This window comes from Marmota monax, unplaced genomic scaffold, assembly GCF_021218885.2.
Source record: "Marmota monax isolate L192 unplaced genomic scaffold, Marmota_monax_Labrador192_F-V1.1 WCK01_AAM20220418_F8-fsc00253, whole genome shotgun sequence".
NCBI lineage: Eukaryota > Metazoa > Chordata > Mammalia > Rodentia > Sciuridae > Marmota > Marmota monax.
This window is the reverse complement of record NW_026695237.1, coordinates 1,074,066-1,346,350: the sequence shown is the minus strand read 5'-3', so window position 1 is coordinate 1,346,350 and position 272,285 is coordinate 1,074,066. Positions and strand designations below refer to the sequence as shown.

The following is a 272,285-nucleotide window of genomic DNA, read 5'->3' as shown; positions in this document are numbered from 1 at the left end:
TTGTCTAATAAAAATGTATTTCCTTTCAGCACATTTTGAAGTCCCCCCCCCATAAGGCAAGAACAAGCTGTTGTCAATACTAGCAAACATTGCTGAGCACTAACTGGGCCAGCCACAATGCTGACTGAGAGTGCTCCTTGTACCATGTGAGTTACCCATTCTGATAATTCCCATTTTACAGATGAGAAAACTGAGGAATGGCCAGAGGAGAAAGGGAAACCCAAAGCATGCAGCAAGGTGAGCTGCGTTGGAAACTCTGCCTTCACATGAGGCTTTTCCCAAACACCCAGGCGTCCATGCTTTGTTGAGGACCTAACCAGAGGAGGTAAGGGAGGGAAGCCTAGGAACTAGTAGTCCTAGTTTCTGCCAGGCAACAAGAAACCACCCTATTTCCTTATCAGGCTTGCTTAGAAGGCAGATGAGACCAGCCCATTTCCTTCACTCTCTGCAATGCTGCACAATTGACTCCCTAATAACAATAGCAATAAGGTGCTGAACAAGCACAGGACATTAAGTAGGAACAGAGCTCAGTGTTTGCAACAAGAGAGACATAAGTTGAAGTTCCAGCTTTGCCACTTTTGGACAGTGTAGTTCTGAATGAGAGATACCAGGAATTCGTTTAGTCCCCATACCCTTTCTCTGAAAGCAGGATCATTGCTCCCTTTTTATAATTTTTCTTTTCTTCCTCCCTCCTCCCCTTTTTTTAGATGGAGGTCTCTCACAGTGTTGCCTCAACTCCTGGGCTCAAGCCATTTTTCTGCCTGTCTCTAGAGTGCTGGGATGACAGGAACTTGCCACCAGGCCTGGCACTGCTCCTTTTTATAAGTGAGGTAACTACTAGGTCAGGTGGTTCATCCAAGCTTGCAACAATAGAGGGTGAAATCTAAATAGAGCTCAGACCTCCCTGACTAAAACAGTCAGGCTCTTTCCACTGAACCCTAGGCCTCTTTTTCTCCTCTTCGACAATTGTAACTAGGAAGAGTGGGCCCTGGAGGCCAGCTCCTTGGGCTCCATCAAAGATCCTGCAGGAGTTCCTATCTCCCACCCTGCCTCCACCCATCTGTGCTGTGGTCTTCTGGGCTTAACAGGGACACTATGGCCTGTGGTTTATAAACAGCCATGTTTCCTGACTCTTTGTCACTCTCAATTAAGAACAAAGAAGAAAAAAAAATATTCATGTGCAACTATTTTATTTTATTTTTTGGCAGGGGTGGGTACTAGATATTAAACCCAGGGACCCTTTACCACTGAGTTATATCCCTAACCCCTTTTTTTTTTCTTTTGAAACAGGTTTTCTGCTAAGTTGTTGAGGCTGGCCTCGAACTTCAGAAGCTCCTGCCTCAGTCTTGAGTTGCTGGTATTATAGGTGCCAGCCACCACATCTGGCACAACTATTTTATATTTTCTATACTTTTTGAGAGTTTTTTTTCTTTCTCTTTTTTCTTTTCATTCTTCCACTCCCACTGCCCTGTGCAGAGATTGAACCCAGGACCTTTCACATGCTAAGCATGTACTATACCACTGATCAACACACCCCGCCCCAGGATTTTCTTTTTTGTTCCTAGTTAACTGAAGGCAAAAGTCAAGGGGGCAGAAAACAAGGTAAATGATAAACCATGGCCTGCCTCTCTATGTCTCTGTCTCTCTCTCACACACACACTAGGAAAGGCAAATTGCCAACTAAAAAAAAAAAAAAAATACTGGCTACATATTACAGAGAAAGAATTAATATCCTTAAAGTGAAAAGAAAGCCGGCAGCAGTGGTCCACGCCTATAATCCCAGCCACTCCTGGGAGGCTGTGGCAGAAGATTCACCAGTTCAAATCCAGCTTCAGCAATTTAGTAAGGCTCTAAATAAGTTAGCAAGAACCTGCCTCAGAAATAAATAAATAAATAGGGCTAGAGTTGTGGCTCAATGGTTAAGCTCCCCTGGGTGCAATCCCAATACCAAAAAATAAATAAATAATGATAAAAATTAGCCAGAGCCGGATGCAGTGGCACACACCTGTGATCCCAGTGACTCAGGGAGCTGAGACAGGAGGATCAGGAGTTCAAAGCCAGTTTCAGCAAAAGCGAGGCACTAAGCAACTCAATGAGACCCTGAGTCTAAACAAAATACAAAATAGCATTGGGGAGGTGGATCAGTGGTTGAGTACCCCTAAATTCAATCTCCAATACCCCCCCCCAAAAATAGGCTGGGAATGTGACTCAGTGATTGAGTGCCCCTGAGTTCAATCCCTAGTATCAATAAATAAATAAATAAAATTAGGGGTCTGGGGTTGTAGCTCAGTGTAGCACTTGCCTAGCAAGTGTGAGGCACTAGTTTTGATCCTTAGAATCACATAAAAATAAATAAATAAAATAAAAGTATTTTTTTAAAGTGAATAATGATAATAATAATTTTAAAATAAAGTAAAAAGAGTTCTTTTTTCCTTTTTTGTTTAACTTTTTTATCATGACAGCATTTTTTAAATGTTTTTTAGTTGCAGATAGGCAAATATTTATATGTTTATCTTTATGTGGTGTTTAGGATCGAACCCAGGGCCTCACACATGCTACGTACGTGGGCATTCTACCACTGAGCTACAACCCCAGCTCCATGACAGCATTTTTTTTTTTAACTGTGGATAGAACCCAGGGGTGCCTTACCACTGAGCTACAATCCCAGTCCTTTTTCTCTGTTATTTTTTTAATTAAATTTATTTATTTATTCTAATTTGTTATACATGACAGCAGAATGCATTTCAATTCATAGTACACATATAGAGCACAATTTTTCACATCTCTGGTTGCACACAAAGTAGAGTCATACCATTCGTGTCTTCATACATATACTTAGGGTAATAGTGTCCATCTAATTCCATCATCTTTCCTACCCCCTATCCCCTCCATTCCCCTCCCTCCTCTTTGTCCTATCTAAAGTTCCTCTATTCCTCCCATGCTCGTGCTCTGCCCCTCACACCCATTATGGATCAGCATCTACATATCAGAGAAAACATTCAGCCTTTGGTTTTTTGGGATTTGCTTAATTCACTTAGCATGATATTCTCCAACTCCACCCATTTACCTGCAAAAGCCATGATTTTCTCTTTTAATGCTGAGTAATATTCCATTGTGTATATATACCACATTTTCTTTATCCACTCATCTATTGAAGGTCATCTAGGTTGGTTCCACAATTTAGCTGTTGTGAATTGTGCTGCTATAAACACTGATGTGGCTGCATCACTGTAGTATGCTATTTTTAAGTCCTTCGGATATAAACTGAGGAGTGGGATAGCTGAGTCAAATGGTGGTTCCATTTCAGATTTTCCAAGGAATCTCCATACTGCTTTCCAGATTGGTTGCACCAATTTGAAGTACCACCAGTAATATATGAGTGTGCCTTTTCCCCCATATCCTTGCCAACACTTATTGTTGTTTGTATTCTTAATAGCTGCCATTCTGAATGGAGTGAGATGAAATCTTAGAGTAGTTTTATTTGCATTTCTCTAATTGCTAGAGATGTAGAACATGTTTTCATATATTTGTTGATTGGTTGTATATCATCTTCTAAGAAGGTCTGTTCATTTCCTTGGCCCATTTATTGATTAGGTTATTGGGGTTTTTTTGGTGTTAAGTTTTTTGAGTTCTTTATATATCCTACAGATAAGTGCTCTCTCTGATATGTGTGTGGTAAAAATTTGCTTCCATTCTGTAAGCTGTCTCTTCACCTCACTGATTGTTTCTTTTGCTGAGAAGAAGCTTTTCAGTTTGAATCCATTCCATTTATTGATTCTTGATTTTGTTTCTTTTACTTTAGAAGTCTTGTTAAGGAAGTCAGGCCTAATCCGACATGATGAAGATTTGGGCCTACTCTTTTTTCTATTAGGTGCAGGGTCTCTGATCTAATTCCTGGGTCCTTGTTCGACTTTGAGTTAAGTTTTGTGCATGGTGAGAGATAGAGGCTTAATTTCATTTTGCTGCATATGAATTTCCAGTTTGTTGAAGAGGTTATCTTTTCTCCAATATATGTTTTTGGCACCTTTGTCTAGTATGAGATAACTGTATTTATTTCGGTTTGTCTCTGTGTCCTCTGTTCTGTACCATTGATCTACAAGTCTGTTTTGGTGCCAATACCATGAGATTTTATGACTATTGCTCTGTAGTATAGTTTAAGGTCTGGTATAGTGATACCACCTGCTTCATTCTTCTTGCTAAGGATTGCTTTGGCTATTCTGGATCTCTTATTTTTCCAGATGAATTTCATAATTGCTTTTTTCTATTTCTAGAGGAGTGTCACTGGAATTTTTATTGGAATTGTATTAAATCTGTATAATGCTTTTGGTAGTATGGTCGTTTGGACAATACTAATTCTGCCTATCCAAAAACAAGGGAGATCTTTCCATCTTCTAAGGTCTTCTTTAATTTCTTTCTTTAGTGTTCTGTAGTTTTCTTTGGTAGAGGTCTTTCACCTCTTTCATTAATTTGATTCCCAAGTATTTTATTTTTCATTCAGGCTATTGTAAATGGGGTAGTTTTCCTTTCAGACGATTTGTCACTGATGTACAGAAATGCCTTTGATCTATCGGTGTTGATTTTATATCCTGCTACTTTGCTGAATTCATTTATTAGTTCTAGAAGTTTTCTAGTGGAATTTTTTTGGATCCTCTAGATATAGAATCATGTCATTGGCAAATGGTGATAGTTTGATTTCTTCTTTTCTATTCATATCCCTTTAATTTATTTTGTCTGTCTATTGCTGTGGCTAGAGTTTCTTAAAATAAAATAAAAATAAAATTAGTTAGGCCAGGTGTGGTGGCCATGATTATATTTCTTGTAACTCAGATGGCTGAGGTAGGAGGATTGCAGGTTGCAGGTCAACCTCACGAACATAGCAAGACTCTCTGGGAAGAAAAAAAAGAAAGAAAGAAAAGAAAAGTGCTGGGTGTGGTGGCACATGCCTGTAATGCCAGCTTGGGGGTGCTGAGATAGGAGAGTTGCGAGTTCAAAGCCAGCCTCACCAAAGTGAGGCGCTAAGCAACTCAGTGAGACCCTCTCTAAATAAAATATAAAATAGGGCTGGAATGTGGCTCAGTGGTCAAGTACCCCTGAGTTCAATCCCCCGTACCAAAAAAAAAGAAGAAGACAAAGAAGAAGAAAGAAAGAAATGGAGGCTGGGGCTATAGCTCAGTGGTAGAGAGCTTGCCTAGCATGTGTGAGGTCCTGGGTTCAATCCTCAGCACCACATAAAAATAAATAAATAAAATAAAGCTTGTGTCCAACTACAATTCAAAAATAAATATTTTTTTAAAAAAATAAACAAATAAAATAAAGGCAGTCTGTCCATCTACAACTACAATTTTTTTTTTAAATGAGGTGTGGGGATAGGAACTCAATCGGTTTTATTCTCCAATACAATAAATAAATAATGAAAAAAATATTTAAAAGAATGTTCCATTGCACAACACTGTGAATACATTAAATGCCACTGAATCATATTTTCTTAAAATTTTTATTTTTTGTGGTGCTAGAGATTGAACCCAGGGCCTTGTGCATGCAAGGCAAGGCAAGCATAATACCAACTGAGCTACCTCATATTTTTTTTTAATTGTTTTGTAGTTGTAGATGGACAGAATGCCTTTATTTTATTTGTTTATTTTTATATGGTACTAAGGATCGAACCTAGTGCCTCATACATGCTAGGCAAATGCTCTGCCACTAAGCTACAGTCCAAGCCCCTTAATCATGTGTTTTTACAAGGTGACTTTTATATGAATTTTATCCCAATTTAGAAAAAGAATACTTCAAGAAAAAATAAATGGGCAAGAGACACGAGTAATGGGGATAGGAAAGATAGTAGAATGAATCAGACATTATTACTCTATGTGCATTACACTGGTGGTATAATTCTATATCATGTACAACCAGAAGAATGAGAAGTTGTACTCCATTTTATTATGTCAAAATGCATCCTACTGTCATGTATAACTAATTGGAACAAATAAAAACAAAAGACACACACAAGTAGGCAACTCATAACAGAGGAAATACAAAAACAAAATACTCTTTCAAGCTTATAAATTGATCCCTGTTTGAATGCATTCCTCAGAGAGGCTGCCCCACGTATTCTAAATAATGAATTCTTTTTGTTAAAGTTGCCAATAGTACCTTATTATCTCTCTCCTTTCAGAACATCTCCAACTTCACTATTAGTTTTGAGGGTTTTTTTTTTTTTTTTTTTGGTATCAAGGATTGAACTCAGGGGCACTTGACCACTGAACCACATCCCCAGCCCTATTTTGTATTTAGAGACAGGGTTTCAGAGTTGCTTAGCACCTTACTTTTGTTGAGGCTGGCTTTGAACTTGCAATTCTCCTATCTCAGCCTCCAGAGCCATTGGGATTATAGGCGTGCACCATCATTTCCAGCTACTATTAGTTCTTATTTTGTATTTTTCACTAGGCAAAGTTTCAAACGTCAGGGCCTTTGTTTTTACAACAGTTCTGGGGATCAAACCCAGGGCCTCACACATGCTTTGTAAGCACTGTAGCATTAAGCTACATCCCCAGACTTTTAAATATTGTTTTTGAGACAAATCTTGCTAACTTGCTCAGGGACTCAAATATCTGTTGAATGAATATATGAAAAATATTTAAATTTTTAGGCAGGTACAGTAGTGCACACCTATAATCTCAGTTTCAGGAGGCTGAAGCAGGAATATTGCAAGTTTGAGGCTAGCCTGAGATATTTATTGAAACCCTGCTTCAAAACAAAAAGTAAAAAGGACTGGGGATATAGCTCAGTGGTTAAAAAAAAAAACAAAAACCTGAATTCAATCCCCAGTGCCAAAAAAAAAAAAAAAAAGTAATTCCTATTATTGTGGCTCGCTACCAAGGTGATCCATGATATCCTGGCTTGGATGCTACTAAACTAGTCTTCCTGAGGATGGTGGATGTAGCTCAGTGATAGATCACTTGCCTAGAATGAGTGAGACCCACCCATCCCCCCCCAAAAAAAAAAAAACTAGCACAGACCCTTTTGGAAAAAAATAAGAGAAAGAAAGAGATCTTATTTTTACCTTTTTTTTTTTTTTTTTTTTGGTACCAGGAATTGAACTCAGGGATACTCAACCCCTGAGCCACACCCCCAGCCCTTTTTAGACACAGGGTCTCATTGAGTTGTTTAGTGCCTTGCTTTTGCTGAGGCTGGCTTTGAACTTTCAATACTGCCTCAGCCTCTTGAGCTGCTAGAATTACAGGCGTGTGCCACCACGCCCGGCTTTTTACCATTTTTGTTGTTGTTTTTTAAGGGATAATTTGAGAAAATTAATAAAAGCAAAAGGAAAGGAAAAAAAAAAAATATATATATATATATGTATATCTCCATAGCCCAACCACAGAAACAGAAAAACTAAAATGTTCATTCAATTTCATCCAAACATTTTTCCTATTTTAATGCATAACTTTCAAATTTATAATTCTAATGAACATATACAACTTTATCTTGTTTCCTCTCCCTCCCCACGCTGGGGAGCAAACTCAGGGGCCCCCATGCAAGCAAGTGAAGTAGGAAATGCTTTACCACTAAGCCACATCCCCAGCCCAGTTTATCTTGCTTAAATCCTACTTAAATGAGCCAATGTGTCATGAACATATTGCAGCGTTAACACTGGAACTGCAGGTAGATGTGTTTGTGGGACATGTTCTTTTCACCTTAAATATTTTGTTATAGTTTGGCACAGGGGATTTACCACTGAGCTACATCCCTAGCCCTTTTTATTTTTTTATATTGAGACAAGGTTTCACTAAGTTGCTTAAGGCCTTGCTAAGTGGATGAGTCTGGCCTTGAACTTGTGATCGGCCCACCTCAGCTCCAGAGTCACTGGGATCACAGCCTCAGGCATGCACCATTATGCCAAGCTGTATGTCTTAATCTTAATCCTCAAATTTATTTTAGTGTTATCTGGAGGTTGAGGACCTTTGAAAAGTATTAAAATTAATGAGATGATGAAGGTTAGACCCCCATGATGGACTTATTAGGTTTTTGTTTTGGTTTGGTTTTGGTATAGGGGATTTAGCCCAGGGCACTTAACCACGAGTCACATCCCTATCCCTATTTATTTATTTATTTTAAAGAGAGAGAGAGAGAGAGAGAGAATTTTTTTAATATTTATATTTATTTTTTAGTTTTCGGTGGACACAACATCTTTATTTTATTTTTATGTGGTGCTGAGGATCGAACCCAGTGCCCCGCGCATGCCAGGCGAGCCCGTTACCGCTTGAACCACATCCCCAGCCCTATTTATTATTTTGAGACAGGTTCTCACTAAGTTTTTTAAGGCATCACTAAGTTGCCGAGGTTGGCCTCAAACTTGAGATCCTCCTGCCTCAGACTCACAAATTGCCGAGATCACCAGTGTGTTCTACCACACTGGGTTCAGGGCAGGCTTTCTGTGGGAAACCACAGTCAAATTCTGGGTGGTAAAGAACAAAGATTCCAGCATATTTCTTTTCTGGCAGCTAGAACTACATGGGCAAGAATATAGTCTATTCCAATGTCTGGTGATTCTTTTTATTTTTTTTAATTATTATTTTTTAGTTGTTGATAGACCTTTATTTCATTTATTTATATGCAGTGCTGAGAATCAAACCCAGTGCCTCACACATGTTAAACAAGTGCTCTACTACTGAGCTACAACCCCAGCCCTGTCTGGTGATTCTTAAACTTCTGGGGTAAGGGTGAAGAGAAAGAGGTGGTAGGTTACATGCAATTGTGAGGCACCAGTCCAATAGAAACTGCTATTTTATTCTATGTGAGATTCCAGGCCTTCAATAGGTTCTTGAGCTTTACATCAAGCACAAGAATTTCTGATTTTCTGGTTCATGGCTTATTCTCTGAAAGAAAAATAGAACTGGGAGCTGAGACTTGGGAGCAATCTGGGGTCTCTCTAGTCTTTGTGATTCTAGTTTTAGTCCTTTTCTCACTCTTGATTCTGCTGCTTTATTTGTAGAACAAGGGAGTTGACCTGCATCAGGCCTCCCAGAGTCCTGTGCCTCAGGGGGCAGGGGTTTATGGGCATATAGGGACTCCAGGACTGTAGAAGGCAGCATAGCAAAGGGGCTGTCAGAGTCCAGCCAATCATGGAAATGGTGGTTTCCATGTGTTGTCATGTCTTAGAATATAGAAATCTGGGAATCTCCCATTTTTAAATGTTTGGCAACTAGTTCAAATTTTTCAGTAAACATTGTGGAAGCCAAAGGAAACAAGCCAGTGAACTGGAGTTTATCATCCCTGGAATGGCTATTCTCAGAGGCATCCTCTGACTCCATTTGCCATTTTAAATGCCTGGAAATTGCTCCCCAGATTCCCCAGGTGGGTCCTTCTCTGTGGCTCAAATGTACTGTCTGACCTCGGGTGGCAGGATCAGATGCTTTGAGCCTGCAAGTCACACCCCTTCACAGGAATGTTCTGAGATGAGGCGTGAACCTCAGTATAAGTCCTCTGGATAGCCTCCAAGGACTCAGAACTTTTTTTTAGAAATTCCTAGAAGATCCCAAACATTGGCAGGCTCATTTGATCTACCAGACCCAGGATGGCCAAAAAATAAACTGCAATGAATCAGAAGTTGGATTCATAGGAAGGAATCCTAGACCAAGCCTTAGGTATCATCTAATTTAGTTCCTGCATTTTACAGATTCAGATTAAGAAGTCATCTGCCCTAAATCCAGGAGGACTCAGATTCCTTCAAAAAGATCAGTGGTACCTGGTGTGGTGGCACACAACTGTAATTCCAGCAGCTCAGGAGGCTGAGACAGGAGGATCACGAGTTGAAAGCCCTCCTCAGCAATGGCAAAGCGCTAAGTAATTCAGTGAGACACTGTCTCTAAATAAAATATAAAATAGGACTGGGGATGTGGATGTGGATCAGTGGTTCAGTGCCCCTGAGTTCAATACCCTCTACCCACCCCACCAAAAATAAAAATAAAAATACCTTAGTTAGTCTTACCTTGGTGTCCTCAGTCTTAAAGGCAGACAAAATGTTAGGTAAATTTAGAACTAATCAACCTTATATTATCAGTCTTTAGATGAACACTCCTTAAATGATTAATATGCCTTCATACAGAACTGAGCAGAAGTCTGAAGACAGATACAAAATGAAGGCAGAGATGTCAAGCTTTATCCTGCTTTCAGTTCCATTTGGGGCATCTGTAGGCCCAAATGAAAAGTCAGTGCTTTTAGCAAAAGCCGCTTCTATTACTCTGTTATGTCATTAGGGCAGTTGATTCACATGATCAGAAAGGCTGAAAAGTTCTACGACAGCCCATCTGAAAGCTCAAGACGCTGGGATGCCAGTATCATGGCTCATTTCAAGTCCAAAGGCCTCAACATCAGGGAAGAAGATGGCATAATAATCAATCTGAGGCCAAAGGCCAGAAAACACAGAGGTAGGAGGTGTCACTGATGTAAGACATGGAGTAGTTCTAATGTACGAGGGCAGGGGTGGAACAGTATGCCCAGCTGCAGGAGAGGGGACATCATCCTTTCTCTGCCTTTTTTGATCTATGCAGACCCCAAGCCAAGAGGATGGTACCCATACATAATGAGGGCAGATCTTTCCCACTCAGACTCACCTGCCAATCTGCTCTGGAAATATCCTCACAGACAAAAAATAATGCTTTACCATCACTCAGAGTATTCATGAATGCAATCGAGTTGACATCTAAAATTATGCTGGGCATGGTGGCACAGGCCTGTAATCCCAGCTAATTGGGAGGCTAAGACAAGAGGAATGCAAGCTTGAGGCCAGCCTCAGGAATTTAGTGAGAGCCTGTCTCAAGGTAAAAAATAAAAAGGGTTGGGATGTGGCTCGGTGATAGAGTGTCCCTGGGTTCTATCCCTAGTACAGCAAAAAAATAACTAAATAAATAAATAATCACAATTTTGTTAATGTGCCACCAAAAAAGTTTTAACTGATTCCTAGGTGTTTTAGTAGGTTTTTCTGCTGCTGTAACAAAATACCACAGACTAAGTAAATTATAAACAATAGAAGTTTGTTTGGCTCACAGTTCTGGAGACTAGGAAGTAGAAAATAAAGGGGACACATCTGTTAAAGACCTCTGTGCATATCCATAACACAGCAGAAGGGAAACTGAGCATAGGTGAGATAGAGAGGACAGGGATGAGCAAGAAACACACACTCAAGAGAGCTCACTTTTATTTTTATCTTTTTATTTTATTTTTTATTTTTAGTAGTAGATAGTTACAATACCTTTATTTTTAAATTTATTTTTATATAGTGCTGAGGATCGAGCCCAGTGCTTCACTCGTGCTAAGCAAGCACTCTACCACTGAGTCACAACAAAAGCCCCTTATTTTTATTTTTTTATTGCAGTACTGGGGATTGAACCCTGGGGTGCTCTACCAGTGAGCTACATCCCCAGCCCTTTTTATTTTCTTTTAAAATTTGAGGTAGGTTCTTGCTATATTGCCCAGGCTTGCCCAGAACTTAGGTTTCTCCTGCCTCAGCCTCCAGAGTTGAGTCACTGAAATTACAGGCTTGTACCACCACACCCAGCCAGACTTTTTTTTTTTTTTTTAATTTTTAATTTTTTAGTTGTAATTGGACACAATACCTTCATTTTTATTTGTTTTTATTTTAATGTGGTTCTGAGGATCGAACTCAGTGCCTCGCACGCACATGCTAGGTGAGCACTCCACCGCTGAGCCACAACCCCAGCCCCCCCCCCAGACTTTTTTTTTTCTTAGAAAAGAATGGAGAAAGGCTAGGCATGGTGGCGTACACCTGTCATCCCAGCAGCTCAGGAGGCTGAGGCATGAGGATTGAGAGTCAAAGCCAGCCTCAGCAAAAGTGAGGTAGGGCTAAGCAACTCAGTGAGATCCTGTCTCTAAATAAAATACAAAAAATAGAGCTGGAGTTTTGGTTGAGTGCACCTGAGTTCAATCCCTGGTATCAAATAAGAAAAAGAAAAGAAAAGTATGGAAAAAAAAGGAAATTCCTAATAAAGGAACAGCATAAGCAAATGTATAGAGAAAAGAATTATAGGGCAGATTTATTTATCTAAGAAAAGGACTCAAGTCAGGAGCTTCCAAGTGACAAAGCCAGGGTTTGAATCCAGGCTTATCTACCTCCCACATGCTTACTAGTAACCAATGACCTTTTTTTTGGTACTGGGGATTAAACCCAGGGTATGCCACCAAACCCAGCCTAACTAAATTTTTTTTTTTTGGTAATGTGGATTGAACTCCGGGGCACTCGACCACTGAGCCACATTCCCAGCCCTGTTTTTTTTTTCCTTTTCTTTCTTTTTTCTTTTTTTTAGAGACAGCATTTCACTGAGTTGCTTCACTATTGCTGAGACTGGCTTTGAACTTGCGATTCTCCTGTTTTAGCCTCCTAAACCACTGGGATTACAGGCGTGTGCCACTGCACCCGGCTCTAACTAAGGTATTTTTAAGAGGCGCATACAACTGTCAACTTTTACAATGGCTTGTTCCAGACCCCTGGAATGATGTCTTGAAGTCTCTATTCATTGTCCTCCACCTTCCAGGAATAGTGGAGCCTTGTAAGCAGATCCCCAGGATGAGACTGTCCCCTCTAAGCATTAAACTGAGGCATTCATTTCATGGGATCAGAGGTTTGATAAACATCCTGAGCAGCAATAGAGATTGCCCCCCTAAAGTGGTAAGGACTTCTCTAGAGCCACCTTATAGAACCAGAACTGAGAAAATGATGAACCAAACCACACTATGATCAAGACTTTAAGTATACCTCTTGTCTCCTGCCCCAATTCTCCTTCTATTTAAACTTAAACCCCATGCCATTACCCCAAAGATAGAGCTGAGGTGCTTTGCCTTTCTAATATGGCCATATTGATTAAAGTTCCTTTTCTGCTTTTCATTATTGCTTTTTTTTTTCGTGGAGGAGCAGAGAATGGCAAAACCTGATTTGTTGGGATCCCCGAAGTCAGTCTTCTGGCCTAAGATTCCTGAAATAATTTGTTTCCCATCTATCTATCCTCTATTATTAGTCCCCCCCCCCACCGTCACCCCAATACTGGAGATCAAACCCAGGACTTTGAGTATGTTAGACAAGTACCCTACCACTGAGCCATATCCTCAGCCCTCTATCTTCTATTGATTATGTCTCTGGAGAATCTTGACAAGTACAGAAGTCAACCCAAGCTTCCTAAGTAAAAAAGGACCTTATTTGAGAGACACAAGGGAACAAAGGAAGGAAAGCCTTTCTCTCCATGATTTGTCTTCAACATGCTTCTTTCTGGCCAGAGACTAACCCCTCTCCTTCTCTAGTCAGAACATGCCAGTTCTCTAATTTCCCAGTCTCCTCTGTGTACATCCAGCTACAGAGAAAGACTGAAGCTGCTGCCAAATTCCTGAAAGGCCAGACTTGAGTCTAATACCACACTGAATCCAGGCAGCTGGGGTCAACACATAGAATCACATGATGCAAACAGATTCCAGTAACTGGCCCTCCTTTCTTCTTTCCTCTGAGCACCCTTGCTGCCCTCTATAGATAGGCCTTTCCTTCCTTCCTTCCTTCCTTCCTTCCTTCCTTCCTTCCTTCCTTCCTTCCTTCCTTCCTTCCTCCCTCCCTCCCTCCCTCCCTCCCTCCCTTTCCTTTCCTTTCCTTTCTTTCCTTCCTTCCTTTCTTTTTTTCTTCTCTCTCTCTCTTTCTTCTTCCTCTCCTCCTTCTCCTCCTCCTCCTTCGGATCTTCCACTTCCTCTTCTTCTTCATTTTTTTTCTCTTCTGGGATTGAACTCAGGGGTGCTTAACCACTAAGCCACATCCCCAGCCCTTTTTAAATTTTTCATTTTGAGACCAGGGTCTTGCTAAGTTGCTTAGGACCTCACTAAATTGCTGAGGCTGGCTTTGAATTTGCAATGCTATTGCCACAGCCTCCTGAGTTGCTGGGATTATGCCACCATGCCCAGTTTGTCTTTTTCTTATCTCTTCCCAGATTTTGTCATGTTCCTCGTCTCAGCCATAATAGAAACTGGTTGGAATTCTTGAGCCCAGTATCAAATTCCTGGGAGAGAAATTTGGATGAGCCTAACTCAGGTCCCTGTTGACCCTGGTGCTATCCCCTGTGGGCAGCAGAAAAGAGGGAATCCTATCCTACCAAATGACTGCTCTGGTTTATCCATGGAAATAGAGGAATTGTCAGAAAATGTGGATTATCATAGGTTCAGTGGCACATGCTTGTAATCCCAGATATTTGGTAGGCTGAGACATAAGGATTGTAAATTCCAGGCCAGCCTAAACAATAGAGCAAAACCGTATCTTAAAATAAAAATTCATAGAAGGACTGAGCATGTAGCTTAATGGTAAACCTCTCCTGGGTTCAATCCCCAGTACGAAAAAAAGAGTCAAGTGAGTCAAAAAGAATAGGCCTGTAATCCCAGAGACTTGGGAGGCTGAGGCAGGAGGATCACAAGTTTGAGGCAAGTCTCAGCAATTTAGCAAGGTCCTAAGCAATTTAGTGAGACTATGTCTCAAAAATTTAAAAAGTCTGGGTTTGTGGCTCAGTGGTAAAGCTCCCCTGGTTTAAATCCCTGGTACCAGGGTAAGAAAAGGAGGAAGAGAAGAAAAGAAAATGTGGATTTATGAACTCTGGGCATACATCGCAAGATAAGCATTCTTCCTGATGTAATTACATTGTACCATGGTTGCTAACCTTTTTTTTTTTTTGGTACTGGGGATTGAACTCAGGGGTGCTGAGCCACATGCCAGTCCTTTTTCAATGTTTTATGACACTGCAGCCCACCTGGCTGTTAAACTTGAAAGCATCATCATAAATAAAAGGCCTTGCCAGGTGCAATGGTGTATACATATCATCCCAGGGGTTCAGGAAGATGAGGCAGGAGGATCCGAGAATTCAAAATCGGCCTCAGCAATGGTGAGGAGCTAAGCAATTTATTGAGACCCTGTCTCTAAATAAAATACAAAATAGGTCTGTAAGGGTTCAGTGGCCAAGTGCCCCTGAGTTCAATCCCCAGTACCAAATAAATAAATAAAGGCCCTTATGGTCTATCACTAAAGGCCTGGAAATACTGGGATGTCTTTATTTTTTTAAGAACATCAGGATTAGAAATCATTGTACAGACTAACTAATTTAATCTGGCTAACATATTGAACAACCACCTTGTTGAGATACTGTGCTAGGCCTAGAAGGTCCAAATATGATCCAGTATCCAATATAGTCTCTGCCCAGAACCTACTGGGCAGAAAGGAAGTTTACAGGTGTCCTGATGACTGACCTCAAAGTAGGGACGGCAAAGAAGGAGGTCATCAACATACTGTAGCACCATGGACTGAGTGAGATGTATGGATGCTAGGTCCTTAGCAAAGGTCTGTCTGAAGATGAGGGCTGTCTCAGAACTCTGGAGGGAGAACTGTCCACATCAGCTGAGTGGAATTATAAGACTCAGGGTCTGTCCATGTAAAGGCAAAAATGTCTTGAGAGTCCGAATGGAGGGGAATAGAGAAGAAGGCATCTTTCAGGTCAAGTACTGAGAAGTAAGAGGTCCTGGAAGGAATGGTGGAGAGAAGGATTGGTTACCACGGGAAGAATTGGGATGATTGCAGAGTTGATGGAACAGAGGTCTTAGACCAAGTGTTAGAAACCATTAGGCTTTTTTACTGCCAAGATGGGGATGTTATAAGGGGAATGAGAAGGTCTAAGGAATCCCTTTTGCAAGAGGTCTTGAATGATAGCCTATAAGCCTAAGAGTTTTTGTTGGGAGAGTGGGTGTTTTGATTGGGCCAGAAAATGAAGGGGGTTTTTGCGATAGTTATGAATGGGCTCCTGGTGTGAGGTAATAGAAGGACTTGAAACATCCCAGAGAGTAGGGTTCACCTCAGAAGGGAGTAATGGGAAGGCACTGGCAGATGGAATAGGGGATGGTCCTAAGTAAGGGTGAGGATCAGGGGAGAGCGGCAGGTGAGTCTGGATGGAAGCGTATATGAGGGAAGAAGGAAAGCATGGCCCCCAACTTTGTGAGGATGTCCCTTCCCATAAGGGGAACAGGGCACTGTGGAATGACCAAAAAGGAGTGAAAATTAGAGAGCCTAAAGTGCAAACAAGACTAGGTGTCTGTAAGGGTTGGTAAGGTTTATCCTCTACCTTGACAATAGAGGTAATAGAATGAGCAGCAGGCCCCCAGAACTCCATGAGGACTGAATATGTAGCCCCAGTGTCTAGGAGGAGGGAGACAGGCCTACCTGAAATACACAGAGATACCCTGGGTTCCTGCAGAGTGATGGTAGTGGACTTAGGCCTTGTTAGTCCTCTGCAGCCAGTCCTAAGAGTTGGAAAGGGGAACCAGAAGGGCCGGATGGCCAGGGGCCGCTATAGGCTCGGGGACAGTCAATGGCCAGTGTCCCTTCTGATGTCATTTAGAACAAGAAACCGGAGGCTTGCAAGGCTTAGGACTTGTACAAGCCCAGTGGCCCATCTGACCATATTTAAAACAGGGTTCAGGTGGTCCTGAGGGACCCTTCCATGGGCCAGTCAAACCAGGGACAGATGCTAAGGCTGGATGGATGGCTTGAGCGAGCATCTGATATTTCTGCTTCTGGGCCTCCTCATCTCTCTCGTTATACACCTTAAAGGCCAGTTCCAGAACCTCATCTTGGGGAGTTAGGGGCCCCCTCTTGAGGCACCTTAGTTTGGCCTTAATATCTAGGAAACTCTGGGAGAAAAAGTAGGTCATTAGTAGTTGTCTCCCATCTGGAGTTTCAGGGTCCAGATTAGTATATTGTAATAATGCCTTGGTCAGTTTGTCTAAAATGTTGAAGGGTTTTCATTCTTATCTTGGAAGATTTCCCGGAGCCTGTCATAATTGATAGTCTTATGGGCTGCCTTTCTAGATTCTGTCATGAGGCAAGTAATGAATTGGTTTTTACTAGTTACTAGAGGACTAGGCAAATTATAATCCCAATTGGATTCCCAATCAGGGACTGCTTCAGTGCCAGTTGGATGGACAGCAGAGGTCTGATGTATCTCATTGTTAACCGCTGTTTACTGGTGAGGAGTCCTTACTTCCCTGATGCTGAAGTATAACACCATAGAAGCAAGCTGAGTGGAAAGTAAAAGCTTTATTAAAGGACAGCAGAAAAGACTTCTCCCTGGAGGAAGAAGGGGACCCAAATGGTGGAATCCATGGAAGGGGGAGGTCTTCCCTCTTTTATAGCTAAGATCTTCTTTCAGCTTTCCCGCATTCCTGATGGTATTCCTGTCCTTTGTTCTGTTATCTTGCAGTATCAGTGGGGAAGGTCCAAAGGAAAGGGACAGATGGGCTGGAGGAGTAATCTGGGCTGGAAGGACCTTTGGATTAGCATCTCCACTTTTGCTGGGAGCTGCTTCATTAACATTTCCTTGGGATGGGCTCTGGGCCTTGGGGACATTTTCAATTCCCCTTTCCCTGGACTCCATTCTCAATATGGCCTTCATTCTCATTTTACTGGATATTAGACCGGATTTACCTAATTACACTAACTACTTATCTTTAAATCTGGCCTCATCAGCAGCATAATTTCTAGCTTGCTCTCAAACTCACCTGTGCTCCTTGGGCAGGAGGATGTTAGACAAGATCATATGGACATCGTGGAAAATCAGATATTGAAACTCTTTGATATATGTAATGGGACTTGAAGTATAAGACCCAAGCCACTTTTCTATCTGTGAAAGATATGACAAAGAGGAAGGCACATGAACCCAAATTACACCATCTACCCCAGCCACTTTGTGCAGAGGACACAGAAATATGGGTTGGGCAACAACAGCCCGTGAGCATGTGGCAGGAGGAGAGAAGTGTGGAGGGGCTGAGGGGACAGTTGCTGCAGAGGCTTCATTAGAAAGAGAATTGTGGTATGGTGGGGGCTCATCTGCTGGGTCGAAGGAGAAGGAGTCCTGTAGGATCTTCTGTCCCTTTGGAAGCAGGCATAGGGGAGGTGAGAGCTAAGAGGACTTGTGCAGGAGAGCAAGAGTTGCAGAGAGAGAGAGCTCTTTCCATTTTCCCAAGCGCTCACAGTAGTTGAAAGGATCCCTGATAATATTGGTATCTAGAGTGCCTTTAAGCAGCCATGTAGAGTCGTTATCCAAAGAATATTAGGGCCTGATATGAGATATGATTGCACAAGCGGATAAGTTTTTTGGGGGGTTTAGGTCTGGGATGAGAGAGAGAGACCCTAGATTAGCCAGGAGGCAGCCTAGGGGACTATGGGAGGGAATGGATAAGGAGCCACCCATGGTGAGACATAGGAGGTGAGTTTAGAGGTGGGGCGTCCCCAGTCTCTAGTATCACCTAGTGGAGAAGACAGTTATGCTCAGGGGGTCCTCACCACAGCTGGGTAAGCATTGGGGCAGGAGCCTGTAGATGTACTTGGGCACCCATCTGGGACTATGTAGGGGCAGAGAGCCCGTAGAGGGGGCAGAAACCCGTAGAAGGGGCAAAAGCCTATAGACTAACCCAAGGCCGAGAGGTAGTCTCACCAGGAACAACTCCCAATCATCCTTGGTGGTTTTTTTTCCTCAAAACCCAGGACCTAAATAAAAGACCACCTATAGACTCGGTTGACAGTAGGGATCAGCTGTAGCTGTGAAAGCTATCTGGGGGTGCCCCCAGAAGGTGTCCCCACAGGGTAACCCTGGGAGTGTCAGATGATTGACAGTCACTTCCCGGGACCTGTAGGTTGTTTAGGTTGACCAGAGACAGGGGTCTTACCTGAAATGTCTGGTGGTGGGTGCAGAGAGGGCGTTCAGAAGAATGGAGGACCTAGTCCCACGATGGAATCCAGATCTGGGCCCAGGGATGCTCAGTGACCCTCAAAGAGGGGAGCAAGCAAACAGGGGAACCCCACCCTGGGTTTCAGCACAAAAATGAAGGGAAAGCGAGGGATGAGAGAAAGGTAAGAGAAAAATGAAAGACAGAGACCAGGCAGAGATACATATGAGAGTTTATTTGTCAGAGCTGACAGATAAAGGCCATTTCTCTATAGGAGAGAGAGGCAAAACAGGCTTGAGTTCTGTGACTTTTATGGGACAGGTTCAGGAATCAGAGCCAGACAGTTCCTAATGTGGGCAGTTAAGGGTTGGGTTGGTATGAGGGAATGGTGATGAAAAACCAGCCTCTATCTCAGAGCAAAGCCTGTCCAAGGAAGGGACATGGCCTTTGTCCTTGGAAAAACCCACAGAGCACTCCTAAGCACATTCCCACCCTGCTAAGTTATTTATCCACAAATAACAGAGAGATCTGCTGCGCCAGGTGTCCCTGACTCAGTCAGGCTAGGTGGGGACCCATAGCAGCCCCCTAGCAGCCACCAATCAGCATGAGTCAAGGAAATACCTGGGATGCCAGATGACCCTCCCAGTAGTTTATGGTAGTTGATAACATATTGGGAAACCATGTAGTTCAGCACGTACACCCCTCTTGGCTTAAACCAATCAGTTCAAATGAATACCCCTTTTGGACTGACCAATCACCCCTACCCAACTTGTTCCCGCCAGTGAATGTGCTAATCATGTTTTAGAGTTGTTATTTGATTTTCCTGCGGTGTGTGATGATTTGCTATGATGTATGTGAAGTCCCTGCCCTCTCCAAAGAATGTATAAAACTGCTGCAAACCCTGGGCTCGGGGCCTCTCAGCGTCACCAGTTGCTGTGTGTGTGCGTGGAGGACCGAGATAGCTCGCAATAAACACCTCTTTGCTGCTTACATCAATCTTGGGTCTCTGGTGGTCTTTGGGGGCATAACTGTTCGAGCATAACAGTGAACCTTTCTCAGAAATGCCTTTGGGCAGGAAAGCAAAACTTTTTCCTTAAAATGGTGGCTATCACTTAAAATGACCATCCAGATGCTAAGCAAGGACCTTATAGGAAGCATTAAATTGCATGAATTCAGCTGAGAGTGGAGAACACAGGAATTAATAATGTACTTGATCTCAATGATATTGTGAAATATACAGTCAGTCCTCTGTATTTTTCTATTTTATATCCTTGAATTCAACCAATTTTGAGTTTGCAAAAATATTTGCCTCTATTTTGAACATGTTACCGACCTTTTTTTGGTCATTATTCCATAAACAATGCAATAACTATTAACATAGCATTTGCATTGTATTAGGTATAAGTAATCCAGATATGATTTAAAGTATATGGAATGAGCAGGACATAGTGGTGTACGCCTAAGACTTGGGAGGCTGAGGCAGGAGAACCATAAGTTCAAAGCCAGCCTCAGCATTTTAACAAGGCTCTAAGCAATTTAATGAGACCCTGTCTCAAAATGAAAAATAAAAAGCGCTGGGGATGTGGCTCAGTGGTTAAAAAAAAAAAATATATATATATGTTCCTGTGTGCATGTTACATGCAAATACCAGGACATTTTATATAAGGGACATGAACATCCATAGATTTTGGTATCCTGGGTTTGGGGTAGAGGTTACTCCAGGAAATAATCTTGTCAGGATACCTAGGGATGACCACATTTGGCTTGGTGAGGACCCCTAGAAATCCCCTAGCAACCACCAATCAGCAAGAGACTGTCCTGTTTCCAGTCCTACAATTTCTAAAATCCTTGGAATCTTCAAAGTGATAAGTGGTCTTTTTGTATGTTAATGAGTTGACTGTTGGCTGCTTGTTCTTAGTTTGCTTCTGAATGGGGGCTGGTCACTGGAAAGATCAAGGCAGGATTAGAGGGTTAGGACTTTCAGCCTTACCACTTGGAAAAGGAAAGAAGCTGAAGGTAAATTGATCACAATGGCTGGTGATTTAATCAAGCATGCAACTGTAATATCAGATTCATGGGACCCCAATTGCCACAGTCTGGCAGGGCACAATTCACGAGCCACTTGTCAAGCAGACACGAACTTTATTTTTAGAACACACACGCTGCACCCCAGGAGCTCTTCAGGAATTCCCTCAGAGCCCAACTGCTTCTGGTGAGCCTCTCAACTGGCACTCTTCCTGCCCTTGAGGCCAATTGGTTGGGTCGTGTGGGCGGAGCCAAAAGAATCCCCCAATGAGCAGCTCCGTGGTCTGAAATGGTGGGGAAACAGCCCAATGAGCGTCACCGCAGAGGAGCCAATCAGCTGGAAGTTTGCTGGGGCCACTTCGGCCTTGGTTCTCAACACCAATAGACCTCCAGGAGCCGAATCAATGCAATCACACAAGAGTCTTTATTGCAAGCTCCAGCCTGGACTCACAACCATTTCTGATGAAGCAGTCCTGAGGAGTGAGCCCCTGCCCTTAGTTCAGTGAGGATTTATAGGTTTTGGGGGATACTCTATGCATCACAACATCACACAGCAAATCATTTCAGCAGTTTTATACATTCTTTGGGGAAGGTAGGGACCCCACATACATCATAGCATCTCTTAGCAAATCATCACACACCCACCGTGGGAAAATCAAACAACAACTCTAAAACATGATTAACGTATCAAGTGGCGGGAAAGAATCTGGAAAGGATTATTGGTTAGTTCAAGGGATTGACGCACTTAAAAATGATTGGTTTAAACTGTGAGGGTGTCGCAAGGAGGGTGCATGCCAAGCTGCAGGGCTTCTAGTTTAGATATTGGTCACCACACCTAGGTGGGGGCCATCTGGAATTTCAGATATTTCCATATCTTGGCCTATCTTAGGCGACCACCATCTGCGGCTTTTCCTGACTTTAGGACTACAGTAGGTCAGGGGTTAAGTTTCAGAGCAAAATGAGGTCCCAAATAGAATGAGGTTGTTTAGGTCTTTCAAGTTCAAGGAAAGCCTCAGCAACTTGTGAGCAAATTAGCAACACCCTGTTTCAAAATAAAAATAAAAAGGTCTGTAGCCGGGTGTTGTGGCACCCACCTGTAATCCAAGTAGTTTTGGGAGGCTGAGGAACAGAAATAGCATAAGCAACTCAGTGAGACCCTGCCTCTAAACAAAGTACAAAATAGGGCTGGGGATGTGGCTCAGTGGTTGAGTGCCCTAAACTCAATTGCCAGAACCCTCAACCCCGCCACCCCCCCAAAAAAAAAGGTCTGTAGATGTAACTCAGTGGTAAAGTACACCTGGGTTCAATCTCTAGTATTAAAAAAAAAGAATTGAGTTGAATTAGAGGACACCCAGCTGGTGTATGTTCCACAAAAGATAATTGATATAATTGATCATTCATTGTGTAAGGGACATCCCCCCACCCATCTGGTGTCAGAATCCTGTTATGAGAGTATAGTGAGAAAAACTGAGTTTTGTTATTTCTATAATGATCATCTCTTTGCTTGGAATCATCATTTTTATAACAATAGTATTATAAAGGCCATTGACCATGGGGAAATTAATATCCAGTTGGGATTTCCTACAGACTCTCAGAGACCAGTCATTATTGAGTGGAATCTGGGTCAGAAACACTTGTGATGTTTGTTATTATGGTCCTGCTGAAAGTATGAGAGAAAAAAGCTTCATCTGTGAATGCTCCAGTCTATTTGGGTACAAGTCTCAATTCTTCCTTTTACTACTGGGCCACTGTGGGGCACTTACTTCCCTTCTCTGAGCTCAGTTATTGCCTCCCTAGAAAAGGCCACATAACCACAGACTGATTGCTGTTAATTTCTGGGGAGAGTGGAAGATTTCACTGAGCAGCAAAAGGAAATTTTTGTTTATTACCTCGTTAGGTATTGTTTGAGTTAAAACTACAGAGAGTTTGTCTTATGGGTTTTTGTTTGTTTTGATGCTAGTGTTTGAACCCAGGGCCTTGTCCATACTAAGCACATATTCTACCTAACACTGAGTACACCCCAGCTCCTCTGTTATGATTTTTTTAAAAACACAAACTAGAATGGACAAAGGCAAAATTAAGAAATTTGATCATCAGCTTTTAGCTTGTTGTCATTTAATATTATCTTGTACTGAAGCTAAGCAAATGTTACCTCTGTCTCAGCTAGATTTTTTTTCACAATCAGCAACAGAGATTCTGGGATTTTCCTTTTGGCACTCAGGTCTGGCTGTATCATTTACATGACCCAGTGTAAAATGAAAATTCAAGGCCCCTTTTATGAAAAGCAGAGGGGGAAAAAGTGCTGCCAAAAATAATAACATATAAACATTATTACTTTTTTTATATTTTTTAGTTGTTGATGGACCTTTATTTTATTTATTTGTATGTGGTGCTGAGAATTGACCCCAGTGCCTCACACATGCTAGGCTAGCACTCTACCACTGAGCCACAACTCCAGCCCCATTTTTACTTTCTTCTATAGTCTCTCTCTGAACTTCTTATGACATTTTAATTTGCTAATTAATGTCATTCTGATTAAAGAAAAATAAAATTATTAGCATAAATATTTCCATTCTTTTTTTTTTTTTTTAACTGATACTGGGGACTGTACTCAGGGGCACTTAACCATTGAACCACATCCCCAACCCTTTTTATTTTTTATTTTGAGATAGGATTTTGCTAAGTTGCTTAGGGCCTCCCTAAGTTACTGAGGCTGGCTTTGAACTTCTGATCCTCCTGCCTCAGCCTCTTGAGTCACTGGAATGATAGGCATGTGCTACCACACCTGGCTCTATTCATGTTTATTGACCTAGTGTTGAGTGCAAATATTAGAGAATCTAACTTATATGTGGTATCACCAAATTTGTGTTTGTTAATTTGTATTTTGTTTTTGCTAGAAATATGAAAATGCTGCACAAAACAAGTGCTTTTTAAATTCTATTTATTTATTTATTGGGGGTACCTGCAATTTAACTCAGGGCACTTGGCCATTGAACCACATCCCCAGCCCCAGTTTGTATTTTATTTATAGGCAGGGTCTCACTGAGGGCCTAGTGCCCCGCCATTGCTGAAGCTGACTTTGAACTCACAATCCTCCTGCCTCAGCTTCCAGAGCTCTTAGGATTATAGGCATGCACCACAGCGCCCAGCTAATTTTATGTCTTGATGCATGCACATTCACACATACTGCCACTGAGCTATATCTCCAACCCAGTTCACTCATGAGTAAGGAAGGACTGAAAAAAAAAAGAGCTATGGGTTATGCAATTTTTTCCTTCTATCATCATTTTCAGTTTAAATGGCTACTACAGGGAAGACACAAGAATAGAAAAGATTATGATAGGATTCCTTGGTCATTTGCGTGTTTTTTTTTTTCTTTTTTCTTTTTCTCTTATTTGGCGGGGGGATCAAACTTAGAACCTCACACATACTCAGTAAGCATCTGCCACTGAGTTATAGAGTAGGTTTTTTTTTTTTTTTTTAGACAGAGACTCATTAAGTTGCCCAACTGAGCCTTTCATCCTCCTGACTCAGCCTCTAGAGTAGCTGAAATTATAGATCTCTGCCACCATGCTTGGTGGGCATTTGTGTTTCTTAGAAGCCATTGCCTTCTTTCTATGTTTAAACCAAGTTCTGATTCAAATGGAAGACTTAATCTTTCTGGGGCTGCCAATGCCCCCTCCCTCTCAGTTTTAGAGTGACACATTATTCTAGTCTATTCATGCTACCATAAGAAAATGCTCAAGGGCTAGGGCTATAGCTCATTTGGTAGAGTACTTGCCTTGTATGCACAAGGCCCTGCGTTCAATCCCCAGCACAAAACAACAACAACAACAAAAGCAACAACAAACTTAAGACTTGGTAATTCATAAAAAACCAGAAATTTATTTCTTGCAATTCTGGAGGCTAGGAAGTTCAATATAAAGCTCCCGTAGATTTGGTTTGTGGTAAAGGCATTGTCAGATTTTTTTCAACCTTTTTTGGGGGTGTACTGGAGACTAAATTCAGGGGCACTCAACCACTGAGCCACATCCCCAGCCCTATATTATATTTTATTTAGAGGTAGGGTCTCGCTTGGTTCTAACTGTGGCTAGCTTTGAACTCTAGATCCTCCTGTTTCAGCCTTCTGAGCTGCTGGGTTTACAGGCTCAGCTGTTTTTATTTTTTGAGTACTGGAGATTGAGCCCAGGGGTGCTCAACTACTGAGTTACATTCCTAGCCCTTTTTATTTTATTTATTTTTTTCATTTTTAAGTATTTTTGGTACTGAGCATTGAACTCAGGAGCACTTGACCACTGAGCCACATCCCCAGCCCTATTTTGTATTTTATTTAGAGATAGGGTCTCCCTGAGACCCTGAGTTGCTTAGTGCCTCACCATTGCTGAGGCTGGCTTTGAACTCACAATCCTCCTTGGATTAAAGGAGTGAGCCACCACACCTGGATCCTCTTTTATTTTTTATTTTTAAAATTTTGTACAATATTATTTTATGCCTTTGTTTTATTTATTTATTTTTATGTGGTGTTGAGGATTCAACCCAGTGCCTCACACATAGTAGGCAAGCCCTCTACCACTGAGCTCCGACTACAGCCCCCACCTTTTTATTTTTATTTTGAAACAGGGTCTCCTAAATTGCCCAGAGTGGCTTGAATTTGCAAGCCTCCGATTACGGTAGTGCTTCACCGTGCCTGGTTTAATCTTTATAATTGTGAGGAGTACTTGTGAGATATTTTGTGGAATACCCCTCTTAGGTTTTGTCTGAGGTTTTTCTCATGATTGGAATGGAATTATGGATGGTTGATTTTGGTAGTGGAATTGATCACTGGATGCTTTAACAATGAGCTACATTCCCTGTTTATTTCTTTTAGATTTTTTTTTGTGTGTGGGGGGGTGAGGCGGGTACTGGGGATTGAACACAGGAGCACTTTATCATTGAACTACATTAATCTTTTATTTTGAGACAGTGAAAAACCAGCCTCTATCTCAGAGCAAAGCTTTCCAAGGAAGGGACATGGCCTTTGTCCTTGGAAAAACCCACAGAGCACTCCTAGGCACATTCCCACCCTGCTAAGTTATTTATCCACAAATAACAGAGAGATCTGCTGCGCCAGGTGTCCCTGACTCAGTCAGGCTAGGTGGGGATCCATAGCAGCCCCCTAGCAGCCACCAATCAGCATGAGACAGGGAAATACCTGGGATGACAGATAACCCTCCCAGTAGTTTATGGTAGTTGATAACTTGTTGGGAAACCATGTAGTTCAGCACATACACCCCTCTTGGCTTAAACCAATCAGTTCAAATGAATACCCCTTTTGTACTGACCAATCACGCCTACCTAACTTGTTCCCGCCAGTGAATGTGCTAATCATGTTTTAGAGTTGTTTGATTTTCCCGCGGCATGAGGTGATTTGTTATGCTGTATGTGAAGTCCCTGCCCTTTTCAAAGAATGTATATAAGCTCTGCTCAAGCTGTTCTCGGGGATCTTTGCTCTTTACTCCTCCGAAGTGAGCTCTGAGCCCCAGCATGCTGGACCCCCAAAAAACCCTTTGCTGTTGCATGAGACAGTCTCTTGGTGGACTTTTCCTCCGACGTTCACCCGACCTTTACAACAGAATCTCAATAAATTGCCCAGACCAGCCTTGAACTTTCAATCCTCTTGCTTACACCTCCAGAGTAGCTGGATCATAGGCAAGTGTCACCACAACTCACCTGATTATGGACTTTTTGAGAGGAAGACCACAGAGGTAAAGTTCTGTTTTAATTATTTCATATCAAGGGTTCGTACTGTCTACACGATTCTGTTAGTTAGTGTTGTATTACTGTGATAAAATACTTGAGAGAATCACCTTAAAAGAAGGAAAGGTTTGTTTTGCCTCCGGTTTCAGAGGTTCCGGTACATGATTAGTTAGACCTGTTGGCTTTAGGCCTATGACATTACAGTACATGATGTCAAGAGTATATGTTGGAGGAGGCCTTTTCTCCCTATGCAGGTAGGAAACAAATTGAGAGAGCCAGGAAAGCTCATGGGTCCCGGTATCTCCTTCAAGGACATAATCCAAATGATCTAACTTCCTTCCACTAGCTCCAACATCCAGTAATGCCATAGATTTGGAACCAAGATTTTAGCCTAAGAAATTTTTGAGAACACTCAAAGATGAAACTATAGCAATGATTAATCACTGTTGATGTTAGCTAGTGTTTGTCAGGTTTCTTCTCTGTAAAGTTACTCACACCCATTAATGCTATACTCTTTCTTTATTTTTTTATGGTACTGGGGATGGACCCAGGGATACTTTACCACTACATGCATGGTCCTTTTTATTTTGAGACAGAGTCTTACTAAATTAGTAAGGGCCTCAAAACTGCAATTCTCCTGTTTCAGCCTCCTGAGTCTCTGGGCTTTCAGGCATTCACCATTGCTCCTGTCTCACACTATATACTTTAGAAGTCACTACATAGAACTGGGTGTGGTGGGGCATGCCTAAAATCTCAGACTCAAGATGCTGAGGCAGGAGGATCGCAAGTTTGAGGTCATCAGAAACACTTAGTGAAACACTTAGAAACTTAATGTGACCCTGTCTCAAAATAAAAAATTTTCAAAAAGACTGGGGATGTAACTCAGTGGTAAAGCTCCACTGGGTTCAGTCCCCAGTGCCCTGTGTCCTCCCCACCCTGGCAAAGAGTCACCACAGAGAGCCTCATATTGGAAACTCATGTTCCTTGAAAGGCAGAATATCTGCATGAATCATTTGGAATTCTTCCACACAGGAAATTTGTCTTTTTTCTCTCATTTACTTGTTCAATTATTTATTTATTTTTTGGGGGGCAGTGGTAGGGATTGAACACAGGCCTTTACATATGCTAGTCAAGACCTCTACCACTGCCCTTTTTAGTTTGAGTGAGGATCTCCTTAAATTGTCTAGGCTAGCCTTGAATTTTCCATTCTCCTGCCTCAGCCTCTTGAGTAGCTGGGATTATAGGTGTGTGCAACCATGCCAGGCCATTTAATTTTTAATTTCAATTTTAATTTATTTATTTTTGGTGCTGGGGATCGAACCCAGGGCCTTGTGCATGCAAGGCAAGCACTCAACCAACTGAGCTATAGCCTCAATTTTTTATTTTAATCAGTGTGGACTCATGGATTTTTATTACCTATACTTTGGGTTATAATCTAATACTTATTTATAGTTTTTTAAAACTTTTTAAAAATACCTTTATTTTATTTATTTATTTTTATGTGGTGCTGAGGATTGAACTCAGTGCCTCACACATGCTGGCAAGCACTCTACCACTGAGCCATAACTGCAGCCCCCAGTACTTATTTATCTTGTTGCTGAAAATGTTCCAGCTTTAGCTCTTGAGAGTTTGAATACAGGATTTTATGTGTGTTTGTGTTTTTACAAGTATTAGTCAAAACTGTACATATAAATTGTTTTTTCACCTAAAATAAAATAATGTATATACCACTCCTAATAACAAAATAAAGACTTTATTTTGTCTACAAGCTATGTAATATTTCATATTTTCATATACATAATGGATTCTATAAATAATTGAACAAGTAAATGAGAGATAAGAGACAAATCTCCTGTGTGGAAGAATTCCAAATGATTCATACATATACTCTGTACTGAGGGTCTTTAGCTTGTTTGTGCTTTTTTTTTAAATACAAAGGATACTTCCATAACCATTCTTTCACTAATTCAGGGATTGTAGGATAGATTTCTCAGAATGTGAATGCAGAGTCAAAAGGTCCATATGTTTTAAGTTTTAGTTAATATTATCAGTCTTTTCCAAAAGGATTGTTATTTAAATTATTATTTACCCTTCTAATACCAAGGAATGAGAGTGCCCATTTTCCCATATTTTTCTTAATACTGATTATGACACCAATTATACTTTCTCTATGAAGATTCTTATTAACATCAGTTATCATTCTTCGTATGATGGGAATAAAATGCTACTTTGTTATTTCTTTAATTGGAATTTTCCTGGGTAGTAAACACTTGAAAGCAGTTTTCCATGTTGATTGACCATTTGGATTTCCTGTTTTTGGAATTGCCCATTCATTTCCCTTGCTCCCTTCTCTCTTGGATTATCTTTTTTCACAGCAGTTTATAGAAGCTTTTTTGTATGGTAAGTATAGTAAAACTTTGTTTTTTATATATATATTATAAATTTTTTTTGTAATCATCTATTTATTTATTTATTTATTTATTTATTGGGGGTACTAGGGATTGAATTTAGGGGCACTCGACCACTGAGCCTTAGTCTCAGCCCTGTTTCATATTTTATTTAGAGACAAGGTCTCACTGAGTTGCTTAGCACCTCAGTTTTGCTCAGATTGCCTTTGAACTTGGGATCCTCCAGCCTCAGCCACATAGGGCCGCTGAGATTACAGGCATGTCCCACCACGCCTGGCTGACAATATAATTTTGTTGTTAAATTTTACTCATCATTTCTTTCAAAGATTTGCCGTGTTTTGGAAGGTTTCTCTCACTCAAGTTTTCAGAAATGCTTTCCTAAACCAGGTGTGGTGGTGCATACATACAATCCCAGTGACTCAGGAAGCTAAAGAAGAAGGATTTCAAGTTTGAGGTCAGTCACAGCAATTTTTTTTTTTTAATATTTATTTTTTAGGTGTAGTTGGACACAATGTCTTTATTTTATTTACTTATTTTTATGTGGTGCTGAGGATCGAACCCAGGGCCTTGCAAGTGCTAGGCGAGCACTCCACTGCTAAGCTACAACCCCAGCCCCAAGTCCCAACAATTTAATGAGATCCTCATCAATTTAGTGAGACCCAGTCTCAAAAAGAAAAAGAGGGGTGGTGCAGCCTGTAATCCCAGAGACTCAGGAGGCTGAGACAGGAGGATCACTAGTTCAAAGCCAGCCTCAGCAAAAGTGAGGCACTAAGCAACTCAGACCCTGTTCTCTAATAAAATACAAAATAGGGCTAATAGGGCTGAGGATGTGGCTCAATGGTTGAGTTCTCCTGAGTTTAATCCCTGGTATCAAAAAAGTAAAAATAAAAAGTAAATTAAAAATTTAAAAAGGGCTGGCTTTTAACTAGGTGTAAGGGTTCACACCTGTAATACCAGCAATTTGGGAGGCTGAGACAGGAAGATTGCAAGTTTAAAACCAGTCTCAGCAATTGAGCAAAGCCCTAAGCAATTCAGCAAGATCCTGTCTCAAAATAAAAAATAAAAAGGGCAGGGGATGGGGATGGGCTTGTAGCTCAGTGGTAAAGTGCTTGCCTAGCACTTGTGAGGTACTGGGTTCAATTCTTAGTACCATGTAAAAATAAATAAAATAAAGGTATTATTTACAACTAAAAGCTATTTTTTTTAAATGGGGGTGGGGGTACTGGGGCTGGGTGGGGATGTGGCTTAGTGGTTAAGTGCCCCTGGGATACATCCCCTATACCAAAAAAAAAAAAAAAAAGAAAAAGGGTTGGATATGTATCTCAGTGGTAGAGTATTCCTTTCTCCAGTTTAATTCCCAGGAATGCACACATACACAAAAAGAAAATTTTCCTAAAATTTCTTCTAGTACTTTTATTTTTAATTGATAGAAATTTCATATATTTATGGTGAACAATATGACGCTTTGAAGGACTAGGGATGTACCTCAGCTGTACAACACTTGCCTACCATGTGCTAGGTCTCTAGCACTGAAGGAAAAAAAAAAGGAGAAAGCAAGCAAGCAAACAAAAACATGATGTTTTGAAATATCTGTGTATTGTGGAATGGCTAAATTGAGTTAATTAAATATGAATTACCTCACATACTTATTTATTTTATTTATTTATTTTTTATGCTGAGAACACTTAACATCTGCTGTTTCAGCCAGGCGCAGTAGTGCACTCCAGTAATCCCAGTGGCTCAGGAGGCTAAGGAAGGAGCATTGCAAATTGGAGGCCAGCTTCATTAATTGAGTGAGATTCTCAGCAACTTGGTGAGACTCTGTCTCAAAATGAAAGATAAAAAGGGTGGGGATGTAGCTCAATGATCAAGCACCCCTAGATTAAATCCTCAGTACAAAAAAATAATTGCTGTCAGGAATTTTCAATGTATATACCTTCTAATATTTAATTTTGGCATATATGAGGGGCTGGGGATGTGGCTCAAGTGGTAGCGCGCTCGCCTGGCATGCGTGTGGCCCGGGTTCAATCCTCAGCACCACATACAAAACAAAGATGTTGTGTCCGCCGATAACTAAAAAATAAATAATAAACTTCTCTCTCTCTCTCTCTCTCTCCCCCCTCTCGCTCTCTCTTTAAAAAAATTTTTTTTTTTGCATATATGTATGGATATATATTTTAAATTGACACATAGTATGTGTATATATTTATGGGGTACAGTGTAGTATTTCTTTTTTAAATTTTTATTTTTTGGTACTAGGGATTAAATCCAGAGGCATTTTACCACTGAGCTACATCCCCAGTCCTTTTTTATTTTGAGACAGGATCTGACTAAGTTGCTTAGGGCTTCATTAAGTTACTGAGGCTGGCCTTTAACGTGTGGTACTCCTGCTCAGCCTCCTGAGTAGCTGGGATCACAGGTGTGCACCATCCCACCCAGTACATTGTAGTATTTCAATGCATGTATAGAATGTGTAATGACCAGCTCAGAGTAATTGGCATGTCACATTAGACATTTATCATTTGTTTGTGTTGGCAACACTGAAAATCTTCTCTACTCGCTGTTTTGAAATATTCAATAATTAATTGTTAAAAAGAATAATTGTTGGGGCTGGGATTGTGGCTCAGCGGTAGAGCGCTGTCTGGCAAGGGCGGGGCCTGGGTTTGATCCTGAGCACCATATAAAAAAAATAAAGATATTGTGTTGTGTCCATCTACACCTAAAAAATAATTTTTTAAAAAAAGAATAATTATTGTCAACCTTCATTATCCTACTGTGCTAATGAACATTAGAAAATTTAAAAGAAAAATAGGAAAAGAAGAACTTAAATAAAAAGATTTAATTTTGTACAATTTTTTGGTACCATTTTTTGTAAAATGTAAGACTGTTACATTATTCCATTTATATTACCAATATTGTTCTTTGTGCTATTATAATTTTATATTTCATATATGCAAACTTCATAATATGATATTGGTGCTTTTGCTTTAAATATTTTTTTAAAGAAATCGAGAAAATATATGGGTTGGAGTTGTAACTCAGTGTAGAGCACTTGCCTAGCGTGTGTGAGGTACTGGGTTCGATTCTTAGCACTGCATATAAATAAATTTTAAAAATAAAGGTCCATTGACAACTAAAAAATAATTTTAAAAAAGAAAATATATAAGACCACTTTATATATTTAGCCTGGAGAATTTCCTTTAATATTTCTTATAGTTGGCAAGGAACTCCCTCAACTTTATCTGAAAATGTCATGTATTTATTTAGTGGAGCTGGTGACAGAACCCAAGGCCTTGCACATGCTAGGTAAACACTGTACCACAGAACTACATCTTCAGCCCTTACCCTTTTATTTTATTTTTTTATGGTGTTCGGTATAAAACCCAGGACCTCATAAATGCTAGGAAAGCACTCTACTAATTGAGCTACATCCCTAGTGCCTCTTATTCCGTTTTTTTTTTTTTTTTTGGTACCAGGGAATGAACTCAGGGGCACTCAAATCCCCAGACCTATTTTGTATTTTATGTAGAGACAGGGTCTCACTGACTTGCTTAGCACCTTGCTGAGGCAGACTTTGTACTAGTGATCTTCGTCTCAGCCTCCTGAGCCACTAGTATTATAGGCATGTACTATCACACCCAGCCTTATTTCTTATTTTTGAAGAGGGTTTTCCCTGAAGAACATTTTAGATTTGATTCTTTTTCTGTTTCAGCTCCCCCACTTCCCACCCCTGCTGCCTTTTTTTTTTTGGCAGTATTGGGAATTGAACCCCAGGGTGCTCTACCACTGAGCTACATCACTGTAAGGATGGCCTTAGGCCTTAGCGTGAGCAACTCCATTTTAAAACTCCAGTTTGAAACCTGCAGTCTCATCAGGCACACCTAGTGAGTATGGCCCTCAGACACAAACAAGTCACTTCTCCCCACCCTGACAAACTCAGAGTGAAGTCTCTGGTGGCGTGTTGCCCTTGCCCCAATAAGAGCAAAAAGCAAGAAAAATCACGGTGGGGACCATCAGACTGATACCGCCAGTTATCGGTGATGAGTCCTGCTTCCCCACATGTTGAAGTTTGAACATTAGAGAAGCATGCTGAGGAAAGCATATGAAGCCGGGTTTATTTAAAAAGGGGTAACATAGATTTCTCCCCCGAGGGAGAAGGGGGCCATAGCTTGTATCATGCTATGATACCAAGAGGCCAGGTGTTCTGCCCTTTTTGTATGTCCTAGGCTTCCTTTGTTCTCCTGCCTATTTCCCCTTATCTTTGTCCTTTCTGCATATGTGACTAGGCCCAGGAATGCTCTGTGGGAGGACCAAAAGGTAGGAGACAGGTGCGCTGAAGGGGGAAGGGCAGGATGGAATAGACAAGGACACATTAACAACCTTATAGCTCCCTCTAGGGAGGGGAAATTCCTGGGACAGGTAACCTTGGCAACAGGTTGGAGCAGGGACAGGTTCTGGATAAGATCCCTCAGGGGACAGTCTCTAACTCCCAGACTCACTGAAAATTGGCCTTCTAAATTCAACCAGACTTGATTTACCTATCTACACTGACTGTCTAATTCTGGCTTCAAAACCATATGCTTTAACCTCAGGACGAATGATGTCACTGAAAAATCTGGTAGCAGCTGATAGGGATTGAAAGGGTGGTCAGAAGCCCCCAAATTTAGTATAAATGGTGGAGCAAATGAACAGACCTTCAGCCAGCCAACATTGATGCACACAAGCCTGAGAGCCTGATGAGGACCTAGACTGACATCCCAACTCTCCTCATCTGCCCCGATCCTCTGCGTTGTTCTCACTGCTTTATAGCAGCATCTTGACTATGGTGAGAAAAGGACTTCTCCGTATGACTGCCTCCTCAGCCAGCCATCAGCTCCATCTCAGGAGTAGCCTACCTTGGTTCCTGATCTGATCAGCATGGTCTGAGTGAGTGTGCATCTGCTGGACTTAAAGTCTAAGGCTAAGACTTTTGATCTGACATGTGAGCTTAGCATGCAGAGGGAATGTCTATCATGAGCCTGTCATGATTAAGTGTGTTTGCTTTGCAGTGCTTAGAATTAACCTAGAATTGTTTCCTGTGAATTGATTATGTCTATTGCAGTGCCTAGCATTAAGGCTTGTCATTTTCTTAATTAAGAACCTATAGAGTGAAATTGTGTTGAGTGACTTTAGTGAATAAAGCATTGGAAAGGGCAGAAGTGCATGGACATTCTTTATTTCTCCCCCTCCATGCATAAGTCACAACTTTTGACCATCACAACAATCCCCAGTCCCTCAACATTTTTTTTTTTTGAAAGGAGTATGATTTATTTAAGTGAGAAGAAAGTAGACAGAGCTCTTATAGGGGCAAGAGGGAACTCTATAGGGATTGCCCCCCAAGCTCATTTCTTTCTTTTTTGTTTTAATACTTTTTCTAGTAGATGGACACAATGCCTTTATTTTATTTTTATGTGGTGCTAAGGATTGAACCCATTGCCTCACATGCCAGCCAAGCATTCTGCCAACTGAGCCACAACCCTAGCCTTTGTTTTATTTCTTATTTTGAGACAGGGTCTTTCTGAGTTGCCCAGGTTGATCTCTAACTTGATAGTCCTCTTTTTTCTTTTTTTTTTATGGTGCTGGGGATTGAACCCAAGGCCTTGTGCATGCGAGGCAAACACTCTACCAACTGAGCTATATCCCCAGCCCAATAGTCCTCTTGCTTCAGCCTCTCAAGTTGCTGAGAGTACAGGCATGTGTCACATTGTCTGTCTTCCAATTTGTTTTTTTCTTTTTTCTTTTCAAATTCAAGGAATTTTATTGGCTACACAACCAATTTGTTTTATACTTATTGGTTTATTTATGCCTTATCTCCTTTTTTTAGAAAAAAAAAATGTATATTTCTCTTTGTCTAGGAAAAAAATTCCTTAGATTTTCTAATTATTTTACAGAAAGTTATATACAACAGTTTTTTGTAACTCTCCCCCACCCCTTTTTCTTTTTCTTTTCTTTTCTTTTATTGGTACTGGGATTGAACCCAGGGGCACTTTATCACTGAGCTACATCCCTAGTAATTTTTTAAAAATATTTATTTTTTAGTTGTAGTTGGACACAATACCTTTATTTTATTTATTTTTAATGTGGTGCTGAGGATCGAACTCAGGACCTCTCGGTGAAAGCTCTACCACTGAGCCACAACCCCAGCTCCCTAATCTTTTTTTTTTTTTTAATTTTTTATTTTGAGTCAGGGTCTCACTAAGTTACTGAGGCTGCCCTCAAACTTTTGATGCTCCTGTCTGATGTGGTGGTGCATGCCTGTAATTCCAGAGGCTCGGGAGGCTGAGACAGGAGTTATCTTGGATTCATAGTCAGTCTCAACAACTTAGCAAGGCTTTAAGTAACTCAGTGAGACCTTGCCTCTAAATAACATATAAAAAGGGCTGGGGGTCTGGGGGCATAGTTCAGTTGGTAGAGTGCTTCCCTCCTCACAAGGCCCTGAGTTCAATCCCCAGCAACACACACACACACACACACACACACACACACATACACACACACACAAAATGGGCTGGGGATGTGGTTCAGTTGTTAATTACTCCTGGGTTCAATCCCCAGTACCAAAAACTACTGACTTTTCACAATTAAGAAATGACTAGGCCATTAGGTCACATTAATTTTCACATTTTCCTGTTTTCTGTATTTTTTTAAAATATATTTTTAGTTATTGATAGAACTTTATTTTTATTTATTCATATGTGGTGCTGAGAATCGAACCCAGTGCCTCATACATGCCAGGCAAAGGCGCTACCGCTGAGCCCCAGTCCCAGCCCTATTTTCTGTATTTTTAATGCTTCTGTTTTGATAAGCTTTATTTTTATTATTTTTTGGGGGAGGTAGGGTCTTATTAAATTGCCCAGGCTGACTTGAAATTTCTGATCCTCCTGCCTCAGCCTCCCAAGTAGCTGAGATTATAGGTGTGTCCCACCCATGTCCAGCTTCAGTTTAGGGTTTTAATTAGTTTTCTCTTTAGTTCATTTCTTCTGTTTCAAGAATACTTAATTAGAACAATTATTACAATTTTTTTGGACTTATTTACAACTTTCTCAAGGAGAAAGTGCAAAGGAAAGAAAGTGAATTATATCATTTAGATGGTACTATTTTGCTTTTTATCCAAAAAACTGTCAGTGTCAACCATATTCATGATCTCAAGTGTACATGATGTTGATATTCAGAAATAATTTTCTATTTTGGGACTTCCTTACCCTATATTCTTTCTTTAGTCTCTATCGGGGACTTTGCAGGTATGTACTTTCCCTGTCCTGGCTTTGCATATATATATTCTCTCTCTCTCTCTCTCTCTCACACACACACACACACACACACACACACACACCACACACATACACACGTACATACACATATTTTATTCTTTTTGCAGTGCTGGGGATCAAATCCAGGGCCTCACTGCATGCTATACAAGTGCTCTACCACTGAGCTATACCCTTATTGTCAGATCAGACAAGGCAGGCAGCGGCCAAAGAGGCAGATTTAAAAGGGCCACTGAACAGGCTTTATTGAGATATCACTCCCGGGCGGAACTCGATCAGACCCACAGAGGGGACAGGGGAAGGGTCAGAGGAGAAACCGCGTGGAAGCTCGACTGGACTGGACTTTTATGGGGCTTACAGCAGGAAGGGAAGGGCTTGGGACAGGAAAAGGTGTTTCTAGGGTCCCTTGCCCCCTTGGAGTTGGTCAGGGGAGTTGGCTGAACTCCAGGATTGGCCAGGGGGTCCCGCTGATTGACAGGCATTAGTCAGGAGATGTGGCTGATTGACAGGCATTTCCGCCGGCATCTGATTGATGTTCTTTTCCAGCGTGGGCTGCTTTATTCTAAGTTGCCACTAAGTCGCCACCACCGACCTAACACTTATCTCCCTTGTTTTTTTTCCCATCTGTATGCTGGAAATGCTGGAATGTTTCCCCTTCTCCTTTTTGGTACCAGGGATTGAACTCAGACGTGCTTAGCCACTGAGCCACATCTCCAGCCCCTTTTTATTTTCTATTTTGACACAGGGGCTTGCTAAATGTTTTAGGGGTGAGGTTGGCCTGGAACTTGTGATCCTTCTGCTTCAGCCTTCCAGTTTGCTGGAATTACAGGCATGCGCCACCATGCCCCAACAGGAATGTTTTCTTTTATCAGTTTCCATCCCCATCTTCCCAGGCTCATGTCTTTCTGAACCCTCTTCTGCCTGAAACCAGATGTTAGCACTTTTTCCTGTTAACAGGCACATTGTTATTTATTTTTTGATAATTGCCCCATTGGATCTTGTGTTACTTAAGTTAGTTATTTTCATACTTTCATTTCTCTCCTTTTTCAATGGGAAAAATGTATATAGTATCTTAAGTGACAGCTAACATCTTAAGAAAAAGTCCGCTTTCCCACCCAAGGGCCTTTCTGAAAGCTCACCAGTCCCTCATACCAACCCGACCCTTCACCGCCCAGCTCTGATTCCTGAGTCTCCCCCATAAAAGTCCCAAACCCCAAGCCTGTTTTGCCTCTCTCCATCTATGGAGAATGTACCTTTATTTGTCAGCTCTGACAAATAAGCTCTTGTGTTTAATCTCTGTCTGGTGTCTCCCAGTTCCTCGCTTTACTTTCAGCGAGGATGACCAATTTCACTTTGCCCTGTCTGATTGTCTTCAGAATCTGCTTGTATCCCAGTACATACTTTCCACTTTTCATAACAAGCTGGAGTTGATCGACTCCAGAAACTTTTTCGTCTGTTTTACGGCCACCATCTTAATGCCTTAGATGTGGCCCAGCCACAAACCAAGAGCAGCCTTCAAGATGGCCAGAGAGCTAGTAAGGCTTTTATGATTCCTTTTTAAAATCACCATTTGTTTAATAAATCTTTTAAGTACTTGCTATAGCTGCCCCTGTGCTGAGACTGGAGATACATACGGCTTCTTCTTCAAGGGTTCAAGGTTTAATGGAAGTCAGATAAATAAACAGAATAATTGCGCTCAGATGGGGTGAGAACCTGCAATTGGGGAAAGCCAGAGGCAAGGCCCCTCCCTATCCTTACCTACCAAGACGAGGAAGAGTTATCCTTTATGGGGGTTATGGAGGGTCACTGTGGGAGAAAAGGATGTTGAACATGAAAAACAAATGCTAGAGAAAGCCTGCCCGTTTTGAAGAAGTGCAGTTATTTCAGAATGGTTGGAGTGGTTGGAGATGAAGCTTGGGGCTGGGGTTGTAGCTCAGTGGTAGAGCACTTGCCTAGCATGTGTGAGGCATTAGTTTCGATCCTCAGAATCATGTATAAATAATAAAGGTATTAAAAAAATGATTCTGCAATTTGTATTTGGGGTAAAAATGGGAGTTCATAACCCACTTGAATCAAATGTATGAAAGATGATATGTCATGAGCTTTGTAATGTTTTGAACAACCAATAAAAAAAAAAAGAAAAAAAATGAAGCTTGTCTTTTTTTCACTGTTTTACTTATTTATTTTTTAGGAATACAATGCTCAGATTGTAGTTGTTTAGCCACATGACAAAAGAGGCCTTTTTTGTTGCAGCTAGTATTGAGTAGACTTGGCCTAGTTATAGCTCTTAAGAGCTTAGCTGAAGAGCCTGGTCTTGGCCTCCCAACATGGATACTTCTTAAGCATAGGGACAATATCTAATTCACTTTTTGCTCTGTTTCTAGCCCTGCCTCACTGCCAGGTGGCAGTCAGAGCTCAGTAAATAATTGTTGAATGAATAGGATGGCTGGCTAGGACCCTGAGGGAGATGAGTTATATCCTTTGGCACACTACTGACAACTTGGGGCTCCCCACGGTGGGTCCTGGGGTATCTTTGAGCAATTAAATGGTTAACTTAGCTGGCAGGCCTCCTATGACAGATTTGCTAAGGAGTACCTTCCTCCAGAGCAGTGATGCCTTGATATCTTCAGGTAATTAATTCCTTAAGCACTCTAAGTTAGGGAAGGGCTGCTGATTTGATTTTATCTGTCTTTTAAGACTGATCTTTGAACTTGCCTCATTCCAGCTGGACTTCCTTTCCTCTTCTTTCCTCCTCCATTACTAATGGTGCACGATCTAATTACCTCATTACCCCTTAATTTATTTATGAAAAGGCTGAGGGTAAAGAAAAAAAAAGGAAACTCCTGAGCCCTTTGAGGACCTTCTGTAAAAGCTTTCCTTTCCCTTTCCCCTCCCTTATGCCCAATAAACCTCCTCTTTTCCTTCTTTGTATTCCAAGTTGGAATACTTCTTATTTACAAATTTAAATAAATAAACGTCTCTCCCAGGGCTGGGTGGAGACCAGCTGTAAGGTTTAAACCTAGCCTATCCACTCCCAATGGATTAATCAATCTATCAACAAGAACTCAATGTGCAGAAATAAGCAGCTTTCAAAACAGCACACAGCTCCTGGGTGTGCTGGCTGCTTCTTTACAAGACACTTGGGAAAGAGGTGTCTTTTGATATTTTAAATTTTATTATTATACAAATAGTGTATAGTTGCATTCATCTTGTAAAAAATTCAAATACAGAGAACATGTAGAATAAAGTAAAGTTTCTTACCCCTTCCTTCCAACTCATTCTACTGCTAAAAGCTTGGGATTATCTCCCCAAAAGACAAATGCCTAATGTTTTCTCTGATATAAGGTGACTGGCTCATAGTGGGGTAGGGAGGGGGAGCATGTGAGGAATAGACTACTCTAGATAGGGCAGAAGGGTGGGAGGGGAAGAGAGGGGGCAGGGGATTAGAAATGATGGTGGAATGTGATGGACATTATTATCCAAAGTACACGTATGAAGACATGAATTGCTGTGAACATATTTTATATACAGAGATATGAAAAATTGTGCTCTATATGTGTAATAAGAATTGTAATGCATTCCGCTGTCATGTATTTAAAAAGTAAAATCAATTAAAAAAATCTTCTGAAGGACAGAGGGGTTCCTTGGCTATCTTGCAATAAAGCACTTGAATGAGTTCTCAAAAAAAAAAAAAAATCTTTCTGTTTGCCTCCCAAGTGGCTGGGAGTACAGGTGCATGCCCGATTTCGGAATGTCCCTTTATTTAGTCCTTTTAACAATGTACTTTCAGGATTGGCAGTGTAGCTTACTAGCAGAAAATTGCCCAGCACTCCAGACCCTAAAACTACAAACAAAAACCCGATGCACTTTTATACACTTATGCCTCTGCAAATACACTTCTAAAAAATAACGTAATTTTACTACATAGGTGCAGTTCTGTAGTTGTAACTCGTCCATTTAACATATCTCGGATATCGTTCCAGTCAGATCATAGGTTTACTTTCACAAGACAGAGGTACTATTTTCCCCTATACTAATGAGTGTTAACGTACTTTCTTTGTAGTATTACAAGCTTTTGCGAATACCGGTTCTCTGGGAATTATTCATTCAATTGTGCACTAACTGTGTTTCACTATGTGCCACACACTCTACTCAGGGTTCCGGGTAAACAAAACATGCTTCAAAAATAGTTCCGAGTGATGGCATTTTCTTTTTCCAAGATGGTGAGATGGGCTGAAGACCTTTAAGCCAACTCAGTACCCAGCGATTAAAAAAAAGGGGCCCTGGACCGGGAGGGGTGGGTGAGGAAAAGGGATGGGGACGGAAGGTGCGCTTTTTAACCCGGTCCAGGCTCTGGAGTCTTTAGCACCGACAGACTCACTATAACTCCCCCTCCGCGCAAAGCCATTCGCAGATTGGAAGTCAGGCGGGGCGGGGCAGGGCAGAGCTGCGCGCGACCCTCGGCGCGCACTGGGAGGCCGAGACTGGGGGTAGCCTCTCTGGCCCCGACTCCGGAGGGCTCTATGACACCGCACTGGCTCGCGGGACAGGAAGGGGTCGGCTGAAGGGAAAGAGACCGTTCTACACTGTACATCTTGTAGTCAGCAGGTCCCATAACTCTCGCGATAATTACGAAGTACTGCGCCTGCGCACTGCAGTGGCGCTTTGGCGGTGGAGGAGCGTTCACTGGTTGGTGTGTGAGGGGTGACTCTGTGGAGATTGCGTTGTACCCCCGAGACTCGCCACCATGAGCAGCACCTTAGCAAAGATCGCGGAGATCGAAGCCGAGGTAATGGTTGCAGCTGGGGCTTCGTTCTCATTCTGAGAATCTGTTCCCCGACATTACACTTTGCTGTTCTCCCTTCAGCCACGTTAGGAACGGGCCCCGGTTCCCGGACTCCAGTCTGCCGGGCCCACGTTTGGCACCTTTAGCTCTTGGTTCACCTTCTGCTATGACGTTGTTTTTCTCAATTTTAATTTCTTGTCTCTGAGCAAAACTGAGTCCTTTCCCATACTTCGGTCTTGCCCCAGTCACATATTTCAGGATCTTGCCTCATTATTATTTGCTGTGCAATTCACTCTCCCCAATGATTCCCTTTTTCAGTGCATTGCTTCTGGCAATAGGATCTGAAAGTAAATTGGTATCTATTTGGTAATAGTTGATTTTTCCTGGTTATTTTGTGTCTTTATTGATTGAGGTGCACAGAGCTTTTTAAAGCCAGGAAAGTGGTGATGCTGTTTCGCACGGGACATACCAGGGACAAGCAGTAAAACAAAGAATCAGCAATAGCTCTTATTTATTTATTTTAATATTTTTTTAGTTGTCAACGGACATTTATTTATATGCGATGCAGAGAATCGAACCCTGTGCCTCACACACGTTAGGCAAGCTCTGTCTACCACTGAGCCACAACTCCAGCCCCAGCAGATGGGTTTTAGTTTGTGGACTCTAATAGGAGGGACTTTGATCTTGTTTCCTCTTTGGACCTCATTTATTTATTCTGTAGAAAGGAAATTGAGCTGGATGATGGAGAGAATGAGAGTTTACTCTTTTTAAGTAGTTAAAATTGTTATACTGACATTAGTAGGACTTAGAAAACAAAATAAAATTTTGTCTCAGTGCTGGAGGAGCATTCTAGATATTTTACCCCATGGGAGCTGCTTCTAATTTATGGCTGTGATTTTTTTGCTTTATAGATGGCTCGAACTCAAAAGAACAAGGCAACAGCACATCACCTAGGACTGCTTAAGGCTCGCCTTGCTAAGCTTCGTAGAGAACTCATTACTCCAAAAGGTGGTGGAGGTGGTGGGCCAGGAGAAGGTTTGTGTTTTTCTTCAGTATATTTTTTTGGATATAACTTCTAATCAAAACAATACAAAGAATACATGTGGTTTGCATGTAATAAATATTTTTCTATCAAAAAATTTAATTTTTCAGGGCTGGGGTTTTGGCTCAGTAGTAGAGTACTTGCCTAGTGTCTGTGAGGCACTGGGTTCGATTCTCAGCACTGCATATAAATAAATAAAATATAAAGGTTCATCAACAACTAATAAAAATATTTTTTAAAAATTTAGTTTTTCTATCAAAATTCAAATTTTCTAATTAAAAAATTTTTAATTTTTTTTAGTTGTTGATAGACATTTGTTTTATTTATTTATATGTGGTGCTGAGAATTTGAACTCAGTGCCTCACACATGCTAGGCAAGTGCTCTGCCATTGAGCCACAACCCCAGCCCTCTGAATTTTTTTTTTTTTTTTTTTTTTGGTGCTGAGGATTAAACTCAGGGCCTGGTGTGTGATGGGCAAGAATTTTACCACTGAGCTACACCTCCAGTCCCTCATTCTGAATTCTTAAATTGTTTTTACTTTGTTTTACTCTGTTAGTTTCAGAGGCAAATAAATATTGTCTAAGTGAGATATGGCTTTATTATATCCTTCACTGATCCAAAATAGATTTATATTGATTTATAGAAACCCATGAATCTAGGGCCTAGGGTTGTGGCTCATTGGTAGAGCACTTGCCTAGCATGTGTGGGGCACTGGGTTTTTCTCAGTACCACATATAAATAAATAAATAAATAAACATCAACAACAACAAAAAATTTAAAAAAAAATTCCAAAAAAAGAAAACTGTGACTCTATACCATCAACAAAATTAATGTAAGTAAGGAAATTGATGCAAAGGGAAAATGAAGAATAAGAGGTTAAAGCAAGAGAGGTAGGATCTACACACCCACTAAAATTTTATTTTATTTTTTTTGATACCAGGGATTGAACTCAGGGGCACAAAACTGCTGAGCCACAACCCCAGCCCTATTTTGTATTTTATTTAGAGACAGGGTCTCACTGAGTTGCTTAGTGCCTTGCTTTTGCTGAGGCTGGCTTTGAATTTTTGATCCTCCTGCTTCAGCCTCCCAAGCCAGTGGGATTACATGCATGCTCCACCGTGCCCATCTTACACATATCCATTATAGAAGGGCCACAAATTGAACTTGTGTGCAACCATTGTAATAAAAGAAAACACAGGGGGGCTGGGATTGTGGCTCAGTGTTAGAGCACTTGCCTTGCATGCATGAGGCACTGGGATGGATCCTTTAAAGATATTGTGTCCATCCAAAAAAAAAAAAAAAAAAGAAAGAATGAAAACAGGGGCTGTGGTTGTAGTTCAGTGGTAGAGTGCTTGCCTAGCATGTGTGAGGCACTGGATTTGACCATCAGTGCCACATAAAAATAAGTAAAATAAAGGTATTGTGTCCATCTACAACTAAAAATATTAATAAAAAAAAGGAAGAAGGAAAAAAGAAAACCCAGTCAGTCACACCATTCCCAGGTGTGGAAGACAAAGAAATCCCCTATTTTTTATATCAGGTATTATGTAACATATAGACCATTAATATATACACACACACACATACACGTATATATGTATGTATATACTTATTTATATTAATATCTGGGATTGAACCCAGGGTTGCTTTTAACACTGAGCCATATACCCAGTCCTTTTATTTTTCTTTTTTGTAGTACTAGGGATCAAACTCTGGGTCTTATGCATGCTAGGCAAGCACTCTACTACCACTGAGCTATATCCCCAGTCCTTTTTATTTTTTATTTTGAGAAAGGGTCTCACAAAGTTGCTTAGGGCCTTGATAAGTTGCTGAGGCTGGCTTTGAACTTATTATCCTCCTACCTCAGGCTCCTGAGTTGCTGGGATTACAGTTATGTGCCATTGCACCCAGCTATATGGCAGTTTAAAGTACAGTTTTTATATCAAACACTGTTTGAATGTTATGACTTGCTGTGGAGGAATTTTCTGAGCTTGAGTAACACTTTAGAGGTAAACTATAAAAATTTTAAGAAATAGGGCCTAGAGGGATTGGCAGCAAAAATGAGAAAGGAGTATTTTGTGTGTTTGTGTGTGTGTGTGTGTGTGTATGTATGTATGTAGGTAGGTATGTATGTGTATGTGTGTCCCTATGTTGTATGTTTATACTAGACAAGTGCTCTACCACTGAACCACATCCCCAGCCCCTAGATGAGTCTAAATAACTCAGGGTTAGCTCTTTTTTGTTGTTGATTTTTGTTTTAGGTTTTGATGTGGCCAAGACTGGTGATGCTCGAATTGGGTTTGTGGGTTTTCCATCTGTGGGGAAGTCAACACTACTGAGTAACCTGGCTGGGGTATATTCTGAAGTGGCAGCCTATGAATTTACTACTCTGACTACTGTGCCTGGTGTCATCAGATACAAAGGTGCCAAAATACAGGTGAGTTGGGCTTGCAGACAAAGGAAGGAAAGAAATCCTTTTTCCTTTTTTTTTTTCCCCATACTCAGGATTGAATCCAGGATCAAGTTACCACTGAGCTAAGTCCCCAGCTCTTTTTAATTTTTATTAGTTGTTTAGTGCCTCACTAAATTGCTGAGGTTGGTTTTGAACTTACGATCCTCCTGCTTCAGCCACTCGAGTTGCTGGGATTACAGGCATTCACCACCACGCCTGGCTAAGAAATCTAATGTTTATTTGAGAAGCGCTTTATTGGAAGCTCATTGTATGCCTGGTCTGATCTTTGATCTACTAGGCTCTTACTGTGTAGCAGGGAAGATACACCAATAAGTATATAAATACAGTAATACAATGAATAGTGCCTTTGAAAATACAAGGAAAGAAGGGACTAGTTTTTCACCTGAGAATGGGGAAAAATGATCTGGTTAAACAAAAGCTTCATGTAGAAAGTGAAATTGGAGGTGTGGATTGAATTTAAAATAGAATTTCACTGTAGGTCTCAGTAATAATGCTTCTAATCTCGGTGACTTGGGAGGCTGAAGCAGGAAGATTGCAAGTTTGAGGTCAACCTCAGGAATTTAGTGAGACCCTAACTCAAAATAAAAAAAAAATATAAAGGGGTGGGGATGTAATCAAATGGCAAAGCATCCCTAGGTTCAATCCTCAGTACTGAAATGAAACAAAACAAAACAAAAAAAGGATTTCACTAAACAGAAGGAAAAGTGCCAGGCAACAGTATTGGTGAATGTCTTTCTGTGATGTGAGACTCAATTTAGAGCAGGAGTAGTGGAAGGTGAATCTGCAAAGGTAGGTTGGGAATGAATAAAAAGGGCTTGCTTGAGGTCTAGCTCAATAGTGAAGCACCCGCAGATTTAATTCCTAGTAGAGAAAGATAAAAGACAGGGACAAAAAGAGAAAAAAAGAGGGCAGAAGGAAATTGAATTTTAAAATTGTTTGTAGCTAAATTTTTTTTTTTAAATATTTTTTTTAGATGTTGATGGACTTTTATTTTATTCACTTATTTATGTGGGTGCTGAGAATCGAAACCAGTGCCTCACACATGCTGGGCACAACTGAGCCACAACTCCAGCCCAGAAAATTTTAATAAATAAGTAATGGGATCAGACCCTTTTGAGATGCAATTCTTGTTGTGAGGCCTAATGAGGTTGATTATGACTTGATTCTTTTTTGTTGTTGTTGTGTACCTCATGCATACTAGGTAAGACATTTTTCTTAGATGATGGTTTTACCACTCCTAAATGAGGGGTTCCCTTAGATATGAAAGAAGGTATATGTAAAATATAGTGAAGCATATTCTTATTGACTGCATAGTGAAGAATGTTTGCCTTCTGACTGGGCATGGTGGCATATGACTGTATCCCACTACTTGGGCGGGTTGAGGCAGGAAGATTACAGTTTAATACCAGCTTTAGCAACTTAATGAGACCCTCTCAAAATAAACAAAGGGGCTTCAGTTCTAGTTTGAAAAGAAAAGTTGCATTCTGAATTTCATGACATTTGAATCTGTTAAGGAATTCCCAAACTCCTGGTCTGTTGCACCCCAAATGTCTCCGTTTGCTTTCTTGCCTACCCACTTGGCTGTCCCATCTGCCCCTCTGTCTGCCCTCTTTCTTTTGCTTTTTGTCTCTTTTATCTTTCTCTATTAGGGATTAAATCTGGGGGTGCTTCACTACTGAGCTAGACCTCAAGCAAGCCCTTTTTATTTTTATATTTTTTTTGTACCAGGAATTGAGCCCAGGAATGCTTAATCACTGAGCCATATCCTTGGCCATATTTTGTATTTTATTTAGAGACAGGGTCTCTCTGAGTTGTTTAGCACATTGCTTTTTTGCTGAGGCTGGCTTTGAACTCATGATTCTCCTGCCTCAGCCTCTCAGGCCGCTGGGATAACAGAAGTGTGACACTGTGCCTGTGTTCTGTGTTGATTTTTTGTCTAGTACTTTTATTTTTTTGCAGTTCTGGGGATGAAACCCAGGGTCTGTCTTATGCATGCTAGGCGAGTGCGGTACTTCTGAACCACATCCCCAGCCCTGGTACTTATTTTTTGTACCATAGCAACTTCTAAAATTCCAACGTTTTGAAGATTTGAATCATTTGTAATTGAAAACAATGTAGTGTAGGATCTGAAGTTGAAATTGTGAGCTACTGTATCATTTGGTGTCTGATGCAAATTAAGAATTGCTGTGTTTCTCTTAGAAATTTAGGATATCTGTTGGTACCTATCAGCTCACTATGGCACTCCAGACTCGCCAGGTACATTGGTGTGGCATTTGTTTTTCTCCTTGTTGAACTATGCAGTGAATTGTGAGGTGCATTCCTGCTTTGTTATAGAATGTTTTTTGTTGTTGTTGTTACCAGGGATTGAACTCAGGGTCACTCAACCACTGAGCCACATCCCCAGCCCTATTTTGTATTTTATGTAGAGACAGGGTCTCACCAAGTTGCTTAGTGCCTCGCTTTTGCTGAGGCTGGCTTTGAACTCGCAATTTTCCTGCCTCGGCGTCCCAAGCCTCTGGGATTATAGGTATGTGCCATTGTGCCCGGCTGTTTTTTTCTTTTCTTTTTTTTTTTTATATTTATTTTTTAGGTGTAGATGGACACAACACAATGCCTTTATTTTTATGTGGTGCTGAGGATTGAACCCAGGTCCCACCCAAGTTAGGCGAGTGCTCTACAGCTGAGCCACAATCCCAGCCCTGTTTTTTTCTTTTTAAAGACTGTTTTAGGGCAGGTGAGTTGTCATTGGTGAGTTGGTGGGGGAGGTATAGAGAATTAGAACTATTTATTTATTTAATTATTATTATTACTTTTTTGCCGTGTTGGGGATTGGACCAAGGGCTTATCCAAGCACTCTACCTCTGAGCTATAACCCCTGCCCTAGAACTATTTATTTTTAATTTTTATTTTTTTCTGGTTCTGGGGATTGAACCCAAGGACATTCTACCACTGAGCTATACCCAACCCTTTAAGAAATTAAAATTTTTTTATTTAAAAAGTTTTAACCAGTACTAGGGATTAAATCCAGTGGCATTTTATCACTGAGCTATATCTCCTGCCCTTTTTAAAAAATTAAAAAAATTTTGAGACAGTCCAGGCATGGTAGTGCATGCCTGTAATCCCAGCAGGCTGAGGCAGGAGGACCCGAAGTTCAAAGCCATCTTCAGCAATTTAATGAGGCCCTAAGCAACTCAGTGAGAAGAGGCTGGGAATGTGGCTTAGTGAATAAGCACTCCTGGGTTTAATCCCTAATATTAAAATTTTTTTTTTTTTCTGGCTGGGTGTGGTGGTGAACGCCTGTAATTCAGTAACTCAGTGAAATTTAACACAAAATGTACAAATGTATTAGTTTACTAACTCTTACTTTTGTCATATTTTGGCAACCTCTTTAATATCTAGAAACTAGATATTATAAAGTTAGATCTCCTTTGTCAAGTATAACTATGTATATAGTACAGCAAAGTTAAATGAAATACATGTAACATACAAGGTAATGGATAAGCTGAAATTTTCTAGTATACTGTGACAAGAGTTTCCCTCCCATTTACCTCAACTCGGTGAGTGAGTATAGATAGTTACTGTTCAGAGGTGGTTTGAGTCCAAACAGTGTTTCTAGTTGTTGATAGACCTTTATCACATTTATTTATATATGGTGCTGAGAATTGAACACAGTGCCTCCCACATGCCAGGCAAGTGCGCTACCGCTGAGCCCCAGCCCCAGTCCCTCTTATCAGTTTTTTTAATTTATTTTTTTGTACTGGGGATTAAAGTCAGGGGCACTCAACCACTGAGCCACATCTCCAGCACTATTTTAGAGACAGGGTTTCACTGAGTTGCTTAGAGCCTTGCCATTGCTGAGGCTGGCTTTGAACTTTGAACTCGCCTCCTGAGCTGCTGGGATTACAGGCGTGCACCACCTTCCGCGGCCTCTCATCAGTTTTTTTTTTTTTTTTTAAATTTATTTTTTAGTTGTAGTTGGACACAATATCTCCACATTACTTCTTTTTCATGTGGTGCTGAGGATCGAACCCAGGGCCCTGCATGTGCCAGGCGAGCGCTCTACCACTGAGCCACAATCCCAGCCCCTCTTATCAGTTTTTAAAAGCTATTTACAAGAAGTTTCTTTTTATTCTACTTTTTTAAAATTTATTTTTATGTAGTGCTGAGTATCGAACCCAGTGCCTCACACTTGCTAGGCAAATGGTTTACCACTGAGCTACAACTCCAGCCCTTTTTTTTTTTTTTTCAGTTATTGTATATCTATCTACTTTATTGATGAGAAAGATAGGGTACAAAAAATGTAAGGCATTTTCCCAAGGAAAATAGCTAATAGGTCCCAGCCCTTTATTCTACTTTTTTTTAAATATATTTTTTTTTAGTTGTAGATGGACACAATATCTTTATTTTTATTTATTTATTTTTATGTGGTGCTGAGGATTGAACCCAGGGCCTTATGCATGCAAGGCAAGCGCTCTACCACTAAACTACAACTCCAGCCCCTACTGAGCTACAACCCCAGCCCTCTACTTTTCAAATCTATGAAGTTCATTTAAATATCTTAAAGGATGAGACTGTACACTGTGTACACAGCACTGGTAAATAAAATCACATATGTAACAATGGTTATAATCTGAGATATCTTCTAATATAACCATTTTGGGTTGCAGCTTCTCTTTCACTTCCTTCTCTCTACGTTCAGTTCAGTGGGTAAGTATAGAAATATGTAAAGCTTAAAGATGGTTGAAGAAATTTTTTTTTTTTTTTTTTTAATTTTTTAGTTTTCAGTGGACACAACATCTTCATTTTATTTTTATGTGGTGCTGAGGATCGAACCCAGGGCCCCATGCATGCCAGGCGAGCGTGCTACCACTTGAGCCACATTCCCAGCCCCTGGTTGAAGAAATTGATATCCAAAATTCATTTACAGAGTCCATGTTTTCCTATGAATTTCAATACAGTGCATAAAATGTGCTAATTTTACTATTTTGTCCTACACTGGCAACCTGTTTAATACTTAGAGATTAGATATTATGACATTGGGATTCATTTGTCTATTCTATATACCATGAACACAGCAAAACAAAATGCACAAAACATACAGAAAAATGATGTTTGAAAATGTTCCAAGAATCAGTGTACTAGCATATAATCTTTTGCAGTTGCTCCCTTCCACTGATTTTTTCAAATTTATAACCAACTGTTTCTTTCCTCTCCCTTCTTCCTGTGCTTTTTGTTGCAGCTTCTGGATCTCCCAGGTATCATTGAAGGTGCCAAGGATGGGAAAGGTAGAGGCCGTCAGGTTATTGCAGGTGAGTGTTCAGGGCTACCATCCTAAGATATCATTCCTTATGTGGTCCTGTTCTTCAGCCTGGAATTGTTGAGCTTAGATATTATACTAGGGTAAAAGGCATAGTTTTCACCTAATATCTTGACAGAGTAGAATGTCAAAACTTGAAGGGAGTGCTGGAATGTAATTCAGTGATAGAACACTTGCCTAGCATATGCAAAGCCCTGGGTTCAATCCCCAGTACTGCAAAGAAATACATAAATAATTTAAGTTGGGTGTGGTGGCACATGCCTATAATCACAGCAACTCAGGAGGCTGAGACAGGAGGATTACAATTTGAAAGCCACCCTTAGCAACTTAAAGACACTCTGTCTCAAAAAATGAAAAAAGGGATAGGGATATTGTTCAGTTCTTAAGTGCCTCTGAGTTCAATTCCCAGCATGCCCCTCTCCCCCCAAACAAAACAAACAAACAAAAAAATTGAAGGAGGGCTGGGGATATAGCTCATTTGATAGAGTGCTTGCCTTGCATGCACAAGGCCCTGGGTTCAATCCCCAGCACCACAAAAAACAAAAAAAACCAAAAACTTGAAGGGACTTCAGGACCTCTTATATCTTCTGGACCCCCCCCCCCCAACTGCTTTTTTTTTTTTTTTTTGTGGGGGGGGAGAAAAACTAAGGACAGAAGAAATACTATGATTCAGTGTTATGCTGTTGGTGGCAGATTCAGAAGTAGAATTCAGATTTCTTGTCTCAACCCATTTTGAACAGGGTCTTACTGAGTTATCCAGACTATCCTTGAAAGTGTGATCCTTCTACCTGAGCCTTTGTGTAGATTCTCTTAAATGCTTATCTGCTTTTATCAAGGACACTTACGACTTCCCTCATGTTAAATCTAATGGCCAATTTATTACCCACATCTTCCTTTAAAACATGACAGTTCATCACTCCCTCTTAAAACATTTGTGTCATTTGGTCAGTAGAAGACCAGTGTTCCTTTCTGGTCTCTTTTACTTGGTTTGCCCTATCTTTAAGATTTTTAAATGGATTGATTCTTTTCTTCTCTATGTTCACTCAGAATAGGAATCTTTTCTAGTTCCTATGCCTCAAATTCCTGAATATTTTTTCTAATGATTGTGAAATGTAGCACTTCACCCTCTTATGGACCTTAGACCCACTACATTGTATTTCTACTTAAAATATATTAAATTAATTATCTCCAACTTAATGTGTGAAATTGAATTCTGTATTTCTCCCCAACTTGCTCTTCCTCTAGTTTTTTCCATCCCACTTAAAGACACATTTAACTTTCTTTTATAACAAAAATTACTTTGGTTCCTCTTACATATTTCCTTTTAGTTTTACCTTCAAAATAAAATTGGAATGATTAAGCCACTTTCTTTTTCTATTCTTTTTTAAAAAAATATTTTTAGTTGTAGATGGACATAGTACTTTTATTTATTTTATATAATGCTAAGGATCGAACCTAGTAGCTCACATGTGTTAGGCAAGTGCTCTACCACTGAGTTATAACCCCAGTCCTCTTTTTTTTTTTTTTTTGGTTCTCGGGATTGAATTCAGGGGCACTCGACCACTAAGCCACATCCCAAACCATTTTTTGTATTTAGAGACAGGGTCTCACTGAGTTGCTTAGCATCTTGTTTTTACTGAGGCTGGCTTTGAACTTGTGATCCTCCTGCCTTAGCCTCCTGAACCTCTGGGATTACAGATGTGTGCCACTCACCCAACCCCTCTCCTCTATTTTTAATCTTTTATTTTTTAGTTTTAGGTAGATACAATATCTTTATTTTTATGTGGTGCTGAGAATCGAACCCAGTGCCTCAAGCATGCTAGGTGAGCGCGAAACCACTTGAGCCACATCCCCAGCCCCTATTTTTATTCTTAAGTGCAAAATATTGTGTTAATCATACTCAGCTCATGACAGGTTTTTTTTTTTAAATATATGTTTTAGTTGTTGATGGACACAATACCTTTACTTAATTAATTTATTTTTATGTGGGGCTGAGGATCAAACCCAGTGCCTCACACATGTGAGGCAAGCACTCTACCACTGAGCCACAACCCCAGCCCATAACAGATTTTTAAGTGCACTGTATAAAGCGCTCTTGTTTTGCTTGTTTTATATTTACAACCCATTTTCTCTCCCCCACAGAAAACCATTCTGATGTGTTTAATGTCATTTTGTCTAGATATATTATTGTATTTCAATTGCTCCCCCGCACCCCACCATACTAATTTATAATTTGTTGCTTCTGTCTTTCTAATACTCTGTGGTATGTATCTATCACATTTTACTTGTCCGTTTTTGTCATTATGGGCATCTAGTCTGTGACCACTACCACAGCTAATGCTGTATATCAGCTTCATATTTGTTTCCTTGAGGAAGAACTTTGTGAGAATTTCTTTGGAATAGAGACCCATAAGCAGATTTGCTGGGATACATCAAATGTAAGTTCATGTAATGGTGTTGGGTTGTACTCCGGTATGGCTGTTTTAGTCTGCACACTATCAGCTTATGAAGGTTCCTGTTTCTTCTTTTTCAACCCTTTATCAGTTCACAGAGTTTGAGGCCATCCTTTATAAATTTAGCTACTACAATAGGTGTGAAGTGGTAAGTAACATTATTTTTGCTTGTATGTTTCTCATCACTAATGAATTTTTTTTGAAGGTACTGGGGATCGAACTCCAGGGCACTTGACCACTGAACCACATCCCCAGCCCTATTTTTTGTATTTTATTTAGAGACAGGGTCTCACTAAATTGCCTAGGCTGGCTTTGAACTCACGATCTTCCTATCTCAGCCTCCCAAGCCGCTGGGATTACAGGTGTGCGCCACCACGCCCGGCATCACTAATGAATATATTGCATCGATTATATATTTATTAGATTGGAGTTTTCTGGAAATTTTCATATCCTTTGTCCATTTTCTTGTTAGGATTGTTGTCTCTTGTTTTTGAAGAATTAATTTCTTTTAAATTCTATATCTATGTTATGTAATGTGGTAGCTTTAGCCACTGACTAAAATACAAATTAATTAAAATTAAATAAAGCCAGGCCTGGTGGCACATGCCTATAATCCCAAGCCTTGGGAGGTTATTGTAGGGGGATCATGAATTCAAAGCCAGCCTCAGCAATTTAGTGAGGCCCTACGCAACTCAGTGAGACCCTGTCTCTAAATAAAATGTAAAAAAGGGCTTGGGATGTGGTTCAGTAGTTAAACGCCCCTGGGTTCAACCCCTAATACAGAAAAAAATATGTTTGCTAGGTATGGTAATATACACCTTTAATTGCAACTAGAAGGGGTCTGAGGCAGGAGGTTCATGAAGTTGGAGGCCAGCCTCTCAAACTTAGTGAGACCCCGTCAGAAAGTAGAAAATAAAAAGGGCTGGGGATGTAGCTCAGTACTCAGCACTCCTAGGTTCAGCCCCCAGTACTGTAAGAAAAAATTGAATTTCCTGTCCTCAAATAAGCTACGTTTTACGTTCTCAGTAGCCATATGTAAATGGTTACTACTGTATTGGATAGCATAGATATAGAATGCTTTTATCATCAGAAATTTTTTGGTTAATGTTAAGCTCTAGTTATTCCTTGTCAGCTTTGTATATAGCAAATATCTTGTATGTTAGTTATTTTGTTCAAAATGAGCTTTGTTCAGTAGAAATCCTTAATTTTATTTTTTTAGTTTTGTTTTGTGTGGTACTTGGATTGAACCTAGCACCTTGCTCATGCCAGGCAAGTGCTATTCCACTGTTTATACTCCCAGCCTCAGCGCGCCCTCCCCCCGCCCCTTTTTGTTTTGTTATCGGTATCATATATTGAATCCAGGGGCGCTTCACCACTGATCTTCATCCTTTTTTTTTTTTTAATTATTAAGTGGTGTTGAGGATCAAACCCAGTGCCTCATGCATTCTAGGTGAACATTCTACCACTGAGCCACAACCCCAGCTCTCCCCACCGCTTTTTACTTTTTGAGACAGGACCTTGCTAAGTTGCCAAGGCTGTCTTGAACTTGGGATCTTCCTGCCTCAGCCTCCTGGCTTAAAATTCTAATTTACGCCTGTTTTCTAAGGTAGTGCCCTTTTCTCATTCTCAGAATTTTTTGGATGATAATTTAGGCACTCTTAATTATTATTATTTTAATTTTGAATTTGAATTGTTTTATGGTATTTTTTTTAATCAGGAAAAAACATAAATGTTAAAACAAGTATAAAAACTCCCACGTGGGTGCCTATAGGCCTGGCACCTGTAATCCCAGTGGATCGGAGGCAGAGGCAGGAGGATCACAAATTAAAGCCAGTCTCAGTAATTTAGTGAGGCGCTAAGCAACTCAGTGAGACCCTGCCTCTAACAAAATACAAAATAGGGCTAGGAATGTGGCTCAGTGGTTGAGTGCCCCTGAATTCAATCCCCTGCACCCTCCTACCAAAAAAAAAAAAAAAAAAAAAAACCCAAAAAACCTCTCCCAGACTTGGATACTGTGGCAGATACCTGTAATTCCAGTGACTTGCCAGGCTGAGTCAGAAGAATCACAAGTTCTAATCTATCTTTAACATTTTAGTGATAACTTCAGCAACTTAGTATTAACCTGTCTCAAAGTAAAAAATAATGAGGACTAGAGATAGCTCAGTGTTAAAGTGCCCCTGGGTTCAATGCCTAATAACAACAACAACAAAAAAAAAACAAAGGAAAGAAAAACAAAAAGCCAACTATTAGAGTCCTTTATTAACTGTTTTTATGTAGCATCTGATTAAATGCCAACCAGATAGCAAGTCTTTGCTACCTTGAGGTGGGCAGAAATTTCATAGATAGGGACTAGGGTTGTGGCTCAGCGGTAGAGCGCTCGCCTCGCACGTGCGAGACCCTGGGTTCGATCCTCAGCACCACATAAAAATAAATAAGGGAGAGAATTGAACAACAGCAGATGAGGTAGAGAGGGAAGATGGGAGGGGAGGGGAGGGGAGGGGGGATAGTAGGGGATAGGAAAGGTAGCAGAATACAACAGTCACTAATATGCCATTATGTAAAAATGTGAGTGTGTAACCGATGTGATTCTGCAATTTGTATTTGGGGTAAAAATGGGAGTTCATAACCCAATTGAGTCAAATGTATGAAAGGTGATATATCATGAGCTTTGTAATGTTTTGAACAACCAATAAAAAAAATAAATAAGTTAAATAAAGATATTATGTCCAACTACAACTAAAAAATAAATATAAAAAAAATTCATAGATGGGTCACTGTAATTATAACCACAAGCCACAAATGAAACAGTTGATAAATGATATATTATCAGAATTAAAAACTTGTTCTTTGAAATGCAGAGTTAAAATGAAGAAGCAAGCCACAGACTCAGAGAAGATGTTAGCACCATGTCTGACGAAGCACTTGTCTCCAAAACATTAAAAACCTTGTTCAATAATAAGACAACCTAATTTTTTTTTTTTTTTTTTTTTTGATACTGGGGAATGAACTCAGGGGCACTTAACCACTAAGTCTCATTCCAGCCCTTTTATGCATTTTATTTAGAGACTGAGTCTCACTGAGTTGCTTAGCTCTTCACAAAGTTGCTGAGGCTGGCTTTGAACTCGAGATCCTCCTGCCTCACCCTCTGATGCTTCTGGGATTACATGCTTGTAGCACTGCAACTGGCAAGACAACCTAATTTTAAAAATGGGCAAAAGAATCAACTCTCAAGATATATAGCCAATGAGGACATGAAAAGATGAGTCCGCCTCATTAATAATCTGGGAAGTGCAATGGGATATCATTAAATGCTGATAAGAATGGCCAAAGTTTTAAAAACAGAAAAAGTGACACCAAGTGTTCGTGAGGGTGTGGAGCATTTTACATGCTGCTGATGGGAATGCAAAATTGTGTAAACATTTGGAACATGGCTTACCAGTTTCTGATAACCTATACCTATGATATGACTAGTATTTATCCCAGACAAATAAAAACACATGCCTACAGAAAGTCTTGTACATGAATGTTTAAAGTAGATTTATAGATAATAACTTCACAAATGAAAACAACCTAGATGTTTCTCAACAAGCAAATAATGGGTGAACACATTATACAGTATGTATTATATAGAATATAAAATGGAGTACTGCTCAGTTTGTAAGCAGAGATATATTATTGATGTATGCACAATATAGTTGAATATAAAAACCATGCTAGAATAAAAGATCCAGGCACAGGAGAATATAATTTTATGGGATTCCATTTATATTAAATTCTGAAAATACAAACTATCTATGTTAGAAAGATAATCAGTAGTTGGCCGGTAATTGAGGGTGACAATTGATTAAAAAGGGGTACAGATGAACTTTTGGAGGTGATATCTTGATTGTCATGATTATATAGGTATATACATTTATCATCAAACCTTATGTTTAACATGAGTACATTTTATCTTTTTCAAGTTGTACTTCAATAAAGTTGATTGAAAGTATGTTAACTAGGCGCTGGGGCTATGGCTCAGTGGTAGAGCACTTGCCTAGCATGTGTGAGGCCCTGGGTTCGATTCTCAGCACCACATACAAACATAAATAAATAAAGGTCCATCAGCAACTAATAAAAATATTAAAAAAAAAAAAAGTATGTTAACCAGATTTTTTTTTTTGCCCCTCTGGTGGTACTGGGGATTGAACCAAATGGTATTCTACCAGCTGAGATACATCCCCAGCCTCCCTGCTGCTCCCCCGCCCCAGACAGGGTCTTGTTAAGTTGTTGATACTGGTTTGAACTTGGGATTTTCCTGCCATAGCCTCCAAAGTCCGAAGTAGCTGGGATTATAGGAATGTGCCAGTATGTTCTGCTCAGATAATCTTGTTTTTTTAGAGTTTTATTTGTCTTTTAGAGTTTTATTTAATCTTCTTAGCTCTTCTGGAGTTTAGGTTATTGTTTGTGTCTTCATTTTTATTGTTGTTCTACTAAGTGTAGAACATTTGGGTAAATAAGTAATGACTTCAAGGTATACCTACAAAGTGACATCTGCTATATATCTTTGGTAACTTTAAGAACTTAGTGTATGTTTATGTACTTCCTAAAACAACAAAACAAAACAAAAAAAACTTTCATCCCCTCTTAAGTGTAGGCCCCCAAAACTCACCTCTGTTTTGAGTATTTGAGTTAATTAAGGCTTTATTGGACTTAGGGTATAATTTTTTTTTTTTTTTCTATTTTAAATCTTCAGTGGCCCGAACATGCAATTTGATCCTGATTGTTCTGGATGTCCTGAAGCCACTAGGACATAAGAAGATAATTGAAAATGAATTGGAAGGCTTTGGTATTCGCTTGAATAGTAAACCTCCCAACATTGGCTTTAAGAAGAAAGATAAAGGAGGCATTAATCTCACAGCTACCGTAAGTGAGGAAAGAGATATGGTATAGGCTACTGGAGGGACTGGAGCAGGAATTGGATTGAGGTGCACAGACATTGATATTTGGAAATTTTCTAACTTTTTCCTATACTAACTGAATAACATAATTCTCTTATAATAGTAACTGACAAGAAAGACTTCCAGGTTATGAGATGACTTATCTGTGCAACTTAATTTCCTCTTTTGGGTTTTATGTTTGTAGTTTATAGGAGTGTGGACCAATCTTATGCTTGCATGAAGTAGGTAGCTACCAATATCTGTGTTTTTATTTAACATGAATTTATAGAGCACGTACCAGAGGCCAGGCATCGTCTTCAGCTCTGGGCAGTGGTTGGGGAAGCAAAAGTGGGAACAAAGTAGACAAAGATCTTTTCTCTTGGGTAAAGTGGTAAACACAATTAGTAAGTAAAATAGAGTAGACAATGATAAATCTAGGAATGAAAGTAAAGAAGGGAAAGGTGATAATGTTGGTATTTGGGTTGGATTTTTAAGTTTATCGTCTTTATTGTGATGACATGACAGTGTGAACCAAAGTCTATCTTGGGGAAGAGGGTTTTATATAGCAGAAATAAGTTAGGTGTGCATTGAATGAGGTGGCTCATGCCTGTAGTCCCAGTGGCTTGGGGGGACTGAGGCAGGAGTATTGCGAGTTCAAAGCCAGCCTCTGTAAAAGCAAGGCACTAAACAACTCAGTGAGACCCTGTCTCTAAATAAAATAGAAAAAATAGGGCTGGGGATGTTGCTCAGTGGTCAAGTGCCTCTGAGTTTAATCCCTGGTTTGCCCCCCAAAAAGAAATAGCTAAGTGTAAGGCTCTAAGGGAGATCATGTCTTTGTTAAGACTGAAGACCAGCTGAGTGAGCAAGTATAGAAATATTTAGAGATATAAAGTCAGTCACAGGATAGGGCTATACATGCTATTACTTTGCAAGAAGTGAGTAACTGTCATTTGGTCTGATCTATGAATTACCCGTGATTTGACTTAGGTTTAATGAGATTAAAATGGCAGTTGTTTTGAGAATACACTGAATTGAGTTAAAACCAAAGCAGAGAAATCATGTAAGAAGTCATCACAGTGATTCAGTAGAAGAAATTATGACTTCTTAGACCAAATTTGTAATAGTAGAGGAGATAGAATGATGGATAGTGGAAAGATTTTGAAAAGTACACAGTAGTAGTTATAGGTGGGTTCAATTACAGATTGTGAGAGAGATGACTGAAGAGTTTTTTGTCCTGAGCTGGACAAATGAACTCATTACTAAAATGGTAGGACTTGAGATGGGGTTGTGGCTCAGTGGTAGAGTGCTTGCCTAGCATGTGTGAGGCATTGTGTTTGATTCTCAGCACTGTATATAAATAAATAAAATAAAGATCCATTGACAACTAAAAAATATTTTTAAAAAACCTAATTAGAACAAATAAAAAGTAAAATGGTAGGACTGTGTGAAGAATAGATTTGGAGGTCAGGATTTGGGTTTTATATGCCAATTAGATATCCAGCTACTTCTTGTCAGGGAAGACATATGAATGATCTAGGCAGGAGATCTAAATTTCATGGTTATTATGTAAAGCCAAGAGCCTAGGTGAGATGATTAAGAAAGTGAGTATAAATAGAAAAGAGGTTACAGTGATAGAGCACTTGCTTAGCAAGCTCGTGGCCTTGGGTTCAATCCCCAGTATTGGTGGGGTAGTTGTGGATTGAGGTCCTGCAAGAAATAAGATTTCTCAGACAATGAGGGAAAAGAAAAGCTGGAAAAGTTTACAATCTTGAAATACAAGTAAAGAATATATACTTCAAATAGGAGGAGTGATCTATTCTGCTACATGCTGATTCTCAGTCATGGAACTGAGGACTGAGACCTTTCTATTAAATTTAAAGTTCTAACATTCAGGTGATTGACATAGGTTTTAGCTGTCATGCCCCAGATTTTCCCCCCTATCCTAACATAATGTTTGAATTTGAGTATTCATGTTTCTTTCTGTATTAGTTTGCTAGGGCTATGGTAATAAATCCCCTATCTACAAATAATCACATTCTGAGATACTAAGGATAGAACTTCTACATATGACTGTTAGGGGATAAAGGTTAAGGTTGTGGAATAAACAGTTCGGCCCATTAGCACCTTCCTTGAGTCTGGAAAAATTTTTAGTTTTTAATTTTTACTTATCAAAGGTTAGTTACTCTTACGTGGTAATGACTTTGCTAATGACTCTGTACCTTAGGTTGAATAATTTAGGCACATGGGTAGGTGTTCTTATTCCTCTACCCCCAACAGTCATTGTTTGCTATGTTGATTCAGTGCCCTCAGAGTGAGCTGGATGCTGAAACTGTGAAGAGCATTCTGGCTGAATACAAAATTCATAATGCTGATGTGACTTTGCGTAGTGATGCCACAGCTGATGACCTCATTGATGTGGTGGAAGGAAACAGGTACTGAATGAATGTGCAGTTTGGGCTTGATTTTGAATTTGAAGAAGAAAATATTGGATCATAAATCTGGCAGATATAAATTCTAACTCCAGTTGTGCTATTGTCTCCCCTCAAACTCTAACCCATACTTGGTATTGAATCCAGGGGCGCTGTACTACTGAGTTATATTCCCAGACTTTTTTTTTTTTTCCTTAAATATTGAGACAGTGTTTTGATAAATTGTTGTGCCTTGAACTTGTGATCCACCTGCCTCAGCCTATATAAATGTGCCAGGTATATATGCTGCTATCCTTTAAAATTTTGATTTCTTTCTCTCTCTCTCTCCTTTTTTTTTTGTAATGGGGATTGAACCCAGGGGCACTTAACAACTAAGCCACTATCCCAGTCCTTTTTAAAATTTTTATTTTGAGACAGGGCCTCACTATGATGCTGAGGATGGCTTTGAACTTGTGATCCTCCTGCCTCAGCCTCCTGAGTTACTGAGATTATAGGCATGAGCCATTGCTCCCAGCTTTCTCTTTCCTTTTATTTGAACCCAGGGCCTTATGCATGTTAAGCAAGCACTCAACTACTGTATCCCCTAGTTGTGATACTACGTTAAGTCATAGTGGGTTTGATTTTATTTATTTATTTATTAATATGCTTTTCTTTTTTTTAAGAGAGAGAGAGAGAGAATTTTAATATTTATTTTTTAGTTTTTGGCGGACACAACATCTTTCTTTGTATGTGGTGCTGAGGATCGAACCTGGGCCGCATGCATGCCAGGCGAGCGCGCTACCGCTTGAGCCACATCCCCAGCCCTTGATTTTTTTTAGCTGTAAAATGAGGGATGGGTTTTAATTTGTAAATTCTTACTTGTTCTACAAATTGAATGATGATCAAATTCCCTATTTTAGGGCTCAGTAGGTAAGTGCCCCTTGTTTAATCCCCAATACCAAAAAAAAAAAACAAAACCCAAACAAATAAACAACAACCCATCCCCCCCCCCTTTTTTTTTGTAATGGGGATTGAACCCAGGGCACTTAACCACTGAGCCACATCCCCAACCCTATTTTGTATTTTATTTGGAGACAGGGTCTCACTGAGTTCTTTGAGCTTCACCAAGTTACTGAGGCTGGCTTTGAACTCGCAGTCCTCAGCCTCCCAAGCCCCTGGGATTATAGGCGTGTGCCACCACACCCAGCCCATTTTGTTTTTTTGTAGTGAACTAGGTTGTCCTCTAAATTGTCAAGTGGTGGTTGAAGATAGTAGGTAACTAATTCTGCTCTCCCAGAATTAATCCGTGTGAGAAATCATATAGGTTGTCCTATAGAAGGTGAGAAGGCCAGCCTTGTCTATCCAACCCAAGAATATGTAGCTGAAACTTTGTTCCTTGAAGTGTTATTATTAACACTTTAGTAATTTAAACTGTCAATGGATAGGGTTCTGAGGAGGTCCCTCCAAAGAGGAAACTGGGGCCTCACTCGTCCCTGGGTGGATTCTTAACTTTTTCTGCCTGAAAAGAATTCTAGAACCTGTTAGAAGCGAGCCATAAGCAAAGATTTATTTAAGGACAGTAAAGGTATGCACACCCAAAGTCAGTGTGTGGATACCCTTTGCTTTTCAGAGAAGAAAAGACGAGTGACATGCCAAGATCAAGCTCTCTGATTTTATATATATATTTTCCCTGAAAGACGTATGCAGATTCTCTAGGGGCTGGGGTCGTGGCTCACTGGTAGAGTGCTTGCCTAGCACTTGTGAGGCACTGGGTTCTATCCTCACCACAATATAAACATAAATAAAAATAAAGGTATTGTATCCATCTAAAACTAAAAAATAAAAAAAAAAATAAAAAGAAAGAAACATGTAGATTCTCAAGCAAGCTTCTTTGGAAATCAAGTCCCACGATAATCCTTCGTATTTGATAGTCAAACTATTTCTCTTTGGTCAAGAAGCCAAGCCATAAATCATTGTGTAAGTCTTTGAATCTGGTGACGTTTAAATTTACTGTTTTTTTATTATTTTCAAATTGATTTGTTACAAGCATATAAGCTGTAGATTTTATTCATCTAACTGAAGAGTCAGTGTGATTGGTCATGCTTGTAATTCTTTTTTTTCCTTTCCCTGAGAGCCTACCTATCTAAAGTTTACTCTTAAAAGTTATTCCTAGTATTTAAATATAATATTTTTCAGTTTCATTTCTTTTTGTTAGATGAATTTATTTGATTCTCATTTGAAAACAAAAACTATTTAGGCATTAGGCATTTTATGAGGTAACAGAAGCCTGAGAAATAATGGCTTGCCTATTAGTAATCTTAGCTGCCACATTAATTGTACACTGGAAATATAACATTGCTAGACACTGTGCTTAAAATTTTTTAAGATCTTTAAAAATTCTCATATATTATTAGAAATTATATTCTTGCTGTCACAGTGGCACATGCCTGTAATCCTGGTGATTTTGGGAGGCTGATGCATGAGGATCACAAGTTTGAGGCCAACCTCAGCAATTTAGTGAGACCCTAAGCAACTTAGTGAGACCCTGTCTCAAAAAAAAAAAAAAAAAAAAAAATTGCTGGGGATGTGGCTCTGTGGTTAAGTACCTCTGGGTTAAATCCCTACTACCAAGAATAAAAGAAATTATACTTACGTTCTTAAGCTAGGCTTGGTGGCACATACCTAATCCTAGCAATTTGGGAGGCTGTGGCAGGCAGATCACAAGTTTGAGTCTAGTCTCAGCAGTTTAATGAGCCCTTAAGCAACTTAGCAAGAACATGTTTCAAAATAAAATATAAAAAGTATATGAGGGGTGGCTAGGGTTGTGGCTCAGTGGTAGAACACTTGTCTAGCATGCTCGTGGCACTGGGTTTGATCCTCAGTACCACATAAATGTAGAATAAAGATATTGTGTCCACCTAAAACACAAAAATATTAAAAAAAAAGTATATGTAACTTAGTGATAGAGCATCCCAGGTTCAATCCCCAGTACCTCTTCAAAAAAAAACAAGGAAGGAAGAAATTATAATTAATTCTTAATATAGTTTTGTAGAAAACCAATCCCCCAGCAACTAGCTTCATGCCTGGGCTAGGGCTTGAGTTACTTCTCAACATATGGTTGAGTCTTTGGTTTTTTACTTATTTTAGTAGGAACTTTTTTTTTTTTTTTTTTTTGGTAGCTACTTATGATCTAGAGTCTCTGATTTGGGATGTCACAGTCAGGCTGGCAGTTGTGTCCACAGCTCCAGATTAATAACTTGTTTATCTTCTACTTCTACAGGGTTTATATTCCCTGTATTTATGTATTAAATAAGATCGATCAAATCTCCATTGAGGAATTGGATATCATCTATAAAGTGCCTCACTGTGTACCCATCTCTGCCCATCACCGCTGGAATTTTGATGACCTGTTAGAAAAGATCTGGGACTATTTAAAACTAGTGAGAATGTAAGTCTTTGTGGATGGGGTAATGTTGCTGTAGCAATGAAACCAGTCCTAAAATGATGTCCTCAGGTTTGGTAACAAAATGTTTTTTCTGGAGGTAGAAGTAAATTGGTTCCTGTTGTCTCCTGGGTCATGTTGAGGGTACGCTGTTCCTCAGGTTGGAGATTATCCTTAGAGATGATAGAAGGTTGGTTTGCATTCAATACATGATCCATTTAAGAAGGTGGCAATCTTTATGCCTTCTTTATTCTAGTTACACCAAACCCAAAGGCCAGTTACCAGATTACACATCTCCAGTGGTGCTGCCTTACTCCAGGACCACAGTGGAGGATTTCTGCATGAAGATTCACAAAAATCTTATCAAAGAATTTAAATAGTAAGTATCATGGTTGTGGTGCCTTTTCCTTGTGAGCACCTGAATTCACTAATAATATCTCTTAGGGATATAACTTAAAGCAGTCAGGTAGCAGGGAACCTGTACAGTGTTTGGTTAGAATTCTGTAGTGTTTCTTAACATCAGGCCTAGTTAGAGCTAGCAGAGCTCCAGAAGCCTCTTTGGAGGAGTTGATTATACAAAGGGCCCTGACTTGCCTTTATTAATTTATCTTCCTTTTGGTAAGCACAAATATTAATTTTTCCTATCAGAGTCATACTGGTCAGCACTGGTTACTGAGTCCCCCTTTAAACTTTAAGCATGGGTGAAAGCCCCCTGATCTCTTGCATATACTTTTTCCTGCTGATTATAGGCTGTTTTGATTTTGTGGTACTGGAGAATTACACCCAGGGGCTCTTAACCACTGAGCTACAATTTAAGCTCTTTCATGAGACAGGCTGTCACTAAGTTGCCCAGGCTTATCCAAAGCTTGTGATCCTCCTTCCTCTCCCTCCCCAGTTGCTGGGATTACAAATGTGTGTCATTGTGCCTGGTTGAGGCAGGAGGATCAAAAATTCAAAGCTAGCCTCAGCAATAGCGAGGCACTAAGCAACTCAATGACACCCTGTCTCTAAATAAAATATAAAATGGGGGCTGGGGATGTGGCTCAGTGCCCCTAAGTTCAGTCCCCAGTATCTGCCCCCAAACAACAACAACAGAATAGGAACTAAACATTGGTAAAATGTTATTAATTAGAACTACAGACCTTAATTTGAATTTTTCTTTTTTTTTTTTTTTTTTTTGTACAAATTGTCCTTTTTGTGTTCCAGGAAATTACATGGCATCTACTTGTTATTTCTCCTTAGTTTTCCAGTTCTAGTCTCCCAGTAATATTTCCTCAGACTTTTATTGTTTTTGACCTTGACACTTTTGGAAAATGTTTGCTTGTTATTTTGTCAAATGTCCCTCACTTTGGGTTTGTCTGACTTTTTCTCATGATTGAAGTGAGATTATACATTTTTGGTAGGAATACCACAAAAATGACTTTGTGTTCTTTTGAGTACATACCATGGGATTCATGATATTGACATATTTTACTGATGATATTATCTTGGTCACTTGGTTAAATTGGTATAGGCTGGTTTTCTCTACTGTGTAAAGAAGGTTTTTTTATTTTTGCATTTGATAAATATTTTGAGGTAGATACTTGACTTCAATTTTTGGGGGAGATGGGTATTGGGGATTGAACTCAGGGGCACTAGACCACTGAGCTACATTCCCAGCCCTATTTTGTATTTTATTTAGAGATAGGGTCTCACTGAGTTGCTTAGACCTCACTTTTGCTGAGGCTGGCTTTGAACTTGTGAACCTCCTGAGCTGCTGCTGGGTTGAGGTAGATAGATACTTTGAGACTATGCAAATTTATTTTTTCTTCATGTTTTTGCTTTTTGAATGTAGCATTTATCTGTAACATTTATTAGTGTGGTAATTATTTCCCTCTTTAATTTTACATTTATTTATTGGAATTCTGAGAGTTATAGCTATGCCTTCTCCTATATTTCTTTTTTGGTATTAGGGTTTGAACTCAGGGGTGCTGAGCTATACCCTCAGTCCTTTTTATTTATTTTTTATTTTTTTGGTACCAGGGATTGAACTCAGAGGCACTCAACTACTGAGCCACATCCCCAGCCCTATTTTGAATTTTATTTAGAGACCGTGTCTCACTGAGTTGCTTAGCACCTCAGCTTCCCAAGATGCTGGGATTACAGGTGTGCGCCATTGTACCTGGCCCCTTTTTATTTTTTGAGATGGGTCACTAAATTGCTTAGGGCCCAAGTTGCTGAGACTGGCCTTGAACTTGCAGTCCTCCTGCTTCAGTCTCCTGAGGTGCTGGAATCACAGGCATGCACTACCATGCCCGCCTATTTATCTGTTTTTAAAGTAGTATCTTAATATTTAGTGGATTCTTTTTGGAATATGGATTTTTAAAGGTTTTGTTGCAATGATAATAAAATACCAGTGTATCTTTTTATATTTTTACCTGTTGATTTGTAGTTTCTGTGAGATAGGTTGCAGTTTTGGGTTTATCAATTTCTATCACTAGCACAAGGTATTTTTTGGGGGTGTGTGGGTACTGGGGTGCTTAACCACTGAACCACAGTCCCAGTTCCTTTTTATATTTTGTTTAGAGACAGGTCTCGCCACGTTGCTTAGAGCCTTGCTAAGTTGCTGAGGCTGTCTATGAATTCTCCATCCTACTGCTTCAGCCTCCCTAGTCACTGGGATTACAGGCATGTGCCACTGTGCCCAGCAAGGTATTAATATTGGCAACCCATGAATACACAATACCTTTATATACTCTAGGAAATCACGAGGAAATAACAATTTCTTGATAAGAAATATCTTCCTAGGTAACTGAGGAGTGAGACTCTTATTTCTTTTAGTACCCACTGATATTTCATTAGATCCAATAAATGCTGTAACAGCCTATAACATTGTATCTATGGCAATCAATTTCTAGTCTGAATTTTTTTTTCTTTTTTTAGTATTTATTTTTTACTTATAGGTGGGCACAATGTCTTTATTTTACTTTATATGGTGCTAAGGATAGAACCCAGTGCCTCACACACGCTAGGCGAGCACTCTACCTCTGAGCCACAACCCCAGCCCCTCTACTCTGAATTTATCAGGATATTTTTCTACAGCAATCCATGCTTTGTATTTTTAAATCTTTAAATTTGGAGCTAGGCTCTTCACATTTTCATTTGTGATTTTCTCCCCACCCCCATGACTTGAGCATTCTAGGCAAGTATGCTGTCATTGAGCCACATCCCCAGCCCTTGTTTTTGACATTTAAACTGGCTGTGGAACAGAGGAACCATAAAACTTCCAAAATCTTTGCTGCCTTGTATGCAAAGGCTCCAGTGTATCACTCTGTTCAGGAAGATAAAACCTGTAGCTTTGAGTGTGGTCTGGGAGCCAGGTCTGTAGCTTTTAAGAGCTAGGAAGCTAACTCTGAGAAGGTTAGTAACCAGGCAAATAAGGCAGAAGCTAAGTTATTATTTATACTGACCATTGTTTTTTTTCCTTCCAAACAGCGCTCTGGTCTGGGGTCTCTCTGTGAAACACAATCCACAGAAAGTGGGTAAAGACCATACATTGGAGGACGAGGATGTCATTCAGATTGTGAAGAAATGAAACCTTTTCTTTTTCCATCTGTGGGGGCCAACCACAGCAACTTTCTCTATGACCAAGCACCCTACTTCACCCCTTCTGTCTTTGGCAGCCACTGGATCAGAATACAGGGGTGGGAGATGGAGGCACACAAATTATAACTTCAGTTACTTTGGTGTCACCTTCTATGTTGAACTGCATAAAAGATCTCATAGCCCTGTTGGCTTTGTGGAGTCTGTGTGGTGTTGTCAGATTTGTTTGGGGATATACTGAATAAGGAAGGATGTGTACAATGAGGTAGCTACAGAAATACTTCATTGCTTGGTCTTAAATGTGAAATGGATAAAAACTTGACATGTAACATTTGATGGTTAATGGTGGGAGATCCTTCCGACTAGATAAAGGCTTCAGTCCTTTTAGTTTTTGAGAGAGAGAGAGAATTTTTAAAATATTTATTTTTTAGTGTTCGGTGGACACAACATCTTTATTTTATTATTTATGTGGTGCTGAGGATCAAACCCAGCGGCCCCGCGCATGCCAGGCAAGTGCGCTACCGCTTGAGCCACATCCCCAACCCTTTAGTCCTTTTAAACAGTCTTTTCCAAGCTGGGCATGGTGGCACACACTATAATCCCAGTAACTCCAGAAGCTTAGGAAAAGCATGAGTTAAAAGCCAGCCTCAGCAATGGAGAGGCACTAAGCAACTCAGCGAGACCCTGTCTTTAAAATACAGAGGGGAGCTGGGGATGTGGCTCAGTGGTTGAGTGCCCCCAAATTCAATCCTGGTACCAAAAAAAAAAAAAAATTAACAGACGTTTCCAAATGATACTGGAGACAGGGATAAGTTAACTGATTATTCTCTGCTATGCTGGCCAATTTGGGGAGATGCAATTGAGTAAATTACTGTGACCAGGCATATTTGGGTTTGTCATGCAGCTCCACCTCTAATTAGTTGTGGAACCCTGGAAAAATTGCTCAGTCTTTGTAAACCTGTTTTCTCATGTAACATGGGGATATTAATGGTGATTGTTATTAAGGAAAATAGTATTTATGAAATTGCTTAGCATTGTATTTGGTATAGAAATACTCAAGTGAAGGTTGATACCTGTTATCATTGGGCCCTTTGTTTTACTGGGCTTCCTGTCTGTCGTAGTCAGAGCACAGCTGTATATCATCAATGTTGGGCTAATGTTAAGCTTAACTGTGTTGCCAGCTGGACCACTAAACGCCTCCTTACTCAAAGCTCAGCCTTTTCTGTTTGAACCCCATGTTAGTCCTGGCCTCAACCACATAACCTGGGTGAAGGTATGAAGTCAGGATGAACATTGCAAGTGGGCAAACTATGTGATCAGAGTTTTATGCATACACTTCATCATGGAGGTGGGATTAGGTGGGAACATAGGTCCAGAGGAGAAATTTAAACTTGGTGATTTAGTGTCTAGAAATCAAGATTTCAGCATGGACTATAGGGATGATAAGAGGAGATAGTTCCTGAGAAAATCAGGAACATGTTTGTAGGAAGACGATATTTTGATTTTGTCTTCAGAGGAGATATGCTAGATTTTAAGAGGTTGTACAGTCTGAGGATATGGGATTACCTGTATACTCAGCTTTTGTCCAGTGCTTATTTCCCCCTTTCTAGAGCTTGAGACTTAGCCCCTGTCTAGGACATAAATCCCTGATGGCCTCAGTTGCTAGTCACTTTTCAGAATATAGACCTTCATGTTTCTGGTGTAGTCATGATAGAGCTTGTGATCCAGAGCCTACCCCAATGCTGTAGGGAAACATTGGCTTTCTAAACTGGGATTTCCAGCAAGGTTTGTTCTGTAGCCACAGCATATTGGATTTTGGGGAATCCTTGTGCCAAAATTCACTTTATAAGCATTTAGCACACCCAAGATTCTGGGGAGGGGTTATCAAAATCCAGTTCAAGATGAGAGGATGTGCTTTGACTAGGCTTTGATATTATTTGGTACCTTTTCCTCCTTTTGATTTGTGACTCCACAGTCCTTGGGGGAAGAGCTTACAGTACTTTTCCCCTCTCTTCTTTGGGCTTATGCTTGGCAGCTCTAGAAGTATTTGCATTAGGGAACTTTCTGAGGAGAAACATACATTCCTGCAGCCAAAGGTTTTCTCATGAGCTTCAAGACTGGTGGTTTGGCTTTCATAGCAAGGTTTGAATTTCCTATTCTATTACATATTACATGTTTTTCCTTGACCTACCTTAGTATAATTAAATGAATTCATTGTTCTGTGCCCTTAGTTGAATTTAACAGAATGCCTAACTTAACCAGATGAAATGGAAGAAAACTTTATTTCATGGTTTAAGTTGGGTCACATGCTTATTTTTGCATCAGTTCTTTATAAAGGGAATAGAATTAACTTACAGGGGATAACTCTGGTTCTTAAATTTATCTGTATTTCTAATTGTGTTTGTGAAATATATCTATCTTTCACAACAAAGAAAGGGGCAGTGGATCTGGCTTCCCTCTTAATAAAGCGTGGTTTGCCAGACACATCTATTCTGAAAACCTAGCTGTAATCTCCATTTATTTCCACTTTTCTTTTTTGTGATACTGGGGATTAAAATCATAGCCTTGCTCATGCTAGTCAAGTGCTCTACCTACTGAGTTGCACCTTCAGCTTTTAAAACAAACAAAAAACCATTTTGAGTCAGTTGAGTTATAAAAGGCTGGACTGGAATTTGTGATCTCTTTGCCTCAGCCTCCTGAGTAGTTCAGATTATTTATAGGTGTACACGACCACCCTGGCTATTACTTTATTTTTGTTGTTGTTGGTACTGGGGATGGAACCAGGGCCTCACATGTGCTAGGTAAGCAGTCAACCACTTACATCCCCAACTTCTGAGAAAAGTTCTGTATGGAGAAATATTAGACTTCAATGGATTGTATGGGAGCGGAGATGAATAAACAGGATAGCCTAGTTAATGTTTGGGAGAAACCACCATATACATGATTTCCCCCGATAAACAAATTATCTTAGGTGAATTTAATTTTGAAAATTGCCAAATATTGACATCCTGTTATTAGCCTCAAGGCCATTATCATCACAGGTCAGCTCAGTCTCAGCTGACCCAGTGGGATCTAGGCTCAAGAAAAAACATTAAGCTTCTTTCCTCTAAATTGAGATAGAGTTCAATTCCATGAGTTTTAAAGAAAAATTAGGTCCTTCAAGGAATCTACTGAGTCTCTTGGTTCAACTGTTACAATCAAGGAATTCAGGGAAAAAATAAACACAAAGTCATTCACTTCATTCACACACATAGTATATGCAACTTTAATCAACCAAAAGAAAAAAAAATGTCCCAAATATACAAGTGAAAAAAAAAAAAATCCAAATGTTGACACAGGCTTAACTAATACCAGCTACTTTTATGTACAGCTGTATAAGTTCAAAAAAGCTATTCTATATGTATGTACAAAAGTTGTTTATACACAGGTCTGTACATAAGGGCCTATACATTTATTTCCTCAGAACCCTTAGGTGCCACCTCTTGGTGAAGACACCAACACTTCATTCACATATCTTACAAAAAAAGAAAGACTGTTTCCAGGATTGACGACACTGTGCATCCTGTATTCAGACTATGTAGACTCCACTCGATTGGTTAAGATCCTTCTGTCATAATGCATACCACACCAGGTGCGTGGGTTCCCTCAACAGCTTCACCGAGAGTGCTCCAAAGTAAAAGCCCATAAACCAACCGAGATGAGGAAGCAGAGTCCTGAGCAGGGCGCCACCAAAGGTCCAGGTATAGGTAAGCCTGCCTGTCCTGCTCACTGTCGGTATTCCAGTTCATCTACACTGATGACTTTGGCGGGCATGGAGGGCAGGGGCTGCTGTAGCACATCTGAGCCAAACCATTTGGCAAGACCCACAGGAGAGCTGCTCCTTTGGCTGGGGCGATGCTCCAGCTGAGAGTGCATTTGGGGCAGGCCTGACCGGCTGGGCACATTTTGAGGGGTTGTCTGAACACTGACTGCTGCTGCCTGGGAACCAGAGCCTGGAGGATGCAGAACTATGGAGATAAGAAGGGGGGAAAGTAGTTCTTTGTTAGGCTCTGTTTCATTCAAACTCTATCCATACAATTCCAAACAAAAGTATACCAGAGGATTCTAGTTTCTTTAGAAAACTACTTTTCAAGATGGCAACAATATTAGAAGTTGGTACCTTGGAAAGAAAGCTAAGCTATACTGAAGCCATCGATACTGAAAAACCACCCTGGATGACAAGACCACTTCCAAGGCAAGCAGCTGCATCACAGAAAGATTAGCTGGTGAGAGAGCATCTACCCTGGGCAGGTCCCATGCTGAATTGTTATTGGCCTTCTAAGAAAGAGGTCATGAACAAAGAAAACCTGGGCAGGAGCAATAATCCCAAAACCCATAGAAATTGGTTTACTTCATCTTCCTGAGTTATACTTTACTACAGTTATTGATGGACCTTTATTTTATTTGTTTATATGTGGTGCTCAGAATCAAACCCAGTGCCTCACACATGCAAGGCAAGCGCTCTACCACTGAGCCACAACCCTAGCCCCTCCTTACTGCAGTCTTGCTAGGTCAAGTTAAGGAATGGTGTCAGTGTTAATTCATCTCCTTCACTGGAAACTAGTTCTAAAAGCTTCAAGCCTGCCCATTCCAACCTCACCTGGCCCACTACTGAACCTACCTGAGCGCTGTAGCTGCTGTTGCATCATTGCCAGATGCAGAGGTGTCCCAGGACGAGGGTTTAGGAGCGGGTGACTAGCAGCTGGTAAAGGGTAAAAGGGCTGACCTAGGATTGGGCCAGATATTCCCTGTAAATGAGTCAGATCTATCCCTGGAGGAAGCACACCTGTTGGGCAGAAAGAGGAAACTTTAGAAAAGTAGTCTTAATGTACCTGGAAATTTTTAAGTTTGTATAGTTTTGCTGATTTGGAAGCTTTTTTCTTTTTTAAATATAAAGAATTAAAAACACTTAAGCTATCAGCATTCTTTGTCATTATCTTTAAAAGACAAGTTTTGGGGGCTGTGGTTGTGGCTCGGTGGTACAGTGCCTGCCTAGCACGTTTGGCATGTGTGAGGCACTGGGTTTGATCCTCAGCACATTAAAATAAACAAAGGTATTGTGTCCATCTCTTAAAAAAAAAAAAAATTTTAAGAAGGCTGGGTGTGGCAATGCACCCTAATCCCAGTGACTTGGGAGGCTGAGGCAGGAGGATCACAGGTTTGAAGCCAGACTCAACAACTTAGCAAGGCTCTAAGCAACTTAGTGAGACTGTCTCAAAATAATAGTAATAGGGCTGGGGTTATGGCTCAGTGGTAGAGTGCTTGCTTTGCAAGTATGAGGCACTGTGTTCAATCCTCAGCACCACATAAATAAATAAATAAAATAAAGGTATTAAAATAATAATAGTTGGACTGGGGTTGTGGCTCAGCAGTAGAGCAACTGCCTAGCATATGCGCGACCCTGGGTTCGATCCTCAGCACCACATTAAAAAAAAAAAAGGTACTGTGTCGAACTACAACTAAAAAATAAATATTTAAAAAAATAAATAAAATAATAATAGTTAAAAAAAAAAAAGAAGGGCTGGGGATGTGACTTAGTTGTTAAGTACACCTGGATTCAATTATTTGTACCTAAAAAAAAAAAAAAAAAAAGTTAAAAAAAAACTACTTTTTTAATATTTATTTTTTAGTTTAGGTGAACACAATATCTTATTTTTATGTGGTACTAAGGATTGAACCTAGTCCTCAAGCATGTTAGGCTAGCACTCTACCACTGAGCCACAACCCCAGCCCCAAGAAAATGCTTTTAAAGGACAAAAAGATGGATTGGATTGTTCCCATTGCCCACCATTTACATGCTAGACTCTAGTAACATCTTTAAAGGGATGAAAATCTTCCATAGTTCAATTAATACTAGCAAATGTCATGCCAGGTCTACAGATAACCAAGCCAGGTTAGAAACTCACCAGCTTGCAACAAAGTTGGAAGATGCTGTGGATGTACCCCCTGGGCCAGCATCCTCTGAACCAATCCTGGGTGAAGTTGATGAGCAGGCCGAACAATGGGGACATGGGGAACAAGGGGAACTTGGTGGACAGGGCGGAGAAAAGGTGTTCCTGGAACTGGGGATGCCAAGGTGGGTGTTTTTCTTCCAGTTGCTTTAGGTCGGTAATCTTGTTCTTTGGTGTATCGGTTTGTCTGGGACAGTGGGGTAGAACATGAAGACGGCTGTAATGTTGACAGTTTAGGATTTGTCATAGGAGAAGAGTCTCGATCAGCATTTGGAATGGAGTTGGACGACAGCAAGTTCTCTGTAAGGATCCAGAAGAGAATATTTTGGTATTGGCAAACCTTTACTCTGGCCAAATACTTTGGTTTCCCAAAGGTCCAGTAAATCTCAATTCTTAATTGATACCTTGACAAATTTAGAAGACTGCATGATAAGGGCTGGGACTGTAGCTCAGTGGCAGAGCACTTGCCTAGCATGCGTGAGGCACTGGGTTCAATCCTCAACACCACATAAAAATAAATAAAATAAAGGCATTCTGTCCATCTACAGCTACAGGAAAAAAAAAAAAAGACTACATGATAGGGACCATCATTTGCCTTATAAATAGGCCAAGATGATGAACTGTGAGTCAACGTTACAGGAGTAGTTAGGGATAGAACTAGGATTAGACCCCAAGTTTTTCAACTTCTTGCTGGAACAAAGCTTTGTTGTTGCTATCATGTTTTTGTTTTGTTGGTGCTGGTGTTCAAATCCAGGATCTTGGGTATTTTAGGCAAGCTCTCTACCACTAAGCTATGTCCCCCAACCTACAAAGAAGTTTTGATAAATTCCCTAAACCAAAGTCTCAAAAGTTATATAAATGTCTCTAAGCCCACGTCTTGCGTGGCATGGTGGTATATGCCTATAATTCATATACTTGGGAGGCAGAAGCAGGATTGCAAATTCAAGGCCAGCTTCAGCAACTTGGCAAGACCATTTTTTTTTCCTTAAAGATGGATACAATATATTTATTTATTTTATTTATTTTTAGGTGGTGCTGAGGATCGAACCCAGTACCTTGTGCATGCTAGATGAGCACTCTACCGCTGAGCCACTACCCCAGCCCCCCAAGACCATATCTTCAAATAAAAATGATTAGGGATATAGCTTAGTGGTACAGTACACCTTGGTTTAATTCCCAGTATTGGGGACAAGGAGGTATGGGGGAAGTAGGCTGGGGCAGGGAGCCCACATCTATATTCTCATATTCCTCCCAATCCAAGGACAACTACTGGCAAATGCTTGATATATCAGGCCTGGTGGTTCATGTAGTTTCATCATTGTCAAATGCTTGTGATTAACATGCTTTTTATACCCTGAGGAGACAATCAAGTACAATATCATGAAAATCCACAGCAGAAAATTAGAGCAACAATCACAGCCTGCTCAAAGAATCTAAATTAACCTAATAGGACCAACAGGATTTCCATTATATTCACCCCCCCACCAAGCCTTCTCAAACGAGCAAAAAGCTCTCACACCAATACTTAACACTTAACTCATTTGAATCTGTGTCATTATGTCTACCACCATGTCCTTCATGATCACTACTGTGCAACTCATAAGCCTCTTGCACATTTTTTTTAAGAGAGAGATATGTATATTTTTTAATATTTATTTTTCAGTTTTCACCGGACACAACATCTTTGTATGGTGCTGAGGATCGAACCCGGGACGCACGCATGCCAGGCGAGCGCACTACCGCTTCAGCCACATCCCCAGCCCTCTTGCACATTTTCTATACACTTTTGAAAGGCTCTTACATCTATATGCTTCACTCATTTCACAGATTGTATTAGACACTTCAGTATCCAAACTTTCAGAAGCAGAACAAGAATAATCTTGAAGACTAAAGTCATTCTTTTTGTTTGGTACTTGTTACAAGGGATTGGAACCCAAAGGCACTCAACCACTGAGCCACACCTGTAGTGCCCTTTCTTTTCTTTTTTTTTTTTTTTTGAGGGGGTGGGGAACCATGGATTGAATTCAGGGGCACTTACTTGACCACTCAGCCACATCCTCAGCCTTTTTTGTATTCTGAGACAGGGTCTCTCTAAGTTACTTAGGGCTCACTAAGTTACTGAGGTTGGCCTGGAACCTGTAATCCTTCTGCCTCAGCCTCCGGAGTTGCTGGGATTACAGGTGTGCACCACCACACCTAAGCCCAGGCCTTTGAGACAGGGTATTGCTAGATTGCTGGGGCAATTAGGGCCTTGCTAAGTTGCTAGGGCTGGCCCTGAACGTAAAATTCTCCTGCCTCAGTCTCCTGAGACACTGGGATTATGTGAATATGCCATGGCGCCCAGCTTAGTTATTTATTTTTAAGCTTATTGTTTGTTTATGTATTTATTTATTTATGGTGTAGCTGGGGATTGAACCAAAGGCCTTGTGCATGTGAGGCAAGCACTCTACCAACTGAGCTATATCCCCCAGCCCTAGTTATTCTTTTAAATCAGCATTTACACCCCTTATGTTGGTCAGAATATGAACAAGCAAGTGACTGTGAGCTGGTCCGACCCTTCTCATAGACACAGAACTATGGTCCAGGGGATGGGCCCAGGGCCTTGCAGAGAAACAGGTCAGGTTGTTCAGCACTAAGGCCCATGTTCTGAGACATTCTTTGTTGAATAGTATAGCTAACAACTCTGTAGTACTACCTTCAGCGGCCTTCTGAGTATCTTCTTTACTGTCAATAGGAACGGCTTTTCCCGATGCTAGCTCCTCCTTGCTTTTCTCTTTGCTCTCGTACATCTTCCGGATTACTGAGGTAGGGGTGAAGGAAGGAGAAAGCTGCAGAGAAAAGCAATTGGCATCAGCACGCTCTAAGTTCCCTTCTCTAATATTAAGGCAGGCTTAAGTGGTCAAGATAATCAACAAAAAAGAGACACGATATTGCCCACATGGTGGCAGAGACCAACTCTAATGTTCATCATAGCTACTGAAGGAAAAGACACCTAAAGGGGCAAATAGGTGGTGTCCCAAGATCTTTATACCACTTGCTCACAATTTTTTATGATGGGGACCTGCCTCTGTTTCACACATTTTCCCAGCCCAAGATTAGGCTGGGAAGAGGAAAAGCATGGGCAGAAGTATAACCTAGAGTAATAGCTTACTCTTGCATCTGGGAAAGGACATTTCAATGACAATGTCAGAATCTAAATAACTCCATGTTCTTAATGTTTCTCTTTTTCACCTGGCTACCATTACAATTATTCAAATAGTTTCCTCAGCCAGTAGGAATTATCACTTGGGGTCATTCATCACTTGGGGTCAATAAAACAGTGAACTTGTCACTATTTTACTATGTCTTTTTTTTTCTTAATTAAAAAAATTTTTTTGTTGTAGATGGGCAGCATGCCTTTATTTTATTTGCTTATTTTTTATGAGATGCTAAGGATCCAACCCAGTGCCTCACACATGCTAGGCAAGCGCTCTGCCACTGAGCTCCAGCCCTAGCCCTATATATTTCTTTTCTTCTTAAACAACCCCAAAATCCTTGATGTAAGGAGACAGCGCAAAACTTATGAATAGAAAAGCTTCTTCTAGATCTTGCTTTCAAGGTGTTTGGTGCAAAGACCCACGTGGAAAGTTGAGATTGTGGCTTCATGTTAGAGCACTTGCCTGGCACATGTGAGGCACTGGGTTTGATCGTCAGTACCACAAACACACACACACACACACACACAAACAAAACAAAACAAAAAAAGATATAAAAAATGTAAAAGACCCATGTGGAACCCTGAAGGGTCTCTATCAGCTTTGACTAGATGATAAAAAGTCTGTGGAGAATGAAACATTTTTTTAAAAAAAAGAATACCACCAGTCAGTTGTAAAACTTATATTGGTCCCTACAAACAAACTGTTCTGTCCCAGCCTTAGTTCCTATACCTGAGACCCGAACAGTTTGCAAACTCCCAGCATATAAAATGTACTCACCATGATGTGACTTGTTACCCCTATCCACCAGTCTGCCTCACTTCTCACCTTTTCCTTCTGCCTCCCTGTATGAGATGTCCGTCTGCATATACTATGTCATCTGTGTGTTTTGGCTCATGCTCATCTATCTGCGGGAATATACTTTCCCCAATATAGGGGCTTCACTGGAAATCTGAGTTAGACTGTGATCGACCAGGGAAAGATCTAATAAAAAGGCAAGTATGAGGGGCCAGGGTTGTAGCTCAGTGATAGAGTGCTCGCCTAGCACATGTGAGGCACTGGGTTCAATCCTCAGCACCACATAAAAATAAAATAAAGGTATTGTGTTTACACACACACCCACACCCACCCCTTAAAAAAAAAAAAAAGTATGAGGGGAACCCTTATTGGGTCCTTTCTCACCTTCTAGGAGCTTTTGTCTCAAATAAATCCTACTGTTCTACCACACACACAAGCAGGTATAAAAGACTATTAGATCAGTATTCTTCTGGAAAGGCATTCAAGGACACTTTGGGGTACACACAACATAGGCACAAACAGAGAAGTCTTAAAAAGTCATTCACAGTCAACAGTCACTGACCATGCTTGTGATGGAAGCAGCAGGGGCTGGGGAAGAGGAATTCCCTTGGTGCACAGGTGCTGGTGACTTGGTCACTCGCTGTTGCCTGTGAACAAATCAATTTTCAGTATAAGCTCCTAGCCACTCAAACTTAAAAAAAAAAAAAAAAAAAACATTATTTAGTTGTAGATGTATACAAACCTTTATTTTATTATTATTTTTTTTAATGTGGTGCTGAGGACCGAACCCAGTGCCTCACACTTATTAAGCAAGTGCTATACCACTGAGTCACAATCCCAGCCCTGAGCCACTCAAACTCCCCAAACCATTTAACACTCAAGACCAGCCCAGGAATTTAGCATCACTTTCCTTAACTCAAGTTAATCTCCTAAGCATTCAATTTGTATCTAAATTATGGAAAAACACATGCCAAATTCTAAGGAAAGACAAAAACTTAATGAAACATGGCCTAGGCCTTGCAAGAACTGTCTAGTGGAAAAGTCAATAACCTAGGGAAATGAGGCATAGTTGTAAAACAGAATGACAGAAAACTTGGAAGACTCTGCTTCTTGGGGAAAAACTGGCTTATTAAACCAGGCATCATGGCACACACCTGTAATCCAAGTGACCTGGGAGGCTGGGACAGGAGGATTGCAAGTTCGAAGCCAACCTCAGCAACTTAAGATCTTGAGACATTGTCTCAAAAAAAAAAAAAAAAAAAAGAAAAAAAAAAAAAAAAGGACTAGAGACATAGTTCAGTAGGTTCAATCCCCAGTATAAAAACCAACCAAACAAAAAACAAAAAAATCTACTTCATATTAAATGAGGTATGACCCAGGAGAATCTAAAGATAGAGAATAGTAGTTCAGGTTGCTAGAATAGGTATGGGGATTTGGGAAGTCCTTGGGATTAATCTTGGTGTAAAACAGGAACAGTGGGGCATGTTGCATGTAACTGGGTCCTGAGATATCTGGAACTCTTTAATTGATTTGAACCATTGTCTCAGAGCATAAGTTATATGTCAGGTGCTGTGCCAGTGTTGCTCCCTAACTTCTAGAACACACCCAGCCCATAGAGTGAAAGCCTCCCTAGCCACCATACTGGTAATAAACTATATACTGGCTTGGATAACCCTACCTTACCTGGTACTAACTGGAAAGAAGCCAGGGGTTTAGGATCCTCCTGCCACAATGTAGGCAGACACAGAGCAGTGGTATTCTAAGTGACTAAGGGGGACCTTTAAATCTGGGGTTTCTATACAATTTATCAGTTATTTATTCTGATAAACAGATTTGAGCACCAGACCTTGTTCTAAGTGCTAGAGATACAGCATGAACACAACAAAGAGTCTAATCTCATGGAGGTCACGTTCTTGTACTGCAAAGTAGAAAGAGCAGGGAAACAGACAAAAACAAAACAACCCCCTCCCTCAAATAAGTTTCAGTATCTATAAAATGCAGTTTTTACTCTCATCTAAATCACAGGGGTGATTCAAAGACCAAATAAAATTTTGTATGTTAAAAGTGCTTTGAAAGTCTCAAATCATGTTAGTGATTGCTAAGGAACCACATTATGCTAACGACAGAAAGCAGGTCAACCAATGTTCAGCAGACAGATCCTCGGCTCTGTGTTTAGGCTGAAAAGCACTATAGACTGGATGTATTTATGCCAGGGTATTTTCCTGGTTGTAATGTCTTCTGATAAAGACAGATAAAACTAGTTGAAGCAAGACACTGAGGCACTGATAAGGTAACTAAGAATCACATCAAAGCCAGGTATGGTGCATGTCTGTAATTCTAGTGGCTTGGGAGAGTGAGGCAGGAGGATCGTAAGTTAAAAGCCAGCCTCAGTAATTTAGTGAGGCCCTAAGCAACTTAATGAGACTATCTAAAAATAAAAAATAAAAAGGGCTGGGGATGTGCTGCTCACTGGTTAAGTATCCCTGGGTTCAATCCCTAGTACCAATAAATAAATAAAATCACATCAAAACAAATTTTAGGGCTGGGGATGTGGCTCAAGCGGCAGCGCGCTCGCCTGGCATGCGTGGGTTGCTGGGTTCGATCCTCAGGACCACATTAAAGAAAATAAAGATGTTGTGTCCTCCAAAAACCAAAAAATAAATATTAAAAAATTCTCTCTTTAAAAACAAAAACAAAACAAAAAAACAACAACAAATTTTATATATGTGTGTATATGTGTGTGTATGTATTTATTTTTTTTGGTACCAGGGATTGAACTCAGGGGCACTTAATCACTGAGCCACATCCCCAGCCCTTTTTTGTATTTTATTTAACGACAGGGTCTCACTGAGTGGCTGAGGTTGGCTTTGAACTCACAATCCTCCTTTCTTATCTTTTCTTTTTTTTTTTTTTTTAAAGAGAGAGAGAGAATTTTTTAATGTTTATTTTTTAGTTTTTGGCAGACACAACATCTTTGTTTGTATGTGGTGCTGAGGATCGAACTGGGGCCGCACGCATGCCAGGCAAGCACGCTACCACTTGAGCCACATCCCCAGCCCCCACAATCCTCCTTTCTTAGCCTCCCGAGTTACTGGGATTACAGGCATGTGCCACCACACCCAGCAACAAATACTTAAATATCATACGGGCAGGACTAAACTGTGATGTTCAAAGATACACATTTTTGTGATAAAATTCAATATATTAAGGTAGTGATTACCCCTCCCCACCCCCCACCACTCTGATCCCAGAGGTATTTTACCACTGAACTACAGCCCAACCCTTTTTATTGAGACAGGACCTTGCTAACAGGCTGGCCTTAAATTTGCAATCCTCTTTCAGGCTACTGAGTCACTGGGTTTACAGGTATGTGCCACTATACACAGCAAAGTAGTGATTACCTTTAGAGGATAAACAGTTGTCACTTCTGAGGGAGAAAAGATGTATAATTAGCATAGGGCACATGGAAGGTTTCTGGGGTAATTAATAAGGGGGTTTAATTTATCATAAGCTGCACATTTGTTTTATGCAATTTTCTGTATCTCTTGGATTTTGCAAAAAAGAATATTGCTACTCCATTCCCATTCCTCCCAAACTTATGGTTCATTTCATTTACCACTTGTTGCAACTACAAAAAGAATGGGCTAGGGAAATAGCTCAGTTGGTAGCGTGCTTGACTTGCATGCACAAGGCCTTGGGTTCAATCCTCAGCACCACACACACACACACACACAAAAAAAAAAAAAAAAAAAAAAAGATAGTGAAGTCAATAATTACTTATTAACAGCTCTGGTCAACAAACCCATCAACTCTAACCAATAAACTCTTGATGTAACAATCCGGTATTGATACAGTGTGATAACACAACATTGCATCTGTGGTGAAGTAGGGTAGAATTTTGCTTTTTATCATCTCAAAAGTATGACTTCAAATAAGGAGCTATAGAGCTGGGGATATAGTTCAGTTGGTAGAGTGCTTGCTTCGCATGCACAAGGCCCTGGGTTCAATCCCCAGCACCACAAAAACAAAACAAATAAGAAGCTATGCTATTCACACCTATAAAAATGAATCCTTTAACTGGCAGAAACATCCTTGAGATTTTAAATGTATTTACTCTTAACAAAATTGTAAGGTAAATCAGGCAGGCAGTTATCTCTTCTATATAACTAATTAGCAAAATGAAACCATAAAAACTAATTTATAAAAGCCATGCAGGATAAAAACCAGATATCCCTTCAGCAGAATGCAATCATATTCCCTATATCTGCAGCGGGATGGAATTCCTTCTATTTGTTTATAACATATCAGCATGTGCAACAGAACTGTACTGTGAATAACTAACTTACTAATATCAGGAAAACTATATTCACAAATTATTACCCAAATCCTCACAGGTTGGATTAGTAATTTACCTGTTTCTGAATCCATCTCTGGTTCTGTCCACCTGTGGTTTGCCAAAACCAGGCTGATAGAAATTTGCTGCTTGCACTGCAAGGTCATGTGGTAGGGCCAGCCCCTCCAAAGCTGCCTGTTGCAATTCGAGTTGGCTCATCTGCTGAACAGAAATGGCAGGGGAGGGTCAGCAAAATAAAAAAAAAAAAAAAGATAGTCAATGTACTTTCTACAGGGGTCTCTTTCCTCTTAAAAAGGTACTTTTAAGTAGCAGATGACAAAACGTGACTAAATTATGCTGCCAAACATAAGTATTAGTTTAATTACTCAGTAATTTTCTAGCCTTCACAGAACTTGAAATATATAGCATCACTATGAAACATACAATAAAGTTCCATTGCTGCCAAATCACTTCAGAAAATTGTAGCAATTCAATTCTCCACCCCATAATTAATAGGGTCGAAAAAGAAAGCAACAGATTGGGTTTGAGAAATAGCCCAGTCTGACCTGGGCTGTGACAGGGCTCATGGGCTTGCGCATGCCTTGGAATGGATCTCCAAGTAGCTGCTGTGGTCCTGGTGTGAAACCTGATGAGAAAGTTATAGAATCAATGAGTGTCAAGCAAATGTTCACACATCATGGCTGTATTATCCCTAATGCATGCTGCTCCTTGCTGAGTAGCATCATTTTTGAGAAGTACTGACTTTTCTAGGCTGACAGCCTCTTACTCTATCCTACCACAGTAGGCTATGTAAAACTCAAACCAGAGCTCTTCATTGCCCAAACTGCTGGTATATCCATCTTTCTCATTAATCAGTCACTGTTGTTCCTTTCAGAGCCAATATCTCAAAGGCAGAAAACTCAGCCAGCATAACCAGCAATTTGGCAATGCTCACTAGGCCAAATGGTACCAAAGTAGCATCCAGTGCTCTTAGGGTCACAATCTTTCCATAGAGTTCTATCTTCCTGACCGTAGATAAATGTTTACAAAACTTGTCTGTCAAGGTATGATTGGCCAGCAGCCAACACTGTTTCCAGAATTATAGGAACACTAGCATACTTTGCTAGAACTGCTTTCTGGAAGTGCTTCTTTATTCTGAATTAGCCACAAGACTTCACAGTTGAATTAAATCAATCAACTTCAATAATTTGGTAGAGAGCCACTATTCTGACTTCTTTATTAAGGACAAATCTAAAGTCAAAATTACTTTTTTGGATTGAGATACCTAATAATTTTGAGAAGAAAAAAACAATAACAAAAACAACAACAACAACAAAAAAAACCCAGAACTATAGTCATCTAGAAAGGCAGTTGGATAACAAACTGTCTTCTACTTTTTTAACCTCACACCTTCCTCCAAAAATTGTAATATATTTACGTGTGTGTGTATATTTGGTACTGAGGATTAAACTTGGGGCACTCAACCACTGAGCAACATCCCTACTCCTATTGTGTATTTTATTTAGAGACAGGGTCTCACTGAGTTGCCTAGCGCCTTTTTGCTGAGGCTGACTTTGAACTCTCAATCCTCCTGTCACAGCCTCCCAAGCTGCTGGGATTACAGGCATGCACCACCGTGTCTGGCTACGCAATTTTTGAAAACTCATTAAGAATGTCCACGAATGGGCTGTAGTTGTAGCTCAGTGGTAGAGAGCTTGCCTAGCATTTATGAGGCACTGAGTTCCATCCTCAGCACCACACAAAGATAAATAAATAAAATAAAGATATTGTATCTGTCTACAACAATTAAAAAAGAAAAAAGAAAAAGAATATCCCTGAAAAAGACTGTCACATTGGGCACAGTGGCACATGCCTGTCCTCCCGATGACTCAGGAGGGTAAGGAAGAAGGATCACAAGTTTGAGGTCAGCCTGGGCAATTTAGCGAGACCATATTTCAAAATAAAGAATTCTATAGCTAGAGATGTAGTTTGGTGGCAAAGCACCCCTGGGTTCAATCCCCCATACAGGGGTGGGGGCGGGGGAGACTACTTACCAATTGGTGATGGTATTCTTGGGCGAAGGTAGTCTGCTGAGGCTGCTCGAGTTTGGAACACTTGTGACATGGGAGGAGAGGGTGCTCTTTGGCCCAATAAAGATGCAGAAGGCTCTAAGCTCCCCATAAGGCCACTCAGAAGATTGGAAGAAGCAGGTCTCTGAACTGGTTGACCCAGAAGTTCCTAAGACAAGAGAAGCAAACACCAAAAACAAATCCCTGTTAACAAACCTAGTTCTTTCTTCTAGTGAAAAGCTGTGGATTACAGATTAATTTCTGGAAGCTAGATGATGAATCTCCTTCATGTTCCATGGAATGTCTTGGCATGTGTACATGCAATACATTCCTCTGAATGCTCAGCTAGCAACATTTAAGTTACAACTACAGGTTAGGTACTCTTCTCCACAGAAATTACAAACTTGCAAACCAGAAAACAAGAGCTTATTTTTTTCTTTTAAAGTCTCCCTCCTCTCCTTAACCCATTTTGAGTTCAGCAGCAACACAGAACTACCAAACTATATTACATTCTTGATTGCCAGACAACATCTCTAAGGCCCAAAGATGGGTGACCACTACTCAAAATGAGTACTATTGTTCAGACTCTGAGGCCTCAGTATAAGATTGTAACATACCTGCAGGATGTTCTTAGGAACAGGCTGGCCTGGAATTTCAGCAGGGGACATCAAATGGCTTTCAAGGTTTCGCTAAAAATGTCAAAGAAACACTGGTTTGAACTTTTTTTTTTTTTTTTGTGGTACTGAGGACCAAATTCAGTTTCATGTAAGCTAGGCAAGTGCTCAACTGAGCTACATTCCCATTCCTGTCTTTTTTTAAGTTGTAGATGGCTACAATTATCTTTTGCTTATTTATTAACTTTTTTATAAGGTGCTGAGGATCAAACCCAGTGCCGCACACATGCTAGGCGAGTACTCTACCACTGAGTTACAACCTCAGCCCTAATTTATTTATTTTTTGGCAACAGAGTCTTGCTAAGTTGCCCAGGCTAGTTCATACTTGTGATCCTCCTGCCTCAGTCCTCCGAGTAGCTGGAATTACAGGTGTGCTGGCTTAAGTGTCTTAACACAGTAGAGATTGGGGACCATAAGAAAATATTAGACACTCCCAAGGGAGGTGACACAACAGGAGAAAGACGTTTAACTCACAAAAAATTCAGACCAACTTATTCTCTCTCATCATACATGCCCCAAAGATCTAGGAATGCAAAGACTATTTACATGCACATACAGAATCCACTCTGAGATCCTTTTGATGCTAATTCTGGTCCATTTCACCATTTCCAATCAAAAGAGGGGAAAATAAAATGGAGGCATTGAAGATTGCCATCATTTACCTCTTAGTAAGGAGCATAAGAAATTTTGATAATTCATATTTAAATTTGAGGCAATCCTTGCTACCCATTAGCTTTAATAAGATTTATTGACCACAGATGGTATTTAAATTATAGTACATAACATGCAAATTTGGTTGAAACTATTATATTTCAAGATTTTATATTTCAGGAAGTTGCAACATTAATGTTTTTGTGGTGCTGGGGATCAAACCCAGAGCCTCATGCAGCTAGGTGAGCACTATACCACTGAGCCATGTCCCCAGCCTTGAATTTTATTACTTCTAAATAAGCTGTTCAAAATGGGTCACACGTACAGGGCAAGTCAAATCCTCCACTTCAGTACATCCCAGTGTCCATTCAACCTGAAGTACTTTCTCTGAATACTTTTCTTTCCACTAGCTGGATCTGTCAAAACCCACAGTATTATCCTGGGTACAACAAATAGCCTAAAGTTACCCAAGTGTTTTATTGTTGGTTTTGGAACTGGGACTAAAAGCACATGATTATAATAAGTAATATTCTCAACAGTTATTTAATTACATCTAGCTAAAACAAAGAGGCAACCTTATACTGCATGGCTTACTATATTTACAGAATAGAGCCTACAATTCTATTTAAAATAGAGTTTAGATTGAATCAACATATCTTACTTTGGGGGTGAACAATATGACTGAACCTTCAACCTGGTTGAAGGCAGATGAAAAATAGTACACATAACAAATAGAAGTTGTAAGAAGTTTCATTTTAGAAGCAGACAGGACCTTACAACATGTGTGAATCAAGCAATAAAGATAACAGCTGAGGGCTGGGGTTGTAGCTCAGTGGCAGAGTGCTTACTTAGCATGTGTGAGGCACTGGGTTTGATTCTCAGCTGCTAAATAAATAAATAAATAAAAATATCCAGGGGCTGAGGTTGTGGCTCAGCTTGCCTTGTACATGTGAGGCACAGGGTTCGATACTAAGCACCACATAAAAATAAACAAAGATATTGTATACATCTAAAACAATATATATATGTGTGTGTATATATATACACACATATATAGGCATGTGTATATACGTACGTGTGTGTGTATAATGAAAGATAACACCTGGCATGCTTATTTCATGACTTTCCTTGCTTTTTTTCTGAGGTTAGGCTGAATTTGTATTACCTTCTGCCTAGCCACTTGAATTATATCATCCATCCCTTTGACAAGTATTTTAGGTTGATTCCTCCAGTTGAAACCAGATACACTTTAGAGCACTGAAACTCCAACATTAAACCAAGTGCCCTCACAGCTCAGGGTCAGCTGTGTCAGTATTCTGGAATCATAGTATTAAAACAAACTGCTGACTTCCTCTGCCTCCATTCCCTTAGTCACACTAAAAGAAAAAAAGCTAATTGCAAGATCTGACCAACAGAACTGCAGTCAGCACCCAATCACTAAGACACAAATGTAGAGGATAGTTTTTAATCAGGTCCTTATATAAAAGCATTTGGATCCATGATTTATTTGTATGAAAACAACTGGAGCAGTTTGTGAAATTATTCCCCTGTAATTGGGTATAGTATGTATAATATATATATATATATATATATATATATATATATATATATATATAAAATATGGTATAGTCTGATATAAAGAAGTCTATTAAGGTCAAGAATAATGGCACCTGTTTGAGCAGGCTGAAGCCTCTATCACTGACTGTTGGTTAGATAAGGAAATCTAAAAATCAGTTGTCCTCCCTTGGTACAAGACTTAGTGAACAAACTAGGGTGCACTATGAAGGCAAGTCTGAAGAACTCTGTCTTCAAATTGCTGTTCATACCACTACTTGTAGTTCTCAGACAGGGTCAGGAGAGAAAGAGGCAAAATTCAATTTTGAAAAATTTGCTAACTTAGCAATTAGAATAAATCTATGTTTTTATTATTTGGTTCTACCTAGATTCTCCTTTGTATCACACCAAGAGATAGTGATATTAACACACAGACCATGACAGAGAACCACTCTCAAAACATTTTTGTGACAAAGACCAGTGTATGGTATTTACCAAAATGCATCCACCTTGTAACTAACCTAATGCCTAAAAGTTAAAAAGAAATCTGGAATCATATCCTTTGCCATATTAGTAAATTAACAGAATGTAAAACTGTCTTAAAAAAATCCATCTTAATACTTTAATAATTTGTATGATTGCCAACTCCTTATCCAGAAAGCAGGTAATCCTAGGTATCTGAGAATAATTACTGTAAAAAAATTATATTACAAAAATATGGCAAGTTATGTGAACTTAAGTAGCCAAATAACCAGAAAACCATCTCTGGAGTTTATGCAAAAAGATAGTTTTTATACAAATATATTTTAGCTGTGGCTTTAATACAGTTATGTAGGTATTGTATAAGAATTGATCTTTCACTCTTTTTACTATCACCCACAATACATACATACAAGCCACAATTCTGCTTTTGTAGTAACAAATAACATATTGATAATTAATACACAAAAGCATCAAGGACCAAACAACTACTAAAGAATTTCCAACTTACTCGGAATACCTTTTTAAAATTCCATTTATTGTTATGGGAAATAAAACAAAGATGGAAAAGGAGAAAAAGCTTGGTGAGATTTGCTCCAAATACTTACACTGACTTTGGGCTGAGAAGGCAAAGTCCCACTTGCCTTCATAGTGCTCACTAGTTTGTTGAACGCAGTCATATCTCCGTCTTTCTTGAGTTGTCGATTGCTGGTTACAGCATTCAGGGTTTCCTCTAAGTGTTCTGCCATGAAGGGAGTTGAATTCTTTACTTGTTGGTCCACCTTCAAACCCTTGAGCCCTGCTTCTACCTCTTCCACTGAAAGCACAACTCCTGAATGTGCTGAAAGTTAAGAAATAAGAAAGTCCAGGTTAAACCAAGAAGGGATATTTGGGAGAAATTCTCTTTAGCTATCATGATGGTTAAAGTGAAGATAATTTATTTCATAACTGAAGTGAAGCTGTCAGAAAAGGCTGACACTGAAAATAGACAAACTGAAAACACTTAAAACTCATAGTTGTTTAGTAGGAGGAAATAAAGTTATAACCGTGTATTCAGTAAAAGATGGCATATAAACTAAACCTAAAATGTTTAGATGCTATAAACTGGGGGACCATAACCATGAGGTACTAAGTTTTAAAACGTGACACAATACTGCTCTGTGTCCTGCAGAATAATATTAATCTTTTGGGGACTTGTTACCAGGGATAGGAATCCAGATAGCCTAACATCAGCAAAATCGCTACCTGCACTGTAGTTATTACAGTACCAAATTGTTATGCCAAGGGCTTTTAGCATAAGTATGAACATGGCAAATTGAGGCAGAGTTGTGAGGAACTGCCTTGGGAGGATTAAAAATATTTACTGAGGTGTTACAACTGGGTCCTATGTAAGAACAACTTGGATGAAAAGTTCTTATAGGGCCAAGAACCACTATCAGATTCTCAAAAATGATAAAATAAATCCTTTTGAACATCATTAAGAAAAAAAATCACCATATATTTGACTTGATGAAATACCAGTATGTTAAAACCAATTGCCTTAAGACAATCCAAACTTTTTCAGATATCTAAAGCAGATTCTCAAACACTTACAGCTTTCTTTAAGTTTTTCTTTATTTGCAGAAAGGCTGGAAAGAAGAGGTTTTAAATCCACTTTGGCTTTCTGTAGCATTTCTAAAATATCCACTTTATTTTCAGTATGGTCTTCCAATGGTATAGGAGCAAAATAATTCCCCGAGTTCTGTCCAGGAGAGAGGATGGCTTGCTCCAGACCTGATATTGCAAACAAACGTATACATAACTGGTTCTAGTAGGATGGAAACATCAAGAATAGTATTAAAGGGACACAAATTAAAGGCTTTTCATGCAGAGACCCTCTAACCCTAAAGAACCCCTAACTAATGAAGACAGAATGAACCATGTCAGAGAAAGCTAAAGTTTATATATAAAGCCAGAATTTGAAGCTATTTTACCAGCAAGTCTCTCCAGCTCTTCATGTGGTGTTGACCCAAGGCTGCTGGATCGACTTCCTGATCGGCTGGGGTTAGAGAACCACCTACTGAACCGACTGGCAGAGACTGACCCTTCTCCCAAAACATCTTCTATCATCTGAAGAAAAAGACAAAAGATGCTAATAGTTTCTAGACCAAAAAAAAAAGACAAGAAAGTTCAAATTTTAAGAAAGGATCACTTTCTTTGAATTTCCTTTGATGCTTCCTACCCCTTAAACTTAGGATTTTGAATCTTCAATTTTCTTCCCCTTTCTTGGTCATTTTTGAGTAACTCAAATTTGGGGATAACCAACTATGCACTTTCTAAGCATATATAATGAAGTCTCTAGGCCACACACAGTGTTATGATTTTCTATCCTTTACCTTATTAGAAAATCTAAGTCCTATCAAATGTTCTCAGAGGACTTAGTTGAAAAATAAAAATCAGTACCAGAATGAAGTATTCCACTGCCAGGATAATAAGTAACTTTAACTAAACACCAAGTCTCCATGGAGAATTGAAAATCCTTGGTTCAATCTTGGTGGTCTTTAAGTTTTAAGGAATACCATAAAATTCAATCCTAACAAATTCAGGAATGAAGGTGTAAAAGCAGAGCTTAAAGATGGTATTTTAACTGATATCTAATTTCTGTTTGAGCTTAATGGGAAATTTATAGGTATTTGTTTTCTTTCAAATCAATCTCTATAGACTTGGTTTAATAGGGACAATTAAGTGATGCACTATGATCAGAAATTTTTTTTCCACCATATTTCCTAAGTCATTTCTAGCACCATTTTTTTTTTTTTTTGGTAGTTGTAGATAAACAGAATGCTTCTATTTATTTTTATGTGGTGCTAAGGATCCAACCCAGGGCCTCACACATTCTAGGCAAGCGCTCTGCCACTGAACTACCTCAGCCCCTCTATCACCAATCTTTGAAAAGCTAGATTTAAGCTATTTTTAAAATTCAAATTTTTAATTCTACCCTATTATAAATTCAGTTAAATATCCAAATTGGTCTTTATTTATTATTGGGTACTGGGGATTGAACTCAGGAACACACCACCACTGAGCCACATCCCCAGCCCTATTTTGTATTTTATTTAGATACAGGGTCTCTTATTGAGTTGCTTAGCACTTCACCATTGCTGAGGCTGGCTTTGAACCGGAGATCCTTCTGCCTCAGCCTCCTGAACTGCTGGGATTATAGGAGTGCACCACCATGCGCAGCCCAAACTGGTTTTTATGCATGACAGAATTGATTGATTTTATTTTATTTGAAGCCTGAAACCCACTATTTTCCAACCAATATTCAGTAGGGGATGGTTAGATTTAAGTTTTTGTTCTTATCTAGAAGAATGTTTTCATAATCTATATCCAAACTAAATCATAAAATTCTTCTCTTGAAGGGATTTTAATTGAAAACCCTAATTTGATTGTTTCTGGAACTTCTATTTCAGAGAAATTATTCAAACAGTTTCAATCACATTCCACTTGTAGACTCTCATGCCTTACATATGACTTTTGAGTGCACTAATTTTGCATTAATTAAAGTGTAGGATAAACATTATGACATTTCACAGTGGAAAAATTAAGGACTGTAATCAAAATAACAGAACTGTAAAAGTAGTAATTAAAAGCTATGATTATGGTTTTTTGTGTTGAAGAAATTTTGAAATTTTACAAATAGCAAAAAATGGTAGCTTTGCATTTTCTTTATTTCCTCTGATTATGTCACACGGGAAAAAAGCCACAAGGTATACCAAAAGAACACGAAAAAGAAAAGGACAAGAAGTATCTGGACATTTTCTAAAGATTGAAGAAATAGAGAAAGTCATTTCTATATTTTGATCAGTCACTAACTTTGCTTCAGTGGATAAGCAAATTTTAAAGCATAGTTCAAGAGCACAAACTTTCTTTTAGAAAAATTTTGCAGAAACACTAAGAAACTAAAGCAATTTAAACCAAGAGTTTAATCTATTTAGTAATTTTCATAATAGAGCAAGCTGGGACACTCTAATGATAGAAACTCTCTCCTATATGTTGGCAAATGAAATGGAGTAATGGAAACAGCTCCAACTCTTAGGTCAGGGCATCCTCTGCTATGTCCTTATCAGCCACCAGTGGATCAAGGAGTCTGAGAACTCTGTATTCTGGTTGTTTCACTTGTTAGTAAATTCTCTGTATCATTTTTTTTTTTTTTGGGGGGTACTGGGATTGAACCCATGGGCACTTAACTACTGAGCCACATCCCTAGCTCTTTTTTGCATTTTATTGTAGAGACAGGCTCTTGCTAAGTTGCTTAGAGCCTTGCTAAGTTGCTGAGGCTGGCTTTGAACTTGTGATCCTCCTTCCTCAACCTCCCCAGCTGCTGGGATTATAGGCATGCGCCACCATGCCCAGCTTCAATAGCATTTTTACATGACTGTTGTGACTATTAGTTTGGTCCTTCAAACAAAGGTCATTTAGACAAGTCATATCCCTGAATTCATATTCTGATAAGCAAATACATCATGAAATATTTTTGTTCTTTGATAATCACTCAGTTTTACTGACTGATGTTTGGTTTCCTTTTCTGCTTTCCACTTTAAGGAAATTACATTTTTGTGTTTTACTCTAGTTTATTGATTTCTTCACATTTTGTTTTGAGCATCTTTTGATTACATCAATGAGATCTTTCTATGTCATCTTTTTCTTTACTCAACATATTTAAACCCTGTTAGGTGTCAGACAGTATTAGTTAAGAGTTGCATCTATTTTATTTTTTTGTACAAATGAACCCAGGGGTGTTTATCCACTTAGCCACATCCCCAGCCCTTTTTATTTATTTTGAGACAGTATTGTTAAATTGCTTAGGGCCTCAATAAATTATGAGGCTGGCCTCAGACTTGTGATCCTCCCATCTTAGCTTTACAAGTCACTTGGGATTACAGGTGTGCACTACCAGGAAGTATTGCATCTATTTAAACCTTTCAGTTACATATTTAACAAATTATTTGCATATGTGATCCACATTTTCAGTTTGTGTAGATTTCTGTGGCTGCCAACTTGTCAATTTCTAAGGTACTGCAATGCCAGTGAACATAGCATACAAATATATACACATGTAAATATATGTGTGTGTATATTCTGATTTCTCACCTGTTTCCTCTGCTAAAAAGTTCTATAAGGACAGGATCTTCGTGTTCTCATGTAACCTCAGTTCCTTGAACAGTATCCAGGTACTACAGTTGCTTGATAAATACTTCTGAACTAATGCATTATTTAAGATTTTTCTTGTGGCTTATTATACAGTCATGGTATAAAAACTGTATTCTCAGTTCTGTCATTGATTTCTGTTTCTATTTATTAACATCCAATATCTGAGGAGCTTACTGTGTGTTGCTTACTGTTTTAAGCACTTTATACATTTGCCAATTGACATTCAAATCCTTTACACTCTTTCATACTTTTCCCAATTAGTCATTTTCTCAGCATTGTATACTAGGGTTCAGCTGGTTATGTGGCACAATCAGAGCATCTATTTTTATTAATCCCAGTTTGGCTTTAAAGTAAATCTTTTATAAAATATATACCTGAAACCATTAAGTCCCAAGTATTCAATTCTGCAAATACTTCAAAAACACTGACACAGTTCATTAAAATAGGTTGGAAATCATAATGTACAAATTATATATATAACATAATACTATTGTATTACCATTACTTATGTTACATATTATATAATATGTACCATATTTAAGGTTTTACATGTGTTCCATATCTGGACGATGGGACAAAGTGGGTTAATGAGTATTGACTCCATGAAAAATTTGAAGACAGATACTCTGGCCTAGTACCAATTTGCTCACCATTAGCCAAGGTTTTGTCTGGGGATGAGAACAAAAAGTTAAGATGATGCCAAATCCCTATTCCTCCCTCTTATGTTTCAGAGAGAGTATAGTTGTGGTGAGTTAAGAGCAGAAATTCTTAAATAAAACTGTTTAAGTTAGGGTTCAGTTTCCAGCACTTATAGCTGGGTTACCTTGTGCAAATTATTTAAACTTTTACTTCCTCACCTGTAAAATGGAAACAACTAACTAATTTACAAGAGATCTATGAAGATTAAATGACTTACTATATGTAAAGCCTTAAGCAATCAGCACTGCATGCATGTTACCTGTTGTTATTAAAAGTTTAAGTTTAGCATTTTAAGTCAAAGAGTGAATTCTTCCTCTGCCTAGGCACACACATGAATTTTGCAGGTGCTCACATTTGGAGTCAAGTACAGGTCTCTAAAATTTGATCTGCTGTGAAAACATTTGATAATATGATTTCCATCTGTCTTCTAAGAGAATGCAAAAAAAAAAAAAAAAAGTCACTAAACAGTTGATGTAAAAAAAAAAACCAAAACCACGGTACCCTCAGAAGTTAAAGAATTAAAGAGGACCACTCCATTTTACATCAAATAAATTAAGCTCGGGGCTGGGGTTGTGGCTCAGTGGTATAGCGCTTGCCTCATATGTGTGAGGTACTGGGTTCAATTCTCAGCACCACATATAAATAAATGAATAACATAAAAAAGATCCAACAACTAAAAAAAATTTTTTAAAAACAAACAAATCTCACATCTGGATAAGATCTTTGTGTTTGGAGTGAACCAAAGGATTATTGGTTAGGAGACTTTATGATGTATCTGGGTAGAAAACTTACAATTAAAATTGCTGCTAGAACTTCAGGAACAAAACTGAGCAAACACTTGCCATGTTTGATTTGGATACACATTCCACATATTCCTGAACAATGCTACAGACAAATGTATTCTTGGCTCATACTGGTTTACATTAACATATGTTCAGAAAGTAAAAGTAAATGCTTAGAAACTCTTACAAGAATTTGATATTTGCTGAGACATGTACTTTAAAAAACATGCCAGGCAAGCACTCTACCACTGAGCTACAACCCCAGCCCTGTGACATACTTCATACTAATTCCAGAAATAAAACCTGGCCCTTTACCACAGAGAATTTAGTAAGTATTGTCCTAGAACTCACCTGAGGCCCTGTATCTAATCAGTGCTGTGCAGTGCCAGCTCACTTATTCTGGGTGGCCATCTTTTGAGTGTAGGGGAACAAGAAAACGACAAAGAAGACAGGTCAATTTTGTCTGCTCTGTTGTGCCCAATTTTTTTCTGTGCATGCAGTCATCAAATAAGGAGCAGCAACAGTTAAAGAGTAGAATTATTTTAAGTTAAATTCTGTGAATGACCAGTTCTACAGGAATAGTCAACTCATGTATTTAGTGTTATAAATAAGACATGAAGAAAAAACAGAATTTTAAAAATTTTTTACTGTATCATGGTTCTACACACTCTTTTTAAAAGAGTCACAAAAAGCCATGCATGGTGGCACACGCCTGTAATCCAAGTGGCTTTCAAGGCTAAGGCAGGAGGATCGTGAGTTTAAGCCAGCCTCAGCAATTTAGTGAGGCCCTAAGCAACTTAACAAGACCTTGCCTCTAAATAAAATATAAGGGTTGGGGATGTGGCTCGGTGGTTGAGCACCAGGGTTTAATCCCTGGTACCAAAAACAACAACAAAAATCCCACAGAAAAAACCATTTCTGTGCACACAGTCTATAGTTATAACCCTTCTCCAAAACTTCAGTGGGGTTATAGTAATTCATAAATGTTGAAGGGATAAGAACAAGGGTAAGTCGCAAGCAAAGATTAGGGATGGCTTATAGTTTCTACTTTAGTAGTCCAGAAACACTATACTCAAAAGAGTTTAATGGCAATGCATACAGTATCCCAGGTTCTTTTTACTAAAGATTTTTAGCATTATCATATCACAAATGGTACCATCTAAGCAGATAGACTCCCCCAAGGAATGCAGGTTGGTGTACACAAATCACCAGTAATTTAAAAAAAGGCACTTCACAATAAGTCTTAAAGACAAATAATTAGAAATAAAAGAATTTGGCTTTATGTGGTGGGACATGCCTGAAATCCTAGCCACTCAGGAGACTCAGGTGCAAGAATTAAGAGTTCAAAGCTAGCCTCAGAAACTTAGTGAGACCCTAAGTAACTCAGTGAGACCCTGTTTGTAAATAAAATATAAAAAAGGGCTGAGGATGTGGCTCAGTGGTAAAAGTGCCCCTGGGTTCAATCCCTGGGAAAGAAAAAGAAAAGAAAGAAGATAATTAGACATGGTGCCTGTATTCCCAGTTGCTTGGGAGGCTAAAACAGGAAGAAGATTACTTGAACCCTGTAGTTTAGGGCCAGCCTGGACAGCACAGTGAGACAGACCCTGGCTCAAAACAAAAACATCCCACCTTACCCCCAAAGTTAAAGGAAGCAATATTCTTAAACATTTGAAGTGTTTTTACTAAAATGCTAACAACCTAGAAAAAGTTAACTGGTACACAATCATCTTTTAATCATTTCCATTAAGCCTTTAAAAACAAAACAAAACAAAAAACCCTAATAAAAATTGAAATATTTGAGACTAAAAGCCAAAAACCTCAATAGCATCTAGCAAAACAACATTTTAACAGGAGAATCACCTGAGTTCAGGAGTTTGAGGCTTGCTTGGGCAGTGCAGCAAGACCTCATTTCAAAAACAAACAAATAAACAAACAAATCTTAAATACCATTTGTTGCTCCATTCATATTTACAAGTGCACTGCTACACTCACCGAAGCCAAGCATGGCACCTTATCAAGGTTAAAGAATTCATTAAAGTCAAATTCTCCTGGGGACTGCTCAGGCAAGACGGCATCCCTTGGCACTTCCTGATCAGCAGTAGGCTCCTGGGTGAGGATAACTTCCACCTCATCCTCCTCGGTTACTCCTCCATTGCACTCAACTATGCCTGAAAGCAAAACCAGGACAAAACAGTCTGATGAAGAGAACCACTCCAGTCTTACTTTGTGGTCTTGGCCATCATCACACATATAGAAGAGCCACAAGTAGCTTTTGTTTTTGTTTTGGTGCTAAAGATTGAACCCAGAAGTGCTTTACCACAGAGGCATGTCCATCCTCAGCTTTTTAAAATTTTTTTTTTTTTAAGTTTTGAGACAGGGTCTCACCAAGGCCTTGCTAAACTGCTGAAGCTGGCCTCAAATTTGTGATCCTCCTGCCTCAGCCTCCTGAGTCACTGGAATTACAGGTGTTTGCACCATGCCTGTTGAGCTGCAAGTAACTTTAAAAGCAGATTTCTTGCACAAGAACTGTACTTTCAACTCCTCTGGGAGTTGGAAGAGGAAAAATGCCAGAATTCCAACATGATAGGGGAAAGATTATGGTCCCCCTCTTAAGTACTTCAATTTTCTAACACTGTAGTGGATTCTTTTTCTATACTGCTTTTTTTTTCTTTAAAGATTCTTTACGAGTCTTTTACTGATTAATAAGTGGAACCAAATTATTTTGGCTCTGCCCATGCATCCATACCACCACTAAAGTCAGGGTTCAACAACCTAAGGTATTTATGTAAAACCTAAAGAAGAGCAATTTTTTTTTTGGTACTGTGTATTGAACCCGGGGTGCTTTACTACTGATCTACATCCCCAGCCCTTTTTATTGTTTTGAGACAGTGTCTTGCTAAGTTGCTTAGGGATTTGCCAAGTTGCTGAGGCTGCCCACAAAATTGCCATCCTCCTGCCTCAGCCTCAGTTTCTGAGATTATAGAAACTGTCACTGTGTCCAGCTAGGGTACATCTTTTGCCTACGATTGGTGACAGCTTGTCCTTCAAGGCAAAGTTTAAATGTTACCTCCTCTGGGAAGTCTGCTCTATCTTTTTTTGCACTCTGTGCAGTAAATTAATTATTGCCTTATCTGTAATCCTTGCATTCTCTCTCAGAGCACTTATCACACCGTGTGTGTGTGTGTGTGTGTGTATTTGATACCAGGGATTGAACTCAGGGGCCCTTACCCACTGAGCCACATTCCCAGCCCTTTTTTGTACTTTATTTAGAGACAGGGTCTCACCGAGTTGCTTAGGGTCTTACTAAGTTGCTGAGGCTGGCTTTTAATTCACGATCCTTCTGCCTCAGCCTCCCAAGCTGCTGGGATTACAGGTGTGTGCCACTGTGACTGGCTTACTACACTATGTTATAGCAACTCTGTGATGAAACTGAGATCTAAGACTAGGTAATCTGCTCGAATCAGCTTTGTCTTACTCTACAGTGCCAGATTATAGAGTAACCTCAGAACTGTTCAGTTATATTTTTAAGATGGCAATACATGGGTAAATAAAGCTACCAGGTACTAAACATCTAATTAATTTCACATCTTAATTTTTGCCAAAGTATAGGCAAAAAGCAAAGCAAAACAAAACAACCAACCAAACAAAAACAAACAAACAAAAATCTGTCATTTGGAAGGGCTCTAAAAAACAAAGCCAAACTCTGAACAAGTACAATGAGAGACACCAAGCATTAAACACTTTTAAGAACTGAACTCCCTACAACTCACCCCCTGCAAAGACACTTAAAAAAGTTGTCTATAGTTTCAAGATCCTGGTAGACAGGAATCTTTCTAAGAGCGAGGGAAAAAAATTAAACAAAAAGAACAAAACACAACCTGGACCTATCCCTTCTCAAAATTCCCCAAGAAATACTGTAGTCTTGTTATTTTAATCAGCTTGGATATTCTAGAACACAAATTAAATGCTAACTTCTGTTTTAATTCCAACAATGCTCCAAGAAGCTAGATAGCAAAGCAGGGAAATACAATAGCACAAAAGATAAGTGCCTTGCTCAGTACTAGCAAGCCTAGGATAGCTACCCAAACTCTTCCACATAAAACTGTGTGTATAAGGCTACATGTCTCCTCTATGGGGATGCCTGCTAAGAATCCTAATCCTTCAGGGGTCCTCAGGTAACGAGAGAGGCACCTTTATAAGCCATGGACAAAGCAATAGGCAGTTTCTCCAGTGGGTTTTTAAAGACTGACAGTTAAACTAAAACAAGTGCTGTGGTGGAGGAATTGTTTCCACTTTACAGACAAACTGAGCCTTAAGCTGGGTATGGTGGTACACATCGGTAATTCCAGCTACTTGGGAGGCTGAGGCAGGAGGATCTCAAGTTTGAGGCTAGCCTGGCAACACAGCAAGAACCTGTCTAAAAATAAGATAAAGGAGCTGAGGATACAACTCATTGGTAGAGTGTTTGCCTAGTATGCATAGACCCTGGATTGAATTCCTAGTAATGTAAGGGGAGAGAGGTGGGGAAAAAGAAACTGAGCCCTAGCAAAAATAAACTCAATAGCCTCATCAGTGTATGCTTCTCCTTGGCCCATTGTATCCACCAGAACCTGACTGCCAACTTCAGGACAAATAATAGACATTTTGCTGCAGTTTTATTTCCCACTGTAAGGGTAATGTGGGAGCCATAAAAAGTCTGTACTTTGCTCATCCATTTATTAAAAGCAAACAACAACAAAAAAAATCTTTAATATTAAAATGTACTGCATAAGTGTCCAGGAGAGGCAGAGCTCTGATGTGCAAATTTAATCTTTACAGCTAAAAGCAACCCTTATAGGTATGACAAAGCATTGTCTTCACCTTACAAAGAAACAAGTCTACCCATTAAGATTATGTTAAGGTAGGCATGGTGGCGCACACTTGTAATCCCAGGGGCTTGGGAGGCTGAGGTAGGAGGATCCTAAATTCAAAGCCAGCCTCAGCAACTTAGTGAGGCCATATGCAATCTAGTGAGACTGTTTCAAAATAAAAGGGGTGGGGATGTGGCTTGGTCGTTAAGTACTCCTGGCTTCAATCCCTGGTATTTAAAAAAGAAACAGAAAAGCATAGATTATGTTATGGAATATCTTTTTCTTTGCAGCAGCTTCAGTACAACCCCAGGCCAAGATCATCAGCACAAGGATGGTCATCTTACAGCCAGGTCACTGCCCTGAAAATAAGTGTGCCCCTATGTTGCACCAGACTCTTCACACACATCAACTCTGGCTCCTACAGTTTAGCAAGGAGCTTATCAAACAGCTGATAAAACAGTTTGGGAGAACGTAAATCACAAATGACTGATCTGGGATGGTCTATCAGCATGGTGAGGAAGTGGTCTCTGTCATTTAAGACCTCTGAGCCTCTATGTTCTATTCTGTGAAATGGGCGTAAAAGTACCTATACCACCTGGCACAGTGGCACACGTTTGTAATCCCAGCAACTTGGAAGGCAAAGCCATCCTCAGCAACTTAGTGAGGCCCTCATCAACTTAGCTCAGTGGTAAAGCATCCCTAGTTTCAATCCCCAGTACAAAAAAAAAGACCTATACCACAGAGTTGTTAGGATTTATTATACAGAAACAACACACCACTGTACCACTGTGTCTAGTACATAATTGAAAACCCTCTTTATTTTCACCATGTTTACCAACCTTGAGGAACCCTTCATGAATTGTGTTCATGAAAAAAACAATGCACACAGGATAACACAATACCTGTTTAGTACAGTAGGCAAAGGTTAAGATAGTATTGTGAAATTTTGCTTAGGAAGCAATTTTAAAAATCAAACTGCAACATAATAAACTTTACATTTTGTACCAACAGGTGCCCATTCCTAAGTATGCAATTAAGCCAATGATAATCACATCCTATTTAAAAGTGAACTTCCCTCCCGAAGTTTATACAGACCTTCCTTCACAGAGGCCGTCCGTCGCCTTGTTCTTTTTCTACCTTTGTGATCTTCTTCTAGTATCTTATCATCAAAGCCAGTCAGTTCAATTGTTTCAGACTGACTTGTGGGTCCAGCTGAGAACCATTCTGGTTCTTCTTCTGTGTATGAATCATTTCTTCTGCGTTCTCCAAAGACACGCTTACTATCCCCAAACTCCCTCTGGAAAACAACAAAAAGATTTTAAAAAAAGAAAAAAAAATTCTAGTCAAAACATTTGTACTTTAATCAAAGTCTTAACAAATTAACTAATAATGCTTACTTCAATAAATAAACTATGCTGTGGACTTGAAGCCCATCACCATGTCCCCCTGCCCACCCTGCTCTATTCCTCCTTGTTTATTAGTTAAAAGTGGGCTATATTCATCTAGGTTCTAATATTAAGTCCCCAAACATGTGAGGTGTCAAAAGGTCTAGAAAACAAACCCTGAAACGCTTGTCCTTATAGTCCCTCTCACGATCTCTGTCTCTCAAGTCGCGTAGGTCCTTATCACTAAGACGGTGATCCTTCTCAAAGGTCCGGGCAGAGATTATCCTCCCACTGCCAATTCTTCGTCCACCAAGCAGGCGAAGCCCATCACTCTCTTTCTCCAATGGACTTCCTGAGCGACGGGAGCTAACAGCAGCTGTCACATGACAGCCCCCACCAAAGCTTCGTCTCTGTGGGATGAGAACAACATCTAAGTCGTCTTCTTTCACACGCTCTCGAGGATCTGGAAAGATGAGGGAAAGAGAATGGTAACCAAAGCCATAAGGATTTTTTTCTTTAGGTGATGTAGAAGGGGTAGGGTTGAAAAAAAAGTAATGGGGGGCTTATCAACAGATTCATAGTAACTCATACAGTATTATTTAAGTAAGACTTCTGCCTTTTCTCTTTGGAGCAGTAAAAGTACTTCACACTATACGATTTTCTGTGATTAGTATCTGATAAGACCTTACTAATTTAAGTAAAAGCAAATGTTTTATCTACTAAAAAACTAATAGGTGTCAGTATTTGGAAAAAAAATAACTGCTTAAAAAGTCTTTCTTCAGTAGATGGTATTGAACAGTCATACACACAAAATAATAAAATGCATCACACATATAACTGTAAAGCCTAACATGAGGAAAATCTTTGTGGCACTGGATTAGGAAAAGCTTTTTCAGCCATGACAAAGAAACTATGATCCATTTTAAAATACAGATAAATGGGGCTTGATTAAAATGTAAAATTTCCATTGTTTGAAAGACACCAATTAGAGAATGCAAAGACAGAGCAAACAATGACAAAATATTTTTGGCATATTTCTTACGAAAAATCTGTATTTGGGGGTGGGGTTGTAGCTCAGTGGTAGAGTGCTTGCCTTGTATGTGTGAGGCTGTGGATTCGGTCCCCAGCACCACATAAAAATAAAGATATTATGTCCATTTACAACTAAAAAAAAAAAAAAAAAAAGAATCTGTATTTAGAGTATTTAAAAGCTCAGTAACAAAAGACAAATTAAAAAAAAAAAAAAAAGAGTGGGCATGGTGGTGTACACCCATAATCCCAGCACCTGGGGAGGCTAAGGAAAGAGGATCACAAGTTTGAGACCAGCCTCAGTAACTTCATGAGACCCTGTCTCAAAAAACAAAAACTAAAAACAACCACCACCACCAAAAAAAAACACCACATGAAAAGGGAAATGCAAATTAGACCATGTGATATCACTACACACCTATTAGAATGGCTAAAATTAAAAAGTGAACATTTCAAGTGCTGACAGGAACGTGGAACAAGCAGAACCCTCATATTCTGCTGGTGGAAATGTAAAATAGAACACTTTGTCAAAGAGTTTGGCAGTTTTTCAAAACATTAAATATACATTTACCATACAACTCAGGCATTTTACACCTAGGTATTTAGCCAAGAGATAAGAAAGCATATGTCCATGCAGAGACTTATACATTAATGTTCACAGCAGCTTTGGTTAACAGTCAAAAACTAAACAACCCAAATGTCTATCAACTGATAAATGGATAAAATGTGATGAATCCATATAATGGAATAAAAAAGAACAAACTACACATTGAACTACAGGGATAAATCTTAATTGAGTGAAAGAAGGTATACATGAGGAGTACACATTGTAACAATTCCATTTATATACAATTCTAAGAAATATATACTGGTCTACAGTGATAGAAAGCAATTTACAGCTTGCCTGGTTGAGGAGGGTGAGGAGAGGTTAAAAGGAGGGACTCAGATACCTGGTAATTTTGGGGGGTGATGGAAATGCTTAGTATTTTTACTTTATTGTGGTAATGGTTTCACAAGTTACACAACAGTCTGAACTTTTTCTAATGGCATTCTGTATGTGCAGGCTACTGTATGTAAATTTTAATAAACTAAGAAAAACAAACACGTTGTCATGTAAAAAATATTTTCCTAGAAAACCCAGAAAACTGAAGTTTAGTCCAATTGAGAAGAACTTCCTTTAGTCATCTCACCAGAATTAGTTCCAGGATGTTTTGGTATAGACTTTCCTGGAATATCTGTGCTAGTCTGTTTTTTCAAAAACAGGATACAATGTAGATAGTTTTGTATAACTAGATTATTACTCAATATACATGCATATAATTTATAATAAACACACCTATAACACATTGTGACAGAACAAACAATGTAATAATCCTATATATGGGTATACCAAAGTCTATTCAATCTACTTCCACTAATGGATATTCATGTTCCTTCTAAATTTTCACTTTTTTTTTTTTCTTTCTTGATAGCAGGGATTGAACCCAGGGGTGCTTAACTGCCAAGCCACATTCCCTAGCACCCCCACTTTTTAAAAATTGTAGATAAAAAAATAAATAAAGGTATTGTATCTATGTGGTGTTGAGGATTGAACCCAGTGCTTCACACATGCTAGGCAAGCACTCTACCACTGAGCTATAGCCCCAGCCCCCAGCCCTCTTAAAAAATATTTAGAAATAGGGTCTAAGTTGCTGGGGCTGGCTTTGAACTCCAGATCCTCCTGCTTCAGCCTCCCAAGCTGCTGGGATTATACGTATGTGCTACAATGTCTGGGAGTTTTCACCATTTTAATAAAGTCTCTAATTCTGTTAGAATGTGTGTGGACACACATACATTTTTTGTTTTGTTTTTGGGTGGTACTGGGGATTGATCCCTGGGCCTCATGCATGATAGACAAATGTTCTACCACTGAGATGTATCTTCAGCCTAAGTGTACTTACAGACTGTATAGAACAATCTTTTTTTTGGATACTGGACATTGAACCCAGGGTCACTTTACCACTGAGCCACATCCCCGGCTCTTTTTATATTTTGAGATAAGGTCTTGCCAAGTTGCTTAGGGCTGTACTAAATTGCTCAGGCTGGTCTTGAACTTGTGATCCTCCTATCTCATCCTTTCAAGTCCCAACGATTATAGGTGTGTGCTACTGTGCCCAGTTTGTGTAGGAGAAACTTACAACTCAATCTAGAGCCACCCATATCTTCTTTGCTCAGTTCCAAGTTTTTATGATGGGTCTTCTCATCTCAAAAGAATTTCTTACGAGTTCCTTAAATGATTTTTATATTGCCAAGTCCCCATTTCACCCTTAAATAATATCTTTTCTAGTTTAAAGAGAAAAGGTACATAAGATCAAACTTTATTCTAGTCTCAAACCATTTCCAAACTCTATTTTGCTCACAGTTCATTATAAATTAATAATTGCCAGAACCAATTTACACCTAAGTACTAATCTTGTATGAGATGAAGCATGATCAGATTTACAGAACAGCTTTGTTATTATGCACACCAATGAAAGACATCTCTACATATCCTAATAACATAGTCTACTTGCCATTGCCATATAGGAAGATTATAATATTACCTTATTAATTAGGAAAATTTCAACTAGTAAATCAGTTTCCTGAAAACAGCTCCCTGCCACCATACATAAAACTCACAGCTAACAATGAAACTAGCAGCTAAGAGCTTGCCTCCCCCAAACCTCTGTCTCTACTTATAAGAGACTGTACTCACTCACCTATGATCCTACGCACCAGGGAGGGTCGGTCATTATCCAACTCTTTCTTCAGGTTTTCCACTGGTGAGTTACGCCCTGAAGCTGGGTAAAGAGAGGCATGCCACTTCTCAGGGTCCCAGACACCATCACTGTAGGTCAAAAGGTACTGAGAGTTAGCATTTGCAGCCATGAACTATATACGTGGGTAGTCTAATCTCTAACCTCTTCAGGTAATAAGTTAAGGAAACCCCTTTCCAATACAAAATTTCATGGTTGCCTTCAGAATGGTTACCTCTTAAGATGAGAACAAAAACAAGCAATTAATTTAATAATACCAACATGAACTTGAAACCAATGGTGTGCTGGGTAATGTAGTACATGCCTGTAATCCCAGTCAATCAGAAACTGAGGAAGGAGTATCCCAAGTTTGAGGCCAGTCTCAGGAATTTAGCTGGGTGTGGTGGCACACTGTAATCCCAGTGGCTCGGGAGGCTGAGGTAGAAGGGAAGCAAGTTCAAATCCAGCCTCAGCAAATTAATGAACCCTAGCGACTTAGTGAGGGCTGGGGATGTGGTTCAGTGGTAAGTTGCCCCTGGGTTTGATCCTTGGTACTCAAGGGGGGAAAAATTTAGTGAGACCCTCAGTGACTTAGTGAGACCTTGTCTCAATAAAAAATAAAGAGGAAGACAGTATGATGGTAGATGCCTGTAATCTCAGCAGCTTGTGGGGCTGTGGCAGAAAGATGGCGAGTTCAAGGCCAGCCTCAGCAATTTAGCAAGGCCCTAAGCAACTCAGTGAGACCTTGTCTCTAAATAAAATACAAAAAAGGGCTAGGGATGTGGCTCAGTGGTTAAGCGTCCCTGAATTCAATCCCTGGCACCATAAATAAATAAATAAATAAATAGGAAAGGGATGTAGCTCAGTGGAAGTTCAATCCCTAGTACTAAACAAATAACCAACCAGTGGTCTGTATACAAATGAAACATGTAGGGCACAAATCTTAGGGGTACATATGGATTATGGTTACTTGTCCTATACAAAAATTTTCATAAACATTTTGATTACTCATCAGTACTAACAGCTGATAAAAAGAAAAAACAAAAACAAAAAACCTTAATCCTTTTAACAGAAGCACTTCCTGGAATGTTTAATATGTATTTTTTCCAAAACTTTATGCAGTCTCACTTTTTCCACAAGCAGGACATCTCTTTAGCACCTAGGATGTGTAGTTTAGGTTTTTGTGTTGATCCCCTCCCCCCTTTTTTGTAGTTAGACACAATACCTTTATTTTATTTATTTTTATGTGGTGCTGAGGATCAAACCCAGTGCCTCCCACATGGTAGATGAGCATTCTACCGCTGAGTCACAACACCAGCCCTTTGATTCCCTCTTTAATGAAGTGATAGGCAGTAGACTGCGCAGAGCAAAAGCTCTGGAGCCCAACAATCTGGGATCAAATTCTAGCTTTGCTACCACATCCTAGACATGTTTTTGGGCTGTCTTCACAAAAAGGATAACCATAAAGCAGAACAGGCTGCACTATATAGTGACATCATACTCCACATATGTCTTTCGTGGGCTGCCTTCCATGAAGCAGAAGTATGTGGTAGCACTTGACTCAGTATTTACTACGTAGTAGGTACATAACTTTTTATTTTTGTAGTACTGGGGGAGTAAATACACATCTTGCACATGGTAGGCAAGTGCTCTACCAGTGGCTCATTTGAAAAAGTGAGCCAACCTCTCAGTTTGAAACCTTTTACAATAAAGGAGATATTACCTATCTTCTGCTGTTTGTGAGGATTACTTGGAGTTTAAGAGCCCAACAAATCTTCATTCTCAAAGAGAAGAGAAACAACAGAATGAAGCTCTTTTCCTCTTCATCTCTTATTTTTGGTATTATCACTAGGTACAATGTCCCTACTTCAGAATAAAAGTTAGTATGTCTGCTTATAACTTTATTTTTTTTAAATGTTTTTTTAGTTGTTGATAGACCTTTATTTTATTTATTTTTCTGAGGTGCTGAGAACTGAATCCAATTCTCACAAATGCTGGGCAAGTGTGCTTCCGCTGCGCCACAGCCTCAGCCCCTGCTTATAACTGTGTCAAGAAGAAACAGTTGCAACAATTCCAACCTGAGGCATAAAAAGGTTTTACAATGAAAAACAAACAAACAAAAAAACAAGGAAACCAACACCACAGGCATATCTGAAGATAAATGCTAAAAATGCTAGCCAATCAAAATAGTCATTATTCCAATATCATCTTCATCAGGAGAATGCGGTGAAGCATCTAGGTTTAACAGCCTTGAGTCCACATACAAAATTTAAGTGACCCACTCAACTAAGAAATGAAACCTAATATGATACTTTGTATGTTAAAAACATGAACAAATATGAATCATCTACTTTCATTTTTTAATATATATTTTTAGTTCTTGATGGATCTTTACATTTTATTTATTTTTTAATTATTTTAGTTATAGATTATAGATGGACAAAATACCTTTATTTTTATGTAGTGCTGAGGATCAAATCCAGTGTGAGGCAAACACTCCACCACTGAGCCACAATCCAGCCCCTTACCTTGCTATTTAAGAAATGACTAAGGTGATCATAAGAAGTATGAGAGAGGGTTATTATAGGAGATTTTCAGACCATTTTCAGTTGTAGTGTCTTCAAACCAAAGCTGTCTATCTTTTCTAAAAGAGGCTAAGAAGCAATAAGGCTAATGTGAATGATTAAATGGTTATTGGTTTGGGGGGACACAGGTAAAGGGCTTAGAACACTCCTGGGGCAGGCCCTTAAAGAAGTACCCTAAAAGCACAGAGCAAGAACCATAAAGTATGGAGAAAAGATCCTGGTGAGGACTCTTGGGTTCAAGTCTCATCTCTCTTTCCTGTTTATTTTGTTGTTGTAGTACTGGCTGTTGAACCCAGGTCCTTGTGCATGCGAGGCAAGCTTTCTACCACTAAGCTATAACTCCAGCCCTATTTTTTCTGCTTTCTATGTGACTTTGATCAAATCATTTTCTAGTTTTAGTTTCATGATCAGTTTCCTGAAGTTCATGTTATTATCTCATGAAGTCCTTTCTTCATTTATAATTGTGCCCCAAAACCTTAAGATTATTCTTAATTTACCAAGTGTGATAAAACAAATGAACAAAAAATTTACAAGTAGAACTTAATGACTTATAATGATAGTGATACCTGTCATATTTTTCGGAAAGGCATGAAGGTCTCTGTTTGGAATGGGGGCGTTCTTTTATATCCAAGAGCTCCTCCTAAAAAGAGAAATCAAATGGGGATTTTGAATTACAGTTTTCAGGCCATACACTTTCAACTTCTTTCTCCTCTGATTAATTCTGAGTATCTACCTTAAACATTTCACACAATTCTTATTTGTACTTTTGACTTATTTCAGGAAGGACTGGAGGTTTGGACAAGAATGCTATGCAATGGAAGAGAGGTAATGGTTTAGCGGGATGGTAATCGTGATAAAAGCACAATTTATGCACGTATAGAAATGTCAGTGAAAACCATCAAGTTGCACAATTAAAGTTGATAATTATAACAAAAAAAGAATGAGAATATTCTTTTACAATCTCTTATCTAGTTCCAAGAGAGAATCTGGCCCTACAGATTTTTTTTTCTTTTTAATTTTGAGACAGGGTCTTGCTAAGATGCCAAAGGCTGGCCTCAAATTGTAATCCTTCTGCCTTAGCCTCCCGAGTAGCTAAGATTAGGCATGTAACACCTTGCCCAGCTCAGAAATTATTTCAGGGACACTTTTTCCATTCTCTCAAGGACTGTGTCTTCAGCAGAGGAGAGACATCAACCCATCACAAACAATAGATGACTTCAGATATAGGGACTTCTGCAGACCCTGGTTGAAAAGGCCTGTCAGATTTATATAACTACAGTTATCAATAATACTTTAATCTACCCCCCCCCATTCCAATTTTGTCATTTTTTTTTACTTTCTCTCCCTTCAAACACAGGAACCAGTCTAGAATCTGGTTGTTATCTCACTTGGGTCTCTACAACTTTTATCTACGATGACACTGACATTTCTAAATAATGTAGTCTCTCTCCCTTTTTTGCAGTATTGGAATTGAATCTAGGACCTAGAACTTGCTACGTAAGTGCTCTACTACATACCTACCTCTCACTTTTTAAGAGAACATTCATTTTGGCTTTGTCTGAGGTTTCCTTATGCTTAAGGTTAAAGTATTCCTGGAGCCAAACACTAACTTAAGAGAAACAGTATCACTGCTGGATGCCATGATATTCAGCTGCTAGCACTTGGCATCATATGTAAACATACATCTTTCCTTCTCCCCCAGTTATTATTTTTAAAAAAAATTTTTTAGACATTATGTCTTTACTTTATTCATTTATTCATATGTGGTGCAGAGAATCGAACCCAGTGCTTCACACATACTAGGCAAATGCTCTACCACTGAGCCACAATCCCAGCTCCCCAGTTATTCTTTATATTGATATGGAATCATGATTCTTAGTTTTTCCAATGATCTATAATTTGTTATTGTTCTTAATTATTTTAGTGCCCAAATTATCCCAGATTGTCAGCTGAAGCTTTTTCAGGCTGGCTCACATGTTCTTTCAATATGCTCCCATCTTTTGTAAAAACAAAACAAAACAAATAAAAAAACACTGCTTTACTGATTTAGCTTGTACCTATCCTGTCCTAATGCTGGATTTAGCCATTTCTCTGAGAAATTCTAGTCCCATAAGAAACCAAAATCTGGGAACAAGGTGTGTGTTTATTTGGTTATAGGCTCTTTCATCTGACCCAGGAAACACATGCATTTCTATATGGATGCAAACATACATACAAACCAATACACATACATGCACACTTATAGGAATATACACAAAATCGACTGCGTCTTATTGATATATATATAAACATTTTCATAATAAAATAAATAAAGCAATCCACAAACTTTCATTAGCAGTAAAATGCTGCAACTGCCTAGCAAGAAAGCATGGAGCATTGTGCCATGACCTCTACAACACTCCCATTCCAGACCTCACAAGAGGAGAATGCAGGCTGCTTCCATATTTTGAGGTATCAGAGGGATAGATTTGCTCTCTCAGCCTATAGGAATCACTGCATATAACAATGGCACAAATTCACTGTCTTCAGATTGCTGGAGTCTTTAAATGTTTTCAGGTGAGCAAAATATCCTACAACCAGAGGAAATTTTAGTTTTAAAACCAGGATATCAATTAAATACTTTCATTTATTTAGGATTTACTTATAAATTACCTTATTTATTGGGTAGAAATACCTAAAAAAGTTTAGATGCCTAAGATAAACAGAATTTCAAATATAAGACAATGTCTAGAGGCAGTCTAAATTCTCAAAAAAACTGTCAAAGGCCGGGCACAGAGGCACACACCTGTAATCCCAGTGGCTTGGGAGACTGAGGCAGGGGAGGATCTCAAGTTCAAAGTCAGCCCTAGCAATTCAGCGAGGCACTAAGCAATTTAATGAGACCCTGTCTCAAAATAAAAAATAAAAAAGCTGGGGATATAGTTCAGTGGCTAAGCACCCCTGGGTTCAATCCCCCAATACAAAAACCAAAACACAATAAATTAAAAAAACTGTCATGCCACCTATAAATCAATAAAGACAAGAGTTCAGACAAATGTGCAGGGCAGATAGAGTGTCAGAGCTTTGAAGATGGGATGGGGATATAGCTTAGTGAAAGAGCTTTGCCTAGCATGCTCAAGGTCCTAGTTCAATCCCCAGAAGCACAAAACAAAACAGACCTGTGGAGATAAATACAACATTGGGGCAGGGGGGGCAGGGAGGCAGGGCAAATAGACCAATAGTAGTAATACCAATAGCAGATGTCACAGTAAAAAATCCTAAAAAGCACTGTGCAAAAGGCTTCAAAGTTTTCCAGTTTACAGTGATACAGCCCTTGCCTAATATTCAATGAGGCCCTGAGTTTGGTCCTTAGCACCACCACCTCCCCACTGAAGGAGGAAAATATATTCAGGTAGAAACAGGAAATACCCTGCAACGTAGGAAATACACATAATACTACAGGGGAGGGAAAAAAAAAAAAAACAACACTGTCAAATAAATAATTTTCTGCTACTAGAAGTAACTCAAGGGGCCGGGGTTGTGGCTCAGTGGTAGAGTGCTTGCCTAGCATGCACAAGGCACTATGTTCGATTCCCGGGCACCACATTAAAAAAACAAACAACAACAACAAAGATGTAACTCAAAGATTATTACAAATTGCCTTACCCTTCTCAAATTCAAACATCAAACTAAGAACCTTAGCATATTGCTACCCAAGGATGATATACTTCACCGTTAAATGTACATATTCTCATTAAGTATAACTAAAAAAAGCCAATTTAAAAAAATAAATGTATTCTCAATATACAGAAGTTTCTAAACAATGGGGTTTGTTTGGAGGAAAAAAAACCTTTTAACTCCAACATATAACAAGGATCTAAGTTCTTCATTACTATTAGCTATTTGCTGAAACGCTGATGATTTAAGAATCAACCAGAAGGGCTGGGATTGTGGCTCAAGGGGTAGAGTGCTCGCCTAGCATGTGTGAGGCACTGGGTTTGATCCTCAGCACCACATAAAAATAAAAAACAATACTGTATCCACCTGAAACTAAAAAATAAATATTTAAAAAAAAAAAAAAAAAGAATCAACCGGAAAAGATTAACATTTTAACACATCCACAAAACATTTAGGAGGGCCAAATTTTGGTCCTGCTGGTCAAGATAAAGAAATATTTTAATGACAGATGCAGTGGTGCTGCCTGTGATCCCAGCAACTTGGGAGGTTAAGGAAGGAGAATAGCAAATTCAAGTCCAGCTCAGCAACTGAGCCAGGTCCTAAGTAACTTAGAGAGACCCTTCCTCAAAATAAAATAAAATAAAATAAAAAGAAAAGACTGGTGATGTGGCTCAGCAGCAAAGCACCCATGGTTAAAAACCTAGTATAAAAAAAAAAAATTACTACTTTGAGTTGAGTCCAATAGTGTAGCTTAGTGGTAGAGTACTCATGCGACATGCCTAAGGCCCTAGATTCAATTCCCAGCACCATAAAGGAAAAAAAAAAAAAAAAGAAGAAGAAGAAAAAAAGCTTTGAATTGAGCATTTTTCTCAAAATGTGGCCCAAGGTCCAAGAGAGGGCGCCTCCTTGCTGGGTTTAGAAAGCCAAATGTGTTACATTCCAAAAGATCCTAAAAATGTATAAAAGATAGTATCCCCCTTTAAAATGCCTGAGAGAATCCCTCCCTTAAGCAGTGAGGAAAGAAACCACGAGTTAAGTTATTGCAATTGCTCTTTTCTTCACTGTCTACAGAACTCTTCCTGTGTTCCAGGCTCAGTGCCCAGCCATCAGCAGATGATTCTTATCCTTGCCCTTATGGCTCTTCCAGTCTCTTAAGAGAAGTGTTCAACTGCCATCTCATTAAAAACCCTTCACATCAGTAATTTCTGGAAAAACAGACCTTTTGGGGATATTTTCGAAGAAAACTCTCAACTGTGGCTAAAGGAAAAATACTTGGAAAATGCCCACTCTTAACTAGGAGTGCTCCCTCCTCATGAATATTTCATGAGAGAATGTGAGTTTACCCTTTTGTAAGAATCCATGGGAACTTACTGATAATGGGCAATTTCACAAAAATTATCACCTGGGCAAAAAAAATGAGTCAATACCCAGCTGAGACCTCAGTTTTTGCACAAGTTACTAAAACTTGATCAGGCAAGAACAATCTGTTATTTGCCCAAGTGTCACATACCCAAGGAAGTATGAACACATTTTCTTAGTTGCAGCAGTCTTCCTTAAAGAGTAACTGTGAAACTTCCCCAATCTATTTGTGAATTACCAATGTGGGCACCCACTTTTGGTGGTCATCATTAAAGCAGAAAGCAAATTAATCTGAATATAAGTCCAAAACAACAATAGTTAAGAACCTAAGCAATTTCTTTCTGTAGGATCCTACGCAGAAGCAACTATGCATTCTGAAATTATAGAAGAATTTTACCAGGCTGGGGTTGTGGCTCAGAGGTAGAGTGCTTGCCTAGAACGAGTGAAGCCCTCCCTGGGTTCGATCCTTAGCACCACATATAAATAAAATGAAGATATTGTGTCCAATTACAACTAAAAAAATAAAAATAGAAAAAATAATTTTACCCAAGTCACATTTATAGAAGAGGACAAAAGGTGAACTCTACCTTTGTGAACTGATTTCAATACACAAGAAAATTAAAAAATTCAATATTTTATAATTAAGATAGGTGTTTAAGAAACAAACTATTTCATTGTTAATGGCCAAAGCACTCTAGAAGTAACCTAAGCTCTTCCTAAAGAGGGTGACTGTTCTGACAGTAGCAATTAGGTTGAGGTCCATCTTTGACCACCTTTCCTTGTTCTTACCCTCCACATGCCCACTAGTGTTGGTCCTGGCCCATTAGGCTTGCAGATGGTTGCTGAACTGACCAAACACTTCATTCTATAGAGTAACTTTCTCAAAAGATTAGAAAGTTTTAAGCTAGGCCCGATGTCACACATCTATAATCCTAGTGACTTGGGAGACTGGGGCAGGATGATCACAAGTTTGAAGCCAGCCTCAGCAACTTAGTGAGATCCTATCTCAAAAAATAAAAAGGACTGGTAGTGTAGCTCAGTGGTAGAGCACTTGCCTACTATCTGTGAGGTCTTTCGTTCAATTCCAAGTACTGAAGGAGGGGGAGATTAGAAAGCTTTAAAAATAGATCACAACAGCATTAATAGGGCAATAGTGAACAACCACACATGGGGTGTGGGGGATTCATTCCATCATCTCCCATTCATGAAGCTAGTTGCTAAAAGGGCACCATTTAGTTATTATAGGAGGTTGGGATTTATATCAGATCACACAATGTTGGCAAATAAGTCTTACACCTGGATTCACCCAAGCATCTATCAGTGACTGATTTGATATAATTTTCTTCTAATGGAAGAATTTATATGAAATTAAGAAAATGGGAATGGAAAAAACAGGAAAGCATTTTTTTCTTTTTGGTTCATGTATTTTTCACTGATCTGGCCAATGCAATAAAAATAAACCTTGGCTTTAAAAAGTGCTCATACAACGGATATAAGCAAAGTAAAACAATAAGTAAACAGGCAGAAAATACTAAAGGAAACCTAAATATGTAAATCTTTTAGGGCTTTCTGGTTCCATATTAAAATGGAATGGTTTACCAATGACACTTAGAAAATAAGCATCTTGATCTAAAGTTTGTAGCTAAAGGAGGTACATCTTTTAGTATCTACTCCCACTACGCATTCTGACATTATAGAAGAATTTTACCTGAGTCACATTTATAGAAGAGAACAAAAGGTGAACTCTACCTCTGTGAACTGATTTCAATTCACAAGAAAATTAAAAAAAAAAAAAATCAATATTTTATAATTAAGATAGGTGTTTAAAAAACAAACAATTTCATTGTTAATGGCCAAAGCATCTAGAAGTGACCTAGAGATGAATAGATCATAAGCAGTTAGCATCTACTGTGTCAGGCACTTTTCTAAGCACTTGGCATGCATTTTCTCCAGTATTCTCCATAAAGTCCTACAAGATAGGTCTTATTCTATTTTCATTTTACAGAGCAAAAGGATGAAATTTAGAGACATTAAATATATGGCTGAAGGCCACATGGTAGAGTGGAGATCCTAATCCAAGAGTGGGACTCAACCTCTCCTTATCCTCTCTCAATGCTCTTAAGGGAGTAAGGGAAGGTATACCACCCTTTCCCACAGCTCAGCCACTTAGTGCTGGCCTTGCCACTGTCCAGTGGACTACTGGGAACCGTAAGTCAAAAAGCCACATTCTCAGGCAGGTTGCTTCTAATCTAGCCTTCTCTTAAAGGTCCCACCATAAATTTTTATGTTAAAGGATCTAATTGTACAATGACTGGATTCTTATCTGGCTAGAAGTATCCACCATGATAAGCAAGTAGGAAAGGACATTCATGGGGGCAAGGTCCCTGAATCCCAACTTTTCAAGAATAATAGTTAGAGAAAGTTATCATATCTATGGTCTTAGTTGGATGTGATGATACACGTACGTAATCCCAACGACTCATGAGGCTAAGGCAGAAGGATCATAGTTTGAGGACAGCCTCAGCAATTTATTGAGAACCTGTCTTAAAATTTAAAAGGCTGAGGATGTAGCTCAGTGGTAGAACACCCTTTGGTTCAATCCCCAGAACCAACAAAAGAAAAAAAAAAAAAAAGCCATCTACAGTCTTGCCAGCCAGTCTGAGAACTTTTCACAAAGTTTTTGGTACTGGAGATTGAATCCAGCAGTGCTTTACCACTGAGCTACATCCCCAGACCTTTTAATTCTTAGACAGGGTCTCACTTAGTTGCTGAGGCTGGCCTCAAACTTGCAATACTCCTGCATCAGTCTCTTGAGTTGCTGGGATTACAGACATGTTCCACTGTGCCAGGCTAGCTAGGTTTTCTGGACAGCTGACACATTAAGATTATATAATGATCTTTTATACCATAATTCTGTCTTTCCTTAAATAAACAGGCATCCTTAATTTTTAGCTAAGTATGTCACTCAAAAGCCACCTGTTCGAGGCTAGTACTCAACTCAGTTTATGGAAGATATGCATGAAGTTACCAACAAAATCTTTGTATAGGAAAAACTGGCTACGTAATTACTGTTTCTACCTGAAATTAAGTTTTATTCTTTTCTCAGAGGCTAAATTTCAAGTCTTATACTGATTCTCTCCATGGAAGCTATGAGGATTGCTCAAATATATCCACTTCAGTTGCTCATCTATTTTCTTAATGGCTTTAAAGCACAGATATAGATGTGGCTGTAACCACAGCAATGAGCAACTGGCCAGCCAGCCACAAACTAGGCTGGCCTCCTTTGAAGACTGTGCATATACTAAGAATTAAAATGGTGCCCATTTATAACTAGTCAAGGTAATAAAGAACCCACATTAAGTTAAAACTCAAGAAAACTCATGCTTTTTAGCTAGTAAATTTAACATGCATGCTCAACACTGGTATAAGCTGAATTTTTTGAGCATCCTCTGCTTTTGTTCCCTGTCCAAGTGGCAGATGATAACATTTAATAAGGAGCTGGTAGCAAAATACAGGAGGAGCAAAGGAGGAACAATACAATGTACACTCTGATCTAAGATTAGCCTGTTCACTTTAAGAAAAACATGAATATGAATAATGGGACAGTCTAAAACATTTCTATTTTGTATTTCAAGTAGAAGATGGCATCACTAATAGATCAGATGGTAATACACTTCAAAAACTGGTAAATGAGTGCTTCTGATGAGGTAAGAAAAAGCTGAATGATTCCCCCCGATTTTTCCACTAATATAAGCACCACTGCCGTCTCTGTTTCCTAAATCAATGATTTGCAAACTCGAATCAGAATCCCCTGAAGGGCTTATTAAATGCTCACAGCTGAGATCTAAACCCTAGAGTTTCTGGCTTAATACAACAGAAAACGGACTTGAGATTTTTATTTGTAACAAGTTACTAGATGATACTAATGTTGGTTGGTGTCTGCATTTTGAGAAAAGTTTTTAACTAGCAATGATTGCACTTTGAGGGCCACATTTTGATAATCACTGTCTAAACCATTTTTCATCTACAACTTTCAGATGAGACTCGACTCTATAACCTCCCCAAATCCTTCAATATAATACAATCACTTTAAAAACACAAATGTAAATACTACCAACAGATAGCTTTTGGTCTTAGGAAACTAGCCTAGCAAAATAGACCTGAGTTTATAAATTAATGGCTAGGCTGAGGCATGAGGATTGCAAAGTTGAGGCTTAAGCAACTTAGTAATTTAGTGAGACATTCTCTGGCTCTCAAGAACAAATAAAAAAAGGACTGGGATGTAGCTCAGTGGAAAGTGCCCTTAAGGTTCAATTCCCAGTACCAAAAATTAATTAATGGCTCAAAATCATAAGGAAACAGATGCATATGATAAACTCACTTATAACCATTCCAGTTAACTGTCACTGAGGCTTATGGATAGGTGTGAAAGCACCCAGTGTGACTCTAACTTGAGTTCCTAAGATATTCTTGGAAGCACAACAGATACCATCTGAACCCTGAGGAGTGAATATCTCAGTTGCCTGACAACACCAACACATTTATCAAGTTTTCCAAGGAAGACTAAAGTCTTATTACTATGAGTGAGTTCCCTCCTGGGAGCTGCTTAAAAAGCCAAATCTTCTGGACCATGCAGAATTAACTTTATCAAGGTTAATAGACTTATAATATGATCCCTGAGCACATAACATGTGAGAAGCAAGCTGGATCAAAGGATGTCCTAACACAAAGAGAAACTGTTATGTTTACCCTAGAAAGCACCTGACCAAACATCTGCACTCTTCTACCTTCATTTGGGGATGGGGAGTTTGAATTCTCAACAACAGACAATATTATCCCAAAAAGCCGCTGAACATTAAACTAAGACGGGTGAAAGGTTAAGGAGCCCTATCATCTAGCCTATGTATTTTTCTGCTCTTGTAAGGAAACACTCTATATTTACCAGTTTCCACAGAGTATCACCTATAAAAATCATTGATGAGTTTCCCTTTACGGCTTCTAGACCTTCTATCCTGTGAACATGAAGTGGCAGGAACTTCACTAAATGCTTTATGTACTCCAATAATTTGATCTCAGTATGTATTATTCCAGTTATAGAAAATGCTTCATTAAACCAGTTCTGTAAGGCATACTTAAGAATTCTGAGGTTGGATTATAAAAAAATTGACTATGACAAGCTTCTGAATCTTTATATATATTATATATATATTGTATACACACACACACACACGGAATTGATCCTAGGGGCAACTTTACCACTGAGCTCTCTTTCCACTTATTTTTGTTCTTTTTATTTTGTAATTTTGAGATAGGGCCTCACTATCTCAATCTTGAGGCTGACCTCAAACTTGCAAATCCTCCTGCCTCAGCCTCCGGGGTCACTGGGATTACCAGCATGTGCCACTATGCCTGGCAAGCTTCTTAATCTTTACTGCTAACAAATTCAAGGATTACCCTAAAAGAGACCAATAAGATCTTCCTAAAAATGACTTAAGCATAAAGAAGGAAATACACAATGATGAAATACACATGCCACCCTCTGGTCAAAGTGTGAGAGTGATTCAAAAGTCTCTTTGCTGGGACTCTCCAAGTAGAATACCAGTTAAAACTTTAATTCAAACAGGGCTGGGAAGATAGCTCAGTTGTAGAATGCTTGCCTGCATGCTGGAAGTCCTGGGTTCAATCCCTACCGCTACATGCAAAAACCTTAATTTAAAAAGTTCTGATTAGGAATCACAAGCTTGTAAGCAGTCTGACTCAGTTTACCTCCATTTAAAGCTTTAAAAAAAATTTTTTTTGGGTAGTTGTAGATGGACAGAATGCCTTTATTTTATTTGTTTATTTTTATGTGGTGCTGAGGATTGAACTCAGTGCCTCACGCATGCTAGGCAAGCGCTCTACCACTGAGCTATAGCCCCTGCCCCTGATAAGCTTATCTTACTCAGAATTCACCTGTCAACATTTTAGGCAGTGACTTCAAGTTGTGGAACACTACTCAAGAACTCAAATTTGAGAACATCTACATTTGGTAAGACTAAATATGAATGCAGAACTGAAAAGCTTCCCATCAGTTCACATTCTTTCATGACAAAACAGATTGTGCTAAAACAGCAATTAATCACAGTTAGGTTTGGTGGTACAAGCTTGTGATCCTAGTGTGATTAGGGAGACTGAGGCAGGAGGACTGCAAAGTTCCAGGCCAGTTTCAGCAACTTAGAGACCCTATCTCAAAATAAAATATAAGGGCTGGGAATGTGGCTCAGTGGTAATCTGGGTTTAATCCCCAGTCCTGAAAAACAAAAAACCATAAACAAACAAACAAACAAAATACCAGCAATTAACCAATAACCCTTTTATACCCAAATACTCCACCTGTACCCCAGAAGGATTCAGTATGATTTTGTACTGGGGATTGAACCCAGAGGCACTTAACCACTGAGCCACATCCCCAAGCCTTTAAAAAAAAAAAAAAAAAATTTTTTTTTTTTTTTTTTTTTTTTTTTTTAATTTAGACACAGGGTCTCACTGAGTTTAGGGCCTTACTAAGTTGCTGAGGTTGTCTTTGAACTCGTGATCCTCCTGCCTCAGCCTCCCAATCCTCTGGGATTACAGGCATATGCCACCGTGCCTGGCATAAAGGTTCAGTTCTAAATGTTGAAAATGAAAACTTCACACTATCTGACACTTTATCAAATAGGTAATAGTAGCACCAGTACATAAATATGGCCTGACTTGATCAGTATCCTGGGAAATCAGGGATAATAAACCAGTACAGTACTGGGTATTCACTAAGACATGGGCCCATCTAGAACATAACCTCTCTCATCAGTACTCCCAATTGCTTTCTTTAAGCACATTTTATACACTCCAGCCCAGACCACTTCAAGTACCCAGAAATGTACTATACAGCTCAATGAATCTTGTCACCTCTTCAAAAACATACCATAGCAAACAAGATATTGATCTTTGCAGAATCTCTAATAAATACATGACCATAGAGTGATTCCTGAGGAGCCCCTCTCAAAAAGATATCCAGATGGGCAGTTCAAAATTACTACAAATACTAAGGTAATGAAAATATATTTGAAGCCTTATTTTTGTGAGTCCATATCTAATTTGTAACAGGAGGTTAAAAAAAAAAAAAATTCAGTTACCTTGGCCACATCATTCATATAGGTAGATAGTTTGCCTCTCAAGGAAACATCAATACAGAGAATACTGATTTTGTGAGGCATCCAAAGCTGGAATCCTCACCCTCAACAAGTAAATCGGTAACATCAATTACACAATTGTTATAGAACTTAGGTGCCAACATATATATTCATACAGGATCCAGGACAATATTCCCTTCACTTAAAAGCTATTTAGAAGGGGCTGGGATTGTGGCTTAGTGGTAGAGCGTTTGCCTAGCTACTGTGAAGCAATGGGTTCGACTCTCAGCACCACAAATAAAGGTACATTGACAACAACAACAAAAAAAAGGGAAAGCTACTTGAAAGCAAACTTTTGGTATTCAAATTTCCAGAAAAATGTTCAAAGCAATGTTTTACTAAATTTAGTTATTATTTAGCTCATGAAATGAGTCAGAACCAGACTACCACTTTAGGTAGTCAACAAAATACCTACACAATGTTACTGACCTCCCCACTCATAAAGAAACACTATTTCATTAGTAACAAAGCCTACTTTTGTATAGCGATGAGGGGATTTGGAGGCCGGCAGCTTCTTCAGGTCAAGGAAAGTATCTCCATTTTCTGCTTCACCCACACTTCTCCTATCCATGGCTCCTTTGTCTACAATTTTTTACACCTGGAGAATAAATCAACACAAATTTGTCACAGAAAACAGTAAATTTTCAGAAATTTTAGCTGCTGCTTAAGAAACAAACTTTCAAAAGAGATCTCTTAAAATAGTTATCCAAAAAAAAAATCCAAAAGTTATGATATAAAGTGGAACCAAATTTGAAAAGGAACCACTGGAACTTAGTTATCTCTCCTAGTTAAGTATTCTAAATACCAATAAGGGTAAGGAAAGCAGAAGTGGAAGGTACCCAACTCAGGATACAACCTTTAAGCAGCTTTAATACAAAAAGAAACCAAGATTCGCGGCCGCCCATAGGAACCACCACTGAGTGGAGGGGAAGTTTCCCGGAGTCGGGGACGGTATACTGGATGAGGCTTTTAAAAAGTCAGGGTGTTGTAAAGAGCCTGTCACTTGCCAATGGACGGCACCAGCTGCCCCTTGTTATTCGAGGTCAAGGGCTGAGAACCCAGCCCAAGCGCCCCTCGCCCAGCCGGCTGCACCTGTGGTCATGTCAGTGGCGCCCGTGGCTGGGAAAGGGCGAGCGCTAGGTTCAGCTCAGAAACTCGGCTTCCCCAGGCCAACCTCCCACCCCTCGCGCAGGCCCTGGCCCAGCGGCCTTCTTCGGAGTAAGGGCGGGGACCGTACTTACTGAGGGAAAGCGGGCCGGAGGGGCCCGGGAGGCCAAATCCCCTGGCCCGGGCGCTTTGAGCTGTAGCTGGCGCAAGCCCACCGCCCTCCGCCCCGGCCCGGCGGCTCGGGCCCCGCCAGCCCGCCCGCTGCCCTCCGGCCACCCCGCGGGCCTAAATCCCTGCCCAGCCCCCCCCGCGCGCGCACCGGTGCCCGCGCTCCCGCACGCGACCCCAGGAGCAGCGCGCCCGCGCCCCATCTCCCACCGTAGGCCGTGGCGTGCGACGCCTGGGACCCCGCCGCTTGACCCTTACTCAGTGCCTCCGCCGCTCTGGCGGCCTTTCGTCCGGCCGCCGCTTCCCTCCCCTCTACTCTGCCCGCGCCGGTCCCAGCACTGCTCCCCAAGGCCTTTGCTCTCGCCCCCCCCCCCACCCCGCTCGGGCTGTCTCTCTTCAGCCGCCGTAACTGCGGCCCGGCCCTCCGCCCCTCCTTCCGCCCCCTCCCACTTTATAACTCCCTCCACGCACCCGGGCCCAGCACCGCCTTCACCGCCGCGCGACCGGATATGAGGTGGCTGCTGAGGTGCCGGGCCGAAAAATGAAACATTTCAGCACCCTCCCCGGGAGCTGGTCTATGCGCGAGCCTGGAGGCAGGGAGGCAGCTGCTGGAAGGAGACGGCGACTGCGGTAGGACGAAGACAGAGGCAGAGGTAGTGGAAGCTGGCCCCCTTGCGCGCAGGCGGTCGCGTTGGGCAGTCCCTAAGAGGGAGCTTCGTTCCCACGCGTGATGTGGAGGCGGAGCGGGCGGCCCGAGACCCTGGGCTACCGTGCTCTGCTGGGAAGGTGGTGGCGAGGTGTGCTTGGGTCTGCAGCTTGACTTACTACTGGGGTTTCAGTAGTGGGAACCCGAGTTAGGGAAATTCCGCCGGTTTTTTTTTTTTAATTAGCCTTATGATCTTGAGTTTCGCTCTTCTTTCTAAAGTGGTCCCTATCAATATTAGGAATAGGCAAGAATACGGTTTCCTGCATTTATAAGCCAACTTATACCTTTGATGCAGGTAGAGGCAACTCACAAATTGGTTGACATGTTGTTTCCCGCCCATAATCTGATTCTTTCCTTAACCTATCCGGGAAGGGGAAATGAGATGGCGAATGTCAAGCGCTTAGCTCATAGTGCAGAAACTCGAGCTGACAAGTAGGCACAGAAATTCAAGTATGTGAGCAGTGGGAAGAACTGTTGCGCTGAGAAGGAGGTTACCTGTGAGCCTTGCCTGCCAGAATATCGCAAGCCACTGTTTTTGCCCGGTTGAACTGCCCAGAATTGGTGTGAAATACATGGGCATGGAGGAAACATAGTTTTCTTTAATTTAAAGGCCAGCGAAGCCTACTTTTTCAAGAGGTCTACTTTATTTGAACATTGTTTACTTCGTTAGTGAAATGAGGGACTTCGGCAGTGAGAGGTCACTAAGTTTCCTGTGTGCTTTGGCAACGGACAAAACGATAACGTTTTTCTTTTCTTCGGTAAAACTGAATAAAACCCGTGTTTTAAAATTTTATTTAACTATTTTTTTTCTATGCAGGCAAGAGGCAGAAAAGCAATGTTTGCAATTCTGGCTTGATTTTTTGAATCCCCCTTCAGGCTGTGGAGAGTTAACCAAAACTAAGGATAAATTGTCTTTTCTTACCCGAAAACTGCAAAGATGACCACTCACAGGGCAGTTGTCAAATATTCCAAGGTGGACAAAAATCCTTCTACAACCTCCACAAAGCTTCTAGGTCTTTTTGTGGGGAGAAAACAAAAATTTTTCGGGTTTTGTTTTGGTGGAGTCTATATAGACACACTGTAAATGAACAGTTGTTTTTGTTTTTTGTGGTATGGGGATTGAACCTAGGGCCTTGTACATTCTAGGCAAGTGCTTTATCATTGAGCTACATCCCTCAGCCCCTCAGAGGTGATTTTTTAATTTTAAAAATCTGAGTTCCAACTGGGTGTGATGGCTCAAAGCCTGTAATCCCAGTGGTTTGGGAGAAGGCTGAGGCAGGGGAGGATCATAAATTCAAAGCCAGCCTCAGCAACTTAGTGAGACCCTGTCTCTAAGATTAATAAGGGCTAGGGAGTAGCTCAGTGATTAACCACCTTAAGGTTCTATCTTTGATATTAAATCAAAAAAATTCTGCTGAGTGCTGTGTGGACTCCTGCAATCTCACCTGGGAGGCCCTGTTTCTGTCTCAAAAAGAACTGGAAATGTAGTTAAGTGGTAAAGCGCTCCTGGGTTCAATCCCAAGTACATAAAATAAAAACCAATGTAGTGCAGTGGTCTGTAACCCCATCAACTGAGAAAGCTGAGGCAGGAGGATCTTGGGATATAGGCCAGCTTCAGCAATTTAGCAATACCTTGTCTGGAAATAAAAAATGGCTGGAAATGTAGCTCAATGGTGGAGCACCTGAGTTCAATTCCTAGTATTGCAAAATAAATAATAATAATAATAAAATTTAAAAAACAAGGTGGCTGGGCTGGGGGTATAGCTTAGTAGAAGAGCACTTGCCTCCATGTATAAGGACCTGGGTTCCATATCCAACATCACCAAACAAACAAAACAAAAACGATACCAAAAACCAAGCTTCCCTTGGAATTTGGATTTTTAAAGTTGGGAGAAATAGGACTAATAACTTTGTCATTATGGTGTATAGGGGATGCCCAGCCTGATCTGACAGGGGATCCAAGCCAAGTCAAAAGGGCTGTTCTTGAAGCTATCAAGTCCTGATTCTGCCACTTGACATTTCACCACCCTAGATATCAGTCTCCTCATTTGTAGGAAAAGGACAGTAGGATTTATTTTTCAGGCTTGTAGAAGGAATTAGGGCTAAAATTTTAAACTGAGGGCTGGGGATATACTTCATTGGTAGAGCAAGGCCCCGGGTCTGATTCTCATCACCACAAAAAGACCAAAACTGATCTGGTTACCTCTTGCTGTGTAACAAACCACCCCAAAACTCAGAGGCTTAAACCAGTATTTATTTTGCTTCCAAATCTGTAAATTGGGTTAGTACCAGCTTGGATGCATTTGACATCAGCTGGGGTAGCTTAAAGGCTGTGGGGTAGGATCACTTATGTTTGATAGTTGAAAGTACCTGTCAGCTGGGACCTCTGGAGCTTTATCGGGAACACTTAAACGTGGCCTCTTTTTTTTTTTTTTTTTTTTGTACCAGGGATTGAACTCAGGGGCACTCGACCACTGAGCCACATTCACAACCATATTTTGTATTTTATTTAGAGACAGAGTCTCACTGAGTTGCTTAATGCCTCGCTTTTTACTGAGGCTGACTTTGAACTTGCGATCCTCCTGCCTCAGCCTCCCAAATCACTGGGATTACAAGAGTGTGCCATTGCAGCTGGCACACGTGGCCTCTTGATGTATCTAAGATTTGGATTCTAAGGAATAGAATAAAATAAAAAGGGGTGTTGTATTACTTGCAGGTGCTGCATTGCTTTTTAAAAAAATTTTCTCTCTTATGGTGCTAGGGATCCACTTGAGGGCCTCATGCATACTAGGCAAGAACTCTACTACTGAGCAACACCCCCAGCCCTGAATTGCCTTTTTCTAACTTAGGTTTAAAGTCACACAGGGTTAGTTCTGCCATATGCCCATTCTGTTCCTTAGGAGTCACTAAGGCTGGCTTGGATTAAAAGGAAAGAGATTTCCACTCTTTTATATGGGAAGAATGTTAAAAGAACTTGTGAGGAAGTCTTAAAACTCTAAGCCATACTGTTAGAGTCTGTAAACAAGTCAAAATAACACCTGGCATTCAGCCAGGGGAATGTTAGAGTTCGTAAACAAGTCTGGATGGTGCCTGGCAAAATGCCAGAGGGAGTGGTTTGAGAAGTAACAAAAGCGAGCCATTAAGTGTGGAGATTCCTTATTGGTTGACTGATGTATCTAGTTTATGCTAATTAGATAAGCTGTGTGGAATGTATAAATACTGCTCCTGTCCTGCAATAAACGGCTCCCACTCCTGCTGTATCAATGTGCACAAGTTGTTCGTCACCCCCCGGTTATTTTGCTGCAGCCGGACTGCGGTAGATGGTGGCCCGTTACGGGGAGCCCCGGGACACTCGGGGTAAGTGACAAAAAAAAAGCTGCCTGTCCATAGATAGGACGGGAGCAAATCTGCTCGTCCCTAGGCAGATAGGGCGAGAGGAAAAATGGCCATTTCAAGAAAATGGAGAAGATTGATGCAGTATGTTTGTGTCTTGTTTTGTCTCAGTGAATTATATTGTCTTTGTGATGAAAATATGGAAGGGGTGAGAATTAAATTACTAAGGGAAGAAGGCACCCCAGTGGAACCAAGAATAGTTAGGGCATGTGTTGATAGAAGCCCAGGAACTCTAGTCAGAAAGAAACAGAAAGTTCAGAAGAAGAAAGATTATCATAGGAGGAAGGATTATCAGGAAAAAAGTTGCAGCAAAAGGCTATTACTAAATACTTTTTGTTACTGGAGGGTGCATGAAGCGGAGAGGCGGCTGCCGAGTGTGCAAGCCGGTCACAGCGCAGCAAGGATTTTCCAAGAGGCAGCGGCAACTGGCCCTTCCCCGCCTCCTGGCCTGGGAGCTGGCTCTTCCACTGCTGCGAGCCCAAATCTAGACCTGACCTGGAGGCACAGTCTCGCAGGCTCTTGCTCCCTGTGCCCAGTAGCAGTTTGAGTCCGGGACACTCCCCAGGGCCATCTGGGGCTGCCCAGGACGCTACAGCCAGCAAAAGACGCTACTGGTGTCCCTGATGTTTGGTCATTTTCAATGCCAATAACTAAGCTACAATGGTTCTCCCACACCTGGAAGCTGATGAGTAATGAGCACTATTAAGGCTTATTTCAAATGTAAAAAACCTTGAGATAATGTACTAAATTGTTCAGAAGGCTGTTTTCTTAGTTGAATGCTACAGGATTTTCTTTAGCCATCCAGAGTTCCTGCCTTCGTCCCAGTCCGGTAAAGACCAAGGTGGAAGAATTTCCAGTGTTGCTGAAAACTGGAGGAGACTTCGGAGCTATTGCTGTTTCTGCTGCTACAACTTAAGCTAGCTGCCTGCAGAACTTACCTGGACTGTGATTTAAGCTAGATGCCTGCAGAACTTACCTGGACTGTGATTTAAGCTAGCTGCCTGCAGAACTTACCTGGACTGTGATTTACCTGGACTGTGAGTTAATCTATTGAGACACTGCTTTATCTGGACTGAGACAACAAACTGTAATCTATAACAAATTGTAACTCAGTATCTTTGCTAACAGTGTCATTGCTGGTATAATTTTTCCAAGGGCTTCTTGCATGGAGCCATCAAGTGGCTTGGTATTGTGGCATTTTGTATCCTCCCCTTCTGCTTGTAGCAGATTATTTATGGTGTTTGTGTAAAAACCACTATGGTTGTTATTTAAATTAAACAAAAGGGGGAAATGTTAGAGTCTGTAAACAAGTCAAAATAACACCTGGCATTCAGCCAGGGGAATGTTAGAGTTTGTAAACAAGTCTGGATGGTGCCTGGCAAAATGCCAGAGGGAGTGGTTTGAGAAGTAACAAAAGCGAGCCATTAAGTGTGGAGATTCCTTATTGGTTGACTTTGTCCTCATAAAAGGAGAAGACAATAACTATGCAGGAATAAGAGTAATACTTTACTAAGGAAGTGTACCCATAAACTTCTGTGCCATGCAAAAGCTAGATGCTTGCTAATCTTTTTTTCATTGTAGCTTTTGCTTATTAGTCTTTGGAAGAATGATAACTTGTAATTATTAAGTGCCATCTTTTGCAAGTAATACAACACCCCTTTTTATTTTTTGAGACAGGGTCTCACTAAATTGCTGAGGGCCTCACTGAGTTACAGAGGCTGGTCTTGAACTTGTGATCCTCTTGTCTCAGCCTTATGAGTCACTGCGATTGCAAATGTGCACCGATGTGCCAGGCTACTTATATGCATTTTCAAATATTAGTATGGGAAATCTCTTTGAAAGAGTAAGTAAAACATGATTTATTCTAGATCTTTATGAAATATAAGAATTTAGGGTCAAATTATTGGTTCAAAGTTTGACATAGGGACCTCAAATGTTGTGAGTTGAGGAAATTGGCAGTTGTAGAACAGTAGAGGAGGAAAATATTAGAAACTTAGAAATTATGAGTATCTGTGAAGAGTTTTCTAGATCATCAACTTTAGTAGAAGTCTCAAAAGATTGAAATTACGCTTTTCAAAATGTGCTTATTCCTACTCAATTTTTCTTTATAAAAAGGATTTGAAAAGTTTCACAGCTATAGAAGCATCTCCTCGGATTAAAGATGAGAAAGACATTAGTAAGGGATTTTTCACTGGACCATTACTAGCAGAATTTAGACACCTTTTGGGACTTGGTGTATATATGAGGTGCAGGGGCGTATGCAAGCACTCTACCACTGAGCTACCTACCCAGCCTAACATCTTAATTTTTTTAGTACTGAGGATTAAACCCAGGGGTACTTAACTGCTGAGCCATAACCCCAGCCCTTCTGAAAAAAATTCTGAAACACTCTTGCTAAGTTGCTTAGGGCCTTGATAAATTTCGAAGTCTGACCTCCAATTGCAATCCTGCCTCAAGCCTCCGAATCGCTGGGACTACAGATGTGTGCCACCCAGCCCGGCTTTCCATTTGTAAAAGAAGGGTTATAAGAAGAGATCAGCTTTTTTTTTTTTTTAAAGCCTGAAATCATTCCAATTCTCGGGCTGCAAGGACTCTTGCCCGCTAAATCCTGGTTGCTACAACCGTCCTACTCTACGGGTTCCAGCTTGCACTCCTGGGAATTCAGGAAAACCAAGAGCCTGGAGGTAGGGGAAAGAGGACTTTCCAACGCAATAGCCTACTGACCCAAACCTCCACTCCATTAAGAGGGGTATATAAGAATCGGCTTAGAGAGAAGCACGTTTCCAAAGAACACAGACATACATAGGGCTGCGCAGATAGCACGACTGGAGTGTCTTGGCAGCTGTTGGGGAGGCGTGTCAACGTCTGACTGAGGCTGCGCGAACTCCAGCATGGGGCGGGTTTTCAGCGCGTGCGCTGCGGTAGCTGTGGAAACTCGGGTGGGGCCCGCGTTAGGTTAGCGTTCAGAAGCGCGCGAAGCGCAAAGAATGGCGTGGGCTAAGCGGGCCTAGGGAGCCCAGGAATTCGCCCACTGTTGCCGTGACTTCTAAGCGCCAGGCCCGAGAACTCAGGTACGTGGTCAGCTTTTTTAGTGGCTTGGCCTCTGCCCTTGAGCTCTGCCAGGAAGCAAGTGCCTCTGAGTTGCGCCCTGTTAGACCCTGTTGGAGTCTTTGCTTCCTCCTCTTCTTGAAGTGTCCATGATGCTGCCTGTGCACCGGCTTTGGTTTGTGAGAAGAGCAAAAACCTTCCTCTGTGCTGGGCTTGCGCGGATTCTGGCAATTGTTGTGTTGTTGCTGACTCTGGGGGCCCCTTGTCTTTCCACCGGGCTGGTTCCGGAGCCCATGGGAGGTTCCTTAGCTTGCAGGAATCTGAAGGCGGGGGTGCTGGTGTACATAGACTTCGGGGACCCTCTCTGAACCCCATGGGGCTAACGTGCCATCCAAACCATAATTCCATTCCCACCGTGAGAGGTGGGTGCTTGGTTTTTATTTTTTTCCGGAGGCCGTTCAGATGTCTTGAAAACGTCCGTGTTGATGTGTATTTATTAAATGATGGTGTTAGGCACTGCAGTACCAATACTAGCTAGCTTCATCACTCCTTAGCTAATGATGTTGGGCCCTCCATCTCTGAAATGAAGATGGCAATCGCCTATCGAGGTAGTTGTATTAAAGTGTGTAATTTATGAAAAGTACTTAGTACAATGCCTGGCGCAGAGTGCCTTCTCCATAAATGCTATCTTGATTCTAGTCTGTGCTTTTTGAAAGTGTGTGCCATAAAAGTATGAGACTTGGGGTTAGGGAAGCCTTTTGGAAGTACTGGAAATTTATTCTGGGCTGAAGATCTATATTTCCTCATTTTTCTCAGTAGGATCATTCCTTTCTCAATTATTTGAAACTGCAAAATACTGTAGACACTTAAAAGATGTTTTTACATTTTTTCCAAAGTAACATACGGTTTTAAAAATTAATATTGAAGTTCGTAATAAAACAGAGCACCATGTGCCATTCTTCTGTATAGGAGCAAATTAGTATAGTGATGTTTCTCCATTTGTTAATTTTACACTTTTTGTTGACAGTTGTCCATAGGAAATAAGTACTTAGTTCACAGTTGTCTTTCTCTCATCTCGGTAATTATTGTCAAAGTAATAACATTTGCATTATGTAACAAATATTCGCGGCTGAATCAAGTAGGGTACTATATCTCTTCCTTTCTTTTTTATTTATTTATTTATTTTTTTAGTTGTCAGTGGGCCTTTATTTTATTATATGCTTGCTGAGACTTGAACCCAGTGCCTCACACATGCTAGGCAAGTGCTCTACCACTGAACTTCAACTTCAACTCCAGCTCTCGCTTCCATTCTTGCACATCCCATCATCCCCCCCCCCCCGGTATCACATGCATAGATCACTAATTATTTTCCCTGTCACTAATTGAGTTTTTTTGGGCTATTCTCAAAACCTTTGGTTCCATCTTTTGCCTGGATACCTCCCTTGTTGGTTCTAATCTAATCTGGGGACACTTTGCCCTCTACACCCAGTTCTCATCCAGAGTACTCTTTTCACATCTATTCTGGAATTTCTTTTTGCTGTTCTCTGTAGCTTGGATCCCTGTAATTTTTTCTTAGTTTGCCTTTTTTTAAGCATATTTCCCATTTATATATATTTGTAGTGTTGGAGATCAAACTCAGTGGTGCTCCACCTTTGAGTTACATCCCTTGCCCCCCCCCCTTTTTTTTTTAAATTTTGAGACAGAGTCTCACTAAAATTGCTTAAGCTGGCCTTGAATTTACCATCATCCTCTTGCTTCAGCTTTCTGACGATCTGGAATTAAAGGTTTGTGCTACTACATGCAGTTCTGGCTTATTTTTTTTTAATATTTATTTTTTAGTTGTATTTGGACAAAATATCTTTATTTTATTTATTTTTATGTGTTGCTAAGGATTGAACCCAGGGCCTTGCACATGCTTGGAGAGTGCTCTACCACTTAGCCACAACCCCAGCCTTCTGGCTTATTCTTTTTAAAAAAGTTATATTGTGATAAAATTCATATACAGTTCACCCATTTTAAAGTGTATAATTCAACATTAACAGAGTTGTACAACCATCGCTATGATCAGCTTTAGAATATTGTCATCACCCAAAAACGAAAGCCTTATTTGCTGCATGTGATGGCACATGCCTTAATCCCAGCACTTTCCTGGCATGCTCAAGGCCCTGGGTTTCAATCCCCAGTTCCATTAAAAAAAAAAAAAAAAAAAAGCCTTGCTTATTAGCAGTTAGTCCCTCAGTCCCTCAGCCCCAGGCACTATGTTTGCCATTCTAGATGTTTTGTATATGGAATTGTAAAATATGTGGGCCTTTGTGACTGACTTCTTTCACTTGGCACAATGTTTTTAAGTTTCATCCACGTTTAAGCATTGTTATCGTATTGCATTTCTTTTCATGGCTGAATAATATTCCATCATATGGATATACCACACTTTGTTCATCTTTCCATTATATTTGTGTGGACATATTTTTAGTTCTCTTTGGCATATACTTAGACATTGAGTTGGCTGAATCAAATTTATCCTTCACTATCATTTTAGGAGGTCATGTGTAACTGGGAATAATCCTTGCCTAATTATCATTATGTGTTTTTCAACTTACAGAGTAAGTTCATAAGTGTCTCTATTGAGGATAGACTTATGCCTTAGTCTTTTTCCATGTTTGTGTATCTCACCTGTGAGATTCCAGACATTAATTTAGATGCTGGAGATATAATGGAGACAAGATCAGATAGGATTATTGTCAGATACAATTATTGTTTTCATGGAGTCTGTATTTTTAATGTGGAGAAGGCAGACACATACAAGTAGTTAGAATGTTGGTCTAACTAAAGAGACTCCTTTGACCACAGTGGACATTGCACATAATCATTAAGACATCAACCCAAGGCAATGTGGCCCATTTATTATAGCAATATTTCACAATTCCCTATTTGAATACTTCAATTTAGTTAATTTTCAGATATAGTCACTAAAGGTTGTCATTGTTACTTGGAGTGTGGCATCAGAAACACTAGGTCAGCTGAGCACAGTGGTACATACCTATAATCTCAATGATTTGGAGGCTAAGGCAGAATTGCAAGTTCAAAGCCAGACTCAGCAACTTTGTGAGGACCTAAGCAACTTAGTTAGACTTGAGAGAGAGAGAGAGAGAGAGAAGAAACAGTAGAACATAGGTTTTGTTTTGTTTTTTGGCCAGTACTTGTGTTGATTGCTACCTATGACAGTTAGCAGCTTGGATATTCATAGAGCAATAAACCTGCCAATCTAATTCCAGTGTCTATTGAAGCATGTGAAAAGAATAAAAAGAGAAAGGGATTTAAAAAACAAAAAAACCGCACCGAAAACTACTTGAATGTTTTACTTCATCTTCTTAAGACATCAGGATATAAATTTGTTATCTTGGTGTGCCACAAAACTGTCAGATGTCTGAGGTCCTGATGAAGACAGATTTCTCATTCAGGTGAAGTTATCTGAAAACTCCACGTATACACTGTTCACCTGTCACTATTTCTTCTCTTCTGGAGAGTGAAGAATGTCCTAATTTCAAGTCATCCTGTTGCCTAGTCCCAAAGAATGGACTCAGAGACAGGAAGTACAAAAGTGAGGCTTTAATGGCGGTCTTCCAAGATCCAGTGTCTGGTGACCATGCACACCTGGAGTCACATCTGCCTTAAGTCCATAGCTGGCCACTCTGCACGTGTCTGGAGCTGTGCAGCAGATACTACTCCGGGCAGAGGCTGCAGGGGAAAGGGAAGACATCAGGTTTGATGTCAGTAAAGACTGTTCTTGTATGGGTAAACTTCTTTCTGGGTAATTTTTTGATATCTTACTATAAATCCATCAAAGTTACTAAGTGTAAGACATGGTAACCATTTTAGGTAGCCTCCACTATATACTGAAATCTTAGTTCTCAGTCTTGACTTCTTACATTTGTTTCCTAGGGCTGTTGTAACCAGCTAGGACAAACTGGGTGGTTTAAAACAACAGAAATTGTTGGGCATGGTGGCATATGCCTATAATTCCAGTGACCCAGAAGGCTGAGGCAGGATGATTGTAAGTTTGAGGCTAGCCTGGGCAACCGTGAGACCCTATCTCAAAATAAAAAATAAAAAAGACTGTGGATATAGCTCAGTGGTAGAGCACCCCTGGGTCAATTCCCACTACATACAAAAATAAATAAATAAAATAAAACAGAAGTTGATTCTCTCACAGTTCTGGAGGCCAGAAACCAGAAATCAAGGTGTTGTCCTTTCTCTGAAGCCTAGGGGAACTCTTCTGTTTTTCTGTTAGCTTCTGATAGTAACTTCCCTGGCTTGTAGGCACATTACTCCAGTCTCTACCTTCTTCATCGAATAGAATTCTCCTCTTTTAAGTATATCTGTTCTTTGTCTCTTCTTTTTTTATAAGGACACCAGTCATAGTGCATTAAGGGCCTACTCTACTCTTAAATTAAGCTATAAATTAGTATGAGTTCATATATCTCTTACACCTGCAAAGACCCTGTTATATAGTCACATTCACAGATATTGGGGTTTGGGATATCAGCATTTTGGGGAACCTAATTCAACCCATAACCCATTCTTTGTACTAAGAAATAAAAAGCATTTTGTTTATTCAGTTTATAATGAATGCTTTTGGTAGAAGTGATTACAAATTGAAAATGAAAACTGCACATTAAGTATCTACTGCTGATAAAAACCTACCTGAAGATGAATGGACATGGTGGCACACACCTGTAATCTCAGCCACTCCGCAGGCTGAGACAGGAGGATCTCAAGTTCAAAGCTAGCCTCAGCAACTTAGTGAGGCCCCAAGCAATTCAGTGCGACCCTGTCTCTAAATAAAATACAAAATAGGGCTGAAGATGTGGCTCAGTGGTTAAGTGCCCCTGAGTTCAATTCCTGGTACTAAAAAAACAAAAACAAACCCAAAACACCTATCAGAAGACTTTTTTTTTGGGGGGGGGTTACTGGGGATTGAACCCCAGGGGTGTTTTAATGTTTGTAAACGGTGTTTTTAAGTCTGAGATTTTTCCGTGCTCACCTAGTGTTGAATTAAGGAGACGGGTGGGAGACTAGCATCTAGTAGGTAGCTGTTCAGACATGTTGATTCCCATGAATTTGCAGATAATTTAGTCTTTTTATTGGTCTTTCTTTTGTAGTTAGATGGGGAATATAAAAAACTGATTCATGAGTATTCTGCTAATTAAGAAGTATATATCAAGCCACTGGTTGAATTTTTTATCAGAAGAAATTAAGGAGAGAATGGAGAAGAAGGTTGATTCCAGGTGAGTGATACAACATGACCAAAAAGGTAACTGAAATTACGGTTCCATATAAAGATTTTTAGCATTTTGAGTGTAAAAATAATAAACAATAAAAATTCTTAAATCATGAGTGATTAGATAGAAAATATGGGCAAGGAATTTTTTTTCATTGATATTTTGAGCTTTTCATCTATACTGTGATGCACATTTCACACATTATGTCATAGTCAAAAAATATTTCAAGCATGTGGAAGTATCCATAATTAAAATTATAATTTTGAGGTTGGGGATATAGCTCAGTGATAGAGCACTTGCTTAGCATGTGCAAGGGCTTGGGTTCAATCCCTAACACCATATACATACCCACATACATTAAAAGAAAATCTAATTATAAATAGAAGTGAGGATGATTTTCCTGAGGTTAAAGGTTATTACATCAAGATTGGCTGACTCTTTTATCTTTCTTCTGCTTTTGTTTGGTCACTTTCAGCCTAAATTAAGATTCTCTTGATCTTTGACCTTTTGACAGTTTTCTTCTTGCCCGAGGCAGCTGTCTAGCCACCAGAGCATGACTGTAGGGATAGTCTGATGTGCCATCATCAATGTTCTTTACAATGACAGCTTTGTGTCTGAAGTAATGTGTGGCTAGGACCAGCACCATCTTCCCAGGTTTTATGAACAACGTGCTTGTACAGCAACCTGCCCAGCCTACAGCAGAAAGGAAGAAAGAATACTTCCATTAACCTTTTACCATGCTGAGGGGGTTATTGCACTTCCTGTCCCCTGTTCTTTCTTCCATTAGCTGGACACAAACCGAGAGGCTGAGGCAAGAGGATTGGGCAACACAGTAAGATCTTGTCCCCACTGTCCCCCCCCCCCCCACAAAAAAACTTTTTTTGGGGGAAATTAAACCATATTTGTATTCCTGGGATAAACCCCACTTGTTCATGGTGTTTATATGGTATATTGCTTGTATACATTGTTGGATTTAATTTTCTAATATATTTTGAGGATTCCCCCGCCCCCGCCCCGCTCCATGCCCCAGTACTGGGATTGAACCTAGGGACTCTCTACCACTGAACTACTTCTCAAGCCCTTTTTCAGTTTTAGACATGATCTCGCAAAGTTCCCAGGCTGGCCTTGAACTTGTGATCCTCCTGCCTCAGTCTCTTCAGTCACTGGGATTGCAGGAATGTACTACTGTGCCTGGCAACATATTCTGTTATGGTTCTACAAGTATATGAGGCTATACCTGTGGGAGCAAGCCTGTCAGTCAGCACACCTTAAAGATCCAAGTATCTGAATAGTAAAGAGATATCTTCTTTATACTGTGGAATTCATTATCTCCTTTGATTCCCACAATGTGTGCAATTCTGTCTCTACTTACAAGTGAGGAACATTGGATAGAGAGAATAATGTGATTTGTTGTAGTCCTTACATGTCTCATAGAATCAGGATTTTCTTTTTGTTTTTTACTCCAAATCTTGATGTATTTCTGTTGTTCTACTCTTTACCTGGAAACTGTAATATTCTTTATAGGTTATGCATATGAGTGGTTTTCCTGTTAACCATAAGCCATATAGTAACACATGGTGAGGAAGAATACTGTTTTTGAAGACCAGACTGCCAAAGCTTTTGTTGCCCTTCCAAAAGTAACCAGATTTGAATCAACAGCACTTAGGGTGATTGCATAGGCTGATTTTTTTCCAAGAAACTAAATAAATTGGGCTGACTAATTGCCCTAACTGCAAAGAGTGTGGAGCAGAAGCAGACCCACCAATTACCATGCGTGTAGAAAAGTGGTGTAGATTTCTTTTAATATGTAGGTTCCCTTGAAATGAATTACTAGAGAATTATTTGTCTTGTGGCACTTTCCACAATTTGTATTTTACTGATTACATTCCTCTGTATTTTTTTTTCCCCCAGTACTAAGGGTTGAACCCAGGATGTTTTTACCACTGAGCTACATCCTCAGCACGTGCACGTGTGCGCGCACGCTCTCTCTCTCTCTCTCTCTCTCTCTCTCTCTATATATATATATATATATATATACATATATATAATATATATATATATACATACATATATATATATATATAGGCTGAGTCAGGAGGATAGAGAGTTCAAAGCCAGCCTTAGCAAAGGCACAACTCAGACCCTGTCTCTAAATAAAATACAAAATATAGTGTGTGTGTGTGTGTGTGTGTGTATGTATGTGTATATATAAATTTTTTTTTTCCTTTGGAGACAGGGTCTCACCATGTTGCTGAGGCTGGCTTTAAACTTTTAACCTACTCAACCTTTTTTTTTTTTTGTGGTGCTAAGGATTGAACCCAGGACTAGGCAAGTGTTCTACCACTGAGCTATTCCCCAGCCCTGGCCTCAAACTTTTCTTCCTCCTGCCTTAGCCTTCTGAGGCACTGAGAAATATGACAGTGTGTATATATATATATATATATATATATATATATATATATATATATATATATATATGTGTGTGTGTGTGTATAAAATGTTTGTATATTTTTTTATTATTATTTTTTTAATAAAATGGTTTTATTATTTTATTTTTCCACCAGTAATATAGGAAAATTCCAGTTACTCCACATTCTTATCAACACATGATATTGTCAGTCTTTTTAAGTTTAGCTATTCTGATGAGTGCATAGTGGTATATAGTGGGTATATAGTGGTATTTTGTGAGGTTTTTTTTTTAGTTTTGTTTTTATTAGTGCATTTCAGTTATACATAATATTTGAGTTCTTTTTTGATATAATATTTTAATATACTTGTGTCCTCTGTATTTTTCTGTAAATTGGTAATTGAATGTAGAGGTTAAATTGGATTCATTTGAATTTTTTTCCCCCTTGTGGGGAGGGCACAGAATAACTATAGAAGCAAAGGGCAGAACCAAACTCTGATATGATTATCAATGTTGAACTATCAGGAAATTTTATTTTTTTATTTTTCTGTTAGTGATGCTAGTGCTCCAACGCAGGTCCTCATACTTGCTAAGCTCTTTATCTCTGCTGTACTCTCAGACTAGGGGATTTTTAATAATTATGTTAATTATTATTAAAATAATTTTTTGTGTGCTTGTTTTATAAATTATTATTAAATTTAAGATCTCCCAATATGAATGATGATTTGCCTAGTTTTTATAATTCAGTTAATTTTTAGCTTTTTGTATTTTGAGACAGTACAGTTGGATGCATATAAATATATAATTGTTAATTTGCTAGTGAATTCAACAGTAGGCAGAGACCATTTTTATTTCTAGTAATGCTATTTGCCAAAAAACCTTTTTCTTATATTAAAATATCTTGTTTGGTCTTTATTTGAATGATGATTATTTTCTTCATCCAGTTACCTTTTTTTTGGTTCTGGTAATTTAACCTAGGGATACTTTACCACTGAACTACATCTCCAGCCCTTCCCCTTCTTTAAAAAATTTTGAGACAGGGTGTCACTGAGTTCCTTAAGGCATTGCTAAATTGTTGAGGCTGGCTATGAACTTGCAATCCTCCTGTTTGAGCCTCTTGAGCCACCCCACTGTACCCAGACTTCTTTTAGGTATTCTTGTTTTAGAATTCTGTATTGTCTGTTGTAAACATTCCATAGTTAAATTCTGCTTAAATCTACTCTTGCAATCTTTATCTTTAATTGGGTTTTCTAAGTTATTTATGTTTAAAGAAATTTTGGGTTTAAATTTAAAGCCTGATTTGGCACTTTCTATTTGTTATTTCCTTTCTTATCTACTTTTGGGTTAAATATTTTTTTATATTCCCACTTTCTTTTTAGTGTAGAAGTTACATGCTCTTTTTCTGTTCTTTCAGTGGCTACTTTAGACATTGAAACAACTCCTATCAGGTGTGGTGCCATGGGCCTTTAATCCCAGTGACTCAGAAGGCTGAGGCAGGAGGATCACAAGTTTGAGGCCAGCCTCAGCAATTTTGTGAGGCCCTAAGCAACTTGGTGAGAACTCTTTCAAAATAAAAAGGACTGGAGATCTATCTCAGTGATAAAAGTCCTGCTGGGTTTAATCCCCAGTACTAAAATAAAAAAAATATAACCCCCATCCCCACAACCAATAGAAAAACCGCAAAGGCATTATGCATGCTAGGCAAGTACTCTACTACTGAGCCACATTTCCAGCCCTACTCTTTACCCTTTCAAAAGTCAATATTATTATTCTTACTTTTTTCTCAGACAATATAGGAATCTACAACATTTTAACTTTATTTCCTTCCTGACTTATTACTGCTAGCTATTCTTTTATTTTTTTCTCAAATCTCCTACCTCACTTTTTTCCAGAGATTTTTAAAAAAATTTTATGATAAACTACGTATAACATAAATTTTGCCATTTTAATCATTTTTAAGTAGACAGTTCATTGATATTTTTCACAATATTGTATAACCATTGCCAATATGCATTTCCACAACTTTTTCTTCATCCTGAAAAGAAAGCCTGTATACTTTAAATAACAACTCCCCATTCCTCTCTTTTCTTAGCCCCAGTACAGTCTATTCTACTTTCTATTTCTTTTTTTGCGGGAGGTAAGGTGCCAGGGATTGAACTCAGGAGTATTTGACCACTGAGCCACATCCCCAGTCCTATTTTGTATTTTATTTAGAGACAGGGTCTCACTAAGTTGCTTAGCACTTTGTTTTGCTGAGCCTGTCTTTGAATTTTTGATCTCCTGCTTTAGCCTCCAGAGCTGCTGGGAGTACAGGTGTGTGCCACCATACCTGGCTCTACTTTCTATTTCTATGAATTTATTTATTCTATGTACCTCATACAGATGTATCCATGCAATATTAATCTTTTTGTGTCTGGCTTATTTCACTCATTTGGGGGTTCACTGAGGCTGTAATATGTATCAATGTTTTCAATCTATTTTTTTCTAGTTCTGGGAATTTTTTTTTTTTGTGTGTGGTGCTGGGGATTGAACTCAGTACCTTGAACATGCTAGGTAAGCACTCTGTCAACTGAGCTATATCTCCAGCTACTCCTGGGAATTGAACCAGGGCCTCCTACAGTTAAGGACGGCGTCTACCACTGAGATGCATTCCCAGCCCTTTATTCTTCTTTTATGGCTGAATTATATTCCATTGTGTGCCTGTACTGTATTTTGTTTATCCGTTTATGGGCATTTGGGTTTCTTCTTTTTGGATATTGTGAATAATGCTTCTACCTTTTGTTTTGTTTTCCTTCTGAGATAGGCTCTTGCTTGTTGAACTCCTGGGCTCAAGTGATCCTCTGGCCTTAGCACTCACCACCGCCTGACTGCCTACCTTACTTTACTTTTTTATTTTTATTTTTTGGTAGTGTGAATTGAACCCAGGGGTGGGAGACACTGGGTCACATCCCCAGTCCTTATTTATTTATTTATCTAGCTATTTATTTATTGGGTTACTGGGGATTGAACTCAGGAGCACTCAACCACTGAGCCACATCCCCAAGCCCTATTTTGTATTTTATATAGAGACAGGATCTTACTGAGTTGCTTAACACCTTGCTTTTTTTTTTTTTTTTAAAGAGAGAGAGAATTTTTTAATATTTATTTTTTTTTTAGTTTTCGGTGGACACAACATCTTTATTTTACTTTTATGTGATGCTGAGGATCGAACCCAGCGCCCCACGCATGCCAGGCGAGTGTGCTACCACTTGAGCCACATTCCCAGCCCCAAGCACCTTGCTTTTTGCCAAGGTTAGCTTTGAACTCATGGTCCTCCTGCCTCAGCCTCCCGAGCAGCTAGGATTACAGGCTTGTGCCACCACACCTAGCAAGTCCTTTTTATTTTTGAAGTAGGGTCTCGCGAAGTTGCTTAGGGCTTTATTAAGTTGCTGAGGGTGACCTTCAACTTGAAATCTTCTTCAACTTCCCAAGTGGCTGGGATTACAGGTATGTGCCACTATAACTTAGTAATTTTTCAAATATATACTATTTACAGGGCACATATAGGGAATTCTGTATTTCTATATTTATGTATTCTATATTTCTCTTAAAAGCAGTTTTTTAGTAATTGCTAGTTTCTGAAGTGAGACCAATAAGTACTGTGACTAATGAGAATTAAAAATAAATACACACATACCTCATTTGAGAGTAACTTGTGGTTGGTTGTTCCAGTCATGTTACTTATGGAAAATTAAAACAACCAAATGTGAGACAACCTTTCTGATTCTGGATCCAAACCAGGACTACACATGGCATTTTGATTTTATAGTCTTTGCTTCTGTTGCTGTAGCAAAATACTTGAGAAAAACAATTTTAAAGGTGAAAGATTTACTTTGGCTCATGATTTCAGGCCATAATCAGTTGGCTCCATTGACTTTTTTGGTCTATGGTAAAGCAGAACATCATGGTGGGGGAATATGTTGGGGAGCAAAGCTGCTTACCTCATTGCAACAAGAGACAGTAAGAGAGGATGGGGCCGGGGTCGCAATGTAACCTTCAAAGGTACAAAGTTGACCTAACTTTCTTCAAGTAGGCAATACCTCCTAAAATTTCACCACCTCATAGTGCCATTAGCTGGGATAATGGCACCAAATTATCCCATGAGACAAAATAGATCTTTTCATCCTTAAAATTTATTTTCTCTATTATTTTACCACAGCAACAGAAAGAGAGACTAAAAAAAACCCAAAATGATATGAGTAGTGAAATTAATCTTCAATATATGAGTCTCCTTCAGTTTGGAATTTTTTCCTAATTTTTCCTTATCTTTCATGATCTGGAGGTTTTTGAAGAGTTTGGAACACTTACCTTTAGACAAGGCTCCTGAGTCCCTGGGACTTTAGACAGGTGCCATCAACCATGCCTGGCCTAGACTACTTACTTTTTATTTCTTTATTTGTTTGTTTGTTTGTTTGGTACCCAGGATTGAACCCAGGGGCACTTAATTCCTGAGCCACATTCTTAGTCTGTTTTTTTAAAATATTTTTTTTAGAGACAAGGTCTTGCTAAGTTGCTAGAGCCTTGCTAAGTTGCTGAGGCTGGCTTTGCACTCACAATCCTTCTGCCTCAGCCTCCAGAGCTACTAGGATTATAGGTATGTGCCACCGTGTCCAGCTCTGGACCACTTACCTTTTGAGGATATTTTTCATATTGAGTTTCTTTGTATTTTTAAAATTGGATTTCTTTAGTGTCTCTTCATTATTATTCATTGTTCACATTATGCATCTATCTTTTTTTTTTTTTTTTTTTGAGACAAGGTCTTTCTGTGTAGCCCAGGCTGGTTTTGATCCTTTGCCTTGTAGCTGGGATTACAGGTGCACAACAGGAAGCCCAGCTAGAGGTATTTTTTTTTTTTTTGAGACTGTTAATATTGTATTCCTTATAAAACTGCCACCAACTTGTTTTTGCATCCATTGATGATTCTTCTATAAATCAGTTATTAGTATGATGGTTCCTAGATGATGATTTTCTAATTATCTCCTTCCTTCTATTAGTCTGCATAGTTTTCCATTCTACCCCCATGTATTTATTTATTTATATCAGTATTAACTTATGGATTCCAATTTTATTAATTGGTTTTTAATCCGTTACTTTTCAGATTGTTCCAGATCTGGCCAGTGGTCTTTCAGGCTGGCTCCTGTGTCCTTTTGATATTTTTCCATCATTGTTTACTTGTTTCTGTTTTTTGTTTTGGGGAATACTGGGGATTGAACTCAGGGATGCTCTACCACTGAGTTACATCCCCACTCCTTTTTTATTTTTATTTTGAGACAGAATTTTACTAAGTTTCTGAGGCTGTCTGTGAGCTTGGGATCATCCTACCTCAGTTTTCCTAGTAACTAGGATCACCGGTGTGCACCACTGTATCCAGCTTTCCATCATTCTTTGAATACTTCCTTATTTTTGGACCAAATAAGATTCCATTCTCATCTTGCATTTTCCTTGCTCCAGACCTGGAAATTGGCCATTTCTCAAAGGAGCTCTGGGGTTCTTCTAGTAGAGAGTGGTATTTTAGAAATAATATTTGGAGGCTCGGGTTATGGCTCAGAGGTAGAGTGCTTGCTTAGCATGTGTAAGTCACTGCGTTCGATCCCTAGATCACATAAAAATAAATAAAGAAAGAAAGAAAGGAAGGAAGGTATTGTGTCCATATCAACTAAAAAAATTTGGAAAAAAAATTATATTTGGTCTCTAGGTATGCTTGTTGTTTATGTATTATCATTGCTTCTAGGTATTTCCTATGGGCAGAGGTCTGACATGTTTTTCTTTTTTTTTTTTTTTGAAAATCACAGGGTCATGCCGCTATCTCCAATTCCAATGCAACACAACACAATTCCAATCCCTGCCTTAGTTGATTCCTTAATGTTTTTCAGACAGGATTAAACGTTAGAAATTTGACTGGGCACAGTGGCATATACACCTTGGGAAGCCGAGGTGGGAAGATCTGCAAGTTTAAGGACATCTTTGGCAATTTAGTAAGATCCTATCTCAAAAATATAAAATAATAGCTTGGTGCCATGGTGCAAACCTGTAATTCCAGCAATTTAGGAGACTGAGGCAGGAGTATTGCAAGTTTGAAGCTAGCCTAGCAGTTTAGCAAGGCCCTAAGCAACTTAGTAAAACCTTATATCAAAAAATAAAAAGGACTGGAAATGTAGCTCATTGGTAAAGCATCTCTGGGTTCAATTCCTGTTACAAAAAAAATACATGTGTGTGTATGTTTGTGTGTATATGTACATATATTTATATATATATACATACATACAGAAGTACATATGTGTGTATGTGTGTGTGTATACATATATATAAAGTGTATGGAGGATGTAGCTTAGTGGCAAAGCACCTTGAGTTCAGTTCCTAGCACTGTCCCCCCCAAAAAAAATTAGTGTTTATTAAAAGTATGTGGTTTCATATTTGATATTATCTGGAAATTTTTCCTAAAAAGTGTGTTAGACCTAATTACTCTAGTGTACTATTATGTTTTGTATTTCTTGCCTAGAGCCCAACCAGGAGTACCAACCTCCAGTGCTTGCCAGATATTTCTTTTTTTTTTTCTTTTTTTGTACTGGGGGTGGAACCCAGGGACATTTTACCAGTCAATTATATCCCCAGCCCTTTTTTAATTTTTTATTTTAAGACAGGGTCTTGCTAAGTTGTTGAGGTTGGCCTTGAATTTGTGATAATCCTGCCTTAGCCTTCTGAGTTGCTAGGATTACAGGCATGCAGTTCTGTGCCTGGCTGGTTTCCAGTTACTTCTGTTGGAGATGTGGAATCTTATTGTTCTTGAGTCATTGTAATTAGTCTCAGTGAATTTACTATTTAATTTTGCTTCTATTTAAAAAAATATACAGTGATAATTTTTTTCTCTTCTCTATTTCTCAAATTTAAGGTCTCTTAGGGATGGCTCAATTAAAAAGCCTTATTCTCCAAAGGCACTATCCATCAAAAAGTCTTCTGCCTTCTCTGGGATCCAGAGAGAGTTGCCTGGAACTAGTTGGCCAGTACAGTATCATGCCTCACAGTCTTGGACCCGACGGGGCCGCTTGAGAGAACTCCACATCAGGTGTGCTTGAGTAGTCACTTCCCTATAGGGACTTCTCATTAGTTCTTCCTTCTTTGCTGAAGTGAGGGAATGATTTTTATTTTTCTATGTCAATTAGTTGGAGAACGTGATGCCTGCTCTTCCTATTGAAATGTTCAGTAAAAAGGATATTTAGAAACGTGCAGCATAACATCTGTCATTGTTTTCAGTCATGTTCTCCAATTGTGGACCACAAAGTATAAGTTATGATTCTTCAAGAAAAAAATCTAAATATAGCCCATGAAGAATGATTATTTTCTACGTTTTTTTTTTGGTACCAGAGATTGAATCCAGGGGTGCTTAACCACTGAGCTACATCACCAACCCCTTTTATTTTGACACAGGTTTTTACTAGGTTGCTTATAGTCTCACTAAGCTGAGGCTGGCCTCAAACCTGCAATCTTTCTGCCTCAGTGTCCTGAGCTCCTGGGATTACAGGTGTGTACCACTGTGCCCAGCTCATTTTCTGCTATTCTTTGTTAGGTATTAAAGGCATCATTTATTCATTAAACAAAAATTTACTAAGTGTCTACTCTGCCAGGTGTTATGCTATATTCCAAAACCTGAACTTATAAAAGTTTAAAATCAGGTTAAGCCATAAAAATAAAATGTGATAAGAACTATGAGCAGAGAAGGCACACATGGCAAGAATAACCACATTAGTAAAGCCAGCAATGACTTTCTGGAGAAGCAGAGTTTAAGCTGAATCTTGAAGAATAATGTAAGAATATGTCAGGGCTGTGACTGTGGCTCAGTGGTAGAGCACTTGCCTAGCATGTGAGGCATTGGGTTTGATTCTCAGCACCACATGTAAACAAATAAATAAAGGTCCATCAATAACTAATATAAATTAATATTGTTTTTTCAAAAAGGAATAAGATGAAAGGAGGAAGCATGTTCCAAACCAACTTTTGTTATGTCTGTAGAGGCATTGCACTAGCTACTAGGATTACTATAAGGTATAGTCCCTGCTCTCAAGGGCTCCAATTGCTGAGGGAATGACAGACATACTCTGAGCTGATTGCTGTGATATGGAATAACATTACACAAGGCATTTGAACAGAGTGCTGAGAGTACCTAGCTCCTCACTTTGTTTGAGTTAGGGAAAGTCCAGGATAAGTGTACATTTGTTAGGCATTTTAGGGAACAAGGATAATATGAACAAAACAATTATGACTTTTCTTCAACTTTGAAGTCTTCATTTCTTCATTGGCAAAATACATTATAATCAAAGTGTTTTTTAAAAATAATCTGCTTGAGTTTTTATCCTATATTTAGAAGACTCCAAAGGTTCCATTAGAAGACTTTTTTTTTTCCATTTTTGACAAAGATGCCAAAAAGATATGTCTTAGAATAGCCTCTTTGATGGTGCAAGGAAAACTGGATATCCATTAGAAGACTTCTAGAGCTGATTAAAAAAAAATTCAGCAAATTGGCAGGATACAAAATCAACATACAAAAATTGATAGCTTTTGTATATACCAATAATGAATCTACTGAGAAAGAAAGCAGGAAAACATTCCATTTACAAGAGCTTCAACAAAAAAATACCTAGGAATAAATCTAACCTAGGGAGTGAAAGACCTCTGTAAGGAACATTACACAACACTGAAAAATTAAATCGAAGAAGATATTAGAAGATGGGACCATCTCCTGTGCTCATGAATAGGCAGAGTTAATATTATGAAAATGGACATATTTCAAGAATGGTCTATAGATTTAGTGTAATCCCCATCAAAATAGCAATGATATTCTTCAAAGAACTAGGGAAAACAACCCTGAAATTCATATGGAAAAACAGAAGACCCAGAATAGCCAAAGCAATCCTGTGCAAAAAAGGGAGAAGCTGGAGGCATCTTAATGCCCAGTTTCAAATTATACTATAGAGCCATAGTAACAAAAACAGCACGGTACTGGCATAAAAACAGACACATAAACCAATGGAATAGAAGAGAAGACAAACCAACATATCCACAGACATTTAATTTTTGACAAAGATGCCAAAAAGATATGTCATAGAATAGTCTCTTTGACGGTGCAAGGAAAACTGGATATCCATATTTGGAAGAATGAAACTAGATTCTTAGCTCTCACCCTGTACAAAAGTCAACTCAAAGTGGATTAAAGATCTAGGCATAAGACCAGTAACTTTGCAACTATTAGAAGAAAACATAGGAGAAATACATCCATTTATAGATCCAGGTGGTGACTTCCTAAATAGGACTCCTGTAGCTCAGGAAATAATAGCAAGTGTCAATAAATGGGAAAGCATCGAATTAAAAAGCTTCTGCACAGCAAAAGAAACAGTGGCATGAAGAGAGAACTCATAGAATTGAGCATATCTTTTTCAGCTTCTCTTCTGACAGAGGATTAATATCCAGAATAAATAAATTATATATATATATATATATATATATATATATATATATATATATATGAATGAAAACACCAAGACAAGAAACACATTCAGTAAATGGGCAAATGAACTGAACAACTGAACACTTTTTTCAAAAGACAAAGTACAAATGGTCAATAATAATACAAATGCACAACATCTTTAGACAAATTATGTCATCAGCTTAGGTATCCATCGACAGACAAGTGGATTAACAAAATGTGGTATATATAATCAATGGAGTTTTATTCAGCCTTAATAGAAACAAAATTATTTGCAGAAAAGTAGGTGGAACTGGAGTGCATCATATTAGGTGAAATAAGTCAGAAGCCAGACTTAGAAAAGACAAATACTCTTATGTTGTATCTCATATGTACAAGCTAGTGGGAAAAGAAGGGGGAGGGAGGAGGATATCAGGAAAGAAAGGAGCCCCATAGGATAAAAGATGATCAAGAAGGGGGAGGAAGTAAGGGGAAGTATTGGGGAGTGAAATTGATCAAATTTATGTTTTATGAATATACCAAAATGCCACAAAGAAACTACATTTTGTTTAATTAGTTATGTACCAATAAAAAAATCTTGACTTTAGCTTTATAAATTTGTCTCCTATGTTCTGTTTGATGCAAGATTAGCTGTGATATTTCCTTTTGAGTCATATTAGTGTCCCTTCTCCTGGGACCTTAAAGGTTTCTTCTCATTAACCAAACAGTTATAACATGTACATGTCTTTTCTTTCCTTTTTTCAGATGTGTGACCAGAAAGTTCTTGTATTTGTGGATTCGAATGACTTTTGGAAGAGTATTTCCCTCTAAAGCCAGGTAGTGTTAGCTCAGAATAACACATTTCTGTTGAACTCAGTCTAGGTTTTAACTTCATACTAGCTTCTACATACTTTATTATGTCATATATTATTACATTCTTCCACCGTGCCTCCCCAGCCTCCTGGAGCTGGAATATTACCTAATGTAAGCATGTGATGTGAGGGTAACTCATGCATATTAGTTGACTGGATAAATGCCTAGAGGAGTGAACCAGGTGAACAAAATGAACTAGGATGGCTGTTACCTTTCTGGAAAAAAAAACTGTTGCCAAGGAGAAGAGCTCATTTAGGGCATTGGTGAGACTGACAGATGGACTTGATCTTGGGAAGAATCTGAGGAAAAACCTGGCATGGGCAAGAGAAGTGAAATTTTAATGAAGAGTGATCTCCTGTCATATGCTATACATTATACACATACGTGTGTGTGTGTGTGTGTGTGTACACACATATATATGTATGTATGATTATATATGTACACTACACATGTTTATAATATACATATACTGTTCTTTGCATAGATCGCCACCACCCACTGCTACGATTTTTGGTTGCAGTCAATTTAACTGCAGTGGGAAGAAGGAGGTATAAGAGGAATCACAGAGTCAGGAACACTGAGCAGGAGGCAGTGGGGGTGGGGAGAAGGGCCCATATATAGGGTGTGTTTCAGAGGGAGAATTGGCAGCCATTGAGAATGCTTTTGACTCTGAGAGTCTGACTTAAAGTGTCTTATTAAGCAAATTGAGATTTGCTTTTTTTCACAAGCAATTTGGAATTGGCAGTTACTGGTATTGGTTTAACTGTTCAAGGATACCATCAAAGATTCAACTTTTAGCTGGGCATGGTGGTACATGCCCGTAATTCCAGCAACTTGGGAGGCTAAGGCAGGAGGATCACAAGTTCAGGTCCAGCCTCATCAAATTAGTGATACCTTAAGCAACTTAGACCCTGTCTCAAAATAAAAATTGGGCCGGGGATGTGGCTCAGTGATTAAGTGCCCATGGGTTCAATCCCGCTCTCAAAAAAAAAAAAAAAAAAAAATGCAAGTACTCAACTTTTATTATACTTGTAGCTGACTGTCCTTAACATATTGGCACTTTGTCCTCACAGGTGACATTGCATAGTTGCAGGATGACTGTTCCAGGGAAGGACAAATAGTGTTGTCATTTTGATCTGTCTTTTATCAGGAAAAAAAAAAAAACTTCTAGAAGTCCCTGGCTGCATTCTGTTTCTGCCTCATTGGCCAGAGCTTTGTCATGGACTATCTTTAGCTATAGAGGAGGTTGGGAATGAAAATTGTTCCACCCTTTGTAGGGGATACTAGTGAAGATGTAGGAGCTTGGTGGTTCATGTTGGTTTAGCCAGTGACAGCTAGTACTACCATACTATGGTTATAGCTTTAAAACGTTCACATGCTCTTTTTCATTTCTTTTCTCTTGAGTGGTACGGGTTATAGAGAACAAAATATTGAACTAGAATTTAGGAGACCTGAGTTTTGATTCTATCCCTGACCCTCATTGTCTGATCTGAGGATAAGGTATAGTTTTGGGCCTCAATTTGTGTTTTTAAATTTTTATTATTATTATTTTTTGAAACGGGGTCTTGCTGAATTGTTTAGGGCCTCCGTAAGTTGCTGATGCAGGCCTCAAACTTGAAATCCTCCTGCCTCGCCCTTCAGAATTGATGAGATTACTGGCCTGTACCACCACACCTGGATATGGGCCTCAATTTCTGAAACTTAAATGAGAGAATGGAAATATTTGTTCTCTAAGTATGTTCATATTTAAAGATTTTAAAAAGCTAATTGGTTTTATGTGTTTGTACTTATAAATCCAGGGTTTCCTCAGGCTTTGGAGGCAGAATTTAGGAGATTTCATTGGGGAACTTTCAACTGTCAGCATCTCTGAAGGCCTTTTTCCTAGATTAAGATCAGTTTTCCCCAGAGTAGATGAATCCTCTGAATTCCTCCTGATATGGGATGGACTTAAGTGGGAGCATGGCTGCACGCAGGGAAAGGGAGTAGAGTTTCATTGTTTATTATGTCAACTCTCAGTTTAGGGAATGTCTCCAGAGCTTTGCCTAGTCGTCTAGAATCTGGCGCTTCTCTGGTTCAGCCTCTCCAGAGAGAAGACTTGGGTGAACAAGACCTAGGAACCTAACAACTTCTGATATAATCCTCTCTTCATATAATCCTGGCTCCTTCCTTCCAGATGCCTCTTAGTCCTATGTCATTTCAGTTCTCTGCCTTTTCTGATTTGGTAACTCAGTTGCCACTTGCCTACCTACTTTTTCATTAATTACGTAAACTTTGTTGACATCTTATCTGTCATCTTCTGTCCTATTTTCTGTGAGTATCTGCCTTTTTAAATGTATTTGCTATTATTTTAGTGGTGTTTTGGGAAGGGAAGAAGGTAGATGGTTGTGTTCATTGTACCATGTGCAGGTGGTTCTTAAGTTTTAAAATAATGAACAAATCTGTTGAAAATTTTCAAAGAGTATAAAATCTTACAATTTAGGAAATGCCAGTCTCCTCTAATTCCTCCCTGAGAACCACTGATATTAATTTGGTATTTTGGAGGTCTTTCCAGGCTTTTTATATGTATAATCATTTACATATGCATGAACACATACATGTGTGTATTTATTTGCTTATAGATTACATATTATACCAATTCCAACACATGGGTGCTGAATATACATTATTTTATTATTGTTTTTGTACTGGGATTTAACCCAGGGGCCCATTACCACTGAACTACTTCTCCAGCCCTTTGTTTTTTTCATTTTGAAACTGGGTCTCGCTATGTTGCTTAGGGCCTCACTAAGTTGCTGATACTGGCCTTGAACTTGTGATCCTCTTTCCTCAGCCTCATGTGTAACTAGGATTATCGACAGTGCTACTGCATCTGGCTGAATATACATAAAATATTCACTTAAAAAATGGTGCCAGCCGGGTGTGGTGGTGTACACCTGTAATGTCAGCAGCTGAGGAGTATTGCAAGTTTGAGGTCAGCCTCAGCAACTTAGGGAAGCCCTAAGCAATTTAGTGAGACCCAGTCTTAAAGTAAAAGAAAGGGCTGGGGATGTAGCTAAGTGGTAAAGCACTCTGGATTCAATTCTTGGTATTAAAGAAAAAAAAAAAAAGGTACTATGTTATATATACCATACAATTACTTTTCCTGAGCGTCTGTCCATTTTTGTGCTCTTAACTCTGCTTCTTTCATGAAAACTGACTGCATGGCATTGATTAAATTAATTTGTCCTCTTTTTTTTTCAAATTTTTTTAGTTGTTGATCGACTTTTATTTTATTTATTTATATGTGGTGCTGAGAATCGAACCCAGTGCTTCACACATGCCAGGCAAGTGTGTTACCGCTGAGCCCCAGCCCGCTAATTTGTCCTCTTTTAATGTGTTCTTAAAAATTATTAACAATGAAGTGAATTTCCTTATGAATATCTTTTTTTTTTTTTTTTTTTTGGTATCTGGTATTAAATCCAGGGGCAATTAACCTCTGAGCCACTTCCCCAGCCCTTTTTTTTTGTTTTCTTTTTTAAACTTTTTGAGATAGTCTCTCTAAGTTGCTCAGAGCCTCACTAAATTACTGAGGCTGGCTTTGAATTCCTGCGTCAGCCTCCTGAGCTTCTGGTATTACAGGCGTGTGCCACCGTGCCTTGCTTTCTTATGAATAACTTTTTAAGCCAGCTTGAAAAATCTGAGTGGGCAAAGAGAAGGGAATATCAGCCTGTGGAACTTTGAAAAGAAATTCAAAGTGATTGACAAGGACCCACGTTCTTGAGTTATCAATCACTTTGACAGTGACATCAGCACCATCACTGCTTATTTGTTTTCTTTTTTTTTTTTTAAAAAGAGAGAGAAATTTTTTTTTTTAATATTTTTTAGTTTTCGGCGGACACAACATCTTTGTATGTGGTGCTGAGGATCAAACCCGGGCCGCACGCATGCCAGGCGAGCACGCTACCGCTTGAGCCACATCCCCAGCCCTTATTTGTTTTCTTATTACCTTTTCCCTCTCTTCATTTTCTCTTACCTCTCTTATGTTTTTATAACTCCCTTGAACAGGTTTCATTTACTTTGTCATCTATGTTCCTGTTAAATATTGGGGATACCATTAGGCATTTTCTTGTCTTAAAACATTAATCTCCTTAGCATATAAATGAGTTGTAATTACCACATTGTGGGAACAAAAAATATTTTTTTAGTCTGATGAATTAATTTGAAATAATTCTCAAATTCATTTATTAAAATTAAAATTTTAATTTTACTTTAGCATCTTTAATCAGTAAGATCTATATTATAAGTTTTTAATCTTCATTTCTTGTTTAAGTAGTTTTAAGTTTTTTATTTGAAAAGGTTAAATATGTCTATTTTTAATTTATTTTGGTGTTTATTCTTCTTTAAGAAGGCTAGAGTAATAAGAAACTGATTTTGGAATACATGCTAGCTCCAACTTCATCTTGTCTAACTCTCTCTCATGTTTTTCATGGCCCAAGGTTTTACTATGAGCAGAGACTACTACGGAAAGTCTTTGAAGAATGGAAAGAAGAGTGGTGGGTTTTGCATCGAGAATGGAAACTCTGTGTTCGAGCTGACTGTCACTACAGGTCAGATTTTGTGTCATATTACTTCAGTTTTACACATTTTTTAAAATACCTGTAATACCAGATACTTTTTTTTTTAAAAAAAGTTGGACGCAATACTTTTATTTGATTTATTTATTTTTATGTGGTGCTGAGGATTGAACCCAGGGCCTTGCATGTGCTCAGTGAGTGCTCTACTGCTGAGCCACAACCCCCAATTTTACACATTTTAATATATAGATTTGACATATTGTCAGATTCCTTTTGGCATGTTTTTGGTCAAAAGGAGTAAAGTTAGATTGCTTTCTGGTTTTCTTCAAATCATTTTTAGAGTAAGCAATTTGAAGTCCTAAATTAAACCCAAGCATGTATGCGTGCACTTGCATGTGTGTATACATATGCATACACACTCCTAATAACCATTATATATTGGTCATGCTAATGATTTGAATGGGGTTTCTCACTGATTCTCACTTCTATATAATTTCTGAGAGTATTCTATTATTTAAAAAATATTGTTGTAATTCATGTTGATTATGGGAGAAAATATATGCCCAATATAGAACATGAAGAAAAAAAAGGAAAATGGAAATAGAAAGTAAACATTCTTTTTTGTTGTTGTGTTGGGGATTGAACACAGGGCCTTGTGCATGCAAGGAAAGCACTCTACCAACTGAGCCATATCCCCAGCCCCAGTAAACATTCTTAATCCTTGATGTTCACATTCACATTCACTGAGATGAAGGGGATAAAGTAAAACTTGTGAATTAGATCAAATACACATTTTTTTAGATCTTTTCTTTTTTAAAAAAGTATATATACGTTATATCTTTAAGATGATATTGACTGTCATTATAGTCACTTTTAGTTGGGATAGGACTTCTGACTTCTGACTATTTCAGATTAAAAATAAATCCATTGAGGTCCTGGCATGGTGGTGCATGCCTGTAATGCCAGTAGCTTGGGAAGCTGAGGCAAGAGGCTTAAAGTTCAAAGCCAGTCTTAGCAAGTTAGTGAGGCCTTAGCCAACTTAAAAATACCCTACACTAAATAAAATATAAAATGGGCTGGGTATGTGGCTCAGTGGTTGAGTGCCCCTGTGTTTAATCCCTGGTACTTAAAAAGAGAGAGAGAGAGAGATTTTCAGTAGTTCTAAAAGCCTACACTTAAATTTGAAATCAAGCTTTAGAATTGGGGTAGTGAAATTATGGAGGGATGAAAGTGTTAAGATGTGTGATGTCTATATAAAGGAGAAGAAAAAGGAAAAAGCTCCATTGACCATATTGCAGTGACAAGGAGAAGTAATGTTTTTCAGTGTGGATGATTAGAATGATATGAGTGTCCTTCCACATGTCATGGCTTTGTGCATGTTGAAAGTGAAGTTATTCTCGGAGAAGTCAAGCTTTTCTTCCTCAGTGATATTTTAAGGTATAGAGAATGAATCTTTCTTTATATAATTTATCCTCCTACTTTCAAGGAGGATAAATTTCTCTGTGATTGTAGGAAATTGAATTTTTGCTTAGGTGCTGATAGGTTTTTTGTTCTATATTCCATGTTCTGAGTATAGAATAGATGGGTGTGTTGGATTAAGAGTTGTTTTGTCTTAAAAAGCCATTAGTGTTGCATACCAGTGCAGTGTTTCATACCTGTGATCCCAGCAACTTGGAAGGCTGTTTCAAGGGAATCTCAAGTTCAAGGCCAATCTGGGCAATCTGTCTTAAAATTAAAATAAAAAGGGCTGGGGATGTAGCTCACTTCTAAATCTCCTCTGGTTTCAATCCCCACTATTAAAAAAAAAAAAGTATTACTTCTCCTTGGCACTGAAATATGGTCAGTTGTACCAGGTGCAGTGGTGCATGTCTGTGGTCCCAGTGACTGTGGAGCCTGGGGCAGGAGAGTTGTGATTTCGAGGCCATCCTCGGCAATTTAGTGAGATCCTGTCTGAAAATTAGAAAGGACTAGGGATGTAGCTCAGTGGTAAAGTGACCCAAGACTCCGTCCTCAGTACCAATAAAGAAAGAAAGAAAGAAAAAGAATCAATGCCATATATCATTTGTTTTTCTGATTCCTCAGATATTACTTGTACAACCTAATGTTCCAGTACTGGAAGATCTATGTGCATCAGCAGCAGGAGATGAAGAACAAGTACATTAGAGCTGAGGATCATGGTGAGAAAAGGAACCATATGTGTAAAGTAGATGCCCACATTTACTTTCACAGGAGCTCTTGAGAGGGATAAACAGATTGTCTGGAAGCAAGAATAACTCAAGATTAAAGGGAAGATTCCATTTCACATTTTTCAGAATGCATAATCTCTGGGGTATATGATCACATCTCTGATTTTCTCCATATGGCATGGTTTATACACTTAAGACTCATTTAATGAGAATTTGTGTGTCCTGGCAATGCTGGTGGGTTGTTCTGGCTATGTATCTCCTATGGCACTTGGGGCTGCAGTCTATTTGGCTGCCATGTATCAATTTGCCAGATATTTGAGAAGAGCCATATACTGCTCATTTCTGAACTGTTTTGCCCAGGTTGCTTCTTAGTGATCCAGTGATTAGTTGAGTGCTGGTTCTTTTCTGGTTCCTCCATAAGTAGAGTCCAGAAACCCATCTGAAGAGTCCAAGGGAAAAAGGCACAGGGTTTCAAAATGACTATGTAACCTGCATTAGCTACTGCCTTATATGCATTCCATATGACTCTCCTGCAGGTACTTCAAACTCACCCTGCATGTCACAAGTACTTGTCAACTCCCTTATCATGTAGACCTGCTTTTCTTTCTACTTTTCCTAAGTGAGAAGCCTTTGTTAGGAATAGCCTGTTCATTTCTTATGCCTCAAATCATCAGTTATCTAATATTATATGATAGTCCTCTGTGGTGTCACTTGTAGTCTTTTTTCTTTGCCACTGCCTGAGAGTAATCCTCATCTTTTCTACAGAATGTTATGTGTATCTTTTCAGTCATTTCCTTGCACTTATTTTCTCCCTCTTCTCATTGTGTGCATAGCTAAAGCATGGTAAGACACAGAAAATATCATATCACTCTCTTGCATAATAGTTCATTTGGTCTAGGCATGTTGGCACTTTCCTATAATCCTAGTTACTCAGGAGGCTGAGGCAGGAGAATCACAACTTTGAGGTCAGCCTCAGCAACTTAGACCCTGAGCAGCTGGGATTACAGGTATCTGCTACTGTGCCCAACCATTTTCAAGCCCATTTCAAAAGGTGAAAGATTTATGTGATCTGAAGAGAAACCAAAGTATCAGGTTTTTGTTTTTTCCTTTTTTTTAGGTGGTACTGAAGATAGAACTCACAATAATATACCACTGATGTACACATCCAGCTCTTTTTAAAAAAAAAAAATTGAGATATGGTTTCACCAAATTGTCTAGACTAGGCTTGAATTTATAATCCTTTTGTGAGGCCTCCCAGGTAGATAGAATTATAGGCTTGTAACATCATGCCCAGCTCCAGGCCTGTTTTATTTATTTGTTTATTTTTATCATTATTTTAGTTATATATGGCAGTAGAATGTATTTGGACATATTATATATACTTGAAGTATAACTTTCCTTTCCTCCCATACTGCCTGTCCAATCTGGTGAATCTCCCCTTCTCCCTCCCTGCCCTCATTGTGAATCAGCATCCCCATATCAGAACTTTTGGTTTTTTGAGATTGGCTTATTTCACTTAGCTTGATAGTCTCCAGTTCCATCCATTTACTGGCAGATGCCATAATTTTATTTTACCAAAGTGATGATACCATTTGTATTTCCATCAGCAATTTTTGAAGATTCTACTTGTTCTATATCCTCACTAGCTCTTAGTGTTGCTATCTGAAAAAAATTTTTAACTGTATTGATAGGTCAGTACAGATGTCACATTGTGGCTTTAGTTTGAATTTCCTTAATGAGTAATGATGTTGAGTATCTTTTCCTTTGCTTATGTTCTTATTTGCAATATCTCTCTTTTGGTGAAGTGTCTGTTCAAGATCTTTTATTCTGGGCTGGGGCTGTAGCTCAGTGTCAGAGGTCTTGCCTAGGACATGTGAGGCACTGGGTTCAACGCTTAGCACTGCATAAAAATAAATAAAATAAAGGCATGCTGTCCATCTACAACTCCAAAAAAATAGAAAAAATAAAAATCTTTTCTTTGGTACTGGGGATTGAACCCAGCAGTGCTTAACTCTTGAGCCACATCTCTAGCCCTTTTTATTTTTGTATTTTGAGACAAGGTCTTGCTAAATTGCTGAGGCTGGCTTTGAACTTTAGATCCTCCTGGCTCAGGTTCCTGAACCTCTGGTACTAGACATGTGCTACCATGCCCAGGTTTTTGTTCTTTTAAATTGGGTTGTTTGGGTTCTTGTTCCATTTTCAGGGTATTTAAAAAATGTATGTATTCTAGTCTGGGTATAGTGGTGCATAACTCTAGTGCAGCTACTGGGAAGAGGTTTGAGACAGGAGGATAACTTGTTTCTGATTTTAAGGGAAAATTATTCAGTCTTTAACCATTAAGTATTATGATAGGTTTTTGTAGATGTTCTTCATCAGGTGAAGGAAGCTCCCTTGTTCTGAGTATTTTTTGCTGACTTGATAGTTTTTCTGTATCAATTGCCATGATAATATATCTTTTTTTTAGAGACACAGATCTTACTGTGTTTCTGAATTTAAACTCTTGGGCTCAAGTAATCCTTTTGCCTCAGCCTCCCTAGGAAGCTGTGATTACAGGTAGTGCCCAGTTCTATTCTTTTTTTAGTTCAATACTATGATGAATTATTTAGAGCGATTTTTGATTTTTTGAATCAACTTTACATTCCTCAGAGTACTTTCACTCTTTATATATTACTGGGTTCAATTTCTAAATTTTTTTTTTTTTTTTTTGGTACCAGGCATTAAACCCAGGGGGCACTTAACCATTGAGCCATATCAATATCCCTTTTTATTTTTTATTTTGGAATAGTATCTCACAAAGTTGTTTAGGGCCTTGCTAAGTTGCTGAGACTTGAGACTGGCTTTGAACTAGGAATCCTCCTGCCTCAGCCTCCCAGGCCGCTGGGATTATAGAAGTGTGCCACTATTTCAGACTTCTTTGAAGATTTTTGCTTCTGTGTTCATGTGGGATGTTGCTCTGTTGTTTTCTTTTGTCATAATGTTTTTGTCTGGTTTTGGTTAATGCTGGGTAATACGGGCCTCACAAAAAGTTTTGGAAAGTATTTCAGCCTCATCTATTTTCTGACAGAGATTTGCAGAATTGGTTTTATTTGTTCCTTAAATTTTCAGTAAAATTCTCTGATGAAATCCTCTAGTCCTGGCATTTTCTTTGTTGAAGGATATTGAACTTTGAGTTCAAGTTTATAAATACATGTTAGGTTATTTTGGTTATTTTTTGAGTGAGTTTTCAAGGAATATGTTTTTCAAATATGTTATCAAATTTATGGGCATGGAATATTTCATTATAATAACTTCAGTGTGTTACAGAATCTGTAGTCAAACTCTTTTTTTAATTCTTGATATTGGTAAAAATGTATGTCTTCAGTCTTTTTATTTTTGACCATTATGATTTTTTTATTTGTTCTTTTTAGTTAAACGTGACAGTAGAATGTATTTTGACATATCATACACTCACGGAAGCTTTGGTTTTAATTTGGTCTTCTTTTTCTAGTTTCTTAGAATGTAAATTGAGGTTATTGATTTAAGACATTACTTTTTTTTTCTAAGATAAGCATTTAGTGCTACAAATAAAGTTCCCTTAAAGTGTTTTAACTGCATCATGCAAAATTTAATGTTATATTTCTGTTTTCATTCAGTTAAAAAAATGCTAATTCCACTTATGATTTTTCCTCTTTTTTTTTTTTTCTCCTTTTTTTGTACTGGGGATTGATCCCAGAGGCACTCTACTATTGTCCTATATTCCCAGTCTTTTTTAGTTTTTATTTTGAGACACGATCTCACTGAGTTGCCCAGACTGGCCTGGATCTTGTAACCCTCTTGCCTCAGCCACCAAGTTGCTGGGAAGAGGCATAGGCCCCATAGATTATTTAAAAGAATGCTTAGTTTCCTAATATCTGGGTATCTTCTTGTATCCTTTTGTTAAGAATTTCTAATTTATTCCATTATGGATTAGAGAATAAGATACAGTATGATTTCAGTCCTTTTATTTTTTTTTATTATTCATTGTTCAAAACATTACAAAGCTCTTGACATATCATATTTCATACATTTGATTCAAGCAGATTATGGACTCCCATTTTTATCCCATATACAGATTGCAGAATCACATCGGTTACAAATCCACTTTTTTACATACTGCCATACCAGTCCTTTTAATTTTAAGGTTTGATTTGTGGCCCAGAATATGTCCTGTTTCATAAATGTTATCTATGTATTGTGGAACAGAAGGGAAAAGTCACTTGAATTTTTAAGAGAAAAATATTATTTCTGACTTATGTGTTCTTTCAGGCCATGTCCGTAGACATCTGAAGTACTATTCACTATTGTGTAAAAAGTTTACAAGTACTTTCAGGCCTTAAGGAGAATTATGGTCACATTGTCACATATATCAAAATCATGGCAGAGACAGTTAATGCAGATTCCTATGTTATATGTCTAGAAAATATATACATTTTCATGAATTATTAGATACATTTTTCATGAATTATCTCATGTATGATTTATAGACATACCTGTAAGAGAACATCATTTTACAGATGAGGAACATTTATAGGTTACTTAGCCTATAAGTGAAAAAAATCAGTATTTAAAAAAATCAGTAATGAAACCCATCTTTAGTTGGGCACAGTGGTGCACACCTGTATTCCCAGCAGTTTGGGAATCTGTTGCAGGAAGATGGAAAGTTCAAGGCCCACCTCATCAACTTAGCAAGGTCCTAAGGAACTTAGTGAGACTCTTTCTCAAATAAAAAAATAGAAAGAGCTGAGGATGTAGCTCAGTGGTAGAGTGCTACTGGGCACTTTCAATCCCCAGGACACCACCCCCCAAATAAAATTTTAAGAAATCCCGCTTATCTTACTTGAGCCCAGACTCTAGACCTCAGTACCATACTAGTCCTCATTACCCAAAGTATGCTGAATCCTGAGGTCTGGGATGAGCACAAGGAAGAGAGATGTTAAAATCTCCTTCATATATTGATTTGAAATATACAATATATCTTTAGTACTCCTGGCCACATTTTGGAGAATGTTCAAAAACTAGTAATTTTATTTTCTCCATTATGTTCCATAAAGCAAAAAAAAATTTACTTCATTAGTGATGGTTTTCATAATGGAAGTGGAATTTACTAGGAGAACTGTGAGCCTTTGCATCTCCTATTTGTAATAAATTTGTCTTTCCTTCATGATCATTAATTGTCCTTTATATTCTGTTTCCTTCTGGGCTTTTTTTTTTTTTTTTTTTTCCTTTCTTTCTTTTAAATAAGATGGAGTCTTGCTATGTTGCCTAGGCTGGCCTATATCTTCTGGATGCAAAGAATCCTCTTGCTCAGCCTCCTGAGTAACTGGGACTAGAGGTTTGTGATAGTATCTCTGGCCCATTCCTTCTTTTTGTCTAGCTTATTCTACTTCAAATAGCAAGTTTTGTAGCATGATTTTTTCCTTATTTATATTAAGGAAAGATTTAAATAATAAACTTTCATGTATCCATTACCCAACTTAAACAATTATAACTCCTACCCGTCTTTTCACATCCCTGTGGTGCTCCCTTTTTTTGCTGCCTGTTTATTCACTTCATTTCATCTATAAATACTGTAGAAAATATATTTATTTAAAATAAGAAATTTTAGAGTGAAGGATTTCTGAACAGTTCAGTATGTTGGTTTTCCTGTAAATGCTTTGTACTTGCCATCCTTGTTTTTGTTTTGAGTCCTTTTAATTTTGTACCACTTCACAACATTTCCAGCAGGGGGCACCTGAAGGCTGTAGGGATTTAACTATTCAAAGACTGGATGAGTACAGAGCACCTTTGAGCTTTCATTGTAACCCAGAGTAATACATCCTCTGTCAGCCCTTTAAAAAACATCTATCTCTCGCTGAGTGTGGTGATGCACACCTGTAATTCCAGTCACTCGGAAGGCTGAGACAAGAGGTTTGCATGTTCTAGACCAGCCTCAGCAATTTAGTGAGGTCCTAAGCAATTTTGCAAGGCCCTGTCTCAAAAAAAGGGAGTGAAGATATGGCTCACCCCTGGTTAAGTGCCCCTGGGTTCAGTCCTCAGCACCAAAAATAAAATAAAACATAAAAAACATCTCTGTGTCTAGATGCAAAGCAAAAGATGCGACAAGCCTGGAAGTCCTGGTTGATCTATGTGGTTGTTCGTAGGACCAAATTGCAGATGCAGACCACTGCTCTGGAGTTTAGGCACCAGAGTATCTTACGGTGAGTATGCTCAATTACCCTACAGATTAACAGCCATTATTTTACCTCAACATGCTTCTTTAACCCGCCTTAAAAAATGTTTTGAATACAGCTTATGCCTAATAAATATGTATTGATAACTTGTTCAACAAAAAGATTAATCACATGATTCCTTATAATCACAATAAATACTTATTGAGTATATTACTCTGTTATAAACCCTATGTTCAACAGCTGTTGTTTAATGATGACCTTAAAAAATAATTTAAAGAAACCCTGTGTTAAGTTAGTATGTATGTTAATTTTTTAATGTAAAGTATCTCATTTAATTCTCATCATAAACTTTATAATAGACTCAGGAAGGTTGAGTAACTTGTCTGAACTCATATAAGTTATAATTGGTAAAACTAGGGCTCATCCACCCTTGCTATGCTCTTCATTGCATCACATCAGCATTGTGGACACACTGGAAGAACATGAAGTAGTTGTGATATGTGTACCAATGAGATACTTTATAATGAGACTAATTCCCCTATATATTGTCTCTGATGGTTCTTTGGGTCCTGAATGGCAGTATACTGAAAGCTCAGCATCTGCCCAGAAAAACTGGGCACTAAATATAGCATGGATAGCTTTGCAGCTTCACTGACTTGGATTTGTAACCCTGTTCCAGCATATATTATTGGGTCACTTCACTTCTCCAAGTCTCTGATTCCTCGTCTGTGAAACAGGCTTACGTGGCATAGAGTGTCTTTCAAGGTTGCCATTGAGAATAAATAAAGTAATATTTTTAAAGTAGTTAGCAGTGTCCAGAACATCAGTGGACATAAAAAAATTATTTAAATAGAAATAACATAATAATAACATAATTTATTTTAAATTTATTCAGTATTTTGAAATAGTATGCAGTTCTACTTGCATCTATGGAAAATATATTTTATACAATCAATTTATTTACTTAATGTATATTTATTGAGGCCTTAAAATGTTCTGGGACTATACTGGTGCTGGGGCTATGTTCATGGAACTTGTAATTCCTTAAAGTTTTTTTTTGTTTTTGTTTTTTGACATAACTTTAAAAAAAAAAAAAAAATATATATATATATATATATAGTTATAGTTGATAGACCTTTATTTTATTTATTTATCAACTATAACTATATATATATATTTATCTATCAACTATAACTATATATATATAGTTTGATAGACCTTTATTTATTTATATGTAGCTAAGAAGGAATATGTATAAATATGTATTTGTATGTATAAAGAAGGAAAAAATCATGCTACAAAACTTGCTGTTTGAAGTAATAATTATGAAGTAGAATAAGCTAGACAAAAAGAAGGGATGAGCTAGCCCCAGCCCAGATTTTTTTTTTTTAAATTAGAACTTAATGGCTTTACATAGTATTTTGATTCATCCAGACAAACTCATTCATGCATGGAAATCAATTTTGGTTCATGCCTCCCTGCTTCTCCATACCCTTATAATTTTTTAAATTCCTAAAAATGAATTTAGCTAGCGATTTTGTCATGAATATTCATTAGCATGATCTTGTTTAGGAGAAAGGAGAGGTCTTTGTGATCAGGCCAGCAATTTGTTTCTGTAAAGCAGAGGTTGCAAACTCTCAATTTCTCAAAGACTGTTTTCCTTCTGCAAATTAGAAAATAAGGAGTGGCTGGCAATGTGTTCAGTTGGTAGAGTGCTGGCCTAGCATGCATGAGGCCCTGTGTTCAATCCCTAGGACCACCAAAAAAAGGTAGGAAAAAACCCAAGCCTGAAATGAAAACCTGGCTAGGGCAGTAGGAAGGGATGGGATCCAGGAAGACTGGAAATCTAAAAGCCATTTTTTTGTGCAATTTATTCAGTAAAATCTTCTGAATTTTTTTTCAATATTTGTTTTATTCATTTATTTGTTGCAGTATTATAGATTAAATCCAGGGGTATTCTACCACTGAGCCACACACCCCAGCTCATTAATTAATTAATTAATTAATTCATGCATGCATGCATGCTAGGGATTGAACCCAGGGGTGCTTAAGCACTGATCCACATCCCGACCCTGTTTTACTTTTTATTTTGAGACAGAGTCTTATTAAGTTGCTTATAGCCTCAATAAGTTGCTGAGGCGGGCCTCATACTTATAATCCTTCTACCTCTGCCTCCCAGATCTCTGGGATTTTAGGTGTGCTCCACCTCGTTCAGCTTATTTTTTATTTTAAATCAGGTTCTCTCTAAGTTGCTGAGGCTATCCTCAAACTGCCATCCTCCTGCCTCCTCTGCCTCCTGAGTCACTGGGGTTTCAGCCATGAGCCACTGTACCTGGATCCTCATTTTAAAAATGTTGGCAATAATTCAAGGTTTTAGAAAATAAACTGTGTAGGCCAGAGGAAGTCTGTAGTGCCTAAAGCTGGATATGATTTTAGGTTTCATCAGTTTCCACATGGGCAACTCTAGAATGTTTCTTGATTATTGTTATTGTGGGTTTTTTTTTTTTTTTGTTTTGTTTTGGTAGTGGATCTAGCAGGCATCAGTTTAGAGATGGCACTATGAAGGGAAGGTACTTGAGCTGAGAGTGAGCGGCCTAGTCTATAATGGCCTTTCTCTTTTCTGGGTGTTTTTTTTCTCACTTCTGTCTTCAATTTGCTCTTCCAGGGTGTGGTGGAGCAAGTGGAGATGGCACCTAGAACAGGCCTACATGAGCCAGGTTCTTCATGCCACAGCTATAAAGCACAGGGCCTTGTGCCTTCAGCTACAGGTGAGTTCAGCAAACTTGGGTTTTGGTGTCCTCTTTCTGTGTTGTTAAGCCTCATACACAGAAAGGGCAGGGTAAGACTTCCAATAGGAAGCCATTCTGCTGTAGCCCATTGCTGGGAGGTCAGCTCAGGGGGCTGAGGAGAGGGTGGGTAGCAGAAGTAGTATGGAAGGCTGAGCTTTTCAACAGAAAAGTACTGCTATTAGAAACACACAGAGACTTGTCCCAGGTGTGATGCCCATGGTTTTTGAGAGTTTCTGGTAAATATGGAACTGAAGGGGGTTTATGAATTAGTTACAAACTATTTAAAGAAACAGGAGTGTACTCTTATTTCCTCATTACAGTTTTTCTACAGCTAATTGGAAAGTAATGCAGGCAGAAAAGAAATTAAGCCAAAAAGAAATTGATGTTCCTTTTCAGTTTTGTTTGTCTCAGGGGTTTCTTTTTGGGCAGTCACTAGGTTTTGGTCAGTTATAAAGGACTAAGAATTGTACCTAAACTATGGTGTGGTAAAACTTTTTATTATATTTGGTGTCTCTGAATTTATCACTTTTTTATATCTGCTGGGTATTTTTTAAGGTTGCCAAGTCAGTTATAGAAAATAGAACAGGGAGTAGGAAAAAAATATATCTGTTACTAAATGTAGGAGCAGTATCTTTTTAATCTGACAACATATTGCATAGTCTGTACAAGTATATACAGATGACATGCCGAACAGCATATACAGGACTGTGTGTGTAGTTAAGTGGCAGAGCACATACTTAGCATGTGTGGGCCGTTGGTTCAATCCCCAGCAAATGGGGGGAAGGAGGTAGTATATACAGTCATCTAGATCAGAATAAGTAAACTTTGGCTGATAAGCCAAATTTGGCCTGCTTTCTGATTTTGTAAATAAAGATTTATTGGAATGCCACTACACCCATTATTTCATTTATCATGTGTGTACTTTGAGGCTACAAGAACAGACAAGAGTTGAGTAATTGCAGCAGAAACCATATACCTTACAAAGACCTTTTAAGGAAAAGCACCCATGAATTCCCAATATCTTTTTTTTTTTTAATATTTATTTTTTAGTTGTAGTTGGACACAATACCTTTTTTCACCACTATTTTTATGTGGTGCTGAGGATTGAACCCAGAGTCTCGCACTTGCGAGGCGAGCGCTCTACCGCTGAGCCACAACCCCAGCCCTCCTAATATCTTTCAAGACAATTGCAAGGAATAAAGAGATACAGCTCTTGCCAATAATAATTATAGTAGCAGCAGCAACAATAATTTTTTATTTTTATTTTATTCCTGGAGTGCCAGGGGTTGAACCTAAGTCCTCACACATGCACAACTACTCTACCACTGATCTAAACCCTAATCCACAATAACTTTTGTTGTGATCTTATTTGAGCAAGGCCCTGGATTAAGTGCTTTACATCATTATCTCAGTTGATTTTCATAATTGTTTTTCCTTAAACCCTATATTATTATTGAAAAAACTAAGCAGATTAAATAACTTGAACCAGTGTCATATACATAACAAAGGTCAGAACCAGGATTTAACCCAAATTAAATTGCAAAGCCATTCTCTGAACCATCATGCTATGTTGTTCTTATGAGACCTATAATCTCAGGAAGGAGATGGAACTGACAAATGGAACATTGTTGTAAACATAGGAGCATAATGAGACTGATTTTCTGTCATTGATGGGCAACTGTATGAGTGTTCCTTTCAGATACCCACTTTGAGAGGCCATAAACTCAGTCTGCTCATCCTACTTTGATCAGAACATTTGCAGTAGTCTTCAAAGTTTGCAATTACAGAATTGATTGAATATTTTTAGTGATAAGATGTTGAGATTGGGTTTGAGGTTGAATTTAACTTTATATAAAGTGTCAAAAGTCATTCTGAGGTCATTCATGGTGATTTGTGCCTGTAATCCCAATGACTCAGGAGACACAGGCAGGAGGATACCAACTTCAAGGAAGCTTGGGCAACTTGGCAAGACCCTGCCTCAAAATTAAAAAAGAAAAAAAATATATATATGGGCTGGGCTTGTAGCCCAGTGGTTGACTGCTTACCTTACATGTGTGAGGCACTGGGTTTGATCCTGAGCGCCACATAAAAATAAATAAAGATATTGTGTCCATCTACCCAAAAATTTTTTGAAAAACTATACATATATGTGTGTGTGTGTGTGTGTGTATATATATACATTTATTTATTTATACACACACATATGTATATATAAAGATCTGGGGTTATAGCTTTGTGGTAAAGTGCCCCAGTGTTTGGTTCATAGTACTGGGGAGAAAAACTCATTTTGAGTCAGCAAGTGAAAAATGTGAGTAATCAAGGAACTTTGTTGACATAGACTAAAAAACCAGATGAGTCTCTAAGAGTGGACTTCATTGTGTGGATTATATGTAATAATGCCTTTGTCTATAAATATTACATGGTTTTACCAAGCACTTACCCTTAAGTAATTTTTCTTAATCCTTAACATCTCTATAAACCAGGCTAGGGCAGTCATCATGGTTACTTAGAACTTGGGCATGGTGGTGCTTGCCTGTAATCCCAGTGACCTGGGAGGATGAGGCAGAAGATTGCAAGTTCAAAGCCAGCCTCAGCAATTTAGCAAGGCCCTAAGCAATTTATTGAGACACTGTCTCAAAATAAAATTTAAAAAAGGGCTGAGTACTTAGTGTTAATGCACCCCTGGCTTCAATCCCAGTACCAAAAAAAAAAAAAAAAAAAGTTACATATAGGAGGAGGAAGAGTACCTCCTGAATTAACTTTGTTACATAGTTTTAACATTTAAACATTTTACATAATTGAAAAGCAAAAATAAAGCAAACATATGGAGTTTGTGGCAGAAAATAATCATGGTACATAGTTTGCCTGTTCATTCCTATTGGAATGGATTCTGAGGAAGCAAAAAAGACTGCTAAGCAATCTGAAAATGTGTTCAGTGGTCTTATTGTTATTAGGCTTGGAATTGTTATGTTGAAACTATTATAGCCACATCAGGAGATGAAGCAAATAACTATGTCACTGCCATTAAGACTCAGAATTTTTAGTGCAAAAGAAAAGATACAGGGATAAAATAAATTAAATAAAAAGCCCTGTGATCTGTAATTGGGAAATATAAATATCAGTTTGGACCCATGGTTTCATTTTTTAAAATATTTTTTTAGATGTTGATGGACCTTTATTTTATTCATTTATTTATATGCAGTGTTGAGAATCAAACCCAGTGCGTCCTCACACATGCTAGGCAAGCACTCTTCCTTGGAGCCACAACCCCAGCCCCCCATGGTTTTATTTTATCTTTAAAAAGTATTTGTAAATGTTTTTACTGAAAAGACTTAGAAACAGTGGCAAGAGTGTAGCATTTAGTATCTTCAGTGCCCAAGTTATGGCCTCTATTTCCCACTAAAAGGCACAAAGGCTATTTGAGAAATAGATGATTCTAAGTCTCAGGCAGGAAATAGAAAAAATAAAGCTTGGATATAGTATGTTATCAGCTAGGCGTGGTGGCTCACACCTTAGCCAGAGGCTAAGGCAGGAGGATCGCGAGTTCAAAGCCAGCCTCAGCAAAAGTGAGGTGCTAAGCAACTCAGTGAGACCCTGTCTCTAAATAAAATACAAAATAGGGCTGGGGATGTGGCTCAGTGGTTGAGTGCCCTTGAGTTAATTCCTGGTACAAAAAAAAAAAAAAAAGAGGAAATTAACAAAAGCTTAAGTAAGGTTGTGTTGGAAGGATTCAGGAGCCAATGAGAGCCAATTTGAAGCCCATGAGTTTAAGAAAAATTGGGACATTAAAAAAAAAAAATGCCTGCAATGGATTGAGAAATATATCCTAAAATTCATGCATTCAAAATGATTTTTTTAAAAATTCATCATTATTTTGAGTCATTAGAGCATTAACTCAACTCTTTGAAAGTTAATGAAGGCAACAGAATTAACCCATTGTGTCCCATCATCCCAGATGTGGAATAGCTATGAAAAAGTGAAATTGATGTGGTGGCCCATGCCTATAATCACAGCAGCTTGGGAGGCTAAGGCAGGAAGATCACAAGTTCAAAGCCAGCCTCAGCAACTTAGCAAGGTCCTAAGCAACTCAGTGAAACCCTGTCTCTAAATAAAATATTAAAAATGGGGACTGAGGATGTGGCTCAAGTGGTAATGCGCTTGCCTGACATGCGAGGGGTGCTGGGTTGGATCCTCAGCACCACATAAAAATAAAATAAAGATGTTGTGTCCACCAAAAAAACTAAAAAATAAATATTAAAAAAAATTCTCTCTTTCTTGCTCTCTTAAAAAAAAATGGGGCTGGGGTTGTGGCTCAGTGATAGAGCACTCACCTAGCACGTGCGAGGTGCCAGGTTTGATCCTCAGCACCACATAAAAATAAAGAAACCAAAAAAGGGCTGGGGGCTGGGGTTGTTGCTCAGTGGTAGGGTGCTTGCCTAGCACGTATGAGGCACTGGGTTTTAGCCTTAGCACCACATAAAAGTAAAGGTATTGTGTCCATCTGCAACTAAAAAAAAGTAATATTAAAAAGAGGGCTGGAAATGTGGCTCAGTGGTTAAGCGCCCCTGGGTTCAATCACTGGTCCCCCCCAGCCCCCAAAAAGGTAAAATTGAGCAACAAATATATCACTTATGGCAACTTTGAAATACTATTTGAATATTTATTATATTCGCTGAATTGAAAACATGGGATTTAAGCACATATCCCACCTTTCTTGTACAATCTATATTAACCAAGAAACTAGATGGTTAGTTAGACAACTTCTTTATAAAATTCCATTTAATAAATGTAGCAGGCATATTAGAAATAGAAAACTCCTGTTTTGCCACTCCTCATGGGGATGCAGATCTAGGTTGCAGGTGAAAGGATGCTGGGAAACATAATGGAGACCTCAGACCTTCTGAAGCCTAAAGAACCTCAGCATTGCTACAAGGTGACAGCTAGAAACATGTGCCTTATGATACAGTGTAATTGGGAGTACCCATCCACATTCATGAAGTGTTTTTCTGCCAGAATTGAACATGACTCCAAACAAGCCCAATACAAATCTGTCACTTTGTAGGAAATCTAGGGGTCAGAAGAACAAGTTAAAAGATATTTAAGGAGAGAGTAATTCAAATTCAATATATGAGGCATTTTATAGGATAAATGAATTGGTTTCTCTAATAGATAAGTGGCATAAAAGAGAAAAAGTTCATTCTTATAGGAGATTTAAGTGATGTGATAACCAGAGCAAACAACAACAGAAACATGCTGGCTGTTATGTTCATATAGAGGAATACATCAGGGAAGATAAAGTTAGTTAATTTTATCACCCCTTGGATTATACCTGCTGCTTGTTTGCTTGTTGGTTTTTATTATTCTGTTTCGTTTGTTTTTTTGGTGTTTTTGTTTGTTGAGATGGGGTCTTATTATGTTGTCCAGGCTGGTCTAAGCTCCTGGGCTCAAGCAATCTTTCTATACATGCCACCATGCCTGACTTTTTTTTTTTTTTTTAATCCACAAATAGTAACTTTCTGGAAACAATGTTTGGGGGAGTGGCTGAGGATCAAGAGAATTAATTTATTAAATTATTGCTTTTACCACTGAATACTAAGTTACTGAGGGTCTCCCTGAGTTGCTGAGGTTGGCCTCAAACTTGCAGTATTCCTCAGCCTCCTCAGTCACTGGGATTACAGATATATGCCACCATGTGCAGCCAGAATGCATTTCTGAAACATCCTTTTGATACTGGTCCAGTACAGACTGGGAACGGGTTCTTGGACCCCAGTATTGAAGATTCAACACCCGAGAGACACTGAAGCAAGCATAGAGAGCAAGTTTTATTTAAGAAATGGGAAGGATAGAGACAGATATCTCTGAAGAGAAGGTCCCCAGAGCTGGTTGTCTGTGGGAGGGGGTGCGACTTGCTTTCTTATAGACCCCAGAATCCCCCTCTTTAGTTGTTGTCTTCTCTTTCTTCCCTGTATACATGACTGGGAGCAGCAGCATGGAGGTTAATTGTCAGCAACTCAGAGTGCCAAGGAGCTTGATTGCAGAGGTTGACCAATCTCGAAGGTTGACCGTTAACAACCCATTGTTCTCTGTTTGATAACTAGTTGTCACTCTCTTGACCCCCATCATTCATTACCTATACTGACTGCCTGAACTTTGTCCCTGCCTCAGTTTGCTGAGGAATGTGACTTATCCTGTCCACTTAGGCTAGGCAGGGCTGCAGGTGAATTGCTTTTTGGCAAAGAAAGCATATGGGGGTCAGCACAGTGGGCTCATTTTTATAAATTATTCTCTTAACTTTGTGTTTCCACCATTGTCATCTGTCTGTCCCCTAAACACTTTCAGCCAGACATGGTGGTTCATGCATTTAATGCTAGTGATGCATGGGGCTGAGATAGGAGGATCACAAGTTTTGCTAGCCTCAGCAACTTAGTAAGGCCCTAAGCAGCTTAGTGAGACACTCTCCCCACTCCCACCCCCCAAAAAAGGACTAGGAATGTGGCTCAGTTGTTAAGCACACCTGGTACCAAAATAAATAAATAAAAATAAGTAAATAAAGACCATTCACTCCAAATTACCATAACTTATGATCCTGCTAAGGGATTGTCACTTCCTTGTTTCTAATTTTAGCCTTTCCAATGTGTTTCTGTTTTGTGTTGTGTCCCCCACCCCAAATCATCTGTACTTCCCCACTGTCCCCAACACCCTCTCTCTTTCAGTACTGGGGATTGAACTCAGGGCATTGCACTTGCTAGGCAAGTGTTCTACCACTAAGCTGTATCTCCAGCCATTTTAATTTTTTTATTGAGACAGGATTTTGCTAAGTTGCACAAGCTGGCCTGGAACTTGAGATTCTTTTGCCTACAGCCTCCCACATTGTTGAGGTTATAGGCATGCATCACCTTGCCCAGGTCAGTCTCTCCTTTGATTGTTTTCTTTTGTCTGGTTTTCAGACTTGGTCAAGGTGGCGGAAACAGCTTCTTCATTGCCAGAGGGAGAGTCAGAAGATGGTCTCTGCAGTGCGACACCATCAGTGCTGGCAAAAACGGATATCACTGAAGGCCTGGCTTGAATACCTGCTTATGCGCAGAGTGAAGAGACAGCAGAACAGTAAGTAGGGAGGCCCAGGCTCTCAAAATAGAGGGTCTGGTCACCAATTAGTTTCAGAAGTAATAACACATCGAAATGTGATCACTCTACTTCCTGCTGCCATTGATTCTTTATGAAAAAGAAATATAACTATGTTCTACAAATTTTGGTGAAAGAAGATAAAGGACAAAAATACATCATTCTCAATTCACATTTATTTCCTTTTGACCTTCTGTGCATATACTTTATTCATATGTGGTTTTAATTATTGTGATTAATACATGTATTCTATTTCAAATAGTGTTATTAATATTGGGATTAATATGATGTACCTATAATTTTGTATTGTGCTTTTTTTTGACATGGTTCCATGTCTTTATTCATCATGAATGTTATTTTTTTTAATTATAGAATTACTTACCTTAATTTGCTTAGTCATTCATTCTGTTGATAGATTCTTGGATTATTTTTGTATGTCCTCAGTTGTATAAATGTGTGTGAGTTATGATGTTGAGTTTTTTGGATACTATTTTTATGGTTTATTTCACCAATTAATTTTAGAAGTAATATCAACATGTGATCACTAGTACACTTTTTGTACTTATTCATTGAGTTTACATAGAAGTAAGTCAAGCACTGTGCTGGACACTGGGTTAGGCTCTCCTGCTTTCACCCAAGCCTCCCTGCAAAAATGTAGTCTGCCAGCTCTGTCTCTGGGAAGGTTTTACCATGTCCTTTGAAAATAATGATAGATGAGCACTAGAATAGTTAGTGCTGGAAGGTGGAGTGTGTTTAGCATGATGAGCTACAGACTAATGCTAAGTTGCTGAGGTTAGCTTTGAACTTGCCATCTTCCTGCTTCCAACTATGACACTTGAATATCAGGATAGACTGCTTTCCAGTTCCTGAGCTTCAGCTTATTAGGCCATTGCGTGATTAGTGTAAAAGGAGTTTGACTAGGATCAGCCTGGCTGAAAACTTTTCCCAACATGGTGACCAAAGTTATGTGTCATTGACTAGGTCCCTGATTTCTATCCTGGAGGAATCTGTGTAGTGGTAAAAGTAAAACAAAGTCCTCTTTAAAAGCATCATTCCTATACATCAGTAGCTAATGAGAAGCCTCAGTGCTTGAGTAGATTTTATTGATTCTTCTTCCCTAAAATCAGAGACCTTTTTCTTTCCTTGGAGAGAGCAGAGATAGTTCAGAGATTCCTAGTGTTTAACGAGCTTTTTTATTTTTGGTGCTGAACCACTGAACTATACCTCCAGCCTAAAAAAACTTAAAGGATTCTTTTTGGAGCAGCCTTAAATCCTTGCTTTCTGCTAGTAGCAGGTTTCAGTTCATCTTACAGATACTTTCAGCTCATATCACATCTGGGAAGAGCAGCACCTATGTTATTTCTCTGTTGCAGAAATGGCAGAGCAATTCTACCATGTCACTGTGCTCCAGATATACTTCTGTGACTGGCAGTGGGCCTGGGAGCAGAGGCAGAACTTGTATGCCCACCAGGCCCTGGTGGAGGAACTGGCCAAGAGGATGGCCCTGAGAAGGGCCTTCACACACTGGAAACACTGTATCCTTTTCAGCAACTCAGGCCTGCCTGCCACCTCAGCCAGACCAGCCTGAGCTCAGCACCATGTGTATACATGTAAGGTGAAAGTATCTACCGAACAATTTAAGCCAGTTTTATCTCTGTTGACCTTTTAAAACTTTTAAAACTGGGACTATACATACAAACAATTACTTATATTTATAGTTTAATGAAAAAGAATAAAATGAATACCTGTGTATTCATCACCTGACTTAAAAATAGAACATTGTTAGCAGTCCTGTTTGCTTCCCTTTTTATAGCCACCCCCCCCCAGGTAATCCTATTGTCCTATTATTTTTTTTCTGTTATCATTTCACTGCTTTTTTTCTTTAGATGATGATGATGGTGGTTGCTGGGAATTGAACCCACAGACACTTAACCACTAAGCTACGTTCCCAACTCTTTAACCCTTTTTATTTCTTATTTTGAAACAGGGTCCCATTAAGTTGCTTAGGGACTTGGTAAGTTGCTGAGGTTGGCTTTGAGCTTGCCATCTTCCTGCCTCAGCCTCCTGAGTTGCTAGGATTACAAGTATGTGCCATCACACCTTGCTCATTGCTTTTTTTCTAGCCATTAGATGGTAGAAATAGCCATAGCTGTGTATTTCTTGATGACACCATTTTTATGAGCATAGTTTCCATGTATTTAGCTTTTGCTTTGTGGAGCATTATGCATTATCTTCTCAATCCTTTTAGCAATCCTATGGTGTAGGTATCACCATCTCCATTTATAGGTTAGGAAACATATTCAGGGAGGCTAAGTGATTTTCATAGTATGGTAAGTCTTTGGCAGAACCTAGATTTTTACTCCTGTGCACATGTTCTTAATCACTATCCCCACCATAGTATGTGCCCAATATGAGAATTTTCAATACTTTGGATGTTCATCCACACATTTGTTTGTTCATCAAAGTCTAGCTTTGTTTTAAACTTGTGCATAAGTGCTTGGATATGGGAAAACTCTAAGACTTACAGTAGTAGTTCATTGTTTATTAGGGAAAATAGACATGAAAATGGGTCTGGACAATATGGTAAGATAAGTGCTGTCAAAGATTTGTATCAGTTCTTGGTCTTCTAGCAGAATAGTTGAGAAAAGGGCATTTCAGGTGGAAGGAAATGGCATTTACATGGCTTACAGGTGAGGAAGAGCATTCAAGAATCTGTAGTGAGTTGTGAGCGGGTCTGTGCTGAGGAACCAGGCTGTAGACCTCTGGTGTGCAGTGCCCAGGAAATTGTGTTTTTTCCAATGGCCATGGGTAGCCTATGAAGGTTTTCATGAAGACAAGTGATAGTTAGATTGGGCTTTAGGAAGGACAGTTCTGGATTGGAGGAGAAATGCTAGCTAGCCCAAGGAAATCAGTGTTGTGAAGAGTCACATTTAACCAGTTATATGAGGGACAAGTCACATGAACTGCTGGGGCAGAATGGCAGGGAATGGAGAGGAGAGACCTAGGAGGAGAGCAGATGGGTGCGGCAGCTGAGTAGATTGGGGAAGTGGGAGGATAAAAGCTTTGAAATAGCTCCAAGGTTTTTAGCTCAAACATCTAACTGGATCTTAACACCAAAACAGAATACAGAGAAGGAGGGGACTGGGGTTGTGGCTCAGTGATAGAGTGCTCGCCTAGCATGCATGGGGCACTGGATTTGATCCTCAGCAACACATAAAAATAAAATAAAGAGATTCTGTCCACCTAAAACTTAAAAAAAAAAAAAAAAAAAAAAGAATTCAGAGAAGGAGCAGGTTCTGCTTCTGTTATGGTGATTTTGAAATGTTTACCAAAATCAGTGGTAATTTATCTCTGGTACCTTTTGCCTCTTATCAAGTGGGCATCCAAGGGGGAAGGTAGCAAGGCCAGCTGTTTGATAAATAACTCATATGATTCCCCTTTTCTACTGTTTTCTTGGGTCATCAGAAGACAGAGGTGGATATTATCCCACCTGCAGCCATGACCTTTTAGGTGGATGTGCAGGGTATGAATCTTGTTGAGACTAGAGGCCTTAACTTCTTGGCAGACGTGCTGCTGTGTGCAGAAGAAGCTGCTCAGTGTGAAGCAGCAGAAGGGTACCACCGGCGCAGCCTGCTGGTAAGAGCAAAGCAGCCTGGTATGGTTCCGCTCTGAAGTCTCCACCCAGGGACCCTAACTAACTTTGGCTTACTGAGTGCAACCAGTTCCACACTAGCTTAGTTTTAGTCATGAAACCGTTTTTTTTTTTTTGTTTGTTTTTTTTTGGTTTTTTTTTATTGTGGGTATCCTTGTTTACATTTTGGATCAAGAAGGTAATGGTATAGGGTCAGAGGGATTCAGTGGTCTAGTCCTGGGGGGTTTTATATGATCTGATCCTTCTTTAGTGGCAGAAGACTAACCTGTAACAGATGCAATGCTGAGCTTGAAGCAAGATCTGGGTAGTGAGTTTCTGTGGTACCCAGTTCCTCTCTCCCACCCTTACCACATGAAGTGGTCTTCAAAGACTTTAAGAAGCCCTTCAGTTTCCATAGAACACATAATTAAAACCCTTAACTTCTCTTCTGTCACAGAAAACAAAATCCCAAGGTGTAGGGCAGTGATGTGAGCAAGAACTGGATATCCTGCCCTTACCCCAAGCCCCCTTCTCTCCAAGGATTCCTTCTACCCCACTCTAGCAAAATTATATTTGTAATTATATAAATGTATGAACTGACCCTTATGTGGCATAAAAACAAACAAAAAACTACCATAGGCAAAAAAAAAAAAAAAATCTCTTTTTTCCTTTGAGAGAGATAAGCTGATGTTTGATCTTTATCTCTGAAATTCTCATGTGGGTCTTGGGGGGATCCTCCTGGTCGGAGATGAGGCAGTAGGCAGTGGGCTAACCAATACTACTGAGTTCTGCAGTGCAGGCTGGCTTGTATTAGGCTGTCTGTTGAATTTCAAAGCAAGGAAACTCTCAGGGAAATGGAGCAATCCTGAGTAGCACTTGTAGAGCTTTTTGCACCCTGATTCTGGGACTGGTTTCCTCTGTCTATGCTTATTTCTAAGACTTTACTGATTCTGTGTAATCACTTGTGTCCTTTCTTTTTTGCATAGTATTTTTGCTTTAGAGCCTTAAAAGACAATGTGACCTGTGCTCACCTCCAGCGAATAAGAAGGAATCTTGCTTACCGGCAGCATGACATCATGGTGAGGGTTATCTTCTATATCAAGGGAACCCTTCTGATAGTTAATTTATCCTCCCCCCCCCCCGTACCCCTTTAACATATGTGCCAAAAGATTTGTCCAGATTTTAGTCTTTCCCCCACCCCACTGCTGGGATTAAGCCTAGGGCCTTGTGCGTGGTAGGCAAGTGCTTTATCACTGAGCTACATCCCCAGCCCTTAGACTTCAAATCTTAATGTCTGTATCATTCAGTATCTGCATTAACTTTTGTGACTGGCTTATTTCACTTAGCATAATGTATACTTTTTCTTAAAAATGACTGGCTTTTTAAAAATATTGTCCAGTTATTTTGTAAAGCATTCCTTATTCTCATTTTATTTTGGTGGTGGTGGTGTCATGGTGCTGGGGATTAAACCTAGGCCTTGTGCATGCGAGGCAAGCACTATATCAACTGAGCTATATCCCCAATCCCTAGCCCTTTATATTTTTTAATTTGAGACAGACCTTCACTAAATTGCTGAGGCTGGCCTTGAGTTTAGGATTCTCCTGCCTCAGCCTCCTGAGTTGCTGGGATTACAGGCATGTGCCATGGTACCTGGCTGTTGATTGCTTCCTTTTGAAGTCATTTTATTCTAACAACTTTCTATAAACTAAAAGTTGGGCCTAAGGGCTTGAATAATTGGAAATTAAAACATTTTTGCAAGACTACTTATAGGTAGTAATATGTGATAAATTAGTTTTAATTTCTTTTTAAAAATATTTATTTATTTTTAGTTTTAGGTGGACACAATATCTTTATTTTATTTTTTTATGTGGTGCTGAGGATCAAACCCAGTGCCTCACACATGCCAGGCGAGCGCGCTACCATTTGAGCCACATCTCCCGCCCCAAATTAGTTTTAATTTCTAAAGTGACTTTAAAATGGTTTCACCTTCCATGAAGCCATGACTAGGAATAACTTCTTCGTCCAAATTTCCACAGACTGAAAGAACCACCCCTTTGACTTTTACATTGGTCAAGGACAGCTCCATAGCTCAACCATAATTATTTTGAAAGCTCATGTGTGTTTGCTGTTCCACATTTAGGTAATACCTGTTTGGGGGGAACTCAGGGGTTTATTGTAGTAAGGATTCACTCACTAATAGATAAAGAGTGATCATTTTTACTTTTCACTGTAGTAAACTTTCATTTTTCCCCTGTTTTACCTTAGCTGCTACGCAGATTCTGGAACCTCTGGCAGTTTCAGATTGAGCAAAAGGAGGAAAAAGAGCAGCATTCCTTACTGCTTGCAGCCTGGGGTCACTACAGGTAGGACTCTGGTTTCAACTTACGCCTCTCGCAGACATCTTATGATTCTTAACAGTTTTCCAGGAGTGATCACTCACCCTGTTGTAAGTTAGTGCTATAGACAGACCTTTTAAGGGCAAAGGCCATGTTGTAAACCAGTGATTCCTGAATTTTCATGTTGCTTTTGGCTGATCAAGTGAGAAGTAGAATAGAGATATTTTGTACTGGGCCTTGGCCCTCATAGTTTGAGGTATGTGTTTGGTTGCTTACTGCCTTAGTCTTTCAGGCATTATGATGTTCACGTCTTGGAATTTATGTACTGGTAGTGTTAAAGAGTCAGGCCAGTAGCTGTTTGTGGCTCAGTCTTGAAGGTACAGGGAGTCCTCAGTATTCTAGAGCTAGTCATTCAGTTAAATAAATATAAAAATAAATAAAAGTACCATATCTGTGAGGAAAATTCATAATGTGTAGAAGGAAGTATAGAAACACACCTGTAATCCCAGCAGTTTGGGAGGTTGAGGCAGGAGGAACACAAGTTCAAAGCCAGCCTTAGCAACTTATTGAGGCACTTAGCAACTCAGCAAGACCCTGTCTCTAAATAAAATATTAAAAAAAAAAAAAAAAAAAAAGGACTGGGGTTATGGCTCAGTGGTAGAGCACTTGCCTAGCATGTGTGAGGCACCGGGTTTGATTTTCAGCACAACATATAAAAACAAATAAATAAATGAAATAAAGATCCATCAATAACTGTTAAAAAAAAAAAAAAAAGGTGGGGGTGCTGGAAATTTGGGTTGGTGGTTAAATGCCTCTGGGTTCAATCCCTAGTACCAAAAAAAAAGTTGCTTGTTCCCCTTCCTGTAACTCTTAATTCTTAATTCCTCAGAGGTAGCCATTATTAACTTTCTTACTGTCAGAAATGTTTGCTATGTTCAATATCTTTTTCTTCCCTTTCTCTCCCTCCCTTCCTCACAATAATTTGCATAGTTATAGGTCCAGTTCTGGAGCATTTTATATTATTTATTCTTGTTGCTAGGGATCAAACTCATGTCCTTATACATGCTGAGCAGACACTGCGCCATTGAACTATATTCCCAGGTGTTTTAGTCAGCTTTTTTGCTGCTGGGACTAAAAGATCTGACCAGAACAACTGTAAAGGAAGAAAAGTTTGAGGGCCCATGGTTTCAGAGGTGTTAGTCCGTAGAAGGCCAGCTGCATTCCTCGGGGCTCGAGGTGAAGCTGAACATCATGGCGGGAGAGTGTAGCAGAGGGAAGCAGCTCATATCATGGTGATCAGGAAGCATACTGAGACTCTACTCTCCAGATACAAAATATGTAGCCCATAACCCTACCCCCAGTGAACCACTTCCTCCAGCCACACCCTACTTGCCTCTAATTACCACTCAATTAACTCCACCAGGGATTAATTGATTAAGTTAAGACTCTTAGGACCTGAGGCAGGAGGATCATGAGTTCAAATAAGATTGAAGAAGGTTCTCCTCAAAACCTTCTTGTATTGTCTCACACATGAGCTTTTGGGGGACACCACATCTAAACTATAACACTAGGCTTGGAGCATTTTTAAGCAAGAATCCAAATCAGAGTTGACAGGTTTCATGTTAGGTGTCTGGTTCTTATGTCCTTCTCTTCTGGAATGAAACTAGTAAATTTGTAGTGTGCGTTTATACCTCCCGAGAACTAACTGTACCTGGATTCACCTGACTTAAAAATAAAACAGAATTTTAAAAACCTAAAATCCAAAAGTATGAATTGATAATACCTTGGTATTCTGTGTTTGATTTCAGGGTAACATTGCTGCGCAAGTATATAAAATTATGGTTACAGTATATGCAGAAGAAAAGATACAAGCAGGTATGGAATACTTTAATAGCAAATAGCTCTACTCTTACATTCTTGGGTTTGGAAAATGCTTACACCTTGAAATCTTGTTATGATTTGGAGGAGAAAGTGATGTAAAAAGCTCAAAGGTATTTCCTTCAGTTTCCACCATTGTTTTATTTTTTATTTTTTTGGTACTGGGAATTGAACTCAGGGGCACTCAACCACAGAGCCACATCCCCAGCCCTATTTGGTATTTTATTTGGAGACAGGGTCTCACTGAGTTGCTTAGTGCCTTGTTGTTGCTGAGGCTGCCTTTGAACTCATGATCCTCCTGCCTCAGCCTCCCGAGCCACTGGGATTACAAGTGTGCACCACCGCGCCCAGCTCCATAACTCCATTATTGTTACATAACTCCATTCCTTCATCTACTACAAAAATGCAGGTTTTTCTTAAAAATCAGTGAGCTCTTGTGAGCCATTTACATCTTTACCAATTCCATCCCTAATACTATATTAAAAAAAAAAAAGCAACTTTTTTTTTGCAGTACTGGGTACTGAAGATTGAATACAGGGGTGTTTTCCCACTAAGCTATATCCACAGACCTTTTTATTTTTTATTTTGAGACAGGGTCTTGCTAAGTTCCTGAGGCTGTCCTTGAACTTGAGATCCTCCTGCCTCAGCCTTCCGAGTTGCTAGGATTATAGGCATGTACCACCACACCTGGCAGGAACTACTTTTTTTAGGAAAAAAAAGTGCCTCCGACACTGCAAAGTACTGAAGATACAATTATGATACAAAGGAGGCAGAATTCTTGTTCTCACAGGCTTACAAATTAGTGCCAATGTGGCACGTGAGTGTGATCTCAGTGCTGGGTCTAATGATTAGGAGTAGCTGTTTGGAATACTGAATCTCATGAGAAGGATTTCAAGTTTACATTCAGACTCGGGGATGTTTGTTTAGTTAATAATATCTGCATGAAAAGGGCCCTTCTTAGGCAGGCACAACCTGGCACTTGCCTGTTATCCCACCAATTTTTGGAGGCTGAGGTAGGAAGATTGCAAATTCAAGGTCAGCCTCAGCAACATAGTGAGACCCTAAAAAATGTAGTGAGACCTTGTCTCAAAAGTAAAAAATACATAAAGGGCTGGATGTGGCTCAATGGTTAAGTGCCCCTGGGTTTAAATGCTTCTTACCCCCTCCTCAAAAAGACCCCTTTGGCTGACCTTGGCAGTGAATCAGAGGAAGACACAAACCAAACTCTTCAGTTATTTTTGTATTGCCCTCCCCACCCCCATCTCCATCTGCTGCTAGTCTCACATGTGAATCTCAAGTTTTTGGCTGGCTCCCCATGGTTTTGGGATAGAATACAGTTTTTAGCAAGGCATACAAGCTTTTCTGGGAGCTGGTCCCTCTCTATTTCTGTCTCTCCTTTGCATTACCAGTCTTCCTTCACAGCTGCACTCTGGCCAGTTGAGTTGCCATTCATTCCCGAATGACCTGTGCACATGCTTGCCTCTCACTATACCTGTAGTTCTCTGTGCCTCACTATCCTTCTAGGTCAGGTGTTTCCCTCTCTTCCACACTCCCAACCCCACCAACTTGTGTAGTTTATCATTGCACATTTGTTTCTGGCCCCTCTCTCCTGCCAGCCTGTTAGCTCCTTGGGGGTATAGTATGTCTCTCATCTTGACCACAGTGCTCTGCATAGAATATGTGCTAATGTGTGGATAAATGAATGCACAAATAATGCATGAAGTGCTGTTGATCATGTAAGAGTTTTTCCCAAGTATCCTCTTTTTTCTGGGAGTTTGGATGGTACTAATCCAGGACATAGATTGTTTTGTTTTGTGTTACCTTGCCTTCCATACATAGAAAATGCTTAGAGTTACTGCACTCTTTGATATCTCTTTGGATTATGTGGCCATTTATTCTCTTAAGTGTATTTAATGCAAGGTCAACAGAATGTCTCTAGGCCTTTTAGAAAATGACTTGAGTGCCAGGGTGGAAAGATTGGGTTTATTCCAGGTAGAAATCAAATGGTCCCTTTATTTCCTTTCCAGAATAGAATCTTTCCTTGACCCTGGGGCCAAGCACAGGTAGAAAGTCAAGGGTCAGCATTCTTTCCTCTCTTACTGTTCTAACTTTCCCTGCTTTTGAAGGCAGAGTTTGAAGACAGGTCCAAAAAGTAGTAAGAGCACTGTTTGATTGCCTTTAAAAACCTTTAGCTAACAATCTGAATGGCACAGTTTACATGTCCCACAAGCACATTTGTTCTATTTTAGGAAAAGATAAAAATATTATTTATTGTGGGTTTTTTTCTTTTTAGAAAGTAGTACATACAGAATGGCAAAATGTTTGTTAATTGTTGAAGCTGGAAGACAGGTTCCTGGGGATTCATTAAACTTTTGGTTCTACTTTTGTTTATGTTTCAAAATACCATAATAAAAAGTAAAAATAAAAGCAATGTATCAACACAATAGAAAGTTTTAAAAGTGCACAAAGACAAAGAGGAAAAATAAAGAACTCATAAGCTTGCCTGTTATAATGACATTTGGTGAATAAATCAGATCTTTCCTCTGTGTGGGTAGGAGTATGTGTACCCATGTATTCCCCCCCCCCACACACACACACGCATATGCACAATGTTCTGACTATCACTAAAAAAAAAAAGTCCCCCCAAACTCTGTGGCATATAACAAGCATCATTTTGTTATGCTTAAGGATTCTGATGCTCATAAATTGAAAAAGGACATAATAAGAATGGCTGGTTACTGCTCCGTGATTACTGGAGCCTCAACTGGGAAGATTCAAATGGCAAGAGTTAAGAATCATATACAAGTTTCTTCACATGCCTCTGGTTCATGGATTGAAATGACTCAAACACTGGGCTCAACTGGGAGTGTTAACCAGAGAGTGTCTGTTTATGGCCATGGTGCAAGACCACACATGAACTTCCTCACAGCATGGTGGTTTCAGGATTATCAGATATCAGGGCTTCAAAATTAAGTGTTCCAGTAAACAAGACAGAAGATGTGTGGCCCTTCATGTAGCCCAGGAGTTACCTGGTATCACTTTCACTGTGCTCTTGTGGTTAAAGTGGAAAAAGCAGTCAATATCGCACCCAAATTCAAGGAGGGGGAACATAGGCCAATTCTCTCAATGAAGGAGGATCAAAGAATTTGAAGCCATATTTTAATGGCCTCCTCTACATTCATATGTCTTTCTCCCCCAAAATTTTGGATCTTGGATACATACAGATTCTTAAGTCAGTGTCTATTTTGCTACTGATATATCAGTGAAATGATAGCCTTTTCTAATTACATGAAATGTTAAAGAATCTGTATGAGCTGGACATGGTGGTACACACCTATAGTCAAAGTGGCTCGGGAGGCTGAGGCAGAAGGTTTGCGAGTTCAAAGCCAGCTTCAACAACTTAATGAGGCCCTAAGCAACTCAATGAGACCCCGCCTCTAAATAAAATATAAAAAGTGCTTCAGTGGTTAAGTGCCACTGGGTTCAATCCCCCCCGCCCCGCCAAAAAAAGAATCTGTATGACAAATATATAATACAGAAAAATTAAGACATACTATAGGGTTAGAAAGAAGTATGTATATTTAAAACAAATATGGCAAAGGGCTTTTGTTGGTTGGTTGATTTTTTTGTTTGTTTTTTTAATATTTATTTTTTAGTTTTAGGTGGACACAGTATCTTTATTTTACATTCATGTGGTTCTGAGGATCGAACCCAGTGCCTCATGCATGCTAGGCCAGCACTCTACCACTGAGCCACAACCCCAGCCTGGTTGGTTGTTTTTTAAGGTATTAAACCCAGAGGCACTTTACTGAGCTATATCCTCAGCCCTTTTTTAATTTTTTTTTTTTTTAAATTTTGAGGCATGGTTTCACTAAGTTGCTTAGGGCCTCACTTTGCTGAGGCTGGCCTCAAACTTGCAATCATACTGCCTCAGCTTCCAGAGTTACTGGGATTATAGGCCTGCAACATTATGCTTGGCCTAATGACATCTTTTTTCTTTCTTTTAGCTGTAACTGCAGGCAGTATTCAAAGAGTTTTGTAGTCTCTTCTCTGTGTTTTATAAAGGTTTCCTTTATCCTTCAGTGTTAGCCTCTTATAGCACTGCATCAACCTTAAAAGGGCACCTAATGACATTTTTAAGGCTCAAAAAATCCATACACATTTGAGTTAAATGCTGACAGACAATAAAACAGGTAATGGGTGTGAAAATCTCTTAAACATTAGGGGAACTATATACATGAATATGCGCAATGTATGTATGTATATATGCATATTGATCTAAATATATATGTGTATACATATATATGTATTTGTGTTTATATATATGAAGAGATGCTCAGGCCATGTGTCATTAAAGAAGTGAATAGATTTCAGCTGTCATATTTTACTTTTCTACCTAGCTTATTGGCAGATATCAAACATGATTTTTAACTTTTTCTCAATTTTATGGTATAGGAAGGAATCTTTCAAGAATATGACATAGAAGGTCATTTGTTGTGGGGGTGGAGAGAAAGCAAAGCAAAAGACATTTATTATTTTGTGTTAGCTCCTGCAGGCCAGAGCAGACAGTCATTTCCAACAGAGAATCCTGCCTACTGTCTTCCACACATGGAGTAGATTCTGGAGACGGCACCAGCAGGAAAGTATCCTCAACACAAGAGCAGCACGTTTTCACAGGTATACCCTACAACTCTTCTCTGCACTCACATCTAACTATGTTGACCACACAGCCCATTTGCTTTGCTTCTAAGCCTCCCAACCCCCAAACCACTGGTTTTTCCTGAATTTTCAGTAATGTGAGCTTATTGATTTTATGTAGCAGGAATAGACAGCCAGTATCTCCACTGAGAAAACTTTTGCAAGTGCTTTAAAAAATAGCCTGTGTTTTATGTTCCTGTCCTCCTTTCATGCTGCTGAGAGTTCGATTAAAGTCTCCCATTAGCTTCCTGGATCAGAGTGTGGTGGGACCTTGCATTGCTTAGCAGGCATTCTTGAGTATAATTTCCCTGAAATATTTAGTTCCTGTTCTGCAAGCTGGCTTTTTGAAGTCTGACATTATAGTCATCAACAAAATTGGAATGGCCAAGGAGCAGAGCTACATCTTTTCAGCACCACAGGGACAAAGTTACCTGTAGCAGGTCTTCACTGCATGTTGGTGGGATATAATGAAGAAATCATTAATTGCTAACTGTGTGTCAGCCACTGTGTGGGCATTATATGATGGAAGAAAGAAAAAATATATATATAAGCTCATTCCACTTATGATATGACATCTTATTTTCATTGATTTCCTTCTCATAGTAGCCCTGAAAGAACAGGTTCAGAATGATAAATGACACAATCAGAGATAAGGTTTTAAATCCACATGTATTCCAAAGTCCAGGTAATTTCCACTTGATCAAGAGAAAGGTCTTTCTGATGACTTTGTAGGAGCTTTAAATTCTTATAAGATGATAAGGCTGATACATAAGTAACAATTGAAAAATAAGAGAATAGATCAGTCCAAATTATGTCAGACCACAAATCCTAGAGCTCAGAATTGGTGCTAAGGTGACTGGGGAACATGAAAGTACTTCGGGAAGGCTTCCTGTGAATCAGGAGGGTGAAGATCAATGACTGGAGTCACAAAATGAGAAAGGCCAAACTGTGGATTGGACTGGTCCTATAGACACATGATGGACAGATATTTGGGCAGCTGACAGTTTTGGAGATTACCCTGAGTACAGTGTACATCATCTTAGAATGGAGAGGTGACAGGGTATACACTCAATGGGAAAGTTGGGTGGTGATCTTGAGTTTGGTGGATTCCAGGTGCTAGTTTGAAAGGATCACCCAGAACTATGGGGCTCCTGAGTACAAAGGCCAAAGGAATGTTTTTAGGGAGTGGCCATGGGAATAAAAACTGAAAGAGGACAAGTCTTGTCTCTACCTTTATCTTGTAGATAGAGTGGATTCACCTTTACCTAGTTCCTGTATTGGTACCAGAATGGTATAAGATCCATTTGAGAAATTGCATTAGTACTAATAATTTGTTATATTGGTTCTCTTGCTTTTTTGTATTTTACATGGTATGGGGACCAAATTCTTTAGGGTACTTTCCAAATGGTCAAGAGGAACCTCTAAAAGGAATTTTGCTGGGGAGCAGGCTTGGGTGATGTTAGAGCTATTACTGGAGACCAAGGCTGGAGAGTGAATTGGAGGCAGGGAGTAGCCAGGAGACTTGAAGGACAGTTAAGGCCTGATCTAGGTTTTGTACAGTTCTTGATGGTTGGACTTTTTAGAAAACTTAAGTTTTCAGGTACTTGCCTTCCTGGTTTGTGAGGGAGCTGAGGATTTGGGAGTCTGACTAGCAAGTAGTCAATCAGGCCTGAGTTCAGACCTTTGCTCTGCCACCTGTGACCCTCGGCAGTCATTCATACGCGAGTCTCAGTGTCCTCAAATAAAAAGTGGAGATGGTTTGATACTAGTCCCTGTCTCATAGTTTGTCATGAAAACTAAATGGGATAATATATGTAAAATACAAGCAGAGTGATCAGCACAAAATAGAAACAATCCCTCTAGCCCTCATAATTAGTTTGACCTGTAACTGCCAGGGTAGATAAATGTTTATAGCATTGGTTTGGAGTTTAGCAAATAAGTTTCAAAAAAAATATTTATTTTTTGTGAGGTATGTCTGAGGAATACAGATAGAATTTAGAATCTCATGAATTATAACTAAAATTATGATCTGTTAGTCTTTTAGTAAAGTATACTGAGAGTGAGACAAAACTAGCTTACCTTTTATAAAAATTGATACAAAATTTATATACAGTGAAAGGCACAGATTTCAAGTGGTTTGATGCATTTTCACAAATTATGGATAATCAGCATTCCATCAAGATATTTTTACAGGTTTTTTTTGCTACTGAATTGCCACATAAATATTCATCTATTTCTGAACTTTCTTTTCTGTTGTACTTATCTGTTTGTTTATCCTTATGTCATTATCATACTCTCTTGACTACTGTATCTTCATATTTTTTGAAACCAGATGGCAAGTCCTTCAATTTTATTCTTGAAATTTCAAGGCTGTTTTGTGTATTCTCAGTCTATGTGCATTCCCATATAAATTGTATCAGTTTGCCAGTTTCTATAAATAATCCTTTTGGGATTTTGTTTGGGATTTTACTGAATCTGATACATTTCTCGTTGCGGGGTGGTGCAGGGGAGTACCAGGGATTGAACTCAAGAGCACTCAACCACTGAACCATATCCCCAACCCTATTTTGTATTTTATTTAAAGACAGGTTCTCACGGAGTTGTTTGGGGTCTTGCTAAATTACTGAGGCTGACCTTGAACCTCCAGTTCTCCTGCCTCAGCCACTGCATCTGGCTACATTTCTCCTTTGACATAAGTTTTCCTTAATAGTTTGTTGTTGTTGTTGTTGTTATTGTTCTACTTAGTTGTACATGACAGCAGAATGCATTTGAATTCATCATACGCAAATGGAATGCAACATTTCAATTCTCTGTACACAATGTAGAGACACACCATTCGTGCAATCATACATGTACCTAGGGTAATGATGTCCATCTCATTCCACCATATTTCCTACCCCCATAACCTTCCCCACACTCCCCTTTGCCCAATCCAAAGTTCCTCCATTCTTCCCATGCCCCTCCCCCCATCATAGATCAGCATCCACTAATCAGAGAAAACATTAGGCCTTCAGTTTTTTTGGATTGGCTTACTTCGCTTAGCATAATATTCTCCAACTCCATCCATTTAACTGCAAATGCCTTAATTTTATTTTCTTTTAATACTGAGTAATATTCCATTATGTGTGTATAGCACAGTTTTTTTATCCATTGATCAATTAATAGGCATCTAGGTTGGTTCCACAGTTTATCTATTGTGAATTCAGCTGCTATAAACACATTGGTATGGCTATGTCACTATAGTATGCTGATTTTAAGTCCTTTGGGTATAGACCAAGGAGTGGGATAGCTGGGTCAAATGGTGGTTCCATTCCAAGTTTTCTAAGGAATCTCCCCACTGCTTTCCAAAGTGATTGCACCAATTTGCAGTCCCACCAGCAATGTGTAAGTTTACCTTTTTCCCCAACATCTCTCCAACACTTATGCATAGAGGGTTTTTTTTTTTTTTAAACCAGATATTGAACTCAGGGGTGCTTAACAACTAAGCCACATCCCCAGCCCTTTTTATTTTATTTTGGAACAATTTTATAGGGCCTCACTAAGTTACTGAGGCTGGCTTTGAACTTGGAATCCTTCTGCCTCAGTCTCCCAAGCTCCTAGGATTACAGGACTGTGCCACCATTCCTGCTGTATAGAGATTTTATTTTTTTTTATTAAATTTATTCCTAAATAATTTACAGTTTTAAATGCTAGTGTAAATGGAATTATTTTTAAAATTCATTTTCTAATTGTCTGCTCCTAGTATATAGAAAAATAATTGATACCTTTTATTCTATGACCTTTATAAATTCACTTATTAGTTTTAGTAGTTTCTCTTTTCTAATAATTGCATAAACAATCATGTTGTATACAGATGAAGATAACTTTAATTCTTTCTAAACTGTGTGCCTTCTTTGCTGCTGCTGTTCTTGTTGCACTGCCTAGTATCTCCAGTATAATTATGATTTTGACTTCCTACTATTTTGTTAAGGATTTTTACATAGAGGTTTGCATTTTTTGGTAATGTTTATTTTCTGACTGTGTAAGATCAATAGTGTTTTTTCTTTAAATTTTTAATGGGATTTGCTAGTTAAATTATTTGTGCTGAGAGTTTTCCTTATAGAAAGGTTTTCTCTTTTTTTCTTTTTTAAGTTGTCAGTGGACCTTTATTTTTCTTTCTTTATTTATATGCGGTGCTGAGAATCAAACCCAGTGTTTCACACATGCTAGGCAAAGTGCTCTACCACTGAGCTACACCCCAGTCCTAGAAAGGTTTTCAATTACAAATTTAATTTTGTGAATAGATATGGAGCCACAGAGAGTTCCTATTTCATTTTGTGTCAGTTTTGTAAAACTCTTTTTCAAGATAATTTTCATTTCATCTAAGTTGTCACATATATTGGTATAAAGCTGTTCTTAGTAATGCGTTTTGCGTCCTTCAATGTAGATAGAATCTTTGTCATCCTTGATTTTTCTAATTAGTGTTTCTTGTTCTTCTTAAATAATTTTTCTAGGGACTTATCAGGTTTTTTTTTTTTTAATCCCAACTTTTGGCTTTTGTTTTTTATTTTTTGTTACATAGTTTTAGCTTTTTTTTAATATTCTTTTTTTTTTTTTTTTAATTGGTGTTTCTTTCTTTCTTTATTTTTATGTGGTGCTGAGGATAGAACCCAGGGCCTCGCATGTGCTAGGCGAGCGCTCTACCACTGAGCCACAACCCCAGCCCCATAGTTTTAGCTTTTTAATAGTTTCCTTCTTTCTACTCTTTTGGTTTAATTTGCATTTCTTTTTCTACCTTTTTAAAGTAGAAGTTCAGATCATCAACTTTTTGCTAGATTACTGATTTTAAATGTTTCTTTTCAAATATAACCATTCTGAACTATAAGATTTACTTCTACTTTTAGCGTCATCCCGTAAATTCTAATATGTTATGTTTTCATTATTATTCAATTAAAAGTACATTTTCATTTCCTTTGTGATTTCTTCCTTGACCATGGTTTTGTTGAAGTATGTTGCTTAATGCCCAAATAATTGGGAATTTTCCTTACATATTATTGTTCTAAATTTATAATTTAATTCCCTGTGACCAGAGACTATACCTCATATAACTTCAATTTCTTAACTCTATTGACATTTATTTTATGGCATATATATATATATATATATATATAGAGAGAGAGAGAGAGAGAGAGAGAGAGAGAGAGAGAATGAGTGTGTGTGTGTGTGTGTGTGTGTGTCTATTTTAGTGACTAACTGAGTGAGACTCTGTCTCTAACTAAAATACAAAAAAGGGTTGGGAATGTGGTTCAGTGGTTAAGTGCCTCTGGATTAACTCCCCAGTATAAAAAAAAAAAAAAGTTTATACCCCAATTGATGGGTATAATGGTCTTAAATATTAAGTCAAATTGGTTAAAATTCATTTTCAAATTTTCTGCCCTTACATATTTTATTTGTTTACAGGTTTATCTGTTTCTTTCAGTAATACTGTCAGTTTTGCTTGATGTGTTTGGAAAATCTGTTATCTGTGTATATACATTTGAGATAGTTATATATTCCTGATGAATTGCCCCTGTTATTATTTTGACATGAACTTCTTTAGTTTTGGTAATATTTTTTTTTGTAAAAGTCTGCCTTTTATATTTATATTATATTTATATAATCTCACCTGCTTTTTTATGTTTACTGTTTTTATGATTTTCCATTTTTGTACTTCCAGTTTATCTGTCTTCATATTTAATAAAGCATATCTCCTATAAACAACATCTAATTGCTTCTTTTTAATTTTTTTATTATTAGTTGTTCAAAACATTACAAAGCTCTTGACGTATCATATTTCATACATTTGATTCAAGCAGATTATGAACTCCCATTTTTACCCCGTATACATATTGCAGATTCACATCGGTTACACATCCACTTTTTTACATACTGCCATACTAGTGTCTGTTGTATTCTGCTGCCCTTCCTATCCTCTACTATCCCCCCTCCCCTCCCCTCCCCTCCCTTCCCCTCCCATCTTCTCTCTCTACCCCATCTACTGTAATTCATTTCTCTCGTTTTTTTTTTCCCCTTTCCCCTCACTTACTCTTATGTAATTTTGTATGACAATGAGGGTCTCCTTCCTTTACCATGCAATTTCCCTTCTCTCTCTCTTTCCCTCCCCGCTCTCGTCCCTGTTTAATGGTGATCGTCTTCTCATGCTCTTCCTCCCTATTCTGTTCTTAGTTGCTCTCCTTATATCAAAGATGACATTTGGCATTTGTTTTTTAGGGATTGGCTAGCTTCACTTAGCATAATCTGCTCTAGTGCCATCCATTTCCCTGCAAATTCCATGGTTTTGTCATTTTTTAGTGCAGAGTAATACTCCATTGTGTATAAATGCCACATTTTTTTTATCCATTCATCTATTGAAGGGCATCTAGGTTGGTTCCACAGTCTAGCTATTGTGAATTGTGCTGCTATGAACATCGTTGTAGCAATATCCCTATAGTACGCTCTTTTAAGGTCTTTAGGGAATAATCCAAGAAGGGGAATGGCTGGGTCGAATGGTGGTTCCATTCCCAGCTTTCCAAGAAATCTCCATACTGCTTTCCAAATTGGCCGCACCAATTTGCAGTCCCACCAGCAATGTACAAGTGTACCCTTTTCCTCACATCCTCGCCAGCACTTGTTGTTGTTTGACTTCATAATGGCTGCCAATCTTACTGGAGTGAGATGGTATCTTAGGGTGGTTTTGATTTGTATTTCTCTGACTGCTAGTGATGGTGAGCATTTTTTCATGTACTTGTTGATCATCTAATTGCTTCTTAATTTTTGTAATCCAGTCTGACAATCTCTGCCTTATAATTAGAATACTTAGTTCATTTATATTTCATGTAACCATGGTATGGGTGGACTAAAGTCTATTTTCCCCACTTTTTGCCTTGTATAGAGGACATTTAAAAATTTTTAGTATTCCACTTTACTTCCTGGTTTTTTTTAGCTCAGTATCATTGTAGTTTTTTTTTCCACTTTTATTTGTATTTTTTTCAATTGACACATTTTTATTGATGCATTATCATTGCCATTGTAGTTTTTAAATCATTGTTCTAGAGATAACAGTGTGCATCCTTCACTTATTATAGTTCTACGCCATTTTATATTAAATATAAAATATAAAAACAGTAAAGTTCCATTTTCTTCCCATCCTTGATATTTGTTGTCATGTATTTAACATCTACAATATATAGTTTTTATCCCACAAAACCATATTTTTTGGCTTTTAATAATCATGAAATCTTTCTAAAAATTAAGAAAAAAATATTCTCTTATATTTATCCTCATACTTTTCATTTCTACTGTTCTTGTTTCTTCATATAGATTTAAGTTTTCATTTTTATCATTTCCCTCTAATCTTTAGCATATTTATTGTACAAGTAGAAACGATCTCAGCTTTTGTTTTTGTTCTCTCCACTCTGGTTAGGCCATTCTTGTCCAACCTCTGGTATCCTTATATGGCCCTTAGATCTGCAGAAACCACTCTCTGCTGGGCCTCAGAGAGAGTGCCCTCATCTGAGGACCTGGAAGTACCTCAGTAAAATTCTGGGTATTTTCTTTTGCTCAACACTCACTTTTCCAAAAACCGGATCCTAAATTCCAGCTTCTTTAGCATTCTGGATCTCAAATCTCTGCTTCTGATGCCAGAAATACCTGGGGAAATGTTGGAGTTTGTAGTTTTTTATGGGTGATATTATTGTCTGCATTCCTTCCCATTTTCTTTCCTTTTTTCCTCATTAGAACTATCAAGGGCAAATCTTGAGTATTTGAAACTTGTAGTTCTGTGGGTTTTTTTTTTTAATGTGTTTAACTATTCAGTTTTTATTTTTTATTTTTAGCGAGACATTAGAGAAGCAAGTTTTTTCTATCTGGTGGCAGAAGATGTTTCAGCATCGAGAAAACCGCTTGGCAGAGAGAATGGTAAGTAACTCTCCCTGAGGAGGTTCCTGAAGGGTTAGGACTTGTTTTAAAACCTGCTCTCACTGTGTTCCCTCTTCAGGAAGTTGCACAGAACTCAGGCCTACACTACAGCATTCCTTCCTGTTACTTATAAGCCAGGAACAGGTTCTGGCCAGCTGTGTCTGTTGTCAGTAGAGTTTATAGACAGCTTCTGGGCCAGGACACCTAAAAATCCTTTTTTTTTTTTTTGCCTTGGTAATTATTCATGACCTATGGAGTCTCCTATCTGACTTGTTTTGTTCTCTTCCTCCTGTTGTCCCTCAGGCCATCCTCCATGCAGAGCGACAGCTTCTGCATAGGTCCTGGTCCACCTGGCACCAGCAGGCAGCAGCACGTCACCAAGAGCAAGAGTGGCAAGCAGTGGCCTGTGCCCACCACCACCAGGGACAACTGAGGAATGTTTTCCACACATGGAGGGAGAGTGCCCAAGAGCTCAGAAAAGAGTGAGTGATCAGTTCTGTATCAGAAGTCCTTTCTACCCGGGCCAGTTCGGACCATAGCACCAAGGTTGTCTCTAAGTGCCTGCCCAGAGGCCTGTGTTAACCTAGACCAGTTGTAAGTTCCAGAAATTCAACCTGAAATAGTCTAAATAAAACTCGGACTATAGGGAGAAATCTTGGGGTGTTCCTTGAGGATCATGGTGTTCCCAGCGGTAGGATCTCAGTTGGAACAGAAGAGTTCTGTGGATCTGGGAGGTCCTATCCATTATTTTGCTTACTAATTGGAGCCCATTTGAAGTGACTATGGCCAGCAAATAGACTGATAAGCCTATTTGAGGATAACTGGCCAGAACCTAGTGGCTAAGGCTAGTGGGCAGGTTATAGTAATTTTTACCATACCATGTAGCTGTGGGGGATGAACAGTGTAGGCAGCCCATGTCCACTGCAGAGGTTTTCCTGCTTTGGTACCTTTCTGTATCCACTAGTGTGTTCTAAGAATCTTATTACCTCTCACATTCTGGCCACATTCAGGCACCTTCTCAGGAGTGGACAGGGCTTTAGCACACCTACAAAGGAATAGGCCCTAGTGCTACTTCAGGCGCATGAAGTTGTGTACAAAAATTTGATTACATGTGAATTTTTCTGGAAGAGAGCCCAAGTCCTTTGGCAGCTCTTTATAGAGGGCCTTGACTCCCCCCAAAACTTAACCACTAAGTAGGGGCCAGAGTCTGTGAAGGGGAGCCCATCAGGAGACCCCCACCTGGATCTGGGCTGCATGGCTGATATCCACCTGTCATCTTGCAGGAGGTTGGGCAGGGCACTGGCTGTGGAGTTCTACCGGGTACGGCTCCTGCGTTGGGCCTGGAACAGGTGGAGGGAGGTAAGGCTTTGGCATGGGTATCACCCAAGAGTGGCTTTTGGACAGGTGGAGCTGTGTATCATCATGACTCAGAGTGGACAGATGGGCTCCTTGGCAGTGCCTTGGAAGCCACCTGTCTCTGAGCTAGGGGAGGAGGGCAGGCAGCAGATGAGGCAATGTCAGTTCACTTTTATGCGATGATTAGCTCAGGAACTTCTTGTTCTTTTAGGTACCAGGCTCATCTCATGTGAATTTCCTGAATCTAAATTCCTAATCTAACCCTTTATAGGGACCCTATTGGGTGTATAAAATGTTTAAGATAACAATGATTGACCATTATAAGTTAGGGACTTGCCTCATTTGGTCCTCACAAAACCCCTTCGAAGCACATATTTGCAGATGAGGAAACTGAGGCTCAGTGAGGTTAAGTACCTTATGCAAGCTCAAACAAATGGAGTATAAGATGGCAGCAGAACTAAAACTGTCCCCCACCTCGTCTCTTAGCCCAGGTGGCTGCTTTTTCCTTTGTCCACAGTGCCTGGCCCTGCGTGCCACTGACCAGCAGAAGCTGATGCAAGCAGACCTGCATGGCCGGCGTGCTACCCTGCACAGGGCGCTGCAGAAGTGGCTGGTAGGAGCCACTTCTTTCCTCCAGATCACCTTGTTGTAGAGGCAGGGGATGTTTCTGGAAACTGGTTTTTTTTTTTTCCCTTGTTTTTCCTGTCCTTCCCCAGAATAATTCAACAAGCCTCAAACAGTGTAGGTGCCCAAGACAATGGGTCTCAGAGCCAGAGGATCTGTCAGTTCTTACTGGGCAAAGTGAAAACAAGTACATGGCCTTATAAGAAAACAGGCTCATGTCTAGGAGTCCAGGGGTTTGACCTATTAAGGGAGGACCTAGTTGGGCAGTATTGGGTATCTGCTGGCCTTAGAATAGCATCCTTAAGCCTGTCCTCACCCTTTGTGAGTGCTCTGGGCCCCCTATTATAAATGCACCTTTAATGCCTACCTGGAATAAGGGGCAGTGTGGGCCCAGGAGTGGCCTTCAGTCCTTTTTCTCTCTTTCAGGCTTACCAGGGCAGAGTGCAGAGCATCCTACAGGAGGTGGCAGCCAGGGAGAGCCAGCACAACAGGCAGCTGCTGGGGTGAGTCTCCTGAGGGTCTTGTGGGGGCTCAGGCTCAGCAAGAAGGAACAGAGCCAGACACTATAGATTCCTGCCTTGGGCCAAGCAGAGGATGGTTCTGAGTGTCTCTTATTGCTCAAATTGTGGTTCTGGCTTTTCCACAGCAATGCACTGTGTTTACTGCTTCATTCAGTATGTTTTAAACTCCTGCTATTGTCAGAGTAGGACCTTGAAAAGCAGACCTCTCCTGGATGCCTGCAAAATCTCTCAAGGCACCATTTCCTCTTCTGCTCTGGAGCCTGCAGTGATCCCCTTTCCTGTCAGTTCCCAAATGGTTCCTTCACAGTTGACTCTGAAGAGTCACCTCCCAGCCCTCTGAGACTATCTGCATTGCTCATCTTTGAAGGGCACTTATGGCCCACCCTCCATTCCTTCTTGGTTAAGCTCTGAACTCACTCTTTTCTGTTAGGCCTTTCTTATTCCCCTCTCTCTTTTCCTTCCTTTGTATATGTTCAGCACATGCTTTTCTAGGTGGCATGTGGGCTAAGGACCTTGTGAACTTTAAACATCTCCATTACTCTTCTGGGGTTCACACTAGGTAATCCTTCACTAACTCCACAGCATGTACACGCTGGATTTTAGTTGTCCTTCCCCATCTTCCCTATCTCTCTGAACTTATTATCCTGAGAATTGCCTATATTGTTATCACCTGGTTAGAGCTCCATATTCATTTTATCATTTAAACTTCTAAAGATGTGGTGTTGTGCACTAGGGTACTGGCTACTCACCTTATTTCTAGCACAGAACAGGTGCCTAGCATTTGTTTGTTGGATGTAGACATGAGCATAAATTTGGGTGTCAGTGAAGCAGATACTCAGAGGCATGGAGAATACTAACTCAAGTATGGGGAGAGAATGAGGAACAATTCACAGAGGCTTCCCATGTCCCTCCATACTGAGGTTCTGCCCTGGCCTGGCCATGTACTTGCAGGTGGGTGTTATGTCTTTGGAGAGAGAACACAGTGGCCCGTGTGGATGAAGCCAGAAAAATCCTGCAAGCAAGTGCACACTACAGAAAGACCGTGTGTTCCAAGGTGAGGTACAGGGAGGCAAGCTGGTTATCCAGGGGACTTAGTGACCATGTTTCAGCCAGGGTGTTGGGTAGGGACCGGTGCTAAAGATTAACACTGAGTAAGACACCCCCAAAACATATAACCTTCCTCTAGCACACAGACATACATCCATGTCTGCAGGTGTTTTTTTTTTTTTTTTTTTTTAACTAAAAGTATGAATCAATGCCCATTACCGTAAAAACATGGCACATAGTAAGTGAACTAGTTCTTATCTGTGTTTTCCACACACATGGAAGTTTCCACTAGGAGAAACTGTGGAAGCCAGTCTCCTGACCTGTCAGAAAAGGATGCTGGCTTCTGCCTATCATCCTTATAGGTCTTATGACCACAGAGGCTTTCTGGAAAACATGAGTATCCAGGGATTATAAGGTCCTTGATCATTTTCAGTGGGAAATGACTCCAAACCACACCTGTATCTTTGATCTGGAATGGGTATGGAAAAATATCATATGGTAGCACTGGTCCCAAGCTCTGGGAATGGGGACATTGGCAGGACATGGCTATGGGAAGAAAACATGTTACAGAAAAGAGGGAGCTCAAACAAATGGAATCCCTGAGCCCCAGATGTTTTTTAGAATAAAGCAGATACAGGCCAGTCTTGGAACTGAAGCTTCTGTGAAAGAGAAGCAATTATATTTGGTCAAGGGCCAGTCTGTTCTCAGACTAAAGCCATCTAAACTCTAAAGCCATCCCCTGCTCTGGAAGGAGGAAAGGAGATCCAAGCTAAGATTCCAAGCTTGGAAGGGAGATGTTTTTGGTGGCTGCCTGACTTTTCAATGTATTTTGTTATTGTGATTTTGTATGTATCTCTAATAGGAAAGAGTGCATATACTGTATATGATCTGATTAACAAATAATAATATAATTAAAGCTCATGTAATGTGTAACTACTTTATTTCTCTGTAGCGTGGTATAGTTTAAATCCTCTAGAAAAGTTCCAGCACCTCTGAGGGCCTGAGAGGGGCCTGAGGCTGTGTCCTGGGTCTGTATGGATGGTGTATGGATAGTGGGTGCTTCTTAGAAGTGTGTCAGAGCCAAACATCAACCATTTGGCTTCACCTCACCAGGAGCTACCATCATAGACCTCACGTGTCCTTAGAAGTCAGGACATACAGTGATCTATGTTCTTTGCCTGCCTGTAGATCCTGGTCCAGTGGCGGGAAGTAGCGTCAGTGCAAATATATTACCGACAACAGGAGGCAGATATCCTCAGAGAGGCCCGGAAGGTGCTAGATAAGGGTAAGTGGGGATCCTGGAAGCAAGAAGTATCAAAAGGAGTGTGAAAGATGCAGAACTGTCTTGGGTTCCATTTACTCCCTACAACTGGGAAGCTTCAACAACAAGAATGTATTCTTTCAGTGTTGGAGGCTAGAAATCAAGATGTCAGGAGGACTTACTCCCTTCAAAGGGTCTGGAGAGGATCCTTCCTTGAGTTTTCTAGTTTCTGCTGGCTGCCAGCCATCCCTGGTGTTCATGTAGATACATCATTTCATTCTCATCCTCCATCTTCACTTGATGTTTTTTTCCTGTGTCTCTGGGTCTCATAAGGACACCAGGCATATTGATTTTTTTTTTTTCTTCAGTGTTGGGGATTGAACACAGGGCCTTACATGTGCTGGGCAAGTGGTCTACCACTGAGCTTCATCCCCAGCACACATACTGGATTTAGGACCCACCCTGCTCTAGTGTGACATTACTTTATTAATTCATGACCATGAAGGACATGAATCTTTGAGGCGTGGGGGTGCTAGTCAATCCAGTATATTATATTATAAAATTCCCTTCCCAATGGATTCACAAGCTTGTGTAAAAATGGAAGGCCAAGGCTTGTGATCCATGAGGAAATTAAAAAATGAAGCTGGAATGGAAGAGTGGTAAATGTCAGGGAGTGTGTGTGTATGTGTATGTTACAGAGGATTGAACCCAGGGATTATATCACCAGCCCTGTTCGTTTAATATTTTCTTTTCTTTTTAAAAAAATATTTTTATTAGTTATCGATGGACCTTTATTTATTTATTTGTATGTGGTGCTGAAATGCAAACCCAGGGCCTCACACATGCTAGACAAGCGCTCTACCACTGAGCCCCAGCCCCTCATTTAATATTTTCTATTTGTAGATGGGCACAATACCTTTATTTTATTTATTTTTTATGTGGTCCTTAGGATCAAACCTGGTGCCTCGCAAATGCTGTACCACTGAGCCACAATCCCATCCCTGTTTATTTTTTTGAGACAGTCTTGCTCAGGCCGATTTTGAACTTGTGATCCTCCGCACTCAGCCTCCTGAGTGCCAGAATTACAGGTATGTGCCATTGAACCCAGCTAAGGGGGTGCAGGTTTTTTGTTTTGGGTACTGGGGATTTAAACGAGGGATACTTTGTCACTGAGCTACATCTCCAGCCTCCCACATCTTTCTTTTTTTTTTTTTTTTTTAAAGAAAGAGTCTCACTATGCTGCTTAGGGTCTGACTAAATTGTTGAGGCTGGCCTCAAACTGTCTCAACCGTTGAGTTGCTAGTATTATAAGCCACCACACTGGCAGGGGGTGTGTTTTGATGGAAAAGACCCTCCTGAGTGCAGCTGCTCATCAAGTCAACCCCTGTGTTGGTAAGAGCCCTTGCTTTCTTCTGTAGTTGGATCCTTGTATGTTCAAGAACTAGAGACTTGCTATGTCCCATTGAGCAGGAAATCCCACTCATGCTGTATAAATATCCTTGATAGTGCAGGATAGAAATCAATGCCTCTGTGCAGAAGATGTGCAGACACAGAAAAGACCTATGGGGACTTATCTTCTAACACAGTTGGGTCCATAGTGGAGAGGGAAGTCTGACACTCCAAATGGGAGAACCTGTAGTTAGTATAGATGAAAATACAGAAGTGAAAACAATCAGAAATGGTTTAAATTGGACTGTAGCAAAAATCAGCCAAGTTATTAATTTGACTTTAATAGAATTTGCTACAGGACAAAAGTTTATCCACTTTGGTTGGGTCCTGACTGATGTATGTTGAAGAATGCAAAGCCCACTTTTTAATTTTCATTTCTGTTTGTACACCCGATGCAGTTTGAGTCAGCTACTGTAGGTCAGGTATCCACTTCTGGCCATGCTGGAAAATTAGATGAGATAGGTTCCAGGTGCAGCCTGGAGCTACTTCTCGGCAGGACTTTCTTTAGAAGGGGGCGGTGGCACATAGCAGGCCCTGGGTTTACCATGTCCATTACAGATGGCACAAGGGATTTGGGAGGCTAAGCAACAAGCACTGCATGTAGTTCGTGCCAGTACACTTGATCTTAGCCAAGGCCAAGAAGTGATTGGTTGGTGCACCATAAACACTTGGGAATTAATTTCTTGGTTTAGATTAAGGTCTGAGTCTCATGCACATCTTTTCTGGATGCTGGGGAGGAGGGACTAAGGAGAAGATACAAGACACATTAAGTGGAGTCCTTATAAGGGCAGGCTTACCCAAGTGCAATGGTATGTGTCTATAGTCTCAGCTACTTGGGAGGTGGAAGCAAGATGATTGCTCAAGCTCAGGAGTTTGGGGCCAGCTTGGGAAACATAGCAAAATTCCATCTCTTAAAAAAAGAAGTGGTGCAGGCTAGGAGTCATAATCTGGCTCAGTGATCTCAGGCATGACCCTGGCTCTTTGTAAAATGGGGATATTGTACCTTCCTCCATGGTTATCACTTAAAGGGAATTCATTGAAATTATATGGATACATGGGCAAATAAAAGACATCCTCCCAAGATTATCAGTGCATAGTACAGTTGGCTTCCAACTTATGATGGCTTCCTTCCCTGCTTGCTGCAGTGGGTCCTGAAGAGCTAACCACCTATGTATCATCAGTGCCCCAGTGTCAACCCTTATCTTGTTGTCTTGAAAAGAAACTTCTTCGGGGGCCCATGAAATTTTCACCAAAGGGAGAATCTGGTGACAAAAATAAAATGCAGGATGTGGCCCTTGCCCAGAGTGTAGGAAGTCAGGACATGCTGGCAGACCTATCTGGTCATGGCTCAGGATGACTTGAATGAACCTTGGTTTTATCTGGTGAAACGAGGCTGCCTCCTCCTCTAAGTTTGCACTCCAGGAGGAGGCTCCCTTATTCTTCAGACTAAGAGTCTTCTTCCAAGTACCTGGTATTACCTTGTGTGTGACTCTGTGAGGTGGAATATAATCTATGGCAGGTGTGCCCTTGCAAGGTGCAGTAAACAAGTCTGATTCCGGTGCTCAGAGTCACTGAAGGTAGTCATAATTATCCTTACAGAGTGACCATGGTGCACGTCGTAGTTTTACTCACAGACGGCTGGACATCCTGACTATCCCATATCACATTCTTTGGTCCCCAAACCTCCCCACTGCATTGTGACTTTAAAAAATCCTGCAAACTAACTCTGGTTTGCATCTGCCCTAGGATATCTCCAAACCTGGTTTCAGAAATGGCGGGATTGCAGCCAGAGGGCAGCCCAGCAGAGAGCCCAGCTGGAGAGAGCAGCCCAGCATCACCGACGGCAGCTGCTGCTAAAGGGGATGGCGTGGTGGAAGGTGTACTATCTGGGGTGTGTCAGGAAAAAGGTGAGGCAGCAGCTGTCAAGTTTCCCCCATGTGGCAGGCAATGGGATGGCTGCCAGGCAGGACCACCTCTCAAGGAGGGACTCTGGACAAAACTCAAGGCAGCTGCCTGGGTGCTGGGTTATTTGGGATCCTGTGGGAATAAGACAGCAAGAGCCTGCCTGGGCATTTAGTGGTGGCTCAGGGTAGCTAGCCTTAGAATTGGATCTCCCTTGGGAGGAATATGGCTCAGGAGAGAAACCTTGGCTTGTCATCAATGAGGGCCCTACCAATTTATCTGGACATTCTCTGCCTATACAGGAGTCCTTTTGGATCACCTGGGAATCCTGGCAATGGGAGGACAGTTGCCTTGGGCCAGAACCCAGGGTGTGGGAACTTGACTCCATGTGTACTTGTTCTCTCCCCAGTTTTTGCAGATGCAGGGCGCCCAGCTCCTGGTGCAGAGACTCAGCAAGGCCTGCTTCTGCTGGTGGAGACAGCAGGTGGGAGGCAACACAATACCTCTTCCTGCATCCCTCTCAGTCCACATCTCTAATTGTCATATTAAACACACGGGTGTAATATCCAAAAATTAATGTGAAAAGCATTGTTTCTTACTTGTTTTAGTTGTAGGTGGACACAATAACCTTTATTTTTCACTTACTACTTATTTATTTTGTGGTGCTGAAGGTCAAACCCAGTGCCTCCCTCTACTATTCCTCCACAAGCTGGATGTGCTGCTGCCATTTTCCCCTCTGAGAGCCCTTCACTTTCCTTCTTCCCTAGAATTATTCATTGATCTACAGACATGAGTGTGTTGAGTGCCTCACAGTCAGGCCCAGGGTTGGGCTCTTCCTGGTGGAAGAATGGAAGCCTTGGTTACACAGTGATGAGCAAGGCAAAGTGAAAGCAGGGCCATGTGGTCAGGGTGGCCCCTTTGAATAACCCAGTTTTTCTGGACCATAGCTGGTGGCCAGGAGACAGGAACAGCAGAGTACAGCACGAGCCCTATGGTTCTGGTCCTTCTCCCTACAGGCAAAGGTAACTGGGGTTCTTCATATTGCCATTCCTGCCATGGGTGGGGGCAAGTTGCCTGGGTCATGGGAGAGCCCTAAGAGGGAGGCCTGGTCCTCACCTGTTGCCCTCCCTGAAGACTTGGGCTGCATGGCTGGGCTTTGTGCTGGAAAGGAGGAGGAAGAAGGTGCGGCTAGAGCGGGCAGTACAGGCCTACCACCAGCAGCTCCTCCAAGAGGGTGCCACACGGCTCCTGCGTTTCACAGCCAGCATGAAGGCCTCCCGGCAGCAGCTGCAAGCCCAGCAGCAGGTCCAGGTAGGTGTGGGGCTCCCTTCTTCTGAACAGTGGAGAGGGGACAGTAGAAACTGATGAGAAGCTGTGTTGCAGGCAGCTCACAGTCTTCACCGTGCCGTCTGCCACTGTGCTGAGCTCTGGAAACAGAAGGCCCTGGGCTCGAGCAAGGAGTCTCGGCCCTCTGTGCCCATCATAACCAGCAGGAGAGTGACTTTTGAGGGTTCCCCTCTTAATCACATTGCTGTTGGGGCTGGGGATGCCTTCCTGGAGACAAAGAGGCCGCCAATTCCTCAACCTCAGGGAGTCCTGGGCAGCCTACCGCTGGCTGTCAGGGAGCCCCACCTCCTGGAGCTGTGAGTGGCCTACCCATACCTCTTCCTTCTCATGTCTACCTTGGGCAAAAGCTGGGATGTACAGGAGGGAGGAAACTGGGCCCTGGGAGGGTAAGGGATGAGCCAGTAATGACCTTGTCGTAGCTGAGCTCCCCTCCCTTCCATCATGATCCCATCACTCCCAGAGCATGGGAGAGAAAACAGAGAGGCTTCTAGACCCTTCTTTTTTCCCTCAATAAATGGGTGTCCCTTCCCCTGGTACCAGGCCTGCTAATCTCCCCTCTTTTATAGTGGGGAAATTGGTTCCATCAGAAACCCCTTTTTGTGACTGGCACCTGCTCCTTGGCCATTTCCCTGGATGGTATCCCCAAACCCTATACCTACACTGCTCCTAAGGCAGTTGTCATCTCCCAGAGTGACCAGTGCTACCTAAGAGACTTGATCTTGAGTAAGTGGAGTGCACCTGGGCCTGGGCCCCCATCTCTGCTCTGCCTTCTTCTCTGCCCCACACTGACAGCCTCAGTGTCAGAGGCTATACCTCCTATGATGTGGAAGAACACCCATGACATCAGAATTCCTGCACAAGCCAAAAGAAGTGCAGGTGAAGCACGAAGCATGGGGATTCATAGAAAATACAGAATTTTATCAGGCCCAGGGTCACCACACATACTTACTGACCTCAGGCCAGAGCCTTGTCTTATGTAACCTTCAGTCTCCCCTGTGACACTGGAGAGGTTGGTTCCCCCTCCCCCCGAGACCTCAGACCCCTGGCAGCCCCCATTTGCCCAAGGTACAGACCCATGTTTCTTTCCAGCCATACTGCCCGCTTGGGGAGGAAGCAACCCCGACGCCCACACTTCTTGCTGGAGCCCATGCAGAGCCAAAGGTCTTGGGGGTGTGTCCCCCTCAGCGGGCAAGGGTACGTTATGTGGTTGTGGGCCACTCAAAGCAGCTACACCTTCATCTGGGGCCTGTGTTTTGGAGGTCCTATGTTAGGTAGCCCCCTCTCCTTCCTGATCTTCAGAGAAACCAAGAAAGATTCCATGGCCTTATCAGCTTCCTGTCTTCTCTCTGCTTAGGCCTGAGAAGCCTCAGGAACAGGGCCAAGATGGGGCCCAGCCTGCACACCTTTCCCTGACGAGGCCTTTCCTTCCTGGGGTCCTGCCTTGTGCCCCTTGCTCAAAGCTTCCCACTGTGGCAGGTCCCAGCCCAGAACAACTACTGCCTCTGCCTCCTTCCCCCTTCATGCCCTATCGGGTGGAAGCATTGACCAGGGTGAGTCCACCACCAGACCATCCTCCCATTCTTTGGTCTAGTCTTTGGTTCTCTTCCTGGTGCCCCTGTGCTATAGCTACAGCTGTATTCGTTGTTTTTGGAACACGCTGGTATGGAAGGACATGGGGAGGTTCCATTTATTTACCAAATGTTGGTACCTCTGTACTTCAGATCTAAGGAATACAGCAGCCAATAGCCTGCCAAGGTCCCTATCCTTCAAAAGCTTCTGTTCTCACAACAGGACAACCAAAAGAATCTTGTGTGCAGACCCATAGAGTGACCACAGATCCTATGGGTCAGGCTGGTCATACTGGAAAGTTTGGAATTTGGGAAGAGGAAGAAGTTTTTTTAACCTGGGTTCCTTTTGGTGCTATGTATTTGGGCTACTGGGAGCTATGTGATCCAGGTTGCAATGGCCTGGATGCTGAGGCCAAACACTGCGGGGATGAAAATGTGGGTCTAGACAGGACCTGCTTTGGTGGATGTGAGAAGGGAGGGGAGGAAGGACTTCACATGATATAGGTTTCTGGCCTAAGTAACTAGAGGAGGGATGAGTTCTAAAAGAAGAAAAATAGGATGGGGCTTGGTTTCAGGTGAAGCACCAAAAGTCTCTTTTTACCCTGTCAAATTTGAGAGAAAGCAAGATTGTCTGGCCTTCGGGAAAGAGGTCAGGGACTGAAATCTAGATTGGAAGTCCTCAGCAGAGGTTGAAGGTGAACCCCTGGGAACCACTGAGTGAGCATAGAGTGGGGCAGAAGGCTTACGTAGAGAACCTTGACACAAGTAGTAAGGGCTGAGAGCACCAGAGGGCATAGAAGTGACAGTCTCAGGGTCAGGCCACCCAAAAGCTGGTACCCAAAAGGCGCAGGGTGGGGATAGAGCCACTTCTTGTGTGTCACAACCCTGTGGTGTGTCACAACCCCGTGGCTGGGGGTGGGGGCGGTCCAGAGGGTGGTCTTCCATGACTGGCAATGATAGAAGGTGCACATCTACTCTTCTACTCTTCATGGGAGAGAGTAGAGGCAGGTGTGGGTGAAACAGGGAGAATAATTGCCTGTGACCACTGTTACTGAAATCCAAGTTTAGCAAGGTCAGAAGTCCAGAGCAAGGTGGGGATAGAACGCCAAGCCAGGCTTGAAAAGTCTGCTGCTGATAGTGCTAAGAAGCTTCTCATGCAGGGGGTGACACTGTAAAGGTGTGGAGATTGACCCATTATGTCAGGTCCAGCAGGCAGGGAAAGGGACAGGGCCTAGTCACCCTGACTCCTGTGGGGTAGAGTGGGCAGCAGGTAGTGAGACAGGGAGAAGAGGATTTACTGTCAGCATCCTCCTTTCCTTTACAGGTGTTAAAACAGCCTACCAACACTGGGCTTAAGCCCCAGGGTACCCCATCTCTGGCCAGTGGCCCTGATTCCCATCTGCTCCTGCCTGGGGACTTCACAGGCATCAAGGCTGGGCCTGGGCTTAGTTCTGGAAGTGCAGGTGAGTACCAGGGGCCTGCCAGGGCTGTGGGCACTCACCTTGGAGTGGCCACCCGTCCTGGTCCCAGAGAGAAGATGGAAAGCTCATTCTGTTGTCACAGGCCACAACAACCTTGAGACTGAACTGGAGGGGATCCAGCAGCAATTACAGCACTACCAGAACACCAAACAGAACCTGTGGTGAGGCCTGGGGGATGCACCCTTGGACTTGTCCTTAAGAAAAGGTGTGCCCTGGGAAGGCAGAAGGTTCCATTTCCTGCCAGCCAGCTGCCAGGACCCACAAGTGTGTGGTAGGGGCCAAACCAGTGTGTGTTACCAGGAACGTGTCTCACTGTAGCACATTTCCCCCAATTAGTCCTGCTTGGGAAAACCCAAGATGGCCTTACTGTGGGACACAGGTCCTGGTTGGGTTCTGGCTTTCTTCTCTAGTGGTTGTGATTGTAAAGCTGATAAGGTATCAGAGGACGGATAGGCCTGGGTCTCATCTGCACATAGTGGTTTGGGGACTGTCAATATGCAGCAGTTTAAGAAATGTGAGGAAAACAGACTGGTCCCCTTGTTCATCTCATCACTGGGAAAGAGGAATAGGAAGAGTTGCTGTTTGCTATAGAAGGTCATGGAAGGCTGGGAGAGAAAAAAAATGTTGGCCTCCCAAGCCAGGGCCTGCAGCTCAGAGAAGGGAGCCTTTCCAGAAGTTTCTCCCTCCAACCCATCCTCACATCAGAAGACTGCCGAGAACCCAAACTCAAGCCAAGAGTGGTGGTGCACTCTTGTAATCCCAGCTATTTGGGAGGCTGAGGCAGGAGGGTTACAAGTTTGAGGCCAGCGTTGGTGTCACACCAATAGTGAGACCCCGTCTCCAAAAAAAAAAAAAAAAAGGTAGCTCAGTTGGTAGAGTACCCCTGGGTTCAATCTCCAGAACCCAAGAGAAAAAAGATCCAAGCAGGCAGGGTGTCCCCATCAGGTCCTGCCAGCGACAAGCAAGTAGCCTGCGTAGGTGGCTGGAGCTGAGCCAGGAAGAGCCCAGGCCTGAGGACCAGGATGAAGAGCAACGAGTGCAGAAAGAACTAGAAGAGGTGAGACCCTAGACCAGCTCCAGGGACAGTCCCCCAGACTGTGCTCCCTCTCAGCTGGGCCTCTTTCTCCCTACCCCCAGATAGAACTACAGATCCAGCAGCTGGCCAAGGAGCTCCAGGCCCAGCGCCAACACATCAGTACCTGCGTTGAGCGCATCCAGGCCCTGCGGCAGGCTCTGTGCTAGTGGGCTCACCCCAGGAAGACAGGAGCCCTGCTGCAGGGGAGGCCTCAAGCCACCTCCAGGAACAATGCAAAGCTACAATGAGTTTTAAGCTTTTTATTTCAAAATGTCTTGCAATTAAATGAATTACTGTTCAGAAGTCTCCCACTTTTCATACAAAAATACTGTGCTACTGATACAGTTGAAAAAATTCAATGACTTCCCCTGGAGGAGAAATTCACAGGATCAACAGGTAACCTGACTGTCCCCACCACTGCTCAAGGCCTACATACCTGTCACCTGGGACAGGTTTTCTAGTACTGACCCACCATACACCTTTAGCCTCCAACACAGTCCTTGGAACAACAGCAATTTCCCATACTTCATGTAGAGCTGGATCTGGAAACAGCGATGCCAGCTCAAACTAGGCTTCTACCCCTCCTGCCTGCCCCATTCAGCCTAGCCACCAGGTGGGACAGTAATTGGCCTTGCCTGCTGCAAGGAAGCTCTGGAAGGTCACTCCTCAGGGCCTAGAAAGGTTCGTGTCATAGTTACCATCCTCAGAAGATCCCGGCAAGAGTCCAGAACAATGCAGTCAAGCCCCAAATGCAAAGAAAGATTTTGCTTTTCCATCAAGCAGGGTGAGGCAAGTTTGGGAACAGAAAATAGTTGTCATGAAGTCTGTGTGGCCTGCTCTGGGAGAGAGGGTCCACAATCCATGCCAAAGAGGCAGTTCATCCTGTGCACTATGGGAGGTAAAGGGACAAGACCAGAAAAAGCCAAAGGGTCCAACAAAACTCTCCAGTTATGGGGAGGAATGGCTAGAGGGCATGTTCGCACTTAGCATCGCCTAACAATATCCAAGACCAACCAGGAGAGAAGAGTCTCCAGTTTATACAACATTTAAAAAAGATCCAAATGTGATTGTGAGGTTATCCACACCTATACTTTTTCTCTCTGTAGGGTAGGTCACAGGCATGACGGGTTTTGGCTGCCTCGTGAGGATTCAGAATCTCTTGTCTGCACCTCTGGGACAGGCAGTAGCAAATCATTCAGGTTCTACTGGATCGACCTTCCCACACACACCTGAGGTGATTCCCTTGCCTAGACACCCCTGGAGGCTTCTATAAAAGACCCTTAGTTCCCTTAGATGCATTGGCAGTCGTAGGCAGAAGGAAGACCTAGAGGGAGCCCAAAGCCTCCCCAAAGCGGATCTTCTGCCCTGCTTTCAGCCTGAAATTGAAGTCCTTGGGGGCCTCGAAGATGAGCACAATGGTGGAGCCCAAGTTGAATTCGCCCAGATGCTCACCCTTGCGCATGGGGACTCCCTCCTTGTTGGTATGCGTCACAAAGCTGAAGTCGTTGTAGGACCCCTTGCTGTACCTTGGGCTGTTTGTGTGCAGGTCCTGGGGAGGAGTAATGGGGCAGGGATTGAAGGGGGCCTAGAATCAAGGGGTACCACTCCTGCCTGTGTTTGGAATCCTGTTGCTCATTTTCACCACCATCCAGCCCAGCTCAAGAAGGGTGATGGGGACAATATCTCGGGGTTGGGGAGCTTAGTCCAACCAGATCACACCAAAGTCCTTGCACCTGCTATGAACTGTGGCTAAGAGGGACATGGAGAAATCAGATCTGACTTTTCTCCCAGCTGGAATGGTACAAGGTCAGCAGCCAGTGGTGGGGAGTCGGGCACACCCAAAAAGGCAAGCCCTGGGCAGGTGGGCACCAGATTCTTTCTTCATTCAGGCCAGCTCTGCCTACATGCTCAACCCTCAGTTGGCATGACTCATTCCTGTTCCTTCCTCACACTTCAACCATGGTTCCCAGTAAAAGTAAAGGGCCAGGCAGAAAGGTTAATTTCCTCTCTCCTCCCCAGCCACTTCCAGAGGAATGAGTGGCAGCAAAGTGGGTGGGAGGGAAGGAGAGAAGGAGGTCTTAACTGATAGGGATGCCCCTCAGAGTGGATGCTCAGCATAGCCAGGCCTGGTTCTAGCTCTCCTACAAGCAAGGCCCTCCTAAAATTTACAGGCCCAGTGGATCTGGCTGGACAGCAGATGGAGCAAGTGAATTCAAGAAGTCCAGCCTGTGGACTTTGGCATGGCCTAGACTCTGCTTACCCTGTCAAAGTAGATGCGAATGGAGCCCACGTTGGTGGCCCCCACAGCTGTCAGCGAGAAGAAGCCATGTTTCCAGTCTCCTGTCAAAACTACCCGTTCGTTATGGCAGAAGAGCTCTTTGATCCAGCGAGCCATGCCAGGGTTCACTGACATCAGGGAGCCTGTGGGGGTAGGGAACATGATAGTCCTTCCCCAGAGCCTGGTATATCAGGATAGCCTGAGACCCAAAGGGACTAATAGCCTGTTGCCCTGATGTCATTCCAAATGCAGACCAGTTTTCCAAAGTCCCCTGCCCATACCCAGCCAACCTTAAGTGTTTAACCCCTGGTCTAGATAACCCCAGCCTGGAGCCTAGTCCCCTAACATTAAGAAAGTGAGGACCTCAGCATGAAGCCCACAGAGGCAGCTCCAACCCAAAGGCCAGTCCTGTGTCTACCTGGGAAGTGGCGCCGATGGGAGACAGTCCAGTCAGTGGGTGAGTGGAAGCAGTGGTAGTCCCCAGGGGCCAGGTATATGACACAGTGGTAGAGTTCATTCCCTTCCCGGGTAACCAGCTGGTTCCTGAAGGAGTCACATGAAGAGGCTGTGGGGGTAGGGCAGAAAAGAGGGTCAGGCTCTAATACCAGCTCCAGGTGCCACCCAGCTCATGAGAATCCAGCACAGCCTATGTGCAGCCTGGACATGGACTCCAAGAGCCTCAATGCTTTGGTCAGAGGGATTCCTGATCCAATGTGCCAGCATGCCCACCCCACAGTCTCCCAAGCCTTTCCTTATTCCCTGTCCCACAGCCTTTCCTTAGCCTCTGGTGTCTGCCCCAGCCCCAACAGTGCAGTAACCCACCTGGTGGGAAAGGCAGGTCTTCCATGTAGGTGCGAGGGCCCAGGAATGACTCCAAGGAATAAGTGACCCCCTTCACCTGCTCCACCTCACAGTTCTTCACCTGCCCGAAGTTGAGGATCTTCCCATCCGATGGGCTGATCTGGAGGGACCAGGAGAGGTTTGCTGCTGGAAAGGGAGAGTGCTCCCCCTAGTTGACACCCACCTCATCTTGTGTCAAACACCCATAGCTCCACCCTCTGGATATGCAGGACAAATAAACTTTATACGGCAGGTGGGACCGAGTCTGGGAAAGCCACACAGAGGCCACAGCCAGTGGGGGCTGCTGAACCTGGTTTCCATAGATATAGATCCCATTTCCTAAAGGAGGAAGAGGAGGTATGAGTTAAACCTCACCACACTGTGCAGCCCAGAGACAGGCCGGGCCTGTGGCTTCAGCTTGCGCCGGAAGAATTCGCTGAGGTTGCGGTAGTGGTGCAAGTCCTCCACAGCGGCCTCCTTCATGTTCACCCCGAAGGTCCAGATGTACAGGCTATAGACAGGCCTGCGCAGCCAGTGCGGCAGCTCCACCTGGTTGAGGCGACCCCAGGCCCGTGACAGCAAACGTGTTGGCACTGACTTGTACAGGGCCACCTGCAGGCCACAGGGCAGGGGGCTGAGTTGACCATACTCCAAAAAGCCCAAGTACTGTCATCAGCCCCCAACCACAGGAGAGAACTTGAACCAACAGAGGCTACCTAGGGAGGCCTAGTTGCCTGGGGCTGATTGTTATGATGTGGCTGTGTCACTAGGAACCAGACTGCACTTGTCAAATATTCTCACAGACTGAAGACAGGATGTACAGAGCTCAGGTCACTTTAATCACTTTGCACAGGTCAAAGAGTAACTGTCTTAGACCCAGAAAAGTAGACTGGTCCACATAGTCTCACTTCTTAAAAGTGAGAGGTGGTGCCAGGAGTGGATGGCTCATGCCTATAATCCCAGTAACTCTGGATGCTGAGGCAGGAGGGTCCTAAGTTTGAGGCCAGCTTCAGCAACTTAAGAGAGGCCCTAAACAACTTCGATCCAATCTCAAAATAAAAAGGGCTGGTAGGGACGTGGCTCAGCAGTTAAGCACCCTTAGGTTCAATCTCCAGTACCCCACCCCCCAAAAACAGGAAAAGAAGAAAAAATGGGAGATAGGAATCCTGGTAATAGTCTGGAGAAGACTGGCAGGAGGCAATAGGCATTTGACTTTGGCTGGGGTCATTGCCTACACTACAGACCACTTGAGAAAGGAGTAAAAGGTTCCCAGAAGCACAGACAGATTTATAGCCCAAAGTATATATCCTCTTTCTTAAAAGGAAAAGAGGACATTTTCAGATGCATGTACTGTATCAATGTCATAGTGTCCTGAGATGCCCTGCAGGCCTAGCCAGCACTCAAGATGGCCTGTCCTGCTGGGCTCCACTGGGCCTGACAGCAGACCTTACATCAGAAGCATTCTGTGCCTAAGCCAGTCCACAGAGCTGCCTACCTGTGGTCTCTAATGAGGCAGAGGAGAATCACTTTTTGGAGCCAGTCCCACACACTGGGGCCCCAGAGCCCTCCTGCAGGGCCACTAAACCTAAGGGGCCACTGCCCCAGGGGAAACTGTTTCTGACTGGTGCTACTGCTTATCTGGATGCAACCAGGCAGCAACTTCCTAAGGTGTAAAAACTTTTAATACCTTTATGAAGTAGTGAATTAGTAGCTCCCTGAGCATTATTCTTTCCCCTTCCAAGTGATGCCTAGCCACCTGGAGTGGCTAGGTTGTAATGGTTGTAATGCCTGGCCCTGGGTTGCTGTAATGCCAGGCTATTCTCAGGAACAGGTTGGAGTCTGGTCTAATGTCCAGTGTACTGCACCACCCTCAAATTTTCATGATGCCCACCCCCAAGTTATCAATGGCCCAGGAACAGGGACTCCTCCTTGGGGCTGGTCTGCCAGGAAGCAAGAGAGCCCTCCAGGTACCCATTAAAGAGTCCTGTGCAGGGCAGGCACTTGCACAGCCTTCTAGTTTCTCAAGTGTGTCCTCCCACTAATGGGCCCAAACAGGCTCCAGCCTTCCTGAACTACCCTCTGATATCCAGAAATTTATCTGGATTCTTCTTAAAAACTGCTTATAAGCTTGAAAGTCAGAGACGCTAATTTCTGACTGCCCAGTCTAAGTTCCTTCCAGAACCAGAGCTCCCCAATAGCACCAGTGAGGCAAGCAAGGATAGCAGGCAGTGGACAGTGAGTGTTCAGTCACTTTACTACAGTACACATGGCCACTGGTTAACCTGGCCTTCTCAAAAGTTGCCTTTGTCTTCCCTACGAAATTTCCCATACTATACCCCGAAAGGGTGCAGCCATGCCTCTACTTCTGACAACTGGTCCCCTTGTTTTCCCCTGTACCCCAACCTCAGGCCTGCCCAGGGGTAGGGGTTGGGCCACAGAGGCCTGTGCACACTTACCCTGCTCACAGGCTTCCATCCCACCCGGCTGAGTGGCCTGAGAGCACCAAAGGGCAGGAGGTAGTAGAGAACAGTCAAGGGCCAGGAGCGCAGTTTCAGGGCAGGTCTGGACATGCAGCTCAGCTGGCCTAGCCTCCTTCGCAGGGCCAGCTGGGGGAAGTGCAACCTGCAGGGCACATGTCCATGCAGAGTCAGAAGCTGGGGTCTCAGAGGGACCCAGGAATGACCCCCTCCCTTGATCACTGCCTCTCCATGGAGCACCAGAGTCCAATAAGCACTGCAGCATCCCCTTGGGGACCTGGATACCACTATATAATAGAATATTTCCCAGTCTTTCCCACCTGACAGCTAGCTGAGGACTAGGATTGGGAAGCTATAGGATGCAGGAGGGTTAGACCCAATTCCTGGGTATCTGAGAAGATTGAGTATCTGAAATTGGAAATGGCTCCAGAAAGAACCTTTGGGGCCAAAATGGGGAAGGGAGGTACAAGGCCTGCCTCATATTTGCCAGCTTCCCATGGCCAATAAGCATGGGACTCAGGCACAGCTCTGCCCACACAAGGGCCAGAAGGACACAGTTAATCAGCATAGCAGTGCATAGTGCTTTGACCTGGTCAGCTAGGTGACTGTTCATGAGTCTTTTGCTCATTACAGGACCTGGGAAAAATCTCTTCATGGCTCCAGGCCTCTTGTTTCCTTATCTGGTAAATTAAAAGGACTGGGCCAGCCAAGATCTAAAGTTGTGGCTCCATCAGCCTGCATAGTCTTTCTCCAGCAGGTTAGGTTCTCCAAAACCCATATACAGCTTTATAGGGAGAACCTCACCCCAAGCTCTCAAGCCACCTTCCTACTAGAGCCACACACAAGATACAGGTTCCTCCTTTCAGCAAATCTGAGCTGGTACATACACACTCCCCAGTGTACCACCAGCACAAATTTGGCACAGGCTCAGCTTTGCAGGAGTTGCAGTGGCTGGAATGGGCTCTTCCACCAGAACCCTGATCTCCTTAGTTGCAACAAAGTCCCTTTGTCACATACCTAGGCCCCGGAAAATACTTCTGAGGCTGCAGTGTAGCTATCAGGAGACCACACTGCTACCCACTCAAAATAATCCCAGGCCTTGGTTTCCTCATCTGCAAAAGGACTGCATTCAATAGACAATCTAAGGTTGCCATCTCTGACTGTGTACTCTCCAAGAGAAGCTGCATTCTCTGTCACCCAGGTGCTAAGCAAACCAAGAACAAAGAGGTGTCTCAGCTGAGAGTAAGAGCAGGACAAATGGAGACCTAAGCCAAGGGGAAGGCCCCTTAGTTCAATCAGAGATGATAGAAGGCAGGGCTCCAGTCTCTGCAGGCAACTGTGTCCCCACAGCTCACCTGATGTCCTGCTTTCTTTTTCTCTCCCATTCCACTGTGGACAGTTTTTTCCATTATGCTTTTTAAAAGTCTAGGGAGGTGGAAGGGGCCAAGCAAAGACAAACAAATCACTGCTCTCCCACAGGGTTCCCCCGCCCTGCTCACTGCAGAAGAGCAGAGACCAATCCTGGAAGAGCTACAGGAAAGCCCCTTCTCTCAGGCATCTCTGAATAAAGACCAAGACACTAGTTCCAAAGCCAGGTGACTGATCCCCACCCCCACCCCACCCACCTCTGAGCTCTCCTTGCAACCCTAACCGCAGGTACCTGAAGCGAGCTCTCTTACTCAGTGCACACAGGCCCCCCTCGCTGGGTCCCTCCAGCTGTGGGGGCTGGCCCCGGGGCCCCCTGCTGCCACCTCCACTTCGGGGCCGTTGGACATGAACTCTGACCTTCCGGAGGTTGTGGCGGGGAACAGTGGGGTTAGGACGCGTTGGACAGCATCTCACCATTTCGCTGCTGCTCGGAGCTCTGGTCCTCGCCGCGCCTCTGACTGACACATCGTGGGCAGGCACAGGGAGGGCGGTGCAAGGCTCTCTGCGCTCTCTCTGCTCTCTCGTTCACTCGCCTTTGTTTTTCCTCCTTCCTCCCCTTCCCCCCACGCCAGAGAATCTCCTGCGCTGTCACTGCTCCAGGGGCACTGGTGGCTGGTGGTGTAGCTTCCCCACTTGGTTCAGTCTCGGTGGCTCACAGAGCACAGGTTAGAGGGTCAGAGCTATTGCAAACAGACAAGCACTTGTCACACCTGCTCAGGCTTCTGCCCAGAGCAGAAGCCCCTGCACTCAGCCCACTCAGTCCCACAGGGTATGGCCACCTGTCTGGTCCCTCCTGCCTTGGGCTAAGCCAGTCTGCCCAGCTCACCCACTCCCTTAGCTCTGCCAGGAGGGCAGCATGTATGCAAGGCCCTGGGGCTTCATGCTCCAGCGAACCATGGCAGACAGGGTCCGGAGACTGCCAGGGCTTCTAGGCCCCAAGAGCACAGGTGGGAATCTGAGCCCTGAGCTCAAGGCAGAGTCTCCTCCCTCACCAGGACCTGACCCATTTTTGATTCAGGTTACAAAGTAGCGTCTGAGGAGCAAGAGGATCAGGCAAGCAGACAAAGCACCATGGTAACAACCTAAGCGTGAGTCTGCTCTGGCTATCTCCTCACCCCTCTTAGTCTCAGAGCCCCCATACCTGGCTGTGACCCTATCCAAGCCTCCTCAAAAACTGTGTACCTGGGTGGGCTTCAGGGAAAACCAACCTGGGGCTGGAAAGTGGCCAGGACTGAAGCCCATACCACTCTGCTTTTTCCATCTTTGCTTCAGAAAAGCACTTTGGCCAGGCCCCTCCCTGACTATCTGCAGGACACACCTCACCTGAGAAAACCCTTCCCACTACACAGATAACAGGACTAGAAGAACAAACATTCCACAGCTGTTGCCATCTCAGCTCAGGGCAATCAAGGTGCTCAAAGTCCCAGGGAGGTAGTCCGAGGTGGGCTGACATGGGCTGACTGGGAGCCCACATCTTTTCAGCTCCAGTCTCAACCACAGCCCTGGAAGGAAACAGGCTCCTGTCACCATCTTTGAATGGAAGAATGCAGGCCTCAAGAGCTCCTGCCTAAAGCAGAGAATAGACCCAAGCAAGGGCCAGCTGGCATGGCCAACACACTGTAACAAAGATGAAAGGCCCCAACTCAGATGTCACTCTATCCACACAAGGATGAACATGTGCTGCCCTAACAAACCCACCTCAGCCAGACACATAAAAATTCCATCCCTGACACCTGCTCACAAAAGCCACAGAATCCTCTGATATGCTAGTGTCCTCTGGGAGGTGGGACAACAAGGCAACTAAGGTCTGGACATAGAATGGGTTTCTCCTCCTGATAAAACAAATGGTGAGGCCTGGTCCAATCTCACCCCCTCTCCAAAGGTGCCTTTCTCCCCCAGACCCACTCTTGAGTGGGAAGGACAGCTTACTGTAGGCTGGGCCAGGCCTCACCCAGCAAACAGTGTACCTGAGCCTCCTCCTTGGAGAGATGCTAGCACCAGATCAACACAAACCTGGGAGCCCCATTCTGTCCTAAGCACCAGGCCCAGGGTTCCATGGACACCCTGTTTCTGCCTCAGGCTCATGTGAGCCTCCCAATAACATTCCCATCCACAATGGTAAAGTCACTTCAACTATTCTGCCATGGAACTGGGCACACAAGTATCCTCCCTGGCCCACAGGCTTCAAACTGGACAGGGAAACAGGCCCAAGGAGAGGATGGGCAGTTGGCATGAGACTGGTGCCTAGATCTACAGAGGTGGCTCTTTCCCTGCTCTATAAAGTACAGACTAGGAGCAGAGGAGCTAAGCACACCCAGGATTCATGGGGAGGCAAGTGTGATCTTGTGGAATGGGAGAAAAGGAGAAGACCCAGAAGTCTCAGCCTCCTGCCAAGTTTTCCCTCACTGACCTACCATATGGTATCCTAACCATGACAGCACAGAATGTGTCAGAAAGGCACAAGCATGAAAATTAAACCTGGTCAAAGTCCACAGGTTCTGACTCCTGTGGGAACCTTCCATTTAATTCTCTACAGCTCTGGAGGACCAGTCAGGCCTCCCTTCCAGGATGCTTTAGACTGGAGACCTACAAAGCCCGGAGTCTGGTCAGGCTGGATGGCACACTGAAATGGGGCAGGCCCAGGTTCCTCTTGCTACAGAGGAGGAAGCTCAAGGAGAACAGCATGAGGAGAGACATTCTTCCCTGTAGGGACTCTAAAAGCCTTAGAATCCAGACACCAAATCTGCACTGGCCCACCACCAAGGAAGGGACAGGCAGAAGGTCCTTATCTTTATCACTATTCTACTTCTTCTTCTAAAATGGTACACTGAGACCAGGGTATTAGAGTTCCTTCATCTGAAAGTTCCCAAAGGGAGCAGAATAAACTTATTTTTCCCCCAACAAACAGGCACTGTCTGTCCAGATTATTACTGCCTTCCCACCTCCCAAAGCAGAGCTACTTTTTGGCCAGCAGTGTTTCCAGCTCCCCATTTAAGAGTCCCACTTGTCCTCTACCTGGAACAACCCTTGGGCCCCAAGCCAGAGATTTCACCCTCCCTGGCCCCTGAGTGCTCAGACCCTAGATGAGGAACTGCGCAAGGAGGGAGCCCTGAGATAGGGAAGTGCTGACACCTTCCCTCCCTTTTGAGAGTCAAGCACTTTTCTGTGGAGGTGAGTTTCTGACTGTGATGAGTGGAACTTTAAAGGTATTACATGGCCTAAAGGCCAGTCACCTAGAATGTGAGAACTCAGAGGGCTTTGTGGTAGGCCACAATCTGGTCACTGTAATCCTGCCTGCCCCCTGCCCCCAAATTCACCCCAAGAGCTGCAGAAAGCAGGACAAGTCACAAGTGCTCTCTGGGTCTCAGTTTCTTCATCTCAGAAATGGGAAGAAAAGTATCTTTCACCTACTTCCCTTGAGACTCACAGCACAGCTGCAACCATGGACTAGAACAACTGCTCAGAAGCCCTCACTCCTACCCTTGTTCCCGGGCTTCTTGATAGTTGACTATAGCTCCAGAAAGGCAAATCTGCACTCTAGGAGGTCAAACGTTGATAAAGGGCAAGCAGGGGCTTAGAGCAGTTCAGAAAGGGAAGCCCAAATGGGATAGGAAGCATGATTAATGCAACCATGTGGGAGTAGGTGGAGGACATACTATCCTGAGGGCATATACCTGAGCAGCACTGCCATATCTCTATCACCTCACTGCCTCCCCACTCCCCGGTGGAATGGAACATTCCAACCGAAGCTGGCTAAATGGCTTAGGCCAGTTATCAGTTACTGTGGGCATGGATGGGAAAGTATAGGCATTATGTGGAACTGTGCACATGTGTGAGACTGGGTGATTTAGGTGTGCACAGCTGTTCCTGACCTGGTTAGCTCACACCTTGGTAGATTCCAATTTGAAGCCTGGGTTGGAAGGGCAGGCAGTGAGGGGAATGGGAATGCCAGTCAACCACCCTCCCAAAGCTCTCCCTGACCACACGGGGCTTTGCAGCTGCAGCCTTCTGGCCAGAGACATCCTGAGAATTGGCTCCTGCTCCCTGGTGGAAATCTCCCTGGGGCTAGGGTCATTCCTTCCTAAAGCCTCAGGACAAACCTCCAATGCTCCAAATGACCTATCTACCATATATCTACCCATCTACTTTCTGTACACTCCCTTACTCTGGAGGCCTGGTACCACTTCTTCCCCAGTTCATCTGGCAGTTGTGTCCAGTGAGGTAGCCACGCCCTCCTCCCTCACATTTCAGGGCTAGATGTGGACAGAACTTCACAAGCATAGGGGATGGGAAAATGTATTCTCCCTGGACAAAAGGGTGAGACATTTTGGAAAGCCAAGGGCAAGAGAAGAGGGAGCAAACAGAAGGGCCCAGAGGCACCTGTTATAAGAGTCAGTGGCCCAGGGGGATCAAGGAAGGGGAAGGAGTAGAAGTGGGATCTTCTTTAATTTCCCAAAGAAAAGAAACGCCTATGGAACCTGTAAGGAAAAAGGCTCTGAAAAAAGGCAGCACAACATCCTCTCTTTAGCCCTTGGATGGTGACACAGTGACAAGTTTCAACACCTATGGGCCTTTCTGAGGAACAGGGCAGCTTCCCTCTTCCTCAGGTACCCAGTGCCCCAGCCCTAGGAGGCAGAACTGAGGAAATATGCTAGGGCGCCAGGCACTGGAAAACAGTTCCCAGCATTTCCCTTACTACCCACCCTGCAGCTACAGGCAGGAGATAACACAGGATGTGGAGGAAGTGAGCTCATGCAGCCTGGGCCCCGTGACCTGCCTGGGGGACAGGAAAGGCCACAACTTGATCACGACTATCTGGACGGGGTCCTCAGGCCTACGGGGCCCCATCTTTCACAGCAACTAGAGCCAACTGGCAGCCCCGAAAGTGCTAGAAGGGCACTCCCACCGGGTAGGAAGCAGTCATCAGAGTTAGTGAGGACAGGGTAGGAAAATTCCCTGAGAAACTGCTCACTGCTGCCAGTCACTTATGGCTTCCAGGGCTAGTCACCTGCAGTCACCTGTAGCTCCTGTGGGCACACTGGCAGGTGGGTACTGCTCCGGCATCCAGGCTCTGGCCTCTGACTGGCTCCAGCTCCACTCAGAAGCCTCACGGCGGGCGGGGCTCAAGTTCCAGCCACTTGGGCTGCCAGGGGGCGGGCACAAGAGGAGTGACACCAGATACTGTTAAAGCGTCACTCCCTCCAAGTTTCAGCCAGGGCCCAGGGAGTTCTATGGGCCCCTTTAAGAGGAGGAGCTGCAACCTGGGGAGAAGGGGAAGAGGCGGGCAGGAGGCACAGCCCTGCTGGATCTGGTCAGTCATTGTCTAGTCAGTCATCGCTCCCTCTCAGCGTTGGCCTAAGAGGGTGGGACTGGGAATGGTGGCCCCAGAGGATAACTCCTAGCCCCAGAAGACTCTGTCCTAAGCCTATGGTTGGCCTCCTAACTTGCTGCTTCCCTTACCACTTATCTCACAACCTCGCTAAGCAGAGGTTCTACATACTGACCTCATGGAGGATCAGCTTTTTCACTTGACTGACCAGAAAGCCACTTCCAGCCACCCTTTCTAACCCTGGAAGTTCCGCAGAAAATGTAAAAGTCCATTTCTTCCCACATCTGATCCTGAAGATCCACAGCTGTCTCTACTTCTCCCCTAGTCCTTCAGGCCTGCACACCCCTGCTGGACAAAACACCCAGATCCAAAAAGGGATGGTGATGTCTGAGAAAGGTCCGCCCACTGGCAGCTCAGAAGACCCACAGGACTTTTCCCTGGTGGGATGTATATCTGTGGGATGTTGTTCATCTACCCCAATGGATCTGAGGACCCTAGTGTGCAGAGCACAGTGTCAGCAGGCCAACTACCCCCATATCCACAGGACAACCCAGCATGAACTTAGCTGACACAAGATGGAATGAACCAGCTTAAAATTTTTTAGGGGATGGGAAAGTCTGTGGGGATCACCATTCAACCACACTAGTCTCATTTGTGTCTGTGCAGCTATCTCAATAATGGCTAGATGGCCTGACGGGACTCAGTATTTTCACTGTGGGCTACAACGCTAGCCCCTTTTGACCACTGAGAATTTCATTTCTAAAACAACTAAGGTGCACAACAAGATGAGAACACCTACAGGGTTTGTGGAGAGACGGGATGGATGGGACAAGGGTGCCTGGAACAGGACACAATGACAGTGTACAGACATAGCTCCACCTATCTGTCCTCCTCACCTAGATTCAACCTGACCAAGTGCTGCATAAGCTACAGACCTGGGCTACAGCAGAAGTGGGAAAGACACACAGGGGGTCAAACTCAGAAGGACCTCTTTAACATTCTGCATCTACAAAGCACCAATAGGAATTGGGAGGCAGGGTGAGCATAACACAGTTCTAGCCCTAAGGAGCTTGAAGTTTTGGTATAGAGCTGGTGAATACCTTACACACAGGCTGCCTCTCCTGTTTCCCTGGCCTGTGCCCACAGCAGATACCACTATATAATACCAACATTCTCTGAGACCCAGGGCCCTTCTCACCTCTGAGCTCCAGGCAAATATCATATGAGATGGGATAAAAAGGAATTAGGCACAGAAAGATACTGACAGGATCCAAGCACAACCAAATTCCAGGACTGGAAAGATCCTACAAGACCATTCTGACTCCCCAAATCCTCTAGTACTTGCAGGCCAGAAAGCTCAGGTTCCCTATGTACAAAATGGAACCAAGCCCAAGTCAGACAAGAAAAAGGTCTGTGGATTGAAACCTCTGAGCATGACTGACACTCTTTGTGCTGAGCAGTCTCTCCCCTGTAGAAAAGCCAACTGGGATTACTGTATCCATCAGTGTACCTTTTCAACCAGTCTATGCCTCTAAGATATTTAGAAAACCCATAAGCCAGCCTACCAAGCTGCTCAGAGATCAGCCCTCCCCATTCCAACTAGACCCCCACCATCTATCTTTTCAGTAGGGAAATGACGTATGGATTTCAAACAATAGATAACAATTGAATTTCTGGGGGGGGGGGACACAAAAATTCCCTGGCAAGTTTACTTTCCCACACCTTGAAGGTCCTTGAGACCACTGAGTCCCTAATTTCCACTCTTTCCACCCTCTTGGACTCTTCTAAGCATGACTGCTATCTAGTGCCACTGGAAGGCTTTGCAAACTCCAGGGCCATTTGGTTGCCAGCACATGCAAATGAAAGGCAGGGTTGAGGGGCTGGGGTTGTAGCTCAGTGGTAAGAGCACTCACCTAGCATGTTCGAGGCCCTGGGTTCAATCCTCAGCACCACATAAAAATAAGTAAATAAAATAAAGGCACTGTGTCCAACTACACCTAAAAAATAAATATTTAAAAAAAAAAAAGGTGGGGTTGAGGGGTAGGGGGTGATACTCTCTGCTAGGCCCCTGCTAGATTAATTTTTGTACTCATTGCCCTGTGCCAGGGGCTAAAGGTGGCTAAGGGACTGGCAGGTGCTCTCAGCTAATTCTCATTCCCTGGGTACCAGGAGAGGCCCTCCCAGGAACACTAGTGATGGTATCTGAGGCTAGCACAAGGAGCCACAGGAAGGTAGGTCATCAGTCTCCCAGATTCCAGGTAGGAGCCCAGACAAGAATAAATATTATCCCAGTCCTTCACAATTCTCTTGAAGTTTCCTGGCAGCCCCACTAGACTGTACAACATCTAAGATGTCTCCTGGCCTATACAAAACCCCTCCAGCAGCTCCTTGAGGGCCCATTCAGGGGGCCTTCAGGGGGATAAAGAAAAAGTGATTTTAGGCTGAGCAAGCCTAGTAGAAAGCTTTCCATAGCACCACTTGACTAGGGGTTGACTATCTGCCCATTTAAATGTCTATGTTTTCTCAACACTTATCAGGTATGAAGTAAAATGGACCTATAAAATCTGTACTCTCTGCCTATGCAGGACCAGGTATTTACAAACATATTCTCATTTAACAACTGTATGCAGGAGTTAATAGTAGCTTTTTTAAAAAGCAGATGAGAATAATAAAGCTATAATATTTATATAAAATTTAACATGTGCAGAATGTGTCCAATATTGTTCACAGTCACATACACCATGGAACAGAGGAGTATTCTGTGCTCAAGCCAATGGGGATCCAGGTGGGGGACTGGAAGGAGAACTGGATTTCAAAAATAGTTAACAAATGAATTTCTGGGGGTAAAAAAACACAAAAATTCCCTGGCAAGTTTACTTTCCCACACCTTGAAGGTCCTTGAGACATCTTATCTTACTACTTAAGATGGATGGCTGATCTGTCTTTACTCCTTTTCATTAACTAAGCTAAAATACTGCAGCATACTTTCTTTTCTTCTCTCTTTTTTTTTTTTTTTTTGAGGTACTGGGGATTAAATCCAGGGTTTTGTGCAGCAATTATTCTATCACTGAAATTTTATCCCTAGCCCCTCTTTTTATTTTATTTTGAGACAAGTCTCACTAAATTGCCAAAGCTGACTTCAAACTTGCCATATTCCTGCCTCAGCCTCATGAGTAGCTAGGATTATAGGCACCCAGACATACCTTTTTTTTTATTATTCTAAACTGAGGCTAGAAATAAGGAAGTAGGTCTAATGCATGAGTAAGTGTGGTCAGTCAGCCAAGTTATTTGCTGACTGAGGCTTGTCTTCTACATAGCTGCTTTCCCAGTGCCTTGGACTTCCCCATAAAACCCTACAACCATGCCAAAAAAATGAACAACTAAAATTTTTGCCTCGTTTGCACACTCAGATGCATGTTAAAAGTATTTAGCAGTGGGGCTGGGGATGTGGCTCAAGCGGTAGCGTGCTCGGCTGGCATGCGTGCGGCCCGGGTTCGATCCCCAGCACCACATATAAACAAAGATGTTGTGTCCGCTGAAAACTAAAAAATAAATAAATATTTTAAAAAAAAGTATTTAGCAGTGAGGTTCATGTCTACAATGTACTTTACTTTTTCATAAAGTCTGTTATGTACTTTCAGAAACTTCAGAGAAAAATCAAATATACACACATGGAGATAAACTAATAAAACATTAACAACTGTTCAATCGAGGTGGTTACATATGCAGGTAACTTATTCTCTTAACTTTTCTACTCCATTTAAAAGTGTTTATAATTTTAAAAGTTGAAAGACTTTGTTTAAACCACAGAAAAAAACTCTAAATTACATATCAGAAAACCCAAGACCACAATGTGTACATGGGAATTCTCCTGATCTGAGGGGAGGCAGGACACTTGGGACCTGTTCTCAGTGTACCCCACAGTACCACTGTGGTTGCCATAAGTACAAGAACTTAGGACTAAACTATAAACTATTCATTTACTAGCCACTCAGCCCAGATTCATTAAGCCCTGAATGCCCAACCCTTCATGGCTGAAAGGAGAGGTCCGTTGCCAATTGGGGCTGGCTTTGCAAATGAAGTACCTCACATCTTTCTTAAGTCATCTCCAGGGCCAGCAAGGCTTGGAGATGTAAAGACCCATGGAACTGGGATGTGACTTGTATCTGGTGGCAGAGAGCATTCCCACTCTCTTCTTCTCCAAAGTCCCCTCACCCCGTTCCCATCAGCCCAGCTTTCCCACCACAGGTGCTTCTGTTCTTTGATCAAGTAGTCACTGAAGAAGGATGTCTCCCAACTCTGAAATGGGATCAAAGGGAGTTTGTCACCAGATTTTATCCTGTGTAGAACTCAGTTCACCTAGAGGTTAACAGGAAATCCCAGGACTCACCACATTGCACTGCTGTGCACCCAACCAACACACCTGACACATAATGTTACATAAGAACTTGAGGTTTACAGATACTACAAACCTTATACCCTTCTAATTAAAAACACACTTAGGAAGTTTTTCTGTTTTCCCTTTTTAAGGCAGTACATAATTGCCACTGAACATTTCTCATGGACTCTAAACTTTCATTTTTTGTTTTTGGAATGGGGTCTCCCTATGTTACATCAGATTGGCCTGAACTCCAGAGCCCAAATGATCCACCTGCTTCAGCCTAGGACTACAGATGTAGACACCAAGCCCTAAACTGCTAACAGTCATGTCTTAATATAACCCTGGTCTCAGGACACTCTAAATGGGCCCTTCCTTTGTACTTTATCTGCAGAAACCCATGGGAGTAACAGCCTGAGCGCCTCATTCAAGTGCTTAAATTCAGGCTCACAGCATTTGCTACTTTATTCCTGTGATGACCATGGCCACAACTGGTGACAGAAGAACCTGAGAATTCCCCCACCCCCCATTTTATAGAGCAAAGAAGAAACACACACACAAATCATCTTTATGGTAAAAGCGCAATTCTCTTTTCCATTTTGATTATTATTCAGTCTAAAGTAAAGTTTTCAATCAACATTTTTGAGGGATAAAGTGTCCCTTTCACCTTATCCAGCACTTGCCATCTTTAATCCAGTGAAAAGTCTTCATTCCCTACAAGTTACAAGATCTGGCTCAAATTTCTGTCTCAGAGTATTTGTGAAAATAACACACAGACTGAATGGCAAGGAAGGAAGAATTCACAATCTTCTAGAAACAAGGCTTTCAGCCCCATTCAGACCAAGAGGCCACCCTGCCTTTACAGAAGGAGATGCAAGCTGGGCAAGGTCTGTGCCTGCAGCCAGGCTCCTCTGACTTCCAAACTGGTAATATAGGAGAGCCTGCTCTGTGACTACCCAGGCAGAGATGTATTTCAGAAATGCAGTCCCTTGCCTCCGGCCTGCCAGCACCCAAGGATTACGAGTCCTCCCTTAAGGAGGAGGGGAAATATTGGGGAATAAAATTGATGAAATTATTTCATTATATTGTCTATGTGTTTGAATATGTGACAACAAATTCCATTATGTGCAACTATAATGTACCAATTTAAAATGTGGGGGGAAAATGAGGGGCTGGGATGTAGCTTAATGGTAAAGTACCCCGGGTTCAATTCCTAATAGTAAATAATAATTTGGGGGCGAGGGGCATCCTTGCCTGACACTGAGGTTCACAGGGCAGAGGCAACACAAAGTAACTCAGGGCTGCCTCTGACTAGGCAAAGCTCAGGCCCAAAGAATATAGGGTGGGTTCAAAGAATCCCTCACCTGATGGAAAGTCTGGATGGCCACTCCTACTGCCAAGTCTCTTCCCCATGGAAAACTCATCTTTGCCCCATATAATTGCATGAAGTAGGGGACGTGTCCAACAAATGCCATGAGGCACTGGAGGCAAAGGGTGGAGACAGGGAAAGTAGAAAAATGCCCACTGGCTAGCTATGAAGACCATGGCTAGGAAATGATAAAGCTGCCCCAAGAGATGCAGGGCCTGAGGGAAGCCCTGCATGCTCCCTCACTCCCCACCACAGGTATCTGCCCTGTCCTTTCTCAGAATCCAGTTCAGGTCCCGACTACCAGAATGTAAACAAGAACCAAACCCATAGGTAAGTTGGATATTTCAGTTATATATTTTGTAACCAAAAGCAGGGGCACAGCTAGGTGTGGTAGTACACAACTGGAATCCCAGTGGCTCCCGGGTGAGGCAGGAGGATCACAAGTTCAAAGCTAGCCCAAACAACTTATTAAGAAGCTGTCTCAGGGCTGGGGTTGTGTGTGAATCAATAGCAGGGTGCTTGCCTAGAACATGAAGCACTGGGTTCGCTCCTCAGCACCACATAAACATAAATAAATAAATAAAAGGTTTTTTAAAAAAAAGTATGCTTAAAAAAAAAAAAAGATGTCTCAAAATAAAAAAACAAAAAAAGAGCTGGGGCTATGGCTCAGTGGTTCAGCACTTCTGGGTTTAATCCCTAGTGCCAAAAACAAAACAAAACAAAACAAAAACAAATTGGGCTATAATCTTAAAAAAAAAAAAAAAAAAAGTAAAACAAATTTGTCAACTTGAAAAAAAGAGGCAACAAGTAATATTCCATTTAGTTGCTAGATATTTTCATGACTTCGGGGGACAAAGGTATAGTATATCTGAAATCACAACTACCACGTAAATGTAGAACACAGCCTGCTGCAAGCACACCTGTGCCAATGGCCCTCCTCCCTGAGCCAAGGGCCAAAAGGCAGTCAGTCAATCCTGTGTAACCCAAAGGAACTTGTTTACTTCAGTAATGAATCCAGGACAGTTTCAGGGCATCATGAATTCCTGCAAAGAAACTCCCGGAAGAATCTCCTCTATACAACTTCTCAGTAGTCTTTGAAGTCCTCTCTCAAGAGGTTCCTCAATGCCCTTCAGAAAATCACCTCTGCCCACTGATGGATGCTACCAGGCTAAGTCAAAGACTGAATTAGAAGGAACTAAAAGGAACACGCTGACTGCTATAATGTAAATAAGTGACCCCCTAAGGTCCATGTGGTAAATTAGGTTTAGTCCCAAGTATAATGCTACAGGGAAATGATGAAACCTTCAAGATGTGGGGACTAGTGGGAGGTCTTTAGGTCCTTAGGGACATGCCCCTTAAGGGAGATAGCGGGAACCCAGGCCCTTTTCTCTTTTACTCCATGACCAAGAGGTGAGCCAAGTGCTCTGCCAAGTGCTCTCAGCTATTGCCACCTGGCACCACATCAGAGGCCACAAAGCAATGGATTCAACTGACCATAAAATGGAACTTTTAAAACTATAAGCCAAAATAAACCTTTTCTCTTATAAATTTTCTCAGGCATTTGCCACAGTGATGGAAAGCTGACTAACACACTGAGAAGATCAAGGAACAACTTCTAAGCATGATTTCATCTAGTCACATGAGTCTGTAAAAAACAAAAACAAAAACCTTGGTTTAAAAAGCATTTATTTAAGTTTCATCTAAACTAATGGTTCTTAACAGATATACATGAGTTTGAGGGATCTGAGGCCCCTAAAATTATAAGCCAAATTTTCTTTGGGCACTTTTTTTTTTTTTGGAAGGAAGAGAGTCCACAATTTTTGTCCAACTCTTAAAGAGATGCTCAAAACTCCAAAAGCTAAAAATTTTGGATCTAAAGCGTTAACTAAAATAAAGCTCAAAGTGACTATAATATTCAAAGATATCTAAGGGGGAAAAAGACTATAATATAAATCAGATATATGGGCAAAAATTTACAAATGACACTTCATAAATGAGCCAATATAAACAGAATAAACATGTAAAAATGTTTAAGTGGAATCCATATTTAAAGACAAGCAAAACAGGAACTGTATGAAGGCACTAGACCCTTAATGCTCTCCACTTCCTACACAGCTTTTAATAATTAGCTACTGCACTCTTCCACCTACTCAAGCTTGAATCATTTTCCATTTCTCTCCTTCTCTCTCCATCCAATCCATCAACGCAAACTGTTGGCTCTCCACTCAAGGTGTTTCTTCCCTGAAAGCTTCAATATAAGTAGCATCACTCCGTACCTCAGCCTGGGGCATCTGTGCCCTTTACATATTTCAAGTTTTCCTCAAGGCATTTCAACCATTTGACGTACCTATGTGTCTGTTTCTTGTGTCTCACCCACTAATAAGGAAAGCCCTGATTCTGTTTATGAGTGGATCCCCAACATCTCAACAGGGTCTGATACACAGAAGGAACTCAAAGATGTGGTAAATGAACAAGCAAATTCAAGAAAGGAAATCATGCTCATCTATGACAACTTGTGTTTTGCGAATATCCAGTATGGTTCACATAGTATAAAACAATACCAACTACACAGGCATTATTACAATTATTATTATTTTTAGTACCAGGAATCAGACCACTGAGCCATATCCTCAGACCTTTTATTTAGAGGCAGGGTCTCGGCTAAGTTGCTGAGGCTGGCTTTGAATTCGTGATCCTCCTGCCTCCACTTCCTAAGCTGCTGGGATTATAGGCGTGCACTGGTTATCATCCAGACCAGCATCATTACTTTAGAAGCCAAATGCATGCCGAAACTATAAAAAAGTGTCATGGGACAATTCTATACCTAGGCACTCACCATGAAGAAAAGGCCTTATGTACAAAGAAGTGCTCTGCAACATTATTCATTGTGGAAAAATGCACCAGTACAACAGAACTGACTTGTGATGGTAGAACCACTTTAAAGTATTATAAATACAGACCAATTACAGTGATGCAGGCCTATTATCCCAGCAACCCAGAAGACTAAGGCAGGAGGACTGCAAGTTCAAGGTAAGCCATGGCAACTTTGTGAGATCTTGTCTTAAAATCAAAAATATAAAGAGCTGGGGATGTGACTTACTGGTAGCGCATCCTGGGTTCAATCCCCAGTAAGGCTAAAAACAATATATATATATTTTACACACACACACACACACACACACACACGTTATGTAGTATGGTAAAATAATCCTATAGAGCAACATGTATACAGTAAAAAAGGCAAGATTTAAAAATAGCTGCATCCATTTAAAAATTAAAGACAAAGACAGGAAATTAACACATGAAAAATAAAATTCATAATTAACTAATCAAGGAAGAGGTGGGAATCATAAAACTGTCCTCTCTTTCTCAACATTCTGTCACACTGTTATAATATCTCTTTCATTTAAAAGAGAACAAGCCAGGTATAGTGGTATGGAGGCTGAGGCAGGAGAATCGCAAGGTCAAAGCCAGCTTCAGCAAACTAAAAATTAAAAAGAGCTGGGATATGGTTCAGCGTTAAGTGCCTTTAGGTTTAATCCCTGGTAACAAAAACAAATAAATATAAAAGAGAGCCGGATGTGGTGGCACATGTCTGTAATCCCAGTGGCTCAGGAGGCTGAAGCAGGAGGATCATGAGTTCAAAGCCAGCTTCAGCCAATGGAGAGGCAGTAAGCAACTCAGTGAGACTGTCTCTAAATTTGAAAAATACAAAATATGGCTGGGGATGTGGCTCAGTGGTCGAGTGCCCTAAATTCAATCCCCAATACCCACCCAAAATATATATAAAAGAGAATGAGGTTGTTATGGTTTGGATATCAGGTGTTCCTCAAAAGCTCCTATGTTCATGCAGAAATAGTCTAAGGTGAAATGATTAGATTATGAAAGCTGTAACCTAATCAGTCTATCCTAATTTGAATGGACTGACTGGATAACTGTAAGCAGGTGGGGCATGGCTGGAGGAGGTGGGTCACTGGGGATGTGCCCTGGAAAGGTTCATCTTCCCTACGGCTCCTTCCCACTTTGCTCTGTCAACTTCTTGACAGCCACATCCTGAGCAGCTTTCCTCCACCACACCCTTCCAGCATGATGAGTCACCTTATCTTGGGCTCAAAGCAATGGCCTCAGCCAACCATGGACTAAACCTCTGGAACTATATGCCAAAATAAACTTTTCCTCCTCTAATTTGTATCTGTTGGGTATTTTGGTCACAGCAACAAAAAACTTACTAACACAGAGGTTGATTTCCACAAGGGCACTGAAACCAGTCAATGGAGAAACGACAATCTTAAAACAAATGGTGATGAGAAAATTGGACATCTACATGCAGAAGTTGGGCTGTTCCCTTACACCATATTCAAAATTAGCTCAAAATGGATCAAAGTCCTAAACATAAGATCTTACAGCTCAAAATGGATCAAAGTCCTAAACATAAGATCTTACAATAATGTTGCAGAGCACTTCTTAGAAGAAAACATAGGTGACACCAAAGCATAGGCAACAAAAGAAAAGACACAAAAATTGAACTTCAACAAAATTTAAAACTTTCATGCACCCAAGGATATTATCAAGAGAGTGAAAGACAACCCACAGAATGGGAGAAATATCTGCAAACCGTGTATTTGTTAAAGGATGAACATCCAGAACATATAAATAATTCCTATAACTCAACATTAAAAATCCAATTTTAAAATGTGCAAAGGACTTGAATAGACATTTCTCTAAAGAAGTTACGCGGTGCCCCTTTATCCAAGACCCTCCCCCAACAATGTCTAAAACCAAGGGGAGTATCAAACCTTATATATACCAAGTTGTTCTGTTTTCTTTCTTACAGTACTAGGGAGTACACTGGGGGGCAGTTCACCACTGAGATACATCTCCAGCAACCCCCCAACTTTTTAAACTTTTTATTTATTTTTAGTTGTAGTGGGACACAATATCTTTGTTTATTTATTTATTTATTTTTATGTGGTGCTAAGGATCGAACCCAGGGCCTTGCTTTACCAGTGCTTTACCGCTGAGCCACAATCCCAGCCCTCCAGCCCTTTTTAATTCTATCTGAGACAGGCTCTAAGTTGCCAAAGTTGGACTCAAACTTGTGATCCTCCTGCCTCAGCCTGCCAAGTAGCTGAGATTACAGATATGCACCAACATACCCTGGCAATGTTTTTTCTTATACCTGCATACCTATGATAAAAGTTTAACTTGTAAGTTAGGAAAAGTAAAAAGAGATTACCAGCAATACTAATAACAAAATAGAACAATTATATTGATATATTCTAGTGAAAGTTATTAAAAACATGAATTGTTTATTTCTGGAATTGTTTGTTTAATTATAGACCACAGTTGACTGTAGGTACAATTTCAGAAAGTTAAAAAAGAGGGGAGCTACTATATATAAATAGCCAATGAGTATGAGGAAAATGAAAATAAAGAACAATTAGATACCACTTCATATCTCTAAAGATAACTATTATCAAAAACTGGTTAGATTACAGAAAACTAGAAGTTTGTGCATTGCTGGTAGGAATGTAAAATGGTACAGATGCTTGGAAAAGTTCTGCAGTTCCTTGACAAGTTAAACAGAATTATCATATAATCCAGCAATTCCACTTTTAGTATTAACTCAAAAAAATTGAAAGCAGAGACTTAAGCAGATACTTATATACCAGTTTTCACAGAAGCATCATTCACCATACTCAAAAGGCAGAAACAAGCCAAATCCATTAACTACTACCAATTCATTAATATCCAGATGAACAGATAAATCAAATGTGGTATATACATACAACAGAATACTGTTCAACCAGAAAAAGAAATGGAATTCTGATACAAGCTTATCCACAGATGAACAAGGATGAACCTTGAAAATATTATACTAAGTGAAAGAAGCCAGAAGCAAAGGGAAAAATATTTTATGATTCACTTATATGAGGTACCTAAAATAGGCAAGTTCATAGTGACTCAAAGTAGAACAATACTTACCAGGGACTGGGGTAGGGCAGAATGGGTAGTATTATTTAGTGGGTACAGAATTTCTGTTTAGGATGACGAAAAAATCCTAGAAGTGAGTAGTGGTAATGGCTACAAAAACACTGACTGTATTTAATGTTGCTGAATTGTACACTTAAAAATGGGGCCTCTAAGGGTTTAATGACGCTGTAAGGGTGGGGTCCTCAAGATGGAATTAAGTGCCTTTAAAAGAAGAGAGACACCAGAGAGACTGAGGGTGCCCCCTCCACCAAACCCTGCCTTCAACCATAAGAGGACATAGGAAGCAACAATCTGTAAGCCAGGAAGGTGCTCTTACTGGAGCACAACTATGCTAGCACCCTGATCTTGAACTGCCAGCCTCCAAACTGTAAGAAAATAAATTTCTGTTGTTTAAGCCACCTAGTCTGTATTATTTGGCTACAACAGCTAGAGCTATGACAGTATATCTTACCAAGGGGATGAGGATGGGGTGTTGAAATGAAGAGATGGCACTGGCAAAGAGAAAGAAGTATCCCCAAAACTCTGGTGGGTATACTTCACCAAAATATTTTGGAAAATGTTTCTACGGAGGGCAAGAGAGAATGCCATTAGTCAGAACAAATGGCAAAGTGACAGGAGAAGGTAATGAGAAGAAGGAAGAGATAGAGGGACAAATGGACAAAGAGACACCTATGCTCATAAAACAGAGGTAATAAAGACTAACAGTGGGCAACAGAAGTGAAGCAAGGGAGAGTGGTCCCCATGTTTTTCACCTCTAACTTTACTCTCCAGGGATTATCAGTCATCACTTTCATGGCTTCCAATCCCAGGTTTCATGTTAATGTGTCCTCTGGGCACAAAGCGTGTCTTCCCTGTCCTCCTAGCATCTTCTTGCCTTTTGTCCAATAAACAAGGAGACACTATCATCACCAAACCAAGGTTTGATAAAGGACTTTCTGGAAGCCTGAAGCATGCATAATTCAACCTTGGCCTATAGGAATTCAAAGCACAGATCAGGAGGCCAACATGGTGTATTATGACTATAAGACATGGGGACAAATGATATTTAACTGGGTGGTAACAGCTTCTGTAAGCAATCATTCCCAATACATAATACAGGTTCTCCCATGAGTTCCTGCTGAAATGATTCCTGCATGTCAGTAATAAAACCCAGGTGACTTCACACCAATAAAGAGCTAGATTATTTAATGTAGAGAATCAGAAAGGAGGGAGTTATGTGGAGAAAGTAATGTCCATAAATTTTCAAGGGGAGTTCCTGAATCTCCTTGTAACAGGGATTCACTTGATGCTTTGATTATCCCTTGTGACTTTGAAACTTAGTTTTTTTTCTTGTTCCCAACCTTCATCTCCCTGACATTCTCCTACCCGATCTTCTTTTTCCTGATCTTCTCCTTCCTGATCTCTCTCCGCAAACTCATTTTCTCTGAATCACCTCTATAAAAAGCTCCCTGATCCTGCAGACGGGCAGAATCACAGCCTCTCAAGATAGGAGTTCCCTAGCAAAGCAATATTTATTGCTAACAATGTTTATTGCTAGCAAAGCAATAAACCTTCTTTTTCAATTTTCTCAAAACCATGTCCTCGTTATTGGATTGGCATCAGGAACAAAAACAGAGATTTCAGCAACAAATCTGGCGACCTAGATTGTATCCAAGAGCAGCCCCTGCTCCTGCTTTCTTGGGCAGGTCTGGCTCTCCATGGAATCCCACTTCCATGCTGAGGATACAAGATGGCTGGTGAGTTTGTTGAGAGCTGACACTGGAGAAATTTGGAAACGGTGTGAGTCTGCCTTGGACAGAACCAGAGGAGCTGTTTCTGTGAGTAAAGGGAGGGACTGACGGACCAACCTTGTAGTTGTTCTGCAAAAGGGTAAAGGTTCCCTAGCAGCTGCCAAAGCTCTTTTTGCTTCGGGGAACTCCCACCTTCTCTTCCTGAACTGCACAAGTTGCTCTACTTTGAGAAAAAGGAAACTGAACTCAGGAAAGTCGTGACAACTTTAGCCACAGAGTATGCTTCCCCGTGTGCACATAGACCCTTGATTCTACACATCTGGTTCCCCTTTGTGGGGACATCCATGGTGCCACAGGTGTAGAAGTCACTGTTAAGTGAGAGTTTGGAACTTGGGATTTTCCCCTGTCTGGTCTGTCTGTTTTAAAGGTTCCTGTCTGTTGGCCATGGTTTGGGAATCCCCTCTGGTTGTCTGTTTTGTTTGTATCTGCTACTGCCGCTTTTAAGACATGGCCAGTACTACACTGATTCTATGGGTAGTCTCTTAGGAAAGATCTTGGCTGGTCAATTTAAAGGTTCCCATCTGTTGGCCATAGTTTGGGAGTTGTCTCTGGTTGTCTCTGTTTCTTTTTTGTACAATCTTGCAATTGGAGTTGGTCTGTCAGAAGTAAAATGAGTTGAAGAAAGGGCCACCTGTAAGTCTGCCTAAGATAATGTTGTACTGTAATGATGTGGCTTTCAAGCAGATTTCTACAATATAATATAATCTTGCAGTTGTAGTTGGTCTGCAAAAGGGTAAAGTGAGTGGAAGAAATTTGTATGTGCAAGGTCTGTCTGTTTTAAAGGTTCCCATCTGTCGGCCCTGGTTTGGGTGATCCTCTTGTCTGTTTTTTTGTCAGTTACTGGCCCTTTAAGATATGGGCCATGCTGCATTGAACTTACTGCTAGTCTCTTGAGGAGACAGATCTTGGCTGCAAGGGCCACCTATAGAAATAAGCCTTTCTAAGAGGAAAAGGGTTTCTCTGGATTATTATACAATCTCTGAAATTGGTCTGTAAGGATTAAAGCATATGAAATAGATTATATACTGACATTTATGCATTTGCATGATGAGGGATCTGAACCATCAAAAATTAAGCTGAAGGTGTCAAAAGGCACTGCCTCTGATGTGCAAGGACAGCAGGATACCAGAAGAAAGGATTAACTATTTTAAACCCAGTGCTAGTAGTCCCAGCACTGTTTCTCAGCCTGGCCCCAGGCAGCTGCAATCAACTCACTATGTCAAGGACACTAGCCCTAAACTGGGGGAAGAAAAAAATCCCCCCAAAGCTGCTTGGGCTGTAGAAAAATGGCCAAAGAGAACCTGGACTCTGCCCTGCCTTCCAGCCTCTTTTGCTCCTGGGAAGTGAAGGCTATTGTCCACAAAGGATATGGCAGTAGGTTCTAGCACTATCAATTTATGACCTGGGGACAGAAATGGACTCTCTTTTTAAGATATGACAGGAGACCCCAATTGGCCAGGGAATATTCACCACTGGGACAAAGCAATTCTTGCTATAATAGTATCCCATCAAACTAAATGCCTGGGGAGATTGGCAGAATAAATAATTGCACACAGAAAAGAAAAGACAGAAAATAGGACAACCTGTGTTTGTAGGCAGCTTCTGCAAAAAGATCTCAAGGAAATCTAAAGAAAAGGATGGAAAGGGCCACCTCCATTGCATGTCAATATGCCTAGTGTAAGAAAAAAGGCCAAAAAGGAGCCTCTGGATACAAATAACAGTGGGGAACTCACTTAAAGTTGATGGCATTGTGATAATGATAACGGAGACAGGTCAGGCTCAAAAATTTCCTGTGCCCCAACACCTTGAATGCAACCTGGGAGAAAAAAGCATAGGGGTTTTTTTGTTTGTTTTTTGTATATGCTGGATTGCCCAACCCTTTCCTGGGATAAAATAACTTGTGTAAATTAAATGCACAGATAACATTCATAAGGTCTGTTTCAGAATATGAATTTAAGAAAGGATCCAAAACTTGAAAAGATAAAAGAAAGTTATAGGTATAAAAAATATATTTTAGTATGGAAAATCAGAAGGCAAAAGAAATGTTTCTGGATGAGAAAGTATTTTATGTGGGTAAAGTAATATTCTGGGGCTAAATTCCAAGATGAAAGAAGACAAAACTAAGGATGTAAAGTTGTGAATGTCTAAGAATGTCACAGAAGGTTTGTCGAAGGTAAATCTCAAAAAATTTGTGTTTATGATTAAATTGGCTATAATAAGCACAAAGTTACTTGAACTTCAATGTACTGATATGAAGCAAAGCTTGAAACATTGATATGCTCTTATCTACTGAGATAATTTTCTTGCATTTGTTAGTAATTAGAGTTTGTACCTGTTTTAAAGTCTTAAATGATTACTTTGTAACTGGTTAAACAAACAACTGTTATTTAGGTTATAACAATATAGTTGACACCCTAAATATAGGTGACTAGGTATACGTATGTATCTGAGAACTCTCTTTCTAAGCCTTGTCTAAGAGTTATGTAAATGTCTATAAAATGAAAGTTTATGTAATGTTACTGGCAAGATAACCAGTAAGTGCTCTTTTTTACATTGTATCTGACATAGAAGGGCCACACTGTCATTTGAAGACCTGTCTTATACCTGTTTGCTTTGATTAAGTCAATTTCTGATGGTGAACACTGTTTCCTAAAGTCAATTTCTGATGATGAACTCTGTTACCTAAATGTATAAGAGATTTAAGGCTATTCTTAGATTTTTATCAACCCATGCAGACCTGTGACTATTATTATTGTACACTCTAGATTCTAAATTGTACTTTAAAAATTCAACTTAAGATAAATGTAAAACTTAGGAGAGCCAGACTGTTCTCCAAACTAAAATTATGTATAGCAAAGATCTCCAATAAAAATAACAAATTTGGTTGGTATTTGTTCATGTCATTTGATGTTTTATGCCTGGATAAAGTAATCTGTTGTCAATAAGTTATATATTCAATTTTGTGTTACTCTTCACACTGGAATTGAAATTTAAATGTATTTTTGGAAGGTATTAAGGAAAGCCTGATCTGTTTAAAGGTGACACTGTAAAACATGGAACCATTCTGCCACTTCTTCCACAAAAAGAAAGTTAAAAGCTCTCTGAACTTAGCCTGTCTGTAATTCAAGTTTCAGGTGTAATGCTGTATTGTATTAATTGTGAAAAGCCCCTCTCCCTTACCTGAAATAAGGCTCTGCCTCCCACCTTACTCCATGTTAGAATGGCTCCAAAATAAGCTAGACTTCAGCTCATTTAAAGTTGTGTTCAAAAGACTGATTTTTTGTTGTAAAGATTATTGTGATTTCAAACAGGGGATATAATGTATAACTAAGTAAAGGTTCAAGATTTTTCTCTTTGTTCATAGCTATTACACAAACTGAATATGTTTTTGCTCTTCATTTTGCATTTTCCTTGTAAACTTTATAACTGTTGCCTGTTAGTGTTTTGCAAAGGTACTGCTTCTTTAAAAAAAAAAAAAAGAAAGAAAGAAAGAAAGAAACTGGTTAATTTGAGATAATAAGCTATCACCTACAGGACAGACACTAAATGATACTATACAATGCTGACTTGGAGCACTAACACTGACCCCAATTAAATGAAAGGGATAATGTAAAATTATAGATTTTGAAGTCATTCCCTCTTTAAGCCTGTTGAAACTGGCTTGCTGGGTGTTTAAAAACAAAAACTTGGAGACCAAAGTCAAGGAAATGAAAGAACCAAGGAAAAAGCAGCTGACGTTTTGGCCCTTGCCCTCTACAGTCAGCCAGGACCCAAAGAATGACGGCAGCCCTCTCTCGGCCCTGCAACTCTAGTTGAGTCATCCGATCTACTTATCAGGGAGATGGAGAGGACCCTAGAGAACAGGAAGCCAACCAGAGCACATTCTGCAAAGAGGAGGATCATTGAAGAGGGAAATGTCCCTGATACTTCCAAGAGAAGCTACATATGGTCAGTCAAACCTGACCTATTCTGACAAGTGGCACCACTGATAGAAAAATGCTAAAAGAACCAGGAAACTTTGTACATGTGCCCACGAGTGATCTCTGAGGAATCTCAGCTGACTCTTAAGAATAGATAGGAACAAGGTCAGTTTTGACCAACTTGGTCTTTAACACCTGGCAGGACAGCATAGCCTAAGAGCGTAGTCCTACATGGACATTTAAAAGGAAAAACAATGTTTTTTTTTTTTTTAATTTTTAGTTGAAATTGGACACAATACTTTTATTTTATTTATTTATATGTGGTGCTGAGGATCGAATCCAGGGCCTTGCACTTGCTAGGCAAGTGCTCTACCACTGAGCCACGACCTCAGCCCAAAACAATGGTTTTTTAAATGTAACTTTTCTCAAAATCATGTCCTTGTTATTGAATTGGCATCAGGGTTAAGGACTGACCTTTTGGCAACATCTTGATGAAAACTAAGTTGCGTATATACAGTTAAATTCCACAATGTTGAAAAAAAATTCTTAGAGCACTAAACCTTACACTCTCCCAAGCTCACACAGGACCAGGAAACATCTACATTTCAACCAATTGGAATGGAAAGTCCTCACTGAATGCTCACTTAGTAGAGATGCAAGAAGGGTCCTCAGTAGTAGGGCCAAACTAGTCCAAAGTAAAGATTACTCTAAATCTATCCTAATGAAGCTTTAAAAGGATCAAAATGATACACAAATAAATTAACTGCCTGTCAGAATAAAGTCCAACACCCTGAAGGAAAATAACAAAACTCAGAATGTAAGAGGGGTTCACTGGATGCTTTGACTATATGCCTTGTGGCTTTGAAACTTACATTTTTTTTTCTTTTTCCCAATCTTCTTCTCCCTGATCTCTCCTCCCTAATCTCATTTTCTTTGAATCACCTCTATAAAAGCTCCCTGTTCCTGCGATGGGACAGGAGTCCCCTGTGATTGTCCTCTGCTAGAAAGCAATAAACCTTCTTTTCCCTTTTTCTCAAAATTGTGTCTTCATTATTGGATTGGCATCAGGGACAAGGACCGAACTTTCAGTAAAAAGCACACAAAAATAAAAACCTCACAATTTAAATCACTGAATCAAAATGATTAGGTATTAGAAGAAAGAAGAAAATGTGACTGATAACCAGGGGTGGGGGGAGTGACAAGTTAGTAGGGCTGGTGGATGTGGCTTAGTGGTAGAGTGCTTATCTAGCATGTACAAGGCCCTAGGCTTAATCCCCAGCACTGGGGTGGGGTGGTGGGGGGAGGAGAGCAATAAAAACAGACCCAGAAATGACAGAAGACAGTGACATTAGGAGAAAAGGATGTATGAGAGAGCTATATAAATAGCCATGATATGTTCAAAAATTTAATGGAAAACATGATCATAAATAGAAAAAAGGAAGTCATAAAACAACTTGATACTTTCAATGAAAAACAGAGTATCTACAATGAAATTTCTACTAAAAATCTAACATAACTAGTAAGTTAATTAGACTAGCAAGAACACAGAATTCAAATATATTGAAATGGGAATGCAAAATGGTACAACTACTTCCATAATTTGGCAATTTCTTATAAAGTTAAATACACACTTATATTATGACCCAGTAATTTTTCTTTTAGGCAACGTAAGAGAAACTAAACAAATTTGACAAATTTTCAAGACTTATACACAAATGTTCACACTAAATTTACTGTATATATAATAGGCAAAAGCTGCAATTAAACTAAGTATCCCCCCAACATGGAGGATTAAAAATAACTTGTAGTAGCCAGGCAGAGTAGTGCACATCTGTAATCCCAGCTATTCAGGAGGCAGATGCAGGAGGATAACAAGTAGTTCAAGACCAGCCTCAGCATTTAATGAGGTGCTACACAACTTAGTGAGACCGTCTCAAAAAAATAATTTATGGTGTATCTGACAAACAGAATACAAACAGTCCCACATTTTGATGCTCTGACTTTACAATGGTGCAAAAGTGTTACTGACACATTCATTGAAAAACATACTTCATATTTTTTTAAATATTTAATTTTTAGTTGTAGCTGGACACAAAACCTTTATTTTATTTATTTACTTTTATGTGGTGCTGAGGATCAAACCCAGGGCCTCACACATGCTAGGCGAGCGCTCTACCACTGAGCCACAACCCCAGCCCCATACTTCATATTTTGAACAATCATCTTTTCCTGGCCTAACAATATGTATTAAAATACTCTCTCAAGATGCTGGGCAGTGGCATCAAATTGCATGTCCCAGTCAGCCATGAAATCACAAGTAAACAACTGATAATCTATAGTGTACTGTGTTGCTAAACTATGATGTTCAATAGATTAGGTATATTAAATGCATTTTTTTTTAAATTTTTGATAGCTTTATCAAGATGCAATTTCATCAAAAGTCAAGAAGCACCCATACCACCCAGCACCAAGGAATGAAAACCCAATACATGCAATAACATGGATCTCCAAAACATTATTTTCAGTGAAATAAACCATGTATAAAAGAGTTTACTGTATGATTTCATATATATATAAAATTGTTAAAAGACAAATATATTGTGACAGAAAGTGGTTCAGTGGTTGCCTGAACCCATGTGTAGAGACACTGATTGAAAAGGGGCAAATATCTTGAATGTGGCAGTGGCAGTGGCTCTACAGGTATATACGTTTATCAAAAAGGATATATTTAGGCACAGCATGATAGCATGCCTGAAATCTCAGACACTCAGAATACTAAGACTGGGTGATGGCAAATTCAAGGCCAGTCTGGGCAATCTAGCAAGACCCAGTTTCAAACTAAAAAAATGTCTTCATAATTTTTCTTTTTCTTATAGTGCTAGAGATTGAACTCAGGGCCTTAATAATGCTAGGCAAGTGCTCTATCACTGACTTTTTATATCCCTAGCTCAGTAAAGATCATTTTTTAAAAATTAAATCAACTTTAAATTAAAAAAAGGAGAGGTTTTACAGAGAGATATGTAAGAAATATTAAAAATGCTTGCTTGCTCTGGAGAATGAGAATGGCATTAGTAAATAATCTCTTCTCTACTACTTAAATTCTTATATGAGTACTTTACAATTTAAAAAACTATTTCATTCAAAACAAAAATTAAGCCAGATGGAGTGGCACACTCCTGTAATCCTAGCAATTAGGGACGCTGAGGCAGAATCACAAATTTGAGGCCAGCCTCAGCAATTTATCAAGGTCCTGTCTCAAAAAAGGGGGGTGAGGTTGAGCTCAATAGGTTTAATCCCTAATACCACAATACATACACAAAACACACACACACACACACACACACAAACACACACATACACACACACACAAACACACACACACATACACACACACACACACACACCCCATACCACAGATTTAGAGGCTTGTTTACCTTTTCTAAACCTCCAGGGGTGAGATTATAGAACTCATTATTTTTAAAATTCCCCAATGACTGATGGTCAGTCAGATCTGGAAAATCTATTTTTCATTTGCAATGACAGTGATTAGATGGAGTGGGGAAAGGACTAGGACTCAACTCACAACTGCCAATTAAGGTTTCTCCTTCTCAACCTGCTGCCTCTCCTAAAATCTTATAAAGTCAACTCTGAGTCCAGATCATTTCCTCTTTCCAAAATGAAAAGCTTGAGTCTTACTTAAAAAATCCAGGAGTGGTCCTATGACCATGTTACTCAAACAAAGGAACAATATCTAACTTAAGTCCAGTTCTTTACCAATAGATGGGTTTGAGACCTCACACTGCATGATGCCACTCCACTCCAGAGTCTCCTGTCACTGTCCAGCCCTAGACCTTATGAGATAATTCACCCTGCCCTTTTTACAAATAATCATTTTGTGCATATCAAATTAGTATGGCAGCAATCTCAATTATACAAAGAGTAAATGCTAAAAAACTATTGGTACTGGGCTCTTATGATTTTTGGAAGCGGATTTCTTCCAAATTTAGATTTTCTTGGAATACCTTTGAAATGAATGGGAATTTCCTGAAAATACACAAGCTCATTACAGGAAGAGTCGACATAACAAATGCCTGTGGTCAAAGAGACCAGCTTGGGTCTGACATTTGCATGGTGTCAGACAATCACATTATTGTGCTACCCATGTTTACATTACATTTACTTTATTAGTTTAATGGAGAATGATATACTTAAGAAGGAAACTGCCAAGATCATAGGAGACAAAGCAGCACATTTTGAAAGTATGACTCACATATGTCAAAATTACCTTCATAAAAAGGTTTCTGTGATATACTACCAGAAAACTTTTTTTTTTTGATCTGAGGTAATTATTATAAAGTCCAAGGTTATATGAACAGACCAATGGTATAGGCACATGGGCAAAGGGGAGAACTACAGACAGATATCTCCTAATGTTACTGCTACAATATGAATCTGAATGGCCAGCTGACTAAGTCACAGTTTCACAGATTCAAAACATAAGTGAGCCGGATGTGGTGGTATATGCCTGTAATCCCAGCGACTTAAAGGACTGAGGCAGGAAGATCACAAGTTTGAGATCAGCCTCAGCAACTTAGCAAGGCACTAAGCAACTTGCTAAATCCATGTCTCAGATAAAAAGCTGGGAGGTAGCTCAGTCGTTAAGTGCCCATGGGTATCCCTCCCCTACAAAACACAACACAACACAAGTAAAATTCTTATACTGAATTCTATTGGAGAAAAATATTCAAAACCAAAATCCAAAAGAGAATTTTGGGAGGAAGTCTATTGTATAGCATGCAATGCAAATGGCAACAAAACTTCCATTTTTTTTGGCAGGGAGTTGGTACTGGGGCTTGAACCCCAGGGCCTTTTACCACTGAGAATCCCTAGACCTTTTATTTTTTTTATTTTGAGACAGGGTTTCACTAAGTTGGTGGGGGTCTTCTAAATTGCTGAAGCTGGATTCAAATTTGCAATCCTCCTGCTTCAACTTCCCAAGTCTGGGATTACAAGCATATGCCACCATACCTGATAAAAACGATTTCAAGAGAACCTGTGTTGAAGTTGGAAGGCACCTCAGAGTCATGTTCCAATGCAATCTGCTTTTTTATAGTTAAAGACAAAGAGAACCAGACAGAAAGTGACATGTTCAATTTCATATAGCTACAAAGGATACTGACTGGGACTTGGCATCAGGATTCTGACACCCTGTTGCTGTAGGTCCTATTTGACTGGATTCAGTGGAGCTGGAACAACAATATGAAGTGGTTCAAGAGAAGATCCAAATGCACTATTCCCTTTCAAATACCAGAAAGCTTCAATTTTTACTCCCTCTTTTGTCTGCGCTATTGGGACCTATTATTGGTTCTTTGATATTTTAGATTTTTCTTTTGTTAAATTAAGGATGCAGAGAAGGCAATTTTTTTGGTGGGGTTGGGGAACACTGAGGATTAAACTCAGGGGCATTTCAACCACTGAGCTATATCCCCAGGCCTATTTTGATTTTATTTAGAAATAGTGTCTCATTCAGTTACTTAATGCCTCACTTTTGCTAAGACTGGTTTTGAACTCACAAAATTCCTGCCTCAGCCTCCCGAGCCACTGGGATTACAGGCATGTGCCACTGCACCTGGCAAGAAGGCAATTTTTAAACTTACACCTTTATGCTAAATTTCAATATTAGAGTGTCTGTTCATAAAGCAGAGATGAATAAGACAGTTCATTATATAGGACACAAGGTTCAACAACAGTGCAGATTGTTCCTGTTATGTGAGTATGATTGGTGGAGAGCATTCTGAGCAATAATAATGGAATCTGATTATTTCAGTCTGGTTCCTGAGAACTAATCCACATCACAAAAGTCCACCCTCCTCAGACCAAGAAGTGCAAAAACAGTAGAATAGTCAGGATGTCAGAACCAATGTAAGACATAAACATTCAGGATTTCAACAGCTAAAAATTTCTACTTGGCCCCTGAAGACAGCAGGAGTAGGGCAGAAACAAAAGAGAAACCAGACATGACACCAAAGGTATGACTCCTATATTTGGCCAAAACCCACTGGAGTCATGAGCTCCAAGAAAGCAAATTTGACTTGTTCAAATATTTCAACTTTGGGGCAATTTAGAAAGCAACAGACAGCTGTGCTGGATGAGACCTGTAGGTGGTCCCACCTTATTCCTACCTCCCAGTTACCAGCAAGTTTGGGTGGAATCTCCAGTCCCAGCTTCTCCAGCTCTCGCTCCCTATACTTTTCATACTGCCGGTACCCTACATAACCGCTTCCTGTTGCTAACAGAATAGGCAAGGGGCGCAGCCGGAATAAGGTTCGGGCAGTGGCAGTGTGAACTTTTCTGGTATCTGTAACAAAAAAACAAAAACAAAAACAAAGAAACAGAAAAAAATTTTGAGACTGGGAAACAGGAATAGGAAAAAGTCATGCAAACCCAGCACACACCAGAGAGCCAGGAAAAGTCAATGCATTTCAGAAGGCCTCACACAGTAAAGATAACTGAACTCATAAGATATCTGACAGGTAGGTGCAACCCTGCATCAATACTGAGAGTCTTCTGTCTCTAAAGTATATCAATTAGTAAAAGAAAAAGACAGGCATTGTTTCTGTGGAACAACAATGCACCTTCACTCCCACTACAGTCACAGAATTTAAGACAAAAAACACAGAATCTCAAAGAGATCCAGAAACTAATCAAGGTTGCTGAGCTGGCTACCAGTAGGTCCAAGACTCTTACCCAGGGCTCTATGATCTTCCTTTTACAAGATAGGCCCAATTCCAATCAGGCACTGGTATTGTGAAATATAAAATCTCATAAGTTCTTACAATTCAATTAAAAAAAAAAAAAAAAGAATAACCTGGGAATGGGGAAGTAACCCAGTGTAAAGTACTTTCCTAGCATGTTCCAGGTCCTGGATTTGATCCCCAGCACCACATACATAAAAAAATACAACCCAGTTTAAAAATGCATACAGGATTTAAACAGACATTTCACCAAAGATTCATGAATGGTCAATAAGCACAAGAAAATATGTCCAACATCTGTTTAGGGTTGAATTGTGACTCACCAAAATTTATATGCTAAAGTCCTTATCCCCTAGTACCTCAGAATGTAATGTTGGAGAAAGGGTCTTTATAGAGGTTATGAAGTTACAAGTAAGTTTGTCAGGGTAGGTCTGAATCCAACATGAATGGTATCCTCACACGGTGGGGAAATTTGAAAAAAGACATGTACACAGGGAGAATAAAGATGAAGGAAGAGATCAGAGTGATCTACAAGCAAGGAACGTTGAAAACAGTCAGCAAATCATAAGTTAGGTGAGATGCATGGAACGGATTCTCCCTCACAGCCCACAAGGAAGCAACCCTGTTGACGTTTAATCTTAGACTTTTAACTTCTACAAATGCAAGACAATATATTTCTGCTGTTTGCAGCACTCTGCTACAGCAGCCCTAGCAAACCAAGATAACATCACTAGCAGTCAGGGAAATACAAATAAAAACACAAGATACACTTCACACCAAGATAGCTATGATAAAAAAGATAAATATTGGAAAAGATGTGGAGAAACTAGAACCCTCAAACACTGCTGGAGTGAATGTAAAAAGGGACAGCCACTTTGAAAACCAGTTTGCAGTTTCTCAAAATGTTAAACATAAAGTTTCCAGTCCAATCCCCAGCATAGCAAAAAGAAAAACAAACAAAAAAAGTTACCATATGGCCCAATAAGTCCACTCTTAGATGTATGCCCAACAAAACTGAAAACAAAATACAATCGTAAAAAAACTTGTACCTGGGCTGAGGTTGTGGCTCAGTGGTAGCACGCTTGCCTAGCATGCATGAGGCACTGTGTTCAATTCTCAGCACCACATACAAATAAATAAAATAAAGGTCCATCAACAACTAATTTTTAAAAAAACTGTACATAAATGTTCATTTAGCACCACTATTCATAATAGCAAAATGAAAAAACAAAAACAAAACAAATGCCCATCAATTGATTGGAACAGAAATAAAATGTGGAATGGCCATGATATTGTAAATGATATTCCATTTACAAATAAAAAGAAATGAAGTAATGATACAGCTACAGTATGAACCTTAAAAACATGTGAAAGAAACCAGCCATACAAGGCTGCATACTAAGTTGAGCACAATCCCAACAACTTGGGAGGCTGAGGCAGGAGGATCCAAGTTTTAGTCTGGCACATGCCTCTAATCCCAGCAATTTAGGAGGCTGAGGTAAGGGGATTGCAAGTTCAAGGCCAGCCTGGGTAACTGAGACCCTGTCTCAAAATAAAAAAACTAAGGATTGGGGACGTAGCTCAATAATTGAGCACCCCTGGGTGTAACAGGGCATAATAATAATAATAGGGCACCCAAGAGCATCCCCTGTGCCATAAAACAAAGTGGCTGTAATCTGTATGATTCTGTTAATGTGAAATGTCCAGAATAGGCAAATTTGTAGACATAAAGTAGGCTAGTGCTTACCAAAGACTGGGAGTAGGGAGGAATGGGGCACGGCAGCTTAACAGATAAAGGTCTTTTATGGGTGCGGGGAGATGGGCAAGTGGTGATGTTCATATAAGTCTGAAAATACCACTGAATTATACATTTAAAAGGGCATATATTATATAAATTATGTCTCAATAGCTGTTTTATTTCAATATATAATGGAATATGATTTTGTCTTTATTTTTTTAAAATAATTGAATTTTCTTTTTTTTTTTTTTGAGAGAGAGAGAGAGAGAGAGAGAGAGAGAATTTTAATATTTATTTTTTAGTTTTCGGCGGACACAACATCGTTGTTTGTATGTGGTGCTGAGGATCGAACCCAGGCCGCACACATGCCAGGTAAGCGCGCTACCGCTTGAGCCACATCCCCAGCCCTGATTTTGTCTTAAAAAAAAAAAAGGAAGCTAGGCACAGTAGTGCATGCCTATAATCCCAGTGGCTTGGGAGACTGAGGCAGGAGGATTCTAAGTTCAAAGCTGGCCTCAGCAACGTAGAGAGGCCCTAAGCAATTTAGCATGACCCTGTCTCAAAATAAAAAATAAAAAGGACTTGAGGATGTGGCTAAGCGGTTAAGTGCCTCTAGTTTTAATCACTGGTACAAAAAAAGAAAAAGGAGGAGGAAAATCTGCTATTGTGGTAAGATGGATAAACCTATAAGCAAAGCAACTAAATATTGTACCTCTGAAGAAAAGACTTGTTAAAAAGTAAGAAAATAGGGGGCTGGGGATATAGCTCAGTTGGTAAAGTGTTTGCCCAGCACTCACAAGACCCTGGGTTCAATCCCCAGCTCTACCAAAAAAAAAAAAGAACTGGGGGTTGTAGCGCTTGCCTGCATGTGTGAAGCACTGGGTTTAATCCTCAGCACCACATAAAAATAAATAAATTAAATAAAGGTATTGTGTCCATCTTCGACTAAAAAAAAAAAAAATTTAAAAAGCAAGAAAATACCTGTTTTTCTTTTTCTGAATTGCTTGGGACAAGAAAACTATTGTACCCTCCACACTGAGCCGGCAGCTTTGACTGACTTGTCATACTCTACTAAATGCTTTCTGCTGGGTGCCAATGCTTGCTTATAAGTGTGAACCAGGAACAATAAAACTCTCTTTGAAGAACAATTGGCCTAAATACCAAAACGTAAAATACACAAACCTCTTGACTGAGCAATCTGACCTCTAGAAATTTATCCTGAAGATACACAAAGATATATTACTATAGGATTATCTGTGGTAGAAAAAGACTAGAAACAAATGTCCAATTACAAATGGTACAGTCATAGAGTATTATGCTGCTAACAATAATAATGAAGTAAAAGAGGCAACGCTTTGGTGATGACTAAGTGCCAGGAATGCTACATACTTCACAGACTATTTAATGCTAACAATAACCCTATATTTATTCCAATTTGAGCACACTGAGACACAGAGAAGACTGGCACAATCTCCAAATGTTCCTTACCTGTGTTAAAAGCTCGAAGGGGCAACTTGCATAAGGACTGTAGGTAATGGCTCAGGGAAGCGTTTCCACAGTGACAGAAGCTATAATCAAACGAAAATGAACATTAAATATTTTTCTTAAAATTAGCTGAGCACTGTGGCACACAACTGTAACCCCAGCTACTAAGGAGACTGAAGCAGGAGAATCACAAGTTCAAGGTTAGCCTCCACAACTTAGCAAGTCTCAGTTTCAAAATAAAAAATAAAAAGGACTGCAGGGATGAGCATATTGGCACACGGCTATAATCCTAGGGATTTAAGAGACCGAGGCAGGAGGATTGCGAATTCAAAGCCAACCTCAGCAACTTAGGAAGGCCATAAGAAACTCAGTGAGACCCTTCTCTAAATAAAATACAAAAAAGGGGGCTGGGAATGTGGCTCAGTGGTTAAACACCCCTGGATTCAATTGCCAGTACCAAAGGAAAGGACTGGGGATGTATCCCATAGTAGAGTGTCCCTGGATTCAATCCCTAGTACCCAAAAATTAATCAATCAATTAATCAATTAAAAATAAAATTAGTAGGGCTAGGGTTGTGGCTCAGCGGTAGAGCGCTCGATCCTCATCACCATATAAAAATAAAAAAGTGAAATAAAGGTGTTGTGTCCAACTACATCTTAAAAATATTAAAAAATAAATAAATAAATAAAATTAAATTAGTGATAACATCAACTGGCAACATGTGAATACAGTTTACAGACCAAATAACAGTACTGTACCAGTTAATTTCTTGGTTTTTGACAAATGCACTATAATTACATAAAAGAAAAACTTTGTAGGAAAAAAGCTAACATAATTTATAGGTAAAGAGCTGTCAAGTCTGCCAGGCACAGTGACACACACCTGTAATCCTAGCAGCTCAGGAGGCTGAGGCAGGAGGATCATGGGTTTAAAGCCAGTCTCAGCAAGAGTAAAGTGCTAAGCAATTTGGTTAGACCCTGTCTCTATAAATAAAATACAAAATAAGGCTGGAGATGTAGCTCAGTGGTTGAGTGCTCCTGAGTTCAATCCCCGGTACTGCCCCCGCAAATACACAAAATAAAATATAAAAAGGGTTGAGGATGTTGCTTAGTGGTTAAAGCACCCCTGGGTTCAATCCCTGGTACCAGAAAAAAAAAAAAGAGCTGTCAAGTCTGCAAGGTGCTTTCAAGTGTTTAAGAAAATATATAAATATATACAAAAATACACATACAAGAAACAAGAAAAATAAAACAAAAATGGTCAACATTTGCAGAATTTGAATAAAGGACATTTGGGATTTTTTTTTAACATTTATTTTTATTTTTTTAGTTGTAGGTGGACACAATACTTTTATTTTATTTTTATGTGGTGCTAAGGATTAAACCCAGTGTCTCACACATGCTCGGTAAGTGCTCTACCACTGAGCCACAACCCCAGTCAAGTCTGCCAGGCACAGTAACAACATTTGGGATTTCTATGTATTATTTTTTTTTGAGAGAATTTTAATATTTATTTTTTAGTTATCGGCGGACACAGCATCATTGTTTGTATGTGGTGCTGAAGATCGAACCTGGGCCGCACGCATGCCAGGCGAGCGCGCTACCGCTTGAGCCACATCCCCAGCCCTTCTGTGTATTATTTTTATAATTTTCTGTAATCTGAAACTGTTTCACAATAAAAAAATCTTTTTCCCCATTAATTAAGCATAAGATCATGATAAGGAAGAATACCATCATTCTTACACAAAGCCATGTGTTTCTGTATGACATAAGAGGAGCTGTACATAATCTATAAACAACTGAACCCTTAATCTCTAAGATTCTAATATTTCTGGTGGCTGAATTTTTTTTTAATTGTAGATAGACACAACATCTTTATTCTATTTACTTATTTTCATGTGGTGCTAAGGATCAAACCCAGTGCCTAGCGCATCCTAAAAAAGCACTCTACCACTAAACCACAACCCTAGCCCATGAAATTTTAATGATTTTAAATGTTTATGCTGGAGAAAAAAGAGTGGCAAAAAGAAAACCACATTGAACTAATCTAATCTATGTCAAGTCTGGCTGGTTCAACTGGTTTAAAATTTTTTGAATTATCTTTTGTGGCTGCTTTGCCAAAAGAGTTTTATTGACAGAGTGGCTAGGTTTCAAAAATACTGAGAAAAAACTTATCAATTATTTTCACAGCTTTAAGATTTAAGAAAATTTATTTTTATTCAGTTGTTTATTCTTCTTTGTTTCATAAATATCCCCTCTCTTTCTTTCTCCTCCTTCTTCTTCTTCATTTGCAATACGAGAAAGTGAACCCAGGTTCTCACCCATGCTAGACAAGCTGGATTATATCCCCGATCTTTTCATTTGTCTGTCTGTCCATCTGTCTATCTATCTATTTTTTGCCATACTAGAAACCCAGGGGTGCTCTACCACTGAACTACATCCCAAGCCCTTTCTTTTAATTTTTGAAACAGGGTCTCACAAAGTTGTGAAGGCTGGCCTTGAATTTGTGATCCTCTTGCCTCAGACTGATGAGTAGTCTGAAATCAGAGGTGTGTGTCACCATACCAAGCTCAAACATCGCAATCTCAATTCAGGTAATACTTTGGTTTTCTAAATACTGACCTGAAATGTAAAAGTAAGTAAACTATATTCTTGTTAGTAAATGTTTCTTTTTCTTTTTTCCTTGGAGCCCTTATGGTAGAAGTAATAATTTACTCTATTATAAATATCTAAATTGATATTTGTGAAAAATAGAACTACATTTATAATATACAATTATACTATAATATTTATGTTCATGGATATTCAGTTATGTCATATAGGTATCCTATAAACTGTATCAAATTTAGGTACTTTTATTTTTTCCACATGAAATTTTCTTCACTTGAAAACACCCTTGGGGGCTGGGGTTGTGGCTCAGCAGTAGAGCGCTCGTCTCGCATGCATGGGACCCTGGATTCGATCCTCAGCACCACGTAAAAAATAAATAAGTGAAATAAAGGTATTGTGAATAAATATTAAAAAAAAAAAAGACGCTTGGGCTGGGGTCATAGCTCAGTAATAGAGTATTTGCTTAGCATGAGTGAGGCACTGAGTTCAATTCTTGGCACCGCATATAAATAAATAAACAAACAGAATAAAGGCCCATTGAAGATTTTAAAAATATTTTTAAAAAAACACCCTCACTCTCACATCATGATACTGTGACTAATGTAATGAATATTATATTCATTCTCTAGGCAAACGAGGTTTGTATGGGGAAAAAGATTTTTGCCATGATAATCACCACCCCCAAGACCAGACACAACAGCTATTAATACCAAAAAGGATGCATTTGAGAATATGAAAGTTATCCCAGCACTGACCAGTGCTCATCTCTTAGAATGGATACTTTCACTACAAAAGAATGACTTTAAAAATCCTGTTTTCCAAACAGAATTAGACTGGAAGTATAAAAACAGACTAAAGGGTTGTCGAGCACTGGCATGGCCCATGCCTATGATCTCAGTGACTTGGGAGGCTGAGACAGGATGATCACCAGTTTGAGGTCAGCCTCAGCAATTTAGCAAGGCCCTAAACAACTTAGTGACACCCTGCCTCAAAATAAAAAAATAAAATAAAAAGGGCTGGAGATATAGCTGGAGCTATGAAAAAGCATTCCTGGGTTTTTTTTTTTTGGTAAAAAAAAAAAAATGACTACAGGAAAATTGCTGTGTTCTATAAATTACAGAGAATCACTTATCCACTATGACTGGCTGCTCAGCCCTCAGGTGATTTGTATATGCATCTTCCCCCTCAGGAACCTGCCTGAGAATGAAATGTTCAGCTTTCTTATACATTGCTCAGTCCTAGCTACTGGAACAAATGTCTGGCAAATGTCCCATTATATCAACTTGTTACTTATTACTGGATTGTCCCTGTTTTCATTTTATATAAAAATGCTTTATTTCTCCAATTTACATAAACACTGTCCACCATGCTTCTTTCTCTAGTTTCCATCTCACTTTTCTTCTCTCCATTACAAGCTCTTGAAAGAGCTATCTGTATTCACTGTATCACTTCCTTGCCTCCCATCTTCTCTTAATCCTACTCAATCAGGCTTTTGTTCCTATCGTCTCACCTCTTGTCAAGATCACCAACAGAGCCAGGCACAATGGCGCAATGCCTGTAATCCCAGAGGATCCAGAGGCTGAGGCACAAGGATCCTGAGAGCCAGCCTCAGCAATTCAGCCCGGCCCTAAGCAACTTAGCAAGATACAGACTCAAAATAAAAAGTTTTTTAAAAAGGGCTCGGGATGTGGGGATGCAGCTCAGTGGTAAAGAGTCTCTGGATTTAATTTCAGGTACCAATCAATCAATCACTAATAATCGCCTAAGACCTCCATTTTGCCAATACCAATGCATACATCTTTTTTGTTTTTAATATTTATTTTTCAGTTTCCGGTGGACACAACATCCTCATTTTATTTCTATGTGGTGCTGAGGATCGAACCTAGCGCCCGGCGCATGCCAGGCGAGCATGCTACCGCTTGAGCCACATCCCCAGCCCCAATGCATACATCATGGGTCTCAACTTACTTGATTGCTCAGAAGCATAACACAGTTGATCTTACTCTCCTTTAAATTCAACCCTCATTTGACTCCAGGGATCATGAGTTTTCCTCCTACCTTTCTGGTCCCTCTGGTTTCCTACATGGATGACTTCCCCCACTATTCCTCTGAGGACTTCCAGTCTGTTATTTCCAATAGGCTACCCACATTCCCACTTGGAGTCATTTCAAACTGATTTCATCCAAAACAGAATGCCTGACCTTCTCTAACATCTTCAACCTACTCCTCACCCAAAGTTCTCTGTGGCAGATGTTTATCAAATCTGTTTCCTCTTCATTTCCCAGCCTCCTTTCCAGCAAACTGTGAGAACCATTAGGATTTTCAGGCTCAAGCAATCCTCCTGCCACTATCTCCAGAGTAGATGGGACTACAGACAACTACACCTCTAGGCTTTCTGCTTTTATCCTGATTGTTGCAGACAAACATACAGATGTTGGGAAGCCACATGTTAAAAGATGGCAGGAGAAGCCAGGCACAGCTGCGTGCACCTGTAATCCCAGCAGCTAAGGAGGCTGAGACAGGAGGATCAAAAGTACAAAGCCAGCCTCAGCAACTTAGTGAGGTGCTAAGCAACTCAGTGACACTCTGTCTTTAAATATTATACAAAATAGGGCTGGAATGTGGCTCAGTGGTCAAGTCCCCTGGATTCAATCCCTAGTACCAAAAAAAGAAAGATGGCAGGAGAGCAAGGCATGGTGGTGCACACCTGTAATCCCAACAACTTGGTGGCTGAGGCAGGAGGTCTGCAAGTTCAAAGCCAGCCTCAGCAACTTAGTGAGGCCCTAAGCAACTTAGAATCTGTCTCAAAATAAAAAAAAATAAGGGGCTGGAGATGTGGCTCAGTGGTTACATGCTCCTGGATTCAACTTCAGGAAGGAAGAAGAATGGAGAGAGGAGAGAGGGAGGGAGGGAGGGAGGGAAGAAAGGAAGAAAATATGGCAGGGGATTTTGTCCCAGGAGTGCTGCTTATAGAACAAGTGCCTCACCAATCAGGACCACCCAAGATTTTATAAGAGCAAAAAATAAACGTCTACTATGTTAAGCTACTGAGGATAATATTGGGTTTCTTTGTTATACTACTAACATTACTATAATTAATCTATCATTCTGAAAATGGTATAATCACTCACCCAGAAGCTCAGGTCAAAACCCTAAGATTTTATTTTTTAATTTGTTTTTCAGTTGTTGATAGACCTTTATTTATTTTTTATTTATTTATATGCAGTGCTGAGAATTGAACTCAGTGCCTCACACATGCCAGGCAAGTGTGCTACCGCTGAGCCCCAGCCCCAGCAATAACCCAAGTTTTTTTTTTTTTTTTTTTTTGGTGCCAGGGATTGAACTCAGGGGCACTCAACCACTGAGCCACATCCCCAGCCCTATTAGAGACAGGGTTTCACTTTTGCTGAGGCTGGCTTTGAACTTTTAATCCTCCTGCCTCAGCCTCCAGAACCGCTGGGATGACAGGCGTGCACCACTGCACCCAGCAAAACCCTAAGATTTTTATTTTATCTTATTTTATTATTAGGTTCTAGGGATCAAACCCAGAGCCTATTGTATACTAGGCAAGTCTCTACCATTTGAGCTATACCCCCAGTCTCTAAGACACATTTTTAAGTTCGTTCTTTCTCACCATCCATATTGAATCCACTAGCAAAGCATGAAAACTACTCTGAAAGTATCTCTTAATCTACCCATTTCTCATTTCTCATCCCTACCACCACTCTCACTCTAGCCCAAGCCACCTCATCTCTCACTTAGATGACCGTAATACCACATCTCCCTGCTTCTACTCTTGGCCCTCCATATCCTATTTGCCACAAAATAGCCAGAGAGAGCTTTTCCAAAGAGAAAATAAGACCACATCCTCCCTTTTTTTTTTTTTTTTTTGGTACTGGGTATTGAACTCAGGGACACTCAACCACTGAGCCACATCCCCAGCCCTCTTTTGTATTTTATTTAGAGACAGGGTCTCACTGGGTTGCTTAGCTCCTCACAGTTACTGAGGCTGGCTTTGAACTCATGATCCTCCTGTCTCAGCCTCCCCAGACACTGGGATTATAGCATGAGCCACTATGCCTAACTACATTTTCCATCTTGCTAGCCTCTCAGATCTTCTGGGTCTTCTCCTCTCCTTCTTCTCATTCATTCCTCCTTTCCCCCCCCCCCCCAGTACTGGGAATTGAACCCAGGAGTGCTCTACCACTGAGCTACATCCCCAGCCTTTTTCTTTCTTTTTTTTAAATTTTAGCTGGTGGTCTCACTAAGTTGCTGAGACTGGCCTCAAACTTGTGATACTCCTTGCCACAGCCTCCAGAGTCCCTAGGATTACGGTCATACACTCTTGTTACTCTTCATACACACATGTGCTCCTCTGTGTACCTTTGAACTTGCTGTTTATTCAACTGGGTACACACCTCTCCTATGTGGCTTACTCCTTATCAATCTGTTCTCTGCTTAAACGCTTCCTCCTTTTTTTCCTGACCACAGTACACTCAAGACTTGCCCCTTTGGAGCACTCTCTAACCCCTTAATTACCTTGCTTTATTTTTTTATAGTCCTTTTCACTATTTAAAAAGAATGGATTCTGTATGTACTCACTTATTTGTTTAGTGTCTGTATCCCTTGACAAAGGCAGGTGTTTGTTTTCTCACCTGACTTCACAGCAATGAGATTAAGCCCAAGAGAAGTGAATGTATAGGTTCAATTTAATGTGTCTTCTACATGGTAAACTCATGAGGGCATCTTGCAAGCAGGAGATTAAACTCCATCACGAGGCACTCAATTCTGACTGTGGCTCAAATCCTAGCACTGCCACTAATTTTCTGTGTAGCCTTAAGCCTCAATTTCCCTACCTATAAAAATAGGATCCCTCTCATCAGAAGTAAGATAAACATGTAAAACCCTGAGCCCAGAGACTGCCATCTACTTACATGATGGCAGGTGGGGCAGATTACATATTATCTACTTACATATTATTATGAAAAGTTAGAGTTGAGGGCTGGGGTTGAGCAGCTTGCTTAGCATGTGTGAGGCACTGGGTTTGATCCTCAGCACCACACACACGCACACACACACACACACACAAAATTAATAAAATTATTAACAAAAAAGTTAAGAGTTGATAGTGAGCTGGCACACACTGGAATGCCCATTTCAAGTATTTATGACCAGGGTCCACCCTGACTGGTCTCTCCACCATGTCATTATTGTAAAATATTTTTAACAATCCCTCCCTGGTGGTAACACTTTAACCACAGTTCTTACATCTATCTCTGCTGCTTTCAAAAGCTGTGAAAGTTTTTATAAAACTGAACTAGCAGGGCTTTATCCCACATTCTATCTTCAATTAGAATATCTGGTAAATATCTACTAAATTGTGAAGTTCTTTGAACCTAAGCCCCCCAACACTTTTTTCTTTGGGGGGGGGGTACTGGGGATTGAATCAGGGGCACTTGACCATTGAGCCACATCCCCAGACCAATTTTATATTTTATTTACAGACAGGGTCTCACTGAGTTGCTTAGTGCCTCGCTAAATTGCTGAGGCTGGCTTTGAACTTGCGATCCTCCTGCCTCAACCTCCCAAGCCGCTGGGATTATAGGTATGCACCACCGTGCCTGGCCTAAGGCCTATTTAAAAAAAAATTTTTTTTTTTTTAGTTGTAGATGGACACAATGCCTTTATTTATTTATTTTTTTGTGGTCCTGAGGATCGAATTCAGTGCCTCACATGTGCTAGGCAATCGCTCTACCACTGAGCCACAATCCCAGCCCTTAAAGCTTATTTTAAACATATCTTTTAATTCTTCATTTCCTTACTTTCCCCTCCCTGTCCCATGGTTGCTGGCACTGTGGTTTGCAGTGAAGGTATGCCATAAATATTTGTGAATGTAAGTCTTACATAAGCAACCATTCCTTAGGTACTATTTTCCAGACTTGCCTGAACCTAAGAATTACCTGAGATACTTGTAAAAACTATAGTTGACAGCACTCCAACCTACTGAATATGAAACTGGTAGTAAGACAGCAACATATTTGGGAAACTCTATTTCTAATAAACATCCAACCCATTCTTTTATCAAATGAGATTAAGAAACATTGCCCTAAATTATCACCCAAAATGTTGCTTTCTCTGTTCTATCATATCACATCCATTTACTGAAAAACTTTCCTCCACTATGAGGCTTTCATCTGTGTTTCTCACAAGCAGATACTTACCACTTTACTGAAAACTAATGGATATAGCTGGGCCTGGTGGCACATGCCTGTAATCCTAGCAACTTAGGAAGCTGAGGTGGGAGGATCATGAGTTCTAAGGCCAGCCTTAGTAACTTATGGAGATCTCCTCACAAAATAAAAAGGGCTTGGGACATGGCTCAGTGGTAAACTGCTCCTGGGTTTAAGCCCCAATACCAAAAAGAAAAAAATAAAAACTCAAGGAAATGTTATCTTTTAGAGTTTGTATATGTATGTCAATGTAGTTTCTATCTTGAATATATAAAATCTTTGAAATTTAAGAGTTCTTATTGTAGGCAAATCACCATCCTTCCCACTCACTGCACCTAAATCAGTCTTATCTACCTACACTGGTACTAAGGATGGCTAATTTCTTAATGATGTTGAGTGAGGCATCCTACCCACTATCATTTTCTTTTTAAATTTAGGAGTGTCATTTTTTAAAATATTTCTAATTCCTGTAGATGAATTGATGGCTGACTCATTAAAAAAGCATACCTGGTGATATTATTGAAAAACCTACAGAACAAATCTTAACAGTTACCACCACTGTTGCAGAGCCTCCTCCTGAGAAAACTACATCATTTCTGAATAGTTAATGGTGGAAAAGAAAAACTTTTATAGCAAGGCCAGTTATGGTTTCTGTTCCCTCTCAAACCAAATCTAGTATATTCTTCCAAACTACAATAAGTCCCTTCCTGTTGCTGCATAAGCTTTGGTCAACACTAACAAAATTAACTCACTGGAAATTCAAAAATATGGTCTGTCTCTCAAACCTTGAGTAGTTGACTCCTGAGCCACAGTTACCAACATTTTAATTCATTTTCTGAGAGTTCAAATACTTCCAAGCTATTTCTATGCAACAACTGCCCTGCAGCCTAAGGGAAATACTGAGAAACAGGTACCTGGGTTGGAGTCCTGGGTCTGCTACTGACTGGCTGGGTGAACTTGAGCAAATCATTCCTTTTCTCAGGACCTCAATCTCGTCAATTCCAAAACGAACTAGCAGGATTCATAGGACCTTTCAGGTCTCTTCCATCTCTAAAAACGTAATAGCTAGGGGTCGCCAGGATAATCAAGACCACAATCTCATAAAATTATTTTGAGATGTCCAAATTTAACCCTCTCGCTTCAGAGACAAAGAATCCGAAGTGAAAGTCACCTCCCAGTCCAGTGCTCGTCCCACATCCCACCGCCTTGCTAGGAACATGAACATCTAAGAAAAAGCCGTAGGCTCTGTCTCAATTCTGAAGACGGGCAAGCAACGTATTCCATCTATTTTGTTGAATCTTATTCACTTCCACCTAGCTGGGAAGGGCAAAACGAGGGCGTTTAGGCCACATGCCAATTAAATCCTGACCGCCCCATGCAGTGGTAATTTCTTCTGCCCCCAGCTCCATGTGAAGGTGGCTCCGTCTTCACTCGAACCCATGTCAAGAAAAACCCACGGTAAAGAAACGACGCCGCTCTCCCGACCCTCGCTTGGTCCAGGTCTGCCTCCGCTCCAAGGAACTCTCCCTGAGCTACTGTACCTGCTCCGCCAAGACGGGACTCCGCTCAGTAACCGTAGACACCGCCGCCCTACGGCCGCCGCCATCTTTTCTCCTCCTTCTCAGGAGACCACGCCCCTTCACACGCCGGGGCGCACTCTCCTGGCGTCACGAATCTCTAGTTCAGAGGACCAATGAGAAACACGAAGGCCTAGAGCGGAATCTACTAAACCCGGCCTTGTGGCTACACCCCCGCCTCCTCCAACCACCTGAATTCTGGAATCTGCGGAGCCTGGTAGGGCGAGTGTGAGCAATAGAGGTGACCCTGGGCGTATTGATGTCAAACCTCTTTCCTCCCACTGTTGTGCTTTTTCGCTTGTCTCTGGAAAATCAGAGGCACCCAAGGTCCGAGAAAGTTGTATCATCTGATGTAACTCACATATAGGGAAACCGGGCATCCACGATTCAGCTACCATTAAGTGCCAGGTTCTGTTGGGAGCATTTTGGGTGCATTCGGTCATATCTTTCTTACGTCCCACCGTGGTGCTGCCAGGGACGCAAGTGGTATTGGATCACCCAGAAATGCAACAAGTCGTCAAACTAGGTTCTTGATGTGATGATGCTTGTTCCTGCTCTTTTCAGTTTTAAGGGAAAGGCGAATTTTTAATTGTACCTGCCGCTTTTTACTAAGCACCGACTTAGAGATCTGCAGCTATCCCTTAGGCAGTATCACCATTATAAGATGAAGTACCTGAGGCCCTGGGAGGTTAAGCAACATACTGAAGGGCACAGAACCGGCACGTGCTCAGAGGCTATGAAGTAAAAAAGCCAAATGTGAATGTGTCTCTGATTCCAAAACCCGTGATCTAAATATTCTTCCTATATTAAGCCCTTTGCCCTGACTGCAACACTGAATTTCCTTTTGCTAAGTTACTAATCACTTTTACCTTCACCAGTACTTCACTTGTACTAGGGATTGAACCCAGGGGTGCTTTGTCACTGAATTACATCCCTTTATTATTATTATTATTATTATTATTATTATTATTATTTTATTTTGAGACAGGATCTCTTGGTAAATTGCTTAGGGCCTCGCTAAATTGTGAGGCTGGCCTCAAACCTGCAATCCACCTGCCTCAGCCCCCCAAATTGCTGGGATTACAGGTGTGCAACCCCTTCACCAAACATTTGACACTGGAGAAGGGTGATACTACGTGGTGCTTGCAGTTATTTCTCTGTAGTTATTTAAGTTCAACTAGCTCATAACCAGGGAACCTATTAGGCTTTAGGTTTGGGTATTGTAGGTTTTGGTTTGGTTTTGGTTTTCAAAAAGAAGGAAGGAAGGGAGGGAGGGAGGGAGGGAGGAAGGAAGGAAGGAAGGAAGGGGTTTTACTGTCCAATTGAAAGTAGTAACTCAAAAGTTAGGAAAAGTTATTTCAAAATGAAATGCTTGGGGCTGGTGTTATGACTCAGTTGTAGAGTGCTTGCCTAGCATGTGTGAGGCCCTGGGTTCCTTTCTCAGCACCTCATATAAATAAATAAAATATATCAGAGAAAATATTTGACATTTGTTTCTTTGTGATTGGCTAACTTCACTTAGCATTGTATTCTCCAACTCCATCCATTTACCTGCAAATTCCATGATTTTATTCTCTTTTATTGCTGAGTAATATTCCATTGTATGTATGTGTGTGTGTGTGTGTGTGTGTGTATCACATTTTCTTTATCCATTCATCTACTGAAGGACATCTAGGTTGGTTCCACAGTTCAGCTATTGTGAATTGTGCTACAATAAACATTGATGTGGCTGTGTCCCTGTAGTATGCTGTTTTTAAGTCCTTTGGGTATAAACCAAGGAGTGGGATAGCTGGGTCAAAAGGATTCATAGTGGGGTTGGGAGGGGGAGCAAGAGAGGATAAGACAAACTCTAGATAGGGCAAATGGGTAGGAGGAGAAGGGATGGGGCATGGAGGTAAGAAAGACTGTGGAATGAGATGGACATCATTACCCTAAGTTCATGTATGAAGACACGAATAGTGTGAATATACTTTGTTTACCACCAGAGATATGAAAAATTGTGCTCTATATGTGTAATATGAACTGTAATGCATTCTGCTGTCATATATAACAAATTAGAATAAAAATAAAAATATATAAAGGTCCATTGACAACTAAAAAATTTTAAAAATGAAATGATTTTGGGAAAGCTGGATATCCACATGGAAAAGTGTGAAGTGGACTTTTACCTCACAGTATATGCTAAAATTAATTCAAATTCAGTAAAAGATTTGAACTTAAGATGAAAATGTAGAAAACACTTAGAAGAAAACATACTGGAAATATTCATGACTCTGGATTTGGCAATGATTTCTTGGACATGACACCAAAAACACAGGCAATAACAACAAAAAGATAAATTGAACTTTAAAAATTTTATGCAGCCAAATTCAGTGGCTCATGTCTGTAATCCCAGTGTCATGTGAGGCTGAGGCAGGAGAATTGCAAGTTTGAGGCCAGTCTCAGCAATTTAGTGGGGCCCTAAGCAATTCATTGAGACCCTGTCACAAAATAAAAAATAAAAAGGGTTGGGGATATAGCCCCTGAGTTCAGTCTCCAATACCAAAATAAGAAAAACAAACAAACAAACAAACAAACAAAAAAAACCCTGTACATCAAGAGTCACTATCCAGAGAGTGAAAAGACAACTCACAGAATACTAGAAAATATTTGCAGATTATGTATCTAGTAAGGGTATAATATTCAGACTATATGAAGAATTACCAAAACTCAACAACAAAAAATAATTTAAATATGGGCAATGACTTGAATATTTCTCCAAAGATATTCAGATGGTCAATAAGCACACACAAAAATACTAAACATCACTAGTCATTAGGGAAATGCAAAGCAAAATCAAAATCACAATGAGATGCTCCTTACACCCTTAGGATGGGATATTTTTAAATGGAAAATAACAGACATTGGCAAGAATATGGAAAAATTTAAACCCTTGTGTATTGCTGGTGGGAATGTAAAATGATCCAGTTACTGTGGAAAAGTTTGGTGGTTCCTCAGAATCTACCATATGATCTGGCAGTTTCATTCCTATTATGCACAAAAGAATTAGAAGAAGGAAATGAAGTGGATACTTTTACACAGTAACCAAAAAGTGAATAAATAGATGCACAAATGAACAACCTGTGGTATATCAGAGCCAGGCTCAACAGTGCACACCAGTAGTCCAGCTACTTGAGAGGTTGAGGTGGAAGGATTGTTTGATCCCAGAGAGTTCTAGACAAGCTGGGGTAACAATGAACCCCTATTTCAAATAACCCTGACAACCAAAATGGGGTATGTTCAAACAATGAAATATTATTTGGCTATAAAAAGGAATAAAGTACTAGATACATGCTACAATATGACAAACTGAAAAAAAAAACATTATACTAGCCAGGTGTTGTGGTGCACACCTATAATTCTAGCAACTTGGGAGGCTGAGGCAGAAGGATTACAAGTTCAAGGCTAGCCTTGGCAATTTATCGAGACTTTGTCTCAAAATAAAAAGAACTGGTGATGTAGCTCAGTGACAGAGTGCTTGCCTAGCATGCCTGAGGCTCTGGGCTCAATCCCCAGTACCAAAAAGAAAAAAGAAAATGTTAAAATGACAAATTTATGATATGTACATATTACCACAATTTTAATAGATTGATAACAAGTATTGGCAAGGATGTTAAGAAATCAGAATCTTCATGTATTGCTGATGGAAATGTAAAATGGTACAACCACTTTGGAAAATAATCTGGCAGTTCCTTAAATGATTAGATAGTCTGTAGTTTCAGCCCAGCAATTCCACTCCTAGATATGTGCCAGAGGGAATAAAAACATTCACCTAAACAAAAACATGAACACAGATGTTTGTAGCAGCATTATTCATGAAAGCCAAAAGGTGGAAAGAAGCCATCAACTGATACTGTGGAATATTTTTTTTTTTTAAAGAGATAGAGAGAGAGAGAGAGAATTTTATTTTTTAGTTTTTGGCAGACACAACATCTTTGTTTGTACGTGGTGCTGAGGATCGAACACCGGGCCGCACGCACGCCAGGCAATCGCGCTACCGCTTGAGCCACATCCCCAGCCCGATACTGTGGAATATTATTGGGCTAGAAAAGAAATGAAGTATTGATACATATTGTAACAATGATGAACCTTGAAGACATTATGCTAAGTAAGCCACTTACAAAAGACCACAACTACAATACTCCATGTGTGTGAAATATCCATAATAGGGAAATCTGCAGAGACAAAAGTAGATTAGTTAATTGCTTAGATTGGAGGTGGGGAATAGAGGATAGAGTTCATAGCTAAAGGGTGTGGTATTTCTTTGGATGAGGAGATAAAAAATGTTCTAAAACTGTGCTGATGATTGCATAAATCTGTGAGTATACTGTAAAAATCCTTTAAAACAGATGAATTATATGATATGTGAACTCAGTAAATCTGTTGAAATTTTTATTGTTTCTATTCATTTGTTGCTGGAATATAGAAATACACTTGATATACAGATTAGTTTGTATCTAATCTGCTCTTTGGTATAGATATTTATAGAAGATTCTCTTTTTCTGATTAAAAGGTTTCCTCCTGCTTCTATAATGCATAATGTTTCTTTCTTTCTTTATCCATGTTATATCATATATCTTTCTTTCTTTTTATAAGGTTTCTATCATGAGTGTTTATAAAATGTATTTTTGGCATCAATTAAGCATATTTTTATTATTTTTTCTTTTAATTCTGCTAATGTGGTAAAAGCTTTATTGAGATACCATTCACATACCATACAATTCAACCATGTTAAGTGTAAATTCAATAGTTTTTCATTTATACAAAGATATATGCAATAGCAACACAGTCTTAGACATTTTTATCACCCAAAAAATAAAACCTGTATGTATATATTTCATATTGGAGATTGAACCCGGGGTACTTTACTAGAAAGCTACATCCCCAGACATTTTTATTTTTATTTATTTGTTTGTTTATTTTTTTGTGGTACTAGGACTGAACTCAGGGGCACTCTACCACTGAGCCACATCCCCAGCCCTTTTTATTCCCTTCTCCCAATCCCTAAGCAATTACTTATCTACTTTCTGTCCCTATGGATTTCCCTATTCTAAATTTTCTTTTGTTAATATTTTTAGTTGTAGATGGACACAATACTTTTAATTTGTTTATTTAGTTTTTTTGTGTGTGGTGCTGGGGATCTAACCCAGTGCTTCATACGTGCTAGGCAAATGCTCTACCACTGAGCCACAATCCTAGCCCCTAAATTTTCATATGAATGAAATCACATAATATGTGGGTTCTTGTAATTGGCTTTTCACTTAGTGAAATGTTTTCAGGGTTTATCTATGTTATATGATATATCAATACTTCATTCCTTTTTATAGTCAAGTAATTTTCAATGATATGGACATTTTGTTTGTTCATTCATCAGTTGATGGTTTGGGCTTGTTTCCATCTTTTAACAATTATGAGTATAGCTGCTGTAAACATTCTTATACAAGTTCTTTATGAACATGTATTTTCATTTCTAGGAATGGAACTGCTGGATTGTATAAGGATGACTGTACATTTAATTGTTTGAGGAACTGCCAGATTGTTTTTCAAAGTGGTTTCATCATTTTACATTCCTACCAGCCACACAAAATTTTTCCATTTTTACCATGTCCTTACCAACATTTGTTATTTTTTAAATTTTTTTTTAGTTGTTGATGGACCTTTTTTTTTTAAAAATATTTATTTTCCAGTTTTCGGTAGACACAACATCTTTGCTTGTACAAAAAGGGCTGGGCACACAGTAGTAGAGTACCCCTGGGTTCAATCTCCATACCATATAAAAAACAATCAATTAATAAATAAAGTAAAAGAATTAAAATGTTTTATATATATGCAAACACATATGTATCATGTATATGTATATATGCATAAATATATATGCATGTATGCAGTATATATATTCTAACCTTCTTAAAAGAACACACACACATATGTCTCTATTTATTCAAGAGTGTATATGTATGTTGGGTTTGTGTGTTCATGTCTTTAAGGCCCCCCCTCCAGCTATACAATTTGGTGATTTTAAGGAAATATATGCCTGATTTGAGGATCTTGTTCCATCAAATTGTCAAACAATAAATTCTAGATTGTATCCACTTAATGGTCAGAAGGGAGAGGGACTAGAGAAAGAGCAGAGGGAAGGGAAGAAGCAAAGAAAAAGTAAATGTAGTGATAGAAACAATCATGCCCCATAGTAAGTTGCGTTTACATTCCCAAGTACATTCACTGGCCCTCACCTCTAGCTCCCAGCCTCACAGAGAAGGTTATGCAAATTTTTTCAAAGCTGCAGACCTAAATGCGATGCATGATCTGTGAGCAGATAAACCTGTAGTCAGTAGGTAAGGGTTCATCCCAGCATCTTTTTTTTTTCCTATCTGCATCTTTAAATATTTTTACATTAACATTCTTTTAATTGATAAATCAAAACATGAAAATTGTACATATTTATGGGGTATCATGTGATATTTTGGTACATATATATATCATGTAGTGTTTAAATCATGTTAAATATAATTATTTCCTTACACATTTGTCATTTCTTTTTTAAGTTTAATTGTAAATGGGCATAATATCTTTATTTATTTTTATGTGGTGATAAGGATCAAATCCAGTGCCTCACACATGCTAGGCAAGCACTCAACCACTGAGCTGCCACACAGCCCCCATTTATTATTTCTTTATGGTAAAAACATTTAGCTTTCTGAAATACATAGTACATTATCATTACATATTGTTACCCTATTATAGTGCAACCACATACCAGAACTTCTTAGTACTATCTAACTATAATCTAGTTCCCATTGATCAACTTCTCCCCCAATCTCCTTAGCTCTGGTAACCACCATTCTACTCTCAACTTCTACCAGATCAACTATTTTATATTCTGCATATGCATGAGATCATGGATACATGCATTTTGTGTACAGCTTATTTCACTTAATGATCCCCAGTTTCACCCATGTTATGGCAAATGGCAAATGACAGGATTTCATTCTGTTCAGGGGGAGTTCTATGGATCAAACCCAGGGCCTTGTGCCTGCTAAGCCCTGCTGTACACTGAACTACATCTCCATCCTCAGCATTATTTCATTTTTTTTTGTGGTGTTAAGGATTGAACAACAACAACAAAAAAAATTGCTAGCAAGCACTCTGCCAACTAAGCTATATCTCCAGTCCATTTATTCCTTCTTATGGCTGAATAGTATTCCAGGATCTTAATTGGCCATCTCCATTCACTCAGGAAAAGCTGTCTTTATGGCACAGGAACAGAGGAGCAGCTGATAAACCATAGTGGTAGATTTATCAGAAATACATATGTGCACTTTGCATGATGCAGCCAAAGTGAAAAAATTACACCAAAGGCAACTCCTCGAGGACTACTAGACAATGAGAACCAAATTTGAGTCCTTCCACCAACATCAGTAACACCTCCAAGCATCACGAACTGTGCTGGTTACTGTCATGTGATTGGGTGGAAGAAAGCCTATTTTTCCAAGCTTATAGGAAAAGATATGGCTAACTGAATTGTTGTAGCTGTTGTTTTGATACTGGGGGTTGAACGTGGAAGGGATGCTTTACCACTGAGCTATATTCCCAGCCTTTTATTTTTTTAGACAGGGCTGCTGTCTCACTAAGTTGCTGAGGGTCTTGCTAAATATCTGATGGACCTTAAACTTGCAGTCCTTCTGCCTTGGCCTCCCGAGTAGTAGTTGGAATTACAGGTGTACACCACTGTGCCCAGCTGAGTGTTCATGTTTATGTCCAAGTGGGCAAGGAACTCAATGCCTTTTTTTTTTTCAGTGATGGTCATCAAACTCAGGGCTCCTGCATGTTAGGCAAGTGTTGAGCCACAACCCCAGCCCCCAGTGCCTTTCTTTCAGGGAGGCTGTTGGTGTATGAGTGAAGTGAGCAGAAAATCGTCAATAGCAAGGCATACGTTTCTGACAAAGTTGTTAATATACTTCATACACCCTTAATTGAAAATTTAATATGATAGATTATTTTACATGATCCCAAAGAGCTATGAATGAAGCATCAAAATCAAATCATTTCTCTACATGGAAAATGTATCCTCCTTAAAGGAATGTGATATCTTAAATGAAATTTAGAAACAATAATCATCACAGTCTAAACACTATCTCTGGCTCTAATAAGAAGTTCAGACAGACTGGATAAAGTGGTACATGCCTATACTCTCACCTACTTGGGAGGTTGAGCCCAGAGGATCACAAGTTTGAGGCCAGCCTGGGCAATTTAGTGAGACCTTATCTCAAAATAAAAAAGTAAAAAGATTTGGGATTGAAGCTCAGTGGTAAAGCACCCAAGGGCTCAATCCTCAGTACTGCACCAAATTTAAAAATGCAGATAACCTGAAGTTGCTGCTGATTACTCAAACTCTGCAAAAGTTCTGCTTTGTCTAAATGGAAAAACCTGGAGGAGCATTGTTATGATTCTCACCCCTCTGAGCCTCCAGTCTCAAGGATGTAAAGTCCAGGTAAACAGGATTCCCTATGTGTTACTCAGCTTTGTATCATCATGACAAAATACCTGAGGATAATCAGCTACAATGAAAGGTTTATTTTGGCTGTGTTTTGGAGGTTTCAGTCCATGGCTGGTTGACCTGTTTTTGAGCCTGGGGAGACAGCACATCATGGCAGGAGTGCATGGCAGAAGAGGCTTATTCAACTCATGGTGGCCAGGAAGCAAAAAGTGAGGAAGAGGGCTGGGTGTAGTGGCACATACCTCTAATCCCAGCAGTTTGGGAGCCTGAGACAGCAGGATTGCAAGTTCAAAGCCAGCCTCAGCAACTGTGAGGAGCTAAGCAACCCAGTGAGACCTTGCCTCTAAATAAAATACAAAATAGGGCTGGGGATGTGGCTCAGTGGTTGAGTGCCCCTGAGTTCAATTCCAAGAAGGAAAGAAGAGAGAGAGAGAGAGAGAGAGAGAGAGAGAGAGAGAGAGAGAGAGAGAGAGAGAGAGAGAGAGAGAAAGAAAGAAAAAGAAAGAGAAAGAAAGAAAGAAAGAAAAGAAAGAGAAAGAAAAAGAAAGAAAGGAAGGAAGGAAAGAAAGCAAGAAAGAGTGAGGAAGAGGAAAGAAGGTTGGGAAGGGTCCCAATATCCACTTCAAGGGCCTTCCCAGCCATTGAACTAACTTCCTTTTACTAGTCCCCACCTCTTAATGATTCTACCACCTCTCAATAGTGCCCTTGGCTGGGGATCAATACTTTAATACATAGGTCTTTGGGGGACATTTCAGATCCAAACCATAGTAACTTTTGCATTTCCAGCCCAGGGCTTGAAACCAGCTCTCTACTAACTAGTTATGTGACTCTGGTTAGATGACTTAATTACTCTGATTCCCCCATGACTTATCTTTACATTCAGACTTCACTTACCTCATGGAATTGTGAGGATGAAATAATGCAGCATAATTTAAAAGGTGAATTATAATGGCTACTGGACATTAATTTCTTCTGAGATTTCTCTATTGTCACTAGGGGGCAGAATTGTCCTAGGATTTAAGATGCAGAGTGGGATCAACCCTGTGACTCAACTTTGAATTTTCAAAGCATTTTTGCAAACCTTGAGTGGTGGTGACAGATGAAAGAGCTGCATTATGGTTTGGAAAAAAAGTGGCACCAGCAGGGGTGGAAATGACTGTGAATTTTCAGCATGAATTAATCCTTGAGACCAGCATGCTGGGCCTTTATTTTGGGAGCCAGGCTGCTCCCAGTGCTTTCTGTAGCTGGAATGGGGAAAACTGATTTCTTTGCAGTAAACTGGGACCAGAGGTGTTTCTCTGTGTAGAAAGTTTAAAAATCCAACCAGCTGCTTTCAGTTTTTGATAATGGATTATGGTGTTGAGGGGCCTGCCACTCACTTTGAAACTCATGCATGCCTAGGGAACCCAAATGTGAGCATTCAGGCTAAACTTACTCCTGTGTTTTTGCCTATTATATTTTACAACTGTGTTGTTATAAAGACTATTGCCTAAATAACTATGAATTCATATTTTTAAACCCAGGTCAAAATAATTATTTTCATAATTATTATTTTTCTTAAGAAATTAAACATTGTTGTGGGCCTCTAGAGATACCGTGGCCCACAGCACTTTTCTTACTGTGCCTGTTGGTTAAGTTAGGCCTGAGTGACGGGGATTACACACCATTCACGATAAATTGGGATAAGAGAAGCCTGGGTTTTGAAAGTGTCTAAGTCTTGGCCAGGCCTTTCATAAGGGGTATGGCATAACAAAATACACAGACTGAGCTGCTAAACAACAGAAGCTTATATTCTTGAAGTTCTGGGAGCTAAAAGGCCAAGTCAAAGTGTTGACAGGATTGGTTTCTTCTGAGGTCTCTCTACCTGACTTGCAGATGGCCAACTTCTTGCTGCATTCATATATGATCTTTTTTCTTTTATATATATTTACAAACACATATATATCACATTTTTGTTGTGTCCATCAAAAAGTTACTGTTTCCCATTTTAACAGTAGGAGAAACAGGCTCTGAGATATGAACCAACTGTTCAAGGTCACACTGTATATAATATGAATATTACTATATATGTGTATATGTGTGTATGTGTATATATATATACATGAATATATATATGAATATTACTTAGCCTTAAAAGAAATGTAATGCTGCAATTAGGATGGACTTTGCAGACATGCCAGGTGAAATAAGCCAGACATAAAGAACAAATAGTGTATGATTCCACTAATAGCAAATACATAGAGACAGAAAATAGAATGGTGTATTTCAAGGGCTGGAGGGATGGTGAATGGAAGTTATTGCTTATTATTTAATAGTTGTAGAGTTTTTCTTTGGACTGATGAAAAAATTTTGGAAGTAGTGGTGAGGGTTGCATGACATACAAATGTACTTAATGCTACTAAATTGTATACTTTAGAAAATATTGAAGTGGCAAATATTACATTTTATCAGAATAAAACCTATTTTTAAATATGGTAAAATAAAGTTTTAATTCTTTCAGAAAATGGTGAATTTTCTGTTATATAAATTCCACTGTCTTTTTTTTTTTTTAATTCCAAGGATTGAACCCAGGGATGCTTAACCACTTAGCTACATTCCCAGTCCTTTTTAGCTTTTATTTTGAAACAGGGTCTCACTAAATTGCTTAGGGTCTTTTAAGTTGCTGAGGCTGACTTTAAACTCATGATCCTCCTGCTTCAGCCTCCCAAACCACTGGGATTACACCACCATGCCTCGCTGAACTCCCACATTACGGCAGTACTATTCACAATTGCCAAATTGTCAGTTCTACTGCTGAGCCACAACCCCAGCTCCCTATGATATATTTTTAAATAATTACAAGGACTAGGGGTGAAACTCAGTGGTAGAACACTGGCCTACCACGTGTAAGATCACAGGTTTGATCTTTAGCACCAAAAAAGCAAAACTAAAACTTAGAAAAGAATATGAAAGTTCCCAACACATGGACATTATTAGTGTTAGAGACAGGTGTGGTGGCACATGTCTGTAATCCCAACAACTCAGGAAGCCGAAACAGGGGCATTGTGAGTTCAAAGCCAGCCTCAGCAAAGGTGAGATACTAAGCAACTCAATGAGACTCTGTCTCTAAATTAAATATGAAATAGGGCTGGGGATGTGGCTCAGTGGTCAAGTGCTCCTGAGTTCAATCCCAGGTAACCCCCCACCAAAAAACAAAGAAACAAACAAATAAATAAATGGTTAGTGTTTGGGGGGGGGAAAGTTAATTACTGATTTGATTATTATACATTGTATGTACATATATTGAATTATCACTCTGTACCCCATAAATATGTACAATTATTATGTCAATAAAAAGAAAAAATTAGCAGTTGGATATGTCAAACACCCATATTCCTAATGAGTAAGACAATGTACTTGAAGCTGGAGGGAATCTCCAGGGAATTATGCTGAGCAAAAAAGCCAGTCCATAAAGGTTATATGTTACATGAACTGTATAACATTCTTTCAATGACAAAATTATAGTGGAAATAGAGAAAAGATTAGTGGTTGCCAGAGTTTAAGGAGAGGTAGGAGTAAGAGAGAGGTTGGTGGGGCTACAAAGGGATTATAAAGGAATCCTTTTAGATTCTGGTGATAGGAATGTACTTGACACAGTATCTTGATACAGTATTATGGTTGTGATAATGTATAGTTTTGCAAGATCCTCCCACTGGGTGAGAAGCTGGATAAATGGTACACAAGGATCTCTTTGTAATATGTCTTATAACTGCATAGGAATTTACAATTATCTCCAAAAAAAAAAAGTTCAATTAAAAAATATCATTTTGGGGACTGGGGCTGTAGCCCAATGGTAGAGCACTTGCCTTGCACGTGTGAGGCACTGGGTTCAATCCTCAGCACCACATAAAAATAAATAAAGATATTGTGTTCATCTACAACTAAAGAAAAAAAATTAAATATTTTGGGGCTGGGGTTGTGGCTCAGTGGCAGAGCACTTTCCTCCCATGTGTGAGGAACTGGTATTGATCCTCAGCACCACATAAAAATAAATAAATAAAACAAAGGTATTGTGTCCATCTACAACCAAAAAAAATATCTTTAAAAAAATATCATTTTGGGGCTGGGGATGTGGCTCAAGCAGTAACACGCTTGCCTGGCATGCGCGGGGTGCTGGGTTCGATCCTCAGCACCACATAAAAATAAAATAAAGATGTTGTGTCCACAGAAAACTGAAAAATAAATATTAAAAAAATCTCTCTCTCTCTCTCTCTAAAAAAAATATATCATTTTGGCACTGGAGATGTAGTTCAGTGGTAAATCAGTTGCCTATTATGCATAAAGCCCTGGCTGGGTTCCATCTCTGCTTTTTTTTGGGGGGGAAGCATTCTGTTTCCTGTGTAGAGTTTGTTTGGTAGCAAGCAAGAGGGAAGTGGATAGACCATAGATTCCTCTTGTCCAAGCCTTTCATTTTAAAGATAAGAAGAGTTTGCATGACTTTTTGAAGTTCCTGTAAATGAAGTTCTGAATTTGAAGTTCCTGCTTATGAAATGGCTAGACTGGATACGGTGATCTGATTCCCAGGCTTCTCTTACACTAAAGTTACCCAAAGTTTTCTATGCTGACTTTTCATGACTCTTAATGCCTTCCTAGGAATACTGGAACAATGGGAGTATTAAAGTGTGTGTAGAAAAAACGAACTCAAGTTTGGTTTCTCCTACTATAGGCTCACAGCACAAATCACTTCTGAAACCATTTTTTGTGTGGGTTTTCACACACACAAAGTCATTGGTTCTGTAGCAGCAGACACCAGCCAAGTATCCTCTAATTCAATTCTGACACTATTTTCCTGGAGGTAGCATCAGATTCCCCATATTGAGGACTCAATCCCCAAGACTGCCCCCACATCAAATCCAGTTGTAAGTCGGGGCCCCTGAAACTTCTGACCAAATAGAGTTCCCAGTTGGGTAGTCCCAGCTACTCAGGAGGCTGAGAGGAGGATCACTTGAGCCCAGAAGTTTGGGGGTCTGTCTGGGGAACATGGCAAGACTCTGTTTCAAAACAAGCAGAAAAACAAATTGGGGTTCCCATGATCCCCTCCTCAGGTTTGATTTATTAGGCCAGCCCATACAACTCGAGAAAATATTATACTTACATTAACTGGTTTATTAAAAAGGATATTTTAAAGAATATGACTAGTCAGCCAGATGAAGAGATACATGAGATAAAGTCTGAAAGGATTCTGAGCATAGAAGTTGTGTCTCCATGAAGTTGGGGTGTGCCACCTTCCTGGCACATGGATGAGTCTGTGCTCACCTTCCTGAAAGTTTCTACATGTTCAGATATCTAGAAGTTCTCTCCAAACCCTGCCTTTTTTTTTTTTTTTTTTTTTGGTGCTTGTGATTGCATCCAGGCCCTCCTTTTGGGTTTTTATGGAGACTTCATTGCAGAGACATGACTGAAATCAGGTCTAATCAAAATGTGATTGGACAAAAAGGGTATGAACTAATGCTAATAGACTGAGTAGAGACACCCAGCAAGGCCTATCCAGATCTTTCAGCATTCCTTCTTCCCAGTTATGGTGCAGGATCTCTTCTAAAACAGGGTTATTATCCTCTATTATTAGAAAAAGAAGATCAGAGCTAGGTACAGTAGTACAAGCCTGTAATCCTGGGTATTGGGGAGGTGGTGGCAGTGGGATTGCAAGAAAAATCATAAAAGTATAAACTTTGATTTTTTTCTTACATTATGCATACAAAAATTTTAATTAAAAGTACCAGCCTCAGCAATTTAGTAAGACCCTGTCTTAAAATAAAAGATAAAAAGGTCTGGGGATATAGCTCAGTGGTATGGCACTACTGGTTCAATTCCCAGAAAAAAAAGGTAGATCCCTTTCTTTGTTACCAGGAATTGAACCCAAATAAAAGTGGCACTTTTATTTGCCACTGAGCCACATCCCCAACCTCCACCTTTAAAAAAGTTCTTTTTTTTTTTTTTAGTTGTAGATGGTTACAGTACCTTTGTTTGTTTATTTATTTATTTGTATGTGGTGCTGAGGATCAAACCCAGTATCTAGGCAAGTGCTCTACCATTGAGCTACAACTCCAGCCCCATTCCCAGCCTTTTGCATTTTTTATTCTGAGACAGGGCCTAAGTTGCTGAGGCTGCACTTGAATTTGTGATCCTCCTGCCTCAGTCCATTAAGCTGCTGGGATTACAGGCAAGTACTACCATGCCTGGTCATAGAATTTCTTTATGACCAACTTCAAGGCAGAACACAGGAAATATTAGTTTTTATGACAGATTTTGGGAAAGAGAAATTCTAGTTTCTGTGGTCTGCCCTGGTGAAGGAGTTAACAGCCAGGAAGCATGGACATAAACCAAAAATATATATCATAATATCACAAAGCACAATAACAAAAAAAATCTGTAATAATAATCCAAAGTAATGGGGGAGGTATTAATACTAGTCATATAACACCATTTGGCACATACAAGTTTGGCTTACTATGTTGCAAGAAGGTGAATCAGACTGGGCTCAGTGTCACACTCCTCTAATCCCAGCAGATTGGGAGGATCAAGAGTTCAAAGCCAGCCTGGGGATATGGCTCAGTGGTAGAATGTCCCTGGGTTTTATTCCCAGTCCAAAAAAAAAAAAAAAAAAAAAAAAAGTGAATAAAAAGTCTTAATCATCTGAGTGATTTGTACCAATCAGTTCCTGAAAGAAATTCCAAAGGATGCTGCTGAGATTTTAATTTCTGTATCTTTGAGGCTGGGGCCAGAAAAACTGCCAAAGACTTATTGGCAAAGATTTTTAAAAGGATATCCTAAGACTTGTGTTGCTCCTAAAATAACATGTCAGGTAGAGCAGATTTTTTGGCTACTTCTGTCTTTTCATTGTGTTTTTAAACTTACACTTTATGGTAGATTGAATTATTATCATTTGTCCCAATTCTTAATGTCCTACCTGTTAAATCCTTGTTCTTTGCCATGTAGGTTTGCAGTTCCTCCATGATAGGACGGGGAGAATAGTTTTCCCTGCCTTATTAATAGTGAGCTTGGCTGCGTGACTTGCTTGGGTCAATGCAGCATTTAGGAATGAGGGGAGGCCTTAAATGAGTTTGAGTGTTGTGATTTGGCTCTCCTGAAAAACTGTTGGTGTAAGGAAGATGAGACACTTGAAGCAATGCTTAGTCAATCTACAGATCCATGAGCAAGAGAATAAATGCTCATTGTCCTCCTCCACTGAACTTGGGATTTGTTGAATTTATTATGCAATGGTGTTGCAACAATGGCTCACTAGTACACATAAGGAATGTACTTCTAATTAAGATTTTGTATGCATAATGTAAGAAAAAATCAAAGTTTATATTTTTATGGTTTTTCTTTATAAAGGCATTCTTTAACATTTTTTGATCTTGCTCATTTTTATTTCAATCTTGATTTTTGTCTTGTCAAGAATCTGTATTTTTGGGGGGAGGGGGTACTGGGGATTGAACTCAGGAGCACATCCCCATCCCTAGTTTGTATTTTATTTAAAGACATGGTCTCAATGAGTTGCTTAGTGCCTTGCCATTGCTGAGGCTGGCTTTGAACTTGGGATCCTCCTTAGTTCGCCCTCAGCCTCTTGGGCCACTATGATTACAGGCATGCACCACCAAGCCCCCCCCCCCCCCCGGCCATCTGTCACTGTGCCACAACCCCAGCCCTGACAAAAATCTTATTAACACTTTGTGATGGCCAGTTCTTGGAAAGAACATTTTCTCTTTTGTTTTTGCTTTTTTTCTCTTTTTTCTCTTCCTTCCTTCCTTTCTTCTTCTTTTTTTTTTTTTTTTTGGTACTGGTGATTGAACCCAGGGGCACTTAACCACTGAGCCACATCCCTGGCCATCTTTTGTTTTATTTAAAGACAGGGGCTTGCTGAGTTGCCTATGGCTTCACTAAGTTGCTGAGGCTGGCTTTGAATTCAGGATCCTTCTGCCTCAGCCTCTTGAGCTGCTGGGATTACAGGTGTACACCCTGCCCAGCTCTCCTTTGCTTTCTTGAAACAAAATTCAGGCTCTTCGTCCCATAAACTGCACCATGATTTTTTGAACCCATCAGTGAAGAAATTCTCCAATCATATTTCTAGAATGGTCTACTTTACAGTGTTGAAAAGAAAGGAACTGGATTAATGTATATTAATCTGGGTAAATCTCAAAAATAAAATCAAACTGGGCGCAGTGGCACAGTCCTATAATTCCAATTCAGGAGGCTGAAGCAGGAAGGTAACAAATTCAAGGCCAGCTTGGGCCATATAGTGAGATCCTGTCATGAAATTAAAAATAAAAAGGGCTAGGAAAGTAACTTAGTGGTAAAGCACCCTGGGTTCAATCCCTGGTACTACAAATAAATAAAATTGACAAATAACCGTTATTTAGCTTTTTCCTCAGCTTTTTCCTGTGATAAAAGATCTGAGATAATCAATTTAGCAAGAGAAAATGATTCTGTTACTTTGAGCCTGTGACAACATAATACATAATGGTATGAGCATGTGACAGAGTAGGTCTGTTACCTCATGTTGGCCAGGAAATGCCAGGGTTTTAATATCCCCTTCAAGGATATGCCCCAATGATCTAATTTACTAGCACTAGGTCTGACTTACTAAAGATTCCTCCACCTCCCAATAGTACATGGGCTGGGGAACAAGCCTTTAAAGTGTGGGTCTTGGTCCATTTAAGATCTAAAGTGTTACCATAAGCAAGAGGCTAAAAATTTGTTTATGGAAAGAGAGTCAGAGGACAGATAGGGCATTGAGGGGCAAATAGAGGCTGAACTTAGGGAGCAAGAAGACCCTACATGGGTTGGTAGTTTATTGGGACTTCGGTGATAATCTGATTTCTTTTAAACTTGGCTGGAGTCCAGTGAAAAATGTCTCCCTTGTTAATTCTAGGTGGTGGATGAGTGCTTGTTATTTGTTCTCTTTTTTTCTGCAACTTTTACATTTCTTCCAAAAAAATCTTTTACCTGTACCTATAGCACTTCTCCCATATCATAAAAATCGTCTTTGCTCCATCAACTTTTGACCCATATGTCTCCCTAACATGACCATGATTTTCCAAGGAACTGGCCTGAGAGGTACCCAGGTGATCTGTTCAATGACTGGGAACCCATGTGCCAGGGCTATGCAAGTGGCCAGGGATGAGACTGCAGAGATTTTGGCCTCTCAAAGCTCACAGGTTAGTGGGGTATCCTGACAAGTGAGCAGGCAGTTCACTGAGTGGGCAGTTCATATGTAAGTTTCCTCATTGAGTGAGGAAAAACATAAGAGGGGTGTCTAACAGCAAGTGTGGTTTGGAATCCACAGGAAAGAGACTAGAGAAATATGATAGATCTTAAGTTGGAGAAATGAAGGTATGGGAGAAAGAATATTTCCAGCTAAGGGGACAGACAGTTTTAGTGCAAGAGCTTCAAGCAAAAAGAAAGCATAGAGGATTTGAGGAACTAAAAGAAATTTGGAGTGATGGAGAGAAGAGGTGGGGCTTGGAGAGAAGGGTGGGCTGAGATATCTAACTCTTCAGGACTAATACAGGCTCTGGCCCTACCAATTAACTACATAGGTGTCTTACTGAATCTTTCAAAGCCTGTTTCTACATCTACAGAATAGGGATAAAACCACCACTTACAGCATAAATTTTTGTGAAGATTCAAGGATATAATAAACAAAAATGTTTGGCAGTTGATCAGGGCTCAATAAATGCTACTCTTTGTCAAGGGGTTAGAGGAAAACCATGGAGGGATCTAAGGGGTAGTTTGGACAAGTGTGAAATTGTGTTTTACAATCAGTACAGGAAAAACACAAAGGTATCAAATCCATGAGATGGTACAATATTTAGGATTTCCCCCTTATACAACATTTCACCATCTCCAAGAATCTGAGATTAAAAATGCAAAAAAAAAAAAAAAAAAAAAAGGAGATAAATTCCTAAAAGGACTCCTACCAATGCAAGCCTCCACCTTCACCATTCTCACAGGGTAGGTGACTACAACTTGATGCCAATTCCAAAGAGCTACAGCCAATCAGATGGTGGGAAGCCAGCAGTGGGTATGTGCCCCTGAAGCTGCATGGAACTAGATACCAAAAAGTGCTCAGTTCAATAGTCAGAGGCTGGGCAGCCAACAGCACCTAGGTCCCTTGAAGAATAATTGAAAGGTAGAATCAATTAAGTGGTCTTCAAATATTCAAAGAGCTGGTGGGGCAATGAGATCTTGGGCAGGTCTGTGCAGCAACCACATGCAGCAACCATTCAATTATTCAGAATTATTTACCGGACCCCTACCGCATACAATCATGCATTGGTTACTGACAGAGACACATTAGAGAAATATCATCAAGCGATTTCTTTGTTGTGTACTTATGTAAACCCTTTATGGTATAGGTCAATCACTCAATGTGGATTGCATTGAATGAAATGGATGAGGTTACTGTTCATGTTAACATAGCATTCTATAATATGCTTTCTTTTTAGCATGCTTTAATAATAGCATAAAGTAAATGAACTAGTAACAATATAGTCATTTATTATTAAACTTGTCCTGTACATAACTGTACATGCTGTTATATGACTGGCAACACAGGTTTGTTTGCACCAGCAACACACAAACCCATGAGTAATGTGTTGTGCTACATCACATGATCCTATCAGGCAATACAAATTTTTCAGCTCCCTATAACCTTACAAGGCCACAATTATGTAAATTGATCAGTCTTGACCAAAATATTATTTATGTGACAAATGGCTGCATGTCAAGCACTGTTCTAGGTGCTTGAGAGGCCAGGAGGGATCAGAACAAATGAAAAAAAAGTTCCTGACTTCAAGATGCTTACATTAAATAACACAGGTGGGGAGGTAGTGGTAAATACTACAAAATGCAAATGGAGATATGGGATGGGAGGGCGCATACTTCAAACAGTGTGATAAAAACACAAAGATCCATCTATAGTGAAAGAGGAATTATGAGGGAAAAGAATCCATGCACAAGGTAAGGTACAGCACATATTATAAGGTGACAGTAAGCCTGGTTTGTTCAAATTGCTTCTACAACCGCAGCGAAATTTGAAGTAAAGCTATCAGTTGTCAATGAGAAAGAAGACAGCAATGGATGTTATGAAAAACTCATCTATGACCCTGGAGAATTAGAAATAATACTTAATAGAGAATTCCCAGAATGAACTGCAGAAATGAGTTTTCCATCACTGGAAGAGGGCAGGAAAAGAATTCTTAAATCAACAGCCCTCTTACACTTAGACCATCTCATAAATGTTAAGATTCTGGGTTGGGGTTGTGGCTCAATGGTAGAGTGCTAGCCTAGTATGTGCGAGGCCCTGGGTTCGGTCTTCAGCAACACATAAAAATAAATAAGTAAAAGAAAGGTATTGAGTCCAATTACAACTAAAAAATAAATATTAAAAAAAAGATTCTGTGATAGGAGATGTTATAGTACTACTACTGCATTAGTGGATAATTAATCTCTCTTCTAAAAAAAGATGGGACAACTCTTCCTCAATCGTGAAATGAAGCACAACTATGTCAGACAGGATGCTTTCCAAATAGCAAATTTGACCTGGATAGAATTTCACATTGCAGAAATCCTGAGGATTAAAGAAAACGTTAACATTTTTTAAAAAATTTAGTTGTAGATGAACACAATAACTTTATTTTATTTATTTATGTGGTGCTGAGGATCAAACCTAGTGCCTCACACATGTGAAACAAGCACTCTACCACTGAGTCACAGCCCACCCCCTGGCACTCCTGTTGCTCTGGACAGAGGAACATTATCCTCAGGAAAAATCATTTTTCTTTCTGAAACATGTGAGTATGGTGTGATATTGCTGTTTTTAAGAGTCATTCTTTCAAGTAGGAAGAATAGATGATTAAAAATAGAGACCTTAATTAGAATAAAATATTTCATGCATGTATAATTTTATCAAAATGGATTCTACTAACATATATAACTAAAAAGAACAAATAAAAAAGTGACTCTTTTTTTAAAAGTAAATAAATGGATCCCATTGTATTTATATTCCTCCAAATAGTGTTCTCAGCAAACTAGAATCTTAATCCAAATATGTGAAATATAGTTTCACCTAATTGTATAATTGCCATGTGAGAAAAGTCAGTGACACTATTTAAAAAGCACACAGAACACTTGGTCAATAAAATTAATACATACATAGTTGGTCAATGACT

General features: G+C 40.2%; 4 protein-coding genes, 1 long non-coding RNA gene and 1 other non-coding gene across 18 annotated transcripts; 3 read left to right on the top strand and 3 right to left on the bottom strand.

The window, feature by feature from the left end:
- Positions 1 to 40,780: 40,780 nt before the first annotated feature.
- On the top strand, positions 40,781 to 66,847 carry Drg1 (developmentally regulated GTP binding protein 1). Of its 2 annotated transcripts, XM_046439427.2 has the most exons (9): positions 40,790 to 41,012; positions 41,921 to 42,044; positions 44,314 to 44,489; positions 49,765 to 49,834; positions 57,031 to 57,200; positions 59,516 to 59,646; positions 62,903 to 63,070; positions 63,321 to 63,443; positions 66,539 to 66,847. In XM_046439427.2, the coding sequence occupies exons 1-9, from the start codon at positions 40,971 to 40,973 to the stop codon at positions 66,636 to 66,638; spliced, it is 1,104 nt and encodes a 367-aa protein (XP_046295383.1). In that variant the 5' UTR covers positions 40,790 to 40,970; the 3' UTR covers positions 66,639 to 66,847. The 2 variants fall into 2 exon arrangements, with proteins under 2 accessions (XP_058433418.1, XP_046295383.1); XM_058577435.1 differs by lacking the exon at positions 62,903 to 63,070 and having other exon boundaries at positions 40,781 to 41,012.
- Positions 49,842 to 54,008, top strand: LOC131423982 (uncharacterized). The gene is made up of 2 exons (XR_009226267.1): positions 49,842 to 52,280; positions 52,387 to 54,008. It is a non-coding gene; the product is annotated as an uncharacterized LOC131423982 (long non-coding RNA).
- Positions 66,848 to 68,909: 2,062 nt separating the features above from the next.
- Positions 68,910 to 119,557, bottom strand: Eif4enif1 (eukaryotic translation initiation factor 4E nuclear import factor 1). 4 transcript variants are annotated; one of them, XM_046439423.2, is made up of 19 exons: positions 119,447 to 119,557; positions 118,389 to 118,511; positions 106,253 to 106,326; positions 103,066 to 103,193; positions 99,475 to 99,761; positions 99,009 to 99,210; positions 95,056 to 95,231; positions 88,363 to 88,498; positions 87,983 to 88,162; positions 86,998 to 87,230; positions 83,648 to 83,719; positions 83,016 to 83,199; positions 81,528 to 81,607; positions 81,041 to 81,183; positions 77,191 to 77,275; positions 75,332 to 75,464; positions 72,592 to 72,936; positions 71,307 to 71,471; positions 68,910 to 70,653 (listed from the first exon to the last, which is right to left on the bottom strand). In XM_046439423.2, exons 2-19 carry the CDS (start codon positions 118,482 to 118,484, stop codon positions 70,412 to 70,414), a joined length of 2,961 nt encoding a protein of 986 aa, XP_046295379.1. In that variant the 5' UTR covers positions 118,485 to 118,511; positions 119,447 to 119,557; the 3' UTR covers positions 68,910 to 70,411. The 4 variants fall into 4 exon arrangements, with proteins under 4 accessions (XP_046295379.1, XP_046295380.1, XP_046295381.1 ...); XM_046439424.2 differs by having other exon boundaries at positions 119,399 to 119,522; XM_046439425.2 differs by lacking the exon at positions 119,447 to 119,557 and adding an exon at positions 119,155 to 119,288.
- A 6,635-nt stretch (positions 119,558 to 126,192) lies between these two features.
- Positions 126,193 to 201,643, top strand: Sfi1 (SFI1 centrin binding protein). Of its 4 annotated transcripts, XM_046439430.2 has the most exons (33): positions 126,195 to 126,358; positions 131,498 to 131,623; positions 140,953 to 141,126; positions 144,286 to 144,357; positions 148,869 to 148,979; positions 151,029 to 151,123; positions 157,230 to 157,347; positions 159,986 to 160,088; positions 167,057 to 167,213; positions 168,605 to 168,766; positions 170,797 to 170,867; positions 171,849 to 171,941; positions 173,128 to 173,225; positions 175,007 to 175,073; positions 179,623 to 179,753; positions 187,628 to 187,709; positions 188,013 to 188,191; positions 188,993 to 189,068; positions 189,583 to 189,678; positions 190,116 to 190,192; positions 191,162 to 191,264; positions 192,446 to 192,542; positions 195,714 to 195,874; positions 196,279 to 196,353; positions 196,817 to 196,891; positions 197,004 to 197,180; positions 197,253 to 197,512; positions 198,306 to 198,410; positions 198,571 to 198,766; positions 200,109 to 200,247; positions 200,348 to 200,426; positions 201,211 to 201,322; positions 201,403 to 201,643. In XM_046439430.2, exons 2-33 carry the CDS (start codon positions 131,526 to 131,528, stop codon positions 201,505 to 201,507), a joined length of 3,744 nt encoding a protein of 1,247 aa, XP_046295386.1. In that variant the 5' UTR covers positions 126,195 to 126,358; positions 131,498 to 131,525; the 3' UTR covers positions 201,508 to 201,643. The 4 variants fall into 4 exon arrangements, 3 of the variants coding, with proteins under 3 accessions (XP_046295388.1, XP_046295387.1, XP_046295386.1); XM_046439431.2 differs by lacking the exons at positions 198,571 to 198,766; positions 200,348 to 200,426; positions 201,211 to 201,322; positions 201,403 to 201,643 and having other exon boundaries at positions 126,194 to 126,358; positions 200,109 to 200,238; XR_009226265.1 differs by lacking the exons at positions 197,253 to 197,512; positions 198,571 to 198,766; positions 201,211 to 201,322; positions 201,403 to 201,643 and having other exon boundaries at positions 126,193 to 126,358; positions 196,817 to 197,180.
- Pisd (phosphatidylserine decarboxylase) lies at positions 129,679 to 251,624 on the bottom strand. 6 transcript variants are annotated; one of them, XM_058577416.1, is made up of 8 exons: positions 228,957 to 232,606; positions 206,915 to 207,080; positions 204,834 to 205,070; positions 204,441 to 204,579; positions 204,037 to 204,183; positions 203,601 to 203,761; positions 202,793 to 202,889; positions 129,679 to 130,073 (listed from the first exon to the last, which is right to left on the bottom strand). In XM_058577416.1, exons 1-8 carry the CDS (start codon positions 229,151 to 229,153, stop codon positions 129,916 to 129,918), a joined length of 1,302 nt encoding a protein of 433 aa, XP_058433399.1. In that variant the 5' UTR covers positions 229,154 to 232,606; the 3' UTR covers positions 129,679 to 129,915. The 6 variants fall into 6 exon arrangements, with proteins under 6 accessions (XP_058433399.1, XP_058433400.1, XP_058433401.1 ...); XM_046439435.2 differs by lacking the exons at positions 129,679 to 130,073; positions 206,915 to 207,080; positions 228,957 to 232,606 and adding exons at positions 237,326 to 237,501; positions 241,125 to 241,204; positions 251,502 to 251,624 and having other exon boundaries at positions 201,586 to 202,889; XM_046439436.2 differs by lacking the exons at positions 129,679 to 130,073; positions 228,957 to 232,606 and adding exons at positions 208,778 to 209,043; positions 213,372 to 213,495 and having other exon boundaries at positions 201,586 to 202,889.
- On the bottom strand, positions 179,082 to 179,200 carry LOC124089475 (small nucleolar RNA SNORA26). The gene has a single exon (XR_006850744.1). It is a non-coding gene; the product is annotated as a small nucleolar RNA SNORA26 (small nucleolar RNA).
- Positions 251,625 to 272,285: the final 20,661 nt, after the last annotated feature.

What these genes read in the sequence shown, in the direction of transcription:
- Sfi1 (XM_046439430.2), top strand. Translation starts at nt 131,526, where the DNA reads ATGAGTATTCTGCTAATTAAGAAGTATATATCAAGCCACTGGTTGAAT. An exon ending in ACCACCGGCGCAGCCTGCTG is followed by an intron (nt 170,868 to 171,848) that starts GTAAGAGCAAAG and finishes TTTTTTGCATAG; the next exon opens with TATTTTTGCTTTAGAGCCTT. An exon ending in GGGCGCTGCAGAAGTGGCTG is followed by an intron (nt 189,679 to 190,115) that starts GTAGGAGCCACT and finishes TCTCTCTTTCAG; the next exon opens with GCTTACCAGGGCAGAGTGCA.
- Eif4enif1 (XM_046439423.2), bottom strand. Translation starts at nt 118,484, where the DNA reads ATGGATAGGAGAAGTGTGGGTGAAGCAGAAAATGGAGATACTTTCCTT. An exon ending in CTTCTCAGCCCAAAGTCAGT is followed by an intron (nt 83,720 to 86,997) that starts GTAAGTATTTGG and finishes TGACATTTTTAG; the next exon opens with CGAAACCTTGAAAGCCATTT. An exon ending in AGAGATGGATTCAGAAACAG is followed by an intron (nt 77,276 to 81,040) that starts GTAAATTACTAA and finishes ATTTGTTCACAG; the next exon opens with GCAACAGCGAGTGACCAAGT.
- Drg1 (XM_046439427.2), top strand. Translation starts at nt 40,971, where the DNA reads ATGAGCAGCACCTTAGCAAAGATCGCGGAGATCGAAGCCGAG. An exon ending in ACAAAGGTGCCAAAATACAG is followed by an intron (nt 44,490 to 49,764) that starts GTGAGTTGGGCT and finishes TTTTTGTTGCAG; the next exon opens with CTTCTGGATCTCCCAGGTAT. An exon ending in CTTATCAAAGAATTTAAATA is followed by an intron (nt 63,444 to 66,538) that starts GTAAGTATCATG and finishes CCTTCCAAACAG; the next exon opens with CGCTCTGGTCTGGGGTCTCT.
- Pisd (XM_058577416.1), bottom strand. Translation starts at nt 229,153, where the DNA reads ATGAATGTTATCTGTGCATTTAATTTACACAAGTTATTTTATCCCAGG. An exon ending in TCTCTGGGCTGCACAGTGTG is followed by an intron (nt 204,580 to 204,833) that starts GTGAGGTTTAAC and finishes TGGTCCCTCCAG; the next exon opens with ATCAGCCCATCGGATGGGAA. An exon ending in CCATCGGCGCCACTTCCCAG is followed by an intron (nt 203,762 to 204,036) that starts GTAGACACAGGA and finishes CTACCCCCACAG; the next exon opens with GCTCCCTGATGTCAGTGAAC.